At 36.3% G+C, this 246,189-nt stretch overlaps 1 protein-coding gene and 1 pseudogene across 9 annotated transcripts; both read right to left on the bottom strand.

Annotated features, from left to right (window-relative positions):
- Positions 1-20,917: 20,917 nt before the first annotated feature.
- Positions 20,918-39,365, bottom strand: LOC309604654 (large ribosomal subunit protein uL6 pseudogene; annotated as a pseudogene). The gene has a single exon. The product of its transcript is annotated as a large ribosomal subunit protein uL6 pseudogene (transcript).
- A 25,513-nt stretch (positions 39,366-64,878) lies between these two features.
- On the bottom strand, positions 64,879-212,773 carry PRKACB (protein kinase cAMP-activated catalytic subunit beta). Of its 8 annotated transcripts, none has more exons than XM_082408589.1 (12): positions 212,451-212,773; positions 124,997-125,020; positions 123,489-123,512; positions 119,171-119,232; positions 116,980-117,108; positions 105,482-105,580; positions 104,372-104,454; positions 101,537-101,663; positions 100,524-100,619; positions 97,430-97,552; positions 73,958-74,122; positions 64,879-68,160 (listed from the first exon to the last, which is right to left on the bottom strand). In XM_082408589.1, the coding sequence occupies exons 1-12, from the start codon at positions 212,494-212,496 to the stop codon at positions 68,035-68,037; spliced, it is 1,104 nt and encodes a 367-aa protein (XP_082264715.1). In that variant the 5' UTR covers positions 212,497-212,773; the 3' UTR covers positions 64,879-68,034. The 8 variants fall into 8 exon arrangements, with proteins under 8 accessions (XP_082264715.1, XP_082264717.1, XP_082264716.1 ...); XM_082408591.1 differs by lacking the exon at positions 212,451-212,773 and adding an exon at positions 132,709-134,099; XM_082408590.1 differs by lacking the exon at positions 124,997-125,020.
- Positions 212,774-246,189: the final 33,416 nt, after the last annotated feature.

Below are 246,189 nucleotides of genomic sequence, written 5' to 3' on the forward strand. Positions count from 1 at the left end.
GTTATGAAAAAATAAAGCAGATAAAAGAGATTATGAGTGCAGGAGAGAGTGCTAAATATAGTAAATTTTATTGAGAAGGTGACATTCAAGGAAAAGAACCGGAGTTGGTAAAAGAGTGGCCTTGTGGATTTCTGAGGGAAGAACATTCTAGGGAGAGAGAAGAGTTAGGCATAGGCCACAAGGTGAGTATGTGCTTGGAGTTTTCAGGGAACAGCAAGGATGCCAGTGTGGCTGGTTTAGAGAGAGTTGGGGGTGAGAAGCAGGATGACTGAGGATGACCACTGGGTTGGAACAGGGAATGTAGGGCTTGGAGGACATTACAACAACTTTGCCTTTCATGATGAATTAAATGGGAAGCTACTGGAGAGTTTTGAGCAGAGCAATAACATTCAGGCATATTTTTGAAGGATTATTCTGGCTGATCTCTCTGGGATAGGTCACAGATAGCAGTGGTGGAAGCCAAATAGGCCAGAAGCTATTGCAGTAATAGAGGCAAGAAATAATAGTGGGTTGAACCAGAGGGGTAGTGATGAAAAGTGATGTGGGAGAGGACTCATGAATTCCAGAGGGCACTGTGGGAGAGTTTCAGGGATTGGGGAAGCTGGAAGATGGAGACAGATTAGGGGATGTTTGGAGCCTTGTGGTAATGAGACTTCAGGTGGGACCTGGGAGTCTGGGACTTCTTGTGGTGATTGACATAGACAGGGATAAAGGGGATATTGTAATCAGTCCCAGAGGAGTCAAAAAATAAAATGGTGGGAAGGCTGTGAGTATAGGGAGTAGGAATGAGTGTTTGGGCTCCCTGACTCTGTGGATGGAGGGGAAAAGGTCTGAGAATCAGGTGGATTCTTGATCCATTTTGGTGGAATGTTGAAGGCCTGTGGAGGGGAGGACTCAGCCCTGGTGCAGTGCTCATTCCTGGCTCCTGCCAGAAGAGACACTGACTTATTATATTCATAGGGCATAGTCTCCTCCCCCTCTGCCCTTGATCTTTTTGATGGAGTTAACCCTTTTGATGGAGTTGAGGATTTGGGGGCAAGTTGGTAATTACTCTAAGCACAAAGCCTCGTAAACAATATTGATTCAGTAGAAATTGAATGTCTAGAAGAGGTGGATTTGTAATTGCAGAAATGGAGGATGCAGTAGAGAATTTCGGCAAAGATGGCCAGGAGGAATCTGGGCTCTTAATGTGAAAGGATGCTCTAGGCTTGGGGACAGGAGACAGCTGTTTGTAGGATGAAGTGAAGAAGCCATTAGAGGCAGAAACGTGGAAGTTCAGAGCAGAGGGGATAATTGATGGACTGACATTCCAGAGAAGATGGAACTATGAGACGTTTATCCTTGGAAGGGAGGTGAGACAGTTCTTCCCATAAGAAAGGAAAGAAAGACAATGGAATTATTCAGGAGTATTCTAAAGAGGAGAAGGAACATTTTAAAATTTTATTTATTTATTATGAAAGCAAACTATGTGGTAAAAATTAAAACAATCAGAAATTAATAATATAAAGTAAAAATTCCCAATAAATCCATTCCTAGAATAATTCCTATTAAATATTTGGTATATATTGTCTACATTTTTTCTTCTGTGCATATGATTTCGCTTTGTAAATGTTACATGGGTATCTAAAATATTTGCACTTTTTTCTTTCCTGCTATTGACAGTAATATGTGCTATATAACAGATGCTCAATAAATACTTATATAAAATATAAATTAAGTATTTATTGAGCATCTGTTATGTAGCATATATTACCATCAATCTTTTTGATCATGTTATTCACATCCTCAATATCCATACATATTTTTTTCTTGATTTTTCAATAGTTTCCAAAAATTCACTGAAATCACCTAACATTTAATTTTTTCTCTTATTTCTTGAAGTTTTGCTTTATGTATTTAAGGTTATAGCATTTGGTACATGAAGATTCATGCTAGCAGTAACTATTGTGAGCTGTATCCTTTGCCATTTTAAAGTGACTCTCTTTGTCCCATTTAATCATTTTTTGGAATAGTTTATTCTACTTGAAATTATTTTAGTTAGGCATGTTTAATCTTATCTGTTATGTTTGGTTCCATTTTGAATCTTTATTGTTCCTTTGTTTTCTCTTTTGCTTTATGAACTGTGTTTTCTTTGTTTTTGTTTTGTTTTTGTTTTATTTTTATCTTCCTCTGTGTATTAGTTATCTACTGCTGTGTAAAAAACTACCCCAAAACTTAGCAGCTTAAGACAACACATTTTTTTTTGGCTGTGTTGGGTCTTCGTTTCTGTGCAAGGGCTTTCTCTAGTTGCAGCGAGCGGGGGCCACTGTTCATCGCAGTGCGCAGGCCTCTCACTGTCGTGGCCTCTCTTGTTGCGGAGCACAAGCTCCAGACACGCAGGCTCAGTAGTTGTGGCTCACAGGCCCGGTTGCTCCACAGCATGTGGGATCTTCCCAGACCAGGGCTCGAACCCGTGTCCCCTGCATTGGCAGGCAGATTCTCAACCACTGCGCCACCAGGGAAGCCCCAACACATATTTTTTAGCTCATACTTTCTGTGGGTCAAGAATCTTGGCATGGCTTTAGTTGAGTCCCCTGCTTCAGGGTTTTCACTGCTCCAGTTTTCACAGATGTTGTACTGGGCTTCATTCTCAGCTGAAGGCTTGACTTGGGCTGGATCTGCTTTCAAGCTCACCCCTGTGGTTGTTGTCACAATTTAGTTCCTCATGGGCTCCTGAGAGCCTCAGTTTCCTGCCCCTTGGATTTCTCCATAGGGCAATTCACAACATGGTAGCTGGCTTTATGAGAGAAGCGCACAAGAAGAGTCAGAGAAAGATTGTAAGCAAGACAGAAGTCACAGTCTTTAATAGCCTAATTTCAGAATCACTTCTGAATGAATTCATCATTTTGCCACATTTTCTTTGTTACAGGCATGTCATTATGTTCAGCCTACACATAAGGGCATGGATACCAGGAGGTGGGGACCACTGGGAGCCCCTTTAGAAGGTCACCTACCAGACTGGCAATTTGGAAGTTGTAAAGTGTATTAAATAGTATGCTTACATTTGTATTTCTCAATTTACCTTAGAAATGAAATGATGAAAGACAATGAAACTAATCTACTTAGACTGTCTTCTTCTCTCCCCGTTTTCTATTAGTTTGGAGAGCAAATATGATTCTTGTTTCAGTCTATTATCGAAATATTATTCTTTACATTATGTAATTTTTCTTTTAGGCATTATAACAATTATATTTCATTTTTATGACATAGAATACTGGGTTATTTAAATATAATTTATGTATAAATAGATTCAAAGCTCATCGCCAAACCGTTTGTACCCCATGACTTTCTCATTCATGAATTCATTATTGTTTCTCATCTATTCATTGTCTTGAACTTTTTTCCTGATAAATTTTTCAGAAGTGCATAAATGTTATGTTTCTTGAGTTCTTGTATATTTGAGAATTTCTTTCTCTTACCATTACACATGGAAGGTGGTTAGACCAGGTATAGAATTTTTTCCGCTTCAATATTCATTAACCACTGTTCCATTTTCTTCTAGCATCTAACATTGCTTGGAATATGTCTAATTTCTTTGTTTTTGAAGATGACCTTTCTCCCTCTGCCTAGATGACTGTAGGATTTTTTTTTCCAATCCTTGAAGTTCTAGAAAAAAGCTTTTATTAAATTTTCTTGGATTGTGATGAGCCCTTTCAAAGTGTAATTTTAAGATCTGCTTTATTTCAGAAAATTCTTCTATTATGTAAATTTTTACAGTTCCATTTACTCATTCACATCTTCAAAGACAACAGTCGTTCATATGTCAGTTCTCCATTGTCTGTTGTTCATATCTTTCATCTTCTCTGTGATCACCTGTATTCTATTCACCTATATTCATGTTCTGCTAAATTCTATGTGATTTTTTTTCAATAGCTTGCCCTCCATGTTCAATTTTCTTCAGTTTAAGTTCTACTGCTTGGTGCTTTTAGTGTGATTTTTCAATGATTTATTTTCTTTTCCTTGTTTATTTCCTCTGCTTTTTCAGATTTCTTTTACCTTTCACTGTTGCATGGGTCCTGTGCTATTTTTATTTGGGCTTTTTTTTTTTTTTAATCTTTGAAGGAAGTCAGTGAGATCAAATTTATTGCTCAAGAATAAAGTGAGTCATTTTCTTGCCTCCCTCTCCCTGTTTACCTGTGTACTGTTTGAATCATCCACTTAAAATGTAAACTGGAATATAGACTGTTCCAGTTATAGATGGCTCATAATCTTCGATCAGTCATTCAGTGATGGATCAGCTGGAACGATAGGAAAATCTGCTGTGAATGACAAGGAGAGAGAAAGAAAGAAAGAGAGAGGCAGAGGGAGAGAAAGGGAGATTTACTTCTTTTCTTTTCTACCTATTACGTACATTTTTTAACAAAGTAGTCAAGTGACTTGTAATAATATCAATACAAGAAGCAATTTAAAAAAATTATTTAACATCCAAATGAAAATAAAATATCAACACCAGAGGAGAAATAAAAATACACATATGTAGCTGCAGCATCCTCAAAGTTATTAATATTAAGTTATGGCTGAAGTTTTAAGCTTCCTGAAGTTAGTAATATTAAGTTATGGCTGAAGTTTCAAGCTTCCTGGTAACCAAAGCAAGAAAAAAATCCACATAATTAGATATATGATTCCCACTGACTCTAAAAGAAAACCTGCAAGTTAGTCAAAGGGAAAATTTTTGTAACACTGAGTTCTGAAAAAAAAAAAATCAAATGGGGCAGGGTTCTTAATGAATTTGATTAGTAAGTACAATTGTGGCACTCTTTTAAGCTATTTCTTATAGCATTGCTTAATGAAAAGTGAAAACCTGGCATCCAAAATAGTCCAGAGAAAGCAAATTCCTGTGGTTCTAAGACAGTGTGATTCAAGCCTCTTTGGAAGGTAAAATGTTTTCTTTGGAGGAATAAATACTGTTATCAGGCTGAATTGTGTCCCTGCAAAAGGTATGTTGAAGTCCTAACCTCCAGCACCTTAGAATGTGACTTATTTGGAAATAAAGTAATTGCAGGTGTAATTAGTTAAGATGAGGTCCTCCTGGAGTAGGAGGAGGGCCCTAGTCCTATAAGATTGGTGTCCTAGTAAGAAGAAGTAAGACATAGAGAGGGAGAGGCTATGTGAAGACACAGAGACACACAGAGGGAAGAGGGGGGTGAAGATGGGAGTTGTGCTGCCTCAAGCCAAGGAACATCTGAGGCTACAAGAAGCTGGAAGAGGCAAGAAAGGAACCTCCACCAGAGGGTACTTGACTCTGCCAACACTTGATATATGAGAGAATACATTTCTCTTGTTTTAATAAAGTTTGTGGTACTTTATTATGTCAGCCTTAAGAAACTAATACAGATAAACTGCATTTCTTTCAACAATTTTTAAAATTTATTTAATTTATTTTATTGAAGTATAGTTGATTTACAGTGTTGTGTTAATTTCTGCTGTACAGCAAAGTGATTCAGTTATACATATATATACTTTTTTTCATATTCCTTTCCATTATGGTTTATTATAGGATATTGAATATAGTTCCCTGTGCTATACAGTAGGACCTTGTTGTTTATCCATCCTATATGTAATAGTTTGTATCTGCTAATCCCAACTCCTAATCCATCCCTCCCCACAATCCCACCCTTGGCAACCACAAATCTGTTCTTTATATCTGTGAATCTGTTTCTGTTTCATAAGTTCATTCAACAATGTTTTATAAATATTTGTTCTCTCAATCAAGATTTGATATGTGATGTTGTATGGTCAGGCCACCCGAGATGGCTGTTCTCTTGCTCTCTGTACATCCCCTGCTCAACCAGTTCCTGCTTCACCTACACCCTACTCCCAAGACTGACCTTCCCTCTCAATCATAGGGCCTAATCAGTAAATACCTGTGTACTTGCTCCCGGCCGCAGCTGGCAATTGTTCTAATCTTTAGATCAGAACTATCTCCACTTTGATAGTCTATCAAAGGGGTGCTGAGGGGTGTGTTCCTCTGCTGGTTTCCCTGGTAACCAGTGAGCCAACCTGACGTCAGTTCCCCCTATAACTGGTAACTTCCCTCCCCCTGCCACTTTAGACATGTATGATCCCCTATCCATAAAACTACTGATGTCTCTGACTCCAGGCTCTTTCTTTGGTCTTGAGGCTGGGCAAGTAGAGGACTTGCAGGCCTGCGGGGTGCAGCGCAACAGTTGGACAGTAGAAGGTTTGATAAGGGACTAATGTAGCTTTTATGTGCTGATACTGAGGATGGATCCATATACTTTCCATGAAAAACCTGTAAATACTAGTAAGCTAAACATTCCTTGTGAACATTGCCATACCTAAGATTCACACCTGTGTTGCTGGCCGTCACACCTGTAGGAAGTGCCAAGAGTATACTTGAGAACAAGTCCAGGATTTTTGTTTTTGTATTTAACAGTGTGAGATCTGTTTTGCCACATGAAATGAATGAACATTGCTGATATTATTTAGTCTAGAAAGTTTACAAAAGAGGTGATACCTGTCCCTGACTGCAAGAATTGGACTGACACATGATAACAAACCATAAATCAGTTAGAAAATACAGGTTAATTTTAGTATAGTTGATAAGCCAGGATTTATAACAATGAGTAGATAGCAGTTCTGCTGTCTGTTGAAACTACCCACAATCATGGAAACTCATCATTGGAATACAGGATACCTGCCCTCACATTCTCTATAGTGGGAAGGACATATATACAGATTTTCCAAAAATTGTCTTCCTTCCTTCCTCTCTTTATTTCTTCCCATCCAGAGATGTTTATTCCCAGGCAGATGGTATTAAGAAACAAAAGTTTGTACAATCTCATCTCCTTAACCAAAGGTCAAACTTTTGGACTTTCTCCAAAACACGGCAGTTGTCTAGAGATATGAAAAGGAGGAGGTAGGTCTCTGAGAGAAATAGTCATAGATCCCTGAATTAAAATCATGAAGTTTGCAATAGAACTAGGTCTAACTGGAGACAGACTCAGCAACAGGAGAAAGACCTGAACAGCAGACATAGGGTGATGCTGGTTTACCTACAATAATGGATGTTGTATAGTGAGAGCTGGGCCCATAGTGATAACTGAACCCAGAACCAGACATCTAGGGGCAGGGAAGGATCCAGTGGTAATGTAACTTTGTTATATCCTAAGGCATAAGCAATTAGAAATAATACAAATATTAAGTTAAAATATATAGAGGACTTCTCTTACTCTGAAGCACTTAACATGAGTGATAAAATATATCATCGTTTAAATGCATGGATAAATGTAAAAGTAAATGAGTGTGTTTAATATGGAAATGGCATTGCAGATAAGTGTAATTGGCATTGTGACAATTGGTTACCCACGTGGGCGGAAAATATAATACACTTGGATCTTTGCCTTACATCATATCAAAAAACATCTACTTCAGGCAGATTAAAGACATCAATATGAAAGGAAAAACCTTAAAAAATTTGACCGAAAATATGGGCGACTTTATGCCAACAGGATAAGAAAGAATTTTCTTAAAAAAGACGCAAAAATGTAATTTATAGAGAAAAATATTGAAGAGATTTGAGCACAATAAAATTAGAAACTTTGGTACATCAGAACATACCACAAATACTTGTAGCACATTTAACTGACAAAATACTAATATCCAGAAGAAGAAAGGATCTACAAATTTCAAGAAAAAAGCTCACAACCAAATGGATAAACAGACATTTCACAGAAGAGGAAACCCATATGGCCAAAAAAATATTGATATTCAATCTCAAAATTAGGAAAATAGAAATTCAAATCCTGAGATGCAGTTTTACACCCAACAGATTGGCAAAATTTTAATAGTTTGAGGAGATGTGTTGTGAGGTGTGGGACAGTCAGAACTCTAATTTTTCTGGAGTGTAAATTAGTGTGATTATTTTGGAAGATAATTTGACATTATCATGTAAAGTTGAAGATCCATATACTCTATTACTCAGCAATTCCACACCTAGGTAGACAGAATAACACCCTCTACCCCAGGATATCTGTCCACATCCTAATCCCCAGAACCTGTGAATATGTTAGGTTACATGGCAAAGGAGAATTAAGTTTGCAGATACAATTAAGGTTGCCAAATCAGTTAATCTTAAAATAAGGAGATTATCCTAGATTATCCAGGTGGGCCCAATAATCACAAGGAACCTTAACATGGAAGATGGAGGCAGGAGAGTCAAAACTAGAGAAATGACACCTAAGAAAGACTTGACCAGCCACTCTTGGCTTTGAAGATTGAAGGGGCTACAAGCCAAGGAATGTGGGCAGTCTCTAGAGGCTAGAAAAGTCTAGAGCTTCCAGAAAGGAATGCAGCTCTGCTGCCACCTCGATTTTATCCTAGTGAGACCCATTTCAGATTTCTGACCTCCAGATCATTAAGGTAATAAATTTCTGTTGTTCTAAGCCACTGAACATCTACATTTGAGGTAATTTGTTACAACAGCAATAGGAAACTAATACAAGACTAGCTTAGTCGTTCAGGCTGCTATAACAAACTACCATAAATTGGGTAGCTTATAAACAATGTACATTTATTTCTCACAGTTCTGGAGACTGGAAGTCCAGGATCAATATGCTGGCAGAGTTGGTGTCTGGTGAGGGCTCATTCCTGGTTCTTTTCATTATGTCCTCACATGGCAGAGGGACAGGCCCTCTCTGAAACCTCCTTATAAGTACCCTAATCCCTTTCAAGAGGGTTCCACCCTCATGACCTAATCATCTCCCAAAGGTCCTACCTCCGAAATAGCATTACTTTGGGGGTTAGGACATACGAATTTGGGGGACCATAGCAGGCACATAGGGATACTCAGTGCAATGCTCCAGAACAGTGATTTCACTGGGTTTGTCGTGATGCTTTGTAACATACATATTACATATATTATTTTGTAAGCACTGAATATTTCATATATTAAGAAATAGATGGGAGTAGAAAGAAAAAAAAAAAAAAACCCCAAATATGACAGTGTAGATTTGTCCTGTGGTGCTTGAAATAATTAACTGAGCTGTTTTAAGCATTATAATTTACTTGATGCTCGAGTGAGTATTAAAAATGCGATTTTTACATAAAATGCGTAACTGGGAGTTACTGTCACGCATGTGGCTTAACTGACAGCTAATCCATGTCCATAGGGTCAGAGCCAAGAAGTCAGTGAAGGTGACCGTCTCATGGAGAGTGACTTGGAGGCCAAAGAGCCTGCCTCGCACCACCTCCACCCCTAACTACTGGTCAACACTAACGAGTGCTTGCTCTGTCCAGCACTGTTCTAACCACATACAATCCTCACAGCTGCTGTTTGAGGCAGGTACTATTATTATTCCTGTTTTACAGATGGGCAAAACGAGATTCACAAATACCTTGCTCAAGATCACACAGCTAGGAAGTGGCAGAGACTTGTTTCAAACACGGTTTGAGTCCAGAGCCTATACTCTTATCCATCACTCGATACTGCATCTCAGTTGTTCCCCAAATTTATTGTCGATAAGATTTACACTGAGGCACTAAATTAAAATGCCAGTTCTTATGACATTGTAGGTCTGAAATACATGTCTCTAAATGAGCCCTGGATTTTACATCGTCAGCTGGCACTTAAGCATTTGCCACTAGTTTGACTTCTGTCCAATTTACCCCTTCCACAAATATGATCATACTTCTATACTTAAAACTCTTCCATGTCTCTCCCCAGCATCAAGACTCAAGTTCAGCCCTCTTAGCTTAGCACACGGCCCTTTGTGCTTTGGCCCCTGACCATCCTCTCTGGGTCACAGCCACCCCCTTAGCCCTTTCTTTACTTCCATGGACCTTCTTCCAAAACTGTGCATAATGGCATTTCATGCCTCCGTGTCTTAGTACATGCTGCCTTCCCTGCCCAGAAACACTCTGCCTACCTCTTTACCTAGCTAACTCCTAACCATCCATCAAAATTCTGAAACTTCACTTTACAGCTTTGCCCAGTATTGATTTAGAAGCCTCCCCTCTGCTCTCTGAAATATCATATAAATATATCATGGTGCAAAATAGCACTACATTGTAAACTTCAGTGTACTCAGGTGTCTCCTCCTTTAACAGTCTGTAATAATAGTAATAAATGCCACTTATGGAGCAGCTGTAGGCAATTTACATATTATTTCTAATTCCCCATCCAACTCTATCTTCAGCTGCATTTTAAGGTTAAGAACATTGAGGCTTAGAGAGTGAGGTAGCAAGTTCATGGTCAGACCATTATAATGGCAGTACCACGCTCACATCTGGTCCCACAATGTCTTTGACTCTTTATCCCCAGTACCTGGCACTAGTGCTGACACCTTCCCGGTGAATGTGGATGGATGGTTGGCCTGGGTTTCCACAGATCCAGGTTTACAAGAAAGACAAACAAAGCCAAATTTGAAGTCAGAGTGTGAAGGCTCTCGCTTGGGTTCTGCCTCTGCCTCTACCTAGCTGCTATGATAGGAGAGTTCCCGAATGCTGAGCACGTCCAGTATGGCAAGCAAGCATTCTCTGGCTGGGAAAGAACTTAGCACTAGAGGCTGCAGATCAATGGGGAGGGCAGAAAGAGTCTTAACCCAGAGGCAGAGTGCCCACTGGTGCAAGTTTTCTTTGTGGAAGAACTATATTGTCATGCAGTCTTTATCTTAGTTCCTCAGATGGGAAAGAGCGATTTGCTATCTCTGTGCACAGCTGTGACCAGAGCTTGATGTGGGCTTGGTCTCAGGGCCGGTGCCTGCATACTGCCTGCCTTTTGGTTTGTGTCCAAGGCTGCTGTTTTCTGAAAATAGAAGCTGATACTGCCTCTGACTCAGTCCCTTTCACCTCGTGCTCTTTCTGGTACATTTTCCTAAAAGTATTGACCCATCTCTGATTCCTTGCTACATGCCAGGTTTGCAAAATTTGCGAGTTAGTATTGAGAGATTTTCACTTTCTTTTATTAATTCCTGGAAGCTGGTGTCTTGTGAATCAGAGGAAATATATATCTTTTTTATGTTACCTCTCTAATAATATACAAGGTCATGGGGCCTCCTTTATGCTGAGTCCTTTGAATAAGGTAACAGAGTTTTTTTTAAAGCCACTCTCTTGGGGTCTATCCCACCTCCGTTAGTGGGGAGTGAGGTTCTGCCTCTGGATTAGCCTTCTTAACTTGCTGTGACGTGCTGACCCCCTCTTAACTCCCTCTCCAAGACTCCTCTCCACCCTGTCTCCTTTAATGTCTTCCCCATGTGACTGGAAGTGGTAATGCTCAAGTTTTCAGTACCTGCACAGGCTCCCTCTGTGATCTAGCCAGTGGGCCCCCCTCTCCATTCTGTACGTCTACAGAGAAGCCCCGGGTAGCATTCTGCTTCCCTATCCCCCCCCCCGCCCCACCACCTTCCTCCCCAACAAAGTGTGAGACTGAAGCAGAGATGACTGCTTTCAGCTCTTTTTGTATTTTCATCAACTGGTTAGACTCTAAACATTTAATTCCCTATGATGCAAACTCGCTTAGCTGTATGTAACTAAGTCTATGTCTCCCTGACACTTTCAGTTTTACATCATCCCAGATCTACCATCTGCTGGTTGGGTAACCCTGAGCCCATTACTTTGCCTTTCTAAACTGCAGCTCTGTCCTGTACATGGATGCCCTTGGGCTTGCTCTCCTCAGCCTCTCCCTGTGGCCCCCAGACTCATGCCCGGTGTGGAAGATGGAAGTCCAGGAAGCAATGATTCCCACTGCTCTGATGCAGGTCCCTGAAGATGCAGAGGGCGGTACTCCTCCTGGGCGACGAACACGACCACATCCTTGGAGGCCACCTGAAGGCAGCATCTTGGAGTCCATCTTCTTTTACCTGGGCCTGGTCTTAGGGAACCGATGCTGAGCTTTCATTTAATTGGATGCACTTTTGAGGGTAGGGAAAGAGCTACCCAGACTATAAATCATTGATCAAGTGTCTCTCTCAACAACGAGCAGCTCAGGAACTCTCCCACCCCATTTCTGGGACTGAGGCTGCTCTTCCTTCCAGAAATTCTCAGAGTTATGCATCATTATTTCAAAATTATGCTTCAGAAACCCTAACACACTGGTGCCCACAGGTGGAGTTTTCTTAAAGATTCCTGGGCCCTACCGCTGAGACTGAATCAGTAGATCTGGGGAAAGGCCCAGGAATCTATACATTTTAAAGCAACACACCTGATTTTACAATCAAACAGATTTGGGAAGGACAAACATATAACTCTTCCTGCATAATTTTCGTTGTTTAACTTTACCTTTCCAAAGGGTGGCAGCTGGGTGGGTGTCGGCTCCTTTCCTGCAGCATAAATGACCAGCCCTCCCCAGCTATGCTTAACAGACAAGTGTGTCCAAGTCCCTCCCCGACTTTTACCCAAGTCAGTTATTTTTATTCCTAAGAGAGGTCTACGATGGAATGTTCTTCCTAAGTAGGGGGAGATCTAGGTTTTTTTGGTCCCGAAGATTATACAATTTGGAGAATCCTTCTTTAAGGAAAGGAAGATCAAAGTACGAATACAAAATTAAAGACAGAGCCTTGGAAGAGACCTATGCACGTGAAAAACCCAAAAGCTTAAACTTCATCACCTACATAGCAGTTCTGCCTCTGAACTGCTTTCTCCTTCTGGAGCAAATCAAAAGAACACTGTTGCTCAAATTGTCTACACCTTCCATATGTATTAGATGACCTGTATTTATGGAAATGAAAAGGGGGGAAAAAAAAAACCCCACAGGGCTTCCCTGGTGGTGCAGTGGTTGAGAGTCTGCCTGCCAATGCAGGGGACACGGGTTCGAGCCCTGGTCTGGGAAGATCCCACATGCCGCGGAGCAACTGGGCCCATGAGCCACAATTACTGAGCCTGCGCGTCTGGAGCCTGTGCTCCGCAACAAGAGAGGCCGCGATAGTGAGAGGCCCGCGCACCGCGATGAAGAGTGGCCCCCGCTTGCCGCAACTAGAGAAAGCCCTCGCACAGAAACGAAGACCCAACACAGCCATAAATAAATAAATTTAAAAAAAACGAAACAAAACACAGAAATAGATCGTTTTGGCCTAGAAGAGTCTGGAGCTGAGTTTTTAACCACAACATAGCGACCTAGGCTTGGTTGGTGAGTTTACTTATTATTCCCTATATTCCCTGAAGTTGGAGAAAGAGCAGCATGGTTCCTGACCACCCACCTCCCATTACCTTCTGACCACATCTCCTACTACTTTCCTCCTTGCTTCTCCTCTTCAACTACACTAGTCATCCCGGAGCAGACCGGGCTCGCTCTCGCCTTTGGGCCTCTGCACTGGGGGTCCTCTTTCTGAAATGGTGTCTCCATGTTACAGGGAAAGACACATGGGCTCAGAAAAGCTCATTGCTTTGACCAAGTGATTAAAACCCATGAAAACATCCATAATCTTTTCCCAACAGTCTCATTTTTTTTTAATTGAAGTATAGTTGATTTACAATATTATATTAGTTTCAGGTGTACAACTTAGTGATTCAATATTTTTATAGATTATACTCCATTTAAAGTTATTATAAAATATTGGCTATATTCCCTCTGCTGTACAATGTATCCTTATAGCTTATTTATTTTATACATAGTAGTTTGTACCATTTAATCCCTACCCCTGTCTTGCCCCTCCCCACTTCCCTCTCCCCACTGGTAACCACCAGTTGGTTCTCTATATCTGTGAATCTGTTTCTATTTTGTTATATTCATTTGTTTGTTTCTTTTTTTAGATTCCACATATGAGTGATAACATAGAGTATTTGTCTTTCTCTTTCTGACTTATTTCACTAACATAATTCCCTGTAGGTCCATCCATGTTGTTGCAAATGGCAACAATTTGTTGCAAATGGCAGAATTTCATTCTTTTATATGGCTGAGTAATATTCCATTGTCACATTCTATATATGTCACGCATCTTCTTTATCCATTCATCTGTTGATAGCTTGCTTCCATATCTTTGCTATTGTAATAATGCTGCTGTGAACATTGGGGTGCATGCATTATATATTGAAATTATAATATTTTGAATATATTTGATATATAAAATACATTATTAAAAATAATTTCACAAGTTTCTTTTTACTTTTTTCGTGTGGCTAAGAGAAAACTTAAAATGACATACGTAGCTCACATTTCTGGCTTGAATTATATTTATAATTTATATCAGACAGCACTAGTCTACATTATCTGGTCCCTCCCTAAAACCTTTCCTCATCTTGTCTCCTGCTCACTCCAGTTCTTGCTCACTGCAATCCAGCCACACTGGCTTCCTTGCTAGTCTTTGAACATAGAAACATACCATGCACCCTCCTGCCTCAGGGCCTTTGTACTTGCTGTTTTTACTCCTAGAAAGCTTTCCCTCCGATTATTTGGATGATTTGTTCTTTAACTTTCTCTGGACTTTATTCAAACTTCACCTTTCCAATGAAGCTTTCTCTGACCACCCTGCTGAAATTAAATTCCTCATCCACCTCCACTCCTGTATTCACTGAGCCCCTTCCCTAATTTATTTTCTTCCATAGAATCCATGAGGGCAGGGAATCTTGTTTAAATCTGTGCTCCTAGCATTGAGAACTATGCTTGGAACATAGTAGGTGCTCAACAAATATTTGTTAAATGAAATACTGAATGAGTTTTAATCAACCACTTAATTATACAGGTGAAGAAACTGAGAATAAGTGGCTTTTTCAGGGTCTCACGGAGAGTTAAGGGCAGAGTAGAGGCACTCTCTGTATATCAAATGCTAATGACCAGAAATGCAGATGCCACCACCCAGATCTCAGCCCTTTACTTACGTTTGTGTTACTCCATTGGACTCTGCCCACAATTTCATGCCTCTTTTAGGACTCACACTTAAGAAGAAAAGGATCTACTCCAGAAATATATTCTGTCTCAGTTATTACACCCAGGAGATGACCTCTGACATTCTTTTGGAGCAAAAGAATAAGAGAGTTTTGAGATTTTTTTTCTAGACAGGAATTATATTTCTATCTGGATCTATGAAAACCAGTGACATTTTTCCAGGAAAAAAAAAATTGCTTGAAGGAAGTCATTACCTTTGATTATATAGTTGGTCCTCTGTATCTGCAGATGAGGAACCCGTGGATACAGAGGGCGACTATACTGCACCATTTTATATAAGGGACTTGAGGATCTGAGGATTTTGGTATCTGTGAGGGTCCTGCAACCAATGCCCCGCTGAGGGGCGACTGTATAGTGAAATATTCAAGTTGTAACCTGAAGAGTTTAGACTAGTTCATTTATTTGACTAGCCAACACATATTTATTGATATGTGCCAGACATTATTTTAGGTCCTGGGGACAGATAAATGTGACACGATCTTCAAGCAGTTAACAGTCTACTGTGTATGGGGCAGGGGGGCGGAGGGCAGGATAAATAAAGAAATACAGGATGTGTTAGTTTTCTATAGCTGCTGTAACAAATGACCACAAATTTAGTGGCTTAAAATAATACGCATTTCTTCTGTTACTGTTCTGGAGATCAGAAATCCAAAATGGATCTTATTTGGCTAAACTCAGGTGCCAGGAGGCCACATCCTTCTGGAAGCTCTAGAGAAGTATCTGCCTTCTTGCCTTTTCTAGGTTTTAGTGGCTGCCTGTCTTCCTGGCTTGTGGCCCCTTCTGCCATCTTCAGAGCACATCAGTGTCTGCTTCCATGGTCACATCACCTTTTCTCCTCACTCTGACCCCTCTTGGGTCCCTCTTATATGGGTCTCTATGATGATATCCAGGTAACCCAGGAAATCCAGATAATCCAGGAAAACCCCCCATCTCAAGATCCTTAACTTAATCACATGTGCAAAGTCCCTCTTGCCATATAAGGTAACATTTATAGGTGCTGGAGATTAAGACATTGACATCATGGGGGGACTATTATTCAGTCCATCACAGAGGACAATGTGACAAGGGTCACAGTGGAGTTAAGTACCAGATGCTGTGTAAACACAAATGACAGTGCAGACAGGGTGTGGAGGAGGAGTGGGACAGCTTTATAGAGTGAGCGACTTTTTAGCTGAGGCTTGCATGGTGGCAATGGATGGATGGTATATATCATGTATAAAGGAATGTACAAGAGAAAGGAGGTTTAAATGAAGATGATTTTTGTATTAATTATCTATTGCTGAATAACAAATTACTCTGAAACTTAGCAGCTTACAATAGTAAGTATCTGAGATCTCACATAGTTTCTGAGGGTCATGAATCTGGGAGAGTCTTAACTGGATGGTCCTGCCTTATGGTGTGTCATGAGGTTGCTCTCAAGTGTTGGCTGGGACTGCGGTCATCTGAAGGGGCTGGAGAAGCAGTCTCCAAGCTCACTCACGTGACTCAGCAGGAGGTTTCAGTTCCTCACCATGGCCTCTCTATAGTGTTACTCACACGACATGGCAACTGGCTTTCCATAGGGCAAGTAATCCAAGAGAAAGACAGTCCAAGATAGAAGCCTTTGTCATTATAACCTAATCTCAGGAGTGATTAGGTTATTATCATTCTGCCATTCTATTGGTCACCCAGACCAACTCTGGTACAAAGTGGGAGAAGACTACACAAGGTCGTGAACACCAGGAGGTGGGGATCATTGGGGACTATCTCGGAGTCTGGATCCTACACTATTCTTGAGATTATAAGAGTTTCTCACTGTTGGAATGTTCGACAATCATGAAAGATTGGCAGGGATGAGGTTGGCGTGGGAAGGGAGGGTTAGAGCATGGAAGACCTGTACACTTGGCCAGGAGTTTGGAGATAATCCTTTGATTGGTAGGGAGCTATTGCAGGGGCTTAGTCAGAGAAGTGACACCGATCAAATTGCTTTTTAGAATGATCACGTGTGTGGTAAGGATGTATGGAGGGTGGAACAGAGAGCAAAGAGATTAGAGAGTAGGAGCGGCTAAGAGGTTATTGCAGTAGTGCAGGAGAGAGGGGAGAGGAGAGGAGAGGCTTTGAATAGGCAGTGATGATATGGAAGGTCCGAGAATGATGGATTCAGGGCATATTCAGGAGGTGAAAGATTAGGGAGGCGGAAGGTTGGGGAAGGTCTCAGGGTGACTCTCAGGCTGCTGGTTTGCAGGATGCATGGGTAACATTAAAATACTACAGAAAGAAGGACATGGTTGACATGAGAGTCAAAAAGAGTTAAGATGCCTAAATTTAAATACATTGAATCTGAGCTGCCTGTGGGACATACAGGTATAAAGACAACTGATGGGTAGTTAGAGCGGAATAAACTTAGTTTAGCCTAACTACAGCAAGGCCTTTCAGGTGTTTTTCAAGAGAAACTGCACTCTGGCCGGAGGAGAGCTCTTCTCACTCGGTGTTGGTATGTCCTGACCTAAACTGCAGGTCATTTTCTCAGTGCCATCCTCTCACTGTCATCATCCTTGTAACTACCATTTTTTGAAAGCCTGCTGTATACCACACTCCGTGCTATGCACCTTGTGTCCTCTATTTCATCTTCACACTAACCCAGGGAGATACGCAATGTTATTATTTCCTTTTAATAGATGAGGAAACTGAAGTAAGTACTACTATTATCCCGTTTTTCAGATGAGGAATCAGGCTTCGCTAGTGTAAATAACATCACTCGAAGTTATATAGTGAGTACGTGATGGACACAGGTCCCAAATGCAGATCTTTTGACTGCAGACCCTGTGCCTTTAATTGAACAGTCACCTACAGTGTGCTTTCTAGAGTCAGAGACACTTTCCAGCAGAGCTGGGGTTCGGCGGAGTGATGATTTACCACCTGCCATACAAGAGACAGCAAGTAAGAAATGTAGGGGCAAGGTCAGAAATTCACATACGCAGTGGTGTGGAGAAAAGGTCAAACACCCTCTTCCTGTTAAATATGAAGAGACTTTGGCCTATTGGCAATGTTTGCTAACTCTTTCCTAGGATTCTCTTCCAGTTTCTTGCTATATCTGAAAAAATGTGAGGAATTACTTTCGTTCACAAGAAAATGTTCATTTTCTTGTCACAAGAAAGTACAGTGTCCTGCGTTAGCCAGATGGCCTTTGGAGCCTAAGATTGATGCAGAGGGAATTTCACCACAGCACATTTTTCATTAGGAAAGAGAAAGGGGAGTGGGTGGATGAAGGATGTCAGACAGATTATGTCTTTTCCTTAAAGAGGGTTCCCATAACAGCAAATAAATTGGTCTGGAAATAGCTTCCAAGCTATTTCTTTATGTAAAACTCAAATTTAAAAAAAAAAAAAAAGAAAGAAAAAGAGGTTCCATATCTAAGGTTGTACTGTGGAACTTAAGAGGAGATAAAGGGACTGGCGGTCATGCCCAGCTTCGTAAATGGCTCCTAGACTAATCCCTGTCGTAGAGAAGAGCCGACCTCTGGACCTGCTTCCTGCAGATCAGAGTGTGAGAGCACAAGGTCCCACCAACTGGCAAGAGAAGCTTCATAGCTTCTCTGCAACCGTCTGGAATTTCCCCGAGAAAGCAAAAGACAAGGCTGAATACAGGCTTTCACCTTGAAATACCATAAAGGTAATAAAACAGGGCATGGTGGGTTATGACAGGTTGCTTTGCAATGCTCCCACTTCACATTTTATGTGAGTTCCCAAGCAACAGGCTTATTGAAACTAGGGAAGTGGGGTAGTGCGTGATGAATTCAGAGAACTCAGCCATGGAAGTGCCTAGACAACTTTGGACATAAGAGAACTGCTTTTCCCGTCTCCCTAACCTGACCCCTTCCTCACCCCAGTACCCCCAGAACCTGGTGAAATCCTAGCACACAATAGCTGTTCAATTAGGACTCATGCCCTTGCCTTTATCGATACCTGACCGTATGTCAGACCTTTCTGTATTTATCTAGCAATCATCAATGTTAGCAGGAAAACAGGTTCCATCCTATTTTCTTTTGATATTTGTTAGTTAGGTAAATAAAGCAGCTCAGTATTTGGGGGAGCCCTAAGTCATTATTCAACTTCTGGGACACAACTCTCCCCATTGTGTATAGCCCATACGCCTTAACAGAATTTCTGGTTCTAGTTTTGGGTTTCAAAATATTAGCACTTAAGTAAAATTAATTTAATTAAAACTTAAAACTTAACTGAGTTTTCTTTCTAATTAATTTAACACATAATGCTTTTTCCTTCTAACTTTTATTTTCTGTACAATGAAATGTATATTAAATAAAAGAAATAAAATTATGTAACTTCTCCGGTCTGGGTTAACAATTAATATGGCGCTTAGGTGCCTATCCATACACTTCTTTGTACGAACATAGTAAAAAGGCACAGCTTCGCACAAATGGGCTAAGGAAAGCAAAAACTATGTAAAGGCTGCCTAACAGGAAATGAATCCACACCCCAGGAGGCCCACAATAATAAAGTCAGTGCTGAATATATGAAGATTTATATGACACGTTAACACATTATTACCACAAATTATATTACTAAGTCAGTCATGGGAAATCGGTTCAAGGCCAGGAGGATGTCAGTCCATGGACAAATTAAGCCGTTAGTTTGAAACTCTTCCATCTGCCATGATCACAGAAACCTGACAATACAGTGCCTACTGGACATAAGATCAGGACGTTAGCAAATGCTGACTGTGTAAGCCCTTAGTAACAATTTTCTGTTTGCACAACTGTCAGAGTTTTCTATAATTGTCTTTCTAATTCTACTTTTATAAACTGTGCCTGTTGAAGAAGTCATTTTATCATACTACTGAAATGGACATTGTCTGAGAGGTTTCCAGAGAACTGAAATTCCATAAATGTATTTCTGGTGGCATCCGATATGTTTGGTATTCTCCCCCTTCTCAGGGACACATGTAGCTGTCTCTAGGGAGAGCAAGTACCCCATACCCATATGTGACAGGAGTACTCAGGCTGGGGCTCTGTGCTTCTGAGGTACAAATGGAACCAGCCATAGAAGCCCGGGCACCTCACTCTGACTCTAATTTAACTCTTATCTTTTCCCCTCAATTTGTCATCTTGTTAGTTCTTCCAATTTAGTGGTTCTATTCCAACTGATGGGCTTCCTTCTTCTTCCTTCTTCCATATCCTCTGTCTGTTTTCTCAGATCTGTTCTTTGATCTGGTGCTTGTTTCAAACACCATCTTGGTACCTCTCCTACTCAGTCCAGGGTCACTCCCACAGTATGGCCCCAGGGGGCGCTGCTGCAGTGGGCTGCTGGCCCTGCCGCTGTGAGGCCCACCTCAGTGTATCAGGGAGACCTCAGCCAGCTCCTGGGTTTCTTTAAAGACTATTTTTTTTAGAGTAGTTTTGGGTTCATAGCAAAATTGAGAGGGAGGTACAGAGATTTTCCATATACCTTCCTTCCCCCACACATGCATAGCCTCCCTGCATCATCAACATCTCCCACCAGAGGGCTACATTTGTTGAAATTGGTAAATCTGCATTGACACATCATAATCACTCAAAGTCCATAGTTTCCATTAGGGTTCCCTCTTGGTGTTGTACGGTCTACAGGTTCAGACAAATGTATAATGGCATGTATCATACAGTGTTTTCACTGCCCTAAAGATCGTCTGTGATCCACCTATTAATCCCTCTCTTTTCACTAACCCCTGGCAAGTACCATATCCATAGTTTTTCTATTCCAGAATGTCATATAGTTGGAATCATAGAGTATGTATCCTTCTCAGATTGGCGTCTTTTACTTAGTGATATGCATTTAAGTTTCCTCTGTGTCTTTTCATGGCTTGATAGCTCATTTCTTTTCAGTGCTGAATAATATTCCATTGTCTGGATGTACTTCAGTTTATTTATCCATTCACCTACCGAAACAACATCTTGGTTGTTTCCAAGTTTGGACAGTTACGAGAAAAGCTGCCGTAAACATCCATATGCAGGTTTTTGTGTGGACATAAGTTTTCAGTTTCTTTGGGTAAATACCAGGGTGCACAATTGCTGGACATCTTAAAACTTATTCAGCAGCCTGCTGAGCTGTTCCTTTTTCAGAGACATAGATACTACCCAGAAATTTTCTGATACCCTTGTTTTTAACTGTTGTGGCTTGCTGAAACAAAGCAGCTAAATTTGATTTAAGTTCACTGCTGTTTCCTTCAAGAATTAACGCATCTTTCTGGGCTTGAGATACGGAGCAAGCAGCTCCTGGCCTCATCCAAACTTTGTGGATCTATTTTTCACCCAAGGAATTTTGGATTTCAACAAGAGACTCATTCTCCTGAATAACAGCATTGACGGGGAAGTGAGCATACACAGCCTCATCTTGTGATGAAAGCCCAGGGTGACACTCTTGGTCATGCACTGTACGTGACTACAGATAGTGCTAGAGGTACCAGTCCCTTTCTATTTCCCCAACATTTGTCAGCCTGGAGCCTCTTCTTTTCTTTCCAAGGAAACAGTTCTACTTTGATGTGACTGAAATCCTTCTGCAGGATTCCTCTGGGGCCCTTCATAATAACTGTGTGTTCTTTCAGAGTAATGTCAATATTTTCTAGAATGTGGACAGCCTGATTGCTGAGAATGGTCTTCATTCTTGCAGTAGACGTGACAAAGACTTCATATGTTTATTTGCCATCTGTATATCTTATTTGGTGAGTCTCGTTAGGTCTTTGGCCCAGTTTTTATTGGTTTGTTCATTTCCTTATTGTTGGGTTTTAAGAGTTCTTTGTATATTTTGGATAACATACTTTATCAGATGTGTCTTTTGCAAGACATGCTCCCAGTCTCTGGGTTGTCTTCTCATTCTCTTGACATTGTCTTTTTTTGTTGTTTTGTTTTTAAACATCTTTATTGGAGTATAATTGCTTCACAGTATTGAGTTATTTTCTGCTGTATAACAAAGTGAATCAGCTATATGCATACGTATATCCCCATATCCCCTCCCTCTTGCGTCTCCCTCCCACCCTCCTTATCCCACCCCTCTAGGTGGTCACAAAGCACTGACCTGATCTCCCTCTGCTATGTAGCTGCTTCCCACTAGCTATCTATTTTACATTTGGTAGTGTACATATGTCAATGCTACTCTTTCACTTCGTCCCAGCTTACCATTCCCCCTCCCCATGTCCTCAAGTCCATTCTCTTCGTCTATGTCTTTATTTCCTGTCCTGCCCCTAGGTTCATCAGAACCATTTTTTTTTTTTTAGATTCCATATATATGTGTTAGCATACAGTATTTGTTTTTCTCTTTCTGACTTACTTCACTCTGTATGACAGACTCTAGGTCCATCCACCTCACTACAAATAACTCAATTTCATTTCTTTTTATGGCTGAGTAATATTCCATTGTATATATGTGCCACATCTTTATCCATTCAACCGTCGATGGACACTTAGGTTGCTTCCATGTCGTGGCTATTGTAAATAGAGCTGCAACGAACATTGCGGTGCATGAATCTTTTTTTTTTTTTTAATTTATTTACTTATGGCTGTGTTGGGTCTTCGCTTCTGCACGAGGGCCCTCTCTAGTTGTGGCAAGCGGGGGCCACTCTTCATCGTGGTGCACGGGCCTCTCACCATTGCAGCCTCTCCCGTTGCGGAGCACAGGCTCCAGACGCGCAGGCTCAGTAATTGTGGCTCACGAGCCCAGTTGCTCTGCGGCATGTGGAATCCTCCCAGACCAGGGCTCGAACCCGTGTCCCCTGCACCGGCAGGCAGACTCTCAACCACTGCGCCACCAGGGAAGCCCCATGAATCTTTTTGAATTATGGTTTTCTCAGAGTATGTGCCCAGTAGTGGGATTGCTGGGTCTTATGGTAGTTCTATTTTTAGTTTTTCAAGGAACCTCCATACTGTTCTCCATAGTGGCTATACCAATTTACATTCCCACCAACAGTGCAAGAGGGTTCCTTTTTCTCCACACCCTCTCCAGCATTTATTGTTTCTAGATTTTTTGATGATGGCCATTCTGACTGGTGTGAGGTGATACCTCATTGTAGTTTTGATTTGCATTTCTCTAATGATTAGTGATGTTGAGCATCCTTTCATGTGTTTGTTGGCAATCTGTGTATCTTCTTTGGAAAAATGTCATTTAGGTCTTCGGCCCATTTTTGGATTGGGTTGTTTGTTTTTTTGATATTGAGCTGCATGAGCTGCTTGTAGATTTTGGAGATTAATCCTTTGTCAGTTGCTTCATTTGCAAATATTTTCTCCCATTCTGAGGGTTGTCTTTTCATCTTTTTTATGGTTTCCTTTGCTGTGCAAAAGGTTTTAAGTTTCATTAGGTCCCATTTGTTTATTTTTGTTTTTATTTCCATTTCTCTAGGAGGTGGGTCAAAAAAGATCTTGCTGTGATTTATGTCATAGAGTGTTCTGCCTATGTTTTCCTCTAAGAGATTGATAGTGTCTGGCCTTATTAGGTCTTTAATCCATTTTGAGTTTATTTTTGTGTATGGTGTTAGGGAGTGTTCTAATTGCATTCTTTTACATGTAGCTGTCCAGTTTTCCTAGTACCACTTATTGATGAGGCTGTCTTTTCTCCATTATATACTCTTGCCTCCTTTATCAAAGATAAGGTGACCATAGGTGTGTGGGTTTATCTCTGAGCTTTCTATCCTGTTCCATTGATCTATATTTCTGTTTTTGTGCCAGTACCAAACTGTCTTGATTACCGTAGCTTTGTAATATAGTCTGAAGTCAGGGAGCCTGATTCCTCCAGCTCCGTTTTTCTTTCTCAAGATTGCTTTTGCTATTTGGGGTCTTTTGTGTTTCCATAAAAATTGTGAAATTTTTTTGTTCTAGTTCTGTGAAAAATGCCATTGGTAGTTTGATAGGGATTGCATTGAATCAGTAGATTGCTTTGGGTAGTATAGTCATTTTCACAATATTGATTCTTCCCATCCAAGAACATAGTATATCTCTCCATCTGTTTGTATCATCTTTAATTTCTTTCATCAGTGTCTTATAGTTTTCTGCATACAGGTCTTTTGTCTCCTTCGGTAGGTTTATTCCTAGGTATTTTATTCTTTTTTGTTGCAGTGGTAAGTGGGATTGTTTCCTTAATTTCTCTTTCAGATTTTTCATCATTAGTGTATAGGAATGCAAGAGATTTCTGTGCATTAATTTTGTATCCTCCTACTCTACCAAATTCATTGATTAGCTCTAGTAGTTTACTGGTAGCATCTTTAGGATTCTCTATGTACAGTATCATATCTTCTGCAAACAGTGACAGTTTTACTTCTTCTTTTCCGATTTGGATTCCTTTTATTTCTTTTTCTTCTCTGATTGCCATGGCTAAAACTTCCAAAACTATGTTGAATAATAGTGGTGAGAGTGGGCAACCTTGTCTTGTTCCTGATCTTAGAGGAAATGGTTTCAGTTTTTCACTATTGAGAATGATATTGGCTGTGGGTTTTTCATATATGGCCTTTATTATGTTGAGGTTGGTTCCCTCTATGCCCACTTTCTGGAGAGTTTTTATCATAAATGGGTGTTGAATTTTGTCAAAAGCTTTTTCTGCATCTATTGAGATGATCGTATGGTTTTAATCCTTCAGTTTGTTAATATGGTGTATCACATTGTTTGATTTGCATGTATTGAAGAATCCTTGAACTCCTGGGATGAACCCCATTTGGTCATGGTATATGATCCTTTTAATGTGCTGTTTGAGTCTGTTTGCTGGTATTTTATTGAGGATTTTTGCATCTATGTTCATCAGTGATATTGGCCTGTAGTTTTCTTTTTTGTGACATCTTTGTCTGGTTTTGGTATCAGGGTGATGGTGGCTCGTAGAATGAGTTTGGGAGTGTTCCTCCCTCTGCAATATTTTGGAAGAGTTTGAGAAGGATAGGTGTTAGCTCTTCTCTAAATGTTTGATAGAATTCGCCTGTGAAGACATCTGGTCCTGGGCTTTTGTTTGTTGGAAGAGTTTTAATCACAGTTTCAATTTCAGTACTTGTGATTGGTCTGTTTATATTTTCTATTTCTTCCTGGTTCAGTCTTGGAAGGTTGTGCTTTTCTAAGAATTTGTCCATTTCTTCCAGGTTGTCCATTTTATTGGCATATAGTTGCTTGTAGTAATCTCTCATGATCCTTTGTATTTCTGCAGTGTCAGTTGTTACTTCTTTTTTATTTCTAATTCTGTTGATTTGAGTCTTCTCCCTTTTTTTCTTGGTGAGTCTGGCTAGTGGTTTATCAATTTTGTGTATTTCTCAAAGAACCAGCTTTTAGTTTTATTGATCTTTGCTATTGTTTCTTTCATTTGTTTTTCATTTATTTCTGATCTGATCTTTATGATTTCTTTCCTTCTGCTAACTTTGGTGTTTTTTTGTTCTTCTTTCTCTAATTGCTTTAAGTGTAAGGTTAGGTTGTTTATTTGCGATGTTTCTTGCTTCTTGAGGTAGGATTGTATTGCTATAAACTTCCCTCTTCAAACTGCTTTTGCTTAATCCCATAGGTTTTGTGTCATCGTGTTTTTCTTTGTCATTTGTTTCTAGGTATTTTTTGATGTCTTCGGTGATCTCTTGGTTATTTAGTAGAATATTGTTTAGCCGCCATGTGTTTGTATTTTTTACATTTTTTCCCTGTAATTGATATCTAGTCTCATAGTGTTGTGTTCAGAAAGGATACTTGATATAATTTCTATTTTCTTAAATTTACCAAAGCCTGATTTGTGATCCAAGATATGATCTATCCTGGAGAATGTTCCATGAGCACTTGAGAAGAAAGTGTATTCTGTTGTTTTTGGATGGAATGTCTTATAAATATTAATTAAGTTCATCTTGTTTAATGTGTCATTTAAAGCTTGTGTTTCCTTATTTATTTTCATTTTGGATGATCTGTCCATTGGTGAAAGTGGGGTGTTAAAGTGCCCTACTATTATTGTGTTACTGTCGATTTCCCCTTTTTTGGCTGTTAGCATTTGCCTTATGTATTGAGGTGCTCCTATGTTGGGTGCATAAATATTTATAATTGTTATATCTTCCTCTTGGATTGATCACTTGACCTTATGTAGTGTCCTTGTTTGTCTCTTGTAATAGTCTTTATTTTAAAGTCTATTTTGTCTGATAAGAGAATTGCTATTCCAGCTTTCTTTTGATTTCCATTTGCATGGAATATCTTTTTCCATCCCCTCACTTTCAGTTTTTATGTGTCCCTAGGTCTGAAGTGGGTCTCTTATAGACAGCATATATATGGGTCTTGTTTTTGTACCCATTCAGCCAGTCTATGTCTTTTGGTTGGAGCATTTAATCCATTTACATTTAAGGTAATTATCCATATGTATGTTCCTATTACCATTTTCTTAATCATTTTGGGTTTGTTATGCAGGTCTTTTCCTTCTCTTGTGTTTCCTGCCTAGAGAAGTTCCTTTAGCATTTGTTGTAAGCTGGTTTGGTGGTGCTGAATTCTCTTAACTTTTGCTTATCTATAAAGGTTTTAATTTCTCTGTCAAATCTGAATGACATCCTTGCTGGTTAGAGTAATCTTGGTTCTAGGTTTTTCCCTTTCATCACTTTAAATATGTCCTGCCACTCCCTTCTGGCTTGCAGAGTTTCTGCTGAAAGATCAACTGTTAACCTTATGGGGATTCCCTTGTATGTTAAGTGTTGCTCTTCCTTTGCTGCTTTTAATATTTTTTCTTTGTATTTAATTGTTGATAGTTTGACTAATATGTGTCTCGGCATGTTTCTCTTTGGGTTTATCCTGTATGGTACTCTTTGTGCTTCCTGGTCTTGACTGACTATTTCCTTTCCCATATTGGGAAGTTTTTGACTATAATCTCTTCAAATATTTTGTCAGACCCTTTCTCTTTCTCTTCCTTTTCTGGGACCTCTATAATTTGAATGTTGGTGCATTTAATGTTGTCCCAGAGGTCTCTGAGACTGTCCTCAATTCTTTTCATTCTTTGTTCTTTATTCTGCTTTCTGGTAGTTATTTCCACCATTTTATCTTCCAGCTCACCTATCCGTTCTTCTTCCTCAGTTATTCTGTTATTTATTCCTTTTAGAATATTTTTAATTTCAGTAATTGTGTTATTCATCACTGTTTGTTTGCTCTTTATTTCTTCTAGATCCTTGTTAAAGTTTCTCGTGTTTTCTCCATTCTGTTCTCGAGATTTTGGATCATCTTTAGTATCATTACTCTGAATTCTTTTTCAGGTAGGTTGCTTGTTTCATTCTTCATTTATTTGGTCTTGTAGGTTTTGACATTGCTCCTTTGTCTGTAACAAATTTTTTTGTCGTTTCTTTTTTTTTTTTTTTTTTTTTGCTGGGTGGTGTTGTATTCCTGTCTTACTTGTTGTTTGGCCTGAGACGTCCATCACTGGAGTTGCAGGCCGTTGGATAGAGGTGGGTCTTGGTGCTGAGATGAGGACCTGCAGGAGGCCTCACTCTGATTGATATTCCCTGGGGTCTGAGGTTCTCTGTTAGTCCAGCGGTTTGGACTCAGAGCTCCCACCACAGGAGCTCGGGCCTGACCTCTAGCCTGGGAACCAAGATCCCGCAAGCCGGTTGCTGGGGGTTCCTCCCGTCCCCTTAGGTGTCCGTGGCCCCCCACAGGTGCCTGGTAGGTACCCTAGTTGTGAGGAGACGCAAATTCCATGTCCTCCTAGTACGCCATGTTGACTCTGCCCCCTCTTGACATTGTCTTTTGCAGAACAAAGGTTTTAATTTTAATGAAGTCCAGCTTACTAATTATTTCTTTCATGGATGATGCTTTTGATCTGTATCTAAAAGTCATCACTTTACCCAAGGTCATCTAGATTTTCTTCTGTGATATCTTCTAGGAGTTTTATAGCTTTGCGTTTTACATTTAAGTCTATGATGTATTTTTAGTTAATTCTCACAAACGGTGTAAAGTCTGGGTCTATATTAATTCCTGGGTTGTGCAAGTACCTTATAATAACAAAATAATCCTGATTTCTCCCTCCCTTTTCTTGTGTCATTTCTGTTGTTCATTTTACTTATATATAAACATACATAAGCATATATATACACACACGCACATATTAAAGATATATACATAAGCATACCTAATCACATACATCGTTGCTTTCGTTATTTTGAACAAACATCTGTCAAAAGAATTAAGAAAAACCAAAACAAATTTTACCTTCACTATTCCTTCTTTGATGCACTTCCTTTCTTTATGTAGATCCGAGTTCCTGACCCATATCATTTTTCTTCTCTCTAAAGAACTTTTTTTTAACATTTCTTGCAAGGCAGGTCTACTAGCAACACATTCCTTCAATTTTTGTTTGCCTGAGAAAATCTTTATTCCTGCTTCAGTTTTGAAGGACAATTTTGCAGGGTACAGAATTCTAATGTGGTAGGTTTTTTCTTTCAACATCTTCACTATTTCATCCCACTCTCTTCTTTCTTTCATGATTTCTGAGAAGTTGAATATAATTCTAATCTTTGTTTCTCTATAAGTAAGTTTTTCCCCCCACCCCTCCCCACCCCCAGCTTCTTTCAGGATTATTTCTTTGATTTTCTGTTGTTTGAAAATGATATGCCTAGGTGGAGGGGTTTTTTTTGTTTGTTTTTATTTTAGTTTTTGTTTTTGTTTTCATTTATCCTGCTTGGTGTTCTCTGAGTTTCCTGGATATGTGGTTTGGTGTCTGACATTAACTTGGGAAATTCTTAGTAATTATTGTTTCAATTAGTTCTTCTGTTTCTTTCTTAGTTTCTTCTTCTGGTATTACTATTGCACATATGTTACCCCTTCTGTAGTTGTCCCACAGTCCTTGGATATTCACTTCTGTTTTTTTTTTATTTGTTCTTTTTAACTTTTGGAAGTTTCTATTGCTGTATCAAGCACAGAGATTCTTTATTCAGCTGTATCCAATCTACTAACAAGCCCATCAAAGGCATTCTCCATTTCTGTTTTACTGTTTTTGACCTCAAGCTTTTCATTTTGGTTTTTTTCTAAGGATTTCCATCTCTGTTTACATTGCCCATTTGTTCTTGCATGCTGTCTACTTTATCCACTAGATCCCTTAGCATATTAATCATAGTTGTTTTAAATTCCTGGTGTGATAATTCCAACACCAGCAATGTTAGCAGGAAAACAGGTTCCATCCTAATTTCTTTTGATATTTGCTAGGTAAATAAAGCAGCTCAGTATTTTGGGGAGCCCTAAGACATTATTCAACTTCTGGGACACATGTCTGGTTCTGATGTGTGATCTGTCTCTTAAAAAACGTGAGGGGTTTTTTTTTCTTCTATGTAGTATACCTTGTAATTTTTTCTTGGTAACTGGACATGATGTACCTGGTAAAATAAACTTCTGTATATAGGCCTTTAGTAATGTGGCAGTGAGGTGTGGGAAGAGATGGAGAGTTCTATAGTCCTGTTTTTAGGACTCAGTCTCTTGGTGAGCCTATGCCTCTGGACTTTGAAATTCACATGTATTTTTCTCCCCGCTTAGGTGGGACAGGATGGGATGGAGTTGGGTATTTCCCTTCCAGGCCAGTTAGGCTCTGATAATACCTCAGCAGATTACCTCTGGTTAACTAGTTTCCCCTGGGGGCAGGCCTTATTAAGAACAGCTGTGTGTTGATGCTCTGACCTATTTCAAAATGGTTCCTTTTCCCCCTCCCCTGCTGGAAGACTGAGGGGATTTTTCTTAGATATTTGCTGTGAGAAACTGGTCAAGTTCTTGGAGGTAAAACTCACAAAAGTTTGGGACTCTCCCTAAGACTGGGTCCCCTGTAGTTTTTAACTCTTAGACTTGTCCACATTGAGCCTTCTTTAATTGATTAATTACAGTTCAGGTTTTCCTACCCTGGCACTGGTTCCCACAGTAGTTTCTGCTCAAGAATCTCTGCTCAGGTAAGCTGTGACTTCCTGCATTTGCCTGTCTCTCCAATATTAGGGGCAGTGGTTTGCCCTGTGTAAAGGGAGCTCTCTTATGAATCCAAGAAGCAATGCTTGTTTTTCAGTCTGTTCAGCTTTTTACTTGTTAGCACTGTGTGGTGATTTCCAAGATTCTTACATGTGGAACTGAAAACGGTGTTCCTGGGTTTTTTGCCCTGGCTGGAGGGATTTGTAAATCTCCAAGCTACCTGGGTCCCAGCTGAGACATACTGTGTGCTATAAGTGGTCTTCCACCTGACCAACCAGGCCCAGGAAAAACACCCACATGCAGAAGAGTCTTCCCTGCTCAGAAAATATGATGGGGTCCTGCCTGAGATGAGACCTATATATATACAGTGGTCCCTGGTATCTGTGAGGGATTGGTTCTAAGACCCCCTGCAGATGCCAAAATCTGAGGATACTCAAATCCCTTATATAAAATAGCATAGTATTTGCATATAGCCTACACAATCCTCTTGTATACTTTAAATCAACTCTAAATTACTTATAATACCTAATACAATGCAAATGCTGTGTAAGTAGTTGTAAATACAATATAAATGCTATGGAAGGCAGTTACGCTAATCACGATACCACCAACGCCTCTGTAAATGCTATGTAAATAGTTGCTAGAGTGTTGCAAATTCAAGTTTCACCTTCTGAAACTTTCTGGAATTAAAAAAATACGTATTGTTTCCGTGGTTGAATTTGTGGATGTGGAACCTGTGGATACAGAGATCTGACAGTACAATGTGATCCAGACAATGAATGCTTACCTGGGCAGTCACCAATCCTGTGAGCCTTGAGAAAGAAACTCACATTCCCAGAAATAACACCTGGAGTCCCCAAGGTTTGTCATTTATATCCTCTTTGACTGCATCGGTCCTTTTAATCTTAATCCTTTTGAAATTTCACTGTAGGTTTCTTGGCTGGCACAGTAATCTACTGTTTGGATGTGGGCTCACATGAGCCCCTGTTCAGATGCTTCCTTTATTGTCACGAATATGCTGACCGAGAGGATGTGGGCCCAATATCACTGCCTATTCTTATTCTATTTTTTTTCAGGAAAAAATGTTATTATTGTGGTAAAGTATGTATAACATAAAAGGTAGGTACCACTATAACCATTTAAGTTCAGTGGCATTAAGTACATTCACATTATTGTGCAATCGTCACCACCATACATCTTTAGAAATTTTTCATCTTCCCAAATGGAAACTCCATACCCATTAAACACTAACTCCTCATTCCTCCCACCCCCAGACCCTGGCAACCACCATTCTACTTTCTGCCTCTGTGAATTCACTGCTATAGATAACTCATATGGGTGGAGTCATAACATATTTGTCATTTTGTGACTGGCTTATTTCTCTTAATATAATGTCTTCAAGTTTCATCCATGTTGTAGCATGTGTCAGAATTTCCTTCCTTTTAAAGGCTGAATACTATCATAGCATAAATATACCATATTTCGTTAAACCATTCATCCCTCATTGGACATTTGGGTTGCATCTGCCTTTTAACTATTGTAAATAAAACTCTATGAACATGGGTGTACAAATATCTGTTCAAGTCTTTGTTTTCAGTTTTCTTCAGTATATACCCAGAATTGGAATTGCTGGATTGTATGGTAATTTTATTTTAATTTTTTTTTTTTGAGGAATTACTATGCTATTTTCCTCAATGGCTATCCCATTTTACATTCCCCCCAGCAATGCACAAGGGTTCAATTTCTCCACATCCTACAAATACTTGTTATCTTCCTTCCTTCCTCCCTCCCTACCTCCCTCTCTCCCTTTCTTCCTTCCTTCTTTTTTCCTTTCTTAATGGTAATAGCCATCCTAATGGTTGTAAAGTGGTATCTCACTGTAGCTTTGATTTGCATTTCCCTCATGATTAGTTATATTGTTCATCTTTTCATGTGCTTATTGACCATTTGTATATCTTTGGAGAAATGTCTATTCAAGTCTTTTGTCCATTTTCTAATCAGCTTGTTGGTTTTTGAGTTGGGTCAGAAATCTGATTTTTTTTAATGGTCTTCACCAAATGTTAAATAGTAGTTACCAGATAAACATTTTTTAAAATACTGTGAAAAAACTGTGGAGGTCAAATCCCATCAGCCAGGTGGCTCTGGCCTGAGTACTGCCAGTTCACTGCCTCTGCTTTAGACAGGTATGGACGGTTCTGAGGGGCGTAGTCCAGAAAACAAAGCATGGCGAGAAGGACCAAATGAAGGGCATTCACTGTTTAACACATAGTGCTTTCCAAAGTCCCATTTCTTCCTTTGTATTACCAAAGCCAAAATCCATATGCCTTACCTGTGCTCACCATGGCAATGAAAGCAAATGACATATTTGACTTTATTTAAGGGAGGACCTCACTTGGTGGGTAGTCAGAGAAAACTTCTCATCAACTGAACGTGAAGTATTAAAGACCTTTGTCCCATTTTACAACTTTCCACCAAAGAATATTCCTTTGTAAAACATCTGTTGATTCACTGACTGTTTACAGGAAGAGAAAATGGCACATTGATATGAAAGTATATTAACTAGATAACTCGAGACAGCAACTGACCTCCATGCTGATCTCTTCTGGCACTGCCGGGAAAGGTGCTTCAAGTGGGCTCAGTGGAACCGACCTGGATTTGGAAGGTCCTGGGACTGATTTCTGCCCCACTACTATCTTGCTGTGTGACCTGCCGTACTGACTTCTCTTTCTTCCCCTATAAGATGGGCTTAATAGAGCACCTCCTTGGAGGGGCTTTTGGAAGGAGTAAAAGATTTTTTTTTTAAGTGGAAGTGCTTTTTAGATGTAATGTTCTATGCAGTGCTAACCTTTGAACTGTCCTTTTTCCAAGTCCCCCTAGTCCTGGGAACAAGCATGGGAGTGGGTGACACTTACCCTGAGTACAGTCTGGGCCTCCTTGAGTGTTAAAACTGAGCACCTTGCCCCTGAAGGTCAGTCAAGTATTTTTCTGCTGTAAGCATTATTGTCCTTGACATTTTCCATTTGGCAGCTTGCATGCCTCCACCTGACTTGCTGGGAAGCCACAGCCATCCTCTCTAACACATCCCTGGCAAAGACACTGCTGTGGTCAGCCAGGGTGGCCCCGGTGTTTTGCGACCCACACCAGGACAAGCTTAGTACTTGCCCCTCAAGCTCCTGCCCAACCCGCTCAGGACTCAGAAGTACCTCCCCACAAGCGAGCACAGTTCTCCAGGCCAAAGTCTCTGAAACTCAAGCAAAGTACAGGCTCTTTAAAGACAGAAAACATTCTCACAGATCCTGAGAATACATTTGAGGACCTCTAGGAATCTTTGGGTCCCAGTGGAGGAAGCAGTGTTCTTGGATACCCAGTGATGGAAAACAGGAAGTCATGTGACTGAAAAAGACATGGCCTTTCCACACCCCAGACCCTCTCCCGGCTGTGCTAGGAGAGAGCTGCCAGTTGTTTCACCTTGGGCAAGTTTATCAGCATCTTGAGCTTCAATATACTCTTCTGTAAAATTAGAGTGATAATATCTATCTTATCAGTATGATGAGAGGGCTAAATGGGCTATCAAACTAAAAGTGCCTGGTATTCGGGGGAAGCTTAAAAAGTTAATTCTTCAACAGCTTAGAGGTAGAGAAGAGTACCAGGGGTGGGGCTGGGAAGTGTTTGCCAGGTACCAGCCAGAGGAGCAGGCTGCACATTCTTCATCTCCAAGGAGCCAGGGTCTAAGTACTGGGTATTCTCATGCCACCTAGTGAGTTCCCTGTCCTTGGTGGCTGGTTTCCTGAGGTGTGGGAAGGTTGTAGCACCAAGAGTCAGTGTCCTACAGGCCCATCCTCTGTCCTTCTTCACCACTTCTCCCGGGGGGCTTAGGAGCCCTGGTATGAATACAGCTCCTGGGTGTCTGCCTGATGGCCAAATTGTCCCAGAATGGGTAGGAAGATTGGGCTCCTCGCTGTGCATTTCTCCACAGATGACCACGGCTATCATTACTCAGGGCTGAGCCTGTGGAGAAAATCGTGTAACTGTGCAGATTAGGGCCATGACAAATTCATGGTTTTCAAAATCTGCTAACCATTAGCGATCCTTTTGTCACAGAACAGCTCCTCCTCCTGTTTCCCTCAGCTGCTCTTCCAAACCTTAACCCTTGTCTACACGTCTCCTAACTTACCTCTACCCCCACCCTCTCTGAACATGCACTGGCCTCCACTTTTCCAGGAAAACCAGTGTGCTAGGTACCGACCTTCCCATTCTCACCCTGTATCTTCAAAGTTGTCCACCTGGCAGCAATCCTTCCCTCTTCCCCTCCAGCCTGAAGAGATGGGAGGCCTTTTCTTCTATTCAAGGGCACTCCTTCTGTAGTGAACTCTTGTTCTTTTTGCCTCAACCACGTCCCTTCTTCTGTCTAAGAAGCCCAATTGCCTTTTTGGAATGATCCTTTTCCTTTCTTAATCCATGTGGTTGAGTTGGCATTGACCCTACCCCAACTCCTGCTCCAGAGAGGACATGTGACTAGTTGTGGGCCAATCAAAACACACCAACTTTCTGGCCACAGAAATAGGTCAGAATGAGCACATAACTGAAACCTGAGCCCCTCAGAGTCAGTCCAGAGACTCTTGGCAGAGCCATTGAGATGTAGTTTATTTTACTGAAACCACTGGCCTCATGAGCCACGTAATGATGGAGATGAGGGCACCATATTTGCTACTACATGGGTCCAGACTGCTTGAGAAAATTGGAACTGGGAGGGAGAGAGAGGGAGAGGGAGATGCTCGGCAACATTTTGTTGAGTCTTTAGAGGCAGCCATGCCTGGATTTTTTTCAGTTACATAAATTAGTCAGTTCTCTTTTTCTCTTAAGCAAGTTGGGTTACTGGCACTTCCAACTAAAGAGGCCTGAAAGAAAACACCCTTTCTTCTAAACCCTAATGTCACTAGGAAAGGACTATATCTGTGTCTGTGTTCACTCTAGCACTTACGACAGTGCCTGGCACATAGTAAGTGCTCAATAAATATCTATTAACTAACACTACCTGTAACTAGTGTTGATGGTCCCATCTCTTTACCTCACATCCATCTTTGTTCCTTTATCATTTTCCTTCCTGTGTTTTAAGCCTCTCCCTTCCTCAGACATTGTATATGTTCAAGTCCCCTTAATCCTAAAAATAGAGCCAAGCACATAACAACAGAACAAAAATCTTCCTTCCTTATGGCATTTCTTTCTAGCACCCTGACCTACTTTTCCATCTCATCTGAGCTTTTCAAAAACATATTCTTAGCTCACTGCAACCTGGCTTCTGTCCCAACTATTTCAACGATGTCACACTCATCAGTGACATGAAAGCACGTAGTCAGACTCTCCACCAGCAACTCATTACTGTCTGCACAGCTGACTGATCCCCCTTCTTCCTAGGAGGCAGGATGTCCCTCAGAATCCCAGCCCCCACCCACTGAATCTCAGCTCACGGCTCTTCCCTTTGCCTGAAAGTTATGCTTGAATTCTAGCCTTCCTTTAGCAGAGCATCTGGAATTCTGTTCTTGCATTGGAACTGCTGCAGCACAAGCTCTTTCTCCTTGGCCTTTGTATTTTGCCCCAGGTGTCAAAGTAGATCAGGCCTCTGTCATCCAGGGTGTCCGGGGCCTACGCTGATGTCACATTTTGACCTTTGGACTTACACCAAGTGGAGGCTGGTCATTGTGGCTCAGCCATCCCCCATGGCTGGCACTCTCGGCCCAATCATTTTCAGAGGCCAGTCTTCTAGGTCAGCCCTTTAGGTGTTGAACTGGGAATATTTGTGCCACCTCTAGGATTAGGTTAGGGATAGATTTCTTTTTATTTGGGTTATTGTACTATTACCAAAGGCCATTTCAGGAAAGAGACAATGAAAGAAAGTGCCTTGTCACACTGATCCAGGGACCCCTATGAAGGTTAATCCTGGCTTGTTCTGATGACCTAACAATAGTGGAGGATTCTAGGCATCTAAGTCGAAAATTATGACTTCATCCATATAACAAGTGAACGTGCACAAATGAATAATTTATAGAGGCTTTAGAGGTAAATGCTCTCTGTTCATCCTGCTAGCTTTGGAAGACAACAGAGTCCTACAGTGGCTCCATCTCTTTCATTTATCCATTTAGCAAACACTTGGCAATCATCTACCGCCTGTAAGGAGTTTATTATCCACATAGGGACAAAAATCATGCAGATAAATAGCTTTAATAAAATGTAACATTAAATTTCAAACAGGTTTCCTTCTGTTAAAGGCCACATGGAGCCTTAAGAGTAAGAATTAAGTCAACAAGTATGAAATACTCATTTAATCTGGTAAAACACCAGCTCATCTCATTCCGTGATGACTAAACTTGGCCTAACATCAGAGTCTAGACCAGTGGCCTGGGGTGGACCCTAGGAACTAGGATTTCTAACAATGCCCCTGAGTGATTCTGATGTGCCCCTAAGTTTGGACATCATGTATCTATTTTACCCTTTGCCTTCAGAACTGGACTTTACATCTCGGTGTCATTTGATGGTATCTCCTTCTTGAAAATGGGCCATTTCTTGATTCTCTAACTGCACTCCCTCTGGTTCTCTCCTATCCCTTTTTCTCAGCCTCTTTGCCTGCTACTTCTTTTCTATCAGCCACTTATTAGTTTTCTATGACTGTCGAAACCTCAAACTTAGTGTCTTGAAATAACACAAATTTATTATTTTACAGTTCTGTAGGTTAGAAGTCCAATGTGGGTCTCAGCAGGGCTGCATTTCTTTCTGGAGACTCTAGGGAAGGATCCATTTCCTTGCCTTTTCCAGCTTCTAGTGGCTCATGGCCCTTCTCTGTCTTCGAAGCCAGTAATGGCTGGTGGAGTCTTTCTCACATTTCATTGCTCTGACCATGTGTCTGTAGTCACATCTCTTTCTCTGACTCTCCTCCTTCCTTCCTCTTCCACTTTTAGGGGCTCTTCCCTTCCTGCATCTTCAAAGCCAGCGGCATGAGGCTGGGTCCTTCTCACACTGCATCACTCTGACCTCTTCTGTCTCCTGCTTCCACCTTTAAAGACTTTTGTGATTATATTAGGCCCACTTGAGTAGTCAGTAATACTCTCCCTATTTTAAGGTCTGCTGGTGCGCAACCTTCCGGGGATTTGGATGTGGATCTCTTTGGGGGAGGGCATCATTCTGCTGCTGCAGGGCCCTTTGTTGTTGCTGTTGTCTAGCCCTCTCTTTGCAAACTCAGGCTTTCTTGGGGCCCAACAGGCCATATAAGTAAGTGAATCAGGACAGAGAGACAGTGGTGAACTGGGTGCCCCTTTTAAATGGGCAGCGGCTGATCCACTATGGCCATTTTTTGCTATGTGAGAATGTGGTCCCAGTGTTGCCAGATCTTCTGATTTTTAAAAAAAGCCAGAATTTTAGATTTCCTTTCTTTGTTATATCCCCCAACGTTTAAATGTTGCTAATAAATTTATCTATTTAAAAGTATTACACAAGCCAAACCAAAAACATCTACTGGTATACTTGGCCTTGAGCTATCCATCTGTAACTTCTGCCCTGCACATTACCCCTGAAACAATCACATTATGCCTAAGGATTCAACCACTCCCAAGCTGTGCTGGATGACTCCCAAACCTATGAGTCCATCTAGACCTCTCTGATGAGCTGAGAACATCTCTGATTACATTCCCCATGGCCACACCCACTTGTGATCTCCCTGCACAAATCTGCTTCTCAAGCCTGAAACATGGGGGTCCTTTACTTTCTGATCCAATGGTCACCAAGTGCCACAATTCATCCCCTCCTTTGCACTTTATGGGGGACCTTGATTGCCCCCTTTACTGGATTATTGTAACACTCTTTATACTCATCCCTTAGGATCTATTCTTCATCCTTACCTGATTCCAGCCTAAGCTCTAAAATGCATCATAGGGCACATCATCTTTCTCTTCTACTTAACATCCTTCAGTGGTTTTCAGGAACCCACAGGATAAGGTCCAAAGTTCTCAATATGGCCTTCCATGCCTCTCATGATGGCAGCCTGCATTACCTCTCCAACCTCGTTTCTTAGCACTTTCCCACTTTTTTAAAATAAATTTATTAATTTTATTGGCTGCATTGGGTCTTCATTGCTGCGTGTGGGCTTTCTCTAGTTGTGGCGAGCGGGGGCTGCTCTTTGTTGAGGTGCATGGGCTTCTCATTGCGGTGACTTCTCTTGTTGCGGAGCACGGGCTCTAGGTGCTTGGGATTCAGTAGTTGTGGCATGCAGGCTCAGTAGTTGTGGCGCACGGGCTTAGTTGCTCTGTGGCATGTGGGATCCTCCTGGACCAGGGATCAAACCCATGTCCCCTGCATTGGCAGGCGGATTCTTAACCACTGCGCCACCAGGAAAGTCCCATCACTTTCCCATTGCTGTCTGGGATGCCAGTATTACAGAACAGTAATTGCAGCGCCCTGTGTACATGATGTGGTTTAACACCTGCTCTTCCCTTTGCCTGGAATGCCCTTCCCCTCTGATATCCCAGGAGACCTACTCATCCTTAAAGCAAAGCTCAGGTCTTACTCTGTGAGACGTTCCCTGACTCCTTTCCCTCTGCCTTTCCACAGTGCTTCCTCCCAGGTCTCACTGCTTTACTTATGCATTTTTTATTGAACCTGTCTCACGTGATTTTAAGTATTTGTTCACATATATGTCTCCCATCTTTGTGTCTTATCATCTTTGTGTCATGAGTACTTAACACAGGGCCTCACAACAGACACGCCTAATAATATTTCTGAATGAACAAATAAATGAATGAAGGAACCATGCTAGACAGATAGCATCTGTCCTATTTATAATCAAAATTACCCCAAGGAGTTGTAATTCTTTGATGAGTTTCTCATTCCTCCCTTCAAATAAGTTTCTATCTTCCACCAGCTGCAGAAGCTCTTTGAATGATTTGAAATGCAGAATTCAAAATTGGCTGCCAAGAAATGCCACTTCCTTTCCTTTCTAGAATAACGTGATTTTCCCCATGACCCAGACAAAACAACAACCTTTGACTAATGTTTCATATAAAGGGGATTTTTCAGGGGAAAGGAGGGTTAACCAGAGTGGATTTTAGCTTTTCTCATTTCCCCAGTATTCCCTAGGTGTTCCTTCCAGGTGTGAAGACTCTCTTCTGTCTAGATGCACAGGAGAAAGCCACTCCAGGTCAGGAGTTTAATCCCATGGTAATGCCACCTCAGGAAGTGCCAGGACCCTGTGAACCTTGCAGGCTCCTGCAACACAGTCATAGATCTGGGGAAGGATGACAATTTACAAGGAGTTTCTCTCTCAGACAGAGAGCAGATTAGTCATCTTTCTAAAAATGGGAGGAACAGGCACAAAGCGGCACTTGTCTTCTCGGGAAGCCTGGCCAGCAAAGCTTGTAGACCGACTGGAAGAGCTGATCTCACAGTCTCACAGTCACTTACAATTGGCCCAAGTGTAGTAGGGCAGATGCCAGGGGCAAAAAAGAAAATCCAGTTCCTGGACCCACACTGCTTTTCAGTTAGTTACCAGACAGCAATCACCTTTTTGATGTCCGAGGTTTTTCTCTTCTCCTTTGTCCCTGGTATATCAGCTCCCCCTGCTCCTTGAGGGAAAGGGACAAGGGGGAAAAGAGTGTACGTCCACTGTACACCTAATGTGAACCAGGAAATGCATTAGATGCTTTAGAGGCTTCCCTTTTTTAATAGTTTAATTTCATTTGCATTCTTAAATCTCCATTTTATAAGTGAGGAGACAGGACCAGTGAGGCCAAGTAACTTGCTCGATTCTACACAACCAGGAAATGGTAGGGCTGAGATATTATACCAGGTAGATGTTATTTTAAAGCCCATGCTTGTTCTACTTATGATGCTGCCGATATAGGAAAATAGTTGTAAAATCTAATTTTTGTGCTTGTGTACCAAAATTGACAGCTTATGTTAGCTCATCCAGTTTATAGTCTTATTGGGCCAATGTGTCCAGAGTATTCTCAGGCCAACATTCAGGCAATCAATCAACATACATTCTGTGAAGGGGCTACCAGATTGATCCAAAGAGACGCAAGACTTGGCCCTGACCGGCCAGGACTTACAGGCTGTCTGGCAAGATGAAGAAAGTAAGGAGTAACACAAGAGTACTGTGATAGCATAGGAGCTGTAACAAGTAAGCATGTCAGCAACTCTGGACATGTCTACCGTGACACCCATGATGGTGATGATCTCATGTGTGACACACTCCCCTGGGTGTTTGTGGGGTCATAGCTGTCATGTCTCCTCTTTTGCCCACTTAAAGTGTGTTAGACTGCAAGTAATTGAGAGGACGTTGTCAAAGAGATTACTTGAATCAAAAAGGATCTTTGGTATTTTAATTGTTAATAACTAAATATCAGTTGCCATCTTACAATAGGTGACAGTACATCCATGTGATTCTAATGTGCCTGAGAATCACTGCAGGGGGGCAGCTGAATATCTCCTGTGGACAAAACATGCTGTGAGCTGAGAGGAGGGGGACCTTGATGGGGCCGGAGCAGACTGGGGTGTCTTCCAGGAATGAGCAGATGATGTAGACTCAAGCCTAGCATTGTGCCTGGCATGTGGAGGAGATTCATGAATGAACTGAACTGAAAAACTCAGGGCACACAATGCCAAAGACCTACAGATGCTGGCCAGTCACCAGGTCCAGCACGAGGCAGGACTGCCTTCCTCCAATGCAATGAAGACACAAAGGTAAGCCCTCCCGCTCCCTCCCTGCAGCTACAGTATCTCAGGTAGAGAATCAGGCAGACTGAATTTCCTGAAGGAACTGCATGATTTATCAGACTGGATTATGTTTTAAATTGAATAACATGAAAACTGTTTCCTGCCTTAGCCAGAGAGTAGGGGCTAGAAGTGGGGTGGGGTGGCGGGAGATCAGATTAAGAAGGGATAAAATAAAGGGGCGACCCTAAGTGGAGTGTGAAATAAATTTTGTGACTCTATCACATTTATATTGCTACTTGCTGGTTTTTCAACTTTAGATATTCTCTTATGCCACTCCATGGTGTTTTCTCCCTTTTCATCTTAATTTTTGATAGTTAACAACACTGTCTTTAGCTCTTCTACTGGTACCTTTGTATAACTTCAAATTATATACTTAAATCTCCCTTTCTTGTCCCATGAACTTTCAGGGATGTCCCCAAATTCCCATCATGTAAGATAAGGGCACTTTTCTATCCATTACACCTTTCGCCTTCTAATTTCTGTCATTTGGATAATTAATGTTTATCTTCTGTAACTATACTCGAGTCTTATTTTACATTATATGTAGGTTGATTCGAAATGGTTGAGAATCAAAAATAAAGTTGTTCCTTTGAGCATGAGATACTTTTCCCTGCAGGGCCACATGTCAATACCATGATGCTGGCACCTCCAGGAGCAGAGCTGTTGTTGTAACAAATTTCTCTAAGCTGAGCACAACACAACACAGTTGCTTAATGGCATACTAAAACAACACACATCTATAGTTTTGGGAGTCAGAAGTCCTCCAGGAGTCTCACTGGGTTGAAATCAAGGTATCAGCAAGGCTGGTTTCTTCTGGAGGCTCTAGGGGAGAAAATCTGTTTCCCTGCCTTTTCCAGCTACTAAAGGTCACCTACATTCCCTGGCTCGTGGCGCCTTCCTCCATTTTCAAAGCAGGTAACATTGCATTTCTCTGGTCCTTCTTCCCTCATCACATTTCTTTCTGACCATAGCCCATAAAAGTTGTCTGTTATTAAGGACTCATATGATCTGACTGGGCCTACCTGGATAATCCAGGATAATCTGCCCATCTCAGATTCCATAATCTTAATCACATTGCAAAATCCCTTTTGCTATGTAAGGTAACATGTGCACAGGTTCCAAGGATTAGGGCATGGACATTGTTGAGGAGTCATTCTACCTACCACACAAAAATGAAATGTTCCTGGTGTTGAGAAAAAATGGATTCTACTTCTCATGCTCCATCAGTTGCTCAAAATCCACACCACACATTAATGTGCTTCATTTTTAGACTACAATTTTCTTATTTAGGTTTTTTATTGTTTTTAGTAGAGCCTTTGTTTTTCTTTCTTTCTTAAAAGAAGTGTATTTTCTCTTCACCAAATCCTTAATACCTACCTGCTTTTCTCTTCCAACCTATGCATTATTAATATCACCTAATTCTTCTTCTCTCTTTTTTTTTTTCTTTAAATTGAGGTAAAGTTGAGTCTTCTTTTTTTTTTTAAACCAGTGTTTCTGGAGCTCACCCAATTCTTGTTCTAATTGGGAGCAGTTGTTCTCTAGGTCCACTGTTCTGTCTTTGCTTTGGGTTTCTTGTCCTTGAACTCTTGGTATGAGCCCACCATTTCATATATTCTACATCTTCATATTTGTTGTTTTTCCTCCAGTCCCCAAGCAACTTCTCATGAAACAATACATGGAAGATAACCTCTCTGAGTTCTTACGTGTGAAAAATGACCTCTCCCAGTCTTCTGCATTGCTTCGTTGTCTTGTATTCATTTCTATTACTTTGATTCTGATTCCAAATATGATTTGGCTTTCTAAAAAAAATTGTCATTTATATTTTTTCTGTGAATTATTCATTTTCTTTTTTCAAAATTTTAGTTGGATTATCTTCTGCTAGAACTATATTTATATATAGTGAAGATTAATCCTTTGTAATACATATTGCAAAATTTTCTTCCAGAATAATGTTTATTAAAAATTTTTATGGAGCTTTTTGTTTCATATATTTTAAAGTTATGGTTTAAATTTATAGTGTTCAGTCTTTTCCTTCATGGCTTCAGGGTTTGGGTTTTGTTTAGGAAGACTTACATATTCCAAGTTATACAAATGTTATTCTGATTTTTTCTAATAAATGTGTACTTCTATTGTTTATATTTTATTTTTAATCCATCTGTAATTTGATTCTATGTTTGTTATAATTTGTTAAAATTTTCAAACAAATCAACACCATTTAGATATTTATTCTATCTTTTCCCCCACTGTTTGAAATACGATCTGCATTAGATTATAAACTTTTATATTCTTGGGACTAATTCTGAACTATTGTTTTGTATTGATCTATTTGTCTGGCCCTTCAGCAGTACTTTGTTGTTTTAATTACAAAAGTTTTACAAAGTCTTAAGATATCCAGGACAACTTACCTCTCCTTGTTATCTTACTGAATCATCTTATAGAATTTTATATATGTATATGAAATCTTGAGAATAAGGTTGATAAACTCCATAAAAATTCTCTAGGATTTTGATTGGATAGCATTGAATTTATAGATTAACTTGAAGAGACTTTACAATATTGACTCTTGTTAAAGAAAAAATTATTTTGACACTTGTTAAAATGGTGATGAAGACTTTATTCAGGACTATTGCAATAGGTGTCAAGACTATCACAATGGGGGAGAGAGATCAGGTTCAACTCCGAATACAACAAAGACAAGTGGAGATTTATAGCCAATAAGCAGAGTGAGGGATGTCAGTGGATGAAAAATTATTAAGAAGAGACATAAAGGGGAAGGGGGTTCTTGTAAACCAACTTAACAGGATTCTTGCTGAAGGAAGGCAATAGTGATAAGATATCAAATATGGGGGGATTCTCACCAAACTGACTTTGTAAGATTCTTCTAAAACTGGGCTAAGCAGGCCGAAGACAGGTCCCAAGGATGAGGCTGGGTGAAAAAGAGGGCTCAGAGGAGCCTGTCTACAGTTTGGTGAAAGAGGGAGTTTTTGTCCTTCTTTCCATCCAGAAACATAATCATTCTCTATATTATTCAAATTATATACTATATACTTCTAAAAAGATTCACAGTTTTCTTTAATCAGAACTTACTCCTTTTTTGTTACATTTATTCTTTAGTATGATATCGTTTTTGTTGATATTGTGAGTGAGGCTTTAAAAATTACATTTCCAATTTTTTAATTTGAGTCATATGGGAAAACTTGATTTTTGTAGGTTGATTCTGTGTTTAGCCATCTTACTCTTCTGTCTTACTAAGTTCAGTCATTTTTCAATTCATTGTCTTAGATTTTAAATGTAGACATGTTTTTCCCCTTTAGTGCCAATATTTAAACCTCTGTTTATTTTTCTGATATTATTGTGTTAAGGTCTCAAGAAAAGTTTGAATAATAATGGTGTCTTATTCTTCACTTAAATGTGAGTGCTTCTACTATTTCACTGTGAACTAAATGTTTTGTGATAGGTTTCTTGTAGTTAATACTATCACGTTACTAAAGCTTCCTTCTGTTCATAATTTACTAAGATATTTTTTAATTTTAAAATTAGGAGTGGATGCTACTGTAGTAAATTATAATAGAATAATTGATCTACTAAGGTTGAACCTCCTTTGAATTATTGGAGAAAAACCTATTTGAGTGTTTTTCAAAGTGTAGTTAGAAATGGCTTGTGGCTTCAAAGGGAAGATCGATATGAAATAATCTCATTCATATTCATTTCACAAATTTTCCTTTTGTCTATTTATGCTTATTAAGGTATTTGCTAATTTCTTTTCTCATTATTGCTTCTTGTATCCACTCCTTCTCCTGGGCTTACTTTCTTTCTTACCAGAGTACATTTAAAAAATATTTCTGTCAGGGAGGGCCTGAGTGGTTAATTCTGACTTTGAAAATGTCTTCTCTGCCCTTCTTCTCTTGAAGGACAGCTTAGCTAGAAATAGGAGTCGAGGTTGACAGATATTTATTCTCAGCTCTTGAAGATATTACTCTGTGATCTTCCAGCATGTATACTTGTTAATTAAAAAAAAAAAAAAGTCTGTCTAATTGCTATCCTTGTAGGTAATTTTCTTCTTTCTGTTTTCTCTGAAGATTTTCTCCTATTCTTTGATGCTCTATAGTTTTCTCTGCTGTATAGTGTGGATTTGCTTTTATTTACCTTTCTTGATGTACTTATCAATCTAAAAACTCATGTTTCTTCCATTATAGAAAATTCTCAGTCATTGTTGCTATGAAAATTGAATATCTGCTACTCTCCTTTTGATGTATTTTGGATCTTCTCATTTTATCCTACAATTCTTTTAAACTTTTACACATTTTTAACTCTCTGTGCCATATTCTGAGTTATTCATTCAGTTTTCCTTTCCAGTTTTCAAATTCTTTCTTCAGCAGTGTATAGATTACTATGCCATGATCTTCTGTTCCTCTCCTCAATGGCTATATACATATATTTTAATGAAACTTTTCCTTTATTGAGGTATAGTTGATGTACAATATTATATAAATTAGAGGTGTCCAACATAGTGATTCACAATTTTTAAAGGTTATACTCCATTTGTCATTATAAAATATTCCATGTGTTGTAAAATATATCCTTGAGGCTTGTTTATTTTATACATAATAGTTTGTACCTCTTAATCCCCTACCCTTTCCCCTTCCCTCTCCCCACTGGTAACCACTAGTTTGTTCTCTATAACTGTGAGTCTGTTTCTTTTTTGTTATATTCACTACTTTGTTTTAATTTTTAGATTCCACATATAAGTGATATCATACAGTATTTGTCTTTCTCTGACTGATTTCATTTAGCATAGTACCCTCCAAGTTTATCCATGTTGTTACAAATGGCAAATTTTCATTCTTTATGGCTGAGTAGTATTCCATTGTGTATACATAACATGTCTTCTTTATCCATTCATCTGTTGATGGATACTTAGGTTGCTTCCATATCTTGGCTGTTGTAAAGAGTGCTTCTATGAACATTGGGAAGCGTGTATCTTTTTGAATTAGAGTTTTCCTTTTTTTCTGGATATATACTCAGGAGTAGGATTGCTGGATTATATGGCAGCTTTACTTTTAGTTTTTTAAAGGGATGTCCATACTCTTTTCCATAGTGGCTGTACCAATTTACACTCCCAGCAACAGTATACAAGGGTTCCCTTTTCTCCACACTCTCTCCAGCATTTATTATTTGTAGACTTTTTGAGGATATCCATTCTGACTGGTTTGAGGTGATACTTCACTGTGGTTCTGATTTGCATTTCTCTAATAATTAGTGATATTGAGCATCTTTTCATGTGCCTGTTGCCCATCTGTATGCCTTCTTTGGAAAAAGGCATTCTGCCGAATTTTTGATTGAGTTGTTTGTTTTTTTGATATTGAGTTGTATAAGCTGTTTGTATATTTTGGATATTAACCCCTTGTTAATTGCATCATTTGCAAATATTTTCTTCCATTCTGTATGTTGTCTTGTTTTGTTGATGGTTTCCTCTGCTGTGCAAAAGCTTTTAAGTTTCATTAGGTCCCATTTGGTTATTTTTGCTTTTATTTCTTTTGCCTTGGAAAACAGATCTAAGAAAATATTGCTACGATTTACACAAGAGAATGTTTTGCCTATGTTCTCTTCTAGGAGTTTTATGGTATCATGTCTTATGTTGAGGTCTTTAAACCATCTTGATTTTATTTTTCTATATGGTGTGAAGGAGTGTACACCACTTGTTTAAGAGACTGTCTTTTCTCCATTGTACATTCTTGCCTCCTTCGTTGTAGATTAATTGACTGTAGGTGCGTGGGTTTATTTCTGGATTCTCTAATCTGTTTCATTGATCTATATGTCTGTTTTTGTGCCAATACCACATTGTTTTGATTACTGTAGCTTTGTAGTATAGTCTGAAGCCTGACAGGGTTATACCTCCAGCTTTGCTCTTTTTCCTTGGGATTTCTTTGGCAATTCTGGGTTTTTGTGGTTCCACATAAATTTTAAGATTATTTTTTCTAGTTCTGTGAAAAATGTCATGGGTATTTTGCTAGGTATTGCATTAAATCTATAGATTGCTGTAGGTATTATGGCCATTTTAACAATATTAATTTTTCCAATTCAAGAGCCTGGGATAACTTTCCATTTCTTTGAATCATCTTCAGTTTCCTCTATCAGTGTTTAATAGTTTTCAGTGTTTAGGTCTTTCACTTCCTTGGTTAAGTTTATTCCTAGGTATTTAATTTTTTTGATGTGATTTTAAATGGGATTTCTTTTTTAGTTTCTCTTTCTGACATTTCATTATCAGTGTAAAGAAATGCAACAGATTTCTATATATTAATCTTACATCCTGCTGCTAATTCATTTATTAGTTCTAATAGTAGTCGTGTGGAGACTTTAGAGTTCTCTGTATAGAATATCATGACATCTGCAAATAGTAACAGTTTTACTTCTTCCCTTCCAATTTGGATACCTTTATTTCTTTTTCTTGTCTGATTGCTGTGACTAGGACTTCCAATACTATGTTGAATAGAAGTGGTGAGAGTGAGCATCCTTGTCTTGTTCCTGAATTTAGCAAGAAGGCTTTCAGCTTTTCACCATTGAGTACTGTATTGGCTGGGGTTTGTCAAAAAAGGCTTTTATTATATTGAGGTATGTTCCCTCTGTACCCACCGGTGAGAGTTTTTATCATAAATGTATGTTAAATTTTCTCAAATGCTTTTTCTGCGTCTATTAAGGTGATCATGTGGTTTTTGTCTTTCTTTTTGTTAATGTGGTGTATCACATTGATTGATTTTCATATATTGAACCATTCTTGCAATACTGGAATGAACCCAACGTGATCATGGTGTATGATCCTTTTTATGTATTGTTGGATTTGGTTTGCTAATATATTGTCAAGGAGTTTTACATCTATATTCATCAAAGATGTTGGCCTGTAATTTTCTTTTTTTGTGGTGTCTGTCTGGTTTTGGTATCAAGGTGATGGTGGCCTCATAGAATGAATTTGGGAGAGTTCTCTCCTCTTCAATTTTTTAGAATAGTTTGAGGATAGGTATAAGTTCTTCCTTGTATATCTGGTAGAATCCTGCAGTAAAGCCGTTGATCCTGAACTTTAGTTTGCAGGTAGTTTTGTTTTGTTTTGTTTTTTCTTGTTTTTATTACAGATTCTATTTCACTTCTAGTGATCAGTCTGTTCAAATTATCTGTTTCTTCTTCACTCAGTTTTGGCATGCTGTATATTTCTAGAAACTTGTCCATTTCTTCTAGGTTGTCCAATTTGTTGTCATACAGCTGTTTATAGTATTTTCTTGTGATTTTTTTTTGTATTTTTGTGGTATCAGTTGTTGTTTCTCCTCTTTCATTTCTTATTTTGTTTATTTGGGTCCTCTCTCTTTTCTTCTTGGTGAGTTTAGCTAAAGGTTTCTCTACTTTGTTTATTTAAAAAAACAGCTCTTGGTTTTATTGATCTTTTCTATTGTTTCTTTGATCTCTATTTCATTTATTTTCTCTCTGATCTTTATTATTTCCTTCCTTCTGCTGACTTTGGGTTTTGTTTCTTCTTGTTTTTCTAATTCTTTTAGGTGTAGGTTAAGTTGTTTATTTGAGATTTTTCTTGTTTCTTGAGAAAGACCTGTATCACTATGAACTTCCCTCTTAGACCTGCTTTTGCTGCATCCCACAGATTTTGTAAGGTTGTGTCCTCATCTTCATTTGTCTTGGTATTTTCTGATTTCTTCTTTGATTTCATTGTTCACCTGCTGGTTTTAGTAGCATGTTGTTTAGCCTTCATGCATTGGTTGTTTTCCCATTTTTCTTTCTGTGGTTGATTCCTTGTTTCATACCCTTGTGGTCAGAAAATATACTTGAAATAATTTCTATCCTCTTAAATTTCTTGAGGTTTGTTTTGAGACCTACTATATGGTCTGTCCTAGAGAATGTCCCATGTGCTCTTGAAAAGAACTTGTATTCTGTTTTTGTTTTTTGTTAATTTTAGTTGTAGTGTCCTGTAGATATCAATTAAGTCCAACTGGTCTGTTGTCATTTAGGACTGAAGTTGCCTTATTGATGTTTTGACTGGGTGAGCTGTCTATTGATGTCAGTGGGGTGCTAAATTCTCCTACTGTTATTATATTATTGTCAATTGCTCCGTTTATATCTTTTGGTATTTGTTTTATACATTTAGATGCTCTTATATTGGGTGCATATATGTTAATAAGTGTAATATCTTCTTCTTGTAATGATCACTTTAATGCTCTCCTTTGTTTTTTTAATAGCCTTTTATATAAGTCTATTTTGTCTGATATGAATATTGCTACCCCCTCTTTCTTGTCGTTTCGATTTGCATGAAATATCTTTTTCCATTCCCTCACTTTCAGTCTGCGTGTATCTTTAGATCTGAACTGAATCTCTTGTAGGCAGCATATATACGAGTTTCGTTTTTGTTCCTATTCAGTCACTCTATGTCTTTGATTGTAGCATTTAGTCCATTTACATTTAAAGTAATTTTTGGATAGTGGTATATTCTTTTTGCCATTTTTTAAATTGTTTTGAGTTTGTTTTTATGGGTTTTTTTTCCCTTTTTTTCTTCTTTTGTTCTCTTCTTTTGTGATTTGATGATTATCTTTAGTGTCATGTTTGGATTCCTTTTTCTTTTTTTGTGTGTGTATCTATTACAGATTTTTGGTTTGTGATTAACATGAGCAATCTATGTATATATACATGGCTGTTTTGAGTTGCTGATCTCTTAATTTCAAATGAATTTAACAACCTTGCATTTGTACTCTCCTCCCCTCACAATTACTGTCTTTTTTTTTTTTAATTGAAGTATAGTTGATTTACAATGTTGTGTTAGTTTCAGGTGTACAGCAAAATGAGTGAGATATATATATATATTTTCATATTTTTTCCCTTATAGGTTATTACGAAATATTCAGTAACAATTATTGTTTTTGATATCATATTTTACATCTGATTGTTTTGTGTACCCCTTAACTGCTTATTGTCGATATAGATGATTTTACTACTTTGGTTTTTTAACATTCCTACTAGCTTCATGAATGGATGATTTCCTACTTTTACTGTATGTTTGCCTTTACCAAGGAGTTTTTTTTATTTCATAATTTTTGTGTTTCTAGTTGTGGCCTTTTCTTTTTCACTTAGAGAAGTTCATTTAACATTTCTTTCAAAGCTGGTTTGGTGGTGTTGAACTCTTTTAGCTTTTACTTGTCTGGAAAGCTTTTGATCTCTCTATCAAATCTGAATGAGACCCTTGCTGTGTAGTACATTCTTGGTTTAGTTTTTCCAGCCCTCACTTTAAAATATATCATGCTCCTCCATTTTGGCCTGCAGTTTCTGCTGAAAAGTCAACTGATAATCTTATGGGAGTTCCCTTGTATGTTATTTGTTGTTTTCTTTGGCTGCTTTTAATATTCTCTTTTTATCTTTAATAGTTCCATTTATTTATTTGGTTGCGCCAGGTCTTAGTTGTGGCAGGCGGGGTCCTTAGTTTTGGCTCACAGGCTCCTTAGTTGCGGCAGGTGGGATCCTTAGTTGTGGCATGCAAACTCTTAGTTGCAGCATGCATGTGGGATCTAGTTCCCTGACCAGGGATCGAACCCAGGCCCCCTGCACTGGGAGTGTGAAGTCTTATCCACTGTGCCACCAGGGAAGTCCCTTTAATATTTCCATTTTAATTACAATGTGTCTTGATGTGTTCTTCTTTGGGTAAATCCTGTATGGGACTCTCTGTGCTTTCTGGACTTGGATATCCATTTCCTTTCCCCTGTTAGGGAAGTTTTCAGCTATTATGTCTTTAAATATGTTCTCAGCTCCTTTCTCTCTCTCTTCTCCTTCTGAGACCCCTATAATGTAAATATTAGTATGCTTGATGTTGTTCCAGAGGTCACTTAAACTGCCCTCATTTCTTTTCATTCTTTTTTCTGTTCAGCATCAGTGATTTCCACTGCTCTGTCTTCCAGCTCATGATTCATTTCTTTGTTTCATTTAATCTACTGCTGATCCCTTCTTGTGTATTTTTCATTTCAGTTATTGTATTCTTCATTTCTGTTCAGTTCTTTATATTTTCTAACTCTTTGTTTAAAACTTCTAACTTCTGTGCATCTATTATTCTCCCAAGTTCTTTGATCATCTTTACTGTCACTACCCTGAACTCTTTCCTGTGTAGATTGCCTATCTCCACTTCACTTAGTTCTTCCTCTGGGGTTTTATCTTGTTCCTTTGTCTGGAACATATTCCTCTGTTGTCTCATTTTTGCCTAAGTTGCTGTTTTTATTTTTATGTATCTGGTAGGTTGGTTACATTTCTCAACCTTGGAGGAGTGGCCTTTTGTAGGAGACATCCTCTGCATCCCAGCAGTGCACTCCCCTCTTGTCACCAAGCTATACGTTCTAGTGGTTCCCTCTATGAGGGCTGCGTAGGTCCTTCTGTTGTGACAGGCTGACTATGTGGGCAGCCTGGTAGGCTTTGTTGGCTCCCAGTCCAGTTATTTGCCAGGTCCTGCCTTGTGTGGAGGCTGCTGGCCACTGGTTGGGGGGACTAGGTCATGAGGCAGCTGACTGTGGAAGCCTAGGGATCCCCAGGGCTAGTGCTGGCTCACTGGTGTACAGAGTCAGGGTCCAGAAGACTCCTGGGCTGTTTCCCGCCCACTGGTGCCAGCCTACTGGTGGGCAGAGCCAGGTCCTGGAGTCTGGTTGCAGGTCTCAGGAGCCCCAGAGCTGGTTTTGGATCACTGGTGTCAGGGGTTGGTTCCTGACACAGTTGGGTATGGGGTCTGGGGTGTCCTGTTGCTTATGTTGTCCTGGTACTCAGCAAGACTGGGACCCAGTTGGTCCCATGGCAGCGTTTGGCCTGCTAGTGTGCATGCTGGGTCCACAGGCTGTGTGATTGTGGTTTTCTTTCTTTCTTTCTTTCTTTCTTTCTTTCTTTCTTTCTTTCTTTCTTTCTTTCTTTCTTTCTTTCTCTCTCTCTCTCTCTCTCTTCCTTCTTTCCTTCCTTCCTTCCTTCCTTCCTTCCTTCCTTCCTTCCTTCCTGTGTTGGGTCTTCATTGCTGTGTGTGGGCTTTCTCTAGTTGCGGCAAACAGGGGGCTACTCTTTGCTGCAGTACGTGGGCTTCTCATTGCAGTGGCTTCTCTTGTTGTGGAGCACAGCCTCTAGGCGTGCAGGCTTCAGTAGTTGTGGCATGCAGGCTCAGTAGTTGTGGCTCTCGGGCTCTAGAGCACAGGCTCAGTAGTTGTGACACACAGGCTTAGTTGCTCTGCGGCATGTGGGATCTTCCTGGACCAGGGATCAAACCCATGTCCCCTGCATCAGCAGGTGGACTCTTAACCACTGTGCTGCCAGGGAAGCCCCGGGATTGTGGTTTTCTTGCATCTGGTGTTTGCCCCCAGTGGGTGAGGCTGATCCAGAGGCTAGAGAAGACTCCCTGGAGGGCATGGCTAGTACCCAGGGGATTCTGGGGCTAGTGCCTGCCCACTGGTGAGTGGAGCTGGTCCTGGGCTCTATGGTGGTCAGGGCCATGTCCAGAGGCAGCTGTGGGCTCAGGGGGTCTTAAGGCAGCCTGTCTGCTGATGCATGGGGCTGTGTCCCTGCCCAGTTAGTTGCTTGGCCTGAGGCATCCCAACACTGGCACCTAGAGGCTTTTGAGCCAGGGTGGGGCTGGACCCTGGGGCTATTAGGCTAGATGGAGGATTCCCCAATGGCACTTGCCAGCACCAGTGTCCACCTGGTGGAAGGAGCTCCCCAAACTGGCTACTGCCAGTGTCTTTGTCCCCAGGGTAAGCTGCAGTTGCCTCCTGCCTCTCTGGGAGACTCTCCAAGATCAGGAGGTAGGTCTGACCCAGACTCCTATGAAATTATAGGACTCTATTTCCCCCAGTCCTCTGGGACTCCCAAAAGTAAGTCCTGCTGGCCTTCAGAGCCAAATGCTCTGGGAGCTCATCTTCCCAGTGCAGGACCCCTGGGCTGGGGAGATTAATTTGGGCTCAGACTTCTCTCTCCTCTGGGAAAACCTCTGCAATTGTAATTATCCTCTGGTTTGTGGATCACTCACCCTGGGGTATGGAACTTGACTATATCATGAGTCCACCTCTCCTACCCATTTCACTGCGGTTCCTTCTTTATATCTTTAGTTGTAGAAGATCTGTTTGGGTAAGTTCCAGTCTCTTTTTAATCAACGGTTTTTCTGCAGATAGTTGTGATTTTTATGTGCCTGTGAGAGGAGCTGAGCTCAGGGTCTACTCTGCCATCTTGGCTGATCTCCAGTGGCTATATATTTTGTTTCTAGACTTTCCATTTGATTCTTCTCTCAATCTTATGATCTTAAAATTAATTTTTGAGAGCAGATTATTTTTTGTTTTAGTGCCTCCAACTGTTAGAGCACTACTTTCCCATTTTGTTGTATTTGCCACTCCTCCTCATGGCATTTGACTTCCTTATGTGGTTTCTGATTTTTTTTACATTTTTGGATTTTTCCCAGGGAGAATGTTGGGTTGTGGAAGTTTCACTGTCATATGGTTTTGCATTTGTGTTTGACAAAGGAGTTTAACTAATCCTGAACAAGTTTCTCTGTTAATTCCTCTGCTTGATATCCCACACCAATACATTGTGACCTCACATTTGTATGAGTTTCAGACTTGGAGATTGATAGCTCAAGGTATTTTTTTTTTCTACATGTCCCCCAAAATGATAATCTTCATTCCTCCCATTGGCCAGGGACAGAGGGTGGATTAATTCTAGTACCCATTTCATAGATGTTCAGTCTTTAAGTTCTATATTTAATGCAGAAGTATCTGCTACTCTCCTTGTATGTGCCTAAGACCACATCTTCTCTCCTGACCCTAGTGGGCAATAAAACTACATCAGCCAGTCCCTAGGGCCTCAAGCTAGTCCAATATTCCCATGAGCCACCCTGACATCAGCTCCTGCTCACACCAGGCTTTGAGCTCCCTCTTTATTTCTAGTACTTTGGTGTTTCCTTTATTTTCTTTTGAAATTGTCCGTAGTTTTATGCTTCTAAGGTTCAACCATGTTGATATTTGTAGCTCTAATTCATTCATTTTATCTCCTGTATAGAACTCAACCATGTGAATTTACCTCTATTTATTTATTCATTCTCATTTTGATGGATACTTAGATCACTTCAAAATTTTTGCTATTACAAGTAATTTTTCAATGAATATTTTTTATACATATCTCCTACTGGACAAATGAGTTTCTCTAGGCTGTATGAGTGAAGCTGATGTTCACAGACCACATGCATGAGCAATTTTATTAGATTTTGCCTGGTTTGCTTTCCAAAATGGTTGACCAGTTCACATTTCCAATGACAGCATATGAGAGTTTTGATTGCTCCACATCTTTACCACAATTATATTTTAAGCTTTCTAGTTTTTGCCCAGCTGATGTGCATGCGATAGAGTCTTACTGTGGTTTTAGCCATTACATTCTTAACACTTTATGAAGGTATGCCTGCTCCAGTTATTTCTTGGTGAATAACAAATTACCCTAAAATTTAGCCTCTTAAAACAACCAATTTGTTAAGTTCAGATGTTTCATGGATCACAAATTCAAACAAGTAGGAGCAGAAATGGCTTGTCTCACCACAAAGATGTCTGGGGTCTCAGCTGGGAAAATTACACAGCTGGGAGTGACTCCACGGAGGGGGCTGGTACCATCTGAAAGCATCTTAACTGGGAATGGACATAGACCTCACTTCCCAATGGGAAGAACGTCAAAGAATTTGTGACCATGTTTAGAACAGCCGTCATGCCCCACAAGTGCTGTTTGGTCTTTTTCTCTAAAATGACATTCAGTTAACAGGGCGTAGTTTGTTTTGAATAACACTTTACGTGTTATTGTTAAATTTCATGTTTTTTTCTAGAAAGGTATTAATGTCTCCAAAGAGTTTATTGAAGGATAAAAGTAGCAATGAAAATAACAAAAAAATAATTTACCTCATAATAATTTTAATATCTTAAATAGCGAAGTAGGTTCCAGTGAGAATATTAATTGTGAATCCGTGTATCAGAACAAATAAATCTTTGAGTTTGATGATTTCCCACAAGCAAAAGAAAAATAAAAATGGGAAGAGGGAAGAACCAGATATCTTTGAAAATAGAATTTTGTAGGATTGGTCAGTCATTTGCCCGTAGCCCATGATGTTGTTTATTAGGATAATTTCTTAATAAGTGGTATGGTACAAGTGAAGTTTTTACACCTGTCATTCTGGTAAACCTATAAAGTTTTTCCACAACACACAAAATAATTCTTTTCCATACAAAATTTTTGGTTTTTGATGGTGAAGATGTAGAAGAGATCTTAGTGAACATCAGCTTTTTTTCCTTTCTGACCCACACATCTTTCTTTGGAGAACTACACCTCCCCCAATCCATGTAATTCTGGTGAGACTGTCATCATGTATATCCCTTTACCTGGGCACAGAAGTAGGTTCTGACCCGGGCTGGGCCATCAGAGTCCCTTTCAGGGACTGACATAGTGCACGAGAGACCTTCTCCTTCATTGAGGACAATGAACTCTTTGGAAAGTGTAAGCCTAGAGTGGCTGCTGGTTTTATTTTCTGCCCCATGGAGAGCACCTACTGAGGCTGAAGTCACTTCTGAGGAAAGCAGGGTTAAGAGGTGGAATGAGAGGCAGAGTTCTGATGATATAGTTTGATCTTTTAGGCCTTATTGTGACAAAAGTCCACCCTTGGACTTCCTGGTTATGTGAGTTCACTGCTTCCCTTTTTTTGCTAAAGCTGCTTGCATTGTGTGGTCTGAGAGAGCCTTGACTAATATCAGTTTCAAAAGCACAAAATCAAGATTCAAAGTCTTCCTCCTTAGAGCAAAAACTGTACTAAGCATACTAAATTAAGAATTGTGCAAAACCAGCCCCAAATAAATGACAAGTGTGAGTGGTGGGAAAGCAAAATGAGAGAAAAAAAAATGGTGGCATACTATCTAGAACAATGTAGGTAAGACCACTGATGAGTAGATTCTATTACATTGGGTTTTAAGTGTTGAATTATATGTGAAGGAGAAGGGCTCAGCACCTTTTTTTATTTGTTTATCACAGAGAAGAAAACTTTTGTTTGGTTAGTGCTTATTTTCTGAGCCACAGTATAGATAGGAATGAGGTTATCTTCAGATCAGTAAGTGACAAAGAAGGACATTGCTACTTGAATGAAAGAAGCTTTATTCTGGATGCCAGTAACCATAATATGTATTCACAGAGAACAGTCTGCACTTAACTCAGCTATGTGCTTCCTGACTTGGATTTAGTATTACAGAAAATAGTGAACAATTTAATAACAAGTTGGTTGTGGTTACTGAGTGTGAGTTTTTAGCATACCGTGTGAAGAAATGGGCAGCCAAGACAAGAGCCTTTTCTCCACATGACAATGGTGTTGGCTGTTAAAAGGAAGGGTGCTAATGAGCTTGGGAAATGAGGAATGAGATGAAAACATTTCTTCATGACAATGATACTGCTAGTGAGCCATTTCATTGACATCAGGTGGCTTGCTCAAAAAGTATTATCGTTTTTAATCTTGAAAGGAAGGAATCAGGATTTCTTAAAACTGAACTCTGATGAAAATGGCTTAATTGCTAAGAGTAAGTCTCATAATATTTGATGATTTTTTAAATGGATAAAGATATTAATATTCTGTTATGGAGCATATTTATTTTTGATTAATTACTCTATCATTATAAAGAATGCAAGCAATTCAGCAAAGTACAAAGGAGAAGTTATAAAATCACCCCAAATCCCATTCCATCAGTACCACGCTAGGCTTCCCTCTATGCCAAACAGAAACAGAAGACTAGAAATACAGAGAGGTACTAACTAGATAGCACTCATTTGATAAAAATTATATCATACATTTTAATAGAAAGTCTCCAATTTAATTTTACTTATATTATAAAATCCAATTTAGTAGAAGAAACTGAAATGAAAATAAATGTAATTGGATTCAACACAAGAAAAAGAAGTTGAAGTGAAAATGAAAACTGCTGATAAATGTTCCTTCCCCACAAAATAATTATAAAATTATTAAAAAATCATTGCGAAGTTAGAGTCATTATCTTATTTAACCTCATGTACTAATTTTAGATTTTATTAGTTGACTTCCTACCATAAAAGATAAGGAAATGACATCTTACTTCCTTTTCCTACCTTCCAATTTTTTTTAGTTATCGTATTCTAATTTTGCCAAGGTCTAAACATTTACATTTGGTTCTGTAGTTGCAATTGACATCATTGTTTGCGGTTAGTATGACATTTAGACAGATTCAGTGTTCACCATGGGTTTTGTTATCTCTGCTTCCTCATTACTGAGTTCTTTATTTTCATAGATCCAGTTGGATGTGAAGAGGCCATAGGTTTTCTTTCTTTTGATTATTCAAAGAGACTTGTGCCTTTAAATTAAATGCAACTTGGCTGGGTATAATACTTTTGGCTCACATTGTCTTTCCCTTAGAACTTTATACCATTGCTTAAGTGTCTTTTGGCACCAATTAATATTGTGGAAATATCTGAGGCCAGCCAGATTCTGCCATCACCTTGGGGGTGACTTAATTTTATGCATAAAATTTTAATCCTTGAAGTTCAAAACTTTCACTAGAATATGGTTTGGTGTTGAAAGCTGTTTGTCAATTTTTCCTGAAAAATAATGTGTTATTTAAACATATAAATTTGTTTTTTTACTTCATTTTAGTGAAAAGTCTGTATATTTGATTACTTTTTCTATTTCATCCATAGTTTCTTAATTCAGGGATGTCAATAGTGGATTATCTTTGTTCTCAGTATCCATTACAACGTCTGAATTTTCTTTAACATCTTTTTCTTTTGCATTTACTGTAATCTCACTGTAATAAAAATCTTTTCTGTAGGTTAGTAAGTCTGTGGCTTCAGCCCCCACTTACCACTGTGTATTTTCATCCTTTCTAGTCTGTGGAGATGGTTATCTTGTTTTGTGTGAAATCTATGTCATTAAAGATATTTGAAAATATATTCTATCATTTATATGTGTTTGGGGAGAGAGGGTGGCAGGAGAAATGGCGGGTTTGTGTGTCTTTTAAGTTCCAGCCTGATGAAAATTCTAATTTTAAAAGCTCTTCTGAGTCCATCTCATTTCTTATTCCTAATGATGTTTATTTTTTTCCTCCTATTTTTCTTTCCTTTAAACTTCCCAGGAGCTATTTCTTCTTTCTGGGACCATTTTCCTTCTTCTTAAAATATAGTTTTAGAATTTCCTTCCTTAGGGAGTATCTGTTGATAGAAAATTTTCACAATTTATTTTATTTGGGATGATCTTTATTTTGCCAGTGTTGTTTCTTCTCTTACAGTGATGGCCAGGATCACCTTTGTTCTTTTTTCTCTTATGTGATGGCTAGGATCCTTCAGTACAGTGTATAACAAAAGTGGTGATAATGGGAACATCAGTCAGGAGAAGAGGATCCATTCTAGGTATTTCAACAGAGGAGATTTAATAGAAGAAATTGGTTACACAGGTGATGGAAGAATAGAGAGTCAAACAGTTGTACTTCATATAACAACAAAAAAGTACCAGTCATATTATTACTAAAAAGTTTATAAAAAACCAAAAATAAAGACAAATATTAGGATGGTGAAGTTAACCAAAGATGAGCAACAACAGGGAGCTCTATCAGCCCTGGACTGGAAGAAAAAAGGAGTCAGGGCTCACAGAACTCAGAAGCTTGGGCTGCCCAGTGGAACATGGAACCATGACAGTGACCAAGAGATGGAACAATGAAGACTCAGGAAATGGTACCGATTGCAGGGAGAGATAGGAAGAGAAACACTCTGATTATATCTTTTGGCCATCCTCCAGTCTTTTCCCATCACTTCCCACTGGCCAGGTCTGTCTAGGTGCCAGAGGGCTAGGGTACCTGGGAACTAGAGTCTCCGCTTCACAATCAAGCAATAGTTTGCTGAGGTATCGATATATAATTCTAAGTAAAACAATCATTCAGAACTTCGAAGACATTACTTTCTCATTTTTCTGTCTCTTCCTTTTAGAACTTTTAAACAATTTTCATCACTCTTGAAGCTAACTTCCCATATTTCTTAAGTTTTCTCTCATGTTTTTCTGTCTTTATCTTTGAATATTAACAAGGGATTTCCTAGACTATATCTTCCAGATCACTAACCTTCTATTATAATCATATCTATTCTAAAATTTATTTTCTTTTCATAATTCTTAAAATCATCTTTACTAAGGTATAATGTACTCATTTTAAAGTATATAGTTCAATGAGTTTTGACAAATGTATACAACCAAAATGCTTTTTAGATGCATTCATGTTGTTGCTGGTATCAGTAGCTTGCTCCTTTTTATTGGCGAGTAGTCTTCCATTGCATGGATACACCACCATCTGTTGATCCATTTGTTCAGGACTGTTATAAAGTTGCAGTGAACATTCACGTCTTTGTGTGGACATATGTTTTCATTTTCTTGGGTAAATACATAGAGGTAGAAAGGCTAGTTGTGTGGGAAGAAAATGATTAACTTTACAGTAAACTGCCAAACTGTTTTCCAAAGTGGTTGTGCCATTTTCTGTTCCCACTAGCAATGCAGACAGTTTCCATTGCTCTACATCCTCACCAACACTTGGTATTCTCAGTGTATTTAGGCATTCTGTTGGTGTGTAGTGATATCTACTTGTGGTTTTAATTTTCAATTTGCTGATGAATAGTGATGTTGAGTACCTTTTAAGGTATGCAGAACTGATATTGCTACTCAATTAGGCTCTGTGACAATGTACTTGAATATTCACTGCATGTTAAGCTCTATGCTTCAGGAAAAGCTCAGTTTAAGCCTTTGTTCTATTTGAATTGCGAAGATTGTCTCTACCCCCATCTCTCAGATAATCATATTTTCCACCTAAAATTACATTAAGTCTGGTAGGCAAAATAATGTCTCCCCCACACTCCCTGTGACCCGAAGTTGCCCATGCCTAAGTCCTCAAAACCTGTGAATGTGTTAGGTTATATGGCAAAGGGAAATTAAGGTTGCTTATCAGCTGATCTTAAAATGAGGAGAGTAGCCTGGATTACCCAGGTTATATAACCCAGGGCTCAATATAATCACAGGGGTCTTTAAAAGTGAAATAGGGAGGCAGAAGAGGATATCAGAGAGATGCAGTATAAGGACTCAGCCCAATTTTGCTGACTTTGAAGATGGAGGAATAAAGTCACAAGTCCAGGAAAGTGAGCAACCTCTAGAGGCTGGAAAAGGCAAGGAAACAGATTCTCCCCTAGAGATCTAGAAAGGAATGCAGGCCTGCTGATGCTTTTTTTTTTTTTTTAACATCTTTATTGGAGTATAATTGCTTGACAATGGTGTGTCAATTTCTGCTTTATAACAAAGTGAATCAGCTATATATATACATATATCCCCATATCTACTCCTTCTTGCCTCTCCCTTCCACCTTCCCTATCCCACCCCTCTAGTTGGCCACAAAGCACCGAGCTGATCTCCCTGTGCTATGCAGCTGCTTCCCACTAGCTATCTATTATACATTTGGTAGTATATATAAGTCCATGCCACTCTCTCACTTCTTCCCAGCTTACCCTTCCCCCTCCCCATGTCCTCAAGTCCATTCTCAATGTCTGCGTCTTTATTCCTGTCCTGCCTCTAGGTTCTTCAGAACTATTTTATTTTTTTTAGATTCCATATATGTGTGTTAGCATACAGTATTTGTTTTTCTCTTTCTGAATTACTTCACTCTGTATGACAGACTGTAGGTCCATCCACCTCACTACAAATAACTCAATTTCGTTTCTTTTTATGGCTGAGTAATATTCCATTGTATATATGTGCCACATCTTCTTTATCCATTCATCTGTCGATGGACACTTAGGTTGCTTCCATGTCCTGGCTATTGTGAATAGAGCTGCAATGAACACTGTGGTACATGACTCTTTTTGAATTATGGTTTTCTCAGGGTATATGCCCAGTAGTGGGATTGCTGGGTCTTATGGTAGTTCTATTTTTAGTTTTTCAAGGAACCTCCATAGTGGCTGTTTCAATTTACATTCCCACCAACAGTGCAAGAGTGTTCCCTTTTCTCCACACCCTCTCCAGCATTTATTGTTTGTAGATTTTTTGATGATGGCCATTCTGACTGGTGTGAGGTGATACCTCATTGTAGTTTTGATTTGCATTTCTCTCATGATTAGTGATGTTGAGCATTCTTTCATGTGTTTGTTGGCAATCTGTATGTCTTCTTTGGAGAAATGTCTATTTAGGTCTTCTGCCCATTTTTGGATTGGGTTGTTTGTTTTTTTGATATTGAGCTGCTTGTATATTTTGGAGATTAATCCTTTGTCAGTTGCTTCATTTGCAAATATTTTCTCCCATTCTGAGGGCTGTCTTTTCATCTTTTTTATGGTTTCCTTTGCTATGCAAAAGTTTTGAAGTTTCATTAGGTCCCATTTGTTTATTTTTGTTTTTATTTCCATTTCTCTAGGAGGTGGGTCAAAAAGATCTTGCTGTGATTTATGTCATAGAGTGTTCTGCCTATGTTTTCCTCTAAGAGTTTGATAGTGTCTGACCTTACATTAGGTCTTTAACCCATTTTGAGTTTATTTTTGTGTATGGTGTTAGGGAATGTTCTAATTTCATTCTTTTACATGTAGCTGTCCATTTTCCTAGTACCACTTATTGAAGAGGCTGTCTTTTCTCCATTATATACTCTTGCCTCCTTTATCAAAGATAAGGTGACCATATGTACATGGGTTTATCTCTGAGCTTTCTATCCTGTTCCATTGATCTATATTTCTGTTTTTGTTCCAGTACCATACTGTCTTGATTACTGTAGCTTTGTAGTATAGTCTGAAGTCTGGGAGCCTGATTCCTCCAGCTCCGTTTTTCTTTCTCAAGATTGCTTTGGCTATTCGGGGTCTTTTGTGTTTCCATACAAATTGTGAAATTTTTTGTTCTGGTTCTGTGAAAAATGCCACTGGCAGTTTGATAAGGATTGCATTGAATCTGTAGATTGCTCTGGGTAGTATAGTCATTTTCACAACATTGATTCTTCCAATCCAAGAACCTAGAAACAAATACAATGAAAACACGACGACCCAAAACCATGGGATGCAGCAAAAGCAGTTCTAAGGGGGAAGTTTGTAGCAACACAATCCTACCTCAAGAAACAAGAAACATCTCAAATAAGCAACCTAACCTTACACCTAAAGCAATTAGAGAAAGAAGAACAAAAAATCCCCAAAGTTAGCAGAAGGAAAGAAATCATAAAGATCAGATCAGAAGTAAATGAAAAAGTAATGAAGAAAACAATAACAAGAATCAATAAAAGTAAAATCTGGTTCTTTGAGAAGATAAACAAACTTGATAAACTATTAACCAGACTCGTCAAGAAAAAAAGGGAGAAGACTCAAATCAGTAGAATTAGAAATAAAAAAGGAGAAGTAACAACTGACACTGCAGAAATACAAACGATCATGAGAGATTACTGCAAGCAACACTATGCCAATAAAATGGACAACCTGGAAGAAATGGACAAATTCTTAGAAAAGCACAACCTTCCAAGACTGAACCAGGAAGAAATAGAAAATATAAACAGACCAATTGCAAGCACTGAAATTGAGACTGTGATTAAAAATCTTCCAACAAACAGAAGCCCAGGACCAGATGGCTTCACAGGTGAATTCTGTCAAACTTTTAGAGAAGAGCTAACACCTATCCTTCTCAAACTCTTCCAAAATATAGCAATGGAAACACTCCCAAACTCATTCCATGAGGCCACCATCACCCTGATGCCAAAACCAGACAAAGATGTTACAAAGAAAGAAAACTATAGGCCAATATCACTGATGAACATAGATGCAAAGATCCTCAACAAAATGCTAGCAAACAGAATCCAACAGCACATTGAAAGGATCATACACCATGATCAAGTGGGGTTTATCCCAGGAATGCAAGGATTCTTCAATATACACAAATCAATCAATGTGATAAACCATATTAAGTAATTGAAGGATAAAAACCATATGATCATCTCAATAGATGCAGAAAAAGCCTTTGACAAAATTCAACACCCATTTATGATAGAAACCCTCCAGAAAGTAGGCATAGAGGGAATTTGCCTCAACATAATAAAGGCCATATATGACAAACCCACAGCCAACTTCGTTCTCAATGGTGAAAAACTGAAACCATTTCCTCTAAGATCAGGAACAAGACAAGGTTGCCCACTCTCACCACTATTATTCAACATAGTTTTGGAAGTTTTAGCCACGGCAATCAGAGAAGAAAAAGAAATAAAAGGAATCCAAATCAGAAAACAAGAAGTAAAGCTGTCACTGTTTGCAGATGACATGATACTATACATAGAGAATCCTAAAGACGCTACCAGAAAACTACTAGAGCTAATCAATGAATTTGGTAAAGTAGCAGGATACAAAATTAATGCACAGAAATCTCTTGCATTCCTATACACTAATGATGAAAAATCTGCAAGAGAAATTAAGGAAACACTCCCATTTACCACTGCAACAAAGAGAATAAAATACCTAGGAATAAACCTACCGAAGGACATAAAAGACCTGTATGCAGAAAACTATAAGACACTGATGAAAGAAATTAAAGATCATACAGATGGAGAGATATACCATGATGCTTTGATTTTTAACCCAGTGAGACTCACTTCAGATGTTAGACTTCCAGAACTGTAAGATAATAAATTTGTGTTGTTTTAAACCACTAATTTTGTGGTAATTTGTTACAGTAGCCATAGAAAACTGACATATTAAGGTAATCATTTGCTGTGAGCATTACTACCCCCTCAATAATGACAATGAACCAACTGGGGTTCCCCCTCACTAGACCTTTATCCCCATTCCCACTTTCCTTTTGGCCATTTCATTAACATCACCATTAAGAGATGAGCGAAGATTCTAAAGTCAACCACTCTTGTGTGTTCAATTTTATGTTGTATTTTCAAAAGGATAGCTTGATGCCAAGGGTAAGTCTGACCAGGTGTTAGTCGTGGTTTCAGTTACCCGTGCTTTCCCCCACTCTCATTAGCTACTGTTTCCTGTTTCCTGCTAATGTTCCAGGAAAGAATAGAAACAAGCAGGAGGTGCAGTGAGGTCTGTGACTACACTTTTTTTTTTTCCTTTTTGGCTTATGGTTAAGTATAAAGCATTTGAAGGGAGATGATGAATGCAAGCCGTTCACCATGGGAGTACACTCAGTGGGTGTACTAGTTTGCTAGGACTGCCATTACGAAGTACCACAGACTGGGTGGTTTAAACAACAGAAATTTATTATCTCACATTCCTGGAGGCTAGAAGTCCAAGATCAAGGTGTAAGCAGGGTTGGCTTCTTTTGAGGCCTTTGTCCTTGGCTTATAGATGGTCATCTTCCTCTTATGTTCTCACATGGTCTCCCCTCAGTTTGCGTGTTCTCTCTGTCCTAATCTCCTCTTATAAAGACACCAGTCTTATTGGATCATGGCCCAACATATGACCTAATTTTACCTTAATTATCTCTTTAAAGGCCCTACCTTCAAATACAATCATATTCTGAGATACTGGGGGTTAGGACTTCAACACAGGAATTTTGGTAGGGCAAAATTCAGCCCTTATCAGAGGGCATGAAGTCTATTAAATAAGGCATATAGAAAATGTTCAGGAAAGCTAAAATCTAAAGTATTTAACTTCACATCCAATATTTGTAAGAGAAAAGTTAAGTGAATTTCAAATGATGGTAGTTCTGGAGTGAAGATATGCCCAGATTTTTATAATTAGTTACATAAGGAAGTGAGGAAACCAGAATTTATATTAAGCCCTAACAATGATAAAATGAAGCAGTCATAAAAGTAGTATCATGTTATAAAATGCATCAATATTTATAAATGTAGTAACAAAGCAATAAAAATGGTAAGCTATTAAAATAATTAAATAAAAATGTATTTCTTGAGGTAAAGGACAACTATAGAAACACATATTAATCAACTTGGCTAAAACCGGAAGAGGTAATGGTGAAGCACAAAAGCACCTCTAAAGAAAAAAGTATAAATTCACAGTTCATTATTACAATAGTATGAGGGCTCTTGTAGTGTCAATCTTTTAAATATGAATATTTTCAACATTATTTTAAGAATAATTTAGACTAATAGCATGAGGAAAAAGAAGAAACACTTTTAGATACTATGGAATAAATCTAGTAGTTTCTCAGTAAACACACAGTTGGAATAGACTAGTGGACATTTGACCCTCTATTGCTCTGTTCTCACCCAAATACATAAAAACTAGGAATCCATAAGCATCTGTGGTATATGCAGAAAATAAATCAGGAAATAAGGGCACTAAATAGAATCCAAGACTCAATAAATTGTTTTATCCTTTCAAGATAGTTTAATTTTGCAGTTATTGATTAATTAAAAAACACAGTTGTTTTCAGCATTTCCTAGCTACAGTAGTGCATAGGAAATTCCATTCTAAACAAAGAAGTAATTAATGAAATAACAACACACCTTAACATTTTACATTGATAGGTTACAGTTTACAAGGTGCTTTCACATACATTATTTCATTTAATTCTTCAACAAGCAGAAAAAACAGTGGGAAAGAAAAATGATTTTTTTAGGCTTACAATGAGTATTTTCAGGCCAATGGGCAGTCACTACAAGAACATATCAGAACAAGACAGCAGTGCCCACAAGCCACAATATCTTTTTGGTAGGTTGACAGTTTGATATCAATTGGATATTTAGCATCAGTGAAGGAGGAAGGAATCAGAACAGACACGAGGTTCTCATGATATTCAAAGAATTGTAAGAACACTGTAGAGTAAGGAGAAGAAAGATGCCCTAAAATATAGCCTTACTGAGACTTGCTTCTAAGCATGTTATCCCTTCAAAACGTCAAATAAAAAGAAGAGTCTTGTCACAACATGTGAAAGTTAGAAGGGACCTTAGAAACTGCCTAATGGAACTCTTCCATTTCATAGATAAGAGAACTGAGGCCAAGGTCATTGCTGATAGTGATAGGCCAGGCTTGATACTCAGATGCCTTGACTTTCAGTCTAGGGCTCCTTCCTCGACAATGCCAACTCATTATTTCTTCTGTTTCAAATAACGTAATCTGATATTAAATACTGATTCATTCCACTTATTTATTAATCAAACTTTTATCTTATTTTTGGCTCAATTGTGGCTGAAACTGGGAGTTTTATATAATTCTAAGATATTCTAATTCAGTGTACTTGAGTGGTCAAAAATAGACTCCCTGGATATATTTGAAAGCTTGCTGGTGTCCTTTAAATGGAAAGTTAAAATGGAACGGCTAAATAGCCCTCAAAACCAATGTATGCCTAGGGTCATCGACCTAGGTAGATTCTATAGCAAATCTGCCAGGCAGTAGTAATTTCATAATTTTTTTTTTTTAGAATTCATAGAAATCTTTTAAATTACTGAAAACTAAAAATGTAATAATCAAAATGTCACCCCCAAGATTTACTAAAATTATTTTGTAATAATTTTACAATAATATACAACAAAGGTACCACAGCATTTATAGCATACATATAGAATACATGATCAGCATGTTCTTGGGTGTAAATGAAATACAAAAAAAGTAATTAAAATTTTTTAGATTTATTAACATGATATATTTTTGTTACATAAAACTTGCTACAGCAAAGTATTTCATATTTTTCTTGCACATTTTAAATATAGGTGGACCAACAAATCAGTATCAGCTTTTAAGTGACATGACCATGCAGAAACACTTGACAACCAAAAGATGTACAGACTGATACGGAGAATATCTCAGACAGATTTTTTTCAGTGTCTTCAAAGGTTTTACAAGGGTGTGGTACAGATGAAAAGAAGTAGAATCAGTGACCTACCTGCACCGATAATGAAGCAAATAGAGTGCTTATATACATTAAGATCAGTTTGATTAAACACAACTCATCTTATATGCATGTAAATTGATCATAAAAAATGAACACAGTTTATTTTCAACTATTTTGGTGTGTTGTTTTAAGATAGGTCACTGACACACAGAAATAAAACCAGACAGGAAATTTAAAAGCAAAGAAAAAACATATTTAAAAAACTGAGTTAAGTGGAGTCTCAACAAACAGTGAACAAAATGTGCAAAAGTGCTTGAAATTTCCACATGACAGCAATGTTAAGTCAATTGGCAAAAAAGTATATTAAAAAAACTAAACTCAAATACTAAAATTGTATCTGCATGATCATAATTCCGTTTACTGAAAGAAGAGGCAAGAAATTACAACATAGCTAAAAATACCACACCTCAAAATTAAAACACAATTGTGGTAGTTTTATAAATTTTGTCCCCTTTCCTCACTGCTGAGGCATAGGATGAAAGCCAAAGTTTCAACAGGGCCTCTACCTCAGGCTGACAAATACAGTACACCAGCATAATCACCTGGCAACAACTTTTGTTCTTACTGTCACAAAACAAAGCAAAGCAAAGCAAAATAAACAAAAAAACCTCGATATTTAAACAAAAGTGCCTCTATATTGTTTACAAGAATCAAGCCATTTGTTTGACTTAGCTAAGTATTTGTTCACATTAATGTTCTTTTTAGTTCATTTCTCTTCCTTTCAAAAGTTTACAGTGGGGACTATTTGAGAAACTTAAAAATGTGTCACTTTCATTAGTCATGTTCTATTAAAATACTGGCTAAAACCCTTATGGAAAGTTAAAGTTTAGAAATCTTAGAACTCTTCTCTGATACCTACATAAATGCTGGTATCAAGCGAGAGAACCTGGGCAATGATGATCCATGTCATTAGCTTTTCCTGCAAATGAGACACGCTCGTCATACTGCACAGGCTGGTCACTTATTTACTCAAGGGGAGGATGACAGAAAAGGCAGTGAAGTGAAATAGAGCTTCTGATCTGTAGGAATCCAAATTGCTGGGTCTAGCTACTCTGTATTAGTTCTAGGAAAGTTATTGTTTTATTTGTATAAATATCCTTGGTGTAAAGACATTCTATCTTCAAAAATTGTCCAGCGTTTTGGCAAAACCGAATATGAGCTACTCAAAGTAAAAATGGTTATTAGAAAGTATATCCTCAAGCAACTGACCAACAAAAATATTGGTAAGAACTACTAAAAGCAACATTTATCCTTCCCTTCCAATGTCACATAGCCATAACACTGCCCATTTGAAACACCAACAAAATAAAATGAAGCACAATTTGCAGAAAAATTAATGAAAATGAACGGGAAGAAATGGATTTAGGAGAAGAGGAGAAAGACGAACCAAAGAGAAGCAGGAAAGTGTCTAGTTCTGTGTTATGGCACAGACAATGCTTGCTTAGCGGTGCCTTGTTACATAGGTGGATGTAGAGTGCACAGACGGATGACGGCAATAAAGACCTCACTCAGTCGCTGGAATGAAGGAACTAGGTAACTGCTTCGACAAGGACGGTCTCAGCTCTACCTTATCTCTTAACAGAGTGCAAAGACTGAGTGTGAGCTCTGATGTCATCTTGTTGCTCATCTCTAAAATTCACAAAATTCTTTTCCACATTTTTCTGTTATAGAGACACGGATATCTTCTTCTTCATAGTCATCAAAATTGCTGGTATCTCCAGAGCCTCTGAACTTTGGTATGAATGGAGCTTCAACCTATAATTGAGACAGAGAGAGAAACAAGAGTGATATTGTGATTTATAATAAATATATATTTGGTCTTTGTGCCAGTTACTGGCACAAAGCTCCTAAAACCCTTGGATTTCCTGAGTTGAGAGTGGCAAAGGTGTCTTTTGTCATATTAATGAGGTGTCTTTGGGAAAGCCCCTAAGTAACCTAAGGATGGAGGCTGGTTCCCAGGGGACCCAACCCTGTGATTGGAAGGTTGGAACTTTCAGTCCCACTCCCTGACCTTCTGGGAGGGGAGAGGGACTGGAGACTGAGTTCAGTTACCAATGGACAATGAATGAATCAATCATGCCTGTGTAATGAGGCCTGCATAAAACCCCAAAAGGAAGGGGTTTGGGTTTCGAAGAGCTTCTGGGTTGGTGAACAAGTGGGGATTTGCGGAGAGTGGCATGCTTGGAGAGAGCAGGAAGCTCTGAGCCCCTTCTCACACACCTTGCTCTGTGCCTCTCTTCCATCTGGCTATTCCTGAGTTACACCCCTTTATAATAAGCTGGTCACCCAGTAAGTAGTTTCTCAGTTCTGTGAGCCACTCTAGAAAATTAATCAACCCCCAGGTGTTTGTGGGAATCTTGACCTATAGCCCGTTAGAAGCAAAAACTGGACTGGCAATTGGTATCTCCAAATAGATAGTGTCAGAAGTGTTAACTGCTTGGTGATATGGAAAAGGAGGAAAAACAAATGCCAGAGAATTTCCAAACAAACACTAAGAAAAATAAATTCCGACTATTACTACACAGTAGCAATCTTTAAATGCCTTTAAGTCCCTAAATGATCACAACATTAAAAGAAGAAGCAAACTATAGGTTTGCTATTGATCTCAATATTTTCATTCAAGGAATGGTACAGGCCAACAACAATGAGATTTCTAGGATAATTAACTGCTGGCATCAAAATGCTGGCACTTAAGGTTATAGAACTCCAGTTTTTCCTTTATCAGTTCCTTATTTCTGAAGTCCATTTTCTATCCCCTTTTCCTTAATTCCTTCCTCCTGAGGTTACAGATAATTCAGATTTATTTTTAATCATTTTTTTTTAATTCCCAAGACTATTTTGTTTAAAATATCTGGCTATCAAAAATTTCTGAGAAATTTGAAAAAAAAATCTCTTTTAGAATTACAAAATTGTTAAATTCTGAACATTTTTCTCTTTGGATCCTAAAAATAAAATGTCTTTCCATTACTTAAAATATGGTCTGTATAAAGATATTGTGGTGTATTGAATATGTTTGAGGAAAAGATTTGAGAAGCTGAAACAATAACACCACAATTTACACAGCATCTATAATGTTTACAAACAATTATACGCAGGCTGTTTCATTTCTTCCTCAGCGTAACACTGTGAGGGAGGCAGGGAAGGTAGCCTTATTCCCATTTTACAGATTATAAAACAGAAAGTTGACCAAATTCATGTGACTAATAAGTGGCTAAAGCAGGTTTCAAATTCATTAGGTCTCCACTTCCAGTCCAGAGCTGTTTCTAATATTTATACCAGTGGTTTCCAAAGTTTTTTGATTTATATGCCCTTTAGTAAAACATTTTTGAGTATATATCACCAATAAATGTATAGTTATTTATTTATAAATTATTTACACACATGGCTAAACTATTATAAGATACACACAAAGAAGACATCTAAAAAGAATAAGGTAAAAAATAAGTAGGAATGGGGAGTCTAATATCTTATTGTTTGCCAGATGGTTGCCTGTGTGCCCTGCATTGGGGCCTGCAGTTCTGCACTGCACAGAAGAATAGGCTAAGCAGACAGTTGCCTCATGTCTACTAGCAAGGCAGCAGTTTAGGATCACACCTACTGAGACAATCTCTAGAAAATGACTGTACAGTTTGAGCTGTCCAGGCCATTTTCTCCCATTTTTTGTCTTTCTGCCAGATGCCTTTGTCTATTTCGTTGTTCATGAGCACTTGGTCAGAGAATAAAAAAGGACTATGAAAACTATTCAAATTTACTATTATTTTTGTACTTCTCTACATACTTAGAATTGAGATGATAGTAAAACAAATGGCTATGTTAAAGTACTGAATTATTTCTGTTTGTAAATTATCCAGAGAGGCCCAAGTCCATTTTTGTTAATCATCAAGATTTGCTATTGATCAATTTGCCCAAAAAAATAACCTGTTTGTTATAGTGTGCTACTTCTTGGCAGATAAGCTGTTTACTACCTGAGATAAATCCAGCCCTTTGGAAAGCACATGAATGCTAAATGAGCAGTAGGAGTTCTACCCATTTGAAGAATAATTGTTTAAAATACATGATATGTAAAGATTAGTAAATGTTGGCTAAGTAACAGCAGAAATGTTTATTTCTAAATATAAATCTGAAAATATTCAAAATACATCATAAATCTTTAAGATACTGATACTAATAAAAAGTACAAACTTCAACAAAGTCTAATCAATTCATCTAAATATAGCATTAATTAACAATAATATAATAAAGACAATATAAATAGTGATAATTACAAAGGGATATAAATGATTTTATAGGAAAATATAAATTTCTATAATTGACTTTATAAGAGGCAAAAATTTGAAGAGGCCAATATCCACAGGAGAATTAATTTCTTAAAATTTCCAAGGTATAAATATAATTCCTATGTTCCTTAAATTTCCCAAAGAATAAGAAACATGGAAAATTTCCAGACTCATTTTATGAATCCATATAATCTCAACTCCAGAAAAACAAAAACTATAGATCAATAAAACTTATGACTATGGAAGTAAAAATCCTAAATAAAACTTTAGCAAATTGATTTTAGGCAGATATTAAAATAATAATACCCTAGGATTAAATGATGTTCACTTCAGGAATGTTAGGATATCTCACTGATGTAACTCCATATACTAATATGTCAAAGAAGATAAAATACAGTATACTAGCAATCAAGGATATTTCCTTAACCTGATCAAGAATACTTATCCTAGACAAATAGCTAATTTCATATTTGGTGGTAAAGCATAAAAGGCATTCCCATTCAAAAGAAGAACAAGATAAGACAGCTCAACAGGCCCACTGTTTTAAAATATTATTCTAGACATTCTAGCATATATAATAAAACAAAATGGAAATAAAAGATATAAATATTGAAAAAGAAGAGGCAAATGACCCCTCCGCCCACTGTGATTATCTGTCAATAAAATCCAAGGAAATCAGTAACAGAATTTATTTAGTAAGGTAGCCAATTGTAACAAACATAGAAATGTTTTCTCCCATGTGCTCTTGTAATGGGAGAGAAACACATTCACAGTAGCAACCAAAATATAAATTTAAGGAATAACTTTGAGAGAGAAATTGGACCTGTATGAGAGAAGGGGTTTCTAAAACTTTATCAAATGACAGAAAATATCTGAATAACTGCAGAAATATAACATGCTCATTAAAAAGAATCCTAAAGATTTTGGTTCTCTTCTAATTAATATACTGTAATCCCAATTAAGATCCCCCAATACAACATAAATATTTGGAAAGACCAATAAAACAGAGGAGTTATTGTTTAATGGGTACAGAGTTTCAGTTTTGCAAGAAGAAAAAGTTCTGGAGATGGATGGTGGTGATGGTGGCACAACAATATTAATGTACTTAATGCCACTGAACTGTACACTTACATATGGTTAAGATATTAAATTTTACGTTATGTGTACTTTACTACAATAAAACTGGAGAAAACGGAATTATGTATTTTTCATAAATATTTATAAGAATTCCACATATTAAATATATAAGTATTTTGAAAATTGAAATAAACATGATAAAGCTACATAAAATGGTGTGGTGGTGTGGGGTACAGTACAAGAAGAGACAAAAAGAGCTCATAAAAAATGAAGTTCAGAAACAGACTGAAGTATGTAATAATTTAGTATTAGGAAAGGTGGAGTTTCAAATAAGGAGTCAGATAATTATTATTCAACAAATGCTAAGAGGATAATTGGTTAATTATTAAACAACAATAACAAAAAGAAGTTAGATCAAAAAGCACTAAAAGAAAATGTAGATTAAATAAGTCACCCAAATAGAATCTTGTAGTAGGTAGTAATTGTGATGTAATGGTCTGAAGCTAAGGGGAAAATGCAGGGTGGGAAGAAGTAGATCTACTACTGAAGGTGGTCACTGAAGTCATGGGAATAGACCGTGGTGAGGAAAAGCACAGAAAAAAGGAATAAATATGCCAACCGTTAATAGAGGTGCTGTCTGGATGATGGGATTATGATGATTTCAAATCTATTTACTTAACAGATTACTTGATGATAACTATATGAAACATACCTCAACCAGAAAGAAAAATAGAGCCTGGACCAATCTATTTAATCTTTCTCTCCAAATTACTCTTCCTTTTGCATCCTCTACCTTAATACAAATTTTAAGGATGAGAAATCTGATGCTTTAAAGTGGTTCAGTAATTTGCTTGAGATCTCACTCCTAATGGTTGTCTGATCTGGGATTCAGATCAATGTCTACCTAACCCCAGAGTTCATGCTCACTCTTTTCTGCCTTCTGAGGCAGAGTCTTCCTACTCCAAAATTGGTCAAAGCATGAAAGTTAAGCACGTAATATGTAAAATCTATGAATATCTTATGAAACAATGTACTGTTCAGTGGTTTGGGGCTTTATTTTAATAACCATGTTAAAAGGTCTTTAAAGGGGTAATGTGATCTTGGAATTGGGAATCTGAAGAACTTGGAATCAAACATAGGCATTATTTAGCAGCTGTATGATTATGTTTAAAGCAGTTAGCTTTTCTGAGCCGATTCTCTTATCAGTAAGATGGGGAAAATGGTACCACCTATCCCATAGGATTACTTCAAAGATTAAAATGAGAAGTTACAGAGTTGCTTTCATTAATTTGAAAGTACTGCATTGGTGCTAGGAAATGTAGAAAAAACATGAAAATATAAAATATTTATTTATTAGATCTAAAATCTATTTTAACTTGCTTTGGACCTTGTTCTTGACTACATAACACAACCAGTTGAGATAATGATGCTAACAGCTATGTTTCATGAATTTAATGGTTAGAGAGTTTTTGAACCCCTTTGAGATGCAAAGGCTGTACTGCACTCACATTGTTTTGGTCTTGCTATATTTTCTATTTGCTGCATTCTAAAATTCTTTTAATGTTTTTAAAAAAATCTTTTATAAAAAATATAAATTAGAAAAACTGTGCTATTAATAATTTGAGCATTTACACTTTTTTCCTAAGGAAATTCACTCATGTGGATGCATGGCATTATTAAATATGGCAAATTTCTGAAACATTAGAAGTTTTTGTTTTATGAAAAAAAAGAAAAAATTAACATATTCAAGATGAAAACACTTTATTCATACAAACTACCTTTAACTGGGCATTTAAGAAGCAAAAGGAGAGAGAAAAGTAATTCAGCACCGCAAAATCTTTTCTTAAACGTCTCAATTTATTACAAAGGTAAAGTAATAATGACTGAAAAATATCTGATGAATCCAGCACTTAAACGTTATTATATCTGGCTGTATGCCAATTCTGGGTAAGAGAATATATTTGTTTACATATCGTCCTACTAATGTGGCTTCACATCAGTTTTGAAGTGCAAACCATTACGACATTGTCTAATATATAATTGCCATGGCATTATGAAAAGAGGCATGGGTAGGAAAAATTTAACCAGGAAAACATTTCAATTGGTGGTCGAAATAGAATATACACTTTCCCTCTACTACATATAATTTAAACAGCAACTTTTAAAAAGCTTTTAAATTAAAGAAAGAAAAGCCTCACCTTCCTCTGGTAAATAGCAATCCAATCAGTTGTGGCAAACCACTTGTGAGTTTTTATATCACTCACACCATTCTTTAGATTTCCAAACCGCTTCGTCAGGTCCACCTGCAGCAGGTTCCTTAGAAGGTCCTTGAGATCTGAACTGAAGTGAGAAGGGAATCGAACCTGCAAAACAAACCATGTGGTAAAACACACATTCCAAAATTTTTTTTGAGGTGATAGATCATTATATAAACAAAAATATGTAGTGATGACCTTCAGATACTTTTAACTACACACTTCAGTCTCCATAGTAGTCTTTAAAAAAGAGAATTGAGTCAATAAATTAAAACTGTTCTCTTAGGGCCTTGTTTTGGTCATGGACTCTCTTTAAGAACATGGACCCCTCTCCAGAAAAATGTGCATAACTACAGAACTTTTCCAGCAATGTCAGAAGGTTTACCTATCTTCAAGAGAGACCCCTTGGATCCCACATGATAAATCTTGTGTCTTAGCAACATACAAATTTAAACTTGAAATTTAAATAGAAAAAACACCATATGAAAGATATCAGTATGCACATTTTTGAAAGAGATGATCAAAAAGGAAGTCTAAAAATGATTATAAAAATCCACACTGCCTTTCATAGCATAGGAAACTACTCTTCTTTTACTTATGAGTGACTTTTAAAAATAATTCTGCTATTATGCAATAGTGCAAAAAATGATTTAGATTGGTTTAAAAGCATTTTCCACTTTCTAAACTGTGAAGACTTTACAATTAGTTGACTGGCCCCCAGCCTTAAAAACAAACAAAAAAACCCCAAATAACTGAAGATGTTATATATCAAGTAATCGATAAAATAAAGTACCAGTCATTGGAGACCTAGGTCTACTTTTTTTTTTGTTTAAACACATTCTTCTCCTCTAACTCTCTACTCCAACCTAACTCCCAGTTCTCTCCCTATTATTAATATGGGTACTGAAAAATTAAATTAAAATGAGTACTACTAAAGGATGATATTAGAAGAAACAGCTGCATCTATGTCTCCTTACTCTTCCTTCATTACTACCACCTCTCCATTATCCTTTTCAACTGTGTTCAATCAGTTCCACTGCCCTCTTCCCCATCACACACACAGGTATGTATGTGCGTATATCTACATGTGTGTGAGCACGTGCACTTTCATTTTAATCCCATTTTCCTATCGTGCACTTGTAGGTCCCATTTCATGTTCCCAACTTCACTAAATACAAACATTATTCTCTGGATTATCATGGCCTTAACTTCAAACTGACCATAAATCTCTGAAGAAATGCTTTAAAGGGTTAACAGATCCATTTCTGAATTTGCATTCTTTCTTTTGTTCTCTACAAGTGCCACCTTATAACTTGCAATGTGCATCATTACATTACCTCAGGTGATCTTCACAATGCACTCATTCATTTAACTATGCTGTGGTATTTGTGCATGTCTGTCTCACCCAGACTGTGAGCTTCTGGAGGGAAGGTACTATGCTATTTTTGTGTTTCTATTCCCAGGATTTATTAGATCACTTCAAATAATATACTTCATCCATTCCACAATTACCTATTGAGTACCTACTATGTACCAGGCACTGTTCTAGGTGCTGAATATACAACAGTGAGCAAAAACAAAGTCTGATTTCTTGGTACTTACATCCTAGTTGGATATAACATACTTGGTGAATATGGTATTAACTCTGTTCTAAAGATGGAGAAACTAAGATTTCAGAGACATTATATACCTTACCCAATCATTACACTATAAAGTAGCAGAGCTGGGACGAGAAATCTCGTCTTACAATTCCCAGCCTCATGAATTTTGCTCTTTATTACACTGTCTTCAAACATATAGAACTTCTTAATTTACATTCTGACTTTAAAAAGTTCAACATACTTGACATACATTCTCATGTTCTCAAAGCAGAAGTTAAATCATTAGGATGCAAAGCTAGAAATCTATGGCAGTGCTAGATTCATAACCATAGTCTTCTGACTGCCACTCTCCTGCTATTCTGTGAATAAATATTTCTCAAAGTGTGGTCCTAGGGACCACTTTCATCTAAATCAACTGGGAAGTAGAGGATGATAATGCAGATTCCTGGGGCTTACTTCAGATGTTAATGGTATTGGGCCTGAAAATCTGAGCTTCTATCTCCAAGTAATTCATCTGTACATGAAAGCTTGAGAAGCACTATTTGCAACACTATTTACTATTTATGCAGAAGTTTTATTTTTTCTGCTAGTGACAGATCAAAAAACAATTTTAGTGTAAGTAATAAACTAAGTCACCATCATACCAGAGGAAAAGTAGTATTGTGTCAAGCAAACAAAGACTATTTGAAGGTTGAAGGTTTGGGGTCAACTCATATTAGCAACTAAAAAAACCTCATTTTTGCAAAGCCTATATTATTACAGATTATTAGATGTTTTATGTTCTAAAAAAAAAAAAAAAGACGTGAACTACCACCCTCTCTAGTTTTTGCTTTTGACACAATGGCTTATTAGAAGTTAGGCACTGTGCCAAACAGTTTATATGCACTGGCTCATAAAATCCAGAACATAACACTGAGGTAAATACGATTATTATCCCCACTTTATAGGTGATGCAATTAAGACCTACAGAGATTAAGTAATTTGCCCAGGATTGCAGAGATAATAAGTGGTAGAGCTATAATTGCAAACCAGGCACTCCAACTCCAGGATATACACTCTAGCTTCAGGTTGTTGTTAGGAACCTTATAAAAGACTGAAATTTTCATCTTAAAAATATTTGCTGCACATTTCCTCATTTATCCTACTTGGAATAAAAACTAGAGAATATTGGATATCCAAAGACACACTGTCCACTTGAAAAATACCACGATTATTTATACAATGGTTATATTCTAATTTTGTTTAGATTCCAAAGAAAAAACTTATTTGAAGTATACTTATCTTCATTTAGAATAGAGTTTGCATGAACTGTTCAATATAATGTGTCAGTTATTCTCCACTTCATGATGTTCAGAATGGTAGACAGTGATGTACTACATATAAACTATCTTCTGAATTCAGGTAATATGCAATGCAATGGATAAAGAATATATACACCTGAATAAAGTAGTTTTTTATGTGGAATGCAGTGATGGTCTTGAATTAGTTAATAAGCACATTTATTTGGTTAATCCCCAGAACAGTGATTCTCAAATGGGGAATGGTGGTAGAGGGTTGTGATGGTAGATATCAGAATCATTTGGGAATCTTTTCAAATTCTAGACATGTCCTCCTCACCTCCACATCACACCCTCTTCTTCCCCAGAGATTATGATAGGTAGCCCACACTCCCATAGTAAGCCATGTTAATGATGGGAATCTGTCATACCCTTAAAGTCTACTGGAGGGGAAATAATGAGAATCATTGTGAAAGTATTTTTTCCATGATTGTTCTGAAATGTAATCAGAAATGGAGTTTCTTTGTTGACTGAACTTCCCAAAGAGCCACGTTGATTCATCAACTGAAATTAGCAAAAACTAGAAAATAAATGAAATTATGTTTTAAATGCAAGACCTTTATTTATAGTATGTTAACCTGGAAACACCAAAGACTTCTATAATGGGATGATTCAAAACTGTATCAAATTTTGATACTGTATTGTTTCTATCACTGTTATCAATTATAACTGCTGTAGATGTCAAAAGGAAAATCAGAATTCTAGAATACTGCAGCTAGAGGGAGCTTAATTTAGTCTAAACCTTCATTTTAAAGATGAGGAACTTTTTTTTTTTTTTTTTTTTTTAAAGAAAGATAAGGAACCCTAGCTCCAGTGAGACTACCAACTCAGTTAATTTCATTGTTGGGAAAATAACTTAATTCTTTTGACTCCTACATGTTTCTGCAGTCCATGATAGCACAAAATATATGATATGGCAAATAATGTGAAAACAGCTGTAAAGAGCTAGATGTGGAAAAGAGACAGTTTAACCCCATTCAACCAGTAGATGTGAGTGATAAGGTTATTGGAAACTGGCATTATTTAACATGAAAGAGGTGTTTGTGCAATATGTACTCCCTAGAGTATTTACTGGGTCTTCTTTCCCCTAATATTTCCTGTTTAGGAATGTTTTTCAACCCTTAGAGACCAAGTTACTTCTGAGTTTCCTAATGATATATTCTTGAGAACAAATCTGTTTCTACAGTGAGGTACAGACACACACAACAAGCTTTTAACACATCATGTGTATCAAAATCATCTGTAATAATTTAAAAAATACAGATGTTTGGAATACACAGAAGACCAACAGAATCAGTATCTCTGAGAATGGGCATCTATTTCATGAAAGCTTCATGAAGGCAGAGACCACAGCTGATTTTCTCTATCCAGCACTGGTCTGTCATATACCATAAGCTTAATAAATATTTAATGAATGCATGAACTTAAATTCAACAAACACTGATTCAATACCGTCTATGTGCTAGGCACTGATGTGCTTGGGATATAGTAGTAAACCAAAGGGAGACAAAGATTCCTGCCTCCACAGTGTTTATATTCTAGTGAGAAAGAAACTTAGCAACAAGAGTGACCCTTTAAAAATGTTGTTATCCTGACAAAACCTTGCTTTGTAAGGTCTTTAATTTTTTACTCTGAAGAAAATGGGGAATCATTGCAAAGTTCTGAAAGGAGTAACAGGATCTGACTTAATGTTAGAGAGCAGTATCAGTGAAGGTGGTAAGAAGTAGTTGAATTCTGCACATATTTTAAAGATAGAGCCAAAATGGTTTTCCTGTGCATCAAATATGGAGTGAGGACTCCAGGGTGTTTTGTCTTGAGTAACTGAAAGTAGCTGAAAGGATAATGTTGCCATCAACTGAGATGGGAAAGATGGTGGGAGGAACAGATTAGCTACGGAAAACAAAAATCTGTCAGTTTTAGGTTGAATTTGAGATATTTATTAGACCGCTGAGTGGAGATTTCAGGTAGGAAGTTGGATACAGAAGTCTGCAACTCAATGAGTCACGTATGGACGGAAAAAATGAATTTGGGAGCTGTCAGGTAGCATTAAAAGTCATAACGAGAATAAGACCACCAATGGAAGAAATGCAGAAAAAGAAGAGGATCAAGCCAAAGAGATTTAGAAGGAAAGATGAGTAATTCAGGAATAAAACTAAGATTATGAAGAGTCACTGAAGCCAAGTGAAGGAGTAATGAATGAACCACTGAACTAGATTCTGTTTCTTTTTTTGCCACAAACCAGCTTTTATCTTTGGGCAATTCTGAGCCTTGATTTACCTACACATAGGATAAGGGAGTTATAAATCAAGTAAAATGGAACATTCTTGTCATCTTAAAAATTCTACTAAGCTATTTCTTTAGTAGAAAGAATATCTGGGTTCCAATCCCAACTCCAGTTACATACATTCTCTATGCTTTAGGGCAAACTCTTTTACCTTTCTGAGTCTCACTTACCTCATCTATAAAATGATAAGAGTATATTTCATCTGGCAGGTATGAAAAGAAATTAGTTAACTTTTATGAAACGGCCTTTCTTTTTTTTTTGGCTGTGCCATGCAGCTTTTGAGATCTTAATCTTAGTTCCCCAACCAGGGATTGAACCCAGGCCCACGCAGTGAAAGCACCAAGTCCTAACCACTGGACTGCCAGGGAACTCCCTGTGAAACTGCCTTGCATCTTGCAGGCACTAATTCAATACATGTTTCATTTTTTAAATCTTTTCATTAGGATAATGTTTTAATGAACTGAAGTTGAATTTCTGAATCAAAGAAGGAACCTGGAAGTCAGCAATATCTATCATTATGTTTCCAGACTACCCAAGGGCACTTGTGCTAGAAAAGTCATTGGAGAGTGTAAGAAGTTCCTCTTTTCTTCTTGTCTCATGCTCCACCTGTTAAATTTGTACAACAAACACTCTCTTCTTTTCCTAAGGTTCTTAAATTTGATAGAGGCAGGGAGAAAATGGACAGCCATAACCGTTTTATAAGGACAGAATTGTGAATATAGCTGATACCTTAAACAACTTTGTCAAATTATATTACATAATATGTTAAAACAACTGTGAAATTCACTCTGAATTGAGCAAACAGAATATTGTTCTGCTTTCAGCACTGATTATAAAGTCTTGTACATTTTAGTTTTAGGAGTAACTATTACTTTCTAAAAATTTAAGAAGTTACATCCAAAAAGCAAATCAGTGCATGTTGTTAATAGTACGCATACTGGGTGATTTAAATTCACTGACTCTTTTTAAACTTTAGAAATAAAATAAGACCAAAATCAAGTTTGTCTATACTCAGCTTAATCACAGAAATTACAAAGTTGATCTTTGATTGAAGAATAGAAAAATTTTACTGCTATTCTTCTGCAATTTATAGAGGAAAAGATTGTTCAACCAGTAACATTATCTTTTATGCATCAAGGTAAAATTTACTGGGCTTAAATGACTCAAAAGAGTTTGCATACAGTAAATAATCTGTTAACTTCTGTCCACATGCATACTGGAATAAATTTTGAGAAATCCTCTCTCTAAATTAGTACAGTTCAAGAAATCTACCATCCCAGTAAAAAAATTATCTAGAAAAACTGAGCATATACATTAGTTAATTTTTCAAAACACATAACAACTTTTCATACATTAGGCTTTCTAATAGATATGGTGCAAAGTTCCACACTGCCTCATAGGACCCAGGGAAAGTTTAATCAACCTGGATCCTATATATAAAAAGAAACATCTAGGACATTAACAAAATACTTATAAATAAATATTAGTACCATGATTGTGGGCTCTCTGATCTGTTCTTACCTATGCAGAAACAGTGCATAGACATAATGAATTCAGATGGTTGCAAAAGGTTATTACCCACCCCATCCTCATTCTATCCCCTGCAAAACAAGTTGCAATCATTTGCCCATAGGACCCCTAAGGTAAGGACTGTCTCAAAGCAGGTATTAAGAAGAATTTTAAATGTCCACAGCAAAGTGTTAAAACACGGCCCTGGATTTTATGTAAATGGTATAACTGTTTTTGTACTTCATGAAAATAACTCCTGCGTACTGTTAAGTCTCTTTAACTGTAGTCATGCCAAATAGAAAATGGCATTTTAATTTCTCCAAAAGCATTAACAATGGTACCTTAGAAAAAGTGTAGTGGTATATCTGTATATGTGTATATTACTTAGGAATACACAAAAAAGAGAAAATATAGCAGGCCTGAGACTGCTACCCTTCAGGAAGGCCTGCCTGCAAGTTTGGCACTTGGCAGGTATCTGGGAATTGGAATGGTGATTCAAAGTTCCAGACATTGAAAAGAAACTTCCTTAAATGACATGAGTGGCTCACTGTACCTAGACTGTTGGTACAAACAATATGGTTTATGCTGAACATCTGTTTTTGCTCTGGGAGTCTGGGATTTTGCTATGTGTTAGGTAGAGGGTATATATGTGATCCCAATAAAACCCTTGGGCACTGAGTCTTTACTGTGCTTCTCTGATAGATAACATTTCATCCATGTTGCCAGATTTGTTGCTGGAGGAATGAAGTGTCCTTTTTGACTCCTTTGGGAGTGGACTCTTGAAAGCTTGTGCTGGTTTCCTCTGGACATTACCCCATGTGACTTTTGCCTTTGCTGATTTTAGTTTATAAACTTTCTTGTAAGGTACTTGTTACAATGAAAGGTATTCATTCCTTGAGTATTACTATATGCTGAATTTTGTGAGTCTTCCTAGTGAATCACCTAACCTGGGAATGATCTTGGGGACCTTGGACATAGAAGGGAAAAGCCATCTGGCTGCTAATCAACTACACTTCATGTGAATGTGGATTGCTCTTCAGGAAAAAATTAACTGACACTTGGATCATTCTGTGTATACATATGTTTACAACTTTATATTTTTTATAGTGTCTCCTTGTACATTTTTGGTGCTCATTAAAAATGGAATAATATTTACTTCATACATAATGGAACTAAGAATTTTTTTTAATTACATAAGTCAAAAACTCTAACTTTAAGGTTTCCACACAGCTGTTACTTGCCTGCCACCTTATTTGCAAATGTCATTTTTGAACACAACGTTAACTTTTGTATTAACAAGAGTAATGCAGCCAGATAGAGTTGCTGTGGAAACCATAACTGATTCTTGTATAGAGTATATGGCACTGAAGTATTAAATTTAAAGACTAGATACAGAAACTTAGCATATGTATTGCTAGGATGAGGCACAGTTAATGTGGGAATTATAAGACTTTTCTGTTAACTATGCATTTCTAAACCTGAACCTTAATATTGCATGAATAATTTGACATTTAAATACCACCTCCAACTCCCTCTTGCGAGAGCACTGGAATCACAACTAACTACTGAACAACCATTGACAGAAAGACACTGGAACTCACCAAGAAAGATACCCCACATCCAAGACAAAGGAGAAGCTGCAATGAGATGGTAGGAGGGGCACAATCACAATAAAATCAAATCCCAAAACTGCTGGGTGGGCGACTCTCAACTGGAGAACAATTATACCACAGAAGTCCACGCACTGGAGTGAAGGTTCTGAGCCCCAGGTCAGCCTTCTCAACCTGGGGGTCTGGCAATGGGAGGAGGAATCCTCAGAGAATCAGACTTGAAGGCCAATGGGGTTTGATTGCAGGACTTCGACAGGACTGGGGGAAACAGAGACTCCATTCTTGGAGGGCAGACACAAAGTAGTGTGTGCACCAGGACCCAGGGGGAAGGAGGAGTGACCCCACAGGAGACAGAACCAGACCTACCTGCTAGTGTTGGAGGGTCTCCTGTGGGGGGCGGGGTGGAGTGGCTGTGGCTCACTGCAGGGACAAGGACACTGGCAGCAGAAGTTCTCGGAAGTACTAATTGGAGTCAGCCCTCCTGGAGTCCACCATTAGCCCCACCAAAGAGCCTGTAGGCACCACTGCTGGGTCGCCTCAGGCCAAACAGCCAACAGGGAGGGAACCCAGCCCCACCCTTCAGCAGAGAAGCAGATTAAAGTTTTACTGAGCTCTGCCCACCAGAGGGATGCCCAGCTCTACCCACTACCAGTCCCTCCCATCAGGAAGCTTGCACAAGCCTCTTAGATAGCCTCATCCACCAGAGGGCAGACAGCAGAAGCAAGAAGAACTATAATCCTGTAGCCTGCAGAACGAAAACCACAATCACAGAAAGACAGACAAAATGAAAAGGCACAGGACTATGTCCCAGATGAAGGAACAAGATAAAACCTGAGAAAAACAACTAAATGAAGTGGAGATAGGAACTTTTCAGAAAATTCAGAATAATGATAGTGAAGATGATTGAGGCCCTTGGAAAAAGAATGGAGGCAAGGATCAAGAAGATGCAAGAAATGTTTAACAAAGACCTAGAAGAATTAAAGAACAAACAAACAGAGATGAACAATACAATAAATAAAATGAAAAATACACTAGAAGGAATCAACAGCAGAATAACTGAGGCAGAAGAATGGATAAGTGACCTGGAAGACACAATGGTGGAAATCACTGCCGCAGAACAGAATAAAGAAAAAAGAATGAAAAGAAATGAAGACAGCCTAAGAGACTCTGGGACAACATTAAATGCACCAACATTCACATTATAGGGGTCCCGGAAGGAAAAGAGAGAGAGAAAGGACCCAAGAAAATATTTGAAGAGATTATAGCAGAAAGCTTACCTAATGAGATTATAGTAGAAAACTTCCCTAACATGGGAAAGGAAATAGCCACCCAAGTCCAGGAAGCACAGAGAGTCCCAGGCAGGATAAACCCAAGGAGAAACAAGCCGAGACACATAGTAAGCAAACTGAAAAAAATTAAAGACAAAGAAAAATGTTAAAATAAACAAGGGAAAAATGACAAATAGCATGCAAGGTAACTCCATACATTTAACAGCTGATTTATCAGGAGAAGTTCTGCAAGCCAGAAGGGAGTGGTATGATATATTTAAAGTGATGAAAGGGAACAACCTAAAACCAAGAATACTCTACCCAGCAAGAATCTCATTCAGATTCGACAGAGAAATCAAAAGCTTTACAGACAAGCAATAGCTAAGAGAATTCAGCACCACCAAACCAGCTCTACAACAAATGCTACAGAATCTTCTCTAAGTGGGAAACACAAGAGAAGAAAAGGACCTACAAAAATAAACCCAAAACAATTAAGAAAATGGTAATAGGAACATACATGTCAATAATTACCTTAAATGTGAATGGATTACACACTCCAACCAAGACAGACTGGCTGAATGGATACAAAAACAAGACCCATATATATGCTGTCTACAAGAGACCCACTTGAAACCTAGGGACACATACAGACTGAAAGTGAGGGGATGGAAAAAGATATTCCATGCAAATGGAAATCAAAAGAAAGCTGGAGTAGCAATTCTCATATAAGACAAAATAGACTTTAAAATAAAGACTATTACAAGAGACAAAAAAGGACACAACATAATAATCATGGGATCAATCCAAGAAGAAGATATAACAATTGTAAATATTTATGCACCCAACATAGGAGCACCTCAATACATAAGGCAAATGCTAACAGCCATAAAAGGGGAAATCAACAGTAACACAATCATAGTACGGGACTTTAACAGCCCACTTTCACCAATGGACAGATCATCCAAAATGAAAATAAATAAGGAAACACAAGCTTTAAATGACACAATAGACCAGATAGGTTTAACTGATATTTATAGGACATTCCCCCCCAAAACAGAAGATTACACTTTCTTCTCAAGTGTACATGGAACATTCTCCAGAATAGATCACATCTTGGGTCACAAATCAAGCACTGGTAAATTTACGAAAACTGAAATCATATCAAGCATCTTTTCCAACCACAATGCTATGAGATTAGAAATAAATTATAGGAAAAACAAAAAATGTAAAAAACACAAACACACGGAGGCTAAAAAATACGTTACTAAATAACCAAGAGATCACTGAAGAAATCAAAGAGGAAATCAAAAAATACCTAGAGACAAATGACAATGAAAACACAATGACCCAAAACCTATGGGATGCAGCAAAAGCAGTTCGAAGAGGGAAGGTTACAGCAATACAATCCTAACTCAAGAAATCAGAAAAATCTCAAATAAACAATCTAACCTTACACCTAAAGGAACTAGAGAAAGGAGAACAAACAAAACCCAAAGTTAGTAGAAGGAAAGAAATCATAAAAATCAGAACAGAAATCAAATAGAAATGAAGAAAACAATAGCAAAGATCAATGAAACTAAAAGCTGGTTCATTGAGAAGATAAACAAAATTGATAAACCTTTAGCCAGACTCATCAAGAAAAAGAGGGAGAGGACTCAAATCAATAAAATTAGAAATGAAAAAGGAGAAGTTACAACGGACAGTGCAGAAATACAAAGCATCCTAAGAGACTACTACAAGCAACGATATGCCAATAAAATGGACAACCTGGAAGAAATGGACAAATTCTTAGAAAAGTAAAACCTTGAGAGACTGAACCAGGAAGAAAGAGAAATTATGAACAGACCAATCACAAGTAATGAAATTGAAACTGTGATTAAAAATCTTCCAATAGAAGATGGCGGAAGAGTAAGAGAAGATGGCGGAAGAGTAAGACACGGAGATCACCTTCCTTCCCATAGATACATTAGAAATACATCTACACGTGGAAATGCTCCTACAGAACACCCACTGAACACTGGCAGAAGACCTCAGACCTCCCAAAAGGCAAGAAACTCCCCACGTACTTGGGTAGGGCAAAAGAAAAAAAGAAAAAACAGAGATAAAAGAATAGGGACAGGACCTGCACCAGTGGGAGGGAGCCATGAAGGAGGAAAGGTTTCCACACGCTAGGAAGCCCCTTCGCGGGCGGAGACTGCGGGTGGCAGAGGGGGAAGCTTCGGAGCCACGGAGGAGAGCGCAGCCACAGGGGTGCGGAAGCCAAAGCAGAGAGACTCCCGCACAGAGGATCGGTGCCGAGAAGCACTCACCAGCCCGACAGGCTTGTCTGCTCACCGCCAGGGCGGGCTGGGGCTGGGAGCTGAAGCTCGGGCTTCGGTCGGATCCCAGGGAGAGGACTGGGGTTGGCGGCATGAACACAGCCTGAAGGGGTTAGTGCACCACAGCTAGCCGGGAGGGAGTCCGGGAAAAAGTCTGCAGCTGCCGAAGAGGCAAGAGACTTTTTCTTGCCTCTTTGTTTCCGGGTGGGCGAGGTGAGGAGATTAACAGCACCGCTTAAAGGAGCTCCAGAGACAGGCGCGAGCCGCGGCTATCAGCGCGGACCCCAGAGACGGGCATGAGACGCTAAGGCTGCTGCTGCCGCCACCAAACAGCCTGTGAGCTCCCCTCCCGGGAGCCGGTGCAGCCCGCCATGGCCAGGCTCCCGTGATCCGGGGACAAGTTCCCTGGGAGAACACACGGCGCGCCGCGGGCTGGTGCAACGTCATGCCGGCCTCTGCCGTCGCAGGCTCGTCCCGCATCCATATCCTTCCCTCCCCCTCGCCCAAGTGAGCCAGAGCCCCCGAAGCAGCTGCTCCTTTAACCCCGTTCTGTCTGGGCAGGGAACAGACGCCCTCAGGCGACCTACACGCAGAGGCGGGTCCAAATCCAAAGCTGAACCCCGGGAGCTGTGCGAACAAAGAAGAGAAAGGGAAATCTCTCCCAGAAGCCTCAGAATTAGCGGATTAAAACTCCACAAACAACTTGATGTGCCTGCATCTGTTGAATACCTGAATAGACAACGAATCATCCCAAATTCAGGGGGTGGACTTTAGGAGCAGGATATATTAATTTTTCCCCTTTTCCTTTTTTTGTGAGTGTATATGTGTATGCTTCTGGGTGAGATTTTGTCTGTATAGCTTTGCTTTATAATAGCTTTATTTTATTTTATTTTATCCTCTTTTTTCCTTTCCTTCTATTTTTTCTCCCTTTTTCTCTGAGCCATGTGGATGAAAGGCTCTTGGTGCTCCAGCCAGGCATCAGGGCTGTGCCTCTGAGGTGGGAGAGCCAATTTCAGGACACTGGTCCACAAGAGACCTCCCAGCTCCACGTAATACCAAACGGCGAAAATCTCTCTGAGATCTCCATCTCAACATCAAGACCCAGCTTCACTCAACGACCAGCAAACTACAGTGCTGGACACCCTATGCCAAACAACTAGCAAGACAGGAACACAGCCCCATCCATTAGCAGAGAGGCTGCCTAAAATCATAATAAGGCCACAGACACCCCAAAACACACCACCAGACGTGGACGTGCCCACCAGAAAGACAAGATCCAGCCTCATCCACCAGAACACAGGCACTAGTCCCCTCCACCAGGAAGCCTACACAACCCACTGAACCAACCTTAGCCACTGGGGACAGATACCAAAAACAACGGGAACTACGAACCTGCAGCCTGTGAAAAGGAGACCCCAAACACAGTAAGATAAGCAAAATAAGAAGACAGAAAAAAACACAGCAGATGAAGGAGCAGGGTCAAAACACACCAGACCTAACAAATGAAGAGGAAATAGGTAGTCTACCTGAAAAAGAATTCAGAATAATGATAGTAAGGATGATCCAAAATCTTGGAAATAGAATAGAGAAAATGCAAGAAACATTTAACAAGGACGTAGAAGAACTAAAGAGGAACCAAGCAACGATGAAAAACACAATAAATGAAATTAAAAATACTCTAGACGGAATCAATAGCAGAATAACTGAGGCAGAAGAAAGGATAAGTGACCTGAAAGATAAAATGGTGGAAATAACTACTGCAGAGCAGAATAAAGAAAAAAGAATGAAAAGAACTGAGGACAGCCTCAGAGACCTCTGGGACAACATTAAATGCACCAACATTCGAATTATAGGGGTCCCAGAAGAAGAAGAGAAAAAGAAAGGGACTGAGAAAATATTTGAAGAGATTACACTTGAAAACTTCCCTAATATGGGAAAGGAAATAGTTAATCAAGTCCTGGAAGCACAGAGAGTCCCATACAGGATAAATCCAAGGAGAAACATGCCAAGACACATATTAATCAAACTATCAAAACTTAAATATAAAGAAAACATATTAAAAGCAGCAAGGGAAAAACAACAAATAACACACAAGGGAATCCCCATAAGGTTAACAGCTGATCTTTCAGCAGAAACTCTGCAAGCCAGAAGGGAGTGGCAGGATATACTTAAAGTGATGAAGGAGACAAACCTAAAACCAAGATTACTCTACCCAGCAAGGATCTCATTCAGATTTGATGGAGAAATTAAAACCTTTACAGACAAGCAAAAGCTGAGAGAGTTCAGCACCACCAAACGAGCTTTAAAACAAATGCTAAAGGAACTTCTCTAGGCAAGAAACACAAGAGAAGGAAAACACCTACAATAACAAACCCAAAACATTTAAGAAAATGGGAATAGGAACATACATATCGATAATTACCTTAAATGTAAATGGATTAAATGCTCCCACCAAAAGACACAGACTGGCTGAATGGATACAAAAACAAGACCCATATATATGCTGTCTACAAGAGACCCACTTCAGACCTAGAGACACATACAGAATGAAAGTGAAGGGATGGAAAAAGATATTCCATGCAAATGAAATCAAAAGAAAGCTGGAGTAGCAATTCTCATATCAGACAAAATAGACTTTAAAATAAAGACTATTACAAGAGACAAAGAAGGACACTATATAATGATCAAGGGATCGATCCAAGAGGAAGGTATAACAATTGTAAATATTTATGCACCCAACATAGGAGCACCTCAATACATAAGGCAAATACTAACAGCCATAAAAGGGGAAATTGACAGCAACACAATCATAGTAGGGGACTTTAACACCCCACTTTCACCAATGGACAGATCATCCAAAATGAAAATAAAAAAGGAAACACAAGCTTTAAATGATACATTAAACAAGATGGACTTAATTGATATTTATAGGACATTCCACCCAAAAACAACAGAATACAGTTTCTTCTCAAGTGCTCATGGAACATTCTCCAGGATAGATCATATCTTGGGTCACAAATAAAGCCTTGGTAAATTTAAGAAAATTGAAATCGTATCAAGTATCTTTTCCGACCACAACGCTATGAGACTAGATATCAATTACAGGAAAAGATCTGTAAAAAATACAAACACATGGAGGCTACACAATACACTACTTAATAACGAAGTGACCACTGAAGAAATCAAAGGGGAAATCAAAAAATACCTAGAAACAAATGACAATGGAGACACGATGACCCAAAATCTATGGGATGCAGCAAAAGCAGTGCTAAGAGGGAAGTTTATAGCAATACAAGCCTACCACAAGAAACAGGAAACATCTCGAATAAACAACCTAACCTTGCACCTAAAGCAATTAGAGAAAGAAGAACAAAAAAAAACCCCAAAGCTAGCAGAAGGAAAGAAATCATAAAGATCGTATCAGAAATAAATGAAAAAGAAATGAAGGAGACAATAGCGAAGATCAATAAAACTAAAAGCTGGTTCTTTGAGGAGATAAACAAAATTGATAAACCATTAGCCAGACTCATCAAGAGAAAAAGGGAGAAGACTCAAATCAATAGAATTAGAAATGAAAAAGGAGAAGTAACTACTGACACTGCAGAAATACAAACGATCATGAGAGATTACTACAAGCAACTCTACACCAATAAAATGGACAACCTGGATGAAATGGACAGATTCTTAGAAATGCACAACCTGCCGAGACTGAACCAGGAAGAAATAGAAAATATGAACAGACCAATCACAAGCACTGAAATTGAAACTGTGATTAAAAATCTTCCAACAAACAAAAGCCCAGGACCAGATGGCTTCACAGGCGAATTCTATCAAACATTCAGAGAAGAGCTAACACCTATCCTTCTCAAACTCTTCCAAAATATTGCAGAGGGAGGAACACTCCCAAACGCATTCTACGAGGCCACCATCACCCTGATACCAAAACCAGAGAAAGATGTCACAAAAAAAGAAAACTACAGGCCAATATCACTGATGAACATAGATGCAAAAATCCTCAACAAAATACTAGCAAACAGAGTCCAACAGCACATTAAAAGGATTATACACCATGATCAAGTGGGGTTTATTCCAGGAAAGCAAGGATTCTTCAATATACGCAAATCAATCAACGTGATACATCATATTAACAAATTGAAGGAGAAAAACCATATGATCATCTCAATAGATGCAGAGAAAGCTTTTGACAAAATTCAACACCCATTTATGATAAAAGCCCTGCAGAAAGTAGGCACAGAGGGAACTTTCCTCAACATAATAAAGGCCATATATGACAAACCCACAGCCAACATTGTCCTCAATGGTGAGAAACTGAAACCATTTCCACTAAGATCAGGAACAAGACAAGGTTGCCCACTCTCACCACTATTATTCAACATAGTTTTGGAAGTGTTAGCCACAGCAATCAGAGTAGAAAAAGAAATAAAAGGAATCCAAATCGGAAAAGAAGAAGTAAAGCTGTCACTGTTTGCAGATGACATGATACTATACGTAGAGAATCCTAAAGATGCTACCAGAAAACTACTAGAGATAATCAATGAATTTGGTAAAGTAGCAGGATACAAAATTAATGCACAGAAATCTCTTGCATTCCTATATACTAATGATGAAAAATCTGAAAGTGAAATTAAGAAAACACTCCCATTTACCATTGCAACAAAAAAAAATAAAATATCTAGGAATAAACCTACCTAAGGAGACAAAAGACCTGTATGCAGAAAATTATAAGACACTGATGAAAGAAATTAAAGATGATACAAATAGATGGAGAGATATACCATGTTCTTGGATTGGAAGAATCAACATTGTGAAAATGACTCTACTACCCAAAGCAATCTAAAGATTCAATGCAATCCCTATCAAACTACCACTGGCATTTTTCACAGAACTAGAACAAAAAATTTCACAATTTGTATGGAAACACAAAAGACCCCGAATAGCCAAAGCAATCTTGAGAACGAAAAATGGAGCTGGAGGAATCAGGCTCCCTGACTTCAGACTATATTACAAAGCTACAGTAATCAAGACAGTTTGGTACTGGCACAAAAACAGAAATATAGATCAATGGAACAGCATAGAAAGCCCAGAGATAAACCCACGCACATATGGTCACCTTATGTTTGATAAAGGAGGCAAGCATATACAGTGGAGAAAAGACAGCCTCTTCAATAAGTGGTACTAGGAAAACTGGACAGGTACATGTAAAAGTATGAAATTAGAACACTCCCTGACACCATACACAAAAATAAACTCAAAATGGATTAAAGACCTAAGTGTAAGGCCAGACACTATAAAACTCTTAGAGGAAAACATAGGCAGAACACTCTATGACATAAATCGCAGCAATATCCTTTTTGACCCAGCTCCTAGAGAAATGGAAATAAAAACAAAAATAAACAAATGGGACCTAATGAAACCTAAAAGCTTTTGCACAGCAAAGGAAACCATAAACAAGACCAAAAGACAACCCTCAGAATGGGAGAAAATATTTGCAAATGAAGCAACTGACAAAGGATTAATCTCCAAGATTTACAAGCAGCTCATGCAGCTCAATAACAAAAAAACAAACAACCCAATCCAAAAATGGGCAGAAGACCTAAATAGACATTTCTCCAAAGAAGATATACAGATTGGCAACAGACACATGAAAGAATGCTCAACATCATTAATCATTAGAGAAATGCAAATCAAAACTACAATGAGATATCATCTCACACTGGTCAGAATGGCCATCATGAAAAAATCTACAAACAATAAATGCTGGAGAGGGTGTGGAGAAAAGGGAACCCTCTTGCACTGTTGGTGGGAATGTAAATTGATACAGCCACTATGGAGAACAGTATGGAGGTTCCTTAAAAAACTAAAAATAGAACTACCATATGACCCAGCAATCCCACTACTGGGCATATACCCTGAGAAAACCATAATTCAAAAAGAGTCATGTACCAAAATGTTCATTGCAGCTCTATTTACAATAGCCAGGACATGGAAGCAACCTAAGTGTCTATCATCAGATGAATGGATAAAGAAGATGTGGCACATATATACAATGGAATATTACTCAGCCATAAAAAGAAATGAAATGGAGGTATTTGTAGTGAGGTGGATGGAGTTAGAGTCTGTCATACAGAGTGAAGTAAGTCAGAAAGAGAAAAACAAATACAGTATGCTAACACATATATATGGAATCTAAGGGAAAATAAAGGTCATGAAGAACCTAGTGGCAAGACGGGAATAAAGACACAGACCTACTAGAGAATGGACTTGAGGATATGGGGAGGGGGAGGAGTAAGATGTGACAGGGTGAGAGAGTGGCATAGACATATATACACTACCAAACGTAAAATAGATAGCTAGTTGGAAGCAGCCGCATAGCACAGGGAGATCAGCTCGGTGCTTTGTGACCACCTAGAGGGGTGGGATAGCGAGGGTGGGAGGGAGGGAGATTCAAGAGGGAAGAGATATGGGAACATATGTATATGTATAACTGATTCACTTTGTTAAAAGCAGAAACTAACACACCATTGTAAAGCAATTATACTCCAATAAAGATGTTTAAAAAAAAAAAATCTTCCAGTAAACAAAAGTCCAGGACCAGATGGCTTCACAGGTGAATTCTATCAAACATTTAGAGAAGAGCTAACACCCATCCTCCTCAAACTCTTCCAAAAAATTGCAGTGTAAGGAACATTCCCAAACTCATTCTACGAGGACATAATCACCATGATACCAAAACCAGACAAAGATACTACAAAAAAAGGAAATTACAGACCAATATCACTGATGAATACAGATACAAAAATCTTCAACAAAATACTAGCAAACAGAATCCAGCAACACATTAGAAGGATCATACACCATGATCAAGTGGCATTTATCCCAGGGATGCAAGGATTCTTCAATATACACAAATCAATCAATGTGACACACCATATTAACAGATTGAAGGATAAAAACCATATAATCATCTCAATAGATGCAGAAAAAGCTACAGTAATCAAGACAATATGGTATTGGCAAAAAAACAGAAATATAGATCAATGAACAGGATAGAAAGCCCAGAGATAAACCCACGCACCTATGGTCAACTAATCTATGACAAAGGAGGCAAGGATATACAATGGAGAACAGACAGTCTCTTCAATAAGTGGTGCTGGGAAAACTGGACAGCTACATGTAAAAGAATGAAATTAGAACACTCCCTAACACCATATGCAAAAATAAACTCAAAATGGATTAAAGACCTAAATGTAAGACCGGACACTATAAAACTCTTAGAGGAAAGCATAAGAAGAACACTCTATGACATAGATCACAGCAAGATCTTTTTTGACCCACCTCCTAGAGTAATGGAAATAAAAACAAAAATAAACAAATGGGACCTAATGAAACAAAAGCTCTTGCACAGCAAAGAAAACCATAAATAAGACAAAAAGACAACCTCCAGAATGGGAGAAAATATTTGCAAACGAATCAACAGGCAAAGGATTAATCTCCAAAATATATAAACAGTTCATGCAGATCAATATCAAAAACACAAAGAACCCAATCAAAAAATGGGCCGAAGACCTAAATAGACACTTCTCCAAAGAAGACATACAGATGGCCAAGAGGCACAGGAAAAGCTGCTCAACATCACTAATTATTAGAGAAATACAAATCAAAACTACAATGAGGTATTACCTCACACCGATTAGAATGGGCATCATCAGAAAGTCTACAAACAATAAGTGCGGAGAGGGTGTGGAGAAAAGGGAAACCTCTTGCACTGTTGGTGGGAATGTAAATTGATACAGCCGCTATGGAGAACAGTATGGAGGTTCCTTAAAAAACTAAAAATATACTTACCATATGACCCAGCAATTGCACTAATGGACATATACCCAGAGGAAACCATAATTCAAAAAGACACATGCACCCCAATATTCACTGCAGCATTATTTACAATAGCCAGGTCATGGAAACAAGCTAAATGTCCATCAACAGACAAATATATAAAGAAGATGTGGTACATATATACAACGGAATATTACTCAGCCATAAAAAGGAACAAAATTGGGTTATTTGTAGAGACATGGAGGGACCTAGAGAGTGTCATACAGAGTGAAGTTAAGTCAGAAAGAGAAAAACAAATATCATATATTAACGCATATATGTGGAATCTAGAAAAATGGTACAGATGAACCAGTTTGCTAGGCAGAAAAAGAGACACAGATGTAGAGAACAAACATATGGACGCCAAGCGGGGGAAGCAGGGGGCAGGGGTGGTGGAATGAATTGGGAGATTGAGATTGACATATATACACTAATATGTGTAAAATAGTTAAATAATAAGAACTTGCTGTATAGCACAGGGAAATCCACTTCGCTGTATGGTAGAAACTAACACAACGTTGTAAAACAACTATACCCCAATAAAAATAAATAAATACCACCTCCTCTGTTTTTTTTAAAGGCAAAATATGTATAGGAGAGGATCTAACAAGCTGATTGATCATCTTTCTGTGCATTTATAAATACCAATTTGAATTAAAATATTGTAAATAGAGAAAGAACATAAAAATCTAATGTTCAAATATATGTACTTTAGTGAATTAATCACTTCATTAAACACATTTCATTTAACTTTGATAAGTCAATGATACCTATAATCTTTATAACATGGTTTCCAAAAATATAATCAACATAAAATATTGTTGCATAAAATACCATGCTTTTTAAAAAAAGAAAAAAATTCTGAATGAAAAGTATATTTTTAAATGTTATTTGATATCATTAAAACCATTAAAAAATTTAAATACAAATACAGGATCTGTAAGACCAAAACTGGATTTTCAATGACTTGAACAATTAAAAAATTTGAAAACAAGTTCGTCTCCAATTTGACTTTTAGCTACTAACTAGAGAGACAATAATACTTTGTAATGTGGATAGAGATAACTTCTAGTTTGGATTTGAGTGCTGAAACAGATGGTTTTATTGGGAAATGTGAATATGATTTTACATTCAAATAATACAGATCCTAGAGATCACTTAATAACAATTATTTTGTTTTCATGAGTTCTACTTTAAATGCATAAAGGGAACAAGGAATGAAAACTTTGCATCCAATATGGGGAGAGATAATCTGGCACCTTTAGTTAAAAACAATAGTACACCAAACACCCTATCGTATTCCTAATAAAGGAAAAAAATCAGATATTGTGATATGATAAAATTTTATGTTGCTACTCTTCTCTTCTAAGGTGACCAGGATTTAAACTGTTACAATTTTAGAATTTATGCAGATTTAAATTTAAACTGTGTGCTACCACTGGATTCTAAATGTTAAAGTTTGATATGAAATAAAAACACATTCATAAGTAGCCAAAAAAAATTTACACAATGTACAATGATTGGCAAACAGAGGCCAATTCATACAGATGAAGATACATTTGTTTTAGCTAAAACAATTTTTCTAGGTAAATAAAATTTAGTTATGACAGCATCCTTGTCAGAAAATTTGATTCCTCCTATGAAATTAAGTATAAATAAAAGCAATGTAGTAAAGATTCAGGAACTCTGTAATTAACTGTAATTATTTGGAACTATTACTATAATTTCTGCATTCTTAGTCTTTGTACTAGTAAAATATGCTTCTCCCATTCAGTTATTTAAAAGTATTTTAGTCCTCTCATTATTCTTCTTATGACCTTTGGCCTTATTTTCTCTTGAGATTTTACATAATCACTTCTCAAATTCTTAAAAAATAAATCACTGCCTTGTCTATTAATTTTTCTTGATTTTTTGTTTTGTTCATCTCAAAAGTTCTCTTACTTTGACTTTAATATTCTGCTGGGTGAAAACGATTACAAATATAAGAAATCTGAAGCTTAGAGATCTACAAATGTAGCAGGGACAGCAGTAATACTTAATTACCTAAATATCAATACTTCGTTCTGCCTTTCTATATTACTTTAGTGTGAATCTTTCAAAAACCTAGCTTAGTTAGCTGTAAGAGGTATTTATTTTTTACCTTTGACATAGTTGAAGTACGTGTTCTTTAGTTAGTCCCCTAGTTTGTGAACCTGCCATAATATAAAACTTCCCCCCATAAAATACAGTAAAATATAACTGAAAATCTTGTGATCCCTGTAGACTGCATATGCACTATGACATATGGAACAACACTGTGTTGAGATGTGGGTTCTAGGTGGCTGGAGAGACTCATTCTATTGGTGTATTGTTCCATCCAGGTATTTAAATTTGGGTCTTAGTAAAAAAGATAAATTATTATATTATGGACATTCAAGGTACCTTCTGAATAGCTGACATTATAAATTTTAAGTTCATGAATGCTAAGGGTCAGCTTTCATACGAAATATAGAACATGAATCTGGCTGAGATATAAAGAAACAGATTTTCTTCTATCTCCTTCCAGATTCTTTAGGTTGTTGATTAGGCTTATCTCTGCCTTAGAAGGTCACAAAATACAAAAAAGTCAACTATATCACATCTCAGGGAATGTCATGTCAAGACTGATGTTATATCATCAAAAACAAACACATAAACAAAAACAAACTAATAGAGCGTACCACATGTAGGAAAAGGAAAAATAAGGAAATATAAGGAAACTATCCCTTCCCATGAACTCTGTCATAAATGCATAGAAGGCCTTCTGGGAATTTTTGAAAGCCTACTGAATCAGGCTCATCTCTATTAAAACTGACTGCAGTATTTTTAAAAAGGATCTAAATGCATGAGTTACGGCAAGAGTGAATGATTGCCTTTAAACAAAATACGCTTGGAAACAAAATTAGGGATTATAAATGCAAAAGAAGAAAGGTTTGTGGAGTAATTACAAAATGTAAAATACTCTGACTTATAGTACATCTACTCATATCCAAGAAGAATTAATGTTAATTTCATATTTGCTAAAGATCAATGGCAATTATAATCACATTAACATGAAAAACTGTTTACATCATTTATATGAATTCCCATCTTAAAAAGGCTTATCTATTCTATGTCTACGTCCAATTTTGTCATGTTTGACATAATTCAAACAAGTCTCTCCTAAAAAAGCAACGGTATATAAAAACAGCCCCTAAAACTTCTCTCCAAGCAGATACCCACATGAAACAACTAACAATTTTTATTTATTTGAAGGAATATGGAAGAATTAGGTCTATGATCCTGTGTTTTACAAGCGATAAAAATGCTAATAGTGGAAACTGCTTTATTATTTTGCTAATATGTTTGTAAAATTGCCCTTTTTTACTTAAAAGACTTCAATTATTCAGTATTTACGCTATCTTAAATGAGTGCTGCTCATTTAAGCTGCTAAATACAAGGGCAGCAACTATAGATATTTCTGTCTTTTTCCCAGTTTAGGGTAATATTCTGGTGACATCAAATGGTTTCAATCTACAAAGCTTAACATTTGTTTATAGAAATAATGAATAAAGGAATAATAAATTGTATTACTTACCTTTCCAGAAACAATCTTTTCATAAATCTGAATTGGTTGGTCTGCAAAGAATGGGGGGTAGCCAGCTGCCATTTCATAGATTAACACTCCTAATGCCCACCAATCCACTGCCTTATTGTAGCCCTAAGATAAACCAACACCAAATGTCAATTATTACTTAATTCACTCAGAGGAGAATGAAGTCATAAATTATTTCAAAGTGATCTTCAAGCATATGAAAATTTTTAAAAAGCAGTTGCTGAGCAGTAATTCAGGATAAAATAAAAAATAAACAAAATGTATCAGGTCAGATTTGAATTAAACAAAGGGGAGAATTTCCAGATACTGAAATTGGATATTAGGAAATATTATTAAATCTTCTTCCTAAAATAATTAAGAATATTAAAGACAATAAAAAATGCCCTGTTTAATTGGGATAATTTAGTTGCTCAACAATAGGAAGGGAATTGGACCAAATTACCCCTTAAAGCCCAATCTAGTTCCATAATATTATGAATCCGGTTTTCTAGAGAATACTTAGAAAGGTCAAAAGTTTTGAAATGAAAGAGTAGATATTGTACTTCATAATAAACAGTGGAGTTGACTTCAAAATATTCTATATTGTTGGAGTTAAGCGGGTGAATATACTCGGGATAATCCCATCCACTTCACAGGATCTTATGAAAGCTAAAAGTTTAATGTGGAACATAATAAATGTAAATATTTAAGTATACTTTATTCATCTAGTGTTTTGTTTCTCATCTCTAAAAGGTATACAAGATAACTAATTCATGGGATTTTGTGGGGACTACATCAAATGAAAGGAAATGATGTGTATAAAGAGTGTGTTGCAAACCAAATGTACAATTCTAAGGTTTCTTATTTGGGTTTTTTTTTTCATGTTAAGCCTACTAAAATTAAGATTTAGAAGTATTGATAAGAAAATAAATAAGAATAAAATATTAACATGTTTATATAAAGTTTGTTATCAGCCATAATCAGTGTCAACTGGCACAAAAGATTATGAAAAAAAACAAAACAACTTGATCATGGAGAGAAATGAGCTGAGTTCTTGCCAGATCTTTTAGTCTGCCATCAGATACAGCCTTTAATTACCTTTTCCAGTCCCCCTAGTCCAACCTTTTTTCAAAGTTTTAGCTTATAAACTATTTAATTTTCAAATTACTGGCTAAAATATAATAATGTAGAGATTTTTCCTTTTTATTTCCTGCTTCTGTATGTTTTTAAAAAGAGAGAGACTAGTAAAATAGGAATAGCACTTTGTTTTGCTAATAAAAATGGCATCAACTTTGCTTTAATTCTTTAAATTCAACTCATTAATAATGTAATTACCATGTTTTTTTGCTATAATGAAAGCATGTAACGTTGAAACAGATCCTTTTACCAAACCTTGATTGCTATGTTTTGGATAGTGTATTAATGTTCATAATAAGTATTCCAGATGCTTTCAATACCCTAGGTATGGAAAACTAAAACAAATCAGTAAGAAATACTAAATTATAATAGAAAAATGGGCAAAGGACATGAACTAATAATTCATACACACAAAGAAATACTAAATGACTATTAAGCATTAAAAAAATCTAATAATCAGACATGAGACTTAAAATAATTAGATATCATTTACTGTCTATCAAATTAGTAATGGTTTTTAAAACAAGAATACCCAATGCTGGAGAAAGTGTGGTGAAACAGGTACTCTCAAACACTGCTGAGAAGTGCAGAATTGTTACAATCTTTTTGGACAGTGCTTTGGCAACATGTATTGAAAGCCTTAAAAATGTTCATACTCTCTGACCCTGTAATTCCACTTCTAGGAATCTATCCTAAAAAAATAATTTAAAATATAGAAAAAGCTTTATGTACAAAGATGTTTATCACAGTGATTTATAACAGAAAAAAACGAAATAACCTGAATACTCAACAATAGAAGAATGGCAAAATACAATATGGTACATTTTCAAATAAGCCATTAGAATTATATTTGCATGCTTATTATCATTCAAGTGAAAAAGCTGAATACAAAACTGTACATTCACTATAACATGCATAGAAAAATATATTAAAATGTTTTTTTAAAAAGGCTACCTCTGGATGGTGAGATTATAGGTTTTTTGAGTCTTTCTTTATATTTTTCTATATTTTCCAAATTTCATACAATGAATATCTATTTCTTTTACCACATATATATACACACATACAGTTTTTAAAGTTTTGGTGCCTACTATGTTATCATTATTTGTTAAATGTACTTAAAGAAGAAATATGTTAATGATATTTAGATTATAAAAGACTAAAAGTTATAGATGATATAAATTATGTAAGATAATGAGAGGACAGCTGAAAGAATTCTTTTATTTTAGTCTAATACTTCTGTAGGTTAGCCAAATTTCAATTATTCAGGGGGTGGTTATTCAATGTGTAAATATCAAAGCATCTGTGTTATCCCTTTCTCTTTCCTGGCTCCTGTGCCCAGTTATTATCAGTCTCTCCTTTCTGGCTTTCTCCACCAAGGGATGGCAGTAGAAAGGAAAACAAAAGTTAAATCATCCTTTGTGATATGATTAAAAATTTCTCTCACCACATTTTGCACTGTTTAGAAAAGCAGAACTGTACTCAATAAGACTATAACTATTCAATTGCTATAATTTCCTATTTTTAAAGTAAAATTTAAAAAAATAATTCACATACATTTTTTTTCATTTAAGTGGTAAAGTTGAAACAAAGGAAGAATTGACAACTAGTACATGTCATCTTTAGTCTGCCTTTTGGTGTAACGCAGAGCAAGGGCCTCCTTGCCCTCCTGTATTGGGAATAATTATGAAAAGGCTATGCTTTTGGCTTCAAAACATGGATCTAGAGGTCAGATTTATTCATACTAATTCTCTCAGATTCACAGTTAAAATCACCAGTTTATGGGATTAGTGGTAGACTCTAAATAATTACTTTTTAGTAATTATGAACAAATAGATTTAAATTCATATTTAGATTAAATAAACATGTAAAATCGATCAATAAACTTTTTTTTTATAAAAGTCCACAGTGATGCATGCCTTATATTTCTACTTCTTACATAACTACATTATAAATATACCTTGCTGAGAATGATTTCTGGAGCCAAATATTCTGGAGTGCCACATAATGTCCAAGTTCTGCCTTTAACTCTTTTGGCAAACCCAAAGTCTGTGACCTATAAAAGACAAAAAAACTTGTAAACATTTATTATTTCATAATAAATGTACTACTGTACCTAAGTTGAAAGTTAAAAATCAGTTAAAATTAATACCATGAAAAAAATTAAGTCAATGTAATTGAGACTAATCCAAGAACGCACTGTTTAGTGAATAAAGGTTAAAGCAACCCATGCTGGAGAACCTTTCCCTGACTCAAACAAAGAAACAAATGAACCAAAAAAAAAAAATAGTTTTAATAAAAATGAAGCAGTGCTAGGAGTGTTCCTTAAGTCCAGCATTGTCCTCTGCCCTTAATTACATCCTCAGAAGTGCAAAAGCATCACTGGGAGAATCTTAATAACTGCATAAAAAGGAATGCTCTCATTCTATTGATAGTACAAATGGAAAGAAAACACTACCACCAGTCCATTATTGGCAGCTGGGCCTCCTTTGGTAGCTGCACTGTACTGTTAAAAAGCATGGACTCTTGGGACAGGCTGACGGGGTTCAAATTATGACTCTACGTGTGTGACCTTGCTGTTCCTTAGTTTCATTAACCTTAAAATGAGGATAACAATAGTATTTACATTTCATAGTGTTATCAGAATTAAAAGAGGTGATACATGTAAAACACTTAGAATAAGTGGCCTGGCACTAAGTGAGTACTCACAAATTTAGCTATTATTTCTTTACGCAGGAGCCTGAAATCAGTTCACAACTATAAACTAAGGGAGATAGAACCGGGTTCCATCTTTGATGGAACTTTTGGTTCTTTGTAATAGCAACAGAACTGTGAGCTCAGTTTAAACTATTAGGAAGAATTGTCTCCCTCAAAGAAAAAAAAGAATCCAATATTGGTAGTTGTGGTTAAATACATATAACTTCTTACCTAGTATTTCTCAAATACATTATATATAATGTGTTCAAGTCATACCTGGATATAACCTTGGTGGTCAATTAAGAGATTTTCAGGTTTTAGATCTCTGTAGATGAGGTCTAGTGAATGGAGGTACTCGAATGTTAGCACTATCTGAGCTGCATAGAACCGTGCATGGGGTTCACTACAAAGAAACAAAACATTGATTTTCGGTAAAATGGGTTAACATATAGTAGATTATACAAAAAAAATAACATGAGGTAGAGGCATTTTGGGAGCAAAAAAATTTTTTTTTTCTTTTAAACATATGTAAAGAAACATGTTGGTTTCCAAATATTTACTAAATCTATAAATCATCTTCAAATAATGCTTTGATATACTTAGTGGGCAGCATATGTTGAAGAAAACTTAACTCTCAGATTGTCATTGTAATTTAAATTATTATTGGCCATGTTAGAAGACATTGAGAATGACTGAAAAGCACCAGTTAGATTATCTGTCAGGGCAATTGCTATTGCTGATAGGCTTCATCTCATCCACCTTTCTCATAAATTTCAAGTACTTAAAGAATTTCTGCATTAATCTGCAGATTTATGCCATTTTACCCAGGCTGTTACTACTACAAAAGTGACATATGCTCATTATAGAAAAAGAGCCATACAATATTAATGAAGAATAAAGATACCAATAATCCCATTCAGAAACCAGATTCAATCCTGGTATCTGAATTTCCAAATCCTCTACTATGCATATTTATACAGATACCTGAACATAGGTATAATCTGTATATTTAGGTAAATACACACAGTTCTGGATACATAGATTAGATTAACTGATGGATTATGGTAATTTTGATGCCACATTCTGAGTATTACTCCAAAAGGCTGTACTGTTTTCTAGTTTTTCTATTTCATCTTGTAGTGTATACACTGAATTCTGCTAATCTTCCTGATATATTGCAATGACTTTCAGATTTGTGTCCTCAATGAACAACCTTAACTATGAATAGAATTTCCCTCACGATGGCTGGCATGAGTTTGATCTGGTAGCACCAAAAATAGGAATTCTAAAAAGAGATTGTATATGCTACTCCTTTTGCTTGTCACTCACTATATTTCCAAGGTCCTAGCCTGATACACACCAAGTGCTCAGCAAATATTTGTTAAATGAATGAATATGTGAAGAAAAACTTTTTTGTGGCAATATTTTATAATATCCTTCCAGTTCCAGCCCTATCATGACACTATAACAAGCTATACCATATGTCCTATGACAAGGAATGAGAATACTGTAAAGGGAGATTAGAAGAATCATCCTGGTCATTGAAACATTTATCCCTAATTCTGGAAACGTTTGACCTGGGAAGTCCCCTCTCATTTTCTTCATACACCCGTTAATATGAGATGCATTTATCATCGTATCATCATAAACATAAGATGCACTCAGCATTTTATGTTTATCTCCACACTGGTGTTTGATTGGAGGTACACAAACATTACATAGATCTTTAATCAAATTGTTGAAAGGTCAGAGCAAAATATTCTATAAGGAACATTTAATGCTATAGCAGCTTTAAGTCTAGACAGTTACTATTTAAGTAGAGAATCGTAATGACTCCATTGATTCTGATTAGAACCATGCTCAACAATAACTCAGTCTTCCTGTTGCCTCAAAGTTTCTAAGGTGGGAGTTAGCAACATTTCAAGTATATAAATAGTATGTGTGAAAGGTTAGAAAAGGCAATGTCTCTGTGTGAATTATGTCAATCAACTTGCTTTCCTCTTAGTATCCAGTTAAGTATTAAAGAAATAAGAGTGTGGGGAGTTGCAAAGAAAAGAAATAATCACAGAAAATGGATAAAATATTTTTTGAAGACGGGTTAAGGTGTGGTAATTCAGTGTAAAACTGTAAATTATCATAGGGCAATATGAGAATTCTGGACCTGCCTGGACAAGGAGTGTAGGAGAGGACAACAGGAAGTTAAAAAAAAATCATTAAACAGAAGTTACTCTGCATCAGCACAGTGCCTGACATATATTAGGTGTCCTATACATATTAGGTCAATAAATGAATTTTGGTTTAGGCCTCAGGTAACTAAAATAACTCTCATTCTGGCCCATTACTGAATATGATCTCATGGTAATCCAAGTCTACCATCATGATTTCATGAATTGAATTTACCATCTTCAGTCTTGTTTGAATTCATACTGATGTTTTAATTATGTCAATATACAGTATACTGAACAAAGCTGGACCTGCTCTTGGTTTCAGCTTCATTCTAATAGTGATTTTTAATGAATAGTAGTAGCTTACGAACTATTACACACAGGTAAAGTTAACAGAATCTATAAACTTTTAATAACTGTATGACCTTATTAGTAATAACCTAATGATAAGGTACAAACTCCTTTTAAATTACATATATATGTTTAAAACTCAACATGGCAACAACGTTAAGGAGAATAAATTTGTGCAAAACAAACTTTCATAATTTTATCACTATGATACCAATGATTATCTTTTCTATATATTTCTTTCTTATCTTCATCCTTACACAAACCTCTTCCCCAGAGATGTATTATTAATATTTATTCAGTAAATACTGGTTTAAATTCAACTAATTTTTGCAATATCTGGATATTCTTCAAATAATGGACCCTCATGATACCTACCAACGCTAGAATATTTATACTGCTATCATGGTGCTTTTATTTAATTTTTAAAACTCAGTATGATGTGGCCTCTTATTAATGTTTCCCTGTAACTCTTCATATAGCTAAAATATTACTAAATTAAATGAAATAAATTTTTAACATTGACAATAACTTAAAAGTTTGGTTTAAAACAAACACACAGCATATAAAGATTTGAGGAGTGTAAAGTGTTAGTTACCTGAACCTTCCAATTCTTCTTAGATGTGAAAACATTTCACCACCAGGGACATATTCCATAACCATGTATAAATTAGAATTATCCTATGAACAAATAAAAAGCATAAATAAATCAAAATTATGAAACATTATTTTGCATGAAAATATTTTAAGATAACACCATGTTTAATTAGAAAAAGACAAATTAAAAAATCTGATACATTACTAACATTGGGAAATAGAGAATAAATGGAAAAGGCCCTAACTTTTCTACACTGGGGCACTTATTTTTTCCCCCCTGGTACTCTTGCCACAGATTAGTCTGGGATTTTTGCTGTTCCTGCTCTTGCAGGGAACACTTAACTCTTGAACAATTAAACACTGTGGCAATGACATAATGCTATAGTGTAAGCAAAAGTTAAAAAACAATTTGAAGAAGTTAGAATATTTACATTTTATGTACTAAATTAGGTCAGAGAGATTAACGATTTTTAACATCATCCTAAATACACAGATCTTCATTTGATTTAAAGAATAAAGGAGGAAAAAGGAAAAAGGCTAAAATGTTCCATATTAATCAATTGGTAGAGAGATGCCAAGTATCATTCCAAAAAGCTGAAAAGCTGCCAACTTAAAGAATAAACCTTGTGCAACTTTATGAGGCACTTGAGCAGAGGGCCAAAGATTGTTCTGCTTCAAATAAATGAAAAGGCTAGAGCACAAATTACTAAGTAAAAGATGACAGTGAGATTGCAGCAGCAAAGGTTCAAGAGAAGAAGGTATGTGGGTGTATTTGTTAGTATGAGTGTAAGATTTGCTTAATAAGATGTCACTATGAATTTTGATAAATTAAAATACTTGATTTTATAATACCATTTCATGAAAAATTACACATTAACAAAGTTAATTACACATTAACTTTAACAATTTCCTCAATAAGAATCAAAACCTTTTCAAATGTCACCTAAGTTTTTAAGCACAACAGGACTTAATTACATAAAATCTAAATCTATTACTTTTTTGTTTATTCATTTTCTCCAGGTTTATCATATAGATTAGAATCCTATTATAGCTTTGTAATTTAAAAAATATGAAGTTGAAAATATCTCATTTAGATAGAAGTAAAATTTACCTTAAAAGAATACTCCAGTCGAACAAGAAAAGGAAAATTCACCGCCTGTAATATTCTTTTCTCATTCAAAGTATGCTCTATTTGCTTCAGTTTAACAACCTGTAATTGACCAAAAAAAGATTATAAATTTAATGTATTTGAACAAAATTTAAAAGTTGTTATAATTTTTAAAGGAAAAAATAGTTTTCCATATAATAATGAACTTGGATAAACAAAATTTCTAGCTTAGATAAGGATAATAATAATAACTACCAAGTAGGCTTATCAGATTCAAATGAAAAACCTAACAGAGGTTTAAAACTTGGTCTTCGGAAGGTTAACTATAATTTTCAGTAAAGAAGCAAGAGCTAAGAAAAAAGGGACTCATAATAAATTACTTAAAAAATTAATATGTGAAAATACTTAGGTCCTAATGACTTATAGTCCACTAAAAGAGCTGGCACAAATTACTGTAATAAGTAGGTATTGATTTTAAATCTTGAGAAGATAAGCAAGAAAATTAAAGATTGAGGAAAAGTCAATAAAAAACAGGAGGTAAAAATGAACAATCTGTTAATTTCATAATACCTGAATAAATATAAGAACATTTGCACAGCCACAAAATATTGACAAAAATGACTATGTCTGTATAACAAATAAGGTCATATAGGATTAATCAAGCTTCCCCTGGATTGTCTAATCAATCAGGTACATAGTAGGGAAAGAAACTTATCTTGACTTCATGAAGACTGTGATTCTATTCCACATGTGATTCTATTCTGAATTTAAGAAAAACAGGGTTTTGTATATGTGTAAATCATTAGGAAGTGGCATTTTTTCTTGACAGAGGCTTATTGTCAGTGTGGGGTAGTCACAGAACTCAAGAAGTTGAACATGAATAAGAAAGGTTATCAAAGATACCATCCATTATTAGGATATAAAATTATAGTATAAAAATAATGCTGAGTAAAGAATAATTGACTAAGAGTCAGAAGACCTGTGTTCTCTAGACCTTCTATTCAACCAGTTTGTGACACTGGAGATGTTATTTCAACTCGTTGGACCTCAGCTGCTTTTTTTCACCTGAAAACATGAAGTGAATGAATCACTATTGCCCACATTCTAACTGGTTACAGAACCAATTAGTCCATACTTATCACAATAAATTATATAACATTAGCTGGAGAATTATTGTTGCTTTGTGTTTACTTTTTATTAATAGACTGTTTTTTTTAAAGCAGTTTCAGGTTCACAGCAGAACTGAACACAAAGTACAGAGATTTCCCATATACCCCCTGCCTCCACACATGCATAGTCTCCTCCATTATCAACATTCTTCACCAGAGTGCACATTTGTTACAATCAATGAACCTACATTGACCCATGATTATCACCCATTAATTTCACTGGGGTTCACTCTTGGTGTTGTACATTCTATGGGTTTGGACAAATGTGTAATGACATGCACCCACCATTATAATATACAGAGTAGTTTCACTGCCCTAAAAATCCTCTGTGCCCCACTTATTCATCCCTCCCTCCCCATCAAAACCAGGCAACCGCTAATATTTTTACTGTCTCCATTGTTTTGCTTTTTCCCGAATGTCCCATAGGTGGAATCATATAGTATTTATTTAGCCTTTTCAGTGGAATCATATAGTATTTATTTAGCCTTTTCAGATTGGCTTCTTTCACTTAGTTTATGTATTTAAGTTTCCTCCATGTCTTTTCATGGCTTGATAGCTCTTTTTTCTTTTTTTAGCATTGAATAACATTCCCTTGTTTGGATATACCACAGTGTTTACTTTTATGTATTACGATATACTGGGTTTTTAGTTAGGCATAGACAATATGTTACCTTGTGAAATAAGTAATGAAAACTGTAACAGAGAGGCTTTCTGCATTATAGCCTTAAGCCAAATGTGTGTGTATGTTGGGGGGCATGACAATTAAAATGAATCTAAGACATATGAGCTGGCAAAGCAAATAATGTTGGTTAATTTTTAAATTAATTTTTTAAATTAATTAATTAAATTTTAATTTACTTTTAAATATGCATAGCTACTACATGTAAGGCACAACAAGTGCAATAGAGATAAGGACAAGAGAGTATCTCCCTTCATGCTCCATAAAATTTACTTGAAAGTATGATGCATAAATATGAGACTAGCAATTTATGAATAACTGCCAAATAAGAGTTATGATGTTATAATTGTTCAGAGGAGAAAATGTTTACATTAGGCCTAGTACATAATCTTTCTGAGTCCAAGATTCTTTATCTATAAAATGCTGATGATAATTATAATACCTACTTTGAAAGTGACTGTGTAGCACAATACATGTCAAGTGATTAACACAGTGCTTGACACAAAGTAAAAGCTCAATAAATGTCAATTGTTATTATAATCTATTAAAAAAGGTGAGAGTTCAGCTGGGTCTTAAAGATGGATAGATATCAAAGGTTAGAAAAACACAGAGGAGTAGTACAGTCTTTGGTAATGAAGAATGGCAGAGAAAATTAACAAGTACCCCTGGGAATATAGTCCATGTTTTATTTTCAAAATTCAAATAAAATTTATATTTACTTCTTAATATTTATGTTAATTTAAATACATATATTTAAAAGCACTTCTAAATAATTATTTATCAGCTGACTTTTTTTTAGCCAAACACTTGAGAAGATATTAATATAGAAGATAGGCCATGTATCATCATATATTACCCTGCACCACCCAGCAGAGCACCAAATACTCCTGTGAGTCAAGTTTCAATCAGAGAAGTAGAGAATAGAGGACATGTAGGAAAACAGTGTCAAATAAGCCTATCGTGGAGTCTGGAAGAAAATTATAAAGTGTTTGAAAGTAGGCTACAGAGTTCTGGCTTCATTTAATAAACATCAGGAAGCTTTTTGACTAAGTGAAATGATATGATATGGTAAGAAAACTTCACTGGCAACGAGGAGGGTGAATTAGTACAGGGGGAAAAGTGTGGGGTTGTGAAAATTAATTAAGATGCTATTGTGAAAGCCCAGTGAACATTAGTGAGAGACCAAACTGTGTGGTGGTAGAAAGAATCTTAGGGATAACAAATACATTTCAAAGGAAAAATTAAACGAGGAGTGGAGGCATAGAAATCAGACAAAGCTTGTGCAAATTCCTAGTTCATCTTACTAGCTGTCTGACTTTGGAAAAATTACTTAAATAGGTTATGGGCTTAAAAGAAATTAATGTCACACAAAGTTGTTGGGAAGATTCACTGATACAATAATATAAAGTACCCAGCAATGCTAGACATATAGTAAGGAATAAAGAAATGTGATTTCCTTGATTTCTGCACTGATTTTCTTCCCCATGCTCCATACACTATAAGATAGAAGCCAAAAAGAGTTAATTGAAAGATTCATGGCAAAAAGGTTATTATGGAGTGTTATTTTATTACTTATCTTTAGCAAATTACAGTAAATAAACTTGAAAAAAATTCAGAACATAAACACTTTGTCCTAATTATGAATAGATCCAGAACATTGCCACAGTAGAAATGACTTAAAATGGCAGCTATTCTTCTGAGAAATGCTCTTTCACCAAGATTTAATCAATGAGTTAATCTTCTCAGCAACTTAGACAAGTCACTATCTTACCAAAAAAGGAATTTGAAACTTCCCTAAATACTTTAAAGCATAAAAATGGTATCTTTTTGTAATCTTTTTAATATTTTATGACTAGAGTACATTCTGTTAACATCTTAAGAAACAAAAAATATTAGGGACTATACAGATAATAACATTTTAATAATAGGTTTAATAAAAAAACATATAAATATGATATAGTATTGTGTCATCTGCCAACAGTGACAGTTGTACTTTTTCCTTTCCAATTTGGATTCTTTTTATTTCTTTTTCTTGTCCATTTGCTGTGGCTAGGACTTCCAATACTATGTTGCATAATAGTGGACAGAGTGGGTATCTTTATCTCATTCCTGATCTTAGAGGAAATGCTTTCAGTTTACCAGGGAGTATGAGTGTTAGCTGTAGGCTTGTCATTTTTGGCCTTTATTATGTTAAGGTATTGTTCCCTCTATACCTACTTTGTTGAAAGTTTTTGTCATAAATTGATGTTCATGTCAAAAGCTTTTTTGTCAAAAGCTTTTTCTACATCTATTGAGATGATCATATGATTTTTATTCTTCAATCTGTTAATGTGGTGTATCACACTGATTGATTTGCGGATTCTGAACCATCCTTGCATCCCAGGGATAAATTCCACTTGATTGTGCTGTATGATCTTTTTAATATATTGAATTTGGTTTTCTAATATTTTGTTGAGGATTTTTGCATCTGTGTTCATCAGTGATATTGGCCTATAGTTTTCTTTTTTTATGGTGTCTTTTTTCGGTTTTGATATCAGGGTGATGCTGGCCTCATTCAATGAGGTCACAAGCATTCCTTTCTCTGAAATTTTTTGGAATACTTTGAGAAGGACAGATGTAAACTCTTCTTTAAATGTTTGGTAGAATTCACCCATGAAGTCATTTGGTCCTGAACTTTTGTTGTTGGGAGGTTTTTTTTAAAAATTACTGATTCAATTTCATTGCTGGTAGTTGGTCTGTTCATATTTTCTATTTCTTCCTGATTCAGTCTTGAGAGAGTGTACTCTTCTAGGAATTTATCCATTTCTTCTAGTTTGTCCAATTAGTTGGCATGTAATTGTTCGTAGTAATCGCTTATGATCCTTTGTATTTCTGTGGTGTCAGTTGTAACTTCTTCTTTTTCATTTCTGATTTTATTTATTTGGGCCCTTTCTCCTTTTTATTTGATGAGTCTGGTTAAAGGTTCTTATCTTTTAAAGAACCAGCTCTTAGTTTCATTGATGTTTTCTATTGTTTTTTTTCAGTCTCTCTTTCATTTATTTCTGCTCTGATCTTTATGGTTTCTTTTCTTCTACTAACTTTGGGTTTTGTTTATTCTTCTTTTTCTAGTTCTTTTAGGTGTAAGATTAGGTTGTTTATTTGAGATTTTTCTTGTTTCCTGAGGGAGGCTTGTATCACTATAAACTTCCCTCTTAGAGATGCTTCTACTGTGTACTGTGTCCCACAGATTTTGGATCATTGCATTTCATTTTCATTTGTCTCCAGGTATTTTCTGATTTCCACTTTAATTTCTTCAGTGACCCAATGGTTGCTCAGTAGCACTATGTTTAGCTTCCATGTGTTTGTGTTTTTTGTACTTTGTTGTTGTTGTTGATTTCTAGTCTCATATAATTGTAGTTGGAAAAGATGCTTGATATGATTTCAGTATTCTTAAATTTATTAAGACTTGTTTTGTAGCCTAGCATTGATCTACCCTGGAGAATTTCCATGTGTGTTTGAAAAAGAATGTGTATTCTGATGCTTTGGGATGGAATTTTCTATATATAGCTATTAAACCCATCTAGTATAATGTGTCACTTAAGGGCAGTGTTTCTTTATTGATTTTCTATCTCGATCTGTCCATTGATGTAAGTGGAATATTAAAGTCCCCTACTATTAATATGTTACTATCAATTTCTCCCTTTATGTTTGTTAATATTTGCTATATGTATTTCACTGCTCCTATGGTGGGTGCATATATATTTATAATTATTATTACTTCTTCTGGCATTGACCCCTTTATCATTATGTAATGTTCTTCTTTGTCTCTTGTTATGGTCTTTGTTTTAAAGTCTATTTTGTCTGATATAAGTATTGCTACCACAGCTTTCTTTTCATTTTCATTTGCATGGAATACCTTTTTCCATCCCCTCACTTTCAGTCTGTGTGTGTCTTTAGATGTGAAGTGAGTCTCTTGTAGGCAACATATATATGGGTCTTGTTTTTTTATTCACTCAGCCACTCTATCTTTTGACTACAGCATTTAGTCCATTTACATTTAAAGTAATTATTGGTAGATACGTACTTACTGTCATTTTGGTAACTGTTTTCAGGTGGGTTTTTTTGGTAGTTTTTTTGTTTGTTTGTTTCTTTCTTTTTCTTTTGCTCTCTTCCCTTGTGATCTGATGTCTATCTTTAGTGTTATGTTTGGATTCCTTTCTCTTTTTTGTGTGTGTATCTATTATAGATTTTTGGTTTGTGGCTACCAGGAGGTTTATATATAACAACCTATACATATATGTGGTTATTTAAGTTGATAATCCCTTAAGTTTGAATGCATTCTAATGACTGTGCATTCTTGCTTCCCCCCTGCTAAACATTTAATGTTTTTAGATGCCACAAAAAAGCCTATTATAACTAATAAATGATTTCAGTAAGGTTTCAGGACACAAAATTAATGTATAGAAATCTTTTGTGTTTTAATACACTAACAACAAACTATCAGAGAAATTTAAACAATCCCACTTACAACTGCATCAAAAAGAATAAAACACTTAGAAATAAATCTAACCAAGGAGGTAAAAACCTGTACTCGGAAAACTGAAACACATTGATGAAATAAATTAAAAATGAAACAAACAAATGGAAAGATACACTGAGCTCACGGATTGGAAGACTTAATATTCTTAAAATGGCCATACTACCCACGGCAATCTGCAGATTCAATGCAATCTCTATCAAAATACCAATGGCATTTTTCACAGAACTAGAACAAATAATTCTAGAATATATATGTAAACACGATCCTGAATAGCCAAAACAATCTTGAGAAAGAAGAACAAAGCTGCAGGTATCATGCCTGCTGATTTCAAAGTATACTACAAACCTACAGTCATCAAAACAGTATGAAACTAGTATAAAAACAGACACATAGACCAATGAAACAGACTAGAAAGCCCAGAAAGAAACCCATGCTTATATGGTCAATTAATCTACAACAAACAAGGCAAGAATATACAATGGAGAAAAGATAGTCTCTTTGATAAACGGTGCTGGAAAAACTGAACAGCTATATGCAAAAGAATCAAACTGGGTTATTTTCTCACACCATATACAAACATAAACTCAAAATGGATTAAAGACTTAAATGTAAGATCTGAAACTATAAAATTCCTAGAAGAAAACATAGGCAGTATGCTCTTTGACACTTGTCTTAACAATGTTTTTTTGGATATGTCTCCTCAAGCAAGGGAAACAAAAACAAAAGTAAACAAATGGGACTGCCTTAAACTAAAATACTTCTGCACAGTGAAGGAAACTATGAACAAAACAAAAAGGCATCCAACTGAATGGGAGAAAATAACTGCAAACAATGTAGCTGATAAAGGGTTAATATCCAAGATATACAAAAAACTCGTACAACTCAACATCAAAAAACAACCCTATTGAAAAACGGGCAGAGGACCTGAATAGACATTTTTCTAAAGATGACATACAGATGGTCAACAGGCACATGAAAAAATGCTCAACATCACTTATTATCAGGGAAATGCAAATCAAAACTACAATGAGATACAACCCTACACCTGTTTGAATGGCTACTATCAAAAAGACACAAATGACAAGTGTTGGCAAGGACGTGGAGAAAATGGAACCCTCATGCACTGTTGGTAGGAATGTAAACTGGTACAGTCACTATGGAAAACAGTATGGAGATTCCTCAAATAATTAAAAGTAGAACTACCATATAATCCAGCAATTCCACTTCTGGGTATTTTTCCAAAGAACATAAAAACATCCATTCAAAAAGATATATGCACCCCTATGTTCACTGCAGTGTTATTTACGATAGCCAAGATATGGAAGCAACCTAAGTGTCCATTAACAGATGGATTGATAAGAAGATGGAATATAAAATGGAATATAGTCAGCCATAAAAAAAGAAGGACATCTTGCCATTTGTGACAACATAGATGGACTTAGAGGGTATGAGGGTATTATGCTGAGTAAAATAAGTCAGACAAAGGAAAACACCATATGATTTCTCTTATATGTAGAACCTAAAAAACAAGTGAACAAACATAACAAAACAGAAACAGACTCATAGATACAGAGAACTCAGAGGGGAGGAGGTGTGGGGTGATGAGTGATATAGGTAAGGGAGATTAAGAGATACGAACTTTAAGAGTTTACAGGATAAATTAAGAGTTACAAAATAAATGAACCACAGGTATAAAATACAGCATAGGAAATATAGTCAATAATATTATGATAACTTTGTATAGTGACAGATAGTAACTAGACTTGTCATGGTGATCATTTTGTAATGTATAGAAATATCAAATCATTATGTTGTACACCTGTAACTAATATAATATTGTAAGTCTATTGTGCTTCAAACAAACAAGCAAGCAAGCAAATTTGAGACATTTTGTTGTTGTGCTAGCAATACAAGTATGCTGGTCACTTACCCTCTCTAAGATCCAATTACCTCATCTAGATAATTAGGGTAAGGACTAGTTGATATCTAAGAGCTCCATGCTCAGACTGTACAAATCAGAAGTGTAGAGTTCAAGGATGAGCTGAAGCTTGGATTAGAGTACACAGGGAGAGGGTATAGAACAAGAAAACAGGAAGAGTGGATAGTCCAGAGATTGAGATTAGCAATCTTTAAAGAGCAGACAGAAGGAAAAAATAGAACAAAACAGGAAAAGGCACATGAAAAAGAAGAGCCCAGAGAGGAAATACTATAATTAGGAGCATGGGGTTCCAGAAGTCCAGGGACAAGACAGTTTCAAGGGAGCATCACTACAGTCATAGGCTCTAAAAAAGTCACATAGGATGAGCAAAAAGAGTCCACTGGACTTGGTGATTAAGTCACTGGATTGGTGACCCATGGTAGTGCCATTTCAGTAGAGTAGCAAGAAGCAGGAGATAAACAAGGAGGCAGCTAAATTGTTGTGGGTTGAAGAATTAAAAGGAAGTGAGTTAGCGGATAGTGATTAAACTATTTTTTCAAGAAGCATGGTTAGAAACGATAAAGTGAAAGACGGCAGTAGACAAAGATGCACAAATGTGTGTATGGGTGTATTTAATTTTAGAGAGACTTAATCCATATACTACTTTTCATGTTAGAGGTTAGTTTTGTTTTTTGTTTTAAAATAGAGGTTGGACTAAAACCTCAGACCAGTCTAATGCTGTGCTGTCCAATATGGTAGCCACTAGCCACATGTGGTTATTTAACACTCGAAATGTGGCTAATTTGAATGGAGATATACTGTAAGTGTAAAATAAACATCAGATTTTGAAAACTTGGTATGAAAAAAAGAGTATGAAACATCTCAGTAATTTTTATATTAATTACATGTGGCAGTGATAGTATTTTAGATACCTTGGGCTAAATGAAGACCTATTAATTAAGAATAATTTTAACTATTTCTTTTTACTTTTTAAAAAATGTAGCTACTAAAAAACTCAAAATGACATATGTGCCTCACATTATATTTCTATTGGATAGCACTAGTTTACCCACCATCTGTAACCCTGATTACTCATTCAGTACTGTTTCCTCCACATTTTCCTATCTGTATCCCAGCAAGCAAAAATGTCATTCTTGAGTACATAATATCTGTAAGATAACAAATCAAGATTTGCCATTTTTCTTTTACTTTCCCTTAATCGTGATTACTAGGAAAACAGAAGCTTAATATTTAAAGCGTGAATAATTCAGACATCTTGATTCATTAGATAACACTAATATATGATAAATGCTTAAAATTCATTTTTTAATTAATTAATTTCTTTTAGCTATAACTGACATGTAACATTATTAGTTTGAGGTGTATAATATAATGATTTGATATTTGTTACAGTATGCAGGTTTTCAAATTTTTCCCTGCTTTAACTTACATTTTAAATTAAACAACTCAATCATGTTAAACAACAGGGCTTCAACTATCAATTAAAATAAGTCATAAAATAAATCACTAAATTTCTGTTACCTCAATCTAAGGATCAAGTAATTGGTCCCTGCATTTTTCCACAAGGCAGAATGTAATAGAGATGCCTGTTCTTTACATATAGAATTCAATATTTTGTTAGCAAACATATATATACCTATTATGTATAAATAATTATTGAAATAATAATGTACCCCCCTACACTCAAACTATTAATTGTGTGTGTCATATAGTCACAATAAAGAGGAATGCAAATTAAACGCAACAATAAAATTATCTGAAGGTGTCAATGGTAAGTTATTCTATTGCATGTGTTTAATAATCTAGCAGATAAAATTTACTCTTCAGGTAAATAACAATGAATACACTAGTATCATTTTTTTAGATTTCACATATAAGCAATATTATGTGATATTTGTCTTTCTCTGTCTGACTGCTTTACTTAGCATGATAATCCCTAGGTCCATCCATGTTGCTACAAAAGGCATTATTTCATTCTTTTTTATGGCTGAATAATATTCCATTGTGTATATATACACATCTTCTTTATCCATTTATCTGTTGATGGACATTTAGGTTGCTTCCATGTCTTGGCTACTGTAAATTGTGCTGTTATAACTATTAGGGTGCATGTACCTTTTCAAATTATGGTTTTCTCTGGATATACGCCCAGGAGGGGGATTGCAGGATCCTGTGGTAGCTCTATTTTTGGTTTTTTAAGGAACCTCCATACTGTTCTCCATATTGGCTGTACCAATTTACATTCTTACCAGCAGTGTAGGAGGGTTCCTTTTTCTCTACACCCTCTCCAGCATTTATTACTTGTAGACTTTTTGATGATGGTCATTCTGACCAGTGTGAGGTGATACCTCATTGTAGTTTTGATTTGCATTTCTCTAATAATTAGCAGTATTGAGCATCTTTTCATGTGCCTGTTGGCCACTGGTATGTCTTCTTTGGAGGAATGTCTATTTACATCTTCCACCCATTTTTTGATTAGGCTGTTTGTTTTCTTGATATTGAGCTGTAATAAACTGTTTGTATATTTTGGAAATTAATCCCTTGTCAGTCGTATCATTTGCAAATATTTTCTACCACTCTGTGGTAGGTTGTCTTTTCATTTTGTTTATGGTTTCCTTTGCTGTGCAAAAGCTTTTAAGTTTAATTAGATCCCATTTGTTTATTTTTGTTTTTATTTCCATTACTCTAGGAGATGGGGCCAAAAAATATTGCTGCAATTTATGTTAAAGAGTATTCTGCTTAGAGATTATCATAATAAGTGAAGTAGGCAAGACAGAGAAAGACAAATATCATATGATATCACTTATATGTGGAATCTAAACAAATGATACAAATGAATTTATTTACAAAACAGAAATAGACTCACAGACATAGAAAGCAAACTTATAGTTACCAAAAGGAAAGGTTGAGGAGGAGGGATAAATTGGGAGTTTGGGATTAAAATATACACACCACTATATATACAATAGATAACCAACAAGAACCTGTATAGCACAAAGAACTATACTCAATATCTTGTAATAACCTATAATGGAAAAGAATCTAATAAAGAATATATATGTATATAACTGAATCACTTTGCTGTATACCTGAAGCTAACACAACATTGTAAATCAACTATATCTCAATTTAAAATGTAAAATTTTTTTTAAATTCCAAAAAAAAAAAAAAACCCAAACCAATGAATACACTAACCTTCTGCTTATCTAAGATCTTCATTGCATAATACTGTTCAGTGGCTTTATGTTTCACCAACATGACTCTTCCAAATGAACCTGTTCCAAGGGTTTTTTTCCTTTCAAAATCTTCCAGCCCGGCATTATTCTACATATACATGAAAAAATAAACTTTAAAATTAGAAATTTTTATAAGAAGACTATGAAAACTATAATAGATTTAATGATATGCTATCAGAATAGGTAATTTATAACTATCCATTTAAAAACAATACAAAGAGACTACTGAAATTGCAGATTATTGGTTCTATTTTTCCCTTTGAATAAGAAAGGATCTAATATTTGAGAAGAGACTTACATCGTAAAACAAAGTATAATAGTAATGTGAGGAAGTAAGATCCTCAGTTTAAATATGAAAGGTCATATTCTAATATGAATTCATAGTATTGGACTTCTAATAAATTAGCTCCATATTTTAATAATTACAAACTGACCAGAAGTATGCAATCATGGAAGCCACACAGTCTTAGTGCACTTACAAATAATTATAATGAATAGATAAGCTGAGGATCAGAGTCCTTTCACTAGAGTTACCTCTGAAGAAACACTGTCTTACTTCATTTCTATCCTTATATGAACTAGATAATAACAGCATGAGAGATACTAATGGTTTTCTCTCTCTGATGTGATAATAACCCAGTATTACCTAAAAAAGTAACAATAAGGTAAAAAGAGTTCCTCACTCCCACAAAGATAACCAAAAGTCGGAGTCCCAGAAGAATAATCACTCTCTTTCTCCTTGAAAGATGCTTTGTTACAAGCAAACATCTTTGTTTGGCTTTGACTATAGCATAGAAGCAAAGAATTGGAGGCATCAATCTATTGAATTTGTTGCTGCCACAACAAAATGAAAATTACTAGGAACAAATTATGTGCTAAGTGGCACCAAATAGTAATTGCTAACCCATTTGTTTAATAGGTTTTCATTATAAACATCTTCATGAAAATCTTGGAAAAAATATTTCCAAGGGCCATTCTGTATAGCATTAAGCTTGAGAAAAATGTGATGCAATATGGTTCTTTTATAAGTGAGGAATTTGGATTGCTACTGGAATTCACTGTAGTTGGACTTGATCTTTTGCAAATCAACCTTGCCTTTGGAGACACATCATAGCTTCTTACTGACTCATTAAGGAGAAAGCAAGTAACTCTAAGTTTTTATTTATAAAACTTGTTTTCATTCTTATTTCTAATAATTTTAAATTGCCATGAGATTCTGTATGAATACAGAAAGAAAAAGTCCTTATAATTCTGACTGAATTAATTATTTAATTTTATGGATTAATATTTAATTTTTGGTTTTATCAACAACAATGGATTGAAATGTTTAATAAAGTTCCCAACTAAATAATGAAAATAAACATCATTAATAGACAACAAAACATCTCTTTCTGCTAGTCACTGCTTTTCATACAAATATGCCATCCTCCTCATAAATTATATAGCTCATACTCTAAATCTTGGTAATGATGGCATCTTCATAAAACATAACATTTTATTTAGAATTAAATATTTTTTAGTGAAAAAAATACTTCAAAAGGATTTTTATGCTAGGAAAAAAGTTTTCAAAATTTCACCTACTATTAAAGGTCATTAATTATTTATAAAAATAAATTCAAAAAGAGTTTTTGGCAAGTGTAGATGGCTCTTTTTATATACAATTTTTAGATCTTAGTTAAGATCTAAAGTACTTAAATTATATAGAACTTAACCCATCAAAACATTTATGAAAGGATCCTAGAGTACTTAGTATGTTGTCAGTAGCCAAGTATTTGTGATTCAGAATTTGAAACTGCACAATATGATCCCTAATTGTCATAATTAATAAAAATAATAAATATGCTATCAAAGGCATAAATCAAAATTACTAGAATATTAGAAAATATCAAGAGTTTGTAGCAACTTGGAATTAGTATCAAAATGTATAATCAGGTATTACATCAGAAATTAGTTCCTTCTCCAATTTAGGTATACATAAAATTATTAATAAATCAAAACATAATGTTATGGCAAAATTCTCACGTTCAGCTTATATTCATTAACGCTGCTTGAAAATTAAACTTTCTGAAGTAGTAAATTATTTAGGTGAGAATCATGATTTTACTTAAAGCAAGATTTTTAAATCATAGAAAATTTTAAATGTTCCTTACCGGAGCAGGATTTTCCCATTTTTTTAAAAAGTCTTCTTTGGCTTTGGCTAGAAACTCTTTCACTGAAAATATATTAAAAAAAAAAAAAAAAACAAATTTTGACTTCTAAGAATATTTATACTACATACATAAATACATTACACATAAATATACTTGCTTAAAAAACACAGACTTAAGTCAACTATGGTTGCCGTGAAACATGTATTCACAACCATGATATACTAGAGAGCTATTTAGTTACTCTAAAGAAGAAGCAAACAGTTTCTCCAGTTTCTAAGAATATCTAATACTGTTCTCTATGGAGGTCACTTTGATAATTTCAAATTTAATAATAAAAATACTGTTCCTGAAAACATACCTGAAAGTAATGAAAAAAGTTAGAAATCAATATAGGACAAAATACTTATTGTAAATAAATAAGCCAGCAGATAGTAACAGAGCCTTTAAAATAAGAAATAAAAAATCTGGAGAATGTCAATTTGTTGATTTGTGGAGTTTCAAAAATAACTGACTTTGATAAAGGGCTGTTTTCAGGTATAAGGATTTATATTATTAGATTTGTATCCTCTCTACTAAAGGTAAAGAGAAAGGGAAAAACTACAGACTAACACAAAGAATAGCCACAAAGACTTAAAAATAAAACAGAACAAACCACAACCAAAAAACCCAAACAGCTTAAAACTCTCATTCTAAATTTGGAGCAAACGAAATGCCTGAATGCCTAATTTATAATATAAACTAAGGTAAAGCAATTCAAAATCAGATGTTTATATAGTGATCAATAATAGCCACATTATTTTATAGAGCTGTGGTTTGAAGTTTTAGATTTGATAAATGATGAATCATTTAAAAGGATTCCTCTTTTTCATTGTCTTCCCACAAAGCTATTAACAATGACTTCTGTTTACAAAATAACTTCAGGGTTTATAAACAAATAGGAAAAAAATTCCAGAGAGATGAAATGGCATTAACAAAATGTATTATTTTTCCCATAGTTAGGTTTGAGAGAGCAAAACCTAACTACACAAGAAGTAATTATTTTAGCCTTTCTTTTTTTTTGGGGGGTGGGGAGTTCCCAATATTCCTCTCATATCTGAATCTATAAATAAAGATGAAAATAGGATTTAAATAGTGTTGAAATAGTAAAAGGCTAAACAAATGGCACAGTGGCATTTATTTCAGAAGTAATAATAAGAATGATGGTAATGATGATAAAAAGACAAAAGTTCAATGAGGGGTTCACAAATACTTTAATAAGATCTTCTAATGATGCAGTAGTATTAAACTGAGGCATGTAAGATATATTGTAATTTCCTCCTTTACCCCCACTGAAGTACCTTTGGCAAAATACTGTTAAACAAGAAAGCTGTTGGCATTTTAAGTGCTTTGAGATTTCAAAATGGTGTTAACAGGCACCAACAGCAGACATTAGTTTTTATGTAACACTAGTGTGCATTTCTGAAGATATTATTTTACTACTTTATATAAACTGTCACTTGTATTTTGCAAAATACTCTCAAAATACCTATTTTAGAAAATTTGAGAAAAATAATTTTTAAAATTAGAATCTTTCCATTGTATGAAAATCTCATTCACCAAAACAATGAATCAAATAATTGCAACTAATTATGCAAATATGATCTAATTCTTCCTGGGGGTGGATTTGGGGGTGGAAAATTATTACATTTTCTTTGAGTTTAGGAAGGTTCAAGTCATCCTACTTCTAAAAAGTTAATATACTAGTTACAACTGAAGAAGAGTGGTTTTATAAGATCTTTTTTTTTTTTTTTGCATGAAACAGACATCTGCACATGCCATTGACTTGGAAACGACAGCTATAAAATAAATTAAAAACATAATTTATTGCTAAATGCAACTGTGGCTTTTAAGAAACAACTTGTGATTCCCAAAATATACCTCTGATTTCTTTTGAAAAATATTTTTAGTTATTTTCTATCTATAGAACTTGCACATCAAGTTGCAGCATAAACTCTCCAGATGCCTGCATGAGTACAGATAATTTGAAGACATGGAAGAAAATCAGGAAAAGGAAAAAATCCCTAACATCCTGTTTCAGCTTCTCCTGTCACTTCTTGCTAATTGGATCTTGAGTTAAGAAAAAAGTAACTGGTCAAAGGAAGGACTGGCAGTATTTGCCAAAGATGGTAAGTTGAAGGAAAATTTCCTTTTTTCCTGCTTGGTGAATAAACTAAAGGAAAAATTTTAAGTACTACTGAATTTCATGCACTAATAGGATATTCAGGAAAATCTTTGAAATACTCTCTGTACTCATCAGTATTCTGAGTTTACTGTCAAGTAACACTGTAGAAAGTAAATAACAGTTCTCATAAAGGTCTTATATGAAAATTATCAGAAATGGTATGAATTAAAGATGTTAAATTTTGCAAATTATTTCAACAAATAGATTCCCTTTTAGAGTAAGGATAAGCATTAATTATAATGTCATTAAATAATTCCACAAAGAAAACTCTGTTCCTGCAACACTTTTTGTCACATAAGTATACATATACACATGAAATGTCTGGTTTATATGTGTACTATTTAGATGCAAAGATGAACACAGTTAACTCTTTGTAAAAATATTGGCTAACCAAAATATATACCTTATAAATATAAACACAAAAAATAAAATATTTTATAACATGCTAGATTACGAATAACTCTAAAACAATAGGCAATCTAGAACCACATGTATTTGCTTTGGATTTTATTATTTTTACACAGTGGTGAATTTAACTTTCTAAATGCTTTTCTCTAGTTATTTTTAAAGTTTATATCCACTGACATAAGGTGTTGGCAACTAATTAATAAAACGAGTGGTGGGAGAGAGCCAAATTCAAACACTGCAGCACATTTAATCTGGAGTTCCCTATAAAGCATATACTTGAAGTTCTCAATTGTTTTCTTGTTGTGTTCGTATATAAGCCATATCTACATTTACACTCAATTTAAACCCTTGTGATATCCTGCAACAGCCACAGGTTTTGGAGCTCAACACATATGAGTTATAATATTGGTTCTAATGCTTCTTAGTAATCATCAGTACCTATCTAAAGACACAGTGATTAGTAACACTCCTTAGGAAAAAATATCTCAACAAAGGATTTTTCTGCAAATATATTTTGTTCTGTACTGGTCAATAATGGAGCAAACTAGGTACTAAAAAAATGAGGACACACCAAAAATTACCTCAATTTCTTCCCAGAAGTATATACTTCAATTACATTTATTTTCCACATAAATTTATTTTCTCTTCAGTTTAAAAATACCAAAGGAATCTAGCCATGTTCACCCAGGGTTGGTTTGTAGAAATATTTACCCACATTCATGAGATGAAGAAAGAAGAAACAAAGTGATAATTTTTATGCATATCTACAAGTACATTAAAAAAAACTTAAATCTTACCACCCTCAAAATATCTTTGAATATATTTATACACACGACATTGTTAAAAATTAGAGAGTTCATTTTAAACATTAGGAAAATTTATTAAAAATTCAAGTATGGCATATCTTTACTCCATGTTATTCAGATAATTCTGCAATATTTCACTAATTATAGTTAGTAAATTTATTTACTGGGCAATTTTTGGTTCTGTGTTGCTGCTAGATTCTAGATTGCTACTGATTATAAAAAGGGCATGTTGTTCATTACAGTGTGCCATTATGTGAAGCTTAAAGGAGGTTATCATTCATGTTTTATAAGAAGGGTTTAGAAATCTATTACTGTACAGATTATAACTAGGCCAGATGTTGAATTCTCCAGTTTTCTTTGTAATGTGATAAATGTCACCTCTCTCTTTGACACCTCTTTTACAATAAAAGCACAATTTCATTTAACTTCTTTTAATGGATGTCAGAAAATAGAAGGGAAACAAATAGAAAACAGAACAAAATAGAATATAAACTTCCTAGGGTAAATACCCAATTAAAATATTAGCTGTTTTACTCAAAATTTACAACTATATTTTTCTTTCAAAAACCTTTCATTAACCTGGGTTATCTAATTTAAGTGGTGTGTATTAATCTGTCTTATGCTACCCTGTACAGCTCCCACTATTTCACAGTGCTATATTTGTTGTTTCTAAAATATCACACAAGAAACTGCGATATAAATAATTTTTGTGGATAAAACTCAACATAAAACTAAATAAACCATTTCTCCCATCAACTAAAATATTTTATTAACTCAGAATATTTTATAAAAATATAACTTTAAGAGGAGCATAACAACTTGCAAACAACCAAATAAAAAGTTTTAAAAGGTAACATTTGTTTTATTAAAAGTAATTGCCTACCAGATACTTCTGAAGAGGAGCAAGCTTGTATCCGAAAAATAAATTAAACAATGATTAAATGACACTCATAAAAACAGCATATTAGCATGAAATCACTTATACACATTTTTACAGAATATTATGTACAGACTAAAACATTAATGTAGAAATGATTATTTGACTGAACATATTCAAATAGAATATTTTTAAATTAAATGGTTAAGAAATAAAATCAATAATTACTGTTCAGCGCCAAAATCAATACCATTCTAATTTTCCTTAAAACAGCTAACAAAAAATTTAACTCCTCATAGCAATAGCGCTAATAATATTAAGTAGCATATACTGAAATACACATCCTATAACTACTGCAATGCCATCTCTGGACTTCTGTTCTTTTTCAAAACTCTACTGTAGGAAAGACACTCTGAAGCTAAAGGGGAAATAGATGAACCACTGTAATAGAATGTGACAAGGATTACAACTAAGAAATCTACAGGTGCTATTCGAGCTCAAAAGAGGAAATTCTTGGGTAGTAAGGTAAGGCATAAAAGATGATGCAGCATTTGTGCTGAATCTTGAAGGATAAACAGTTCCTCTGGCAGATGAAGTTGAAGACAAAGATAGGCTGGGATGATCTTGAATCAAATGCATAAAGGAAAGAGCATGGTTTACTCAGGAAATGTCAACAGACCTGAAATAGCTGCAGCATAGGGTAAAAGTGTACAGCAGCAGTGGGAGGTGAAGTGTATGGGCAAGAAAGTGCCCAAGCAGGGAGGTAGCTGCTTGCCACAGCGACGCTTTTCAGTATGTGGAAAGGCACAGGAGTAAACTGAGTTATTCACAATTGCTGTACTCCATTTCTTCTGGGAAATAGGAGGCAAGATCACTTGCTAAAGAAAGAGGGGAGCCAGATAGAGTAAGGAGGAAGAACAGTGGGGGTTACAGGTCTGAATATTTTAAATCTTGATGGCTATCCATTTAGGGAATAAGAGAAGGAGCTGTTCCTCTAAAATTTTCTATTAGGGAAAGGGCAAGTATTAGGTACTATAAGCAGTTGTTTCTTAATAGTATCTTTTTTTGTAATAAGTTAAAATATTTTTTTACTGAGCAGATTATAATTCATGGGCCCCCTAATCTCTTTGTAATTAAATTATTTTCATCTTCATTCTTTACCTAAATAAAAGCATTATTCTATTTAGGTTATTTAGTGTATGTTAGAAAGCACAAAACTTATGAAAATACCAAGTTCTATCAACAAATAACAGTACAATCTCTTCCAAAACCTCTAGGAAGTGTAAATCTAGTGGACTGTAATACTGTCTTCTGCCACCCCTACTTCAAACACTCACCTCTTTAGAACTCTATACTTGTTATTTCTAAGTATACCCCCCCACACACATACATGCTGTAGTACAAATATTTTCAGTAAACTAATATAAAATATTCTAGTTGTAACAAAATGCCTCATAAAATCCAACTTATAGCAACAAAGCAAACAAATTATTCTGTAAAAAGTGGTTTCCTACCAGATGCTTCTGATGATTTGCGTGCTTGATCAAAAAGAATAAATTAAACAGATTAAATAACACATAAAATAACATACACACAAGAAGTTACCAACCCATACATGTTCATTAGATATTCACACATAGGAATAGAATGAAAAACACATATTCAAAAGTGTTTTATACAATGATTACAATTAATTCTTTGGATACATATATTTTTTTAACCAGTCAAAACCCTACTCTGGAAATGTATTAATGAAATATCGTATTTCTATCCCTTTAATCTGAAGAGCAATTGTGTTCACTTTGCTGAAGAGACACTTTGCTTCACCATATTCAAACATGTTTGTTCAAAGCAAATTCACTGTAACCTTAAAATGACAGTGGGTATAAAAAACAACTTTAATTACTATAACTGTAATTTGTGTAGTTCAGTGGATGGGACCACTTAACGGCACAAATGGGCCTACTTTTGTTTTCTAAGATATTAATTAGTCTTGCACAAAGTCACACATGAATGAGTGGTTGAAAATTTAATAGGCAATAAAGGCTATTCTTATTGCAATACTACTTACATTTACTCTTCTGTACTCTCCTTACAATTTTTTATTAGTTAATTCTTTATCGTCTTGGTTACAAGTGAACATTATAATTGACCCACTCTTTCACTACACTGTTAAAAAAATTTTAAACTTTTTGTGAGACATATATATTTAAATGATCAAATTATAGAAAGAAACACATTAACTTATTTGACTAGTATGTATATGGACAGATGGATACACTATGAATTCACATAGTGTACTCATTCACTACAAATCACATGTACATGCTTTCTCTCCAAACTTGCTCTCTGTCTAGGGATGCTGTGGATTTTCTAGGCCATCCAAGCCATGTTGGACTGAAGATGTTCCCTAAAGGATTTTGTGATAAAACTTAAAGTAAATTTATAGTCATAAAACTAATGACCCAGGCAATTTTTGAAATGCTCTTTGAAATGTACTTTACTTCCTTAATTGTTCACTGAAGCTTTTTCTCAGAGGATATTATATCTACCAGAACCATATGCTAAAGATTTTCCATTTGGTCCTGAATTCAAATGTTCTGTCTTGTTGCCGGACAGTATAGAGCTAGGAGTGGATCCCTAGATGATAGGGTATGCACGTTTTCAACTTAACTAAATAATAAGTGGCTCAATAAATGGTTGTGCCAGTTTATACTACCACTCTATCCTTGATGATCCATATCCTCAACAAAATGTGTTACTGTTTAATTTTTACTTTCTAATTTTTGATAATCTAATGGGTATGAAATGATATCTGCTTGTTAAACATTAAATATCTCAGTAGAATTTTATAACTTTTTTCTCTTAAAGGTCTTATTCTTTTATTAGATTCATTCCTAGGTTCTTTAGAGCTTTGGTTGCTATTGTAAAAGGGAGACTTTTTAAAAAATTACCATTTGTTTGTTGCTGATGTATAGCACATAGTTGATGTTTATATACTGATCTTATTATATGGCAGACTGGCAGACTCTCATTAATTCTAAAATAACACTGGTAGATTCTCTTGAATTTTCTATGTAGATAATCACATATCTGTGAATAATGATAATTTTTTTTACTCCAACTTGTTCTTGTCCTACCGTGTAGGTTATGACTCACAGTGTTATACTGTACAGATAGAGACAATGAGCATCCTACTCCTGTTCCTAACTTCAAAGAACATGTTTCTAACTGCTTTTCTTTCCCATACTTTACTTGTAAAGCTATTACTAGAATACATATATTTAAGAAATTAAGAATATCTCCTTTTTAATTCTTTGAAAAATTTTGTACAAGAGTAAAATTTTTGTTTTTTGAACTTGACTATAAAACTGTCCAGTCCTAATTTTGTTAAGTTTTGAATACACATTTTAACTATGATTAAATCTTAAATAGGTACAGTTCTAATCAGTTCTCTTAAAAGTCTTCTCCATGAACTAAGCTTTGGCTCTGATGAATATTTTTTATTCCACTGATTTTTGCTCATGTCTCTATTAGTTTTTTTCCTTCTTTTGATTAACCATGCTGTGCTTTCTCTAACTTGTTTACTTGCATCCTTACATCACAAATGTCTTTCTCTTTTCCTAACATACACATTTAAGATTTTGTCTCTAAATCCTTTAGCTGCACAAGTTCTGATACATAATTGAATTTTAAATTTATGAGTTATTTCTTGACCTGTGTGTTATTTGAATTTTTTTAAATTTCCAAATATAACATTTGTGTTTACTTGTTTAATTAGTCTTTTATTATTGATTAAACTTAATTGCTTTGTGGTCAGAGACCACAGCCTATGTATCAATTCTTTAAAGTATATCAAATATGTGTAGTCAAATAATCAATTTTGTAAGTGTTCTGTATATTTCTGTGTATTCTCCAATTACTGGGTGAGAATTCTTTATATATATCTATAAATCTTACATAGTTATAATTTTTCCTTCTAAACGGGTCGATTTTGTTTTATATATTTTGAGGCTCTGTGGGAAGTGCATACAATTTTTTTCTCTTATATTTCTTTTTTATGTGATTATTAATTTAAATGGTAGTCTGTATGTGACAATTCTACTCTGACATTCTTGGTAGGGTCTAATGCTGTTGTATTTGCTAAATATCTTCTGTTGTAGATTGTGTGTGTTATGTATCTATTTTGATTTTGGACTCTGAACTCAAAGCTCAGTGGGGCTTTATCTGTGAGAAAACCACAGGGTTTGATGTGAGGATATGTTTTGTATTAGCTTCTGCCTGGCATCCGATAGATGTTACCAGCCTGGAACTGTTACTATAAGGTATTTTATTTAAAATTATTAAACCACACAATACAGATTAAAACGTGACAGCTACTGGAGAAGAAGCAGTTGATTACAAACTCTCAGGAAAAGCATCCCATACACATGCACACACAGCCCTCCCCCCTCCCCAGGAACCCAAGCCAAGAAATGTAAGCTTCCTTATTTTCTCCCTGTGTCAGTGGAGACGTTTTATTTTTTAGTCTATGCTTTCACTGAGGTTATGATCCTTTGAGGATCCTGGCTTTATACACGAGTCTAAGAAATCCCAAGTTGCATGGATCAAAGAACTTTTCTGTCTCTGTGAGGCCATTTAAAACAAAAGCCATTTTGTCACCAAGGTATGAAAATTTCCTCAAGGTAGTCAAAGTATGCTCCCCCTTACAGCTCTGGTTTTTCACTTACTATTTGACTTTTTGCACACTGGGGATTTCTATTATATTCTTGTAAATTCAAGTATTCATTTAAAGGGATGCTTGTTATATTTTATTCAGTATTTCTATGTGCTGTTGTATCTTCGTTAATTTTTGGTCTAGAAGGGTTTTCAAATTATCCAGTCTCCAATTTATGGATTTTTTTCTGTAGAAGAAAAAAATGTGTGTTAAGTTGTAAGATGCAAGGAGACCTGGATGTTTGTGGAATTCACTTTTTATCCTCATAATTCAAACTTCCGTCAGGATATATTTAGGTGCTGGTGTTTTTGTTAATTTTTGTCAATACACAATGAGCTCTTTCAGTGTATACTTTTAGGTTTTTCTTCAACTAAGTTTTCCTGAATCATAATTTTTTATGATTGTTTCTGTTCTATTAGTCATTATCTGTTCTGAAGGAATGCTATTCATTCAATTTGTAGAGTTCCTACTTTTATCTAACATACTTTTCACCTCATAATTTTTATCCCGTCCATTTTCCCTACATTCTGGTAGCTTTTATCAAGTTAGTTCTTTACATGTTCAATGTACCTTCCTGCAGTGATTATTTTGCTCTTTACTGCTTCTAATGCAGCTTTATACTCTACAAATGCCAGGCTCATTTTCTTATAAACCTTCTCTTATCATATCATTATTGCTTCTTTTCTATTCCTGCCTCTCGTCCAGCTCTCCTCTCATCCTAGTCTCTTGTTTCATCTTTTTATCTTTAACGTCTTATTTTATAGAGTCCATGTTCACTTGAAATTTTTAAGAATTCCATATAGATGCTATCTATAATTTCCTATTTTAAACCCTCCCTCATAAATATTTTCTAAACATAAGTTCATTCTCTTCCTCTTGAAGGCTGTGGACTTATCCTTGAGCATGATCTCTTTTATAGGCTCCACATTGGTACTTTTCTTGTTTATTCATTCATGAACAATGAGAAGCCTTTCAAAACTTTACAAATGCTCCCCCTAAATAAGGTGGATCCTCCCACCTCCTATTTGGGTATGTTAGAATCAACTTCTCAGATCTTTTAGTTGATACATATACATATTTATATTATCATTTAAATAATCCAAAATGGGAATGGAGCCAGGACTATAGGGTTCCTTACTAGTTGTGATGCCCGTCACATCAGGGAAGAGCCCTGTTATATCTGGAAGAAGAAAAGCCACTTTCTCAGCTTGATTAGACTAACAAATTTCTGGTTGTCCCACTTGTCCCAATTGTTTTAGAATGAAAGAAATCAGCAGTGTTGGATTTTCCACTCATCTCTCCCACAGTCTTTCTTAAAAGCTTCATCCATCCAAGTTAGTAAGGGTGAAATTATTTTTATTTCTTTTCCATGAAGGCAAGCTACTCAAAATAAAACTGTTAAACTTTGGCATCTGATCTTCAATCTGATACTGTACATTTCTAGGCAAGTACCCTCCCTTAATTCCACTGATATACTGTTTTTCCAGTTTTGTGTTCTTAAACTTTCAATTTAGAAAATATTGATCTAAAAAGGGGAATTACTCAAATGCTTTTGCTCAAGTCTGTAACTTTCCTGTAATTCAAAGCATAGCAAATCTTTTTCAGAGATTTTCCCTCAACTACCACAAGACCAATCAGAGTTTTCATTTGAGATTTTGATATAATGATGCTAGTTATGTTCTGATAAGCACATGAACCAAAAAAATCAAAATGCATGACTGATATTCTTCAATAATGTAATAAAAGTGTTGTACTATGTAAAAAATGGATAAGTTTTAATCATTCATTTATTTCACAAGAATTTATGAGTTCATTACTATGTTTGGGGCACTAGGCTAACCACTGGAAACACAGAGATGAACACTGCACTATCCTTGACTTAAGGAGTTCAAAGGATGGTGATTGGAAACTGATATGCAAATATATAATTTCAGTATAATACAAATAATTGTTATAGTTTATAAGTTTGCTTTGGGAGTATAGAGGAATCATCTGACTCTACAGAGTCAATAATGGAGGCACTGAAAAGCATAGCTGGTTTTCAGAATTTTTATGATAAAAGATATAAATATGGAAAGGGAGCAAGGAATAATATGTAGTATAATATGACTAGATCAGAATTTTATGAGAGTGGTGCATATTAAGCTAGAAAGGCAGGCCACTGCTCTCATATGCCCCACTAAGGAGTTTAGCCTTTGAGAGGCACTAGGAGTAACTGAAAGTTTTCATGTTGGGTTAAGAAATGGGTGTATCTGCAGTTTTAAAATGGCAGCATGGAAAATGGTCTGGAGGTATATAAAACTGGAAGTTGAGACCAGTGAAGCTGTTACTGCAATAGGATTGAAAAGATACAGAATTCCTGATCTAAAAGCATTCTCAGTGTCAGTGATAATGGAGAAAATTGAGTGATTTTGAGACATTTCTAATGTAGAATCAATAGAAATTTATGGCTGAGTGCATGTCTGGGGAGTTAGAAACAAGTTCAGAGTGATTACAAGGTTTCTGTTTTAAGTTCCTGCATGGCGAGTGGGATCATTAACAAAAATCAGGATGAATGAAAAAGGAGCAGATTTGGGATGGAAAGAGAAAATTCACTTTTGCACTGAACATTCAGGTAACAACTGAAGATGTGGGACTGGATGAGATCATTCAGAGAGAATGCAGCATTAAAAGAGGGCTAAAGATAGATTCCAGAGAAAACTATTCCCCCAAAAAGCTGATATTTAATAGGCAAGAAAGGAGAAAAGAAATAGCTCTTTAACTAGAAAAGTACCACATACACATAAATATCACATGTATAGCTAAAGACTTAGATAAAAAGGTCTGGCATTTGCTCATTTTTACAAATAAAACCACACTTCATTTGAAATTTTCCACATTTTGAAATGGCTGAGGCATTTAACCACTTATGAGTAACATTAGTTGAAATTGGACAATCCTGAAAAAGTCAGAATGTTTAGTTGTCATTACTATAATTCCTATGGTAAAAAAGGCTATAAAGGCAGACCAATATGATCAAGTATATCAATTACTATCTGAATAATCCATAGCTTTCTTGAAAGAAAAAGCAATAGAGAAGCAGTAACAATTTTCTTCAGCTAAAACCAACATATCCAATTGTAAAACCTCTAGAACACTTTCAAGGAGAAAAAACACACTGCCTGGATTCAAAGAAATACAGTATTTTAAGTATGATAACCAGGTATATTCAGTTTTGATATCCAAGAAATCCTAAGAAATGTTAACATGTTGCTTTTGTAATATTAGCCCAAATTTAAAACACTCGAACAGAAAGATCTATCTAACAGAAGAATAACAGGGTAATAACAATAACAATTCATTTTTAATATATTACATGCAAAATTGTTCTTTTAACATCTAATATCATTCTATAAATAAATACCTAACAGTGTTGAAGAGGTTTATATTATACAGCAGCAGGATAAAAAATGTTTATTGGCAATGATGAGATGGTCTCCAATTATGGAAGAAAATGTTCATCTATTTGGAATTCTACCACTATACAGCAAAAATCCAACTCTCTCAGGTTCTGAATTCCAATTCCAAATCTTTTAAGTATAAACTATAGACTATTATAAGAGAAAAACCATATAACACTTCTCCTAAACATGTATCTGATTCAAAGGTTAACTTAATAAACATCCTCTTTTTTAGTTAAGCAAAAAGATGCTAATGAATTATGCTCTAAGCAAATATTTCTCCCTCTAACAACAGGATATCTATTTTTAGCTGCAGGTTTGGCTTAAAGTGAACAGCTTTTACCCTATGATAAACTGCAGTATATACTGTAGTATATTTTCTCAAAAAACATTTTTAGAAATGTTTAGGAAAAAAAAATCATATTTGCAAAAACAAAAAGGAAACTATCACAAAAGTACTTGTTCTAACAAATTATTTCCCAAAATATTATTTCTAAAAATTTTAACAAAGGCTCCAAAACCAAAATGCATATATTTATTTCATCATTAAATTCCTATTTCTCAATGAATTATAGTTAAAAGCAACAAATAAATCAATAAAATTTTGGCAACATCTTATTCAAAATTGAGTATTTTTTATATAACCAAAAAGAAGCTAACAAAAATTAATATTAGAAAGACAAAGCCAATAAAAGGAAAGTTTAATTATCTTCAGGATCAGATACTAAAAAAATTCCTCTTTTACCACAGTGGGTCTTTCACTCACTAATTTATAACACAATTAATAACAATGTATTAAAGAATATAATGAATACAATAAATCACACCATAAAATAGATTAGAAACTGATTACTGGTATTGACTATTAATAGTGGTATTAATTGTTCACAGTTCTTAATGGATTTAAAAAGCAAATTACTATAATCCCTAAATGCAAAAGCATCAAGAGAAAATGTAATCCACTGTAGTTCTGGCTTTACAACTGCCCCTCTAAAAAACATTTTTTTGCTTTTATAGTTAAATATTTTTAAAAAATACAAACCTACAGAGTCTCAGAGAGCATACTTACCACTCATGATGAAAATCAACCTTTCCAAAACATACTGCTCAAAACAACAATCCAACAGCAAAGGGAGTTATGCTAATCTCTAGAGGTATAAGAACCGATGGTGTAAACACATACATTAGAGCATGCAGCAGACAGAAAATGAAAAGAGCTTTCTTTTGTTTTAAAAAGAGAAGCCCCTAGAAGCAAAGCATAACTGCTCAGTGTGAGATATCACTAGTAAACATCAGATTAATGCCAAAGATGTGCATAACTAGATTTAATTTCTTTCAAGCTAGTTATCCTAGGCTTCTTCATATACCACTAGAACAACTCAAAATGGCAGGGAGAAAATGTTCGAACCAGGATGTATAAGATGTTCTCAATTATATCAGCATGAGTTGTTACCACGGCAACATTAGACCAGAATTATCGGTTCACTTGTAACCAAGGAGTAGCTTTTCTAAAGCTTTAATCAACCAAGACAAATAAAATGCCTTTTTATTTTAGAGCTACATGATTTAAAAATTACCATGTTTCTTAAATTTAAGCACTTATCTACCATTTTTACATCTTTCAAAGATATTTTAAAAATTGCTGTTTTCTTCAAATACTCACACAATCCCATGTTGAACCTGGCAAGGAACAAACAGCAGAATGATTGCACCTAAACGTCTTTCAATTACACCAGCTCTTACTGCTAGCTGTGGACCTCACTGATATTAAAATGCTGTGTGCTGTTGCTAGTGACTATTGGCGATGAATCTTATTGCCCAGATCGCTGATAGCTTTCATTTTTCATGAGCCAGAAAGCTATACTGCAGCACAAATGTTAACCATTTAAACATTCTGTTATTATGGAAGAAACAAAATATAATACTATATATCTTCATTTATAAAGGAGAATTGTAAAACAACTTATTTATAAACTTCCATTATATTCAGTGTCAGATGCCACTTATGTGATTTTCAAAAGAGGGGAGTACAGAAAAAAGTTACTGACAATTATTGTTGAAGTGTAAAATCCCTTACATTAAACAGGATTAAGATGACAGATTGTATAGCAAGGTAGATGGTATGGTGAACAACTGTTCTGATTCCCAGAGACCCAAAATTTGTACCAAAATGGTACAAGGGATCTATAGAATGGTTCCTTGTTAAGTGGAATGTCACCAAGTGAACATGCCATTTTAAAAGTTGCCAGGTGAGACAGGACTTCCGGTGATGAGAGAATGACTAAGTCAGCAAATCTTCTCTCCAAGAAACAATTATGAAGTTCGACAAAATTATCAAAAACAATGACTTCATGGTTCTGGACATCTAGTAATCACAAACAACAAACTGAGAAGCATTTATTCATGAAAAATTGCTACACTTTGCATGAGAACAGTGGGAGTCTGTGGTATTCTTGCTTGGTGCTGCTCCTGTTCCCCCACAGCTCAGTCAGTGCAGTACTTCTGTCAGGGTGGGGCTCCATGACAACCAGGAGCTTTACTGCCAGAGAGGGCTGACATGATTTGGAGAGGAAGCCAAAAAACCCCATACAAGTGATACCGTCTATTAAGAAAAAAAAGCAAACTGTAGCAAATAAACAGGGAAAGTATCCAGCTTTGCTAACCTGAAGTTGTGGCCTTAGTAGGGGTGAACAGTAGACTGATGGTCTAGCAAAAAAATTAGTATAGAAAATGGAAATGAGAGAGGCAGAGAGGGCCTAAATAAGCTCTCCACATATCCCAGCTTGACAAGGAAGCTATTCCATAGGAGAGATCCAAGAGGACCCAAAGGAAAGTTAAAGCTGGTACAGGCTTGAAAACTGCCTGAACATTGAATATGCTTTCCAACCCACAAACAGCTCCATCAGCATAGACTGGCTCAGAATGTTTGAGCACAAACTCTGATTAATCACTGAATAATAACTAAGCTATGCAGGCACAGGGTAATCCCTAACAGAGAAATCAGTAGCCAGACAACATGGTGGATACAGCCCATAGATTAAAGCCATGGAAGTTATTAAAACAAAACAATATAAATAAAAACAATCCTGAGGGAAGAAAAAATAATCAGAATGCAGAGCTGCTACAAAATATTATTTTAAAAAGTCAAATTTCTGACAAAAACATTATTTAATCCATAATGAGGAAAAAAGATAGAAAATGTCTCTGAATGGTCCCAGATATAGGATTTAGCAGACAAGACTTCAAAACAGCTATTGGAAATATATCAAAAGAATAAAAGGAAATTGTATTTAAAGAATTCAAGGAAAATATGATGGCAATGATACAACAAAGAGAATTTCAATATAATGATAGAAAGAGAAACTATTCAAGATATAAAAATTATAGACTTGGAAAGTACAATAACCCAAACTTTAAAACTCACTACACAAGCCCAATAGCAGATTTGAGGAGGGCAAAAGACTCAGTGAACTTGAAGATAGATCAATAGAAATCATCCAGTCTGAAGAATACAGAGAACAAAAGATAGGAAAAAAATGAACTGACCCTCAGAAGCCTGTAGGATATCAAGGGTATCACCATACATGTAATAGGAATCCTAGAAGGAAAGGAGAGAGACTAAGGACAAAGAAAAACTATTTGAAGAAATAATGGTTGAAAATGTCCAATCTGATGAAAAATGTTAACCTGCAATCTAAGTTCAACCAATGCCAAGTATGATAAGTACAAAGAGATTCATACCTAGACACCTCATATTCAAGTTGTTAAAAGACAAAGACAAAGAAAAAAATCTTGAGAGAAGCAAGAGAAAATGACTAATCATGTACAGGGGAAAAGCAATATGATTAATGATGACTTCTTCACGAAAATAAGAGAGGCCGGAAGGCAGTGGAATAATGTATTCAAAGTGCTAAAAGAAAAAAGAAACAAACCTTTTCACAATTCTCTATCCGGGAACACTATCCTCTAAAAACAAAGGTAAAATAAAAACATTCTCAGATAAACAACAGAGGATATGTGCTTCAAGCAGAAATACTGAAGGAAGTTGTTCCAGATGAAAAGACACTGGACAATACTTAAACTGACAGGAAGAAATAAAGAGTACTAGAAATGATAAATATATAAGTAAAAGACTATATAAACACATTTATCTTTCTTTTCTTAATTTCTTTAAAGACCTTAAAATTGTATGAAGCAATCATTGTAACACTGCATTTCTAGGTTTATAAAAATATAAAGGTAAAATTTGAAAATGACACAAAATTAGAGAAGAAATGGAGCTATATTGCATCAAAGTAGCTATATTTTACTAGAAAAGTAGATTGTGATAAGATAAAATGCATATTTTAACCCCGAAATCAACTATTAAGAAAATGTCTTTTTAAAATGTAGTTTAAAAATCAAAGAGGAATTAAAATGGCATCCTACAAATATCTGTTTAACACAAAAGAAGGAACAGAGGAAAAACAATACAAAAACTCTTAAGATATATAGAAAACAAACAGCACAATTGAAGATGTAAAGCCAACCATATCAATAATTACATTAAATGTGAATAAACAGATCACAAGGCAGAAATTATCAGACTGGATTAAAAAAGGTCCAACTATATGCTGTCTACAAGGGCCACACTTTAGATTTTAAGATAAAAATAGGTTGAAGGGAAAGGAGAGAAAAAGTTATACCATATAACAGTAACCATAATACAGGTGGAATACCTATATCAATATCAGACTATTAAATAGACTTTAAGACAAGAAATATTACTGAAGTCAAAAAAAGGAAATTTCATAATGATAAAAGGGCCAATACTTCTGGGAGATTTAACAATTACAAATGTATATGCAATGAACAAAATAGTCTCCAAAATGCTAAAACAAAAATGACAGAATTGAAGGAAGAACTAGGGACTTCCCTGGTGGCGCAGTGGTTAAGAATCCACCTGCCAATGCAGGAGACGTGGTTCGATACCTGGTCTGGGAAGATCCCACATGCCGTGGAGTAACTAAGCCCGTGTGCCACAACTACTGAGCCTGTGCTCTAGAGCCTGCATGCCACAACTACCGAAGCCCTAGAGCACCTAGAGCCCGTACTCTGCAACAAGAGAAGCCACTGCAATGAGAAGCCCACACACTGCAACGAAGAGTAGCCCCCGCTCGCCACAACTAGAGAAAGCCCACACGCAGCAACGAAGACCCAACGCAGCCAAAAATAAATTAATTAATTAAAAATTAAAAAAAAAGAAAGAACTAAATAATTCAAAAATTATAGTTGAAAATTTCAATATTCTTCTCAATAATTCATGGAAAAAAGAAAATCAATAGGTTACAGAAAACTTGAATATATCATTAAAATGACATTTATAAAACACAGCATCATAACGTCAGCAGAATACACATTCTTTTCAAGTACACATTGAAATTCTCCATACTAATCATATGCTAAGCAATATAACAAATCTCAAATTAATTTGAAAGGATAGAAAATTCATTCAAAAAATGATCTCTTATCATAGGAGAATTAAACTAGGAATCGACAAGAGAAAGAAATTTTGGAAATCCCAATATCTGGATTTAGATCACAAAGAAATCCCAAAGGAAATCAGAAAATATTTTGAACTGAATGGAAAAACCCCCACAAGAAAACAACATTTATGGGATATAGATAAAGCATAGCTTAGAGGGAAATTCACAACTTTAAACACATGTATTAGAAAAAAAGAAAGGTCTCAAATCAATAATTTAAGTTTCCACCTTAAGAAACTTAGAAAGAAGAGCAAATTAAACCAAAGCCAAAAAGATCACAGCAGAATTCAATGAAATGGAACATAAAAACAATAGAGAAAATGAAGAGACCAAAAGTCTTACTGATAAACCTTTAGCTAGACTGACCAAAATTAAGACAAAACAAAACAAGACAAAATAAAACAGAGAAGACACTAATTACCAAAATTAGGAATGAAAAGATGGCATAACCACTGATGCTAGAGAAATTAAAAGGATTAAAAGAGAATACTATGAACAACTTTACATAAATGATATAACTTAGATGAAATGGACAAGTTCATAGAAAGACACAAATTACCAAAACTAACTCAAGAAGAAATAAAAAATCTGAAAAGACTTATAAACAAACAAAAATATTAAGTCAGTAATTAAAATTTTTCCCACAAAGAGAAGCTCAGGTCCACATGGCTTCACTGGGGAACTCTATGAAACATTAAAAGATATAATACCAATCTGACACAAACTTTTCTAGAATATAAAGAAGGATGTAATACTTCCCAACTTATTCTATGAGCCCTGATGACAAAACTGACAAAGATCAAAAGAAAATTACAGATCAATATCCATTCCAATGCAAAAATCTTTATCAAAATATTAGCAAACCTAATTCAGCAGTATATTAAAAGGATTATACACCAGGACCATGTAGGATTTATCCCAGGAAGGCAAGGTTGGTTCAACATTGAAAATTAATTAATGGAATACACCATATTAATAGAATAAAAGACAAAACTACATAAACATCTCAATATATGTAGCAGAAGCATTCTACAAAATCCAATACCTGTGATAAAACCTCTCAACAAACTGGGACTGGAAGGGAACTTCCTCAAGCTGATAAAGGGTGAGTTTGGGGGTGAGGTGGAGAGCGGGACCCTATAGCTTACATTATATATAATGGTGAAAGATGGAATGCTTTTCCTAAGAATGAGAATAAGGCAAGGATATCTACACTCACCACTTCTTCACAACTTTGTATGAAAGGTTCTAGCCAGTGCAATGAGGTAAGAAAAAAGATATTTAAAAAGATATTAAAGGCATATAAATTGATAAGAAAGAAATAAACCTGTCTTTTTTGCAGATGACATGATTCTATACATATAAAATTCTAAGGAATCTATAAAGAAACCATGAGAACTAATAAGTAAGTTTATCAACATCATAGGATATAATATATATATATAAATCAATAACATTTTAAATACTAGGAACAAGCAATCCAAAAATGAAATTAAAAGAACAGCTCCATTCACAATGGTATTAACAGAAAAAAAAAATACTTAGGAATCCATTTTAACAAGACTTGCTCACTAAAAAAAAAAAAAAACAGGAAACATTGCAGAGAAATTAAAGAACATCGAAATAAATGGAAAGCTATTTCATTTTCATGGACTTCAAGACTCAATATTGTTAAGAGAAGAGTCTCCACAAATTAATCTATAGATTCAACGAAATCTCTATGAAAATCCCAGTGGGCTTTTCTTTAGAAACTGACAGGCTGATTAAAATTTATATGGAAATGTAAAGGACCCAGAATAGCCAAAACAATTTTGGAAAGAACAAAGTTCGAGGACCTACACTACTTGATTTCAAAACTTTTTAAAAAGTTACAATAACCAAGACAATGTGGTATTGGCATAGGATAGACATACATTGATCACTGGGACAAAATTGGGAATTCAGAAGTGAACTCCTACAATTATGGTCAATTGATTTTTGACAAAAGGTGCCAAGATGATTAATGGAGAAAGAAGGGTCTTTTCAACAAACGGTGCAGTAAAAATTGGATATTTATATGAGTTAAAAAGAAGAACTCCACTCCATAGCTCACACAAAACAACACAAAAAATTAATTTCTAGATAAAAGCACAGAATAAAAATCTCCATTACCTTGGGTTTGATAAAGATTTCTTAAGATTTGGCACCAAAAATACAATCCATCAAGGGAAAAAATGATAAACTGGACTTCATTAAAATTACAAACTTTTGCTCTTCAAGGATATCATTTAAGAAGATAATACAAGCCACCAATGGGGAGAAAATATTTGCAAATTATTTATTTGGTAAAGAACTTCTGTTCAGAATATATAAAGAACTTTTAAGACTTGACAATAATAAGAAAAAAACTCTCAATTTTGAAAGTGGGCAACAGATTTGAAAATACATTTTTCCAGGGTAGATACATGAATGGTTTATAAGAACATGAAAATATGCTCAACATCATGAATCATTAGGGAAATACAAACTGAAACCACAATTAAATACCAATTCACACACACAAGAATGGCTAAAATCAAAAAGACTGATGATACCAAGTATTAACAAGAATGCGAAGAAACTGTAACCCTCCTACATTGTTGATGGGAATATAAAATATTAAGCTACTTAGGAAAACAATTTGGAAATTTCTTAAAAAGATAAACATAAACTTACCATATGACCCAGTTATTCTACCCCTAGACATCAACTCAAGAGAAATGAAAGCATATGTCCACCCAGTCTTGCATGCAGATAGATAGAGCAACATTATCCAAATAAACCAAAAACTGGAAACAATCCTAATGTTCATCAGTTGCTGAATGGATAAATAAAAATGTTACATCCACACAATACAGTACAATTCAGCAATAAAATAGAGCCAACTATTGATATGTTCTATAACATGGATGAACCTCAAAAACATTATTGTAAGTTCAAGAAGCCAGCAACAATAGATTATATATACTGTATGATTCCATTTTTATAAAATATCCAGAAAAGGAAACCTGTAGGGATAGAAAACAGATCTGAGTTTGTCTGAGGTGGGGACTGATTGCAAAAGAGAACAAAAGAACTGTTGGGGGTGATGAAAATGTTCTAAAACTGAATTGTAGTGATGGCTGCACAACTCTATATGTTTATTAATAAACACTGAATTGTACACTTATGAGTGAGTCTTATGGCATGTAAATTATATTTCTCTTTTTAAAAAAGTTGTCAAGTGCTTCTCTACATAAGTAGAGTCAATCTGAGGCAGATCTTCTTTGCTGTGGGAAGAATCACTTCAGCGGACAACTTAATTATGTAAATTTAAGGCTGGTAGGCATCTATTACCTTGGGGGAATGATCTAACAAAACCCTTTGGAGCTTGGTAAAGGTTGTTCCTCTCAATACCCTATGGTAAAGAGAGCTAACAAACGGGAAGGAGGTAAGTAGATCTGCATTAAAAATAAAACAGGAATTTGAAAAGGAGGGATCAAAACCTAGACCCCATTATTTGTAAGGTTCAGAATTACGAGAACTTCTTATCGATTTTAGTGATAGTATCTGTGGCCCATGAGTAAGAAGGCACACTAAATAAGCTTTATCAAAGAATAAAGGAGAATCTGGTGAGTTAGGCTCATATTAGGGGCTCTGTAGGTCAAATTCAAGTACCTACTGAGGACAGGCAGGTAAAACAACAGAAGTAGTGAAGTGTGAAGGCTAGAGCAAATGAGACAGTATAAATCCCGACTAAAGAGAATAGTTATTCAGTGCAAATTCCCATTTGTTCTCATATGGGAATAAGAGGCCACTGAAATCAGTTTTTCAAATGGTTCAAGAATATGAAAGTCCAGGGACTTCTCTGGTGGTGCAGTGGTTAAGAATCCGCCTGCCAATGCAGGGGACATGGGTTTGATCCCTGCTCTGGGAAGATCACAGATGCCACGGAGCAGCTAAGCCTGTGCACCACAACTACTGAGCCCACATGCCCTAGAGCCCGTGCCGCAACTACTGAAGCCCGCATGCTGCAACTACTGAAGCCTGCACGCCTAGAGCCCGTGCTCCACAAGAGAAGCCACTGCAGTGAGAAGCCCATGCACCACATTGAAGAGTAGCCCCTGCTCGCCGCAACTAGAGAAAGCTTGTGCACAGCAATGAAGACCCAACAAAACCAAAAAAATAAAAATTAAGAATATTAAAATTATAAAAAAAGAATATGAAAGTCCAGATATTAATATGAAAGATCTTGTTTTAAAATCAATATTTTTTATTTACATATAAAATAATGGTATCACATTCAATTATTTTAAAATATCATGAGGACTAAATAAAACATATCTGTGATTTACATCTGGGTCACAGACAACCAGTTTGCTATCCCTGGAAAGATGTTCAAGAAAGGAAGGCCAATTTTGGTACAGTGTGGGGATGAGTCAAAAGCACCTTCTCACATTCAACCTGGCATGAAGCCACGATGACTAAGCATATAAGTATAAATTAAGGAAACTAAATCTGTGATATAAGCTTTGAATGAGTATAACACTGGAAAGGGTGGATCATCCTCCCATTAAGAATCAGTGTCTCATCAACTATACTCCAATAAAAATTAATTTAAAAATTAATACATATTTATACATATATGTATATGTATAGATGATTCACTTTGTTATAAAACAGAAACTAACACAACATTGTAAAGCAATTATACTCCAATAAAGATGTTAAAAAAAATTAAAAAAAAATTTTTTAATGAAGGGGTAACAAGGATTTCTTAATGATTGTTGTAAAATAATAAATAATAAAATTTAAATAAAATATGACAAAAAAAGAATCAGTGTCTCAAAAAAAAAGAAGAAAAGAATCAGTGTCTCCACAAGGAGACATCCTCCCATTAAGAATCCGGTCTCCACAAGTATCAGTGGCATCGCATCAAGAGCAAGGATACGTCAAATTCTTTGGGACCAGTTTAAACCGTGAAACTATGTAGCACTGGCAAAATCAATAGCAGCTGAAAATGAGATTACTAGCCTCTATACTAATCAAAATACCCATCTCTTTCTTCATCCAACGTTTGGAAAGAAGATTAGCTTCTCTGGAATGAGTAAACTCCCAGAAGTTTAGCAATACTTGAAGGGGACTGGAAGAAGATCCCAAGAAAATTGCCATTTAGAAGTCCTGCTAATTTGAGCAGATGAGTACAGTGATTAATTCGAATATTTCAAAGACGAGACCTAATATGTATCCCAAGTGGGCTACACTTGTTATACAACCATAACCAGACCCCAGAGCTAAAAGCAGCCATTGTTTTAGGAGTTGCAAGCAATATTCACTCCCTCAGAAAATGCATCATCCTTCCAGTTTCAAATTACTAGCTCTTTTTGGATGAGATTTTATTTTCAAAGTTCTCTGACCAGCCTGTTAGTCTTCTGGGTCCTCATAATATGAACTAGGTCTCTGAAACTAACAGAAGACCTCAGACAGAAATCATTGCTATAGGACCCAAAGACCGGTTTTTCTTACAAACATATAGAAAGATTTCACAGAATGGTGATTAAGAGTGTTGGCTTTGGAGCCAGACTGCCTGGGTTCAAATTTTATCTATTAGTTATGTTACTTTGAGGAAATTACTTTACATCAATGTGTTTTAGTCTCTTTATCTGAAAGATGTGAATAATAATAGTATCCATCTTATTGGGTTTTTTAAAGGATTACATAAACTAATATATGCAATGTGCTTAGAACAATGCCTGACAGATAGTAAATAAGTGTTTCATGTGATAGTGTATATGACAATATTCCACCCAGGAAACGTGGGAGTGAAGTTGTATGAGTCACCACTATATTGCAGAATCAGATTGAGAGGATATACTTTATAATATGACTGAATCTCCAACCCAAGCAGATTATGGTATGTTGATTACCAAAGATAATGCTCTATTCAACAACTAAAACATGTCTCTCAGACCATTTGCTACTAATAATTGACCAATTTTGAAAAGTGGAAAATTTTTGATAAACACTAATAAGAAGAAAGTTAAGCATGCTTTTTGTGCCAGAAAATTATACTAGGGAATTTAAACATGTCTTCTCTGAATATTGAAACCAATTTAACTCCAAGAGAATATATTACATGTATATCTGGGATGCAATTTATTTAATACAAAAGCTTAAAATGGTTATAACAGTTCTCTACATTTGTCCTATAAAATATAAAAATAATGATATGCACAAAGATTTAGCTACAACAATGTTTATCACAGTGGTTTTTTTATACGATAGCAAAAAATTAAGAACAGTCTAGATGGCTAGTGACTGTTTAAATAAATTGTGGTGCATCCTTAAGATGTGGTGCATCCTTAATACAAAACAGCCATCTTAAAAGATACTGTAGAACAAATCTTTACAATAAGGAAAAAAGTTATGAAACACTGTACGGAGAGATCCAAAGTAAAGGGCCAGTGGAAATTTGTGTATCTATGCACAAAATAGACTATATATAGAACAAGGTTAATAGTGATTATCTTTTGGTGGGATTATGTGTGATTTTTACTTTTTTGTTTGTTCTTTTCTATGGTTTGCAAATTTTCTCCAATGAAGACATAGTATTTGGTAATCAGATTAAAATGTTATTAGGGAAAAAGGGCTTCTCAAACTTTAATGTGCATAGGAATCAGCTGGGTAATCTTGTTAAAATGCAGATTCTGACTCAGTAGGTCTAGATGGAGCCTGAAAGTCTTCCTTTTTAACAGGCTCCCAGATGATGCTAATGCTACTAGACTGGGACCACAATTGATCAAGACACTATCAAGAGTATATACTCAATCTTCCTTCTCTAACCATGTAGTATGGCTATTCTTGTAAAACACAAGCAAGCACAAGTTTCTCATTATTACACTTGATATAGTACTTGGCATTGTTAAACACTCCATGGAAACATTTTCTAATTTCAAATCATTTAATATCCCGGTTTCTTAGCTTTACTATAAAGGCTGCTGATTACTCAGATTCTTATAAACAATCATGATAAAAATGTACAGGTAACACTGAAAAGTTCAGTGCCTCTGAAATGTGATATTTATTTACCAGGGTCAGATCAGCATTTCACTGTTTTTGGTTAATGGCCACAGGCCTTTAAAGTAAATTGCAAAGATCATAATAGAACAAATTGAGAGAAAGCTTGTTAGTGTAAGACTGTAGTGATATTTAATGTTAATCTAACAAACAACTCAACATGTATTGAGAACTATGCTGGCAATACCAAAATAAATTGACAAATTCTATGCCTTCAAGGAGTTCAAAGTCAAACAGGGGAGAGAGGTAACTTGAGTACTAATGTAATATAATTTTAATACTATAAAATAAAACGTAATAGAAGTGAGTATGATATGAGAACACAGGAAGAGATCATGAATTCTAAAAAGGATAAAGAACAGAGGAACAGAAGAATGCTTTGGTGATTTTGTTACAAAGATAATATGTGAGCAGAGTCTTAAAGTATGAGCAAATCTCACCATTGGCAGTAGTAGAACAGGAAATTCCAGGTAGAAGAAACATCATAAATAACCACTGTTGTTATAAAGGGATTCCATTGTCTGACTATTCATTGCCATGTTCACACAGTGACCAAAAGTGTTAGCTCTCATCACTAATTATTAAGAGAAATGCAAATCAAAACCACAATGAGATATCAACTCATACCAGACAGAATGGCTATCATCAAAAAATCTACAAATAACAAATGTTGGAGAGGATGTGGAGAAAAGGAAAGTCTCATAAACTGTTGATGGGAATGTAATTTGGTGCAGCCACTATGGAGAACAGTATAGAAGTTCCTCTAAAAACTAAAAATAGAACTACCATATGATCCAGCAATTCCACTCCTGGGTATATATCCAGAAAAAATGAAAACAATAATTCGAAAAGATACATGCACCCCAACATTCATAGCAGCACTATTTACAATAACCAAGACATGGAAGCAACCCAAATGTCCATCAGCAGACAACGGGGTTAAGAAGATGTGGTATATATATATATATATATATATATATATACACAATAAAATAATACTCAGCCATAAAAAAGGATGAAATACTGCGATTTGCAGCAACATGGACGGACCTAGAGAATATTATGCTTAGAGAAAGACAAATCTGACTCAGACAGAAATGGAAACAGACTCATAGACATAGAAAACAAACTGGTGGTTACCAAAGGGGAGAGGGAAGGGGTGGGGGACAAATTAGGAATATGGGATTAACATATATTGGGTTGGCCAAAAAGTTCGTTCTGGTTTTTCTGTAAGAGCTTATGGAAAAACCCAAACGAACTTTTTGGCCAACCCAATACAGACTACTATATATAAAGTAGATAAGCAACAAGGATTTAAAGTATAGCACAGGGAATTATATCCATTATCTTGAAATAAGCTTATAATGGAATAGAATCTGCAAAAATACTGAATCACTATGCTGTACACCTGAAATTAACACAAAAATATTGTAAATCAACTACCCTTCAATTAAAAAAAAGGTCCTGAAGAAAAGTGCTAATTCTAACTAAGTGTCCAGCTCCAACAGAAGATGTATAGTAGCTAAATACATTTCCCTGTAGAATAAGCAAGTTAACTTTTCCTGTATTATGCTAGTTAAAATTCTTTAGGCTCTCCATTGTATACTCTTGACTCCTTTGTCATAGATTAGGTGACCATAGGTGCGTGGGTTTATCTCTGCACTTTCTATCTTGTTCCACTGATCTATATTTCTGTTTTTGTGCCAGTACCATACTGTTTTGATGACTGTAACTTTGTAGTATAGTCTGAAGTCAGGGAGGCTGATTCCTCCGGCTCCGTTTTTCTTTCTTAAGATTGCTTTGGCTATTCGTGGTCTTTCGTGTTTCCATTCAAATTGCAAAATTTTTTGTTCTAATTCTGTGAAAAATGCCATTGGTAATTTGATAAGGATTGCATTGAATCTGCAGATTGCTTTGGGTAGTATAGTCATTTTCACAATATTGATTCTTAGAGTGGATATATGTATATGTATAACTCATTCACTTTGCTGTACACCTGAAACTAACACAACATTGTAAATCATCTATACTCCAATAAAATTTTTTTAAAAAAAGATAATGTAGGCAGTCTTTTAGCTTAGAAGTTACAATGATACAGATTTAGTGGACTAAGAAATAAGCATGGGAGTGTACTGCCTTAAAGACTGTATGAGCTTTGGAAAGGTAAAACTAACTAGATAAAGTGGTTTATTACAACCACTTTAGCTCTGATTCTACCTAAAAAAATCCATATTCAAAATTGTTCATTTGTTCAATACAGTATTTCAATCTAAGCTTCACTAATATGGATTTGTATCTGCCACAGAAATAGCCTGTCAATTCATGGGAAAGGAGAACAGGTAAAGCATTTGATGGTATTTGTCTATTCAGTCCTTAAAATATTGTAATTAGACATTAAATGTATAAAGTCCAAGATTTAAAATGCGCAAAACTTCCATTAAGTTCATCATTATATAACTTAACACACCATTTATGATCAAAGAAAGATTTAAAAGCTAACCTAAATAAATTTGCTAGAAAGAGAACTCAATGAATGTCAATACTCCCTTTCATTCTGAGCCAGAATAAAAAGAATTCCTTCATGTTTTTGTTGTGAACTTCAAGTACTTATATGTGCATGGAATCAGCTGTTAAATATTTATGTTATCAAACAGGAATTCCTGTTACTTAATTTAGTAGTAAAAGATAAAACATTTAAGGCACCTGGAAACCACTGTGTGGACTTTATTTTGTATTTCTTCCTATATTTAACTGGAGAATAAAGAAACTTGGATTAAAATTCTTACATTTCATACATGCCTAGATTGGTAATTAATCTTTACTCAATAGTTCACAAACCTAATTTTTATAAAATTACTTGTAGTTTCTGTGCTTAGCTGATTTCTTAAATCACACTTTTGGAACAAGCATACTCAGAGAGCTTATCATCAGGAGATATTACATTCCTTTTCCTTGTCAAACAAGTCATGCAAGTAAACTGCTTTAATTAGCTTTGAAGAATGTGGTTTGTACGAAAACTTCATACTGTCAAAACTCTTTCCATAACTCACACTATAAATGAATAAAAATCTGTGTTTTCATCATGAAAATAAACCTTGGAATTTTGAAACAAAAGGATTCCTCTGTTTCTGTTGTATCCATATTTTCTCCTCTATATCAACACATTCCTTAATAAGAAACTAGAACTCCATGCTTACCATTCTCATCACTACATATATAAAATTATTGTGTCTATTTCTATATTTGAGGATATGAAAGAGAAAGTGAAAGAATGCTTGATTAATGAACATTCAGTTACTCTTTAAGCATTTCTTATATCATACCTATTATTCGAACAGCTACAAGGTTTGCACCTAATTTCACTGTGCACTATGATTCTATTTATTTTATTTTGTGACATCACCATAAAGAAAAATGTTAACAGCATTTTATCAGTCTGTTTTTTCCAAAAGAAATCATAGCTCATGATATTATCTTCAACTGCTAGATTTTAAAATGTCTCAGAAAATGTTACAAGCCACACGCATTTAAAAATGGTGAGAGTATAATTCAAACATAACTTTTAAATATTAAAAGCCCATGATATTCATTCATTTGAGATACATTTACTAAACACCCACTATTTGTAGAAACAGGGATTAGTGTACTAATTCAGTACTGTCCTCGATCCTCATTGAATGTTTAATTAAAAGGTCCTTGAAATGCATAAAAATGATTTCCAAAAGGCCTTAGGAGACTGCAATTTAACAGAATAGGGCAAGTAAAATGAATAACAAACTTTTGTTGCATGGTAAACTTTAATAATGTACTATTATTTCAATACTCAACAGTTCATTACCTTGAAGATATTTGAGATTCCTCATATCAACTTGCTATATAGTAAGGATTAATTATAAATAATCAAAACCTATAAAGTGAAAAATAATTTGTATAAATATATGTTCTTTACTTTCTCCCTAAAATAGCTTGAGGAAGGTAAAAAATTCTGATGCAATAAAAAAAAAATTCAAATAAACTTCTGCGGAACTATGAAGGTACTATATAAATAAAAGAGTCAATTTTGTAAGCCATTCTTGGTTTTTTGTTGCTTTTCTTTTAGCTGAGTTTTCTTCCTTAACTGCTATGGAGTATGTAAACAGAAAGAGGCAAAACAGTGCTATTTGGTGATCAAACACACTAAAAAGTACCAAGAGTAATTCTATTGTTCCTTTAATCAGAATAACAAAAATACCGTGGGGAGGGTCCAAGGTGAGATGTGGAATGAAGGCACTGGTATTGTTTATATGTGAAATGTAGCCTTTAAAAAGTGCATGTCACAAAAAATCATTACGTATCACCATTTCAGCAAAGCAGTAAGTCCAAACATTTTAACATGCCTGGAAAGAATGTGATGCATGCATAAACAAGTTTCCCCCCCCCTCATATGAAAGCTTCTGATATTTATAATGTTATATATATAAGATTTCACATAGAATAATCATACTATGCTTTCATATTATAAATCCTGCTTGTTAAACTCAAGTAACTTCACACATGCATTTAAAAATAAAATATGGCAAAAATAACAAAAATTTAATTATAAATGCAAGAGTCTTTTGCCCCTTTTGAATTTTAAGGCTTATAAATCCAAGATATTTTTTAAAATAAAATGATTATTTTTCTTAAATGTAAGCATTTCACTTAAGAACAACAAAAAAAATTTTTTTTAAATACACTAGAAATGATGTAAGAATTTTGTAGAAAATTTTCCCACTGATATTCAACTTAACTAATCGCATTTAAAACAAAACCATGAGCTATGTGATTCAGCTCAACTTATAATCAAGTATTTGTAATTTTTTTTCAACTTTACCTTGCAAAATATCCTTGGGCAAATCATAAAAAGGCACCCCCCCCCCACAGTTCTGTGCTTGATTCTAAAACTCCAATTAGCATTTTAGTTTCTAGTTACAATGTATCATAAAAAAAAAAAAAAAACTTACTTGATCTGTCCCATAAGGCAGTATGTTCAGAGAAATGAAGGCTGTCATTTTCCAGAGTTGTTTTCTGATCATGTGCAGTACCTTTGGAGTGTCTATGAAATAATCGGCTAGCAAAACCTTCCAATTTCTGAAGAGCAGTTGTACCTGTATACTGATTACAGGGTAGTTCTCTGTAAGCTGCCATTCATGTGTATTTACACTTAATTTAAAGTAACTGAAAATATTTCCAGAAGGAGCTCAACAACTTCTTACACAGAAGCCAAGAGCTATGCATGTATCAAACTTCCTGTTTGCAGGGTATTCAAACCACTACTGCTGTTCTGTTTCCTGTTAATATAAAACAGCACATTACTGAGCCTTTCTTAGCAAAACTGTTCATCTCAACTAGAGATGAAGATTTTAAAGACCTGCAATATCATCCTAAAAGGCTATGTTTAAGAGTGTTTTAATATTAATATACAGGTTAATGAGAACATTAAATATAAAGCTTTACATATGGATAGTAGGCTGAAAAAAAAATTTTTTTAAAGGAAAACTAGTTAAACGTGTATTACAGCCCTGTACAAACAACTGAAGACCAAACCACTCTCCAAATATAATATGTTAAAAAGGTTGTGTTTTATCCAGGAAATCAGCTAATACAGATTAGTATAGATTTTATGAATCCTTATAAATTGTTAACTTTTCACTGAAAGCTGGTATGGACTAGATATCACAAAATACTTGCAAAACAAATTTTAACACATAAATTTTAACGAAAAAAATCTGAACTAGCACTTAAAAAAACTCAATGTTGCTAACTCACTGACTTAAGTCTAATATATACAAAAACTATAAAAACTTAGTGTGTCAGTATTGCTTACCAAACATAATCTGCTGACAAGTGCATATCAGCAGTACATGTTCAAACATTCTAAAATTTGAAAAAAATATATAAGATTTAAAATTATATAAAATCAGCCATAGCAAGAAATTTCAATTGAGAGGAAAAAAAATCCTTCTAGTTGACTGAGACATGTTAATTTTTAAACTTAACACTGAGGACTACTGCTTACCTGATCCCTGATTTAGGGGTCTCACTTGGAAACAGCCCCTTTGGTTAAAAGTAAACTGTCCATTTGCATGAAAAAAGTAACCTGTGACATTTAACAATGATTCTGAGTACTTGCCTTCTGACACTTATTAAAGGATGAGAAATTTGTGTGGTTTTTCTCTTTGGAAGCTTTAAATAAAGGGAAGAAGGAAGAAAAAAAGGAAGGAAGGGAGGGAGGGAAGAAGGAAGGAGGGAAAGAAGGAAGGAAGGATATTTTTAAAAATCTATCTAAAAAAAGTCTTAATCAAGATTTCGTGCCTACTGCTTAACAAACAGAATAAATAGAAACAATAATGACAAATAGAATAAATAGGAATAATAATGTAATCAAATTAGGACACAGCACACACACACAGAGGAAACACTGACTAATGAATTTTGCCAAATAACAGCTCATTTGTGTACATTTTATTTTGTATAATAAAATTAGATCAATCTAAACAAACAGGCAACAGTATCTACAACACCAAACTTCTTAAATTGTAGCTTTCTGATAAATATGTGTGTATATAATAATAATTTCTTTATTAACATCCGACTTTATACAAAACAGACCCTGAACAGGTGTCTGCAGTCTTCAATAAACATCTACAGAGGATGAACTGTCTCTGTATGGGTATAAGTGCATAAAATTCCTGAATTCTTTGACTTGCTCTCTTGGGATAAATTCTATTCATCCTCAAGGCTCACCAAAAATGTCACATCTTCACTGAAGTTTCCCACATACTTCCTAGAAAAATACACTGCTCTCTCCACTGTTTCCAATGATCTTATAATTTTATGTTAAAATTTGCTATTTATAAATTTATGTCTCAAATTGTGAATTACTTGAATTCTTAAATGAAATGCATGTGCTAGTTATATACTCAATAAATATATGTTGAAGTATTCAGTTTTAATAAATTAAAGGTCTAAGTAGAATCAAACCCTTGAAAATATTTTAATTTTATTTATGATAGGATCATATTTGTAAATTATCCAACGACCACCTAGTTGTTCATATATAGAGACAACAGCAATAGAAGTAATGTCACTTAACTTCTTTTTCTCTACGTTCAGTCAGTTACTAAATTTTACTCATTCTTTGAGTTTCATTTTTATAAGTGAAAATGTGGATTTCTAAAATAACTTTTCTCTGCTTCCAGTCACTCCTTTCAATCACTCTTCTCTGACATATTAACCTCCCCAAAATACTACACTCATGGCATTCCCTTGCCAAAAGTACAAGCTAATTCTAACATTTCAGCCCCACAATATTCGTTTTTAACACAGGTCTAGCCAGACTATATCCAATGTTGCTTGAGTTTCATATAGATATTCCAGATTTCTAATTAGAACACGAAGATTAATTTACTTAAAGCAATGTATAAGCTTTATAACAAAATTACTGTATCAAGAAGAAGAAAGTAGTCTTCACTAGATGAAGAACTAGAAAACACTACATTTAAAATTTATGCATTTTTCTTCAATAAAACTGTTTTTTATCTGTTACAAAGTCCTTAGAGAAAGTAGAATCTTTAGTCCTTAGAGCAATATTTCTATATACGGTATTGTGACCAGGAAACTGTTGCTATCGAAGTACTTAGGCAATTTGATTTTTATTAAAAAGAACTCTACTGGCATCTACTGCTAGAAAGAAACAACTACAGCTTTAACTAAAACTGAATTCTTTCATAATTCAAATTAATGTTAAGAAGTATATTACTTGCTATCCTTCCTGATGGTATTTTCAGAACTTGAATTTGTACTAAGATATCTAGCCATGTACCCAAAAATTTGCTGTAATAACATATCTTATATCCTATTAATAGTTTAAATAGTGTATGGTAATAAAACTAGAGAGTAATCAACTTTGAAGTTATCAAGTCCTTATTTTTCATTCTGCATTAATTTTAGAAATTATAATAATTTTCAGAGTTGAACCTCCTTTGATTGCCATATCACAAAATATTGGTTTATTTCTTATGTTTAATAATAGTAATGATACCTTACATTTACAAAGCATTTTACAACACATAAAATGGTTTCCATTGATTCATCAGATCTTTACAAATGAAGTAAGCAGGACAGGTATTATTATCCTTATTTTAAGATGAGAAAACAAACATAAATATTAAGTTATTAAGTGACTTGTGCAAAGTCACCTATGTCTTCTGCCTCCTAAATCAAGGCTCCTTTGTACTGACAATAATGATTACCACAAGTAAAGATTTTTTCAAAGGGTGGGGAAGTAGGGATAAAAGGATGGTAGGAGGTGGAAATGGTTCTTGGACACACTGTCCGGAGTCTGAGATTCTGCTATGAGAATGTTTTCATTCACATGGTCACCTTATAGCCATGCAATTTCATTGTCCACATTTATGTTTACAATCATCTTGGGGCCAAGTAGAACTATGTACTTTAGAGTTTGAAGGTTAAAGAAAAGAAAAACATGGAAGCATATTTTATATGTAAATAATGTATTTGTTCCATGTGGAGGGCAAATGATATGACCATGACCCCTGCTATTCAAATAAAGCTTTTACAGTAATACTTTTGCCTTTCCCAAAATGGATTCATACATTTTTTAAATGGATTCACCTATTTAAGACTGGCTTCTTTCATTTAGCACAGCATAACTGAGGTTCATCCATGTTGTGTGTTTTAAGAGCTTACTAATTTTTTATTGAATAGTATTCCACTGTATGGATTTACCACATTTATATATCCATTTACAATTGAATTGCCTTTGCACCTTTGTCAAAAATCAGTTAACCATATCTATGTGGGTCTACTCTGGATTTTCAATGTTGTTCCACTGATCTACCTATGTGTCAATTCTTTTTCATCAATAGTGTACTGTGTTGGTTACTGTGGCTTTTTAGTAAGTCTTAAATCTGATTGTATAAATCTTTCAACATTTTGTTTTCTAAATTGTTTTGGCTATTATAGTTTCTTAGCTTTTCCATATAAATTTTAAAAGTTTGTCTATTTCTACAAAAATAATCTTGCTAGGACTTATTGAGATTATGTTTATTGAGAGAAATGATAACTATACTGAGTCTTTCAATCCATGATCATATTATATATTTCACTTTTTGATTCATTTTCAATCATCTTTGATTTCTTTCATCAGTGTTTTCGTTTTCAGCATACAGATCCCATACATATTTTGTTAGACTTATACTTAAGCATTTATTATTTATAAATTGGAGCTATTGTAAATGATGCTTTAAAAGATGTTTACAATTGTTCATTGCTAGTATATAGAAATATGACTTATTTTTATATGCCTACCTTGTATACTGCAACCTTGCTAAACTCACTTATTATATTTAGGAATCTTTTTCTTTTTGTAGATTTCTTAGGATATTCTATGCAGAAAATCATGCCATCTTCAAACAGATAGTTTGCTTTATTTTTTCCTCTTTAATCCCTGTGTTGTTTATTTACTTTTCTTGCCATACTGCACTGGCTAGGACTTCCAGTAGTACATTAAACAAGTGGTGAAAGTGAAGATCCTTGCCTTATTCCCAATCTTAGGAAGAAATGGTTCACTTCTCATCATTATGTCAGATGTAGAAATTCTTTGTAGATGCCCCTTATTGAGATAAAGAAGTTTCCTTGTATTCCTAGTTAGTTCAGTGTTTTTATATATTACAGGGATGTTGAATTTTATCCAATACTTTTTCAGTATCTATTGATATGATCATATGGTTTTACTTCTTTAGTCTGCTAATATGGTGTATTGCACTTACCAATTAATTCTCAAACATTAAACCAGCCTTGAATTCCCAGGATAAACACCTCTTGTTCTTGGTGTACTAATCTTTTTATATGTTGCTGGATTCAATTTACAAATATTTTATTGAAGATTTATATAAGTTTACAAGATATACTGTTGTGAAGTTTTATTTTTATGTACTGTCTTTGCACGATTTTGATATCAGGTTAAAAATGGCTGCATAAAATAAGTTGGGAAGTATTCTGTCTTTTATTTTCTGGAAGAGACTGTAGGGAACTGGTATCACCTCTCCCTGAAATTTTTGGTAGTATTTGTCAGGAAAACTATTTGGGCCAGTAGTTCGTTTTTGGAAGGCCACAAATACTATTCAATTTCTTCAACAGATATCATACTCTTCAGTTATCTATATCATCTTCAATGAATATTGGTAATTTTTGTCTTTCAAGAAATGATCTATTTCAACTAAGTTGTCAAATTCACGTGCATAAAGTTGTTTCTAAAATCCCCTTATTAGCCTTTAAATGTCTGTGGCATCTGTAGTTATATCCCCTCCTTCATTCCTGATATTGGTATTTGCCTTCTCTTTTTTGGTCAGTCTGGTGAAAGGATTCTAATTTTTTATCTTTTTCAAAGAACCACCTTTTGTTTTTCTTGATTTTCTCTATCATTTTTTCCATTTTCAGTTTCATAAATTCCTGTTCTTATCTTTTCCCCTTCCCTCTACTTTCTTTGGCTTTATTTTGCTCTTTCTCTAGTTTCATAATGTGGAACTTTAGATCATTTCCCTCTGAACAATGATTTTAGTACATCTGACAAATTCTGAAACATTGCCTTTTTTTTAATGTTTATTTATTTATTTATTTTCTTATTAGTCATCCATTTTATACACATCAATGTATACATGTCAATCCCAATCTCCCAATTCATCACACCACAACCCCCACCCCCTGCCGCTTTCCCCCCTTGGTGTCCATATGTTTTTCCTCTACTTCTGTGTCTCAATTTCTGCCCTGCAAACTGGTTCATCTGTACCATTTTCTAGATTCCACTTATATGTGTTAATAAACAATATTTGTTTTTCTCTTTCTGACTTACTTCACTCTGTATGACAGTCTCCAGATGCATCCACGCCTCTACAAATGACCCACTTTCATTCCTTTTTATGGCTGAGTAATATTCCATTGCATATATGTACCACATCATCTTTATCCATTCGTCAGTAAATGGGCATTTAGGTTGTTTCCAAGACCTGGCTATTGTAAATAGTGTTCCAATGAACACTGCGGTGCATCTGTCTTTTTGAATTATGATTTTCTCTGGGTATATGCCCAGTAGTGGGATTCCTAGGTCATATGGTAATTCTATTTTTAGTTCTTTAAGGAACCTCCATACTGTTCTCCATAGTGGCTGTATCAATTTACATTCCCAATAACAGTGCAAGAGGGTTCCCTTTTCTCCACACCCTCTCCAGCATTAGTTGCTTGTAGATTTTCTGATGATGCCCAATGTAACTGGTGTGAGGTGATACCTCACTGTAGTTTGGCTTTGCATTTCTCTAATAATTAGTGATGTTGAGCAGCTTTTCATGTGCTTCTTGGTCATCGGTATGTCTTCTTTGGAGGAATGTCTATTTAGGTCTTCTGCCCATTTTTGGATTAGGTCGTTTGTTTTTTTTAATATTGAACTGCATGAGCTGTTTATATATTTTGGAGAGTAATCCTTTGTCCGATGATTCATTTGCAAATATTTTCTCCCATACTAAGGGTTGTCTTTTCGTCTTGTTTATGGTTTCCTTTGCTGTGAAAAAGGTATTAAGTTTCATTGTTTATTTTTGGTTTTATTTCCATTACTCTAGGAGGTGGATCAAAAAATATCTTGCTGTGATTTATGTCAAAGAGTGTTCTTCCTATGTTTTCCTCTAAGAGTTTTATAGTGCCCGGTCTTAAATTTAGGTCTCTAATCCATTTTGAGTTTATTTTCGTGTATGGTGATAGGGAGTGTTCTAATTTCACTCTTTTCCATGCAGCTGTCCAATTTTCCCAGCACCACTTATTGAAGAGACTGTCTTTTCTCCATTGTGTATCCTTGCCTCCTTCGTCATAGATTAGTTAACCATAGGTTCATGGTTTTATCTCTGGGCTTTCTATCTTGTTCCATTGATCTATTTCTGTTTTTGTGCCAATACCATATTCTCTTGATTCCTGTAACTTTGTAGTATAGCCTGAAGCCAGGGAGTCTGATTCCTCCAGCTCCGTTTTTTTCCCTCAAGACTGCTTTGGCTATTCGGGGTCTTTTGTGTCTCCATACAAATTTTAAGATTTTTTGTTCTAGTTCTGTGAAAAATGGCATTGGTAACTTGATAGGGATTGCATTGAATCTATAGATTGCTTTGGGTAGTAGAGTCATTTTCACAATATTGATTCTTCTAATCCAAGAACATAGTATATCTCTCCATCTGTTGGTATCATCTTTCATTTTTTTCATCAGTGTCTTATAGTTTTCTGCATACAGGTCTTTTGTCTCCCTAGGTAGGTTTATTCCTAGGTATTTTATTCTTTTTGTTGCAATGGTAGAGGGGAGTGTTTCCTTAAGTTCTCTTTCAGATTTTTTATCATTAGTGTATAGGAATGCAAGAGATTTCTGTGCATTAATTTTGTATCCTGCAATTTTACCAAATTAATTGATCAGCTCTAATAGTTTTCTGGTGGCATCTTTAGGATTCTCTATGTATAGTATCATGTCATCTGCAATCAGTGACAGTTTTATGTCTTCTTTTCGAATTTGTATTCCTTTTATTTCTTTTTCTTCTCTGATTGCTCTGTCTACGACTTCCAAAACTATGTTGAATAATAGGGGTAGGAGTGTACATCCTTGTCTAGTTCCTGATCTTAGAAGAAATGCTTTCAGTTTTTCACCATTGAGAATGATGTTTGCTGTGGGTTTGTCATATATAGCCTTTTATGTTGAAGTAGGTTCCATCTATGCCCACTTTCTGGAGAATTTTTATCATAAATGGGTGTTGAATTTTGTCAAAAGCTTTTTCTGCATCTATTGAGATGATCATATGGTTTTTCTTCTTCAATTTGTTAATATGGTGTATCAAATTGATTGATTTGCATATATTGAAGAATCCTTGCATATCTGGGATAAATCCCACTTGATCGTGGTGTATGATCCTTTTAATGTGTTGCTGGATTCTGTTTGCTAGTATTTTGTTGAGGATTTTTGCATCTATATTCATTAGTGATATTGGTCTGTAATTTTCTTTTTTGTAGTATCTTTGTCTGGTTTTGGTATCAGGGTGATGGTGGCCTCGCAGAATGAGTTTGGGAGTTTTCCTTCCTCTGCAATTTTTTTGAAGAGTTTGAGAAGGATGGGTGTTAGCTCTTCTCTAAATGTTTGATAGAATTCACTTGTGAAGCCATCTAGTCCTGGACTTTTGTTTGTTGGAATATTTTTAATCACAGGCTGAATTTCACTACTTGTGATTGGTCTGTTCACAATTTGTTTCTTCCTGGTTCAGTCTTGGAAGGTTATACCTTTCTAAGAATTTGTCCATTTCTTCCAGGTTGTTCACTTTATTGGCATAGAGTTGCTTGTACTAGTCTCTTAGGATGCTTTGCATTTGTGCCATGTCTGTTGTAACATCTCCTTTTTCATTTCTAATTTTATTGATTTGAGTCCTCTCCCTCTTTTTCAAAATGAGTCTGGCTGATGGTTTATCAATTTTGTTTATCTTCTCAAAGAACCAGCTTTTAGTTCTATTGATCTTTGCTATTGTTTTCTTCCTTTCTATTTCATCTATTTCTGCTCTGATCTTTATGATTTCTTTCCTGCTGCTAACTTTGGATTTTGTTTGTTCTTCTTTCTCTACTTCCTTAAGGTGTAACGTTAGACTGTTTATTTGAGATTTTTCTTGTTTCTAGAGGTAGGCTTGTATAGCTATAAACTTCCCTCTTAGAACTCCTTGTGCTGAATCCCATAGGTTTTTGATTGTCGTGTTTTCATTGTCATTTTTCTCTAGGTATTTTTTGATTTCCTCTTTGATTTCTTCAGTGATCTCTTGGTTATTTAGTAACGTATTGTTTAGCCTCCATGTGTTTGTGTTTTTTTACGATTTTTTCCCTGTAATTGATTTCTAATTTCATAGTGTTGTGGTCAGAAAAGATGCTTGATATGATTTCAATTTTCATAAAATTACCGAGGCTTGATTTGTGACCCAAGATGTGATCTATCCTGGAGAATGTTCCGTGCGCACTTGAGAAGAAAGTGTAATCTGCTCTTTTTGGATGCAATGTCCTATAAATATCAATTAAATCTATCTGGTCTATTGTGTCATTTAAAGCTTGTGTTTCCTTATTAATTTTGTTTGGTTGATCTGTCCTTTCGTGTAAGTGAGGTGTTAAAGTCCCCCACTATTATTGTGTTACTGTCGGTTTCCTCTCTTATAGCTGTTAGCAGTTGCCTTATGTATTGAGGTGCTCCTATGTTGGGTGCATACATATTTATAATTGTTATATCTTCTTCTTGGATTGATCCCTTGATCATTATGTAGTGTCCTTCCTTGTCTCTTGTAACATTCTTTATTTTAAAGTCTATTTTATCTGATATGAGTATTACTATTCCAGCTTTCTTTTGATTTCCATTTGCATGGAATATCTTTTTCCATCCCCTCACTTTCAGTCTGTACGTGTCCCTAGGTCTCAAGTGGGTCTCTTGTAGACAGCATATACATGGGTCTTGTCTTTGTATCCATTCAGTGAGCTTGTGTCTTTTGGTTGGAGCATTTAATCCACTCATGTTTAACGTAATTATCGATATGTATGTTCCTATGACCATTTTCTTAATTGCTTTGGGTTTGTTTTCGTAGGTCCTTTTCTTCTCTTGTGTTTTTCACTTACAGAAGTTCCTTTAGCATTTGTTGTAGAGCTGGTTTGGCAGTGTTGAATTCTCTTAGCTTTTGCTTGTCTGTAAATCTTTTGATTTTCCCATCGAATCTGAATGAGATCCTTGCTAGGTAGAGTAATCTTGGTTGTAGGTTCTTCCCTTTCATCACTTTAAGTATATCATGCCACTCCTTTCTGGCTTGTAGAGTTTCTGCTGAAAGATCAGCTGTTAACATTATGGGGATTCCCTTGTATGTTATTTGTCGTTTTTCCCTTGCTGCTTTCAATAATTTGTCTTTGTCTTTAATTTTGGCCAATTTGATTATTATGTATTTCAGCGTGTTTCTCCTTGGGTTTATCCTGCCTGGGACTCTCTGCACTTCCTGGACTTGGGTAGCTATTTCCTTTCCCATGTTAGGGAAGTTTGCAATTATAATCTCTTTAAATATTTTCTTGGGTCCTTTCTCTCTCTCTTCTCCTTCTGGGACCCCTATAATGCGAATGTTGCATTTAATGTTGTCCCAGAGGTCTCTTAGGCTGTCTTCATTTCTTTTCATTCTTTTCTCTTTATTCTGTTCTGCAGCAGTGAATTCCACCATTCTGTTTTCCAGGTCACTTATCCGTTCTTCTGCCTCAGTTATTCTGCTATTGATTCTTTCTAGTGCATTTTTCATTTCAGTTATTTTATTGTTCAGTTCTGTTTGTTTGTTCTTTAATTCTTCTAGATCTTTGTTAAACATTTCTTGCACCTTCTCGATATTTGCCTCCATTCTTTTTCTGAGGTCCTGGATCATCTTCACTATCATTATTCTGAATTCTTTTTCTGGAACATTGCCTATCTCCACTTCATTTAGTTGTTTTTCTGGGGTTTTATCTTGTTCCTTCATCTGGGACATAGCCTTCTGCCTTTTCATTTTGTCTATCTTTCTGTGAATGTGGTTTTTGTTCCACAGGCTGCAGGACTGTAATTCTTCTTGCTTCTGCTGTCTGCCCTCTGGTGGATGAGGCTATCTAAGAGGCTTGTGCAAGCTTCATGATGGGAGGGACTGGTGGTGGGTAGAGCTGGCTGTTGCTCTGATGGGCAGAGCTCAGTAAAACTTTAATCCACTTGTCTGCTGATGGGTGGGGCTGGGTTCCCTCCCTGTTGGTTGTTTGGCCTGAGGAGACCCAACACTGGAGCCTACCTAGTCCTCTTTGGTTGGGCTAATGGCGGATTCTGGGAGGGCTCACACCAAGGAGTCCTTCCCAGAACTTCTGCTGCCAGTGTCCTTGTCCCTTGGTGAGCCGCAGCTACCCCCTGCCTCTGCAGGAGACCCTCCAACACTAGCAGGTAGGCTTGGTTCAGTCTCCTATGTGGTCCTTGCTCCTTCCCCTGGGTCCCGATGTGCACACTACTTTGTGTGTGCCCTCCAAGAGTGGAGTCTCTGTTTTCCCCCGTCCTGCCGAAGTCCTGCAATCAAATCCCACTAGCCTTCCAAGTCTGATTCTTTAGGAATTCCTCCTCCCATTGTCAGACGCCCAGGTTGGGAAGCCTGACATGTGGCTCAGAACCTTCACTCCGGTGGATGGACTTCTGTGGTATAAGTGTTCTCCAGTTTGTGAGTCACCCACTCAGCAGTTATGGGATTTGATTTTATTGTGATAGCACCCCTCCTACTGTCTCATTGCGGCTTCTCCTTTGTCTTTGCATGTGGGGTATCTTTTTTGGTGAGTTCCAGTGTCTTCCTGTTGATGATTGTTCAGCATTTAGCTGTGATTTCGGTGTTTTCGAAAGAGGGAGTGAGAACATGTCCCTCTACTCCACCATTTTTAACCAATCTCCCACCATCTTGAATCAATCTCCTGCATTTTCACTTTCATTCAGTACAAAAATATATATATTTTTTTAATCAGTCATCAATTTTATACACATCAGTGTATACATGTCAATCCCAATCGCCCAATTCAGCACATAACCATCCCCATCCCACTGCGGTTTCCCACCCTTGGTGTCCATACGTTTGTTCTCTACATCTGTGTCTCAACTTCTGCCCTGCAAACTGGTTCATCTGTACCATTTTTCTAGGTTCCACATACATGCATTAATATACGATATTTGTTTTTCTCTTTCTGACTTACTTCACTCTGTATGACAGCCGCTAGATCCATCCACGTCTCAACAAATGACTCAATTTCATTCCTTTTTATGGCTGAGTAATATTCCATTGTATAGATGTACCACTTCTTCTTTATCCATTCGTCTGTCGATGGGCATTTAGGTTGCTTCCATGACCTGGCTATTGTAAATAGTTTTGCAATGAACATTGGGGTGCATGTGTCTTTTTGAATTATGGTTTTCTCTGGGTATATGCCCAGTAGTGGGATTGCTGGATCATATGGTAATTCTATTTTTAGTTTTCTAAGGAACCTCCATATTGTTCTCCATAGTGGCTGTATCAATATACATGCCCACCAACAGTGCAAGAGGGTTCCCTTTTCTCCACACCCTCTCCAGCATTTGTTGTTTGTAGATTTTCTGATGATGCCCATTCTAACTGGTGTGAGGTGATACCTCATTGTAGTTTTGATTTGCATTGCTCTAATGATTAATGATGTTGAGCATTCTTTCATGTGCTTCTTGGTCATGTGTATGTCTGCTTCGGAGAAATGTCTATTTATGTCTTCTGCCCATTTTTGGATTGGGTTGTTTGTTTTTTTGATATTGAGCTGCATGAGCTGCTTGTAAATTTTGGAGATTAATCCTTTGTCAGTCGCTTCATTTGCAAATATTTTCTCCCATTCTGAGGGCTGGCTTTTCGTCTTGTTTATGGTTTCCTTTGCTGAGCAAAAGCTTTTAAGTTTCATTAGGTCCCATTTGTTTATTTGTGTTTTTATTTCCATTACTCTAGGAGGTGGGTCAAAAAAGATCTTGCTGTGATTTATGTTAAAGAGTGTTCTTCCTATGTTTTCCTCTAAGAGTTTTATAGTGTCTGGTCTTATATTTAGGTCTCGAATCCATGTTGAGTTTATTTTTGTGTATGGTGTTAGGAAGTATTCTAATTTCCCTTAAGACTTTATCTTTGACCATGGATTATTTAGAAGTGTGTTGTTTACATTAACAAATATATGAGAATTTTCTTGATATCTGTTATTGATTTCTAGTTAGTCCCATTATGGTCAGAGAACATATTCTGCATGATTTTTAATTTTTTTAAATTGTTAAGGTTTGTCTTATGACCTAGGATATGGTCTCTGATGGTGAATGTTCCATGTACATTTGAAGAGTGTCTTCTATTGTTATTAAGTAGAATACACTACAAATGTCAGTTAAGTCAATTGGGCTGATGGTATTGTTCAGGTCTTCTATATCCTTCTGGATTTTGTTTAATTGGTCTATAGATTACTGAGAGATGATTATAGAAGTCTTCAACTTTGTAGATTTTGCTATTTCTCTCTTTTCAGCTATATTAGTTTTTGTTTCACATATATTGAAGCTCTGTTATTAGATTAATTTACATTTAGGATTGTTCTGTCTTTTTATTGAATTGACACTTTTAGCATTATAAACGTCCCTCTTTAATCCTGGATAATCTTGCCACCACAAGCTTTCATTTGATAGTGTTTGGATAGCATATTTCTCCCCCCACCCCCAATTATCAGTATATTTAAAGTAGACTTCTTCTACGCAGCACATAGCTGGGTCTTGTTTAGACAATTTACATTTAATGTAATAGTTGGTATAACTGGATTTAGGTCTATTGTTCTGTTATTTTCTATTTGTCCCCTATGCTTAAAAAGAAAAAGCTTTAATAAATATAACTGACATACAATGAACTGCAAATATTCGAAGTGTAGAATTTGATGTTTTGCTATATAAATACAATTGTGAAACTATCACCACAATCAAGAAAATGAATATATCCATCACCTCCAAAACTTTTCTCAGAATTCTTCATGATCTCTCTCTCCTGACATTCCAAATCCCCAGGCAACTGATAATTTTTATAATATAGATAATTTACATTTTTCAAGACTTTTATATAAAATGGGACTTTATGTTAAAATGAACTTTTTGAAAAGTTTTAGATTTACAGAAAAATTGCAAAGATAGTAGTATAGAGAGGTGCCATATACCCAACACCCAGTTTCCATTATCATTAACATCTTACATTAGTATGGTAGATTTGTACAATTAATAAATTAATATTGATACCTTATTGTTAACTAAAGTCCAAAGTTTATTCAGATTTCCTTAGTTTTTACCTAATGGCCTTTGTCTATTCCAGGATCTCATCCAGGATACCACATTACATTTAGTATTTATGTCTCCTTAGCCTCTTCTTGGCTGTGATGGTTTCCTCAAACTTTCCTTGTTTTGATGACCTTGACAACTTTGAGAAGTACTGGTCAGGTATGTTGTAGAGTATCCCTCTGTTGGTATTTGTGTGGTGTTTTTTCATGATTAGCTGGGGTTATGGGTTATTGAGAAGACGACAACAGAAGTAAAGTGCCATTTATATCATATTGTATCAAAGTTACACACTATCAACATGGCTTATCACTGTGGATGCTGACCTTCATCACCTGGTTGAGGTAGTGTTTGTCAGGTGTCTTCACTGTATAATTACATTTTTTCCTCCCTTTCCACACTGTACTCTTTGGAATAAAGTCACTATGCCCAGTGCACACTTAAAGAATATGGAGTTTTACTCTACCTCCTTGAAGGAAGAGTGGAATTCCTCTGCCTGGGCAATGTGTCTCTTTTCCCCCATTTATTTATTTATTCATCATTAACAGCAATACGGGCTCATGGATATTTATTTTATACTTTGGGCTCTAATCCAATACTACATTATTCTGTTGCTCAAATTATTCAAGCTTTGGTCATCGGAAACTCTTTCAATTGTCTCTATGTCCCTTTGACATATAATTGTGTGTGCGTGCACGCACACGTGCATGCATGTGTTTGAGCACTTACTTTCTACCACTATAAAATGGCCCATGCTCATTTTCTATACTTCCTGCCCCAGTCCCAGAATCAGCCATTTCTGCAAGGAGCCCTAGTTCCTTTTACTGGAGAATGGTATTAGAAACCAATACTTTGGAACTAGGTATGCTTGCTGCTACTGGGGTGTTGTTTCTAGGCCCTCTCAGCTTTCAGAACAGAGAAATATATGTGAATACTAACATGTATGTATACCCATATCTATAAGTATTTCTATATGTAACCACCTATGTCTATAGTAAGGTAAACATAAGATCTTCCTGGTATCACCAACTCTAATTCATTACTGTACAATTCATTTTAGCTTCCTCCCCTTTCTTATCTGAAAACTCCCACTCCAACAGTGAGAAACCTAGCTTCCACCATCCACCATCTATTTACTTACTTGTTCAATTTTGGTATACACAGATGGCAATACAAGCATTGTGAACTTGATACAGTTAAAAACTTTATTCTTGTGGGAAATAACTTTATCAACTAGAGTACACTACTATGTAGTTTCTTTTGCCTCTACTATTAGAGTCTTCACTTATTTCCAAATTTACTTAGGTCAGAACCTATTGTGTCCTCTTCAGTGAAGCTGTTTCATACATTTGTAATACAGTTAGATTGTTTTGTCACACTCTGCATTCATTCTTGGATTCCCCAACCTTCTAAATGATTTTTTTTAAATTTTGCATATATTAAAGTTTACTCTTTGTACTTTAAGTGATATGGGTTTAGACAAATACCTACTGTCATGTATCCACAATTATGTATCATACAGAATAGTCTACCACGTTAGTAAATCCCCTGTGCTTCCCTCATCCTTGGCATCTACCGACCTTTTTACCATTGCCAGAGTTTTGCCTTTTCCAGAATGTCATTTAACTCAAATCATATTCCATGCAGCCTTTTCAGACTGCTATCACTTAGTGTTATGCATTTAAAATTCATGCATATCTTTTTGTGGCTTCATAGTTCATTTTTTAATAATCACTGAATAATTTTCCATTGTATGGATGTACCACAGCTTGTTTAACCATTCACCTACTGAAGAATGTTTTGGTTGCTTCTAGTTTTTGGCAATTATGAGTAAAGCTGCTATAATCTTTCATGTGCAGGTTTTTATGTGGACATAGTTTTTAAATCAGTATAATAAATTCCTAGGAGTGTGACTGCTGGATTGTATGGTAAGACTATGCTTAGCTTTGCAAGAAATTGCTAAAATGGCTGTACTATTTTTCATTACTACCAGCAATAAAAAGAGTTCCTATCGCTCTGTATCCTTGTCAGCAATTGTCAGTCAGTTTTGTGTGTGTGTGTGTGTGTGTGTGTGTGTGTGTTTAATCATTCTAAAAGATGTATAGTGGTATCTCATTGTTGTTTTAATATTCCTTAGTGACAAATAATATTAAGCATCTTTTCATATGCTTATTTGCCATCAGTATCTTTAGTGAATGTAGATATTTTTTCTTTTCCAGTACATGCATTTAAGTTTATAAATTGCCCTCTAAGCACTGCTTTTCCTAAATCCCCCAAATCTTGAGAAGCTGTATTTTGTTAATTAAAAATTGGTTCAAAATATTTTAAAATTTCTTGAGACCTCTTCTTTTGGCTGCGTTGGGTCTTCATTGCTGCGTGCGGTCTTTCTCTAGTTGTGGTGAGCAGGTGCTACTCTTCGTTGTGGTGCATAGGCTTCTCATTGTGGTGGCTTCTCTTGTTGTGGAGCACAGGCTCTAGGCACATGGGCTTCAGTAGTTGTGGCATGCGGGCTCAGTAGTTGTGGCTCGTGGGCCCTAGAGTGCAGGCTCAGTAGTTGTGGCGCACGGGCCTAGTTGCTCTGTGGCATGTGGGATCCTTCCAGACCAGGGCTCAAACCCGTGTCCCCTGCATTGGCAGGTGGATTCTTGACCACTGCACCACCAGGGAAGTCCCTGTTTTCAATTTCTAATTTAATTACATTGTGGTCTGCAAATATACTTTGTATGAGTACTATGCTTTAAACTTGTTAAGGTGTGGTATATGGCCCAGAATGTGCTCTATCTTGGTGAATATTCCAGGCAAGCTGGAGAAGAATGTAGATTCTGTTGTTAAATGGCATATTCTGTTAATTAGATCAAGTTGACTGATTGATACTGTTGTTCAGGTCATCTACATACTTACTGATTTTCTGCCTGCTTGATCTATCAATTATCAAAACAGGGATGTTGACGTCTCCAACTGTTGTAGTGGATTTGTCTATATCTCCTTCCAATTCTATCAGCTTTTGCCTCGTGTTTTGACACTCTGTTGTTAAAAGCTAATGTTTAGAATTGTTAAATCTTGGAGAACTGACCACCAAATCATTACGTTATATCTCTTTGCATCCCTCATAATTTTCATTGTTCTAAAATCTCTTTTGTCTGAAATTAATATAGGTACTCCAGCTTCCTTTTGGTTAATGATAGCATGGTATATCTGTCTCCATTTCCTTTCTACCTGGTTCTTTATATTTAAAGTGAGTTTCTAACAGACAACCCATAGCTGGGTCTTTTTTTGTATATAAGGATCTTGTTTTTTAATCCACTCTGACAATCTCTTTTAATTGATGTATTTACACGATTCATATTTAAAGTGACTATTAACATAGTTAGATTAATATCCACTATTGTTTGTAACTGTTTCCTACTTGTTGCAGCACTTTTCTTTTTTCCCCTATTTTTCTGTCTCTTCTGATTTTAACTGACATTTTATATGATTCTATTTCATCTCCTCTCTTAAGATATTATACTTCTTTTTAGTTTTTTAGTGGTTGTCCTAGTGTCTGCAATATACATTTTTAACTGAATTAAGTCCATCTTTAAATAACACTATAATGCTTCACTTGTAGTGTAGCTACCTTATAATAGTGTATTTCTAAATCCTTTCTCCTATCCCTTATGACACTGCTGTCATTCATCTCACTTACCCATATTCTATAATCACCCTGTACATTGTTACTATTATTAAAGTTATCTTTTAGATCAATGATGAATAAAAAGATTTTATTTTACCTTCATTTTTTCTTATCCGATGCTTTTCCTTTCTTTATGTACATCCAAATTTCTAACCTATGTAATTTTCGTTCTCATTGAAGAACTTCTTTTATGATTTTTGCAGGACAGATCTGCTGGAAATGAATAACCTTCGTTTTTGTTTGTTTATATATTTTTTAAAATTTTATTTATTTATTTTTCACTGTGTTGTGTCTTCGTTGCTGTGTGCAGGATTTCTCTAGTTGCGGTGAGCAGGGGCTACTCTTCGTTGCAGTGTGTGAGCTTCTCATTGTGGTGGCTTCTCTTGTTGTGAAACACGGGCTCTAGGCATGCGGGCTTTAGTAGTTGTGGCGCGTGGACTCAGTAGTTGTGATTCGCAGGCTTTAGAGCACAGACTCAGTAGTTGTGGTGCACAGGCTTAGTTGCTCTGCGGCATGTGGGATCTTCCCGGACCAGGGCTCAAACCTGTGTCCCCTGCATTGGCAGGCAGATTCTTAACCACTGCGCCACCAAGGAAGTCCCGAGCCTCCATTTTTGTTTGTCTGAGAGAGTCTTTGTCCTTCACTTTTGAAGGATAATTTCCTGGATATAGAATTAATTATAGGTTAGTGGGTTTTTTCTTTCAACTCTTAAATATTTTACTCCACTCTCTTCTTGCCTGCATGGTGATGAGAAGTCTGCCATAATTCTTATTCTGTTCTTCTTCAAGTAAGGTTTTCTTCCATCCCCCCTTTGACTTCTTTCAAGATTTTCTTAGTCTTTGGTTTTCTGCAGTATAAATATGATGTGCCCAGGTGCAGTTATTTTGGTATTTATTTTGCTTGGTACTTTTAAACTAAGCTTCCCAGGCCTGTATTTTGATGTCTGTCATTAATTTTATAATACTTTCTCTGCTATTATTACTTCAAATACTTCTTTTGCTCCTTTTCCTTCTCCTTCTGGTATTCCAATTATGCATATGTTACACTTTTCAAAATTGTCCCATAATTCTTAGATGTTCTGTTCTGGGTTTTTTTTTCCATTCTTTTTTCTCATTGCATTTCAGTTTAGCCAGTCCCTATTGATCTATCTTCAGCCTCATTGATACTTTCCTCCGTTGTGTCCAATCTGTTGATGAGCCCATCAAAACATTTATTTCTATTACAGTTGTTTTTTTACTTTTAGCATTTCCTTTTGTTTCTTTCTTAGAGTTTCTCTCTGCTCATATTACTCACGTGTTCTTGCATATTGCCTACTTTTTCTATTAGACTCTACATATTAATCATAGTCATTTTAAATTCCCTGATAATTCCAACATCTACAATATTTGAGTCTGGTTCTGATGCTTGCTTTGCCTCTTCAGACTATTTTTTCTTGCATTTAGGCATGTCTTCTAACTTTTTGTTGAAAAGTTTACCATGTAGCATTGGGTAATAAGAACAGAGGTAAACAGGCATTTACTAGGTGGATCTGTTAATTTGTCCAAGGAGGTGAACTGTGTTTAATGTTTGCTATAGGTGTCAGAAGCTTCAAATTCCCTTAGTATCCTTGCTTTGACTCTGGGCTTCCCTCAGTACTCCTCAGAGAGAGTCCATGCCTTGTAGCTATTCAGTTGTAATCCATTGTTCTTATACTGGAGCCCTGTTATACATCTGCATATTTTGTTTTTATCTTTTTTGGTGTTGGTATGAGGGTAAAGTGTGGGGGAGGAAAAGCATTCTACAATTTTAGGATTAAATCTCAATATTTTACTTGGCTTATTTCTCTGGGATGTGAACTTCATAGGTGTTTCTCCAGCAGTATAGCCCCCTTAAGATGAATTAGGAAGGCTGAGGGGGCTGGAGTAGGAGAGATGTCCACCTCAAACTGGGATATGGCTCTGGTAATATCTTTTCCCCCAGATATGCTCTGGGCATATTTCACAATGATTACCCATCCCTCCTTCAAAAGCCACAAGGGGACCTTTTCCAGGATCTTCATCTTGAGAACCTGATGGTGTTCCTGGAGGTAAAACCCATGGGAGTATGAGGGCCTCCCTAAGACTGTTGCTCCCATGAGTTTCACACCCTCATGCATGTCCATACTCAGCCTCCAGCAACTTATCAAAATTATCATTTAAATGTTCCTAACAATTTATGGCTCAAGTGGCTCCTGCTCTCTTGGTAAGCTGATCTCTGCTGCAACTCTCTAGATTTGCCTCACTCCAGATTTCAGGTTGGTGGTTGCTCCTATAAGAACAAGAGTGATGGGATTTCTCTGGCAGTCCAGTGGTTAAGACTCTGTGCTTCCACTGCAGTGGGGCACGGATTCAATAGTCAGGGAACTAAGATCCTGCATTCTGTGTGGCACAGCCAAATAAATAAGTAAATAAAAGCTCTTAAAAATATTTAAAAAAAGAAACAGGAGTGATGACTTCTAGCTTTGTTATATGTCAGAGCTGAAACTAGAAGTCTCTTACCTTCCTCTTTTATTCCTGTTTCCTTATTCCTGAATTCTTTTGGATTACTTGAATATTGCATATTTGTATAGTTGTGGGGTTTTTTGGTGTTGTTCTACAGATTACAATACATACTTCACTTTTCATAGTCTACTTAGAATTAAAATTTTACTTCAAGTGAAATTTATAAAGCTTATAAACATTTGGTTCCCTTTAAACTCTTCCTTTATATTGTAGTTGTCATGTATATACATCAACATACATTGTAAACCCCAAAATATATTACAATTTTTTATTTCAACCATCATATTTTAATGAACCCAAGAGAAAAACTGTCTGTTATATCTATACAGATATTTACCATTTCTGTTGCTCTTCTTCCTTTCATGAAGTTCCAAATTTCTCTCCGGTATCATTTCTCTTCTGCCTGAATAACTTCCTTTACCATTTCTTTAAAACAGGACTTCTGGTGAAGAATTATCTTTGGTTTTAGTAATTTAATTATGATGTATTTGGGTGTGGTTTTCTTGGTGCTTACTGAGCTTCTTGAATTTGTAAATGTATGTGTTTCACCAAACTTGGGAAGTTTTCAGCCATATGTCTTCATTTTATTCTGCATTAATCTCTTTCCTCCCCTACTATAATTTTAATGTGTCAATGAAAAAATGTTGCCTGCCATATCACTAAACAAAGGATGTTGCAGCCATGAAGCCATCACATTACAGCTGCCCTGACAGTGAGCCCTGAGGGAACTCAGGATAGAAACAGGTTGCCTCCCATCAAGCCATCAGCCACTGCAGCCACCTCCCAGTGGTGCACCCTGAGAAGACTCAGGATGAGACAGCACAGGATACTAGCCCCAGGTAGCTGAGGTACATATCAAAGGAATGACTTCAATGAGCCCTGACTTTTGCATCTTCCCATACATAGAAAAATGCTAAATTCATTAACTTGAGGTGTCTGGTTTTCTTTAATTAACAGTGAACTTTTGATGTTCCTACTGCCTGGTTTTTGTTGCAAAAACTCCTATATATCCTGGCTCCTCCCTCACCTCTTCAAAGAGGTCTGAGAGGCTGTGACCCAGGCTTAAGTCCTGTTTTGTGTGCCAAATAAAACTTAATTCTCAACTTTTAGGTTGTGCGTTTTTTTCAGTCAACAAATGATGTGTATATTAGAAGTTTTTCTATTGTTCCACAGGTCCCTAAAGCTCTGTTCTTTTAAAATTATTGTTTTTTGTTTTTTACATTAGAAAATTTCTTCTGACCTTCTATACTAATTCACTCTTTCCTCTGTCATCTTATTCTCTCTCAGAGCTTTAGGAAGCTGTACAGTCACTGTTGCTCCCACCACTGCCACAGGAGTGCAGTTTTAGGAGTGTGTCTTACTCAGAGACAGGACCAGGAAAAACAAACAGAATTTCCCTCACTTGTTCCTTCCTGAAGAAGCTTCAGTTCTGGGATTCAGACTGCCTTGAAACTAAACTGGGAGATGTGGGAGGAAACAGAAAAACAAGGAAATTCACTACTGTATCTTTCTCCCAAGTTTGGATCTCCATCCCCAGTCTGCTTGCTATTATTTACTTTTCAAAGTCTTCCCATAACTACAGCATGTGTTCTGTTCAACGATTTTACGTGTAATCAGTAGGACAGATAGGGTGATGTGTGCTTATTCCATCTTAATTGGAACTAGAAACCAATTTCACCACTTTTCATTTTAACAATTTAATAATCAATTTATAAACAAAACATTTAAAGGATACAGCTAGATTTTCAATATGCTCCACCTTGATCTCAGTATAAAATTAACAAACATGTCCTCTAAATAAACCCACAGTAATGCCGTAGTATTTTGTTACTGTACTTCATGTGACAAAAAAGTTAAATGCACATATTTCTTTGAAAAATATGATTTTTATATAAAATTTAATAATTGCTGTTAATAACAAAGATGGTACCATCATTAATATGGAATTAACTTATACACTTGGCAAACTGATATATTTTCAAATATATAAACAAAATTACGTGATCCTACTCCATATTTTTCATTCTTAGGCTATCCATAACACCTAATATAACACATAAATCTCAATGTATAACAATCTAAAAAAGTTTATAATCTTGCTAAATAGTAAGTAATAAGATAAATTAATACAAGATACAAAGATAGTATTTATTTTACTAATCCACATCAAAAGAGAAGTTGAAGCTTATTTGAATCTTGAAATATTAATGTAAGAATATATAATTGCTCAAAACATATGTTCTACATTGAAAGAGAAACATTCTGTAATTTCTTTTTCAAGATTTTAAACTGCTTTATTCAGATATTTGAGACTGGAATACACTGTCCAATATGGTAGTCACTAGCAACATGTGGCTGTTTAAGTTAAAATTCATTAAAATTCAACAAAATTGAACTCCGTTTTTCAATTACACTAGTTATATATCAAGTGCTCAATAGCCACATGTGGCTAGTGGTTACCTTTTAAATAGTGTAGATATAGAACATTTCCATCATCACAGAAAGTTCTATTAGACAGAACTGGGCAACAGGAACATCCAAAATTTTATGCAAGCACAGTTCCTGAGATATCTATAGGCCAGAACTGTGTTAGCCCTTATTAGTTTATGCTTATGGTGAAAAGAATTTTACATTATTATTTTTTTAAATATGAACTTCTTATTTTAAATTTCCCAGTTGGAAGTATTTTTAGGAGTTACGTATGTCATTATTTATTTGAACCATGATTTCATCAAGCCATATATTTGATTTGATTCAAGGCTTACTGAGGAGATACAAAATGACTTAAATTTTAAAATAATAGATCTTCCTCAACTAACTATAGAGTTACACTCCAATAAACCCATTGTAAGTTGAAAATGTATTTAATACAGTTAACCTACCAAACATCATAGCCTACCTTAAACGTGCTCAGAACATTTACATCAGTCTACAGTTGGGCAAAATCATCTAACACAAAGCCTACTGTATAATAAAGTATTGAATATCTCATGTAATTTCTTGAATACCATATTGAAAGCGAAAAACAGAATGGTTGTATAGGCACAGAATGGATGTAAGTGTATCAGTTGTTTTCCCTCATGATGGTGTGGCCAACTGTGAGCTGTGGCTTGCTGCCGCTGCCCAGCATTACAACAGAATACTGTACCCGCATACTGCTAGGCTGGAAAAAAATGGAAATTCAAAACTTGAAGTACAGTTTCTATTGAACGCATATTGCTTTTGCACCATCATAAAGTTGAAAAATTGTAAGTCAAATCATCGTAAGTCAGGGGACCGTTTGAACAAGAAAAAGAAAGAAAAAGTAATGACAAAATTTGTTTGATTAAATACCCAGGATCAAAAGATATAGGAAAAAAGATGGTAAGAGTTCTATTATCTTAGCTGATTATCCACTTAACCACTGAATAATGATAGGTATACTGATAATACTAAACAAAACTGCGGATAGATACTACTTTTCTTAAAACAGTTCTGAACAGAAGATTTGAAGAGAATATTGGAGATGGGAAGAACTGTGGAGACTGCGATTCAAGTTAGTTATTTCTATGAATTAACTGTCTTCCTTCATGCCGAGTATTTTAAAGAAACTATGATCTGTTATACTTGCTGATAGATGAGTTTATGACACTTTTAAACTAGTCAGTTATCTCAATAATCCTTGGTTTTCTCTTCTGCAAAACAAGATTATTACTACTTTCCCTGACTATATCACTGGTTTTATGTGTGACTCAAATAAGATGATGTAAGTGAAACAGCTTTGTAGATTGTAAATATTATAAAAATACAGACTGGTGTTACATTAACACATTTGATTAATAACACACTGCTATTATTTACTTAAATTAAGGAAGGTCAAAGTGTACTTCAGCATCATTTTTTAATGTCTAAACACTGGAAGCATTCAAACACCAAAATATACAAATAAGATTTTCTGAAACTCTTGTGTTATAACATTGCAGTGTCTCTATGAGAAAGCAGTGGGTGTGCCATAACAGTCAATTTATGCAGTTTGGACAGAACACTGTAGATGTGACTGGACATTCCAGTGACATCAAAGCAATATTGCTCTTAAAATAATGAAAGGTGTCAGTTCATTGTGTCCCATACTGCCTAATATATCTTGTATACAAGACATTCTTTTTAAAATTATGCTTTTTAGAAGGTAAGGTACCTATATTATGAAAATAATTTTAATGAAAAATAGATTAGGTTCTAAACAGTCCTGGGCAAAGCCTTTTGTTTGCATAATGAAAAATTTTGCAAATCGGTTTTCTTTAAATAAAAAACTCCCATTGAACATATATCTATCTTTAATATAATTTTATGGTATAAAAATAGGAAATGTTAAATTTTATTCAAAACATGAAATGATTTCACTGAAAGTACTTTTAAAACAAACTAATAAATCTCCAGATAGGAAAAGAGTCAATACAGACAATTCAATGTGTTATTAAAATAACTTTTCAAAAGTCAGAGTCCAACAGGGAATAAGAACTAAATTTGCTGTGTACAGCTATCAAATATAAGAACAAACAAAAGAAGAAAACCACAAAATTTTCATTTATATCATAGTCAGACACAGTAAACTAGTTCAGTAATATACTAGGAATAATTAAATATTTATGGTAAATGATTGTTCTCGAAGAATTTTTAACAAAGTAACCCTACTGATACACTAACCCAAACGCATCTGTGAAATACTTTCACATACCAAGGAACTCCAGCCACTTGATCTATATGGAAGACACCACAGCAAATATAAAGTTTGACCATTTTAGAACCCTAACATTCCTGACTATTAGTATGTTCAGCTTAAGGGAATTTAAAGGACTAAGGAAACTTTAAAGCACCATAAAGAGTAGAAAGGTGAGTTCAGTGTATACTAGGTATTGAGGAAAATGGAATGGAATATGTGAAATTTGAAAAGAGTCTTGGAGGACAGGTAGAATTTAGATAGGCCAGAAAAAGTAGTAAGGCTAATTCAAGAAGATAAAACTATATGAATAAAGGCTTAAAGGTAAGAATAAATATGACATGCTCTATTCCTCCCATTTACTCTCCTTTTCACGTTAAGAAACAAAGAATATAAGAGAAGATATGATAGAAATTAATTGCAGGGAGAGGGCTACTTTGTATAGAGAGGTCAAAAATGTCTGAGGAACATGACTTTTTTTTGAGTTGTATGACCTGAAGTATTAATAAAAGAAGCAAGTTGAGGGAAGATGGAAGAAGAGTACACCAGGCAGAAGGAACAATGAATTAAAGACTCTGAAAGAAAAATGAGGAGAAACAGTATAACTACTGGGCAGAGAATGGATTGGGAAATGGTCTAAGTTTAGCGTAAGAGTAGAAGCAGAGAAAACCATTGAGACTACTGTTAACAGTCCAGGCAAGAGATGGTAGCCACTTGAACTGAGATAGTGGTGGGAGAGAGAGAAATGGACAAATTTTATATATATTTTGGAGAAATAGGGAGATTTGCTGATAGTTTGAATCTAGAGAATGAATAAAAGGAAGTTATCAAAAAACATTACCTATGTTTTTGGCTTGAGCATCTGGGTAAATTGGGATACCAATTACTAAGAGGAGGAAGGGTGAAGAAGGAAGAGGTTGGAAGGATGTTCTAATAATGAAAGATTTCCTTAGACATGTATTAGACATCAAATTGGAGATTCCAAAAAGAGCTGGATATGAGTCTAGAACACATGACTGTGTTTTAAATTTTATTTTAATTATATGCATATCTGTTATCAACTGTTTTATATTTCTGGTTGTCCAGGGAAAGAAAGAATGGCTTAATTTAACTATTAAATAAATCCTCCTCTCAATGGTGACTGTGAGTCTGATATGCATTCCAAAGGTCAGTCTGTCTGTACTTCCTCTTCTCTCCAAACTCCCGACATCTTCATTCTGACTCTCATCATATTTGTCATACTACCAAAACGCGATTTCAGGTCATTCCCAAGAAAAACAAACTCAAGTGATTTCCCATGGCCCACAAAATCCAAACCCCTACCATAGTAATCAAGGACCTTTGCCAATTTTCAACAGGCCTCCATTTAGCTCCATTTCACCAATTTATATCTCAACAATACTACTAAATTAACTGCCATTTCTTCAGAACAAAATGCCCTTTCCTAACTTTATGTCTTTGCATACACAATCTCCCACTTTGGTTCAAAAACCATACTTGAAAGCTAACAGATTTGTGATAGGCAGAATCCTCCTTCCCTCCCCCAATTTGTTCCATCTATTCCTTGGAACCTGCAAATATGTTACAATACATGGCTAAAGGAATTTTGCAGATATAATTAAGGTTACTAATTAATGACCTGAAAATAGATTCTGGTGGATTATCTAGGTGGGCCCAATCTAATCACATTAGCTCTTAAAAGCGGAGAACTTTCTCCAGCTTGAAGCAGAAGAGAGCCAAGGCAAAAAACTGTCAGATTGCAAGCATGAAAATGATTCATTGCACCGCTGCTCGCTCTGAAATATCAGGTTCTATATGCAAGGACTAGAGAGAGGCCTCTAGGAGATAAGGGCAGCCCCAAAATGACAGATGGCAAGGAAACAGAGAACTCAATCCTAGAATCAAAAGAAACTGTATTCTGCCAAAATATGAATGAGCTTGGAAGTAGATTCTTCCCCAGAAACTGCAGATAAGAGCCTGTAAGAATGCTGACTTACAGAATTGTGAGATAATAAATAGGTATTGTTTTTAACTGCTAAACTTATGGTTATTTGTTATAGCAGCAATAGAAAGCTAATACCAGACTTAAATGTAATAAGGTGACAGGGGTGGGAAAAGTGGGGTTCTATTTCCAGAGTACTAAAATATAAGAACTATGAAAATATAAAACTTCTAATCATGGTTGATGCAGGCACTCTCTCCCTCTAGCCCTTTAGTTCTTTATGGTGGTTAGAACCTTCCCATGGACTCACTACTGACTCATTAGCCAAGACTATATCCAGGCAGCACAGTATCTAAATTTCCATGTAAGGACTTTCTAAATACCTGGAACAGAAATAAAGAAGATGAAAATTATCGCCTCAACTCCCACTACCACTATACAAATGGAGTCACTCTTTTCGCTCAAATTAGAGTCCTCATCAGTGTAGACAAGGGCAAGCTCCAGGCCTCAGGTATCTGACTTCCACCAGGGTAGATCTGGCTCCACAGAATAGGGAGGTGAATGTAGTGAGCTATAGGCTCAGAGAGCAGCACTGCAAATATCCACCCAGAAAAATACAGTTTACCTTTACCTAGAATTACCATGATGGAAACCTGGTCTTCCCTACTAAAGTACAAATGCTTGAAAATCTCATTTTTCAGGGAATGTGTGACAAAGCATTCTGGATATGAAAGGCAGTATAGCAGTACTAATATGAAATGTTAGAATGTACAGATAAACCAGTAGTCCAAAAAAATCAACATTAAATTTCCATTTATGTAAGATGACTTTCTCCTGGCCAATTCCTACTTGTTACTTAAAGTCTAATATTATTTCCTCTATTCTAGCTCCTAAAATATATTAATACCCACATTATTGTACTGACTGCACTGTACAATAACTATATGCTTATACTTCTAACTCTTCTTTGAGCTTCTCCCATAATTTTCTACCTCTAGAATCTAACACAATGGTAATCACATAGTAAACATTCAATAAATGTTTTAGAATTGATTAAATTTTTAGAGCACCATAGCTCTTTTTTGAGATAATTTTAGGTTTCTCAAGTCAAAGATGAGTCTCACACGGAAACAGAGGGCCTTTATTAGGCGCCGGTATATCACATATATTTCTACACTACTTTAGAAGAATATTTCCACTATCTTCAATTTTTCTATTTTTTAAAATACTGGATATAAAACTGTAAGAAAATATAAAACATTGTCTAGCATATTTTGGAATCTGCTTACTTATAAATTATATAAAAATATGTAATATATTCTGAATTTTGTCAGATTGATGATAATGTTAACTTCTTAGGCATTGTTCTAAGCATTTTATATGAAATAACATATTTATTCCTCACAATAACCCACGTTTAAGATGAGTATTATTATCGAATTTTCCAGAGGTACAGAGAGGTAAAGTATGTTATAAAAGGTGACAAAATTGCAATATTCTATATTAATTCCTTCTCCCTACCTTCCCCCAAGAAGTATATCATATTTTTTAAAAATGAATTTACATTTTCAAAAGTTTTAAGCCTTTACCAAAATCTTTTTTGAATAAATGAAAACAGACTGAAGAGTCATAAAACCAAGCGTATAAAATACTAAGATTTCATTAGCAGTCACATGGTTTCTGCTTTTATTTTAGAGCTTTGATAAGTGATTACTGAACCCAACACTACTTTCTCTATAAGAACTTAGGAGCGATTTCAAAAACTTTGATTTCTCTATCATTCTCCAAATAATTTTCTTATTGTGACTATGATAAATAGCTAACAAACTTGATATAGTTTTAATATCAACGGAAAAGCAGTAGTAGTTGTAAGTACATACTGTTAGAGGAAACAACCCGACACATCATCATGGGGTAAGCTATTCCAATAAACTCTGACACATTTAGAATTAAGAAATAATCGTGAGCCTAAGGCACTAGAACTACATTATAGCTTAACTTGACTCCAGTTGTAACCTCCCAGGCCCCAAAATAAATGATCTGGTGCCAACAATAGCAGGAACAGTTAGATGACACTTAATTCATAGCACTATAAGATATGGAGTCAGCCAGAAGGTGGCAGAATGAGGCCACTTAGGATCCACATACAAATCCAGAAAAATCTTTTTGTTATCATTACCTTAGGTTTTAGCAGTACACAAAAATCACAATTTTAGATACTTATACAAGTAAGAATTTTATGCACTAGAGATATGCAAGAGCATTATTTCATGTATACAAATCAAACTATAAATTTCCCACATAGACTACCATAGTAGAAATGAATCCCCATTCTCCCTTTTGATAAATCTTCCCTATTTCCACAACGCTATGAAAAATGAAGTCCTCCAAAGTCCCCCATATTATTCCAATATCACATCTGAATTCTTTAATGAAGAATTACTACTAAATGTTTTATCATGTAATATATTTAATTTCATAAGTTCAATCATAGTTACTACATAGTGGTATCATATAACTTTAAAGAAAACAGTTGTCTTTATACTGGGTTTTTTAAATGGGGTTTAAGCACTATGGTTTAATATATGGAAGGTAAACCACATTATTCTTTGTATTGCATTTGACTGTTTACAATAGATGTTTACTTTTGCATTCCTGTACCTATCATAGGACCTAGAACACATAAGCAGGATTTCAAGGAGAAAACAGAGGGATAAAAGCAATTAAGCAGATACCTAAGACATCAATCTGTACTAAAATGGTTCTCTTTATTTTTCCATCAGGTGGCCAGCCCCTTCAAACTGAACACAAAACAATAGGTGCTAATTGCCCTCAGTTAAGGACCAGGCTACCTACAGAGACAAACTAACAGATCATCAAACCAGATATGCCAACATTAGCCAATTTACATCAGAAGTAGAGGTTGAAGAGTCCTGGAGAGAACTGTAGTGAATCAAGTTGTGAGACAGGCAACACCATTTTGGAGAAGAGGTGTTTCACCCTCACCTCAAATCAAATGAGGTGCTTCTAGGGAACCACTCAGAGATTTGACATTCTCTAGAGTCCACAGCAGTTAGGGGCTGCTATGGGGGACTCACCAAATGTACCAAATGTAGATACTTAATGGTGCATGAAGCCACCTAGGCCCAGTGGCAGAGTAAAGACTTGTTAGAGCTCCATTTGCAATGGCAGGGAAAATGCATCTCTGTCCTTTGGATCTCAGAAAAAGGAACATGAGCAAAGGAGTCATAAGTGGCCAGCCAGAGGAGACGCCTTCCCTCATAAAGAGAACGAAAACCCAAGATCCACTGCAGATTTACTGTGAAGCTAAAGAAGCTTAAAATTCAGAAAACGAGTCGGGGTCAGGGAGAGGGATTCTAACACCCTGGGAGAGACTCTTAGCATTGTGTTCACAGGCTATATGCTTTTGTAAGATTTGCAAAAGATACTTTAACTACAATCCATTAAAACTGTTCTTTTCATTCCAACTTCCCCTCCTTCACACTTCCTATTATGTCAGGTGCTAAAAGAATGGCTGCAAGCATTTTAGAGACTTTGCTAAGGGGAAATTGAGATAGGAGTATGCCATTCTAGCTGCAATTGGGAAGAAGTTTTAGAATTTTTCAATAAAAAAGAAATTACGGACTCATGATTTGAACGTATTTGAAGAATACCTCGTTTTTCATCTTTAAATTTATGTATTTAAAAAAATAAGATAAAACTTAGATAAAAACATAATGGAATATAAAAACAAAGATGAAAAAGAGCCATGAAATCAACAAAATTATTCTTATTTAGAAAGGTGAATCACAACAAAAATTTTTCTGGATCAAACAAAAGCACTAAATTATTATTTTTGTTTGTTAGTTTATTTTTTTATACAGCAGGGTCTTATTACTTATCTATTTTATACATATAGTGTATATATGTCAATCCCAATCTCCCAGTACATCCCACCACCACCACCCCCACAAAGCACTAAATTATTAAAAAGAAAAAAAATTCTAAATAAAAATAATGAATAGGTACTTTGTTTCATAATCAAATTAATGAAGAGAATAAAATATTTTTAAGTTTCTTGCTGATTGGACACAAAATTCTAACATTGATAGAGATACCTAAAATTCATAATAGCCAATACAATGAGGACACTGAAGAAAAAATGATTAATGAACATTGTTAGTTCAAAAATTAAGATTAATTATTGCCAAGAAAACCAGAAATGTCCTGAAACCTTACAGTTCATATACGAAAGAAATCTGTCAGCCACCAGTGTATGGTGGTGTTTCGTCAACCACAGAAGACACACATGTGGGAACCACTGGAATAGAGCTGAGAGTGGTAGACCTCACTACCTTATTTCATTGAATCTAAGACTACCAATTGTAAGAATCATCATCATTTATGTACCACTAAGAAAGAAAAAAGGAAGTGCAATTAAACTACAAGATAATGCTTTGTTACAATTTTTATTTTTCTTTAAGAGAAAAGGCAAAATAGGGGAGTTATTATTTTTGTTTGGGTATTTAATCTTGGTTATCAGTGAAACATAGGTTCTTGCTATAAAATGTGTGCAGAGAAGAACAGGACTGGAACCCAGGAGATTTTGTGGGGATATATTCTTATAATTTCCATTGAGTGGTGAAAAGGATAGGTTACTTCAGCAATCCAACATAGAAAACACTATCAAGGTCTCAATAATTCAAGAATGATGGTCTGAACTACAATTCTGAGCAACTATCCTGGAATAGAACCCCGTCTAATTTATATACTGACAGAGGGAACAACAATGAAAGAGCTGTGGAGATGTTACATACGCATACACACACATACTCACCCCCATCGCAACTTCTAGACAGAACGACAAGGACTATTGCAGCTACTCATAAATACCACCTTGTTCTGGTATGTGTACACATATGTATGTATGTATATATCTAACACATCAATATCCTTCTCCCCGTTCCTCAGTAATTTTATATAAGGTATGTTAGTGGTTGTGGACTTTATAATTTAGCACAGGGTAGCAGAAAATTACACTGATATCATGACTAAATGAGTATCATCCAGAGATTGATACAGGGACTGACGGAATTTTGAGTCTCTCCTTCCAGATAGAAGTTGAGTGTGTTTTCATTTATATGAAGGATAGTAGCATTAAATCCAGATGTAGCATACTGTGATTACCATTATGTATGGAAATGTCAGTAGAAGGGTATATGTAGGTGATGAACAGTCAAAGGAGTAGACTGTATTGGATGTTGCTAATTGGCTCATGCAACATCCTTTCCATTCTATAATAACAGGCAAGGCTAAAAACTTTAAAATGTATTTGCTTTTTTCCATCTTTTCCAACTATAATAGTAGAAGCTAGAAAGCTATAAAATATACTTCCTGGACTTCCTATTCCTAACGTTGGGGATGCAAATAAAGTTCTCCCCATTAGATGTCCTTTTATGATATTTGGAAGATAGAAACAGGACCCTTTAAGAGCAGGTAGATAATGAGAAGTGAATTCCCAACTTCCTCAACTGAAAAAGTGAACATTATAAGTGGTTTGAAAAACACTGTCAAATTTTATAAGCAAGATTATTGTTGAATAAGAACCAAAAAAGGATGGCAAGTGTGTCACACGTGAATATAAGATGTTTAAAGTATTATAATCTTGATTATTTTGGCCCCCATCAATAAAATACCATGATCCCTAAGTTCCCTCTGTTTCCAGGCAGAATCCTAGGTTTTCCTACTGTGGTCACTGATGCTCTGTTCCAAAGGTCAGTGACCTTGATGGTGAGCTGTTGTTCTGCTCTTGCTGCTCCTCAGGTCTGCTTTGGGCTTGCAGGGTTATCACTGCCACCTTTCAGACTTTTTTTTCACTTTTACATTTTCTTTTTTTTTTTTACAGCTTTACATTAGCTAATCAAAGAAAAGGATGCTTTTTTATATTTGTTTCTTAAATTTGGTTTTTTTCCTCATCCTTACTCCCACCATCCAGAAATACCACTATTTATATTTTGGAATACTTGCTTCAAGTCCATTTTTCTGTTTATACTTTTTTTAAAAATAAATTTATTTATTTATTTATTTATTTTTTGGCTGCCTCGGGTCATCGTTGCTGTGTGCAGGCTTTCCTAGTTGCGGCGAGGGGGCGCCACTCTTCAGTGTGGTGCGCGGGCTTCTCACTGCAGTGGCTTCTCCTGTTGTGGAGCACAGGCTCTAGACACATGGGCTTCAGTAGTTGTGGCATGCAGGCTCAGTAGTTGTGGCTCACGGGGTCTAGAGCACAGGCTCAGTAGCGGTGCACGGGCTTAGTTGCTCTGCGGCATGTGGGATCTTCCTGGACTGGGGCTCGAACCCGTGTCCCCTGCATTGGCAGGTGGATTCTTAACCACTGCGCCACCAGGGAAGCCCCCTGTTTATACTTTCAAAAATTATATAATTTTGAATGTAGTATCTACTTAGAAATTAGATTATATACGATACTGAAGGCCCTCCTGATTTCTATCCTCATCCTGATTCCCCTGCTCTGCTCCCTAGAAGCAACCACTATTCCAAATTTACTTGTAGCCTTAAATTTTCTTTTTTTATACTTTTACATATATTTCCACAGGTATCATATATACTAAATTTTTAATATACCTGAATGGTATCATGCTCTGAATACCTGTTTGCAAGTTACTTATTTCATATGTACCATATTTTACTTAGCTATTTCTCTACTGATGGGCCCTTATGCTATTTCAGTTTCCATTATTACAAAGAATGTGATAATGAACATCGTGATCTTCCTCCCTCTCCCCTCCTCTCTCTCTCTTCCTCTCTCCCCTCCATCCTCGCCCCCTCTGTTTTCCATTTTCTTTATTTCTCCTATTAAAATACCTCTGGTCTTAATTTCCTCCAGCAATCCTTCATGCAAGTGTTGGCCCACCATCTTAGGTTACAATGTTTATAAAGTGCCCAGCTATTAATCATGTTTAACAGTTTTACTGAGATATAACTTACATACCATAAATTAACCACTTTTAAGTGTACAATTCAGTGGCATTTTTTTAAACATCTTTATTGGAGTATAATTGCTTTACAATGTTGTGTTAGTTTCTGCTGTATAACAAAGTGAATCAGCTACATGCATACGTATGTCCCCATATCCCCTCCCTCTTGCATCTCCCTGCCACCCTCCCTATCCCACCACTCCAGGGCATCACAAAGCATAGAGCTGATCTCCCTGTGCTATGCAGCGGCTTCCCACTAGCTATCTATTTTACATTTGGTAGTGTGTATATATCAGTGCTACTCTCTCACTTCGTTCCAGATTATCCTTCCCCCACCCCATGGCTTCAACTCCATTCTCTACGTCTGCATCTTTATTCCTGTCTTGCCCCTAGGTTCATCAGAACCATTTTTTTTTTTTTTGATTCCGTATATATGTTAGCATACGGTATTTTTTTCAACTTAAGACTTACTTCACGCTGTATGACAGACTCTAGGTCCATCCCCCTCACTACAAATAACTCAATTTTGTTTCTTCTTACAGCTGAGTAATATTCCATTGTATATATGTCCCATATCTTCTTTATCCATTCATTTGTTGATGGACACTTAACGTTGCTTCCATGTCTTGGTTACTGTAAAGAGTGCTGCAGTGAATATTGTGGTACATGACTCTTTTGAATTATGGTTTTCTCAGGGTATATGATGAGTAGTGAGAATGCTGCGTCATATGGTAGTTCTATTTTTAGTTTCTTAAGGAACCCCCATACTGCTCTCCATAGTGTCTGTATCAATTTACATTCCCACCAACACTGCAAGAGGGTTCCCTTTTCTCCACCCCTCTCCAGCATTTATTGTTTGTAGATTTTTTGATAATGGCCATTCTGACCGGTGTGCGGTGATACCTCAGTGTAGTTTTGATTTGCATTTCTCTAATGATTAGGGATGTTGAGCATCCTTTCATGTGTTTCTTGGCAATCTGTATATCTTCTTTGCAGAAATGTCTGTTTAGGTCTTCTGCCCATTTTTGGATTGGGTTCTTTGTTTTTTTGATATTGAGCTGCATGAGCTGCTTGTATACTTTGGAGATTAATCCTTTGTCAGTTGCTTGGTTTGCAAATATTTTCTCCCATTCTGAGGGTTGTCTTTTCATCATGTTTATGGTTTCGTTTGCTGTGCAAAAGCTTTAAGTTTCATTAGGTCCTATTTCTTTATTTTTGTTTTTATTTCCATATCTCCAGGAGGTCGGTCAAAAAGGATCTTGCTGTGATTTATGTCATAGAGTGTTCTCCCTATGTTTTCCTCTAAGAGTTTTATAGTGTCTAGCCTTACATTTAGATCTTTAATCCATTTTGATTAAAATGGATTTGTCCAGTTTTCCCAGCACCACTTATTGAAGAGGCTGGCTTTCCTCCATTGTATATTTTTGCCTCCTTTATCAAAGATAAGGTGACCATGTGTGTGTGGGTTTAATCTCTGGGATTTCTATCCTGTTCCATTGATCTATATTTCTGTTTTTGTGCCAGTACCATACTGTCTTGCTTACTGTAGCTTTGTAGCATAGCCTGAAGTCTGGAAGCCTGATTCCTCCAGCTCCGTTTTTCTTTCTCAAGATTGCTTTGGCTATTCAGGTTCTTTTGTGTTTCCATACAACTTGTGAAAATTTTTGTTCTAGTTCTGTGATAGATGCCATTGGTAGTTTAATAGGGATTGCACTGAATCTGTAGATTGCTTTGGGTATTATAGTCATTCTCACAATGTCGATTCTTCCAAGCCAAGAACATGTTATATCTCTCCATCAGTTTGTACCATATTTAATTTCTTTCAGCAGTGTCTTATAGCTTTCTGTATACAGGTCTTTTCTCTCCTTAGGTAGGTTATAAATTCCTAGGTAATTTATTCTTTTTGATGCAATGGTAAATGGGAGTGTTTCCTTAATTTCTCTTTCAGATTCTTCATCATTAGTGTATAGGAATGAAAGAGATTTCTGTACATTAATTTTGTAATCTGCTACTCTACCAAATTCATTGATTAGCTCTAGTAGTTTTCTGGTAGCATCTTTAGGATTCTCTATGTATACTATCAGGTCATCTGCAAAAGTGACAGTTTTACTTCTTCTTTGCCGATTTGGATGCCTTTTCTTTTTCTTCTCTGATTCCTGTGGCTAAAACTTTCAAAACTATGTTGAATAATAGTGGTGAGAATGGGCAACCTTGTCTTGTTCCTGATTTTAGAGGAAATGGTTTCAGTTTTTCACCATTGAGAATGATGTTGGCTGTGGGTCTGTCATATAGGGCCATTATTATGTTGAGGTAGGTTCCCTCTGTGCCCAATTTCTGGAGAGTTTTTATCATAAATGGGTGTTGAATTTTGCCAAAAGCTTTTTCTGCATCTATTGAGATGATCATATGGTTTTTAATCCTTCACTTTGTTAATATGGTGTATCACATTGATTGATTTATATATATCGAAGAATCCTTGCACTCCTGGGATAACCCCACTTGATCATGATGTATCATCCCTTTAGTGGGCTGCTGGATTCTGTTTGCAAGTATTTTGTTGAGGATTTTTGCATCTATATTCAACAGTAATATTGGCCTGTAGTTTTCTTTTTTTGTGACATCTTTGTCTGGTTTTGGTATCAGGGTGATGGTGGCCTTGTAGAATGTGTTTGGGAGTGTTCCTCCCTCTGCTATATTTTGGAAGGGTTTGAAAAGAATAGGTGTTAGCTCTTCTCTAAATGTTTGATAGGATTCACCTGTGAAGCCATCTGGTCCTGGGCTTTTGTTTGTTGGAAGATTTTTAATCACAGTTTCAATTTCAGTGCTTGTGATTGGTCTGTTCATATTTTCTATTTCTTCCTGGTTCAGTCTCGGAAGGTTGTGCTTTTCTAAGAATTTATCCATTTCTTCCAGTTTGTCCATTTTATTGGCATATAGTTGCTTGTAGTAACCTCTCATGAGCCTTTGTATTTCTGTAGTGTTAGTTGTTACTTCTTTTTCATTTCTAATTCTGTTGATTTGAGTCTTCTCCCTTTTTTTCTTGATGAGTCTGGCTAATAGTTTATCAATTTTGTTTATCTTCTCAAAGAACCAGCTTTTAGTTTTATTGATTTTTGCTATTGTTTCCTTCGTTTCTTTTTCATTTATTTCTGATCTGATCTTTATGATTTCTTTCCTTCTGCTCACTTTGGGGGTTTTTTTGTTCTTCTTTCTCTAATTGCTTTAGGTGTAAGGTTAGGTTGTTTATTTGAGATGTTTCTTGTTTCTCGAAGTAGGACTGTATTGCTATAAACTTCCTTCTTAGAACTGCTTTTGTTGCAACCCATAGGTTTTGGGTCATCGAGTTTTCATTGTTATTTGTTTCTAGGTATTTTCTGATTTCCTCTTTGATTTCTTCAGTGATCTCTTGATTATTTAGTAGCATATTGTTTAGCCTCCATGTGTCTGCATTTTTTTATAGTGTTTTTCCTGTAATTGATAGTCTCATAGCATTGTGGTCGGAAAAGATACTTGATACAATTTCAATTTTCTTAAATTTACCAAGGCTTCATTTGTGACCCAAGTTATGATCTATACTGGAGAATGTTCCATGAACACTTGAAAGTGTATTCTGTTGTTTTTGGATGGAATGTCCAATAAATATCAATTAAGTCCATCTTGTTTAATGTATCATTTAAAGCTTGTGTTTCCTTTTTTACTTTCATTTTGGATGATCTGTCCATTGGTGAAAGTGGGCTGTTAAAGTCCCCTACTATTATTGTTACTGTAGTTTTCCCCTTTTATGGCTGTTAGCATTTGCCTTATGTATTGAGGTGCTCCTATGTTGGGTGCATAAATATTTACAATTGTTATATCTTCTTCTTGGATGGATCCCTTGATCATTATGTAGGGTCCTTCTTTGTCTCTTGTAATAGTCTTTATTTTAAAGTTTATTTTGTCTGATATGAGAATTGCTACTCCAGCTTTCTTTTGATTTCCATTTGCATGGAATATCTTTTTCCATCCCCTCACTTTCAGTCTGTATGTGTCCCTAGGTCTGAAGTGGGTCTCTTATAGACAGCATACGTACAGGTCTTGTTTTTGTATCCATTCCGCCAGTCTATGTCTTTTTGTAGGAGCATTTAATCCATTTACATTTAAGGTAATTGTTGATATGTATGTTCCTATTACCATTTTCTTATTTCTTTTGGGTTTGTTTTTATAGGTCTTTTCCTTCTCTTGTGTTTCCTGCCTAAAGAAGTTCCTTTAGCATTTGTTGTAGAGCTGTTTTGGTGGTGCTGAATTCTCTTAACTTTTGCTTGTCTGTAAAGGTTTTAATTTCTCCGTCAAATCTGAAAGAGATCCTTGCTGGGTAGAGTAATGTTGGTTGTAGGTCTTTCCCTTTCATCACTTTAAATATGTCCCGCAACTCCATTCTTGCTTGCAGAGTTTCTGCTGAAAGATCAGCTGTTAACCTTATGGGGATTCCCTTGTACGTTATTTGTTGTTTTTCCCTTGCTGCTTTTAATATTTTCTCTTTGTATTTAATTTTTGATAGTTTGATTAATATGTGTCTCGGCATGTTTCTCTTTGGGTTTACCCTGTATGTGACTCTCTGCACTTCCTGGACTTGATTGACTATATCCTTTCCCATGTTAGAGAAGTTTTTGACTATAATCTCTTCAAATATTTTCTCAGACCCTTTCTTTTTCTCTTCTTCTTGTGGGACCCCTATAATTCGAATGTTAATGTGTTTAATATTGTCCCACAGGTCTCTGAGATTGTCCTCAATTCTTTTCATTCTTTTTTCCTTATTCTGCTCCCTGGCAGTTATTTCTGCCATTTTATCTCTGAGCTCACTTATCCATTCTTCTGTCTCAGTTTTTCTGCTATTGATTCCTTTTAGGGTATTTTTAATTTCAGTTTTTGTGTTGTTCATCACTATTTGTTTGCTCTTCAGTTCTTCTAGATCCTTGTTAAATGTTTGTTGTATTTTCTCCATTCTGTTTCCGAGATTTTGGATCATCTTTACAATCATTACTGTGAATTCTTTTTCAGGTAGGTTGCTTATTTCATCTTCATTTATTTGGTCTTGTAGGTTTCTACCTTGCTCGTTCGTCTGTAACATATTTTTTTGTCGTTTCTTGTTGTTGTTTTTTTTTTGATGGGTGGGCCTGTATTCCCCTCTTACTGGTTGTTTGGCCTGAGGTGTCAAGCACTGGAATTTGCAGGCAGTTGGAGAGAGCCATGTCTTGATGCTGAGATTAGGATCTCCGGGAGGCCTCATTCTGATGAATATTCCCTGGGGTCTGAGGTTCTCTGTTAGTCCAGTAGTTTGGACTCAGACCTCCCACCACAGGAGCTCAGGCCTGACCTCTGACCTGGGAACCAAGATCCCGCAAACCGGTCGCTGGGGGTTCCTCTATCCCCTTAGGTGTCCATGTCCCCCACCAGTGCCTGGTAGGGGCCCTAGTTGTGCGGACACATGAATTCCGCTCCTCCTAGTCTGCCATTTTGACTCTGTCCTCGGTGGCATTTTTAAAGTGAATTTATAGTTGCACAATCATCTCCACTACTTAATTTTAGAGTATGCATCACCCCAAAAGGAACCTCATGCCCATTTGCAGTCATTCTCCATTCCCACTATGCCCTGAGCAACCACTATTCTACTTACTGTTTCTACAGATTTTGTCATTTTCACATAAATGAAATTATACAATATGCGGTCTTTCCTGTCTCACTTCTTCCACTTGGCTTAATGTTTTTGAAGTTTATCTTATGTTGTAGCATGTATCAATACTTTGCTAATTTTTATTGCTGAATAATATTCCATTGTACAGATACACCACATTCTGTTTCACCAGTTGTTTCCACTTTATGGCTATTATAAACAATGCTGCTATGAGTATTTTTGTACAAGTTATGTAGACATATGTTTTTAAGTCTATTGGACAGATTTCTAAGAGTAAAAACTGCTGCGTACGGTAATTTGGTGCTTAACGTTTTGAGAAACTGACAGTTTCCAAAGTGTCTGCACCACTTTACATTTCCACCAGCAATGTATGAGGGTCCAATTTTTTCACACCCTTGCCAATAGTTGTCTTTTTTTAAAAAATACACACTTGTTTTTGCACATGTGTGTTTCTATTCAGAAGATACCTAAAAGAGGAATTCCTGAGTTACTCTTTATACCCATTTTCATTTTTAATAGATACAACCAAATCATCTCAGGAAGAGCTATCCCAATTTACACTCAACATGCTTGCAATACATAATACATACATGTGTGGTTTGTTCATCTCTGCTAATCTGGTAAATGAAAAAAGACATCTTATTTTAAATTTCACTGATTACTAATGAAGTCAAATATCTCTTCATATGTCAACTGATCATCTGAATCTCATCTTCAGTAATTTACCTATTCACATCCTTTACTGTATTTTTCTCTCCATTCTCATTTTTTGTCTTTTTGTTGACTTTTAAAGTGTTTTTTAATCTGGATATTAATCCTGTCAGTTTTCTGCACTGAAAATATTTCCTGTCAATCTTTTAAGAAATTTGGAGCACCGTCTTTCAGAATTCTTCTATGCAAAAACATTACTCCCAACTATCAATTAGAGTTCTATGATCCTTGATTCCTGTGCCTTAGAGCTTAACTATCCATCCTAAGAGTACTTTTCATTGTTTCCCTGGGAGCCCTATGAAATATACATACAAATAAGACCTCTAGCTGCCTTTCCTGGGAGGACATGTGAATCAGATTCCCCTTTAGGACATGTACTAGTCAGGTTGTTGTTAAAAAAACAAACAACAACAACAACAAAACGGATATTAGTTATTTTAAGAAGAAAAGGAATTCATGAAATGGGTATAATATAGAATGGTTAGGAAGACTTGAAAACCAGGTTAAGGCAGGAACCAAAGGAGGTAAGCCACAGTTGAGAAGCAATGCACTTAAGACACTGTTGTGAAATGGACACTCACCTCCACGGCAATGCCACCAATGGATATTCATTGCTACACCACTATATTCTCAATTCTCCAAAATAAATCTCCATTAGATCTTCTGTTTCTGAGTCAAGTTCACAAGACCACTTGCAATATTAGTTTCTTATTAAGACATTGCTTCTAATATAACAAGTAAACCAGGCCTGAAGTTGAAAGTATATAGTTGTAGTTATTTCCAGGAACATAATTAGTCTTCTTTGCTACCTAGCAGAAGTACTTTCATGGCTATCTTCCCAATCTTATATTAGGAATAAATACAAAATAAAAATTAAAAGCACCAGTTGGCACATCATTCTATAGGATTAGATTTTTTCTTCTTACAGTATTTTAGATATACCAAGGTTGCTATGTCTATATTTAAAACAAGCATCTCTCAGAAAAAATATTTCCAATCTATCCTCTTTGCCTATCAAGAAACTGTACTTATCTATTCACCAAGTATTTCCTGAGTCCCTACTATGTGCCAAGCACAGTACTGTGTGCTAGACTTCAGTTAATAGCAAAAACAGATATTATAATTCAGTGAGAAAGACTGTACTATAAAAAAGCCGCATGATTCTATGAAAATATATAACAGGAGACCTTAATCTAATGTGGGAAGATCGGAGAACACCTTCCTAAAAGCATAATAATTGAAATGAAATATGAGGGATGTGATAAAGGGTTAATTAGGTGAAAGGAAAAGAGATAAAAAGATTTCCAGACAGGAAAGAGTATGGGTAAAGGCCTTACAAAAGAAAAGTAGCAGGGTGAATTTCAGAAATTATCGCTCAAAAAAAGGCATACTTACCAATTTTTTTAATTATCAAGAACTTGGTAATTATGTACAGGTACTATTTATATCCTTGGTTAATTCCTTTGAGAAGTTTATATAAAATCAAATAATGGAAGAAGAGATCAGGCACAGTAAATCTTCAATAATCCATACTAATGGGAGATATTAATATAGATAATCTCAAGCAAGAAACAGCAGACAAAATTATTTTGATTTAGTTTTGAATTAATCCAATACATTTTTCCCATAGTAGATTGATTTGTTTTGCTCAAACTAATTAAAAAATTTATTTGTAATATCTTAATAAACATTAGCTAGCAATACAGAAAGATTCATTTTGTGTTTGGGGCATACTTCTGAATACTACAGCTTTGGGTGTTAAAGTCATTAACAAATGCCAAAGCAATCATAGTTAATAACAGTGTCTTATTGTGTCTTAAAACGCACTATAAGGAGTGATAGGAAGGAAATCAAACAAGTTACAGGGGCCAAATCATGACAGGCCTTACACGCCATGCTAAGAACAGATTCTATACGACATTCAATGGAGGACAAAAAAATGATTTTAAGTAGGGAGGAACCAGATCAGTTTTGGGAGATGGCTAAGAAAACATAGGTAAGGAGATTGGTTAAGCAAATATTTTAGATATCCTGGAAAGGGATGATAAAGAACTGACTAAGACAGAAGCAGTAGAAGTAGAAATGAGGGGGACAAATCACTGATAAGATGCAGTCACCAATGAGAGATAGGGGATAAGGAAAATGAAAGAATCTAGAATGACTCCCAGATTTCTGGCTTACATGACTAAGAAAGTTCTCCATTTTCACCTAAATAGGGGATACAGACTTAGGGAAAAGACAATTTCCTCAATTTGACTTTCCAGGTAACACACCCAGTAAAAATTAAATATGCCTGGAGAACTGAAGAGAGATATGTATTGGTCACAAAGAAGTAATAGGAAGTGGCAGTATCTGAAGTAACTGAGTGGATGACTCACTTGGGGAAACATTACAGAGGAGAGAAACTAAAGAAAAAAGGTCACAAACAGGATTATTGATGACGCTTACCAAAGCAGGTAGGAACAGAGATCAACCTTAGGATTTGAGGTATAAACAGAAAGAAAGTAGAAGCTGTGAAATTAGCCTATTAATTAAGAAGTTTAGTTTTAAAAGAGATTTGAGAAAAAGAAGATGACATGACATAGAGGGAGAAAGTTTACACTCTCATATTATTTTTCAAATGGTAAAACTTGAATATTTATATGTATGTATACAGTACAAATATATGCATATATGTACACATACACATATATATACACAAAGGGGAAGAAGAGAGTGGAATGGAATAGTTGAAAATATGACTAGATCTTTTAAAGCATGATACCAAAGACAAAAACTGTAAAATACACATTTGACTACATAAAAACTTAAATTTTTGCAAAATTGAAAGATAAATAGTAAAAGTTTATAACATATAGCCAGAGAAGGGTTAATAATGATAATAAAGACACTCACAAATATTTCAAGTGAAATATGAGCACAGGATGAGAACAGGTTACTTATTAAAAATATAAAAATTACCAATAAACATAATGTTCAACTTTTGCTAGAAATAAAATTAATTAAAAATATGAGATGCTATTTCATGCTGATTAAAGTTGTAAAACTTACAATAACTCCTTCTTATAATGTTTCAGTGAAACAAACACTCATGTTATTTGTACAATTATGTGCGTGGAAAACATGTACCAGAAGTCTAAAAAAATAAATCTACAAGAATACTAGTCTCAACACTTTTCAAAAAAAGAATGAAAACAACCTAAATGCCCAACAACAGGAGCTGCCTTTTTAAAGACAGTACATAATCATACAATGGAACACTAGTATTTTCCTAAAGCAAACAAGGAAGGAAAAACCAAAAGTTGTTGGGATTGTAGAACAATGAGAACTCTCATACGATGCTGATAGTAACGCAAATTGGTACAACTTCAGAAAACTATTGACTGTATCTATTAAAGCTGAATGTCCACAACTAGGTATATACTCAATAGAAATTCATACATATTTTCACCAGAATACATGTACCAGAATGTTTATAGCAGCACCATTTATAATAGCCCCCAAATGGAAACTTAACATATACCAACAACAGAATGGATAAATTATGATATACTCAAACAATGGAATACAACACAGCCAAGAGAATGGACAATTTCTAACTATACTCAACCATAGGGATGAATCAGACACAAAAAGAGTACCTACTGTATGATAACATTTATAAAACAAGCAAAACTAATTAAAGCTATTGGAAGTAGGAAGAATGGTTACTATTGAAGTGGAGAGTTAAAAAACTTAGTTCTATACATGTTATTATTTCAATAAATTTAACAAACAATGTTAAAAAAAATTCCCTACAGAATAACATCTGACTGCATGGAAAAATTCGTGATGTAAAAATGAAAAAAAACAAAACAAAGTATAAGAATGTATACTTAGATGGCAGATTAGGGTAATGGTTAAAATTGCAGGCTCTAAAGTCAAGCCTACCTAAATTTGAATCCCAGTTATGTGCTGTTGGGCAAATTATTTAACTGCTTCAGTTTCTTCACCTGTAAATGGTGTTAAAAAAAGTACAGACCGCACTGGGTTGTGAGGTGGATCAAATAAAATAAACCAGGTTAAAGCACTTATAATAGTGACTGGCACGTGGTAAGTACCATACTATTCTTGGGCTGGCCAAAAAGTTCCTTCAGCTTTAAGTAAAAATAAGAGACACATTTTTCATTTTTACCAAGAACTTTATTGAACAACATATTCACCCTTTTGTTCCACTACCTTCTGCCATTTTTCAGGCAACTTCATAATTCCATCTTCCCAAAACTTTTAATCTTTTTGACCAAAGAACTGTTCCAGCTGCCTTTTACAGTCTTCCAGGGAACTAAAATTTTCTCCATTAAGAGAATTTTGTAAAGACCGAAATAAATGGAAATCCGAAGGTGCAATGTCTGGTGAATACAGCGGATGAATCAGAGCTTCCCAGCCAAGCTGTAATAGTTTTTGTCTAGTCATCAAAGAAACATGTGGCCTTGCAGTATCCTGATGGAAGATTATGTGTTCTCTGTTAACTAATTCCAGACGCTTTTCATCGAGTGCTGCTTTCAGTTGGTCTAATTTGGAACAGTACTTGTTGGAATTAATTGTTTGGTTTTCCAGAAGGAGCTCATCATAGAGGACTCCCTTCCAATTCCATCGTATACATAACATCACCTTCTCTGGGTGAAGACCAGCCTTTGGTGTGGTTGGTGGTGGTTCATTTCGCTTGCCCCACGATCTCTTCCGTTCCACATTATTGTACAGTATCCACTTTTCATGGCCCATCACAATTTGTTTTTAAAACAGAACATTTTCATTATGTTTAAGTAGAGAATTGCATGTGGAAATACGGTCAAGAAGGTTTTTTTCACTTAACTTATGTGGAACCCAAACATCAAAGCGATTAACATAACCAAGCTGGTGCAAATGATTTTCAGCGCTTGATTTGGATATTTTGAGTATGTCGGCTATCTCCCACGTGGTATGACATTGATTGTTCTCAATAAATGTCTCGATTTGATCACTATCAACTTCAACTGGTCTACCCAACCGTGGAACATCGTCCAGCGAGAAATCTCCAGCACGCAAACTACTTTTGAGATGTTTGATCAGTCACAGCAACTTCTCCATATGCGGCACAAATCTTTTTTTGCATTTCAGTTGCGTTTTTACCTTTCTTGAAAAATAAAGCATAATATGCCGAAAATGTTGCTTCTTTCTTCCATCTTCAGTATTAAAATGGCTACACAAAAATTCACCAATTTTGATGTTTATTTTTTAAACACACACTGATACGACAGCTGTCACGATACAATCTAACAAAATTGTTTTGAATGACGTTAAAGACAAATAAATGCTACTAGAGCCATCTTATGGAAAAACCAAACGAATGTTTTGGCCAACCCATTATAATCTCATTTTTGTTAAAACTCACCCATATATTCTTAAAAAGGATATATTGAAGAAAAAAATGCTAACTGGTTATCTGTGAATGGTGGGATTCTGGTTGAGATTTTTCTTTTCTTTTTATTACATATAAGTAACGGTGAGTAGAAAATTTCCCCTGTTATTATGAAAATTCATTTGTTGAAAGAAATGGTTGAATAAACTCACTCCAGGTTTAAAAAGAAGCAAGTGTCAGTGCCTGGATTTTCTGTGAAAGCGAGAAGTTTCTCTGAATACTGAGGTGGTGGGAAAGAATTAGATGTTCCAGAGAAAAATATCCAGAAGGGAGAAGTGACCAGGGTAGCATTCTGTTCTAGTGAATGGTCAAGAAAGAAGACCTCTAATCAAGAGTACAATCAGAAGGACATTTGAGAAAAACTTTAATGTCTCATGAGTACTAAATTGTTTACCTTTTGGTATATTACATAAATGATCCTGAATTTCCTTTAAGAAATTTTTAGTCAGTTGTACTTTGCTAATAACTAAATGCTTTTGCGTGAGGGATTTCTTTTATGAAACACTCAGAGGAGAAGATCCCACTTGAGATATTTTAAACTAAGGAATAGTACCCAGCTGTATCTCAGATTCTATCATTACTCTAGAATTAAATCAAGGAGGTATGCTAACCATAACTGTCCAACTATTAATGCGAGGTAGTAGGGGAAAAAATGTGCATTACATGGAAAACCTGTAGGTGAGGACAGGTTTGCTAATAATGGAAAAGAGGTTCCAGAGGATCCTCTGGAAAGAACAGGGACATAGGCAGTTTAAAATGTGATTGAACTTGGGCAGGTGATAGAACTTTTCTGTATTTCAGTTCCTTCGTATGTGTTTCAGTTGTCTATCACTATGTAACAAACACCAAAACTTAGTGTTAATTGTGAGCATATTTTTCTCACAATTCTGTGGTTCAAGAATTTGGTCAAGGTACAGTAGGAACTGCTTATCTCTGTTCCACAAGGTCTGGGGTCTGAGCTGGGTGACTCAAACAGCTGGAGGATAGCTGGAACAGCCCAGCTGAAGTCATACATCTGCCGTCTCACTTCTCACTGCTGGCTGAGTCACTCACTCATCTGGCTTCAGTTGAAGGCTGGGCTGACTGAAAGGGCTAAGAAAGCGTCACTCACTTGTCTAGTGCCTAGGTGCTACTCCATATGGCCTATCTCTAACTCCCTCTGTCCCTCTGTTTCTGTCTCCCCCTCTCTCTCTCTTTCTCTCTCTCACTGTCACTTTTCTTTCTCTTTCCAAGTGGCTAGTTGGGCATGCCGGTCTCAAAATAGTCAGACTTCTTACATAGTAGCTGGTTTCTATAAGAGCACAGGCTATTAGACTTCTCAAAGGCATAAGCCTGGAATTGACCCAGCATCACATCCACCATATTTTATTGCTTAAACAATCATATGTCTAGCCCAGATTAAAGGGAGTGGAGAAATCAACTATGCCTCTGGATGGAAAGGGTGGTTAAAAATTTGCAGCCATCGTTACCCTGCCACAGTATCCTCTGGCCACAAATTATTTACACTTCTCCATTTTCAAAATACACTTAACCCCTCCCAAGGCCCCCCCAAAGTCCCATTACAACATCAGCTCAGAGTCCAGGACCTAGTCTAAATCAGGTGCAGACGGAGAGGAGGCTCCTCAAATCCAGTTTCTTGTCTGCAGCTCCTCAGGTATGATTCCTCTAATTTGACAATCTGTGAAGATGCAAGTTATCTGCCCAATACAAACCCAATATACAATGGTGAGGCAAGGAACAGGAAAATTGCAATGGACACTACCATTCAAAAAGGGGGAAAACAAGAGGTACATAACAGTCATTAGTCAATAGCAAGTCTGAAATCCAGTTGGGCACAAGTCACCAGTTCCTTGACTAGTCCTGGGAGTGGTTCTCCATGTCTCTTAGCTCTACTCTCTGGCTTCTTGGCTGCATCCTCTGAGTCATCCTTCATTTTCCATAACAAATGGCCTATGTTTAGAGCTGAATAGCTTCTCAGCCTGCTTCCTTTCCACAGGAGGTTGAGGGCCCAGAGGCTTCTTTTCATTATGAATTCTCTCTGCCCCTTTCAATCTAAGTGATACAGTTCCTTTTAAAACCCTGGGTTTCATGTTATCATATTATAATCAACTCCAATAGACAAAAGCCACGTTCACATTTCTCTCTGAAAGGCCATTCTCTACTTTGGGCCTCATGTAAGGCTGCTGTAGCAGGGGTTCCCAACCCCCGGGCTGCGGACCAGTACCAATCCAAGGCCTATTAGGAACCGGGATGCACAGCAGGAGGCAAGCAGCGGGCGAGCGAGCGAAGCTTCATCTACTGCTCCCCATCGCTCACATTACCACCTGAACCATCCCCCCCCCAACCTCCCCCCACTGCTCCGTCTGTGGAAAAACTGTCTTCCATGAAACCGGTCCCTGGTGCCAAAAAGGTTGGGGACTGCTGTGTTACAGGACAAAGTCCTCATTTCTAGAAACCCCAACTGTCTAATTGAGAGGGTCTGTAAGACACACACTTAAGATTCTTATAAGCCTTTTTAGAAAGTCTATGATGCAGCACTTTAAATCCTCTTCTTAGTAAAGGATCTTACGGCATTTTAAATTGTATTTATCAAAAGAAGATAAAATGGTCAAGATACAAATAAAAATTGCCAAAAAATAATAACTGCAGGCAGCTTTCTGAAACCCTCCTTCTTGCACCTAGGAATCTAAAGAGAGTTCTTTTATTAAACAACAGTTATCTTGTGAATTATGTAGGCCAATGCTCCTTATATTGAGATAGATTAAATTCCTGTTAGAATTCAATGCTAAATTTGTTAGAATTTCAGTGAATTTGGAAGAGGTTCTATACTGTATAACTCCCTTGCCATGTAGAAAGTGCTAAATTTTATGCTCAAATATAATAACTAGTCTCACCATCAGTTTTCTGGTTCAATCTTAATCTACTTTATTTTGAGGCTCCTGTTTATTTTTAAAATTTTACTTTAAAGATAATATGATTTATGTATATGCCTTCTATCGCAAAACATTTGAAATCTTTTTTGGCTGTGGTAATGGCGGTGGGGGGGGGGTGGATGGTGTTGAGGAGGTACCAGAGTGATTAATAAATAAATGAAGGTTGAAGAGAAAATAGAAAGTTCCATTTCTGGCTTAGGAAAATGAAAAGCTCCCCCTACCCTCCACCCCAGGGTTAAAAAAGAAAAAAAACAATGCCTGTGATGATCAGTTTTATGTGTAAACTTGGCTAGGGTATAGTCTCCAGTTATTCAATCAAACACTAATCTAGGTGTTGCTGTGAAGGTATTTGGTAGATGTGATGAAAAGTCCATAATCAGGTCATTTCAAGTAAAGATTATCCTGGATAATCTGGGTGGGTCTGATTCGATCAACTGAAAGGCCTTGAAGAGCAGAACTGAAGCTTCCCTGAAGTCAGCCTGTGGACTTCAGCATCAGCCTGTGCCTGAGAGTTCCAGCATGCCCTTCCTGACAGCCTGCCCCATGGATTTTGGACTTACCTAGCCAGCCCCCATAATCAGTAAGTCAATTCCTTGCAATATACCTCTTAATATATAGCCTATCGATTCTGTTTGTCTGGTGTAACCCTGGCTGATAGAGTACTGAGTTTTCTACCACTGGTAAGATTATTATGCAAGAGATAAGTAAATAAAGTAAAACATTTACAGATTTTTAGAAAAGCAGCCAATATGGCATGGTGGTTAAGAACACAGACTCTAGAGTCACACTGCCTGGGTTCAAATCCCAGCCTGACTACTTACTAACCATGTGGCTTTGGACAAATTACTTAGCCTCTTTGTGCCTAAATTTCCTCTTGTATAAAATAAGAGCAATCATAGTTCCTATGTCAAAGGGTTGTGAAGATTAAGTGGGTTATTATACATATAGCACCAACAACAGTACCCGGCACATAGGAAAAGCTAAGTAATAGTCTAAAAAGGTGATATGGTAGGTAGACAGATCTTCTAAGGGCTCTTTGGATTCTAGGAGAGTTTCAAATGTACAATTTTTAAAAGAAAATTATCATTACCATGTTAGGAGAGCAGAATAACTAGTGATTATGAGTAGAAGGCCTAGAACAAACTGACTAAGTTTGCATTGCACACGGCTCTGCCATTTAACTGTGTGACCTTGTTAAACTTCTCTAAGCCTTAATTTTCTTACTAAAAAAAAGTGATGATAATAATAGTATTTACTAATAGGGTTATGGTGAGAAATAAATGATATAAGCTGCTTTATGCAATTTTTAAAGTTTTGGTGGATAACGCTAAAATTTCCCACTGAATTTTTATGTCTTTTTATTCTTGATGATCCTGAGGTTATGAATATGTCAGCTCCTTATAATCTAACATTACTCCAGTCGATTAATTTGCTGTTTCTAGTTGTCCATTAACTTGCAATTCAGACAACCTGTTAAAAAATGTGCCCAATCTATACACACAGTGATTAAGGATTTCCCTTAAAAACTATAGCCGCTATTTATTGACCATCTTCTAGGTGTGAAGAGAAATGTATACATCATATACAATTTCTAAATCTCACAACTCAGCACTATCTCCATTTGCAGATTAGGAAAGATTTTGAAAGTACCTGTGTGAACTAATATAAATACGCTGTAACATCTATTATTATTTCTTTGAGAACACTTTTATTACTTTCTAGATCTCAGTGTGATCCAGACACCAGGTTAATGATATTAAGTGCCCAGGCAAGTAACCTCTGATCACCTAAGTAGCTAGCTTCTAAATTCTCAAAGGCTTTTCAGTTAATTGATTTTTAAAAAGGGGGAGGGGAATAATTCAATTCCTTTCTCAATTAGATAAATTTAAATCAGCTGTTAATAAAAGCTATAGTTCCACAGAGAATAAGAATACATTCCCATTTAACTATGCAAGTACGAATATTTTTAAATTCAAGAAGAGATACATATTTAAACTGAAGTATATTTTAATCTACAGAATATATAAACCAACATGATCCCACTTGGTCTTTGGCTATACACTATTAATTGAAAACTCATGCCACTAAAATACATTTAATATATTGTCTTTTTATCTGAAAATTATATTGTTAAAATCTAATTTTTAAGTACTTTTCTAAGATTTTTATTTTTTTTAATATTTTTTATTTATTTATTTATTTATTTTTGGCTGCATTGGGTCTTCGTTGCTGTGTGTGGGCTTTCTCTGGTTGCGGCGAGCGGGGGCTACTCTTTGTTGCAGTGCGCGGGCTTCTCATTTCAGTGGCTTCTCTTGTTGTGGAGTACAGGCTCTAGGCCTACATGCTTCAGTAGTTGTGGCACATGGGCTCAGTAGCTGTGGCACGCAAGCTCTAGGGCGCAGGCTGAGTAGTTGTGGCACACAGACTTAGTTGCTCCGCGGCATGTGGGATCTTCCCAGACCAGGGCTCGAACCCATGTCCCCTGCATTGGTAGGCGGATTCTTAACCACTGTGCCACCAGGGAAGCCCCTGCTAAGATTTTTAATAGAATTTTTAAACAGGCATTGTACATATGAGTATATTTCTTATATTTAACACTACAAATAAAACTAGGCTATTGTAGTTCATTTAATATACATGTTTATTTAGTATGTATATACTCCAACCTTTCTAGTTTAGTAACTATATTCACTTAATATATACATTTCCACCCTACCTTATCTTAGACAATTACTTGAAAGATTATACCCTAGACCCATTTCATTCTATCCTCTCTCTGACAACCATCTATCTATCTTTTTAGCTCACTCACTTTAATATCTCAACTCCAACAATCTTCAGACCTTATCAAGGTCTCCAATTCATTTCACTCTACTTCATATCCTTATATCCTTTTTCCTCCTTAAAAGCATAAATCCCAAGGCCAAGCATTATGATCACCTCCTTGCACACACTTTTAGCCATTTGCCCCTCTCTCATTTTAAGACTTTTTTGTTTTTATGTTGTTACATACTGATTTACTTACAGGCAGACCAAGTTTTCAAACGTGTTGTATTCTAAAAGCTGAACTGCATTAAGTGTAGGTTACATTCTCTGCGTCATGACTGTAAGTAGCTATAATACAGCAAGAAGAGGAAAAAAAGAACACTTTCTTTTTTTTTTTTAATCCTGGCTTCAGGTTTTATCCAACACAGATTTTAATTACCTGCTTAGCCACCGAAGGCAACTGAAATGGCCACGTGTACAGTAAGTCATAGGCTAGTTTACTTTAGTAGGTGAGAGATGAAAAAGAAAATGTAGTCAAAAAGCAAAACAGACAGTTAAAGAAAAAGGGGTGCACATTGTTAAAACAAATGAGAAGACAGGTTGAATATAAAAAAAGAATACACAATTGCATAAGGTTCCTGGGAAAGCAAGAGAGGATGGGATCCAGAGTAATGGTAGAGGGATTGGCCTTGCAGAGAAAGATGTGTGATGTGGTGGGTTTTTAAAATATGTCAAAAATTCTTTGAAATCCTTCCATCAAAGGGTGGAATCTAATACACCTTCTTCAAATATGGACTCATCTCAGTGACTCACTTCTAATGAACAGAATGCAGAAGAAGTGACATTGCTTGACTTCTAAGGCTAGGTCATAAAAGGGGATACAGCTTCCACCTGGCTCTTCTCCCTCTCCCTTGGAACTCAACCACCATGTTATAAGAAAGCCCAAGCCACATTTAAAGGCCACCTGTAGATATTCCAGCTGAAAATCCCAGCTAAGGTTCCAACCACCTACAGCCAGCACAACAAGGAGACATGTGAATGAGCAAGTCTTTAAGCGATTCTAGGCCCCAACCTTTGAGCTGAGCTAGTTGTTGTCAAACAGAGATGAGATGTCCTTGTGGAACTCCACCCAAAGTGCACTTTCCTAAGCAAAATAAATGTTGTCATTGCTTTAAGCCACTAAATGAGAGATGTGATTTAACAATAGATAAATGGAATAGACAACTCCTCTATTATAACAGAATAACAAGATAAAGTTAAAATATAGGATATCTGGATGTTTGATATAAGAAGTTGAAGGGGTTCTTGTCTGATACCTTTTATTTTCTTTGTGAAATACGAGGCAAGATCATTGCTTAGAATGAGAGACATAATGGGGATTTCATAAGTGTAAAGAAGAGAAATAGAAATCGTAATGAATGGGAAACAGAGTTAATCAGAGAAATGCGGAACAACTGTCAAGTCATGTTGACAGCCCATTTGAGGTTGAATTTATAGTGCCCCTTCCATGTGGCTTTCTCCAGCAGTGCTTAGCTCCTGGCTGAAAGCACTAAGAAAGCGGAAGTTAAGTTTATCAACTGGACTTCTGTAAGGAAGAATGTGATAAAAAGAGAAAAGTGCAAAGGATTTCAGGGACCACGTAATCTAAACTGGTTAAGAAAAAATGAAGAAGCAAGAGGTTCTAATGAAGAATGATCATAATGGGAATATTTAAAAAGCAAACAATAAGGAGAGGACATTGTAATGAGAGAATGACATGCCTACAATAGTGATTCTTGTGCAGTTAATGAGTATGACAAGGTTGCTGGTGAGACTGGCTATCTGAACTGAAGTGAAGAGAAGGGGATAAGGATAATGTGGTCAGGGAATTGAGATGCAATGGTAATGGATGAGTCATCACGTAGAAGTTAAAGCCATCAAGGATGAATACAGGGCTTACAGTATAGAGAAACTTTGTGACCCAAAGTTTTTGATGAATGAAAGTAAGTGAGCCAGCAATTGGTAAATGACAGCAACATAGACGAGGAACATGGTGATACAGCTGAATGGTATAGGTCTTGTCTTGGTCTGTTTGGGCTGCTATAACAAAATACCATAGACTGGGTGGCCTATAAATAAAAGAAATTTATTTCTCATAGTTTTGAAGGCTGGAAATTCAAGATCTGGTGCCGGCAGATTTGGTGTCTGGTACCAGCCCACTTCCTCATTGGCAGCCGTATTCTCACTGTTAACCTCACAACGGAGCGGGCAAGGGAGCTCTCTCAGCCTTTTTTATAATCCCATTCATGAGGCTCTGCCCTCATGACATAACCACCTCCCAAAGATCCCACCTTCAAATATCATCAACTTGGGAGTCAGGATTGAACATATGAATCTGGGGGATACACAAACATTCAGGCCTCAAATGAGGAGGGTTTTTTTTAAGAGGTTGGGAGCATAACAGTTTTTCCTAACCTAATGTCTTCCTAACTGAAGCCTGAGACCAATCTCTCCCTACCAATTAAAAGTGATATAATTTTGACATACAAATGTCGAATAAACTACTATGTGCTAATAAGAAGAGAGGGAAAGAGGTACCCTCTTATCAAATAAATCAACTACTAGGCCCAAACAGTCAATATATTACAGAGAAAGTACCTGCTAACTGGGGAGGGGGGAGGGTAAACATCTCTAAAAGAAGCTTGAGTTTTTTTATCCATTTAATTATCCATAGTTTCAGCTTCCACTATGAGCTGGGAACTGTGTTTGGGGGATATCTACCTAAACAGGGTAGATATTGTCTCTGCCCTTACATATCACAACGTGTAGTAGGAGAAACAGCTGAGAAATCAATGTTAGTATAAGTGCTAGAGTTACAGATGTAACATCTCCAAAATGGACTCAAAACCAATTTCTATTTCAGTCAGTTACAGTCTATTTCCCAAGATGATCTCAGAAATTCTATACTTATTCCTATATAAACTCCTATGTTGTATTTTCACCCTAGTATCAATCTCAGGCACCTGTGTATCATTGTACATTTTTATCATAAATATCTGAATGTATCTGTCTCCCAGCTTAAGGATAGGAACTAAGTCTTACATTTATTCTCATATTTGCATTTATGGACTAGCACAATGCCTGGTACAAGGTAGGCACTTACTAAGTACTGATTGAGAATAACTAACTAAAGGATTGAATGAATGACAAACAAATGACTATTCTGTCTCTGCGTCATTCTATCAGTTGAACTATAGCTTATTTAGTAACCTCAAGACTACAGCCTAAAGAGGGATTCATATTCTTCCCCAGTTTAACCTTTCATGGCTTCTATACATCTAGGGAGCTGAGCTAGGACAGGATCCTAGCTGAGCTAGGATTGGAGGAGCTAAATTAGCAGAACCAGCTCTTAGAAAAGAAGCTAAGTAATATCTGTATAAACACTTTCTTTCAATTTTGTGGCTCACATACCACAACGGTGTGCTGATGCTATATGGTCTTCTACTTGAATAAGTGGAAATTGAATACTCATTAAGTAGAACCTTAAAATAATGAGATCTCAAGACAGTATCTTTAATTTTCTGAGTCAAAGTCCAGATGGAGAATACAGATTTGCCAAGGACTCATAGGTTTAGATTCAACAGTTGTTTTACTAGAAAACAAAAATTTCAGAAGTCATTGAAAAGTTAACATTATATGAATAGTAGGCAACAGGGAATACAACCTTAAACCACAGCCATAAAGCCTGGGACTTTATACCTGTAACAGCAAATCAGCTAAAGATATGGCATTTACATTGGATTTTATAAGGCAGCCCTAATGTCAAATGTGCTACTGAATTATCCTTCATTGTGAACTGTCAATTAGTTCATTTCTCTCTTTAAACGAGTCCCTTTTTTTTTTTCTGGCCACGCCACGCAGTATGTGGGATCTTAGTTCCCTGACCAGGGATCAAACCCGTGCTCCCTGCAGTGGAAGCGCAGAGTCTTAACCACTGGACCACCGGGGAAGTCCCAAGTAGTCCCAAATTTGATTCAGAAAATTATCCACATAGATACAGAACATTACTGAATCTAACTTATATTATAACCAAAAAGTGAAAAACCAAATTGTTACTACAGGAAATACTCTATAATATACTTCCTACAAAATTCTCATGATTATGCATTTACTTATCTAAAGCTTCCACTAGACTATGAGCTACACGAAGACAACTCTGTATCTCCTACACGCCCACCCCCAGAAATTAAAAAAAATGAATAGATGAATTATAATGGATTGAAATATAAAAATTTAAGCTATACCTCCATCTTTATTTAAGCAAGTTAAGTTATACCTCTATATCTATTTAAGCAACTTTTAAGCTATACCTTCATATCAGGGGAAATAATTTGGTATTTGCATTATGGTAGTAAACCTCAATATTAGCAAGAAAGAGGTCTACTAATACTGATGAGTCTTTTTGAAGCTGTAAGGGGCTGAAAGTGTTACAAAACCTATAAAAAGAGTAAAAAAGCATCAACACTTTCCAGCAGTTTTTAAGTTGATAAAAATACTAGCTGAATTTGTAAGCACAAATGTTTTTACCTTTAAACTAATCAGTTAAATATATTTATTCTCTAAGCCAAGTTTACGAAGGTTTCACTGTACTTCCTTTTATTTGCTCTACAACTAGCTTTTATAAGTTTTGAGGAATAGCCCATGAGTTGTAGTGTTTTAAATTTAGGTGAACAATCCCAGATTTTCTCTGTCTATACTATTTGGTTTATACACTTCAATCGTGTAGCCCTAATCTTTCTAGAATGAAGAGTTCTGGGTTTTGTTTTTTTGTTTTAAGTTTATCCTCATACAATAGACCTTCAATTCTCTTACTCCTATTAGCTGCCCTGATCTTAACTTTCTCCAGTTCTGCTATAAACAAAACATCATAACTACACATAACATGTTAAGGATTTTACACTAAGAGTAGACTGTTTTATGTTTTGTTTCTAATACACTCCCTTGATGACCAACATTTAAATGGTCCCTTTACCTACAGCAGAACATGAAAATATCTTCAAAGATCAATACAGTGATTCCAAAATTTGTTTCTTAGGCCAAAACTCAGAGGCTATCGTTCTTTAAGTACAGATCAAAAAGTTCCCCTAAATAAATTACCTTGTATTTGCTCACACTGAGGATCATTTGCCATTTCTCTACACACATAATTCTGTAAGACTCTTCTATAATTTATTCCCGTCTTGCTACTTTTTAAATATACCTTCTTTCTTTTAATAAATATATGAGAATCATTGAATTATAAAGCTGGAAAAGGCCACAGCCTCTTTATCAAATTCATCCTTCTCAATTTTATAGTACAGCTTGGCGGTATTAAAACACTTGTCTAAAGCAAACTAATGGAAAGAATTAGAAAACAGAATTTAGATTTTTCTTATTCTAAGTTCATATTCTTACTATTAAGTCACACTTTAACTTTTTAATATCAATTTTAAAGAACACTAAGGGAAGAATATTGATATTTACTTAGTACAATATATGTTGGTACTATATTTTACATGTTTTTTCCACTATTCCACATGACTCTACAAAACTCAACAGCTTATAGGATGCTTACTTTAATCATAAAAGTAACATTTTATCTGACTTTAAATTATTTTGTTTCTTTAAAAGTTATGCTGTTCTCATCAGTGCTTTGGCTTTTACTTTTTTCAAAACAAAGAAGCTAAACTTTTAGTGGCTATAGTTCTTAATTTATAGAAGTCATGTCAGATGTCATATATAGTTTTATAGCTTCTAAACAGCTGGCTTTAAAAGGGGAGCAAAATGAGGGTGAAATTTGGAAAAGATCCTTTGACCATCCAAGGTCATTCTTTCCCCCACAGCTGGGAGAATTATAGACAATCCACACATAAAACAACCAATCAGAAATCATTTTTCAGAAATGCCATAAGCACCCTGAGTTCAATATGCACCCCCAAATCTGTTCCTCCCCTTATATCCATTTCCTAACTCCATTACTGGCATAACAACCCAGCCACCAAGACAGAGAAGCTAAACACTTGGGAGTTATTCCCAATTCCTCCTTTTCTTCATTCCCAACATGCAATCAGTACAGTACAGTCTGCTTATTTTTAGTTTCCAAATTTCTCACATTTCAGATCATTCCTGTATCCCTACCTCTACCACCTTGATTCAGACCCTCAAAGTCCCTCACTTGAGAGAGGGAGTCTTCTAATTGATCTTCCTGCCTCCAAACACTTCACTTGTTCCATGGTGACATCTTCACATTACCACCAAAGTAATCTCTCTAAAACCCAAATTTTATCATATCTTTCTCTTATTTCACAGTAGCTCCCTAATGTCCATGGGATAAAATTCAAACTCTTTTCATGGTCTCTGTCCATTTCTTCAGTCTCATCTTTCATTGTACAATCTCCCCTCTTCCCTACCAGGAACCCCATCCTCTATCATTTAGTCATAATGGACAACTTACTTTCTTCCCTGAATATGTCATGCTGTTTCACCCCTCTGTATCTTTACTCACTCTGTGTGCTCTCTCTACTCAGAACATACTTCCTCCTGTGATCCTGCTGTTGAACATTTACAATTTTCAATGTTCAACTCAGGGCTCACCTCCTCTTTGCAGTCTTTTTTGAACTTCACCTCCCCCCACCTCTGTGGAAATGACCATACTTTCTATTGGTTCCCCCAGTGAACTTTTACAAAAGCATTTGTAACAGTTTTTTGTTGTTGTTGTTTTTCATTAAGTTGTTGACATGTCTTTCCCCCACTTCTGAAACACAGGTACTCTGGAGCAGATACTGTATCCTATTCAACCTTTATTCCCATAGACTTGCATAAAGTCTGTCACATATTAGGAACTCAATATGTAGAATGAATGAATGAACAAATGAACAAAGAAAAGAACAATACAGGGACTCTTGAGGAATATTTTTTAAATTAAGATAAAATACTCAAAATAATATGGTACTGACCTAGGTATATTTACCTCCTATAAGTTCCACATTTTCCTATTTAACATAGTTTTTTCTGTTAAAAACCTAAGATTTATTCCCTTGAGGAAATGTGGACACATATGTCTACTAACATTTATTATCACATAGATATATAGACAATTTTATAAATTAAACTAATTATTTATTTTATTAATTTAATGGAATATCAAAATGACTTATGGTCAACTCCTTACTATCTGAAAGAATCTTAATAGCTATGCTGGCTTACCTAGTATCTTTTCATCTGCTGCTTCTGCCACTCAGCCATGGCTTACTTTTCTAAACTGGCTTTCATGCCTCTAATTATCCTGCTGCTGGCAATAAAAAGCAACAATCTGTTTATATCCTAAGTAGAGGACACTGACCAGGAGAATGGGAAAAATGGTTCCTGAACAGGAGGGTAATTTTACACAGTAGATGATCTGCACAAAATGAATCACAGAATCATGGAACTGTATGAGATAATATGTATTTATCATCCAAATAGTGTGGCTGTTTATTTTGACTTTTTTTTCTTTATTTTTTAACCTAAGGAAGACTACTCCAAAATTCTTCTGTCAGTCTATTAAAATAGAATAAATATCTGTTGCTGATTTTCTTTTAAAAAAAATATAATTGAAAAGTTTAAAGATATGAGATCACTTAACTTGTTCCTAATCAACATTTAAATCTATAAAAATTTTCAATAAAAATGTATTCACTGGGATTCAGTATTAAAAACTAATAAATTCTAATTGTAGTAGAGTCCAATAAGGAAATTAACTTTGTACCTAACTTTACAGATTATACACAAATTACTAAGCTATAATAACCTGTTCACTAGGTTTATAAATGCTTATTCAGAGGAAATACTGAAGAAATAAGTTAATTTCTAATATGAGAAAAGACAAATACAGCATTTTGTTCATCTATACAAACTTGTGAGGATCCACAAATTACCAAGATGATGGAAAGATGGGTTGGCGTTTTTATTACATGTAAAGACAGCTATGCTCTAAACGTGTGCTGTCCAATATACCAAACACTAACTGCCACATGTAGGTTAAAAATTCAGTTTCTCAGTTGCCCAGGTTACATTTCAAGTGCTCAATAGCTGCATGTAGCTAGTGGCTACCACATGAGACAATATAGATAGAAACATTTCCATCACAGCAGCAAGTCTGATTGGGTAGTGCTATTGTAAACCATGGTAAAATGCAAATTTCCAAATATTTTTAAAATGGCAATATAAGTTCAAAAGTAACTTTTCAATTGGCTATTTCACAGAAAGGGAAAGTATACATTTACAAATGAGAAAAAAAGAATTAAACACAAATATTAATGAAGGCTTTAAGTATACAAAATTAATTTTCTATGGCTTAATTTGAAATTATACCATATTGAATCTGAAAAGACTTTCAAGGTAATTTAATCCTTCATCCTCAATTTACAGAAATTGAATCTAGAAGACAGTACAAGGAAAAATAAACTCTTTCATTTAAGATATCTACTATATCCAAATAAAGACACTATTGAAAACCACCAAAATTGTCTATAATAATAAACTGATTAAAATGAAGTAAAAGCTATTCTGTGTATCTTAGAATCAGATTTTCCATTGGATGCAGAGGCTGTTTGCACAGTGGTTAGGATTTCAGGTTCCGGGGTTAACCTGCCTAAGTTCAAACACTACTCCTTGACTTACTAACTGTGCAACCTTAGACAAGTCATTTAAGCTCTCTGAGCCTCCTTTTTCTCATCTATAAAATGGAGAAATAACTAAACTATATCATACAGTTGAAAAGATTAAGTGAAATTATGCATGCAAAGTACTTAGAGAAACTGGCACATAGTAAGCCTTTAAAAAAATGCTAGTTTTTATGAAACTTGCATTTTGGTTGAAACTAGTCTACTGGTGACTTTCTTTAACTTCCATTCACCTTCAAAATTTCTTAAGACAGAGAGACTCTGGAAGACATTCAAAAATCATTATATGAACACTGGCTTACAGGTGGCTCTACCACTTGCAGTCATGGGAGAATCTGCATCCAAATCTCTACCAACACTTTACCCATAGGTCTCAACACCTTGGCGCTAAGAGTGTAACATAAAGCCCCCAAGCAACATGTGGTGGGGGGTAGAGGAAATCTAATGTTTGTTTGTTTGTTTTTTAATGAAATAAACAAACAAAAAAACCCCTCCTAGGCTAAAATAGGTGGCATCTGTTTTTATGTTGGGGACTGTGAGTAAAGTAAAAAGTGGGAGACAGGATAAGTAAAACAATTTTGAATGACAAGTTTAAAATTTCTCAGAGAATTGTATGCTCACTTATTTTTCTAAAATTTATACTTCTGCATATTAGCTGAAGTTTAAATAACTACAGTCAGATTTTGAGACACATATTTTTTACTAGAGTAATTTTTTAAAAATACACAGAACAGGTATGTAAAAGTAACAGTTGCTCTTTCATTAAGTTTTAAGACATATCAATACAATTTCCTAGTTCACTACAGTAGAATAATAGGTACCCAACTTAATGTGATCTCCAGAAACTGTGGAGATGAAAATGAAATCTCCCCGGCTTTCAAGTCTTACCCCAGAAAATGTTTTATTCTAAGTGTAGGGGGATAGATTTCAATAGAGTACAACATAAGCACCAGATGGTCAAAGCTAACTAAGACCGTTCTCAAATATTTTTATGCCCAGCTTCATTCTTCTGGAATATTTTTAGAACTAAGCTCCAGAGTCACCTGTATGAGGCATGGGCCAAACCTCAAATCCTAACTGGCCTGATATTTTTATATCATCATTTCAAATCAAACATTTTCCTATTGGTAGTTTTCAGGCACTTTGGCTTTGAAATGGAATGATTACACAGGCTGATCTCTAGAATCACTTATATTTCTATAAGTTTATGCTTTTATGTATCAGCTGAAGTTTAAATAACTACATTCAAATTTTGAAAGGCATATATTTTCAAAAGTAATTTTTAAAAACTATACAGAACAGTTAGGTATATAATGGTAAAAGTTGTTCTTTCATTAAGTTTTAAGATATATTGATAAGATTTCTTTGTTCACCACAATAGAACAGCAGCAACACGCACCTGATAACATTGCTCCAAATGAAATTACAAACTGATCAACATGTGACACTTGCAATGATTGTCCCAATGAGACATAGCTTGCTATTTTCTTTTATCACTTCACAACATTTATTCAAACTACTATAATGACCTTCAATTTCCATAAATAAACTTATATAAAAAGCTGGCTAACATACTTAAGAACTAGGCTATCACTAACAGTTAAAGCTTAGGAAACAATTTATTCACAGGAATCATTTCAAGATATTTTGATAAACATCTAAAGTTTCCTTTCGTTTCCTGTAAACATTCCAAGATTATCCCATAGCTACAAGCTTCAAATTAATATGTCTAGGGGAGAATTAGTTTGGTAACTTAAAAATGGAAATATATAGATCACAAAAGAGTCTACTATCACTGTTAAAAATATAAACACTGTACAGGCCAGCACTTGTTAATAAAAATCACTGATATGATTCCATTACCAAGCACACTCTTTGTAATACAATTAGCACATGTTTTACCTTTAGCTTTAAATTAAAAAGGAAAATGATGAAAGGCACAAGTAATTCTTTACTTTCCGCATTTTTAATACTTTTTGTACAGTTAGTTACTACATTTGTGCAATTAAAGAAAAAAAAAACACTAAAATTCCACCTCTATATTGGCTTTTTAAAATCTCTGTATCACATATTAAAGACATTAAACTTTTCTGGAGTTCCTGAAAATTAACACCACAACTTTACTGGTGAAACACAAACCACATAATCTGATCTAACTATTCACATTAAACAAAATGAATGACTAGATCTTTCCCAATCGATTCTGCTTTACTGATACCGAAAAAAGCTATTTCCTTCATGCTAAATTATGAAATTAACCTAAAACATAGTAAAAACATAGAAGCATTAAAAGATACTATTTACACAAACCGGAATAAATTCATCAGGCATTCCCTCAAGTGCTGAGATGTCATTTACTCCCGGTCACACAATGAATACTATTTGTTTTCTGTTCATCCTGAATTATCAAATCTGAGTTGAACCTGGCAAAGGCAAAAACCATCCAGATTGACTGACGGATTGATTGATAGATAAATAAATAAATAAAACCATATAGCCATACAGAAATTCATGACTCTTTACTGTTTGGTGTAAAGTGTAGAGTGCCTGCACTTTCAGCTCTCAGAAGAAATCCACCATATTCTGGAAGCACTTCAATTCAGAGTGACCTTTAAGTTTTACAGACATTGTAGCAAATTCTTTCATGTCTCAAGAAAAGGCAAACCTGCCTTGCTTTTTTTCTCTAGTGGGAAAAGTTTTTGTTTACTCTTATTATATTTTCCACTCCTAATCTGAAGAGATGGAGGCTCTCTAAAACGTAGTTGCCCACTTAGGATTAACCTCACCTGCGGAGGACCAGACCCGCAGCCCCTCACCTGATGATAAGATTGGGATGGACCCAAGTGATGGAGGAAAAAGAGCCAACTCTGCTCACAACACTACCTGTGGCTCCCAAAGAGGGGGCCCGCGTTTTGGGGGGGTGGGGAGCGAGGGCTAGGATGGTCCAAGAGACTTCTTTATCCGGACCATATTTGGGGAAGTATCTAAGCATAGGAGACCCCCCCCCCGCCCCGCGCTCTAGTGAAAGACGGAATTGCGGGGACCGCTCTCCTCCCTTGCCCTCTCCATCCGGCCCTCGGCGCTCAGCCCTCTCGCCGGAGCTGGGGGGAGGGGGTGGAAGAGGAAGGCAGCGGGTCCCCAGGGTCCCCTCGAGTGGCTCCCGGCGGCCGCTGCGAGGCCTGGACCGTGTCAGCGGCCTCCGGGCTCCGACCCGGAGGGGCGCTCGGTGCCCCGTTCCGGCCCGCCCGGCGGGCCCCCAGACCCAGCCCTTGACTCACCGCTCTCCACCTCGCTGCCTTTCTTGGCGGTCGCCGCGTTCCCCATGACTGAGACGATGAAAGGAAGGGGTCAGAGAGGGGAAGGGGAGCCGGGGGCGTCCCCGCCGCTCCACAGGCTGAGGCAACTCCTGCTTCTGCACCGGTCAGAGCGGTCAGTGCTCTCGGCGCTGGCGCCCGGAGTGCGGGCGGGAAGACTGGGCCGGTTCTGAGGCCAAGGCTTCAGCAAACTCCTCAGCCCCAGCGGCAGCAGCGATAGCAGCGGCAGCAACGGTGGCGGCGGCGGCGGCTCCGGCGGGCAGACACTCCCCCTTCCCCCGCCCCGCCCCCCCTGCGCGCCCCCCGGCAGCCGCGCGCCGGGGCCCCGACCCTGTCCCTCTTCACCAGCGGGCGCGCGCGCCGGAAGTGACGTGCCGGCCGGGTACAACGGCGGCGGGCTGAGGGGGGCCGAGCCGAGGGCAGCGGACTCGGGTAACCCCGGCTGGCACCTCAGCGGCCCACCGAGCCGGGACGTGGTGGCCCGGACTTGCTCTCGGATGCCCATCCTCGAGATCTGGGAGGCGGCGTGGGGACCGTTAGCTTTGAGGAACCCGTCGTCTCTCAGCCTGGCGTCCCCCACGCCCTGGAGATCGCACGCGAAGGGAGCCCCCTGGTTCGCGCCACTGGGCTTTGCGGACTGGTCGGTATCAGCCGCGGGAACAAGCTCGTCCCTAATCCTGATCGTGATTCCGAGCCTGTCTTTGCCTCACAGATCCGCGTGTTCACCGAGCCCACCACGTTGTCCTCCTGGTTCTTAGGCACCAGTCACAAGCCCTTTAATGTTCCCAGTAAAGTTTTCATTTGCTGTGGTTTTGCGGGATCGCTCTCAGGTTTTGTCAAATACCCCAGAGAGAAAGGAAAGTATTACTATTTCTACACAATGTCTGTTGATGTGAATCATTGTAGTTAGCAGCTCTCTGTGTAGATGTCAAAATAAATGCATTCCCAATTGGTAACTGCGTTTTTCTTAATATACATCTTGAATTTGTGAATAGTTTTACTTACCAGGTTAATTTTTTGCGGCACTCTAGTATTTTTTGTTGCATGTTTCTTTGAATTTTGCGCCGTGAGCATTTATTCTAAATTTAGTGTAGAAAGACTGTAACTTCCCGAGGGGCAGAGAGTACTAAATTTATTTTGTGTCCCCAGGACACCAGGCACAGCAGGTATTTAATGGATACTTGATGACTTGAAAGTAAGCAGAGGAAATCTCTCAGAATTTTTTTTTGAAATAGCTTTCATTACTGACAAAAACAGAGTGGTAACTGTAGACGTTTCTCAGTAAGTTCTTCCTGCTGTTTCTTATTACTATTTCCGTTAAATTAATTTAACAAAGGTTTATATCATGTATACTGTATTCCAAGTACCACCATGCAGGTAGCAACTCATTTGATCCTCAAGAACCCTATGAGATATGGAGTTTTACTATCATTTCACTTATGAACAAACTGAGGCACAGAGAAGTTAAGCAATTTACCCTAGATTACACAGCTATTATCTCTTTGAAGCAGGATTTGAACCTAGGTAGTTGGGCTCTAAAGTCTGACTTTTTGTCCATAATGTTATGTAGATGTTATGGTAAACAGCTTTCTCTCCATTTAAAATTACCTTGACTTGAAAAGATGGATGCATAATGAGTTTATTTCTTGGGGAAGTTCATTATTGTTTTCTGGGTTTCCATTAAATCCAAGTAATATAAAAATTGTAGAGAAGGAAGGATTTAAACTAGCTGTGAGGTATTGTGTCAGCATGCAACAATGTTGCAACAATGTCACATCCTTCCAATCACATTTAGTTTTGTGTGGTGGATGCGATATTTTGCCCTACATACATAGGAAGTTCAATAAATAGCATTAAGCCATATACCAAGTTAAAAACAACTTTTTTATATACTTTATTCTGGATAGAATCTTTCTAGAATCCTGGAAGACTCATACTGCCCTCATTGGGGTAAGTTTTAAAATGTATTCCTTTTTAGAGACCAGCTTTAATAAAAGAGTGGTTATATGCATAATTTGTCCCTATCCTTAACATAATTTTGAATTCTAGCTCTCTAACAAGAGGGTAGCCATCTGTTTTGTAAATGATTAATTTGCAGAAGAGACAGTTGACAGGGATTACAGAGTTAAGATACATTATAACTACATCCTAGAAAGTTAATAAACAAAAAATTCAGCTTTACAAATTTCTCCCTTTCTCTCTCAATTTAACTTTATCATTCATTGTTTAAGAAATTAAATTAATTGTTAAGAAAGAAAATGATCATCAACAATTGGAAATATCTTGGGTTTTTTTCCGTATACTATTATTTCTGGTTTTTTATATTAACTTACACTGCTGCTCTGATTCAAGGAAGACTATACTTCAAGAGTATAGTTTCATGAATCGTCTTCAATTAGTAAACATTCACAATCATCTAGTTGTAATTATATACAAGTTGCTTTTTCATTATTAGAGAAGAGTTCTCTTTAGGAATCCATTGTTTATATAGCATCTAAAAGACTATGTATCAAGAATTGTTTATTTACACCTAGAAAGGGCAGAAATTTCATTAACTGTACAGTTATTCTTGAATAACTGTAGCTAGAATGGGGCAACTGCTATCCTTTGCCACTAATGCCTTTTCTATAACCTGGACAAGCACAAAGGTAGAACTAAATCTTGTTTCCCTAGGAAAGCAGATGCAGAAAAAAGGAAGTGATACGGAGAAAAGACTTTGAGTTCCCTTCTGTATAATATTTTATCTAAGAACATACAGCACTATGTAGCAGGGAAAATTGGACCAGTGGTAGTTGCTTTGGAAATAATTATCCTTACATTTTCTAGTACTTTATGAAAACACTTTCACATGCCATTTTTTATCTGATCCCACAACAAACCTACATGAGCAAGACAGATTATATTAGCCACAATTTACAAATGAGAAAAAAGTTCAAAGAAGTGAAGTAACTGGGCCAAGTTCACTCAAATGGTAAGTGACAGAGCACTAGGTTATATACCATTAATGTGTGAAACAAGTGTAATCTCAATCTCATTAAGATTAGGTTTTATTATCCACATTTTGCAGATGAGAAAACTGAGCCTTAGGAACAAAGAGTCTAGGTCCTGTATTCTTCCTAGAGTCACCTTTTCAGAAAAAAGTGAGAAAGTGGGGAAAAATTAGTAAATTGTTATTCCTATTTATTTTGTAGTTTTTACTTATACTATCAACTAGATTTCCAAGTCCTTTTAAAAAGTAAACACCCTCAAAAACAATGTATGTCAAAAATACTTGTTTTTCCTTTACAATCACCAGGACAGGTAAACTGAAATTGATAATCGTTGGAAAATATAACCAGGTCATTTTGTTTTTATATTGTATTTTACATCAAGTAAGTGCAAATGAGAATTTATTTAACCATCATAAAATAATGATTATTTTGAATGATAACTAGTAATCCACACAGTCTAATATTTCATTATTATACAGTATTATATGTCCTGGACCTAATGATACCACATTAAGTATCAAAGGGCAGAATAGTACTTCCAAAGTGAGGAAGTAATTTTATAGTTAATAAATTACAAATATGATAATTGTTCAAATCATTCTAGTACAGTGCAAAGTTTTCCAGTTGAGCATAATCCTAATCCCTTTGTTCATAAACAAATTTATTATCTGAAGTTTGATATTCACCTTTTTGGATATTCCCTTACAGATGAGGTGACTAAAATAGTTGACTGTGGTTAAGTAACCTGCTCAAAGTCAACAAAAATGAACTTGTACCAGAGTGGAGTTATAGCTTATTTCTTGGATAGGGACTAGAATACAAACTGAAAACGTTAAGGAAAAAAGAGAAAACCTGGAGGGGAGAACAAAACCAACAACTTTTTTTCCTTTCTTAATATATAATACACTCAGAAAAGTATATGTTTGGGATATTCTGATTTTACCAGTGTGTTTTATCAAAACTATGACTAAATTTCTGCTCTTTCAGTTCGGCACTATGCATTTTTAGAGAGTAACTCGATCAAAAAATAACACTCAAATTTACAAAACTTTTTCTTCTTTATGAAATCACCAAACAGATGGGGCATGAACTTTCATGAAATCTCAGCTTTTACAACTGAAGCCCATCTGTGACCAAGGTGAATCTGGCCCACTAAATTAAAACTATATTCATATTATTGATAGCGACAAACCAGAGTGGTATGTAGTAAAGTAGAAAGGGTTTGAGCTTTGTAGTCAGAAAAATCCGAGTACATCTTTTGGTACAGCCGCTATCTGAGACCTTCACATAAATTACTTTATTCCCCTTTGCCTTAGTTTCCTAAAGTGTGAAGTTATATGGATTAAATTAAATCACCTATGAAAAGCACCTAGGATAACTTGTTGTATAATAGGTACAATAATCCAATAACATTCTATGTTTTCTTGCATTTATGTTTCAATAACAATCATTCAATAAATATGATTACAACAAATTTAATGAGTCCTTACTATATGCAAAGCATGATGGGCTACAAAGGTGAATAAAATCTGTGCCCTGCCCTCAAGAAGTTTTTGTTTAAGGCAAGAAAGACACATTAAGCAGTTAAGAAACTGCTTAAGCAACTAAGCAATTATGTAAAGCAAGACTCATTAACTTTGTACTATAATGTAAATAAATCACTGAGGAAACATAAGAAAAGTGTTGTTAAATGGTCAACCACATAGAGAATTTAGCATTGGATTTTGTTCTTAAACAAGTGGGGGAAATCATTGAAAACTAAGAACAGCAAACTCAGAGCAGGGGTTTGTTATGACTGTCCTTAGATCAAAAGATGCTATGGAAGGAGTTGTAAGAGTTGCAACCTTCCCACTGGAATATAAGCTACTTTGTCATCACTATATCTACTGTATCCAGAGTGATGTCTGAAAAAAAAGTAGGTGCTTATTCATAAGTGAATGAATTGTAGTTTCAGACTAAGATCATGCTCATTTGGGGAAACCTTACATGCCTTTTAAGAAATGTGGACTTCGTTCACTATGCAATAAACTCTGAAGATATTTAAAGAAAGGAGTGATATAATCCACATTTTATTAGTAAGCTAACTTTGATAGCAGTGTGTTGGATATATTAGATGATCAATAGACTGTCAGCAAGCAGACGTGTAAGGTAGCAGTTGTAATAGAAGAATGACATGAAATCGTTGAGTGGTGTAGCAGCAGTGGAAGAGAAAAGAAAGGATGCATGTGAGACATTTGAATGTAAGAGTAACAGGATTAAAAAACTATTGGTTTGGCCAAAAGCTTCATTCGTTTTTTTCCATAAGATGGCTCTAGTAGCACTTAGTTGTCTTTAACTTCATTCAAAATAATTTTGTTAGATTGTATGTGACAGCTGTCATATCAGCATGCATTTAAAAAAAGACTCATCAAAACTGGTGAATTTTTGTATAGCCATTTTAATATTGAAGATGGAAGAAAAAAAGCAAGATTTTCAGCATATTCTGCTTTATTATTTCAAAAAAGGTAAAAATGCAACTGAGATGCAAAAAAAAAGACTTGTGCAGTGTATGGAGGAGGTGCTGTGACTAATCGAACATGTCAAAAGTGGTTTGCAAAGTTTCGTGCTGGAGATCTCTCTCTGGACGATGCTCAACTGGGTAGACCAGTTGAAGTTGATAGTGATCGAATCAAGACACTAACTGAGAACAATCTACGTTATACCACGTGGGAGATAGTCGACATGCTCAAAATATCCAAATCAAGCGCTGAAAATCATTTGCACCAGCTTGGTTATGTGAATCACTTTGATGTTTGGGTTCCACGTTAAGTTAAGCAAAAAAACCCTTCTTGACCGTATTTCCACATACGATTCTCTACTTAAACGTAATGAAAATGTTCCGTTTCAAAAACAAATTGTGACGGGCCATGAAAAGTGGATACTGTACAATAATGTGGAACGGAAGAGATTGTGGGGCAAGCGAAATGAACCACCACCAACGACACCACAGGCTGGTCTTCATCCAAAGAAGGTGATGTTATGTATATGGTGGGATTGGAAGGGAGTCCTCTATGATGAGCTCCTTTCGGAAAACCAAACGATTAATTCCACCAAGTATTGCTTCCAATTAGATCAACTGAAAGCCGCACTTGATGAAAAGCGTCCAGAATTAGTCAACAGAAAACACATAATCTTCCATCAGGATACCAAAAGACCACATGTTTCTTTGTTGACCAGGCAAAAACTGTTACAGTTTGGCTGGGAAGTTCTGATTCATCTGCCATAGTCACCAGATTTTGCACCTTCGGATTTCCATTTATTTAGATCTTTACAAAATTCTCTTAATGCAAAAAAATTTCAATTACCTGCAAGACTGTAAAAGGCACCTGGAAGAGTTCTTTTCTCAAAAAGATAAAAAGTTTTGGGAAGATGAAATTTTGAAGTTGCCTGAAAAATGGCAAAAGGTAGTGGAACAAAAGTGTGAATACGTTGTTCCATAAACTTCTTGGTGAAAAGGAAAAATGTTCCTTTTATTTTTATTTAAAAACCGAAGACACTTTTTGGCCAACCCAATATTAGGGCTCTTTAGCATAATACAAATGATAGAAGCCCAATTCAAACTACCTTAAGAAAAAGTCAGCAAAATTTATTGGGTCAAAGAACTGGAAAGTCTAGATTGGACATAGTTTTAGGCTTAGGTTCAAGGCTATGTACTCCACTTATTCATCCTATTCTATTTATATATTGAGTGTATTCTGCTAAATAGGCTGTCTCCACAGGACAGGTTTACATTCTCCCAGCTTAGCAGCTTAAAGAACAATGCCTTCTCTTTCCCAATATTGATCTATTATAAATATATTATACATATTTGTTCTGTATAGGTCACATGACCATTCCTGTGAAGAAAGGAGGCAGGGTACCATGATTGACATAGAATGAGAGAAGTGCAATTTTCTAGAAGAAATTGTCATATAGAGTAGACAAAAACAACAGATGCTCAATACAGTGAAAAGAAGAAAGAGTTAAAACTCTCAGTCAATCTTCCATCCTGGGTGACTGGATAACAGACATCAGGAATGAAGGAGAGGAAACTAGTTTTTGAATTAATGAGAGATGTGTGATTCGGGTCATACTGAGTCTGAGATGGTCGTGTAACATCTATATGGGGATAACGAATAGCGGGCAAATGTAGCGTTAGATCAATGCAGGAGTCGTAAATTCAGTGTAAAAATGAAAGTCAAAGCCACAGCTCTGAAAGAAATCTCATAGAGGGAAAATATAAAGGGCAGAAAAAGGCAGCTAGGAATGGGCAGTTATAGAAAAAGAAGAAAGAGGAATGCTAAAAGAATCCTGGTGTGGTAGGAGCTTGGAGTGGACAGACAAGCTGAAAGAGGACCAGGAAATGCAGTCACACAAGTGAAGAAAGAAAGTGCGCTATCAATTTGATTGACTGCATACTAGAAATCGACTTTCTGCATACTAGAAATCTAACTAATGTAAGCAAACAAATTTATTGAAAGAATATGCAGTTGCTTGTAGGAAGGAAAAGAAAGCTAAAGAACCAGGCTTGGCACACTCAAGAAACAGGCAGCCCCACAGAATCAAATAGTAGTTGCTGCTTGACATTTTCCCCTGAAATAGCCAACGGAACAACAACAAAAAATATACTGTTTTCAGTCTTGTTCCTTTCCCACAATTTAGTTTCTAAGGAGCGAATTCGGTTGCTACCTTGGGTTAAGTTTCTGCTTCTTCCTCAGAACAAGGCAACTGATTAGCAGTCCCATGGAACTCATCAGTGGGGAAGCAGAAATTTCCCAGAACCAAAACAAGATGGAATAGAAGCTGAGCACTCAATAAGACAACAGTGTCCCCTGCAGAGGATTTATTAAACAGTGTTCGTAAAGACAAATATTTCCCCTCAATGGAGTTATAATGGACTACCCTTTCTCTCCTCCAAAAAATGTGCTGGACTTTATCATAAAATCATAGATTTTTTTTGTTTAAATATACCAGAAATATTTTGTTTCCTGATATGGTAGGCAGAATAATGCCCTTCCCAGAAATGTACATGTCCTAATTCCCAGAATCTGAATATGTCACCTCGAATGACAAAGGGAAATTAAGGTTGCAGATGGAATTAAGGTTGCTAATTAGCTGGAAAAAATTCTTCCACTAAAACTCATTATCCTGGACTATCCCTGTGGGCCCAATGCAGTCACAAAGGTAAAAAGTGGAAGAGGGAAGAAGTCAGAATGATGTTATAAGGACTCAGTGCCATTGCTGACTTTAAAGACGGAGGAAGGGGGCCAAAAGTCAAGGCATGTGGGCAGCCAATAGAAGTTAGAAAGAGCAAGGAAACAGATTCTCTCCTGGAATCTCCAGAAAGGAATCCAGCCCTGCTGACATCTTGAGCCCAGTGAGACCCAGGTCAGATTTCTGACTTATTGAACTGTGAGATAATAATTTTGTTTTGTTTTAAGCCACTAAGTTTATGGTAATTTGTTACAGCAGCAATAGAAAATTAAGACACCCCACACCATTTTAAAAATAGAGTAAACAGAGAGTTAGGTTAAATAATTTGCTAAATGGTCAAGACTGAAACCCAGGCTCTAGATTCTAGCCAGTGTTCATTGCACTTCACACAGAGGTGTTAGAAATTCTTACCACTGAAAGTCATTATTTGGAAACACTGATTTCCTGGAAACAGGATAAAGAAGGAAAAGGAAGTTTAATTGCCTTCTAAATTATTCTGTTAAATAACTATTTAGTGTCTAATTAAAGAGAATGAAGTTTAAATAAAACTTAGTTTCTCTGATCTGGAAGTTTAAGGGGTTATTTAAATAACATCTGTGAAATGTGGCAGAACCATGGTTGGAAATTAAGGTGATTTTTATTTATTTATCTATTTATTTATTACTTTAAATCTGGCAACCACCCTTCTCAATATTCACTTCCAAATGTTTTAGCTTATACTGTGTACTACTTATAACCACAATTACTCTCTAAGAAATGTTGACTCTTGCTAAATAAAGGGTGCCTTTTTTTTTTAAAGAATAATTATGCAAGTTTATGAGTGGCTAAGGAAAGTGAATTGCTCAGTCTAATTAAGGGAGAATTCAAAATTCCAGAGTAATCCAGGAGGAAGGGAGTGAAGAGGAGAGATAGGAAAGGAAGAATTAGCAAGATGTCAGGAGACTGGGGTTTTTATATGGAATGGTGCAGACAATGGCAGCTAAAAGCTCTAACGTGACTCTTAAGTTGTTTCCTATGTAGCACTTAAGGTAGTCCCCAGATCTTAAACTAAATTTCTGCTACATGAAATAGCTTTGTATTTGTGGTTGCTCTGAAGGAAATGATAAAGTACAAAGGAAAATTTTGCCTTTGACTTTAAATTATGGTGGAAAAGTGAATAGCCATAAGCTATTGTAGAGCAAAGAACAAAAATTCCTCAGAGGCAGGAAATCGAAGCCAGACAAGTCCATGAAAACATAAGCCCATGTGAAGTCTGTACAATATTATAAGGAGGGCTTTGGATACTACAATCCATGTAATGGATTTGAATCAATGTTTTGTAGAGAATTAAGTAGCTGGATGGGCTACACAACCACCATCACCACCACCACCAACAACAACGACGACATTTGTAATTGTAACTAAAAAGTATAGAAGGTTCTCTATGTACCAGGCTCTGCACTAAACCCTGAAAATACATTACGTCATGTAATTCACAGAGCAATCCCATGAAGTAGAAACTATTATATTCCCATTTCACGAGATGAACATGAGACATAGAGAGATAAAGTAACTGGCCCAAGATTTTACACCTAGGAAATGAAGAACTAGATGTACTTCATTTGAATCCAGATTGGTCTCATCCCAGAACTTTAATCAGTAAACTCAGCATTTCTAAAAGTCTGGTCCAGACCATCTGCATTACTATGATTGGGGAGTGCTTGTTTTAAAAATGCAGATTTCTGGACCCAATCCAAGCCTATTAAATATGAATCATTTGTGTGGGTTCTAATTAGTCTACTTCTTAACAAAGTGTAATCCTTGTGTGTGTGTGTGTGTGTGTGTATGTGTAATCCTGATGTGTTTAAGTGTGAGACTTATGCGTACTTAGGTTTGAGAACCACTACCCTACCCTACTGTGTTGCATTCAAAGTCTTAACTGCCCTAGATTAACAGTCCTAACACAGGTTGTTCAACACCCTTGAGAATACTTAGGATAGTACTGTACTTCTAGTATTGGTACTGAAAATTTATCTAGTGTACTCATTCTTTGCTATCTATTTATACGTGTATACAATATGGGGAATCAGTGAGAAAAGGGTTGAAGATAGAAAACTAACAATTATTGAGTCTTATTTTGGGCCCTATACTGTGCAAAACACTTACATAAACTCATTTAATGCCAAATAATTATCCAAGCTACCTACCACCCCAACTTCCAGATAATACAGAACATCAGGTCTTCAGATTTCTTTTGTGTAAATAACTTCATTAGTCTTATAATTGAGACAGGATGGGACCTGGGACCCCTTGCTGCAGTGCTGCAATGCTTACATGCGACAAACCTCTCCTTGAACAACAAAATACAAAGAAACTATAAGGGACTAAAAATAACTACGTGCATGCGCAGTTAGGGCAAATTCTGGACAAAAGATACAAAAAGACCAAAAAGGCCCAGCTGTCACTTCTGAAGAGCTGGGAGCAAAAACTGGGTGGGGGGAGCAAAACCGGGGTATTGCGCATGCCCCCTGCACTCAACACCACAAAGGGGTGGGCCAACCACCTAAGCCACCCCTCCAGCCCGACCCCTGGACGCACCCCTACCCTCACCACATATAAGGAACAAGCTTGGCCCCCCTCAGGGAGCAAGCAAGCAAGCAAGGCAACCTATTACTTGTTCTCACTACCCCCTGCTGCAGCAGAGACCCCAGTAAAGCTTTGCCTGAATTTCTTGTCTGTCCTCTAGTCAATTTCTATTGATTGGGGAAGGCCAAGAACCCTGGTTGGTATTATAACCAGTCTCTTAACCCCGTCTCCCCTCTTTCTCCCATCTCTTCTATTAAATATTCTTCAACTGTTAAAGAGATCATATCTAACAAATAGTGTGTAAAATACAAAGTGCAAATTCAATAATAATAGTAATAATAATAAACCAAAATCCATGTATCCATATCCAGAGCAGAAACAGAATATTACCATACCTCAGATGCATCCTGAGACCCTCTCATTCATTTTCTCCATCCAAAGATAAGCAGTACCCTGAATTAATGATTCTCTTGCTTCCCTTTATAGTTATTGTGGGGCTTTCTGTTCTTGTTCTTATTTTGCTACCTAAGTATATAGCTCTTAAAATACAGTTTTTAGTTTTGCCTGCCTTAAGAATTCATAAGAATTCTTCTGTAACTTGCTTCTTTCACCCAACATTTTTTTGAGATATAATCATGTTGATGTATGTACTATAATTCATTCATTTTACATGTTTGTAATATCTTAGGAACACTGTTAACCCTTGAACAACATATGGCTTAGGGGCACAAACCATCCATATAGTGGAAAATCTGTGTATTACTTATAGTCAGCTCTCCATAAAGCACTTCCTCAGTATCTGTGGTTTTGCATCCACAGATTCAACCAACTTCAGACAATGTAGTACTGCAGTATATACTGTTGAAAAAAATCCACATATAAGTGTACCCATGCAGTTCAAACCTGTGTTGTTCAAGGGTCTGTTCATACTGTTGTGTGAATATACCATAAATTATATACCCATTATGCAGTTAATGGATATTTCAACTGCTTCTATAATTTTTTGAACAATGTTTCTTATTCTTGCTTATAAACACACATTTGACAATTTATTTAGGTATATAGCTCATAGTGGAACTGCGGGGCTTGTAGAATGTAAGCATGTTAAATTTTCCTGGGTAACAGAAAACTGTTTTCAAAAGTGGTTGTACCGTTTTATATCCAATTCCTATTGTTCCACATCCTTATATATACTTATTTCATCTAACTTTTCAATTTTAATCAATCTGGAAAATGCTTTTAATTTTCATACCAAATAAATTGAATAATTTCATATGTTTGAGAGCCACTTATGCATCCTCCTACGTGAAATTTCCATTCATTACTTTAACCCACTTTTATATTGCATTGTTAGCCTTTTTCTTATTGATTTTTAGGGGCTCTTCATATTTACTGAATCCTAATCCTCTGTAATCTGAATATGTGGCAATTATCTTCTCTCCACTTATAGTTTTACTTTATACTTTCTTTACAGTATTTTTATGTATTTAATTTTTAGCTCTATTGAAGAATAATTGACATATAATAAACTGCACATATTTAATGTACAATAAAATTTTAAAAATATAATACATAAACACGCACTCAAGAAAAAATCATCACAATCATTATAATGAACATAGATATCACCTTCAAAAGTTTTGACATGCCCCTTTGTAATCCTTATCTCCTGCCCCTCCTTGCCCATTTCCAGTCATGACTTATGTTATTTCTGTCACCGTAGATTAGTTTGCATTTCATAGTATTTTATGCAGTGTTCTCATGCAGTATGTACTCTTTTTGTCTGACTTTTTTCACTTAGAATAATAATTTTTAGATTAATCCATGTTGTTTCATGTATTAACAGTTAATTTAATTGTTTAATAGTATTTTAAAATATGGTTATGTTTACACCTATTGATCCACATTTAAATTGTATCCAGTTTTTCCTGAATTCTACAGAACGTACAAGAAAAAAAGAATAATGTCAATTCTACACAAAATTTTTCCAAAAATTGAAGAGGAGAAAATACTTTCCAACTCACTCTATGTGGCCAGCATTACTCTGATACCAAAAACAGGCAAAGACATTATAAGGAAAAAAAAAAAAGCTACAGACCAATATCAATAGTAAACATATACGCCAAAATTCTAAATGAAAATTTAAAAAATCAAATCCAATGATATATAAAAGGGATAATACATCATGGCCAAGTGGGGCTTATCCCAGAAATGCAAGTTTGCCTTACCATTTGAAAATCAATCAATGTAATTCACATATTAACAGAGTAAAAAATTAAAAATACATACAATCATCTCAGTAGATGCAGAAAATCACTTGCCAAAATCCAACTTCCATTTCTGATTGGGAAAAAAACAAAAACCCTCTCAGCAATCTAGGACAAGGGAATTCCTTCAACCAGATAAAATGACATCTACAAAAATCCTACAGCTAACATCACACTCAATGGTGAAAAATCAAATGTTTTTTCCTTAAGGTCAGAAATTTGGCAAAGATGGCTGATCTCACCACTTCTTTTCAACACTTTATACAATTAAGAAAAAAAAAAAAGCCATCCAGACTGGAAAGGAAGAAGTAATATTTTGTTTATTTGCAGAAGATTGTCTATGCAGAAAATACAACAGAACTTATATACATATGTATATAAACTTTTAGAACTAATAAATGAATTTAACAAGGTTGCATAATACTAGGTCACGATTTTTAAATCAACTGTATTTTTAGATTTTAGAAAATGAAATTTTAAAATTACAATTTACGGTAGCATCAAGTATGTTAAATACTTAGGAATAAATCTGACCAAAAATGTACAAGACCAACAAACTGAAACCTATTAAATTGCTGCATAAGTTAAAGAACTAAATAAACGGAGAGATATTGCATGTACATGGAGCAGAAGACTCAGTTTTGTTAAGATGTCAGTTCTCCCCCAAATTCATCTACAGATTCAATAGACTCCCAAGCAAAATTACTGTAAGTCTTTTATAAAATTAACAAGCTGATTCTAAAATTCATATGGACTTGTAATAGCTAAAACAACTTTGAAAAAGAAGAACTAATTTGGGAGGCTTACCCTACCTGGCTTAAAGATTGTAAAACTATGGTGTACTAGGGTTCTCCAGAGAAACAGAACTAATAGGAGACATATAGATATATATAAATATATGGAAATTTGTTATAAGAAATGGCTCATACAGGCTGAAGGCAAGAAGTCCTACAATGGGCATCTGCAAGCAGGAGAAGAAAAGCTGGTGGTATAACTCAGTCTGAGTCTGAAGGCATGAGGACCAGGGGAGTCAATGGTGTAAGTCTCAGTATGAAGGCCTGGGGAGGTGGGGAGTGCAGCTGGTGTAAGTACAGAGACCCAAGGCCTGAGAACCAAGAGCTCTGTCATCCGCAGGCAGGAGAAAATGGACGTCCTTGCTCAAGAGAATTTACCTTTCCTCCACCTTTCTGTTCTACTCGGGCCTTTAACAGATTGGCTGATGCCTACCTGCATGGGTGAGGGTGGATATTCTCTACTCAGTCTATTGATTCAGTTGCTAATGTCTTTTGGAAACGCTCTCACAGACACATTCAGAAATAATGTTTCACCAGCTATTTGGGCATCCCTTAGTCCAGTAAAGCTGAAACATGAAATTAACCATCATATACAGTAATCAACAGAATGTTCTATTGGTATAAAGATAGACAAGTAGGTTAATGGAACAGAATAGAGAATCCAGAAAGAGACCTATGTGTGTGTGTATATATATATATATATTTTTTTTCAATTGATTCTTAACAAAGACAAAAAAGATAAGTTGCATATTCAGTGGATAAAGATAGTCTTTAAACAAAATGGTTCCTCAGCAATTAGACATCCATATTAAAAAAGAATTTTGATCCATATGTCACACTATATAGAAAAAATAACTCAAAATATATCATATATACAAATGTAAAACCTAAAACTATAAGAGATTCTTTAGTTAAATTTTATTGATTTCTAGATTGTTGCATTGTTGTCAGAGTACATTCTCTGCATTATATCACTCTATGAATTTGTTTAGAGGGACTTTATGGACAGTTACGTGGTCAAATGTTGTACATGTTAAAAGTCCGCATGAAACGAGCTTTTCCACTAATTAGTAGGAAAATCAGTTCCACAGCAGTATTTCCTCCTGTCATCCCTGAGCTATTGAGCTCACTCTTTTGTAGATTCTTCATTGCCTTAATGAAGAGAATATCCTCTAGGCTCTCCCAGGAAAGAGTCAGGTGGTGGGTTCTCTAGTCTCACATTAAATATCTGTTCAAAATTCTCACATCTGGAGCCTTCTGAGCATTTCTTTAATACTATTCCAAAACATTTCTAGTATCCTTGCTTCCTTTATGTAGGCATCATCAGGTCCAAGCTTCAAAAATGCCGCCTCAAACCATATTAAGACTGGCTCCAGTAGTCCTTGCCAGAACGTTGAATCACAAGGTAATGGGAGGATGTTCCCCATGCCAATAAAATTTCCCTTATCCAGTCTTATATTTCTCCACCTTCACTTCCACCAATCTACTCCCACAGGTGTACTCCTAGTTCCTTCAAGTACTTCTTAGCCAGGATCTGAAATTCCTTTTGTGTATAAAGTGCAGTCAACTTTGAGGTAGTTATGTTCTATAAAGACACTGAACCCTTACTCCTAGGGTAAATGCAGGGTTAGGTTTCTGCTAGCCTTGGGTCACAACATTTTCCTCAACTGATCAATACACAACCTTGTTTTATGTGTGGTTCTGTTTAAAGACACCTTATTTAATATATATCATTGATTAATTAACATTGAACTCACAGCCAACAGCACTATAACTCATGCCTGAATGATGCATATTTAACATATATTTTCTCCATAAGGCACATTACAGCTTTCCTGAACTTAAGAACACTAGACAGAATTTCAGAACTACCCTTGGGGGCCATTTTAAATAGCAAAATTGCCCAAAAAACCCCCCACAAAACTGTGAAAGATATGGCACTAAATAGACTGGAAAAAGAGCACTTGTTTATCACGTGAGAGCTGAGTGTGGCTTTGTTGGACCTCAGGTGAGTATGCATGCAACAAGTGGCTCAAATCTTTTGAGCTCTGTATATGACCACAAAAGTGCTGTGAATATTGATTTTAGGGTAACAAATAAATTTTAACAAGTAGACAAATTCACAAATATGGAGTTCATGAATAATCAGGATCAACTGTATTTTCCTCTCGAGCAGGGATTACGTCTCCCTGTTCAAGGCAATGAGGAGTGGAGAAAGTAGATCCTGAAGATGACAAACATTGTCTTTGAGGAACATGTCTCAATTGAGGTTCTTGCAAGATTTTTACCTAAGGGGAGACTGCTTCTTTCTAATAAGAGGCAGGAGTCTGTTCTGCTGTTCAGCATATTCTGGTGGTATTAGTCTCAGGCTTGCCTATGGGTCTTAAGATTCCATCCTTTTACTATCAGGTCCCTGTCTTTGATGCTGGAGACCTGGAAAGGCTGGGCATTCCATCTTAATCATAGCACTGACACTCTTACAAACAGATCTTGAGTCTAATTCTTATATAGCCTGCAGAAAATAAGGATTACCTTAAACACTACTATTAAGTTATAAATATGTGGATTAAGAATTGGATGACCTGAGCTTGTCTTTTTCTTCTTCAAGCTTTTAAAAGAATTAACGAAAGCCTGCAGCAACTCCACAATCCTTATAATTACCGCTGATCCCATAATTTTCAAATGTCATGTCTATCCTATAACCCAATGCTGTCTTTCATTTCCACCCTTTCCCAATCACAATCCACCACAGATAAGAGAGAATAACCAGAAAAATTCTAAAAATGAAAAGTAACTGAGAGAGAACTAGCTTTCTTTATCAGATGTTAAAATATATTTTAAAGCCAAGGTAGAGTTATGTCAGCATCATGACAGCATAAGACCACCGTGGTCATTTCTTTCCCCCCACACACAAACAACAAAGGGGACAGCATCAGTTCCCTTTGACCTGCACCATGACCACTTGTTTGGGTTATTTAATTTGTCCAAGTTTGGGGGCAGTGGTATGATTTGAGCTTAAAAAATATTGGTACCATTTAAAGTCATTTTTTTCTTTATCCATCTCTCTTAATGAGGTTTCCTGATATTCCACCCTCCAGTCCCTTCATGGAAAGAGTGTTGGATTGGAGAATGGAATTGGTACAAAATTTGAAGTTGTTATTGTTTCAGACTTCAGTACTGGTGATAGTGTCTTAGTCAGGATAAGCTGAGTCATGCTTGACCCTGGGGGTAGGTGATTCACTCAGGATAGGAAAATCTCCTGAGAGCCTGCTTCCCCTCCCCACCCATAATGCTGTTAAAAAGTAGGGTGGGGAGAATTCTCTTCAGCTCTTAGGGGGAAAAAAGTGTTCCTAAGTGCAAGAAAGGTGTGATAGGCTTTACTGAGAAAATGTGTATTAGATAAGCTTCATTCAGGCATAAGTTATAGAGCAGTTGGCTGAGAGTTCAACGTGCCCACCCCCCGACCAACAACAAATATTCTTTGAATTTGTTGAATAAAAGTGACTTTGTGGGAGCTGGGGGTCCAGCACCACAGTCCTGGACCAACGCACACAGGAGGAATCTCACCCACCCATGCATCAGGTAATATAGGCAGAGGGACCTTGGTTCCAGCTGTGGACACTGATGTGACCCACATACTAGCTCTAGCCCCTCTCAAGCAGTCTGGAAGCCCCAGGGGAACACTGACTTAGGCAATTACCCATGGATGAGAGAAACTTTGCTGAAGTCCAGGTTTCCAGAGGAGAAGATCCAACATGCCACTGGAGAAAAAAATATGAGTTTTGAGTTTGGATGCATTGGTGTGGGTAAGAGGAACAGTTTGATTTTACCCAAGTCACTCCTCCCCCAAGGGAGGCATAATTTAGGATTAAGAGAACTCTTCCTTGGTCCATGGTTTCTCCCATGGGGGAAAAGGAGAGCATGTGAGTGAGAACCCAGCTTCCCCAGCTGTGTGGATTCTTCCAAAGAGGCTCACTTCTCCCTCACCCCATCTACAAAACTAAATGAAGAGCTCCATGGCTGGGGGACAGGAAGAGTCTGGGAAAGTTACACATAGAATGTTTGGAGAGCATTAAACTGACACTGATCCTATTAACTAAATATAGACTCCATCAAGAAGCCTGCCCACAAAATACTGAGGAAGCCCCACTTGTGGATACCCCTGACTGGGCCACGGGCAACCCCAGCACATCCTGTGCTTTACCCACACACCCTCCCACTCTGCAGCCAGCACACTGTACATGATCCCAAAGGTGGTGAGCAAAAACAAGCTTTAGAGGATGGCTAGTGAGCATGCACAGAAAGCAGGCCCGAATCTTTGGGTCAGGAAGAGACCACAAACTTAAGCTGTAGCACCAGCTTTGGAAAAACAAAAGAGGCTGTCAGGCACTCCACCTGGTGCACTGCAGGGTTGAGAGAAGGCATACAGGTTAAGAATTCTGCCACAAGAGGGAGCAGGTGTAACCATAGAAGGTCTGAGAAAGCCTCAAAATTTCTAGCAGGGCTGATGGAAGGTAATTCGCACCCAAAAGCAGTTAGTAAAGACTGGAAGAGGTGACTGCTATCCACATGCAAAGACAGCAACACAAAATTCTAAGGAACATGAAAAATCAAGAAAACATAACCACAAAAGGATCACAGTAGTCTTCCAGTAACTGAACCCAAAGACACGTAGATCTATGATTTACCCAATAAAAAATTCAAAATAGTCTGAGGGAAACTCAATGAGCTACAAGAAAACACAGAAAGACAACTCAACAAAATCACGAAAACAGTACATCAACAAAATGAGAAATTTAACAAAGAGATGTAAGTCATAAAAAGGGAACCAAACAGAAATTCTGGAGCTGAAAAATTCAGTGAATGAAATAAAAAATGCAATAGACAGCATCAATAACAGACTTGATCAAGCAGAAGAAAGAATCATTGAAATTGAAGATAAGATTTTTTAAATTGTTTAGTAAGAGGGGAAAAAAAAAATAATGAAAGTCTGTGTAATCTATAGTATACCATCAAAATGGCCAATTTTCAAATCATTGGACTTCCAGAGGGAGAAGAGAAAAAAGGGGCAGAAAGTTTATTTATTTTTTAATTTTTAATTGTTAAAAATTGAAGTATAGTTGATTTACAATATTACATTAGTTTCAGATGTAGAGCATAGTGGTTCAATATTTCAATAGATTATACTCCATTTAAATCTATTATAAAATATTGACTATATTCCCTGTGCTGTACAGTATATCCTGTTGCTTATTTATTTTATACATAGTAGTTTGTGCTTTTTAACCCCTCATCCCTATTCTGCCTCTACCGCTATCCTGTCCCCACTGGTATCCACTGATTCGTTCTCTATATCTGTCAGTGTCTTTCTGTTTTGTTATATCCATTCATCTGTTTATTTTTTAGATCCCACGCATAAGTGATAAAATACAGCATTTGTCTTTTTCTGTCTGACAAATTTCAGTAAGCATAATACCCTCTAGGCCCATCCATATTGTTGCAATTGGCAAAATTTCATTCTTTTTTATGGCAGAGTAATAGTCCAATGTGTGTGTGTGTGTGTGTATATAGACATACACATATATATATACATCACATCTTCTTTATCCATTCATCTCTTGATAGACAGATTGCTTCTGTATCTTGGATACTATAAATAATGCTGTTTTGAATATTGGGGTGCCTGTATTTTTTTGAATTTTAGTGTTTTTATTTTCTTCAGATATATACCCAGGAGTGGAATTGCTGGATCATATAGTAGTTTTATTTTTAGTTTGTTAAGGAACCTCCATACTCTTTCTAAAACTGGCTGCACCAATTCACTTTCCCACCAACAGTGTGCTAGTGTTCCCTTTTCTCCACATCCTTGCCAACAGTTGTTATTTGTGGTCTTTTTGATGATAGCCATTCTGACAGGTGTGAGGTGATATCTCATTGTGTTTTTGGTTTGCAGATGATTACTGATGTTGAGCATTTTCCATGTGATTGCTGGCCATCTGTATATCTTCTTCAGAAAAATATCTATTCAGGCCTTGTGCCCATTTTTAATAGGATCATTTAGTGGGGTTTTTTTTTTGGTATTGTGTTTTATGAGCTGTTTATATATTTTGAATATTAACCCCTTATCAGTCATACTGTTTGCAAATATTTTGTCCCATTCATTAGGTTATCTTTGTGTTTTATTGATAGTTTCCTTTGCTGTACAAAAGTTTAATTAGATCCCATTTGTTTATTTTTTCTTTTGTTTCCTTTGCCTTAGGAGACAGATCCAAAAAATATTCCTATGATTTATGTCAAAGATTGTTCTGTGTATGTTTTCTTCTAAGAGTTTTATGGTTTTCTGGTCTTATACTTAGGTCTTGAATCCATTTTGAGTTCATTTTTGTATATGGTGTTGGAAAATGTTCTATTTTCATTCTTTACATATAGCTGTCCAGTTTTCTCAGCAATACTTATTGAAGAGACTGTCTTTTCCCCATTGTATATTCTTGCTTCCTTTGTCATAGATTACTTTACCATAAGTCTATAGATTTATTTCTGGCCTCTCTATTCTGATCCATTGATGTATGTGTCTGTTTTTGTGCCAGTACCTTACACAGTCACCCAAATACATACATGCACCTCAATGTTCATAGAAGCATTATTTACAATTGCCAAGATACTGAAGCAACCTAGGTGTCCATCAACAGACGAATGGATAAAGAAGATGTGGTGTGTGTATATACATATATATATTCAATTATATATATATATATATATATATATATATAATGGAATATTACTCAGCTGTAAAAAAGAATAAATTTTTGCCATTTGCAACAACGTGGATAGACCTGGAGGGTATAATGCTAAATGAAATAAGTCAGACAGAAAAAGACAAATACTGTGTTATCACTTATGTGGGGAATCTAAAATACAAACAGATGAATGGATATATCAAAACAGAAATAGACTGACAGATATAGAGAACAAACTAGTGGATACCAGTAGGGAGAAGGTAGGGAGGAGGGACAAGATAAGGGTGAGGGGTTAACAGACACAAACCACTATGTATAAAATAAATAAACTACAAGGATATAATATACAGCACAGGGAATATAGCCAATATTATACAATAACTTTATTTATTTATTTATTTTTAATTGCTTCTGTTAATTATTTATTTATTTATTTTTGGCTGTGCTGGGTCTTCGGTTCGTGCGAGGGCTTTCTCTAGTTGCGGCAAGCGGGGGCCACTCTTCATCGCGGTGCGGGGACCGCTCTTCATCGCGGTGCGCGGGCCTTTCACTATCGCGGCCCCTCCCGTTGCGGGGCACAGGCTCCAGACGCGCAGGCTCAGCAGCCGTGGCTCACGGGCCCAGCCGCTCCGCGGCATGTGGGATCTTCCCAGACCAGGGCTCGAACCCGTGTCCCCTGCATTAGCAGGCAGATTCTCAACCACTGCGCCACCAGGGAAGCCCTACAATAACTTTAAATGGAGCATAATCTATAAAAATATTGAATCACTATGCTGTACACCTGAAACTAATAAAATATTGTGAATCAACTATAGTTCAATTTTTAAAAATTAAAAAAAGAAAGAAGAATAAAGCTGGCAACTGAGAAGGAAGAGGTAAAAAATGGTGAAAGGAGTTTTTCAAGCTGAAATGAAAGGTTGCTTATTAATAACATAAAACATTTGAAAGTATGCAACACACTCATAAAGGTAAGTATATAGTCAAATTCAGAATAATGTAATGTAATATGGTGGTGTGTCAACTCTAGTGTAAGGTTAAAGACAAGAGGATTAAAAATAACTATAGCTACACAATTTGTTAATCAATATACAATATAAAATGTGGTTAATTGTGACATCAAAAACAGAAAAGGAGGGGGTAAAAAGGTACAGCTTTTGTATGTGATTGAAATTAAGTTGTTATCAGTGTAAAATAAGCTGTTATATATATAAGATGTTTTATGTAAGCTTTGTGGTAACCACAAAGCAAAAAACTTACAGTAAATTCACAAAAGTTAAAGAGAAGAGAACCAGAGCATACCACTATGGACAATCATCAATTCACAAAGGCAGCAAGAGAGGAAAAAAAGGGACAAGGAAACTAGAAAACAGCCAAAAAATAATTAATAAGATGGCATTAAGAAGTTTACCTACCAATAATTACTCTAAATGTAAGTGGATTGAATTCTCCAATCAGAAGGCATAGAGTGGATGGATGGATTAAAAAAACCAAGACCCAACTATATGCTGCCTACAAGAGACTCACTTCAGCTTTAAGGACACACATAGGTTAAAAGTGAAGGGATAGGGCTTCCCTGGTGGTGCAGTGGCTGAGAATCTGCCTGCCAATACAGGGTACACAGGTTCGAGCCCTGGTCTGGGAAGATCCCACATGCCGCGGAGCAACTAGGCCCGTGAGCCACAACTACTGAGCCTGCACGTCTGCAGCCTGTGCTCCGCAACGAGAGGCCGCAACAGTGAGAGGCCTACGCACCGTGATGAAGAGTGGCCCCCACTTGCCGCAACTAGAGAAAGCCCTCGCACAGAAACGAAGCAACACACAGCCAAAAATAAATAAATTAATTAATTAATTAAAAAAAGTGAAGGGACAGAATAAGGTATTCCATGGAAGTAAAACCAAAAGAAAGCAGGGGAAGCTATAATTTTATCAGACAAAATAGACTTTAAGCCAAAAACAGTAACTAGAGACAAAGAAGGTCATTACATAATGATAACAGGGTCAATTTATCAAGAAGATAAAACAATTGTAAACATATATGCACCCAACATAGGAATACTTAAATATATTAAGCAAATACTAACAGATTTGAAGGGAGAAATAGACAACAATACACTAATTATAAGGGACTTTAATACGCCACTTTAAACAATGGATAGCTCATCCAGACAGAAAATCAACAATGAAATGGTGAAATTGAATCGTATGTAAGACTAAATGGTCCTGACAGACAAAATAGAACATTCCATCCAACAGCAGCAGATGCACATTCTTCTCAAGTACACATGGAACATTCTCCAGGACAGATCATATAATTGATCACAAAACAAGTCTTAACAAATTTAAGCAGAGTCAATTTATACCAAGTATCTCTTCCGATCACGATAGTATGAAACAAGAAATCAATGATAGGATTTGCTGACGAATTAGTTGTATGATGTGAGAGGAAGGATGGAACCAAGGAAGACACATAGCTTTTTTAGACAGTGCTACTCAAAAGAATAAAATTTGAAATGTGTTAAGGCAAGGGAATTGAGGGGGAGGGGGAAGTGCTGGAGGGCATTGAGGAGAGTGGAAATCAAAAGTTTGGTTTTGGACACATTAAGTTTAGAAATGACCATTAAACACCCTATGTCAAGTTGTCAAGGAGACAACTGGGTATGGGAGTCTGGAGCTCAGGTGAAAGGTTAGAGCTATAATTGTCCCTAATGTACAGGTCTCTTACAGGACTTTATCATTATACCTAAGAACCTGGCACTAGTTCCCTGAAACACTTGTCTAGAAGATAGTTCGGGAGATATCTCAGTCCATGCTGCACCCAAAATTAATGTCTCACCCTCAACTTCTGTCAACAGACCAAAATTTCTCCCTCCTTCTATCTCTCTCTTTCCTCTCTCCTCTTTTTTTTCCTTCACTATCTGCTGTACTCCCTAGGAAATAAAAAGGTTTGCGTCCTGCTTCCTGATTCCTCAAGAGGAGGCAAGTACTGACCCTAACAATGGAGTAATGTCTTTTTCGTTGAACAATACTTCCGCAAAAGAGGCTGGATCAGAACCAGCATGACACCTACCAAGTAGAATAGGGACAAGAAAAGGCAAATAGTAAATTTTTTAGAAGAATATAAACCTTCCAAAGACCTACATCTAACCTTGATATATATTACTCGTCCAGGGAAATTACTAAGATTAAATTCTCATGCCAGTACTATTCCACTGATTCTTCTTTCAATACTTTCATTGTGATTCAGTCAAAACTTTACTTTGATAAATACTACTAGAATGTTAGTAGATATTATATTAAGAAATAACCAGTCATAATAAGAAAATTGGTAATATAGTTAAATACAGAGTTTGCCTTACATTCCCAATAAGGTTGCTTAAACGATCTTTTCTTACGGTCTAAATCATTATCTAGACCAAATTTTTATTTATTTACTTTAGCTCAGAATTTAAATCACTTTTCTCAAAAATGTCTCCTTTTACTTGTCACGCCACTACAGTAAAGACAGAAATTTATAAGCATATTAAGTTACTCCCTTGCTTAATTACCTCTACTATTTTTCTCACTGATTATAAAAACAACTTCAAACTCCATAGCCTCATTTCAGCCTGCACAGGAATATTAGTGTTTGGTGCACCACAGAGAAGAAGATTCAAGAGTGATGTTTTTGAAATGACTGGGGACATAGTTATATAAGGGGGTGGGGTTAGGGGAGAACTTTCAGTGGTGGGAACAGCCTGAACAGTTGATAAGCAAACCTATCTGGGACTGGAGTGCAAAACATAGGCTAGAATACAGAAGAAAGTAAGTTGTGTGGGATTCAATTCTATAGGGCCTATAAGGCTTTTATTAGGTATTTTAGTTGACTTGAACTGGTATTCGGAGAGCTTTTTATGGCATCTGAAAAGGGGAATACAATGATAAAACTTCTCCTTTAGGAATATGATTCATACTATAATTTGCAGGTTAGGTTGGTCCAGAGACTGTACTATCTTTCTGAGGCTTCCAATTTAGTAAAGTAAATCAGAAACACCAAGAAACATTTGTAGTTGGTTTAATCCCATATATCTATTTCTTTTGATTGGTACTGCAGTTCTGATGAACTGAGAAACCTCGTATATAGTCTCAGTGAGGGAACACACAGAATATGATAGTGAACAATCAATATAATGTCTTTCCTGGACTTATGCCCTGGGATACTTTTTAAATAACATTTTCTCTGAAGCTTAAAAATAAGAATGAAGATTGATTTAGTCATCCTCCACGGAATGTGTGTATGTGTGTGTGCACGTGTATGTGTGATACTAGGTTTTGAGGACAATCACAAGGGCAAGAAAGTTTTGGGTTTTGGCTTTAGTTAATGTAGATACTGGTTAAAGTTAACTAGGACAAAATGCATTTGAAGTTCCCATTGCAGTATCACATTAGCTAATTTATTACAACATGCATTTTCATAATACTCTCAAAGGCTTTGCTTTAATGATGAAAAATAGTTTCTGAATGAAATAAAATTTATATATTCTTTGGGCTTAACAAGCTCAAGAGTTCTCTTCAATTAAAGACACATAATATTTATAAGAAAGATGATCCACAGTGGGAGTTTTGTGATTTCTTGGACTTTCTAGGTCTAATTTCTGAATTCTAAGTTCATTTTTTTCTAGTTTTAGAGAAATAAGTTGACAGAGCATGTAAGTACCTTGTATAGTTTTTCTTGTTCTTCTAAAACTACCAAAAGTTTCCATTTTTATCTCTAGAGAATGAAAGTGGCCGAAATAATTGGGAAAAATAGAAAAATAACATTTTCTAGACTTTAAATAAGAGGATCTGAATAAATCTGTTTCTCTAGAAATACCAAGGCAAGGAAAAGTGTGAATATACCAACATATCTGGAACATTATAATTCAATTAGAGAAAAGCATTCTGTCTTTAGAAAGGGCATTATGTGTAATTTTCTCCATACAGACTCAGTAACTGTATAAAAACATTTTATGAAATAAAGAGAATGAGGTCAGGTTCATGAATTTTTAGTTCATGCATCCTTTTAAGATGGTATTTTGGAACAACTACATTTCTGGGGTAGCAGATGGGATGACCATGGGGTAGCCCGTGGGCCAGGACCTAAAGAAGCTTGATAATATCTGGAAGGCTAGGTAAAGTATTCTTCAAAATAAGTCTTTAAAGGCACACAATCATAGGCTATGTCTAGTTCTGGAAATTTCAGAAGTAATTCAAGTTTACTAAAAAGGAGAAAATGACGAGAGAAACGTGCAGATGAGTGGAGCATAGGTTTAGAGCTGGAACTCTGGAGACAAAGACACAGACACTGCTTTCAAGGCCAGTCTTTGTGCTGGATCAGATGCTCTGCATTTCTATTCTGTCAACTGTCTAACCCTCATTTCCCTCATCATAAAATGGGAGAAATTAGTGCCTATTTTATGATATTGCTGAAAAGATTAAAATGGGATAAACCATGCAAAGTACTTAGCATAGCATATGATGCAAAGTAAATGCTAAATAAAAATGTTGGTTACATTTTGCCAGCATTGTTGCTATAGTTTCTGTACCAGCCAGGTTCATTCAGAGAAGAAAAGCCACTATGAGTTACATAGAATAAGGAATTTATTATGTGGATCATATGGACCTTACACAAATGCAGAAGCTAGTCAAGAAATCTATGCCAGACTAGGTGGCCTTTTTACCTGGTGTTGGGGCTAAGCTCACTATAGGTTAGCTGGGCTGGCAGTTGAAGAGAGCTGGATGAGAATGTTGCGGGTGTGGTAGGGGGAAGCGGGGAGCAAGGACAAGCTACATCTTGCAATGATGAAGGGAACCCATGATAACAAACTGGATTCCATGAGGATACCTGGAACCTCAGTGGTGTGAGGGACCTACTGGAGAAGCTGGTGTTCTTTACCATGGAGTTTCATATATACCTAGCCTGGGACACTAAGAAGAGATCTGGGGGGAGCTGGAGAAGATGTGAGTCCTGGTGGTATCCCACACAACAAGGTTAACTAGAAGATCAGCAACAAGTGTGAGTTGCCATACTGCCTGGCACCCGACACCAAATTTTAGAACACAAAAACGGCAGCTTTAAAATGTTTCTGCCATATAAATTTTGAGCAAATTTCTCTGTGACCAACCCTAACATGGGACTAACAGGAAAGGGAATTATGGGAAACAACCCCGCTTGGCCAAGCTGAAATAGTAAAAAGCCATCACAGTTCACCTCCTGTCAACTTGGTATTTGTACACACTTCTTTAAAACTCTACTTGAACTCTACTTAATGGTCAAATACGGATGACAGCAAAATCAAGCATCCATCTAACATGATGCAAATATCTCTTACATAACCAAAATCATGCAAACCCTCTCTCCAAAGAGGATACAAATTCCCCGTATATATTTTGATAGATCATGTACATTTCTCTTCTATCTGAATCACATACGCTTTTGATAGTCGATAACTTAAATTCTAAGATATCAGACTATTATTAACACATCCTATGTTAGATAAGAGAGAAATGGATGAGGGGGAAAGATTGGTTACTGTATACACAAACATATTCATATCAAACTCAAGGACCAGATACTTATAATTGTTATACTGTTTCTTTCTACAACTAGTCATGTAGTTGTAGCTGTGTAACATCTCCTTTTGCTACCTATTTGCCCTCAGCAAGTAGTTTGGAAGCTCATGGTTACTTCTTTTGTGGGTGACTCAAATTTTCATTCCTGAGGGGTGTGAGTCATTAGGAGCCCTGCCTATATTGGGTTGTTGTAGTTTTCCACCGACTTATTTTTAAAAAGCTTTGTTGAAGTTTAATTTACATGTCTATAATTTTCACTCATTTAACACAGTTCAGTGATTTTTAGTAAATTTTCAGATTTGTTTAACCATCATCACTCTTCAGTTTTAGAACATTTCCATAATCCCAAAGAGATCCCTTGTGTTCCTTGGAAAGTAATCCCCATTCCCACCCTCAGAGCCAGGAAACAACTAATCTACTTTCTGACTCTGTAGATTTGCCTTTTCTGGACATTTCATATAAATGAAATTGTACAGTATGTGATCTTTTGCATTTGGCTTCTTTTAAGTAGCATAATATTTTTGAGGATCATCCATATTGTAGTATATATCAGTATTTTTTTCCTTTGACTTATATCACAGTACGTGAAAGTTTTTTGAGTTGCTCACAGTGATCTCCTGCATTCCAGACATGCTCTTCCTTACCTCATTGTATAGTATCAGTGTCCCCTTGATAGTCAGGATCAATCACTCCAGTAATACATTTAACTCTCTTTGTTGATTCACAGGTTTAATAAACCCCAAGCAGGCAGGTAGCAATCTCACCTTCTACTTTAATGGAACTATTGCTGTGTCTGGATGGAAATATGCCATCCTTAAGAACTAGGAACGCTAGACCAGCAGAGCCCAAAGTCATGGACACAGGAAGCAAAACTTTTCATAGAGTATCACAAAGGGAAGTGCCTGTGTAAAAAAGAAAAATATGCAACAATTAAAATAATTTAAAAACATGACTATATACATAGCCCCAGCTTGTCTAATCTGTTTGGATGCCCTTCTCAACCTTGTAAATCTGCCTGGTAGGGGTGTGATGACCATATGGACTAGGAACTCTGATCTGATGGGAAATGACTGCTCCCCTTTGCATAATAACAGTCACAAGGCAAACAAAGATGTTATTTAAAAAATTTTTGTGTTATCATTTATCATGATTTTTGTATTAATTTTGATTTTAAAATATTACATTAAAATATTGTTGACCCTGATTACTACATTTTTGGCACCTAGTTAAATTTTGCACCATCAGTGAGTGCTTCACTCATCTCATCTTAATTCTGGCCCTGATTAGAGGCAATACTGAGAAGAAGCATTCCCATTTCAACCAGTTATTCCCAGATGTATAAATTCTTGGAAATGGGAGGAGGAGCATCATATACTGGTCAGTGATTTAGAATATACACTGCATCCTACAGATCATTACCCCAGCCTTGCAAGGTGTTGTCATTTTAACTGAGTCTTCAAAAGGCTATCCCACCATTCTATCAGGCTTGCTACTTCAGGGTGATTTGATGTGGCCCACTGCCACATTTCATTTGCTATAAAATGAACTCCTCGGTGAGAAGCAATGTTGTGTGGAATATAATGATGGTGAATAAGACGTTTTCTACAGGTGATGGCTTTGGCAGATGCACTGTAGGCAGAGAAAGCAAATCCACAGCCAGAGTAAGTGTCTACCACAATGAGAACAAAGTGATCTATCTTCCATGACAGAAATAGGCAATGTAATCAGTCAGGAGGTTCTCTGATTTCCCTGCGGAATGGTCCCATATGTTTAGTAGATTACGTAGCCAGCTCAGCCTTAGTGATTAGAAGTCTGTATTGCTAAGCAAATACATAACCTCCATTTGGACAGTTTGTCATGATTGCATTGGGCAAGGATGAGGTAGCTAGGGAAAGAGGTTAACTGATGTATGTAGAATTGGTCATCTTGTTCACTTGATAATTAACAGCTCTTTCTGTTGAGCTTGTTCTTTGGTAAGCATCTGTCTGGGACACAAATATCTTTGCTTCCAGAAACAACTATCCATGGACCCTTTCTCCAGATCTCTTTGTCACCAGTTTTCCAGCTGTGTTCCTACCAATTCTCTGACAATCCAGCCAAATTATTAGCTTTTGTCCATGACTTAGAGTAGATTTCTACCTTTGGTATTCCAGGAAAAATAAAAAAACAGATAGATTGGTTGAAGTCCTGCCCACTGGAAGGATTTCCCTTCAAGACCACTCCAGAGTGGGACTGTAGTGCTAAGTCACCCACAGTTCACTTTTGCGGTGTCAGATATCACGCAGAACCGAATGTAAAATTAAACTCTTTTTTCCCTAAGTTAACTGGCAATGGAAAACACTCCATAAGAAGGAGGAACTGTAGCAACAAGGGGGGCCTTGGAAACCTGGGCTACTTGCTCACGCAACTTATTTGTACCTACAGGACCTTCTCAAGTCCAGCTTCATATACACAACTTCTATTTTAGAATAGAGCAAAACTGTGCACACCCAATATTATGACTTAGTGGATTAGACAACACTCAGTTCATGATGGGCAGCTCAGGTTGCATGTTACTTTCTTGCCCAGGGTAAGTCAGTATTCTATCTTTACTAGGGCTCAGTAACAAACTGGATGTTCTTTCTTAGAAGAAGTATAGTTATGTGCTGAGAGTGGCATAGCTTTGCTCAAAAATCTTAAATGTCTGCCCTGTAACTCATTTATAGACACCTGTCAAAGGCTCCATGCAGCATCCCTGTCTGCCACATCCACTTTAAGTATCACGTCTGCTGGGTCATATGAACCAAGTGGCAGAGCAGCTTGCATGGCAGCCTGGCCCATGTCAGAGCCTTTATTTCTTCTACACTTCATCAAAACTGGCAACTTTTCCAATTACACTGTAAATACTTCAGAATAGTATACCCAAATGAATAGATGTATTACCTCCAAAATCCAAAGAGACCCACTAATTGTTATGCTTCTTTCTTAGTAGTAAAGGGGCCAGATACAGCAATTTGTCCTTTACCCCTTTGGAAGGGGTAGCTTAATGTGCCTTGAACATTGGAACCCTAGAAATTTACTGAGGTGTCAGGCCTCTGAGGGGGCTACTCTTCGTTGCGATGCGCGGGCTTTCATTGTGGTGGCTTCTCTTGTTGCAGAGCACAGGCTCCAGGCGTGTGGGCTTCAGTAGTTGTGGCTTGCGGGCTCAGTAGTTGTGGCTTGTGGGCTCTAGAGCGCAGGCTCAGTAGTTCTGGTGCACGGGCTTAACTGCTCCATGGCACGTGGGATCTTCCCGGACCAGGGCTCAAACCCATGTCCCCTGCATTGGCAGGCTGATTCTTAACCACTGCACCACCAGGGAAGTCCCTTGTGACTTTATTTCTTACCACCAGACATTCATGCATCTTACCAAAATGTCTAGAAGAGTTTCTACTTCCTGCATACCAGGCCAATCATCATGATATCGTCAACGAAATTGACCATAGTAACATCCTATGGAATGCAGGGGCAGTCAAGGTCCTTGAGGACCAAATCTTGGCATGGGTTGAAGAATTACTATAACCTTGAGGTAGGAGAATTGTTGGCCCTAGTAGTTAAAAAGAAACTATTTCTGATAATTTTCCTAGTAGGTTTAGAGAATAAAAACATAAGCTGGATGAACAGCTTGCATGCAAGGCATCAGGGATATGTCGATTTGCACCAGCAACAAACTTCGTATGGAATAGGAGCTGCAGTTGAAGCTAACATCTGATTAAGTTCACAATAATCCACTGTCATTCTCCGAGGTCCATCAATCTTCTGTATGCGTCATGTCATTCCTTTGCTTGAAACACTCCAATGTCTCCCTCAGCCTACAGGACACAATCGAAAATCTTCAGCCTCAGCCTTTGGTGTTCAGCTTAAGAAACACCTCGTGTTATTTTCATGTTTTCTTTCAAGTATTTTAAGGGTTTTTCTCCCTTAGTGAATTTACTCTATTTTGAATATATGGAGTAAGTAAATATAGAATTTTTTCATGTGAGTAGCAATTTTTTTCAGCAACATTTATTTAAAGATCCATCATTTCACCAATGATTTCTTATTCCCCCCTTGTCACTTACCAAGGTTCCATATATTCATGCATCTGTTTCTGAGTTTTTCACTTGGTTCCATATGTCTGTTCCATATGAATGCTTGTTTTGTTTTACCCTAAACCACTGGGAAGTCCTTAGAGAAGACAGTATATAGTTTCCCCCAGCTTTATGTAGCTCCCTCAACTCTGTTGTCACCCATGCATGACACCCATGACCTGGATTTGCTTCCTCACACAAACATTAAAATTCCAGCTCTCTGCCTTTAAGGACTATATTCAGTTCTGATAAGCTTATAAGCTATTACTCACCATGCTAACTTTGATTTCCTGCTTATTTCTGGCACTTTGGATTTTCTTTTCTTAATTTTGAGTTCACTAAAAAATTTAAAAATATATTTTTTGCAGTGTTTCTATGTGTTTAAAGCATGTACATGGTGTATCTTCCATGTCAGATCAGTTCATCAAATTTACCACATTTCTATTATTTGGGAATTTTTCTTCTTTCCTTGAAATTATTTTCTTTGTTCCTAAATTCTCCACCCACTCGACTAATATTCATTGCCTCAGGGTAAAGCAGATAAAGTTCTACAACAAAGACGTTTGTAGAGATGTTAAGTGGAATTTTTTAAACACTCAGCAGGCACACAGTCTGAAACCAAAGAGCTTTTGATTTGCAAGGGCTAGGACTTCAGAGGAAAGTTGTTTGTTTTGATTTCTAAAAAGATTTGTCTTGGATCATCAAAGCTAGAGCCTGCAGGACTAGAGCACAGATATTATAAAAGATACATGTTGAGTAGGGCAAAATACAGAGTACAATATTAGCCCCTTAGAGGAAGCACAGTAAATAAATGACAATCAAAAAGTCAGTATAGCTAAAGGGAGTCACTACAGCAGGAGGCAAGGGAACCCTGTAGCAGAAGCTACAGGTAGACCACCCCAAAAGGGGTCCAGAGGGAGGATTCAGCTGAGTCTCAAAGAATCAGCAAGCCTGTGAGAGCCAGAGTGATGCCTGGGGTAATCATCCAGTCCTACTCAATCCCAGACATCAAACAACAAGCTACTTTATTAGTGGGGGAGACGAGTAAGGACCAGAGGGCATCAAGAGAACCAGAAGCCCCTCTTCCACTACAGTGATAATGGATAATATTTACTGAGAATTTACTATGTGTTAGAACCTGTTTTTAGCATTCACATGGCTATTTAATTTAATTCTAGTAACAACCTATGAGATTGGCGGTGTTATTATCTCTATTTTAAAGATGAGGCAATAAAATGCAGAAAATTTATGGTCATATGGCTAGAATTTGGTAGATTCAGGGTTTAAATCCCTATGTATCCAGACCCTACTAAAGGGAGAAATAAGGAGAAAATCCTTTAGAGGAATGAAAAGCAAGATGGGAGTTTGAATTTGAAAATGATTTGGGGGGCAGAGTCAAGATGGCGAACTGGGGGGAGGAGCTTCAAAATGGCAGAAGAGTAAGACGCGGAGATCACCTTCCTCTCCCCAAATACATCAGAAATACATCTACAGGTGGAACAGCTCCTACAGAACACCTACTGAACGCTGGCAGAAGACCTCAGACCTCCCAAAAGGCAAGAAACTCCCCACGTACCTGGGTAGGGCAAAAGAAAAAAGAAAAAACAGAGACAAAAGAACAGGGACGGGACCTGCACCAGTGGGAGGGAGCTGTGAAGGAGGAAAGGTTTCCACACACTAGGAAGCCCCTTCGCAGGTGGAGACTGCGGGTGGCGGAGGGGGGAAGCTTCGGAGCCACGGAGGAGAGCGCAGCCACAGGGGTGTGGAGGGCAAAGCGGAGAGGTTCCCACACAGAGGCTCAGGGCCGAGCAGCACTCACCAGCCCGAGAGGCTTGTCTGCTCACCCGCCGGGGCGGGCGGGGCTGGGAGCTGAGGCTCGGGCTTCGGTCGGACCTCAGGGAGAGGACTGGGGTTGGCTGCGTGAAGACAGCCTGAAGGGGGCTAGTGCACCACAGCTAGCCGGGAGGGAGTCCGGGAAAAGGTCTGGAGCTGCCGAAGACGCAAGAGACTTTTTCTTGCCTCTTTGCTTCCTGGTGGGCGAGGGGAGGAGATTAACAGCGCTGCTTAAAGGAGCTCCAGAGACGGGCGCGAGCCGCGGCTATCAGCGCGGACCCCAGAGACGGGCATGGGACGCTAAGGCTGCTGCTGCAGCCACCAAGAAACCTGTGTGCAAGCACAGGTCACTATCCACACTGCCCCTCCCAGGAGCTTGTACAGCCCGCCACTGCCTGGGTCCCGTGATCCAGGGACAACTTCCCCGGGAGAACACACGGCGCACCTCAGGCTGGTGCAAGGTCACGCCGGCCTCTGCCGCCGCAGGCTCGCCCCTCCCTCCCCCCACCCCACCCCGCCTGAGTGAGCCAGAGCTCCCGAATCAGCTGCTCCTTTAACCCTGTCCTGTCTGAGCAAAGAACAGACGCCCTCAGGTGACCTACACCCAGA

Source organism: Balaenoptera borealis (assembly GCF_965194805.1).
Source record: "Balaenoptera borealis genome assembly, chromosome: 1".
In the NCBI taxonomy this organism is placed as follows: Eukaryota; Metazoa; Chordata; class Mammalia; order Artiodactyla; family Balaenopteridae; genus Balaenoptera; species Balaenoptera borealis.

What these genes read in the sequence shown, in the direction of transcription:
- PRKACB (XM_082408588.1), bottom strand. Translation starts at nt 149,404, where the DNA reads ATGGCAGCTTACAGAGAACTACCCTGTAATCAGTATACAGGTACAACT. An exon ending in GACTGGAGTATTCTTTTAAG is followed by an intron (nt 104,455 to 105,481) that starts GTAAATTTTACT and finishes ATTTGTTCATAG; the next exon opens with GATAATTCTAATTTATACAT. An exon ending in ACCACCAAGGTTATATCCAG is followed by an intron (nt 100,620 to 101,536) that starts GTATGACTTGAA and finishes TGTCTTTTATAG; the next exon opens with GTCACAGACTTTGGGTTTGC.